At 34.8% G+C, this 258,753-nt stretch overlaps 5 protein-coding genes and 1 long non-coding RNA gene across 6 annotated transcripts; 3 read left to right on the top strand and 3 right to left on the bottom strand.

The window, feature by feature from the left end:
* Positions 1 to 39,215: 39,215 nt before the first annotated feature.
* LOC100376472 (substance-P receptor-like) lies at positions 39,216 to 102,294 on the bottom strand. The gene is made up of 6 exons (XM_002735349.4): positions 102,202 to 102,294; positions 76,576 to 76,714; positions 52,645 to 53,407; positions 41,445 to 41,851; positions 41,131 to 41,229; positions 39,216 to 40,700 (listed from the first exon to the last, which is right to left on the bottom strand). Exons 3-6 carry the CDS (start codon positions 52,955 to 52,957, stop codon positions 40,476 to 40,478), a joined length of 1,044 nt encoding a protein of 347 aa, XP_002735395.2. The 5' UTR covers positions 52,958 to 53,407; positions 76,576 to 76,714; positions 102,202 to 102,294; the 3' UTR covers positions 39,216 to 40,475.
* Positions 102,295 to 127,479: 25,185 nt separating this feature from the next.
* On the bottom strand, positions 127,480 to 136,050 carry LOC144353219 (uncharacterized). Its single transcript, XM_078009816.2, has 2 exons — positions 135,430 to 136,050; positions 127,480 to 129,870 (listed from the first exon to the last, which is right to left on the bottom strand). The coding sequence occupies exons 1-2, from the start codon at positions 136,019 to 136,021 to the stop codon at positions 128,657 to 128,659; spliced, it is 1,806 nt and encodes a 601-aa protein (XP_077865942.1). The 5' UTR covers positions 136,022 to 136,050; the 3' UTR covers positions 127,480 to 128,656.
* Positions 136,051 to 139,479: 3,429 nt separating this feature from the next.
* On the top strand, positions 139,480 to 172,279 carry LOC102808341 (long-chain-fatty-acid--CoA ligase 5-like). Its single transcript, XM_078009812.2, has 22 exons — positions 139,480 to 139,532; positions 142,308 to 142,475; positions 143,578 to 143,692; positions 144,260 to 144,327; positions 145,312 to 145,413; positions 146,960 to 147,059; positions 147,958 to 148,130; positions 148,515 to 148,547; positions 149,407 to 149,458; positions 155,100 to 155,173; positions 155,638 to 155,715; positions 158,223 to 158,357; positions 158,807 to 158,889; positions 159,458 to 159,608; positions 160,678 to 160,750; positions 161,732 to 161,820; positions 165,449 to 165,565; positions 167,840 to 167,893; positions 169,049 to 169,138; positions 169,938 to 170,039; positions 170,573 to 170,644; positions 171,744 to 172,279. The coding sequence occupies exons 2-22, from the start codon at positions 142,326 to 142,328 to the stop codon at positions 171,873 to 171,875; spliced, it is 2,043 nt and encodes a 680-aa protein (XP_077865938.1). The 5' UTR covers positions 139,480 to 139,532; positions 142,308 to 142,325; the 3' UTR covers positions 171,876 to 172,279.
* A 3,677-nt stretch (positions 172,280 to 175,956) lies between these two features.
* LOC100376320 (coiled-coil domain-containing protein 6-like) lies at positions 175,957 to 215,905 on the top strand. The gene is made up of 8 exons (XM_002735348.4): positions 175,957 to 176,199; positions 198,148 to 198,297; positions 204,972 to 205,100; positions 208,615 to 208,718; positions 208,944 to 209,101; positions 209,853 to 210,107; positions 214,731 to 214,864; positions 215,594 to 215,905. Exons 1-8 carry the CDS (start codon positions 176,002 to 176,004, stop codon positions 215,651 to 215,653), a joined length of 1,188 nt encoding a protein of 395 aa, XP_002735394.1. The 5' UTR covers positions 175,957 to 176,001; the 3' UTR covers positions 215,654 to 215,905.
* An 8,200-nt stretch (positions 215,906 to 224,105) lies between these two features.
* On the top strand, positions 224,106 to 255,160 carry LOC146731438 (uncharacterized). The gene is made up of 6 exons (XM_085493770.1): positions 224,106 to 224,298; positions 225,997 to 226,248; positions 252,725 to 252,799; positions 253,283 to 253,416; positions 253,866 to 253,928; positions 255,044 to 255,160. Exons 2-6 carry the CDS (start codon positions 226,137 to 226,139, stop codon positions 255,158 to 255,160), a joined length of 501 nt encoding a protein of 166 aa, XP_085349896.1. The 5' UTR covers positions 224,106 to 224,298; positions 225,997 to 226,136.
* Positions 239,514 to 240,240, bottom strand: LOC146731439 (uncharacterized). The gene is made up of 2 exons (XR_014927478.1): positions 240,094 to 240,240; positions 239,514 to 239,647 (listed from the first exon to the last, which is right to left on the bottom strand). It is a non-coding gene; the product is annotated as an uncharacterized LOC146731439 (long non-coding RNA).
* Positions 255,161 to 258,753: the final 3,593 nt, after the last annotated feature.

The raw sequence follows: 258,753 nt of genomic DNA, 5'->3' as shown, positions 1-258,753 counted from the left end.
TGACGTCAACAATAGTAAAACAGTAATATTTGTTCCGTTCAGAGTGAACACCGTGTTTGCTTGTGTATCTGTCGGCATTTCAAAATTTTTCCCTGGTAAACGAAATAAGCAGTTGTTTTTATTGACAGATAAGTTAAATCACTGTGCCACGGAAGCGTTCGTCGCGAATATGTTATATTATAAAGTCGATTATAAGAATAAACTAATTTTCTGTAGAATGGTTATTGTGACACCGTATTGGTAATTACAATTTATGCAGGGTTATATAAATATATGACCGTAATGTCGTGTTTGACCTCATAAAAGAAGCATTTTCACATGGTCTATTCTTAGTCTACTTGCTTGCTTAAATATTAATACAGTACGAACTGTCAAAAAAACGTTACGGTTGGAAATTCTCCAGTTGAATGTATAGCTTAGAAGTCAGCTTTCAGCGTTTAATTTCACATCACCAACAAATAACTCTTTTTGATTCTTTGTAATCGGAATCCCAAGTGACTCCATGTATTTGTGCAGCTTAGAATAGATGAATAGCCGTCTTAGCATTACGCAACTCTCTTAGTACGTGTGTGGTGGAAATCCAAATAGTGACGATGTCATGATTGATTTGTCAACTTTGTATCATTTACAGTCCAAGTTGTGTTACGACTTAATGGCATTTTCGTAACTAATGCGCGTTTAAAACAGGGAACAAATAACACAATAAGGGGGGTCGGTGGAGACTGATAAGGTAAAATTTCACAAAATCGTAAATGGTGACAAAAAAGGCAACTGTTTAATCAATATGACCATACATTGTTCTTACATAATAGTATTTTTATTTTCATAATGCTTTGATGTGGATCAATACAATTTCATGAAAATTCTTGGAAATTACCAATATCTTGTGAATAGATTACGAGAAGAACAATTAGGACACAGACCAGATTCTGGAGAAAGGTTTTATTACACTGGGCTGATTACGAATTTAATTCTTGGCAATATTTTGAGAAATATTAAAATACGACTCGTTCATTTATGAAAAGTTGTACCATTTTTTAAAACTCTAAATGAAATAATGTGCCTGGATCTCTTTTTTAAAAAAGTAAAAAATGGGGTAAAGAACCTATTCTTTGGGCGGACATCCGGGCATTTACACCGCATGGCAACCATCACGATTGCAATGGGGTGAACATGCCCGGATGTATACTAATACATACATTTGAAAACCCATGCTCGACTGCTTCGAACTAACAAGTTTGCCAGACACGTCAACAATAATGTGTGTACATTCTGCGAAACGTAGTTAAAAGTAATTTGTAATTTGGCCAATAATCAAATCTTAAAAATTACGGCGTTCGCGAGTTATAGTGACTGAAAGCTGATGTATCGCGCCGTTTATCGACAAAAATATGTATTTTCTTCACCACAATAAATCGCGCCAAGTTATTTGATCCGGGAGCATGCTAAAACAGATAACATATGAAGTACTTAATGATCGACTTTCAAAGTTCGCTCAGACGCATGATAACACGATAAAGATAGTAGTCGTCCCATAAAGATACCTAATGACAAGATAGAAAAAAGATTGTCATGCGCATCTCAAACTAATTTTAATGTGAAATACTTAACACTGAATATTGAGTCTGTAATATAGTGCGCGGTACTTGCTGACACACTAAGGTACTGAACATTTAATTACTGCCGAATGTAGGGAACTGCTAGGGGATGTTCGGCTATTCAATCCGATTAAGTTGATACTCTGGCTGGAAAGTACAACGTTCCCCATCATATTGAAAAAATTGACATCTTTTGGAGCAACATGAATTCAAACCAACATGTAGTCTAGTATGATATATACATTTATCACATCTCACTGTTATTACGCATGATGTGATTGGTTGAGACTCGGTCACATGACATTACAAACATGGATATTACATTATCTGTATAATGGTCATTACGACCACCCTTTGAGCAGACATCAAATTGTGACTTTGCTCTATACAAAAGTTATGTAAAACACACACACAACATATGACAACATAGAACACACAACGGAGCTGCAAAAAGCACCTACAACTTGCTACATTCGTAGTGGTGTTTCGTTAAAGTACAATTAAAGTCGAAGGCTAACGGTAGTTAACGGCCTGTTTGGGCCTCGGCTCCAGTCAAACGTCTAAAAATCATCGTCGGACGATTACTGAAACCTCGGCCCCAAAACAAGCTACCTACCGTTAGCATTCACGTAGCCATCCTGTGACTATCAGTAGAAATTACTTGACATGTCAAAGACTGAATTTTAGATTCTCACATTTTCAGGACACTGTCGAAAGTACATTCACCAAACACGAATAAGAATCACCTTGAGAGCAATTTGATGCGGATAGTGCTATACCAATACATAATTCCCTGATATGGACGAATATATCAAAGTAAATGTTTATCAATGTATACGATGCATATTGAATCTAGTGGAAACGGCGCTTCTAGCTTTTCGACATTAACTAGCGAGGCCCTCGTGAATATTCATAAACTCTAACATATCCGATATATAGATGGCGAGGGACTCCCATGACATTGTGATATATAATAAAACTCTAGTATTGTTTGTCAGGCCTTTTATTCACGTGACTTTGCCTCGGGCTTCCATGAAATATTCATTAGATTCAATGTATCCAATACATCCAATGTTTTTCTTCAAACATAGACTCGAAGAATTGAATTGGCGAATTTATTGTTAATGGGACAGTCAGTTGTTGGTGAAGTTCACACACATTAGGTATAACGCTACGCAAAAAATAATCTTCTATTTTTAATACCGGATCACTGTACACAGTTTGGAGAAAAAAGTAATAAAAATAACATATTTTGGAACATTTTACCATTGTTTCTTATGGTAAGGATATATCAGAATATCTCAAAACGTTGCTCGGTGAAATGTTGAAAGTTTCTTACAAGGGCAAAACAAATATCATGGCTTTCTAACTTCTAAGTGATGTTGTCGGCCATTTGCGCCCTGAGGTGTATCGGAGCAGGTCAAATGTCAGTATCGGCACAGTATCATGTGACATGGTCGTGGAAAACATTGGTGGCGAATGTGATGAATTTGCGTTAGTATTATTATGCAATCACTCGTATTTTAGTACAAAACAATAATCAACTACCAAAATAAAAATGACCTAGCAATTAGGTAAATCAAGGTGTACAATTTCTTTGAGGAAAGTAAGGAGTAACTTAACATAGAAATATGCGATAGTACAGTTGTATTCACAACGTTGTAATACACCATATCTGAGTTGGACATTAAAGATTTGTATAAAGCGGGGGAGTCGTCACTTGCGCATGCGTCAGATGGTCATACCGTGTCATTGTTTACAAACAAGCGTCCACCTTTGCGTTTTAGCGTGTGTTGTTATCGTCGCTTGGGACTCAATTCCCGCGCATGCGCAGGTGACGACCTTACCGCTTTAAACGCACAGAATGTAACGCGAGAGTTTCAACATTGCATAGCACTTTCGGCAAGATGTACAGTTTATGACTTAAGGTAGAGATGCAGTTTACCTGACAGGTATTTTAATTAGTTAATTACGAATCCAGGATGACCTCCCTTATCCACAAAACTATATATTTTCGGAAAGCTTATTGTATGAATTTAAAAATGTTGTAAGTAGTTTTTTTAATGGACACTGTAGTTTGAAACATGCACAAAAATGTGCTTTTTTGGTCAAAAGTGATTTTAAAAAAATTAGTTTCTAAATCATGCCTCTGTTTCCTATCAAAATTGGTTTACGGGTACATATGTTTACTATGAAAAAAGTGCCGTCTTGAAAACTGTCTACCAGTTGTCAATTTCGCATAAATTAGCACCCAGGCTAGTTGTCTGTACGTTTGTTGTAACACTGTTCAATCAAAAACAATGCCCGACGGCGTTTTGAAGATAAACACATTGTCGATCATTTGTGAAAATTTCAAAACAAAGGGTCAAAGCGTCTAGGAGCTATTTTTTTTAAAGTTCTGGGATGTGCACTAGCTGAGATAATTGCTAATTTGCATAACAATTCACTCAGTACAAAGTTTGCTAATGCTCATAATTAAAATGGCTGTAACAGTTACAAATTGAAATGTATTATCGTTTTGTAAAAAAAGTTAAATATAGTGCATAGTATGGAGATCCCGTCATTTCTTTTTTTCACCATGTTTCTTTTTGATTATTTATATAGAACCTTGCTAAATCTTGCTAATCATTCAAAAGAGAGAATGTTTGCACCTGTTATCTATATTTTAAAATCGTCTTTTGAGTATGTTCTACTATTCAAAATTCTACAAAATTTTAACAGTCTATAGCCAAGACTTTTTGGATAATAAAAAGCTAAAATTTCACTCCCAAGTGCCCACGAAACTGCATCTTTACCTTAACTTCTATTATATCACCCGAAAACATATAAAAAAAACACGAGGGAAAGAAGCAGACGTACTTTTTGATATTTTTCAATACAGTAGTAATCATTCCTACACGAACACGGGCACTGAGTTTGCTGTCAATTGGTATAACAGTGTTCTTGAGAACATTAATTAATTATTATGCAAAAGAACATGGTGCGATGTGTGTTCTTTCGCATCCGAATTGTGTACGAAAAGACGGGATACCAATACAGACGCCATTTATTTTATTTACTCTTTACTCTATACTTGGTGCGTAATTTCAGGCCCGGCTAGGTGCTTTGATTGTATTTCTGTTCAGGCCGATCGGACCTGAAAGAAAACTGAACGTGTATAAATGCCGGCGTTGGTAACATCTGGCATTATAGCGAAATACTCGGTTGTAACATTTCTCAGTTTCATTTCCAGACGTTTATTAGAGTACAGTTTGCCATTCTTTGTCTGCGGAATTGATTGACAAAATTGAATCTGCCAGTCGCACAATAAGTTACGTGATTTCTAATTCAAAGCAGTGACTCCCCGCTGAGCAGGTGACAAAAGGTCTGTTGTGAAACTAATATAAACGAAAAGAATTTGCGATGGGTAATGAATGGTGGTTGGAGAGAATAAAGAATATACAGGTAATTATTACTCAGGGAATTGATGTACATTTCTGTTGTTGGTTTTCCAATTAAATCCTGGTTAAGGAAAACAGATTGTCGTTTTCTGAAGCGTTTCACGATGTCTGTACCTTAGTCTAGATTTTTCACAATTCACATGAACGAAAAACAATGACTGCATTTCGTTTCATGTTAGACGTTGTCATGGAGTTGTTATTGTTATATACGAGTAGGACAAATATGCCATGTCACGGCGCGAGTATACAATTTTCCAAGACACGCGCCCTCTAGTGACAGAGCACTTTTGTGACGCCAACATGTCGTAGATGGGTGTTGAATGCCGTTTGAAGAAACAACTATGATTGACTATGTGGTCGTTTGTTATTTAGAATATAACAAACATCTAGAAACAGTATTTTGTTACTAATAGGCGGCTACAGATCAAACGAACGATATCGCTGTCAATAAAGTCCCAATTACGTCACAGAAACTTCTCGTCAATAGAGGGCACAACTTATCGAATCGGTACGTATATTTAGCTTGCGTATATCAACATCAATATCTTTTTTTAGAAGGAGTTGTTTTATTGTTTTTGTTTCTATTAATATTATGGTTTTGTAGATTAGTTTATTTTTATTACTTCCTTATTAGTGTATCAATACTGTATACTTTTACTAGTATCTGTAACCATTGCCACTCCCTCCGGGGAGTGATTAAGTGTAAATAAATAAATAAATAAATAAATAAATAAATAAATAAATAAATAAATAAATAAATAAATAAATAAATAAATAAATAAATAAATAAATAAATAAATAAATAAATAAATAAATAAATAAATAAATAAATAAATAAATAAATAAATAAATAAATAAATAAATAAATAAATAAATAAATAAATAAATAAATAAATAAATAAATAAATAAATAAATAAATAAATAAATAAATAAATAGGTGCGACGCACACACGTGTGAGTAGTACATAGCAGCGTAATGATAAATACGAATTGTCTCAAATTTGAATTCATGTTCAGATGTGTACAATTAAGTCATTGAATTAATGATATGTCAAATGCTTCAACCGCGACCAGCGTTAAATAAGTTTAACGCAAACAGAGTTTCTTTCAATTATTGCATGTGTAATGCTACCCTACATCTCGTGTATTTGTCCAAAGGATCAATTATTATTATTTCTCCATTTTAAAAATATTGTTCTATAACATGCAACTGTTTTACATATACCCTATAACATAGTACCCTATAATATCCCTCGATATGTATTATTTGAATAAATTAAAAAGCAGGTAGAATAAATGTTATGAATAATAAATACAATTATCTTCAATAAGTCAACACATTTAATATTTCTAATGTTAGTGAGATAATATTTCATGTAAACTAAATCGAGATCTGCAAAATTGTATGTGTTATATGGTTGTGTCGTTTGGCTCAGAATACCTTAAAAGATCTAGAAGACATATTCTGTGCTTTGTGTTGATAAATAAATGTGCTTAACGTCTTCAATATTTATTCTCGTCGGTGTGCAATATTTCACTGTTCTGTATAGCTACGTTTGAAACCGTGTTACTCTCTGCTTGTCTGAATTGTCAAATGAATGATGCGATATTTCCTACTGTCGTGTTTCATAATTTGGGGTTTATAACTTATGAATAGGCATCGACGAACAACGCAGCGGGAAAAGAAAAAGTCACGTGATTGATGAGGCATACAAATCCGCGAAACCATGCCCATAGGATCACACGGCAAACATGGGAATATCGCGAGATGTGATGAAAAAGTGAATGAATGTTTCGACATTATTGCGATTGATCACTGGCACATGCAGCCGTATTAAACGAACAACGTATGTCCTCGGAATTGCAGGACATGATTATTGGTCAAGCGGAGGGGGGGGGTGTAGCTAGTCCTCATAATTTACGGATACACTGTATATGAAATGATTCCGTTTTCATTTGCGTTATTTTTTCATTGTGTGCAATCTAAAAACAGTTTGGCGTGGGGCGTCGCGGGAGGGCGTGAATCCATTATTCGCGGACATGGATGTTTTTTGATAGTGCCATCGGTTCTCTTTTCAGTACGGCGCTACATGAGCTGTCCCACTAATCGTATCAGTTTTTATAATCATAACATTTATTTTCTATCCATGAATGTCCCTTTGTGAACACATACATAATTTCACATACTGAATAATATCTAATAATGAATTATAAAATCTAACTATTTATATTTGAATAACTGTTTCAAAACTTTTTCATGAAAATATTTATCTAGGATATCCCTGATAAATATAAATCTATGATATACTCTAAATAATTCAGATATTTGCCTAAGATGGGAAAATACTCATTCACACACCAGAAACACCGGCACTGTCACATCTGAGATCATGTGAACGCATTGTAATTGATGACGTTACGATTTGCATATACGTCGAAATCTTAAACTCTCCTGTCTTGTTTTAACCAAAATGTCGTTTTTCAGGGATTATTTGAACCCAGTACACTCCCTCGCGACGACTGAGACCAGCAATAGCCCCCTCACAAGTAAAAGCTTAGGTTAACTCCTCAGTGATATCTGAATATAATGTTCATTTCCATTGACTGAGATCAGTAATAGCGCCCTCACAGGTAAAGGCTTAGGTACACTCCCTAGTAATATCTGAATATAATGTTCATTTCCATTGACTGACACCAGTAGTAGCGCCCTCTATACATGTAAAGACTTAGGTACACTCCCTGGTAATATCTGAATATAATGTTCATTTCCATTGACTGACACCAGTAGTAGCGCCCTCTATACATGTAAAGACTTAGGTACACTCCCTGGTAATATCTGAATATACTGTTCATTTCCATTGACTGAGACCAGTAGTAGCGCCCTCTATACATGTAAAGACTTAGGTACACTCCCTGGTAATATCTGAATATAATGTTCATTTCCATTGACTGACACCAGTAGTAGCGCCCTCTATACATGTAAAGACTTAGGTACACTCCCTGGTAATATCTGAATATAATGTTCATTTCCATTGACTGACACCAGTAGTAGCGCCCTCTATACATGTAAAGACTTAGGTACACTCCCTGGTAATATCTGAATATAATGTTCATTTCCATTGACTGACACCAGTAGTAGCGCCCTCTATACATGTAAAGACTTAGGTACACTCCCTGGTGATATCTGAATATAATGTTCATTTCCATTGACTGACACCAGTAGTAGCGCCCTCTATACATGTAAAGACTTAGGTACACTCCCTGGTAATATCTGAATATAATGTTCATTTCCATTGACTGACACCAGTAGTAGCGCCCTCTATACATGTAAAGACTTAGGTACACTCCCTGGTAATATCTGAATATAATGTTCATTTCCATTGACTGACACCAGTAGTAGCGCCCTCTATACATGTAAAGACTTAGGTACACTCCCTGGTAATATCTGAATATAATGTTCATTTCCATTGACTGACACCAGTAGTAGCGCCCTCTATACATGTAAAGACTTAGGTACACTCCCTGGTAATATCTGAATATAATGTTCATTTCCATTGACTGACACCAGTAGTAGCGCCCTCTATACATGTAAAGACTTAGGTACACTCCCTGGTAATATATGAATATAACATTTATTTCCATTGACTGAGACCAGTAGTAGCGCCCTCTATACATGTAAAGACTTAGGTACACTCCCTGGTAATATCTGAATATAATGTTCATTTCCATTGACTGAGACCAGTAGTAGCGCCCTCTATACATGTAAAGACTTAGGTACACTCCCTGGTGATATCTGAATATAATGTTCATTTCCATTGACTGAGACCAGTAGTAGCGCCCTCTATACATGTAAAGACTTAGGTACACTCCCTGGTGATATCTGAATATAATGTTCATTTCCATTGACTGAGACCAGTAGTAGCGCCCTCTATACATGTAAAGACTTAGGTACACTCCCTGGTAATATCTGAATATAATGTTCATTTCCATTGACTGACACCAGTAGTAGCGCCCTCTATACATGTAAAGACTTAGGTACACTCCCTGGTAATATCTGAATATAATGTTCATTTCCATTGACTGAGACCAGTAGTAGCGCCCTCTATACATGTAAAGACTTAGGTACACTCCCTGGTAATATCTGAATATAATGTTCATTTCCATTGACTGACACCAGTAGTAGCGCCCTCTATACATGTAAAGGCTTAGGTACACTCCCTAGTAATATCTGAATATAATGTTCATTTCCATTGACTGACACCAGTAGTAGCGCCCTCTATACATGTAAAGACTTAGGTACACTCCCTGGTAATATCTGAATATAATGTTCATTTCCATTGACTGACACCAGTAGTAGCGCCCTCTATACATGTAAAGACTTAGGTACACTCCCTGGTAATATCTGAATATAATGTTCATTTCCATTGACTGACACCAGTAGTAGCGCCCTCTATACATGTAAAGACTTAGGTACACTCCCTGGTAATATCTGAATATAATGTTCATTTCCATTGACTGAGACCAGTAGTAGCGCCCTCTATACATGTAAAGACTTAGGTACACTCCCTGGTAATATCTGAATATAATGTTCATTTCCATTGACTGACACCAGTAGTAGCGCCCTCTATACATGTAAAGACTTAGGTACACTCCCTGGTAATATCTGAATATACTGTTCATTTCCATTGACTGACACCAGTAGTAGCGCCCTCTATACATGTAAAGACTTAGGTACACTCCCTGGTGATATCTGAATATAATGTTCATTTCCATTGACTGACACCAGTAGTAGCGCCCTCTATACATGTAAAGACTTAGGTACACTCCCTGGTAATATCTGAATATAATGTTTATTTCCATTGACTGACACCAGTAGTAGCGCCCTCTATACATGTAAAGACTTAGGTACACTCCCTGGTGATATCTGAATATAATGTTCATTTCCATTGACTGACACCAGTAGTAGCGCCCTCTATACATGTAAAGACTTAGGTACACTCCCTGGTAATATCTGAATATAATGTTCATTTCCATTGACTGAGACCAGTAGTAGCGCCCTCTATACATGTAAAGACTTAGGTACACTCCCTGGTAATATCTGAATATACTGTTCATTTCCATTGACTGACACCAGTAGTAGCGCCCTCTATACATGTAAAGACTTAGGTACACTCCCTGGTAATATCTGAATATAATATTTATTTCCATTGACTGACACCAGTAGTAGCGCCCTCTATACATGTAAAGACTTAGGTACACTCCCTGGTAATATCTGAATATAATGTTCATTTCCATTGACTGAGACCAGTAGTAGCGCCCTCTATACATGTAAAGACTTAGGTACACTCCCTGGTGATATCTGAATATAATGTTCATTTCCATTGACTGAGACCAGTAGTAGCGCCCTCTATACATGTAAAGACTTAGGTACACTCCCTGGTAATATCTGAATATAATGTTCATTTCCATTGACTGACACCAGTAGTAGCGCCCTCTATACATGTAAAGACTTAGGTACACTCCCTGGTAATATCTGAATATAATGTTCATTTCCATTGACTGAGACCAGTAGTAGCGCCCTCTATACATGTAAAGACTTAGGTACACTCCCTGGTGATATCTGAATATAATGTTCATTTCCATTGACTGAGACCAGTAGTAGCGCCCTCTATACATGTAAAGACTTAGGTACACTCCCTGGTGATATCTGAATATAATGTTCATTTCCATTGACTGACACCAGTAGTAGCGCCCTCTATACATGTAAAGACTTAGGTACACTCCCTGGTGATATCTGAATATAATGTTCATTTCCATTGACTGACACCAGTAGTAGCGCCCTCTATACATGTAAAGACTTAGGTACACTCCCTGGTGATATCTGAATATAATGTTCATTTCCATTGACTGAGACCAGTAGTAGCGCCCTCTATACATGTAAAGACTTAGGTACACTCCCTGGTGATATCTGAATATAATGTTCATTTCCATTGACTGAGACCAGTAGTAGCGCCCTCTATACATGTAAAGACTTAGGTACACTCCCTGGTGATATCTGAATATAATGTTCATTTCCATTGACTGAGACCAGTAGTAGCGCCCTCTATACATGTAAAGACTTAGGTACACTCCCTGGTGATATCTGAATATAATGTTCATTTCCATTGACTGACACCAGTAGTAGCGCCCTCTATACATGTAAAGACTTAGGTACACTCCCTGGTAATATCTGAATATAATGTTCATTTCCATTGACTGAGACCAGTAGTAGCGCCCTCTATACATGTAAAGACTTAGGTACACTCCCTGGTGATATCTGAATATAATATTTATTTCCATTGACTGACACCAGTAGTAGCGCCCTCTATACATGTAAAGACTTAGGTACACTCCCTGGTGATATCTGAATATAATGTTCATTTCCATTGACTGACACCAGTAGTAGCGCCCTCTATACATGTAAAGACTTAGGTACACTCCCTGGTAATATCTGAATATAATGTTCATTTCCATTGACTGAGACCAGTAGTAGCGCCCTCTATACATGTAAAGACTTAGGTACACTCCCTGGTAATATCTGAATATAATGTTCATTTCCATTGACTGACACCAGTAGTAGCGCCCTCTATACATGTAAAGACTTAGGTACACTCCCTGGTAATATCTGAATATAATGTTCATTTCCATTGACTGAGACCAGTAGTAGCGCCCTCTATACATGTAAAGACTTAGGTACACTCCCTGGTAATATCTGAATATAATGTTCATTTCCATTGACTGAGACCAGTAGTAGCGCCCTCTATACATGTAAAGACTTAGGTACACTCCCTGGTAATATCTGAATATAATGTTCATTTCCATTGACTGACACCAGTAGTAGCGCCCTCTATACATGTAAAGACTTAGGTACACTCCCTGGTGATATCTGAATATAATGTTCATTTCCATTGACTGAGACCAGTAGTAGCGCCCTCTATACATGTAAAGACTTAGGTACACTCCCTGGTGATATCTGAATATAATGTTCATTTCCATTGACTGAGACCAGTAGTAGCGCCCTCTATACATGTAAAGACTTAGGTACACTCCCTGGTGATATCTGAATATAATGTTCATTTCCATTGACTGAGACCAGTAGTAGCGCCCTCTATACATGTAAAGACTTAGGTACACTCCTTGGTAATATCTGAATATAATGTTCATTTCCATTGACTGAGACCAGTAGTAGCGCCCTCTATACATGTAAAGACTTAGGTACACTCCCTGGTAATATCTGAATATAATGTTCATTTCCATTGACTGAGACCAGTAGTAGCGCCCTCTATACATGTAAAGACTTAGGTACACTCCCTGGTAATATCTGAATATAATGTTCATTTCCATTGACTGACACCAGTAGTAGCGCCCTCTATACATGTAAAGACTTAGGTACACTCCCTGGTAATATCTGAGTATAATATTTATTTCCATTGACTGAGACCAGTAGTAGCGCCCTCTATACATGTAAAGACTTAGGTACACTCCCTGGTAATATCTGAGTATAATATTTATTTCCATTGACTGAGACCAGTAGTAGCGCCCTCTATACATGTAAAGACTTAGGTACACTCCCTGGTGATATCTGAATATAATGTTCATTTCCATTGACTGAGACCAGTAGTAGTTCCCTCTTTACATGTACAGACTTAGGTACACTCCCTGGTTATATCTGAGTATAATGAGAAATTATCTACGTTCGTAGATTAGCAGATAATTGCTATCTATTTGTATGCAAATTATTCAGGTGCCATTGCACCTGCTCCGATTGGTTAGTGGCTAAGTAGCCAGGTGCTCATGAGTATATAGTAAGAAGAGTATTCTATTGTATTCAGTCTCGGTCATTGCAAACAACTCACGATGTCCACACGACGAAAGGTCTCAGCAAACAGATAACACCACCAACACCAGGCCTTGCTCGACGATGTTACTAGAATATTACCACCGTGGTAGAAGACAGTTTTGCGAAATTTCAGCGCGACTTGTCCTAAAAAAATAGCAAAGCTCTTGGGACGGCGGCAAACGTGGAGGCGGTGATGGAGTGCCTGCTTACCGTCTTGAACGCCACTACTAAAAATGCTGTGGCGAAAGTCAATACGCCCTTTGAAAGGTGTGGTTCTGGTTTCTCGTCGTGTGAAGCTTATCAAGCTCGCCGATAAAAGCGAATTTGGGTGGCGTCGCAGTCTGATCTGTCATGACTAAGTTATCTTGTAAATATGTATTTAACGTGAATAATTTATATCGCATCATTTTGTATGCTTGTTTACCTTCTTACAGGGTATGTAGCCTCTCGGCATATTCGCCTTTCGGCATGTCTGTATATATTCGCCTTTCGGCATGTCTGTATATTTTCGGCATGTTGCTTGCGTTATGGAGGTGCGGCCCTTTGCTGCTGTTCTTGTGCGACAACAGCGTGCGATGTGAGTAGACAATTCGTTATTTCAAATTCGCGGTTAAATGTCGGCATATTATTGCGTCGTCGCATCAATTTTGTTGTAAAAAATTGTATAGTTTTAGATGTCTTTCAGATACAGGATTGGAAGGCCGAACTTAGCAACCCAGTACTGGATTACTTCTGCGACACTCTGCCCGATGTGATGTTGGCGTCTAGATCCGGTAATACTTTGAGCAAGTACACCGGCAGTTGGCTCGGATGAAAACAATGGTGCAAGTCAAATTTGTCGGAGGACGTCGCCTGTTCACCTAAGCCGTTGCACATTGCTATATATCTTCAGATTTCGGTAGAAGACGCGAATACAGCTTCGCCCCTGGATTCCACTTTGTGAAACCATAACTAAATTTTTGGCTCTCCAGGGTGCTGCAACCACCACATACCGCATTTCATGCTTGTTGTGTAATTTGTATGAATAATTGAAGTTAAGTATAGATTGTTTATTTCCATTGACTGAGACCAGTAGTAGCGCCTTCTATACATGTAAAGACTTAGGTACACTCCCTGGTAATATCTGAATATAATATTTATTTCCATTGACTGAGACCAGTAGTAGCGCCCTCTATACATGTAAAGACTTAGGTACACTCCCTGGTGATATCTGAACATAACATTTATTTCCATTGACTGAGACCAGTAGTAGCGCCCTCTATACATGTAAAGACTTAGGTACACTCCCTGGTGATATCTGAATATAATGTTCATTTCCATTGACTGAGACCAGTAGTAGCGCCCTCTATACATGTAAAGACTTAGGTACACTCCCTGGTGATATCTGAATATAATGTTCATTTCCATTGACTGAGACCAGTAGTAGCGCCCTCTATACATGTAAAGACTTAGGTACACTCCCTGGTGATATCTGAATATAATGTTCATTTCCATTGACTGAGACCAGTAGTAGCGCCCTCTATACATGTAAAGACTTAGGTACACTCCCTGGTGATATCTGAATATAATGTTCATTTCCATTGACTGAGACCAGTAGTAGCGCCCTCTATACATGTAAAGACTTAGGTACACTCCCTGGTGATATCTGAATATAACATTTATTTCCATTGACTGAGACCAGTAGTAGCGCCCTCTATACATGTAAAGACTTGGGTACACTCCCTGGTGATATCTGAATATAATGTTCATTTTATTTTGACTGAAGCCAGTTCCATCACCCCTCTTTATATATACAGGCTTAGGTACATTTCATGGTACACTCCATGGTGATATTTGAACTTAATTTCCGTTGTAGTTTTCACTGAGAACACTAGTGTGGCACAAGTGATGTCCTCTTTACATGTAAAGACTTGGGTACACTCCCTGGTGATATCTGAATATAATATTAATTGGTAATTGTCCAATCTTTACTGAATGTATACAAAGGAAGCAGCTGTTATGGCCGATAATTATTAAGTATTGGGTAAGTGGTAGTTGTTAATCATAGTATTTAGAATATTAATCATTAACTCTGTAGTGTTCCGGGTGTAGACACATATTAATGCCGTATAATGTTTGCTGGAAAGTCAAGTGAAGGACGAGTACATCAAAGGTGTTTTACTTTATTATAATTAATGTTTTACATAGATTGGTGTGGTTAGACGGTGCGAAAAAAAATCAACAGTTTGACCTTTTAAAACCTTTCAATCCTGTGAATGGGATATACTCGCATGTAATATTGGAACGAAAATCAATTAGTTTGTGTGGCATTGTACTCTTTTCATTGTTGGTCCACACGTGGGGAATCAACTGTTTGTGCAATCGATTTTGTCTTCCTTGCACATACGGTATGTTTACTGTGAATGAATTACTATTGATATATCTGCGCATGTGTGAGTCAACTTTTCAGATTAAATCGTACGTATTTAATTACAAAACAGGACAACTTTGAACAGATGTCGTTGCAATACTGTGTGTATCTTGACAACGTCAACAATGTGTATTAGAATGTGAATTTTTTTTTACATTTGTATCTGCAAAGTAACATTGTGCCTGTTTAAATAAACCACGTATTCACTAAGTGTTTATTTGCTGCAACCGTTTATCTATTTATTAAAATAACAAAACACTTTCCTTGATATGTGACTGTAATGATTATGCGATAGCTATCGTCTATGACTCCATACAACACGGCACGATGTTTTTCATGACTATTCCATAATAGAATCATTTGCTAGTTTCATTTAAAACATTTGCTAGATTTCTTTTGTCAAGAATTATATCATCCTCCGTTCCGTAAATTCACACTGACAGAAAAATTATTTCTGTAGCTCCAATTATTTAAGCAGGCCACTCTAATATTCCCTTAAACGCATTCTGTAAATACACTGACGTTAACCGAAAATATGCAACCAGTATAATTTGTTTGTATCTTAAATAGTGTATCTACACTTGAGAGAGTTTTGTGAACTCTACGAATCAGCAATCGGTTTTCACTCTCAGCAATGACCATTGCCAATTTTTCTTTTCATAAGAGCTTTGTTTAAAAAACAAAACAATTTACTTCCACTTTTGATCACTATAATAATTCTAATGATAACACAGTTCCCTACTTTAACAATTTCCGTGCTTTAATTGATACAAGCATGTTAGAAAACTAATATCTTGTGTTAGTAGTATAATGAAATAAATACACTAAATATCATTCTACTCCACAATACTCTTTAAAAACACGATACATGTATTTTGCATTAAATTTCCTTCTATCCAAATTGTCATCATTTCATGGTCAATTTGAAAAAAGGGCAAGCATACTTGAAGTCGTTGAAGCTGTAGAAGAATCGATATTATATATCCCGTGAGGCATGAATACCTTCAAAGAACTCGTTGTGAACAAAAGAGCCGTAATACTATTTTTCCCTCAAAGGGGTCTATTCTCTCTCGTTATGAAGTGTGGGCAAATATGTCTTCAAAAAAAGGGAGCCCGTGTCGCATATTTTTATAATTGTAATAAGTGAGGGTGAAATAACAGTAATAAATGCTGGTCGTACATTTTTTATAAAAGGGTGAGTGAACTCAAAAGTTGCAAGTTCCCTCAAGAAGTGGCTGCTGACTTGCATTCTGACCAGTGCCTTCCGTCGCCTTCCTTCCTTAGCTCACTATTGTGACGGACAACATATTTTCGACTTCCTTTAACTTAGGAGTAATGTACATTTCAATAATGTAGTTTCGACCGCGATTGCCACAGTTAGCCGTAACATGATATATGCACTATACTAGCCGCAAGTGAAAGCAGTTAGCACCAAATCGAAGCTAAGTGCTGAGAGCTATTTTACTGTGTCGAATAAACAACGCTCACGTGAACCCAGACATGCAAATGAGCAAACTTCCTGATCCATAAATTTGATTTGATCGTAAGTTGTACGTAAATAATTAATAGCCAACAAGATACGAATGCACAAACCAGATGGTAGACTACCTTCGCCTGTGTTTTAGTGTCTTGTCTCAGTGTGTTCTGTTTCAAAACTGTTTGATGCAAACATTTTTATGTGCTGTGGCCGTTAACGTTTACAGTGACGTTTTAACATAACGATCAGTAATAGGTACAAATGTAATCGTACGTAATTCAACTGTCTGATACGTATGTAAATTCATTCCTATCGCTCTTCTCCGTCACCCCCTGAAAATGCATGTGGGTGCTCGTTCATGTTTCATGAAATCATAGTTTGTTTAACGACTACATTTATCACATCGCTGAACAATTATTGTACTCATAAGGCGTTTTTCAAAAAATCGATTCAATAAATTGTGAGAATCAAATGCTATAAAAAGTTACTTTCTTTCAGTCCAAGAGTTACAAGCTTACACTGTTAGGAATAACAATATAATTCTCCAGTGCATGAAACTGTCGCCTCCGTGATGATGACGATGACAAGTGGTGCAAATTGTAACATTGATTGACTGTGGAGGATGTTCAAATCGGGTCACAACTTTTGTAGAAACAAGCGAACGACCTGGTGACCCCGGAAGCAATGCCAGTTGGAATATAAATGGCGTTATTGTATTATCCAAGCAATACACTAGTTTTGTGACATACAAGCGTTCGCCGGCGTTCTGATAGTTTTCCGACTTCTCCTTAAAAACCGTCTAATTACTTTGATACTTTAATTCTCTAATTTTGATTAATATTTTGTAATTTTTTGGTGAAAAGTGGTAGTTTCGTCTTCTTGTTGAAAACTGAGTTCGACTGGTTTGATATTATACATAATAGTAGACCGATCTCATAATTCGTTCATTTTGTGATGATACTGTCAATTCAGTAATTGAACTGTGCATTTGCTAACAGCGGAGCTATCTCAGCTGAGAGGCTGGTTGTCTGTTGTCAACATAAATCACGCTTTGTTTACAGTATAGTACAGTCAACAGTACCTAGAAGTAATTAAAAAGTACATCTCTCGTCTCCGGGGAAAGAATGCCATCTTCATTCACGGCTTTTATTGTAACGGTGTTTCATTGTTCGTTTTGATATTTGGCCTCGTGTGTTATCAATGTGAAACCAATGAAAGCTTAAAAGTTTCCTGAAGGTATTGGCGGCAAGGTATTAAAAGTTAAAGATTAGCCTTTTAAACAAGAAGCCTGACGACTAATATAATAAGAATGCAAAACTATTGAAGTTTTAATAAGCAACAATATATGTATATAATATAATATGAGGTTATTACGAGAATACCTCAAAGTATGCACGAAGGCAGTACAGCTCGAGTATCGAAACGGTAAACGCGATGACGCGAGAGAATGGAAGATTATTTTAGAGTCAAATGCAAGTCACGTGGTGATCTCACTCTCAAACGAGATCTCGACAGCAGTTGGCGTCTTCTAATCTTTTAATTTCGGACTCTGAGGGACATTCTGATGACTCATCTAAATATAATTTAAAAATAAAATAAGTGTACACTGCTAGGTAACAGATAATGCCTAGTGGAGTTTATCGATTTACTGTAAAATATAACTGCTGACGTCGAGTTTTATCGAGATTCTCCTTGACAACTCGTTTGACTTGAGGGTAGCCCTGCTCAAAATGATCGCACACAAACATTGTCCATATCAGAGTAGTTTCATTGATGAAGACTATTTATGAAGATGTTTTGCCATGAATCAGCTGTGCTACTTAATTTGTGAGACAACAAACAAAATGGCGCCGCCCATACTGCACCAGTTCGGTCATATTTTCACCTTTGCACATGTTACCCGAAGAGCTATTTTTGCGTGTGTTCTTACCCTCAGATAGCCGCATGTATATGAATAAATGAAAGAACGAATGGATTTGAGCGTCAAGGATGTTGTAATCTGTTACGTATTATTTGACATGTACACTAAGAGTACTTTGAAAAAAATGTGTATGAGAAATAGTACTATTTTTCCCCACACATTTTTTTTTAAAGTATTTATTTATTGTGTTCCGCTGAAAGTCAGATTTATTCTTTAAATTCAGTAAATCGTCAGGGATGAAAAGTTTTGGAAAATTGAATATAGAAATGATGGCACTGAACCTACAATGTATACGACAATGTATACGACACCGGTGAAACGAAAGTCACACCTGACACGAATTTCTACACGAATCTGATAGTGAAGTGAAACCTGTAAACAAGTCGTTACTAATACAGTCTCAGAAGTGAAGTAAATTGAAGTAAAAAATAAGAAAATACCTAAACTATATGCAGTGGCGGATCTAGCAAAATGTATTGGGGGGCAAGCTTCGCTTAACATTACGGAGCGAAAATCGCAGAGAAGCTATGCGTAATCCAGATAATATGAATCGTCATGCGTTTAGTACTCTTGGATTTGCATGGATTTCTTTTTTACTATGGATATGCACAATCTGATTAAAATCCGATGTAGGTATGAGGCTCAAATGTTTTTTGTTTTTTTTTAATTTGTTTTTGTTTTTTTTAATAACCCTTTATATTATATTTATTTGTATTTAGTTTGAATATGTCGATTTCTTTGGTTTTTCTTGCCGTTAATCAGTTCTTAGAAAATTGTGTCCCAGTCGCCTCTAACTACATCTGACTCGATGCCTATACAAATCTCGTACTAAGATTCTCAACAGGAATTTTGGAATAGTTGTGCTATTTTGATAAACAGTACCATTACATTTAACTAATAGTAGGTAGCCACATATCCCTGTTGAATTCTAAAACAGTGATGAATAGCTGCCAAATACTTTTGTTATTTTTATAAGAGTATTTTCAGTAAATTAGTTATTGACAAACATATTTTCTTTGAGATAAATATTTATTGAAACTTGAATAAACCTTGTTCTGTCAATTGTTTTTTTCAAGCAGATGAACATGTTATGCTTAAAAAACAGCTGGAAAATAAATTAATGGCTTAAGGATGTAAATATATGCTATTTTTCATGAACTAAACCAAGATGTCACTTATTTAGGTGATGTGGTTTATTGCTCTTCATGTCACTGATGTCTTCAATTTGATGCAAAATCTTCAAATAAGTTCACCCTCTTATATACTGTTACATTTATTATATAATTTATTAATTTACATGATAAAATAAGACTGATGAGACGGTTCATCATCTCTACCAACTCAATCTGACCCCTGTATTATAACTTTCAATATCGAAATAGGAATCTAAATGGAGTACATTTTTGATAAAATTGCCCATACCAAAGGCTGTGTGGCAGAAAATTAATCTCAAACTTTAGTTGGACACTTCAGCTATTTCTTTTGGATGCAATTCTTGTACAATACTATCAGTTTCTCTATAGTACATTCGCATATAAAAAAAAACTGACTGGGAATACTCCTCTTTGAAATAACAATATTTTAGAGCTAATGAAAAATAAATAATTATCTGTGGGAAAGTATCTTTTTCTTCTCTTAGTTTGTCAGCCATCCAATAAAATATGGATACACTGTCCCCAGGGGTCTGGAATAATGTAATGAGGCTGTCTTTCAACTGGGACTGTAGAGATTTTGAGGCAGTTGTGGTCAGTGGAAAGACTGTAACATCAGGCAAAACAGCGTAGTTCCCCAACATGCTAGAAAAATTCCTTGAATGCACTTTGTTGTGTCTTGCGCAAGCTTTTTTGGCTGTCATCTGGTTTTTCACCCCTACCAAAAACACACACACAAATTATCATTTGACGGTAAACGTGTACAAGTTAGGAATCTAATCATTTCCTGATTTTTAAGAAAAAAATTCTCTAGTAAAACATGTACACTGAAATTTTGGTAGAATGAGCACTTTTATAATAAATTGCCCAAATATCTTAATGAACCAACTCAGCTCTGTACATATGCAGTAGTGGAGGAATATGTTTACATATATCCTACATTAAAAATATTTGCATTTTATCAAAAAATATGAAATGATGAGTGGCTAAGCCACTTTTAAACCGCATTTCATCGACCATTCAACATGAGCTTCTACAATTTATAGCACACATAATGCAAACTATGATTTTAATGTTGAGTGGAAATCTTACCTGAACTTTCATTAATGAAGCCACAGGTGAAACTATGATAACAGCACCAGGTTCCTGAATTATAAATGGGTAGATTAGTGATTTAACCAAATCCAGTTGGCAGGATGGCTTGGACATTGTTTTTTGATAACAGATGTGTTAATGCCTCCTTCTTGCACACCTTAAAGAAAGGGGAAATGTGCACATTTAAAATATCGCAATAACAAAATTGACTGGCAAATAAATTATTCACGTTACTGGTTCATGCATATAGGTCACAGTCACGGCGTCACGTGAAGACAAAACTATTACTGTTACTCAAAGGCGCTCGGACCTTTAACGGTTAAGACAGGAGTAGGGGATGTCGTTGAAAGGCTAAATACAAATACGAAAATTACTGACATGAAAGCCATAGGTTTATCAGAGACTCATAAAAACATTGCCTGGTCGTAATACATTAACTCATAATGCAATAGTTAGATCGTGATGACTGTATCAGTATAAAGTCGAAACAACATGCACGTAATTGATGGTTTGTATTGCGTCGAATGCGACTCGTTAACATGATCGGTGACTGCCGCCTCACCTGCGGTAATACAAGGTCATCAAAGTTGATATCCGAATTATCTCAAATGAATTACATACATCAATCGTGATTGCTCACAAATAATAAAGTTTTTGTAAAAGTGACTAAAACTCACCTCAAATTCGGAATCCTCGATTGATTTCACATCGGTTCTAACATTACTTGCAGCCATCTTGAAATAGCCTGGAACGATGAGTCTGGCGCATGTGCAAAGTCAGACAGCTATTTTTGTAAGCCGCACTATGATTGGTCGACAAAACTCGTCGAAAACTGATCTCGTTGTACGAGATTTGTGTAGGCATTGAGTTAGACTGGCGGAGTCGGGATGATTAGTTTTTTGTTTTTTTTAGTTTAAATAAAATAAAAAAATTCGCGAAATGAAGTGTTAGAGCGAAATCACCCTGACTGGTTTATTCTGCTGGAAATTCATTACTATTAAATATTCATGATGCACATATTATAATGAGGTGGGCGCGGAAATGCGTGCATAATGATGTCAACATGGTAAAGGTCACATTGCAGACCCAACATGGCTGCACGTTGAAATTTGAGTTTGTCGTAGTTGTCGTAAATAGACTTAAGGTAGCGAGACTATTATTTGCATACTTGTTTTCATCTTCTAATTGTGACTAAATGACTACAAATAGACCCGGAAAAGTATATATTTTTAGAATCGCCAGACTTCAAGCTTTTCACAAGTGTATTTTGCATGCCCGTATCTGCATTCTACGACGCGTTACTCAATCAAAGGTGAAAAATTACTTTTTCTGTAAAAAAAATAATTACGCATTTAGGCTGGCGATAAAAAGTATTTTTTCACTTTTCCTAGTTGTTCAATAGTCTGGTAAATTGAATGTGTCTGGTCAGTTTTATTCAAGCAACGCGTTTTAAAAAATAGTGTGCTGAATTTCAATTACTGTTTTAGTCACATTGCCCCCAACTCAAACCACAACTCGTTGGTAAATAATCGATGAAATAGTTTGTCTGGACACATTCAAGTTCCTCTCATTGTCACCTTAAAGCTGTGAAAATTTGGTGTTAATCCGACGACAATAAGTATACGTTATTTTTTGTTAAAGACCTTGTATTTTGAAAAACATAAACTCCTAGAAAACGTCCATGAAGTCACAGCAAAGATTTTCAAGCTTGTTTATCGGCACAATCAATTTGTTTTCCCATCAAGGTCTGTTTTACCATGTGTAGGGGCATCCAAATGTGTAAGGCTATTAGAAACCAAAAAAATAAAGGAATGGGATAGCTATAATTGGATAAATTCGGCATATGAAAACACCAAGATCAATGATTTTTTTCAGTGGCTGTGTGACCTCGTGTCTGACACATTCATATGCAAATGACTAATCTGTGAAACAAACAGGGGCGGAGACAACACACTCGAATGTTTGGAAACACTCATTGTGTGTCAGATAGCTACTGATAACACATCCTAACATTGCTTTGTCTTGAGTTTATCTTTGAAACTTATAGGCACACAGATAAAACCTGTATTGTTGATTTTGGAAAACACTACTGAGGCTGCCTTGCTACCCTTCAGAAAATATACATTTTAACCAACTTACATGACATTCTATGTTATGTTGACTTTATCATATGAAAGTTTATAGTGCATTTCATCAATTAATAAATAAATGTGAAAATCGTAATTTTCAACACAAATATAGTCTCGCTACCTTAAAAAGTAACTCGTACTAGTCGTAGAATAAAAAAAAAACGGCTGCTACAATCAGCCGACGTCTTCTCGGTCAGAGGTCAGTTAAAGAGACGTTGTGATTGGCTTAGATGATTGTCAATTAGAACACTCATTAACATAATTACCCGTTGAAAAATCGACGAGTTCCTGCAGTGTCGATAGAGGGCCATGCAGAATAAACCAGTCGGGGTGATTTCGCAGTTACAAGGGATTTCGCGCTAACACCTCCATTTCGCGAATTTTTTTATTTTATATAAACTACAAAAACAAATTAATCGCCCCGACTGCGCCAGTCTAGCATTGAGTCAGATGCAGTTAGAGGCGACTGGGACACAATTTTCTAAAAACTGATTAATGACAAGAAAAACAAAAATAAAAAATAATTTGAGCCTCATACCTACATCGGATTTTAATCAGATTGTGCATATCCATAGTAAAAAAGAAATCCATGCAAATCCAAGAGTACTAAACAAATGACTGACAGACAATCACAGAGGACATTGCGTACGGCATGAATTGGCGTCAAATAGTTTGATCAAATGCCGCTGTACACGTGACACTCAGCATATATCATTCTGAGACATAATCAAATGGTTTCAAAATAAGTGTGTATGTATACACATGTCACATTGTCAATATTAACAAGAGATGAATGTAATAATTCAAAACTTGATTCAGATTAACGGCTCTCACATTTTATATAAAATCGAACCAACTGCATCCATGTTAGTCTGAAATCAAACTCCACAACGACTTGATATTTATACATTTATACGGTTCTACTACTTATCAGTCAGCTACACATGACACGAATGTTTGTCGCTATGTGTAACATGATGTATGACGTGTGTGTAAATTTTGAATGCAATCCATTAAGACGTATCAGAGATATGGCTCAAGAGCAGGCTTCTTTAAAACAATACGTCCACCAATCGACCATTTTTCATCCTATTTGTAAAAAAAAAAGTGGACGCTTTTCATGCATCTTTGGCACTAGAACGATCGCTATTAGACCATCCTGAATTTGATCGTGAAAAAAGCATGCGTACATGTGGGACTTTAGGTGTTTGAACATGATCGGTCGTGTCCTACGGGCCCGGAACAGCAATAATTAATTTAAAAACGAGTGTCAGACTCAAATAGCAAAAATACTTGATTTTAATGTATTGTTAGCCCTAAAATTGGATTGGTTTATGAAATGAATGTGTGTGAATAGGTAGCATATGATATATGTGCGAAGCTTGAACGTGAGCGCTTAAGGAATGTCTGAGAACGTCAACTACTAAACCAAATTAAAAAGGAAGATATGTTAAAGCAAGGTTAAATTAAGTCTTCTGCAGCCAACCTATTGGGTATGTGACTGTGGCGTTTTGAGATGCGTGTCAGTTTACTTACTGTTACAAGGAACCTTCCTGTGGCACTGGTGAGGCACATTCTCACTAGTGGTGGGCATGCTATCACGGGGAAATCTTTTCCCCTGGGTTTTCCACACGTGCCAGGGGGGAATCTCGTCTTGTCCCTCTATTGCGTCCCCTTGAGGTACCGGGCCGGGAACGTCACTTAAACCTTTACAGTCAAATAAGACACACACAACAAAATACGTTTCAACTCTCGTCTTTAGTCGGTCATTCGAGCACTCTGTAAGACACAGCGCCCTGGGGAAAAGTCCCCAAGACTATCGCAAGGCTGACCCAAGACTGCGTCTCTCCTGGTGTACTCGCCAAGACCAACTAAAACAACTTTATTTACTTTCAAAACCTTAACCAATTACAAAGCAGTTTAAAGACTCTAGGGCGTAACATTCAATCATACACCCAATCACACTAAATACTGAACACGTCATATCTTTTGATTAATCGTTCACTATATTAGTAACTGCGAATACCAACTGTCAGAAATAGTAGTCCGAATAGCGACGGTTATATCGTAATTAGTTCCAAATCACTGAGTCGAGTTCCGCCCAGGACCTCACATGAGCCTAAACAATGACAAACATAACACAGCCATTCACTTGCAACCAGCTAAATAAGTCGATTAACAGATACGTGCAAACAAATTCATCACACATCTCTTCACCCAAACTGAGCTATGCCTCCTGCTAACACGTTCATAAATCAAGGATACCATCATCTACTCATCGTCATACAGGTTGAATACAATACTAATAAAAGGTATAAATCAAAAGAGTAAAGCACATTGATTAAATACAATGATTATAAGTCTAAATACAATGGTTATAATTCAAAAAACAAGGGAAAGGCTACCAATAGGCCCGCTTCTCTCAAAACGGTCCGCTGAGGTAACCTTCGCTGCACTGTCTCTCATTACTAAAGTTACAATCTCTATATCAAAAGGTCAAAAAACTAAGGCGTGGCGGTGTAACCAAGTGAACAGCCAATCGCTGCAGTCGACAGCATGATCACGTGATTACCAGGGATGCGTCTCTCGGTTAAAGCATTGCAAAGCAGTAACTAATAAACAATGAATAAACAAGCTATTATTCAAACTCCTGTCATATACGCTTATAAACTGAACTCACAAGTCGTTAATCTAAACAAAAGTCATAACAGCGTGAAAACAGAATGCAAAGACAAAGTCGCTATCATAACACGTTACTCCTCTGGCAATTAAGACGGAAAAAGGCTAAAACGATAGACACTGCTCAGTTACATATAATACTGTCAATCATGAACAAAAGCTTGCGTTATCAAACAATACGTATATAAGCGCACCACACTCTCCTCTGAAAAAGACATCAAAAACGTTACAAAGGTGCTCTCAACTCAAATCAACTCAAAAAGCATCAGAAGTATTCTGAAAACAACACGTAAACAACAATAACTCTTAAAATGTCGATATCTCTGTACATCGACAAATCTCAAAACTCTTAAAAACTCATTGGGGCATTATTCTCCCCATCATATTCCGTACTCATAAACCCATTAAAACACCATGAAACTTCACAAAACTCAAAACACTGTGTTGCAAATACTTTTCCACTGAAACGCGCTTAAATCGTTATAAAGGACCTCGCACATCACTAAATATCAGTTCAAAAAAAAGATCTGGGCGCTTACATACATACAATTCAATATCACAAAAAAACGTTCAAAAAACGATAGTAAAAGCAAGCAAAAAATACGTTACATACTGAACAATAGTGTTGGGATTCTGAAAAAGAGATCAACATCTTAAGTTACACAGTGTCCAACGAGTGGTTCTACACAAAACACAAATAGCTAAAGTTCTAATTCAAAGTCTAAGCGTCTCTTCTCTATTCGTCCCATTAGTCCGGGTCGTTATTTCATCATCTTGTCTTTAATGTCGCTCAATTCTTGATTATTCAGTTCTATTCAATACTCGTCCTTCCTAAGGGGCTCCGAAATCTTCATCTCTTCTGCGTTGTTCATCGGTGCCATACTGTTAACGGCGTTTTGTCTCTGCCATCGAGCTGTTAGTTCGGTTCACAAGAAAGACACATCTTCGTCATTTCACAGTTCTTCACAGGATGTCAATGTGTGTTAAACACCTGCCCGGGTTCATCCAAAACGTATCACTGGGAAATCTTCTCCTCTGGGTTCTCCACACGTGCCAAGGGGGAATCTCGTCTTGTCTCTCTATCACGTCCCCTTGAGGTACCGGATCGGGAACGTCACTTAAACCTTTACAGTCAAATAAGACACACACAATAAAATACGTTTCAACTCTCGTCTTTAGTCGGTCAGTCGAGTACTCTGTAAGACACAGCGCCCTGGGGAAAAGTCCCCAAGACTATCGCAAGGCTGACCCAAGACTGCGTCTCTCCTGGTGTACTCGCCAAGACCAACTAAAACAACTTTATTCACTTTCAAAACCTTATCCAATTACAAAGCAGTTTAAAGACTTTAGGGCGTAACCTTCGATCATACAGCCAATCAAACTAAGAACTAAACACGTCATATCTTTTGATTAATCATTCACTACATTAATAACTGTGAATACCAACTGTCAGAGTCGAGTTCCGGTCAGGACCTCACATGAGCCTAAACGATGACAGACATACACAGCCATTCACTTGCAACCAGCTAAATAAGTCGATTAACAGATACGTGCAAACAAATTCATCACAATGCACTTGTTCCCGAGGAGAAAACTTAACTAAGCAGGTCATGCTGATCATAAAGCACGAATATATCGCTTTATAAGTATGTTGATGTTATGATGATAAGTATGTTTTTTGATGATTTAACAGATATTTTATATACTTCATATGTTTCATTTCATTTACATATTGCTAATTGGTAACTCCAAAAATATATTAGCTAAATTGTTGTGTGAGCTGTGTGTATGTTCAAGTATTTCTTTAGAAGCTAAGTCATTTTCACTGTGATCGATATGAAATCGGAAACTCAAGTAGGTGTCAAACAATTACATCAAGTGTACTTACTGATGTATTGCATTAGTACACGAAATCTAAAGTGTAAGATGACCAGCTGAGAGACGTTTACATACGTCTACCTAATAATCAACATGGAACAAATCTATATCATTAATATATATATATATATATATATATATATATATATATATATATATATATATATATATATATATATATATATATATATATATATATATATATATATATATCCAGCATTTCAATCACTCAATTAACTGCTAATCGAATTATATAATAATATCGGATACAGATTTATCGTAACAATATACTCTTACTGTAACAACTTTCATCAATATACTGTTTGAGATTATGATTTCAACAGTCACCCAATAATCATTGTTTATACTTTTGCATTGAAAATTACAATTAAAAGACGATTGAACATATGGTTTCGGTCATATCCTCAATACTGTATTTTATTTCACACTTTCATAGAAGATGTGGTCATTTGTTCGTATGCGACATTGGACAAAGTTCACCGACGGAGAAACAATCCCAAAAAGGAAATGTCAAATTGTCATGAAACACTGTATTCAAAAGATTACTTACAAACTTGTGCCTGAGGAGCTTGTTTGTTGACAGTTTTTGTCACAGGATCAAATTCTGCTTTGTATATTTTGTATATAGGAATCCATAATTAGAGTCATTGGAAGAATGATTGAATAAAATCGAGATTGTATACAAACACATGTGTATTAAGTTGTATGTGATTAGTGTAATTATAAGGATCTTGCAAGGTTAAGAACAATCGGGTTAGCATTAGTCAAGTAATGCATGGCACAAGTGAGACCCCCTCCCACCCCACCCCCTGTAGTAGATAAATAGATGGCGTTGTCACATCTTTATTTTCAGATGTTGTGGCAAACTACAGCGTATCATTTGCGATAGGGAGACATAAAGTGCAATGACTAACCGACTACTGAAAGTACAGTGATCCTGTTATGTATCAGTAAGTAGAAAAATCAATGCAGGAAAAAGCTGCTTATCGTGACGGCTTTTCGGGGATGACTATGATGATTTGATATACTAAATAAAATAGCGATTGTTCATGTCGGTGCTTATATTAATGGACGGTACTGCAGTAAAATTATAGAGCGATTCAAAACTGATATGAACAATTAGGTGATGATTATAAAGACATTTACTGGTTTAAACTGTACAGTTTTTGACAATTAGCTGGTAATACTCCGAGGGCAAGGAAGCTTACCAACTGTCTTAAAATGTTGACACCAGGTAGTGTCTGAATAACCCGTCGGTTAACTAAGCTTTCTGTTTTGTCGGTATCTCCGGTCATAGCAGGATTTTGGCGAGATTTAGTCGCAATAGAAATATTTGGTATTTTATAATTTTATTGAAAACAAGACGCAAATTGGAAATATCTGTTATTTGCCATAAATTCAAAAGTAATATTACAATTTTGATACTATAATACCAACATTTTTGGCCAACAGAATGATCCAAAACTGCGTCGGGTTTTGGTGCTGCGATTCTCTTAAACGCTACGACACTGGTGCAATGTTCTTTTTCAATGAATTGTCTGTGTCTAGATACATTTACCTACATACACCACCAGAGGTTCATATTTATATAAAAGAAATGTGACATACTAGTTACGAAATTGTCAATTTCTGTCCAAAAATGTGTTAATGGGGTTGAAGCGGAATGTACCCCATCATTTCAAATATAGATCCTAATAAGTCTTTCTGTACACGCGTTGTGCAATGAATAAAGATTTCCCTGGTGATATACCAAATCTGTCGTTTTACAAACCATTTTCTAATGTGAAAGCCAGTATTGCGTGTCAGTCTGTTATATTTTATACACACACACATCTGGGTACAGTCGCAAAAAGCTGCGATGATGCATTGAAAAAAATGCCCACGATGATGTAACTATTCTCGTTGTATTATTATATTTATACATACGTCTTGAAAGTTTCCATTTGACTGATGTACAACTATACATTAGTTAAATGAATATCCCTGATTCCCATTTGATTCTTGACAGTTCAATACATTTAACAGAGTGTCTACAGTCAGCACTTTGACGAAAAGATAAATGCAGGGCGCCGACAGAACCTTAGTTCAGGCGTCAACTGCACTTTTGAGTTAAATAAATATGTATACAAATGCGCATCTGTTAACATAAATGCTACAGTCTTCATCTGTTACTCGTCTTTAAAATAAAAGAGAATCGATATTCATTTCCAAATCTGAATTTGGCAATAATTTCTAAGATTAAACTTTGACAAATGTATAAATTCACTGTGTTACACAGAAAAATGTCAAATTTGTTTTGCCGCATGCAACAAAAAAAAAAAACCTTCATGTACTCCCGTCATGCACCACCTGACATTTTGAAACAATATAATTGTCAGATTCAAATTTGATATGTTTGCTTTAGTTTCAGAACTGCCTGATTTACCGGAGCGTGTCCACATACCAGAGAACTGCTCGTTGATATGAATAAAAATGCGTGGATAGAACAATAGGGAAGAGAGAGAGAGAGAGCTGTATAGCAATTATAACCGTTACTGTCGTGTTGTAGAATCGTGGGGACGGCGTCGCAAAGTGTCAAGGCGTTTGAGTGACGTTTATATTGCATACAAGTATTAGAAGTCGGATAAAACGCCACATGGCTTGTCTCGCCACGATACTAATGTCTACAGTCAATTTACATGGCCACAGAAGGTCTATTGAATTCTTTAGTATTTGCTCATATTGAAGAAATAATTTAATTACGTCATTTTTTGTTGAAGAATCAGCAAAATCGTTAATAGCTTAGATGTCACAGACTGCATAATTTGCCGATTTTGTGGGGAGAACTTTTCCTATATTTTAGGTATAGTATATATAAAAAAACAAGTTCACAAATTATGTAAGATTAACTATATTGGTTTACGAAATATGTGTGATTTACAATAGTGGCTTACAAAATATGTTATCTTATACAATCGCCATATGAATACAATATTAATGGTTTACAGTCCGTATGAGAGAATTGTGGTTAAATAATGAGTGTATCGAACTTGGATCACTCTGTCTTTTTTATGCTATACTATTCTAGAACCTTATCACGAAATATTGCACGAGTCATTGAAGATTCAGTATTTGTTTCAATTGTTCGCATTAAGCTTGCACATTAAAATGTTACAGGTGGATTTTATATTCAAGGTTGCATGACGATCTAGTGATGACTAAACAAAGATGATGTCGTCCGTAACTCAATGACCGAAATGCATTGCTGGCATATGAGAGGCTGAATGTGTGGGTGTACTAAAAACACACTGACAGAATGAAAATGAAGATAAAGTTATACAGAGTAATACAGATTTTCCAGCCTGACGTCAAAGTTTCAATCGCTAAATTACGAAGCTACGTTTTGCTATGGCATGAAGGCGTTTTGTGGTATACTTATACCTTTAGTCTTGATACTACTGTCGGTCCATTATAATATGACCTGTTTTACAACAATTATAACTTAAAATGTATTTGGCAAAGATTGACAGATTGGACGAGTTGCTACAATATAAAGCAATTAAAGCATCTCCCCTATACCTGCTTAAATAGTAACGACAAAAAAGTATTTTCACAACAATCTATTGGCAAACAATTAATAAATGACGGGTGTAATGGAACAGAGAGTAAATATACAACCCACTGTGGAAATATTTAGAGGGAAACGAATATTCACATAACATCAAACAACACGAACTAGTGCGCCTCGCCACTGCTGGCGGACATGCCAATCACTGAATCTTTCTCATTGACCAAAAACAGCTCAAAATGCCCCCCTCCCCCACTCACTGTTACTAGATGGGAATAGTTAAGCTGACTCTAAAACAGCACAAACTACCTATAGTTTTCACTATACGCATAGTATTCGTGGTTCAGAACAAAAGGGGAGGCATGTATATGTTTATAATTCCGGGTTCGATATACTTTCATAGTTTGCTTAGACTGCACGTTTATATATAGATTTTCCATTACACCTAGGAAAAGTCCCGGAGGAGCTAGTCGCATAATGTCATTGCAGCATAGAGGCAGTCAAAATGTATAAACGCCCCTCTAAAGAGGAGTGCAGATCATGGCAGATTTCCTTCACCCTCCCTGTGAAAGAAAGGTAAGATTAAATAGTGTTGTCCGTCAACCTAGTTGAAACTTAATTGATGAATCTCGGATTTGTTGTAATTGCATTTATGTGCCACAGCGTGACACGAATTTGAGAATTCACATATATGTTACAAGGATGTCGTTCTAACTAAATACAATTTTCAAGACATGAATGAAATATATACACTTCATGCAGATTATTTAGACACATACTAACCGTACATATACAGTATACAAAGACTGAAAATAGATGTCACAGATTGGCTGAGAAATAGTTATGTTTTTTCCGAGCATGTGTTGTTTAACAGGTTAACCTAATCTTGAAGTTTGTCAGATATTTTTGATCAGCATTTGTATAACCCTGTCTCGTACAACTACGTATCTTATATTAAATCAGGTCCAATCACCATTGGGTTAATATGCTGTTTCATCGTGGAACTCTCAGGAGCTGAGGAAAGTTGTAAAAATCTAACCTTGGTTAATGACTGTGGAATAATTAGCAATGGATTGAATGGTGACAATATTCAAATGCTCAACTTGAGGTATATTTCAGCATTGCGAGTTTCCTTAGTGAATGGTTATTGCGACACGTCGTTTTTTATTCTTAACGTATATAATCTCTATCACTGATTGTTCGTTTGGATTTTACAGCAACATGATGAGGCATTTAGTTGAGGTTCATTTTTGTTCTGCCTTCTTTGATGATTCTTCGAGAATGAAAGTTTGTACCATCCTCAATTAAATCTAAGCTCTCAATGACAAAGACGATTCTGGATTATCTGGACAAGAAATTGATAAACCAATTACTGACGATAGCTTGATGTATCGAAAGTCAAAGGACAAGCTACAATGGCCATTCATTATAATTATTGAAAACTGTTTGACATACATAAATCACAACACTTAAAATAGGATTAAAAACAAGCTAAGGGCAAGCGCTTCTCCACTGCAGACAGTTTCGCTCGATACCATCATACATACTGACTCTCATAAAAAGAACAGCTTGAAATGGCGCGTAATAAGCACATTCCCACATAAATAATTAGCGATACAAAAGTAGACTAAGGACATTACGAACAAATACGTGCAGTGTAGTGTGTGTTGTACTCTTGCAATGTGTCAAAAATACCGCTCATCAAGTAACTAAGTCTGTTCAAGTATTCCACACTTCTATTATCGTCATCTGAATACAAAACAACAATTACAACATACCTAGTTGCTCTTTTCTAGATTGTCACGAGTTGTTTCGATCATATAAGAAACTAATTATCTATTGTTAAAAGGACACAATTGTTATTATGCGTTATATGCACAAGATGTAATTATGTATCTATAATACGTATTGTTATGTGATCTCGACGTCGCCCTTGGACAAAACAGGACGAGTATCCGTGTGATGAATGAACAGGTGTCGAGGGCCAATTAACGATTAATACAATTAGCTGTGTGTGACATCATGGTATTTAAAAACTGAGACAGCGAAATTTTGGCTTGTTGCTGCTCGAGATCTTGACCAACAAAGGGGGTATAAAATTTACACGACCCTGAAAGTGGAGAGCAGTAGTTCCACGTACTACCATAGTCGAACACGTCGAATCAGTCTGAAGTTCAAATGGGAAGGAAGTCCTAGCACTGTGGATGAGAAGGTCGAGTTTGACGCTTCAACTCGTTAACTCCAGTCGCTGGCGACTTAAAATTCACAGGGCGACGCCGCCATCTGACAGTGTTTGACGCACGTCGGGAAACGTCAGGTACGGAACATTCCTACACACATACTGGTTAATCCTGGGCTTTGAGTTATTATACTATGTTGTTAATTGCTATAAGTGTTCTTTTCCTGGCCAGTTTGTTTATGTGGCATTGTACGAGTGCATGTCACTGATATACGTGACGAGTAGGGAATGCCGTTTTTCCTCCTGGTCGTAGGATCTTTACCAACCTTGCTGTGGTGTCTACAGTGCAAAATTTCTTAACCCCCACCTCTTACCAATAGGATAGTTGCGTTGGTACGTGATGAGGGTTACGTTTAGTGCTGAACTTTTGCAGAAGCGGGCGATACTACAGGAGAGAACTGTATCAAGCATATATACAGGGAACCTGTAGTTTTACAAAATAGGCAATCATATAGGCCTGCAATATTTTAACTTGAAAATATTACATAATCCGATCATTTATTTCTAGACATGTGAAGTACAAGTCACGTGATGTTGCAGTATGATTATGCATTTCCTTGCAAATGCACAGTACCTGAATATAGTTAGCATGAATTATTTTCAAACAACTGAACAGGTATTTAAAATATTTAACAAATCTGATTGAATGATCAAATCAGTGTTTTCAATTCAAGTGACATGTAGATTAACGTTTTAATCTAGTAAAATGAAATATGTAAGCGGTGTGTACCCGCAAGGACTATATTGAAAAGCCAGACTACGAGTTGATTTGACGATTCTTCTTGTATGACAATGACATAGGCGACAATGACGGAATCGCTATGAAACATTAATTTGTGGACAGGTTTTCTTATTTTGTAGAATAAATCCACTCGGGGGGTGTCAGCATCACAGAAAGTCATTTAGGATGTTTTTACACGCCTGGTTAGTAAGGACTGTACAATGAAAATGATAATTCCATCTTTTAGTACATTCATCAGATTTTCAAATCAAATTGGCAAATATTGTTCTTTTTTATTTGGCGACTTTAAACGACTTTGAAGTTTGATTACTTGCACATAACGTAGTGTAAACTTCTAAATCTTAACTGCAATCTCGTAACTCACGGCAACTCAGAATGGTGTGATCAAATCATATGTTTGTCCCTTGAATGGACTTTTATATATAGATGGGAGCTTTAAAACATGCCTATTATTTCAGGTTATATCATGAGTATCATGAGTTAGATCATAAATATTTACAGGTTGGTCATTAGGCAGCTCTTGTATTACATCCACCTGCGACAATTGCATTATGCAAATACTATGACTACAGATTCCAAAACTCCCATAATTCATGTAATAATGAATTGCATTTACGCATGGTGTGATAGGACTTCATGTGATATTCTGTGGCCTTTCCCCAGTAACTAGCATTTACAAAATGAAATTTTCCCAGACTGCATATTTCTGGATAGTTGGAAGATTTTGAGTCTTATGAAAGAAGAACGTACTCGGAACTTTCTGGTTTGCAGTTTTCCTCTTTAATATAACAAGCTTGGAAATTGAAAACAAAAATATCCCGTACCGTGGCAAAGATGGTGTTCATACCATACGAGTAATTAATCCACAATCCTTTTCAGTGCTTCTGAATAATGGCTTAGGTAAACACACAAAAACAATTGTCTGGTTTACATTAGTGAATATATATAGGATTTAATTCTCATATATGAAAACATAGTAACTCTTATGTTTAAAATTGACCTAGTTTAAAATGGCCAATGATATATATTTATTAGTTTAATTGACGACTCGAACACATATAGTACTAATTAGTAATTATTGATTCTACATCGATACAAGCATGTTGGCAAACAATGATTCGTTACTAATATTCGTTTACTATAATTAAATAATACGTATCTAATTACTGTAATTTGTTAAATGTATAAACGGCACGCACACACGTTACCGGTAATACATACTATATATTATGTTTGTATAAATGTTATAAGCTTGCAAACTATTTAGTTGGTAAGACGAAAATGTAATTTAATCTGAATAGTTTATTCACATTCATTCAATATTCCTTCTATTCGGGACCAAATATTGAATGACTCTGTTTTGTTTTTGTGAAATAAGATAGAAATCGAATCTGTACGGTGTTGAATCGTAGCGGAAGTCGTAGCGCGTAAAACAACAAATATCACTCTCGCGAAATTAAATCCCCTATAGGCCTTCCGATTTTGAATTCGTACTATAGATGAAAGTTGTGTCAAATCTTTGGTGTGTATAGTAAATTTGCCGATGTTATTGAAGAGTTTGTGTAATTACTGAAGAAATCTGGTGAAACATGAAATAACCCAGGGGGGTTACTCTATATGAAAACCTTACATCATGTGCATTCTTGATAAAAAATAATAAGCCCCTAGGGCTGGCAGCACATTGGCAAACCATACCCCCTATTGCGGACCCAATGTAAATTCAGTACCCCCTAGAGCAGACATATATTGAGAACATCCTACCCCCTATTCCGAGCATTCTCTGCCGGTTTTAGCACTCAAGTGGAGTGTGATCAACTCAAACAAGCTATTTATGGTTGCTGTGTATGCAACTCCTGTTGGTGTCATTCGATGTTTTATGGGTCCGCCAATTTGGGGCCTATGGCGGTGTATGGGAGTGGTTGTTGCAAGAGGGACCTACAACGGGCGCAGCAACCCTGTGAGTTTATTACTGGGGCCTATTGCAGACATTAGAATTTTAAAGGGGCCTATTTACCTTTATTTAATACGTGTGTGCTGATCTATATATGTATATAGATGTACTCAACTCTTCCGTGGCGACAGACTTAAATGGGGAGTAATATAATAATGTATTTATTCTGGTATAATAGTTGTTTTGGTACATGTTATTTGACTGATAAGCAACAAAATAATAAACATATGCCTCATATTTGGCTCTGTATATCAGACATAACCCAATTAATGCTGTGAACGCATGGTCTTCAACTGACATTGACAATGGTCTATGAGATCACGTGAGTAATATGGTTATTATTTTCACAGAAAAAAAAACTAAAACTGTTGAATATCAGGATTGAATGTTTTACAAAAATACTCGATTTTGAATTGTTCTAACGATCCATTTTCTGTGTCGTATTTTATGAAATTTAAATATAGCGACATAAGGTAATTTGCACGTAAATCATATCTCTCTATCGGAAAACACATCAAGTTCACACAGCACAATTATATTCATGATTTTGCCTAATTTACAAGCCATACGTGCATTTCCGTCATAGCTTATCGCAAACAGGAAAATGCATTGCGGTGTTGTATCGTATTAAACATGACAATAAATAAAGCCCAAGTGAGGTTTACCGACAATCTGTTATGTTTGCAACGATGAGGCCCAAATACTGTACTTTGAAACTCGTGTTTTATGTTTATATGTTTGTACAAGTGCTTGTAAATTAGATGTATTGCTTTCGAGGCTTTAATTGACCCACCGTAACAACATACTTTGGTAACGTACACATAATATAACACTTTATAAATATCTGATTTTTTACGTATTTCTCAGTCCATGTCTGAAACATTCAAGCATGTGATGAGTTCAATACACTCGCTACTTTCTAGTAACATTATAAAAGAAATTGTCTTTTTCATGTATGCACGTGGCGCTACTGCTCTCTGAGATTAATATTTGTTTTCTTAGTGAAATAGTTTAGGCTGCTGAATTAATCACATTCACATAATTATAAAGATGATTGGTTTTCTACGGCACACTGTCAGCTTATTTTATTTCTTTTACTATGACTCAATTAACCAGCTTATAATTGTATATAATCCCCTGATGTTTCGGTATGAAATTAGACAACTATTCAACGCGTTTCGTAACATACCATATGTAGGAAATGCCAATGCCCTGTCATTTTAGTATATGAATTGGCTATTCACTTTCAAATTGAATAGACGTCGTATGTTTTGTATCCCTCCGTGGTTTTAATATAACGGTGCGTAGGCGTAGAGTGGCTTGGCAGATATTGAAAGTCTAGATGTACGTAATGTCTAGAAAGATAACAGATGTACAAAACGTTACAAAACATGTTGCGGCCCAAAACCAACTCACTTCTCTATGAATTGAACTTGCACATGAACTTGCACACTTGACGACCATAATCAAATAAAACATGTTTACCCCCCCCCCAACTCACACATGGAAACATACTTTCTCATACATCCGCTTTTCAATTATTATACCACCACAAATCTTGGCCTAAATGTACCTTACCCAGAGACATTGTGAAATGACCCCAATATGAAGCATAATTTAGCGCATGACCGAGATATTGTTATCAGTCGGTTGACGTGTGAATGTCTGTCTATTTGTCTACAACAATGCCAAGCTGTTACACGATTCCTGTAATATAGAAGCAACACTCTCATTTCACTATTTGCGATCGCTTAGGCGTGCTAAAATTTCTAATTCTTTAGCTTTACTGAAAATGTACAATAGCTTCCTATGAATAGGTGTTTGAAAACTGTTTATATGAACGTTTATGTTAAATTACAATTAAATATACGTTCATCTCAATATATATTCTAATTTGACATAGAATGAACATTAATTAGCACAGAATGAGGTGATGTAATCATATGCTAATGTAAATGCACACCACAATAACTGCAGATACCAAAATTATTACTTCATCTGTACATGTGTAGGTTATGTCGATGTACCTAGCTAAAAAATACGCGGACTCTGTGGATGTTCAGTTTGTACTACAATAGTCATTTCACCTCAGTATTACAGAAATAAAAATATACGAAAATAATTGCTACAAAAGCTTTTTAATACAAATCCCCGCTTAAATTAAAAGTGAAGTGTTTCCATGGTGAGTAATGATACGTCTACCCTTGTCAATGAAAACAAAGTTCCTTTCCTTAAGAAATAATATAATCAAATAAGTCCACCCACCCAAATGTAAATACCATGCTCAATAGAAAATGCTTTTGAAACAACCTGTTTATCATCATCGCCATATACTTCATCTAGAGAATTCCTAGTAATTATTATAAAAAAAACTACGACATATTAACATCATGGCTGGCTGTCTACGGGTATGACATGTAGACGATGCGATAGACTGCATGTGTGTTTGTAGTTAACAGGGGCAGCTGTTTCAGCTGTGTTATAGGCTTTGTTTGGCACTAAATACAATCAAACAAATAAATATTGGACATTACAATACTTCACACAGCAATCATTATAGAATACATAAAGTATTTCCAAATGTTAGCATTAGGTATCACTAGTAATGTTTTATCGCCAGTTGTGCAGCATGTTTGTTTTCGATGTCATATATTGATAGCAAAGTAGTATTTTACCATGTACGCTCATTTGTGCGTGTTTGTATGCGAGGCGTGAATGGGTGTACGTGTCAATATGATTGATTTGCATGTTAGACCGATGTCCTCATATTAGAATCCAACGGGTCTTGGAGGCTCACTTTCAACAGATCGCAGCATATGACGAAATCGCATAATGAATGGCATAATGAATGAATTATTTAATTAATTAATAATAACCGCTCTCAAATTGACAGCGGCTGGTAGTACACTATAATGTGAACTTAACGACTCATTAACCGCCTGCTTTTCTACATATTGCGAATGAAGTAATACAATTTTTAGCAGCTTACTTTAATGATTGTACCTTCTGGACAAAATAGTTGAAGACAACTCTCTTACTAATAACAGCACAATCAGAAACTGTACATCAATATTTAATATAAAGCTTCACGTATACAGTAAATTACTGACATCAAAAATAACTATATATTAAATTCAACAACACTGTCGAAGAACGAACTGATTCTGCAAAAGTTGTAATTATTTTAACAATTCATATATAATCAATCACCACTTTTTTTTGGAAAATACAAAAGTGTACATCTGAATTTGGAAATCAGAAAATATCATCCATGTTTTCATGGTAACATGTTTATCTTGTCTGAATAAAGCATATTTGAATAATCATAATCGACGTGTCATAATCGACATGTCTGAGACAATTTTAAATGATTTGACACCAAAATTAGTAATATGGTCTGACCACTATCAATGAACCACTTACAATTCCTGGGAGTACTGAACTGTAGGGGCCTAATTTTAGTTTTACATATAACTATAAGCTATTTACGTTCGCCTCAGAATAGTTTTCGTTAAATTGTTATGAATAAAAATGCACAAATGAGAACAAATTATTACCAATATCAACACATATGTAATTACAGATATGTCAGACAATCAGTATAGGACATGAAGTATGAAACACATATTTGTAATATTAGTATAAGTGATCATCACTATGTATTCCCGTGACTATATAACAGAAAAAAAAACTAATGTCATAATATTTTACTAAATACAGTAATAAAACACTAGATTATTGTCATAAAAAGTTGACTACTAAAAACAATGATAATTTGATAACTTCGTTGATAGTAAAATTCAATCATAAGTTCATACAATACTGAATTTTAATAATAATAATTAGTCCAATGATCAAATCCACTACAACTGTTGAGAAATCGTGCAAGTTTGCCAAGGCGGCAAGGAACAATTCAATGATTATTAACAGTTCATGTCGTTGAAAACAATTGTTTTTGACAACACCGTTTAATTGGCGTCTTAATGTAAAATACTTCGGATATATACATATAATTGAAGAAAAAAAGAAAATCTAAAAGTCTAAAGCAATAAATAGTTATTCGATAAAACAAGCTATAACAATTAGTTAACTTGTTAAACGTATATAATATTATTTTGATTAAGTATGAATACTTGTATCAGCGTAAACTGTGGAAAAGTACACAGAGGCATTCCATATAACAATCGATGTTCAGAACCGGTGCTTTGATGCACTAAATTCAAAAGAAAATATTCCCATACCTCATGCTTTCTCCTCATAATATTTAGATTGAACAACTCAGTCATACTCGTTAGGAGTCGGGAGATGAGACTGTTACTAGGCGACTGATTCTAAGACAGTACCATCGGTATGACTGTTGTACGAAGACTTCACTGGGCGGAGACCTCTCCGCTTTCGCCAGCAACGACAAGAGAACACTTGAATGAAACCACGCCTAAAGTTTTCATTAAAGCCGCAGTATATCAATGGGTTCAGCGCAGAGTTGGCGTATCCAAGCCACAAGGTGTAGAAGAAGATATCTTTCTTTATCGGTACGGGGACCTGCGAAGGAAATACAAATGATTGTTTTCAGAAGTGTTGTTCTGCATTTGCATAACAGATCGCCGTTCACATACACCGATTATCGTTTGTTTACACTTTTGTGATTGAGAAATCACTACCAGAATTATCCGACGGGGTGCTAAGGATTTCATTGGAAAAGTTATCAGTTACATCCGTTAATGTAATTTCGTTTTACATACCCGTAAATCAAAAATCACAATTATTAATAATAATTCGAGATATATTGGGTAAAACTATCAACATCTTGAAATAATGCCCTTTTTATGGAGTCTACATTGTTTGTGAAGTGCTTGAATCGTTTGCTTACATGTGTGTATGTATATATATTATTAGCACGTGTCGTGAACTCAGCTTTTTTAATTTTTTGTGTTTTAGAAAGCAGCAATATTATGAATGAAATTGTACTCACCCCGAGGTTAGGCCCCCAATCTATACATACCATAAATAGTTGGTATGGCAACCAACATATGGCAAATGTGACGACAACAACAATCAACATTCGAATAACCTAAATAAACGAAAAATAGAGAAGTTTAGATTAGTGAACCTTCACAATAAAATGTAACGTGCGTAATATCAATGGAAGAATGTACCTGCGACTAATTTCACTAACTGTGTATTTTATATTATGGCCCGAATAGATCAAAAAATGGTTCTCAGGGATAGACATGTCTGAATTGTGTCTGTGAATTGTGATGTAACTGAGTAACATAGCGTTCCAACCTTGCGTTTCATTTTATCTTGGGTCGCAACTGTTGATTCGATTCGTTCTCCGGGAGCTCTTGTAATCCACAGCCTCCTTCCAATAGACAGATATGCAAACATCATTATTCCCAGCGGTACCAGGTACGCTACAACAAACAAGCTGAGTGTGTACCATCCCTCCGCTGGCGTGAATTCCCAATCCTCGTAGCAGAATGTCTGGAACACGCCATCGTCCCAGGTATGCTCTTCGTAAGTCAAGTGGATTGTTATCGGTATGTTGATTAGAATCGAGATTGTCCAGACCGCTGCGATCACGATGCCGGTATTTCGTTCGGTGATTCGTGCACGCAGTGGGTGGAGGATTGCAAAGTAACGATCCCCGGCGATCACGGTCAATGTCAGAATGCTACATATTACTGAAACCCCTGCGAATAATAAAGGAAAGAATGAGTTATTAAAACACAATTTTGTTCAATCTAGTGCAGTTCTAGTGTAATATTCAAATTGATCAATATATAATACTACAAAATTGTATGATTTAGTAAACTTGACAAAATATGCATATTACGCATTTTCAATAATTTGGAGTGTAGTGTTTAATAACATTTGCCGTCATACCAAGTGACCCATACGTTTATTCAAAAATCATGTGCATGAACAGATTACAATATTCAAACGATATTCGATTATCCGAACAATACTGTGTAGCTTTTGAACACGACTTGGTGACGACCAATATATAACTTAAGTCAAAAGAATTCTATGCAATCAATGTAATTCTGATGATTTTCATGAATAGCCCTGCGATTAACCGATATATTTGTAAAATGCAAACATTTATTATAGGCGGTTGTTGATACATTATATTTTTATATCATGTTATTACTGTGATTTATAGCACTAAACGTGGTTCCTATGGATTTGTTTATGTTGCAAATATATCGGAATTTTGTTCGGTGACATTGAGAGAACGAATCATACATTTTTCCTTGGAGGATACCTATGAATGCGACGAACTGCGAACATTTTACATTATTGTCAGTGCGTCATTTTGTTGTGTTTTTCAATTAAAGTATTTTGAAATAATGAATTATAAAGACTACTGTTCAATTGTCATTTTTGACGTTTTTCCATAAACATACTGTCAGATACTAGCCAAATATGTATTTACTTATAGAATCGGACATTGAATATGTGTTACAAGATTTACAACAAATACGGGTACATATGCTGAAATGCGCATGTGTAAAAGAAAATGTGCGAGTAATAGTTTCTAATAGTAGTGGACAATCTCGTATAAGCATATCTAATGGTGCTTGACGGATGTAACATTTACATTTAACTCAAACCAATACCTCATACCTTTTGATTCATGGTATTAATATCCTCCCAAATTTAACGAAGGAAGCAAACCACGATAGGATGGGGCTTTAGGTGACTATCCTTATTTGCAATAACCGCTCGGGAAGGTAATTTATCTCAAGTGATAAGCACCACAGGGAATTCAGAATCAAAATGCAGGCTTCTTCTAAAAATGATGACGTACAGTACTTAGGTAATGTTAGGGAAATAATTGACTTTAGTCTGTTTGAGCTAACAAATGTTTTCCAGTCCAATGGAATTGAAATTTCACTATAGAATAACTCGAAAGCAGACAAACCGATTTGAGTGAAATTATCTGTCTGTAATATGTCGTGAATATGGATATGAAAGATGAATGCCCAGGTACTAGCGTGAAGTGTATCTGAATAGAGTTGCTGATGAATTTCTACTCCCCGGGGACACTAACAGCGTGTTGTTGATTGATATTTTGGGGAGGTAGCTTATTATAGCAAAATCTACACGACACAACACGGCACCACGTAATACATTACAGTTGAATATCAGAGAAGCTTTTCATACACAATACAACACAGCGCATGCGACACAAGTCGACACAGTGTCGTAACTTTGATTTCGACAATACTTTACAATACAACAAAACACAACGCGACTCAACACAACAGAACAAAACAAAACAAAACAAAACAAAACACAAAATCGTACGGTTCGGTAAATATACAAGACCATGTAATAAACACCTCCACGTTATCTATGTAAATTGTCGTGCGTGAAGGCCACTGAAGTGGTTAAATTGAGGTAGGAATCGAGACCATTGCTATAATGATAACCACACTTATTTGCTATTGCGTGTCTAAAGTATTCACATTGTCGCAGAACAATAACAGAAAATAACTGATAAAAACACGAAAAGCAGCTTAATTTAATTAAATTGGTTCAGAATACAAAAATACAACACTAGAGTCAATAGGATCCCTCATTCTCCCGTCGATTCCTAAGTCTGTGGTACCCTGTGACATAAAGTCGAAGACAACATGTAGTCGACTTCTCCAAAGAATAAGAAGATTACATAAACATGTCGATCATAGTCATTTTTGATCACGTACACTGTCAATCTAAATGTATTAAATTTCCAATAATAAGGTCAAACTTATAATGTCAATAAGAATACGTCTACCTGCATACAAGTAGCTCATGACTTGATATATTTGTAGTATATTATCTCTGTGGCCGATTTAAAATAAATAAATTAAGACTATACCACATGGCCACAGAGTATAAGTGTAGTTTGGGATGGCAATACTGTTTTAGAAGTATGAAAAACTTTGCACAAATTGATGCGAAAATTTTACCTAACTTATCACGGTTTTGGGCAATGAAATTCCACCATCAATGATAATGTACATGTGTCATACTACAATTACCCTCCATAGATGACAATGCACATGTCCCATACTACAATAAACTCCCCGTAGACCGAAATATTACAACGTGTAATTTAGTAATAACACTAAATTGAATTCCACATCGTCGACAATGTAACAACTTGAAAAGCAGGGCTAATTCAGGTCAGTAAATTTAACTCAAATAAACGAAAACGTATTAACTTAAAAAAGCAGGGTTACAATTAATTCCATATCGACGTCAATATACCAGTTTTAAATATAAGGCTAATTCATACATGGTTACAATTAATCAAATACGAGTATTTTACAGAAAATAAAAAAGGGGCAACTATTTGCTATTTCCCCCTTTCCTGCGGATTACTGCCTCTAGCTACTTGGTGTTGTTGCACTGCAACTCAAGTGATGTTGCGTGAATTTGAATCTTTAAAGGGCGGCAGTCGTCGCGTCGCGTCCTGTTCGATATGGGAATCGTAGCGACGTATACAATGCGTGTTTATTTACATGAAACTCTAACACGCACTGCGCGACGACCACCGCGCTTTAATGTAACATGCATTTTATTTTTACATTAATTTCAGCTCAGAAATCAAACAAATCTGCAGCTTGTATGTTCAAATTCACTGATTCGCTTCGTGATTACTGACATGTTATTTAAAATTTATTAGTTTTAGCTTTAGTGTATTACTGATTCCTTATCTTTGCCATATTGCCCAAAGTATATATTAACTGTAATAATGGATCATTAATCTGAACCGTATACATAGACTTTAGTATAACAGTCGTCACGAAGCGATTAAGTCCATACGAATGCACGCAAAATGTCTGATTGCCTGAACCTGCTAATCCATGCACTTATATTATTCGAGAATGATTGAACAGAAAATCAAGAAAACCAATATGTACACTGATCTGTTCATGCTAATGAAATTGCGATAAATCTTGTTCGTTCGTCTTAAATTGTAGAGCTTTTTTGCAATTATACTTCATCACCCGATATTAAAAGGAGATTTCATGACTTAGCATACGCGTGTGCGACTCAAATGCAGTTTGTTTTTGAAGCTCTATTAACCGAAGCGCCCCGCTAATATTTATAATCTCTACTTGTAATTAATTGATTTCGTGGAGATGTCAAAATACGACTAATAATAGTTAATTGAATGGTTAGCGTATTAGTAATACCTAGTAGATACAGTGTGTCCTGAAATAGATCTAAACACGAAACTGAACATAACGACACCAACTTATCTTTTCATAAGTTTGGTATGATTGTCAAACTAAGCGTTACATCATCAGAGGAGAACATAAATATTCCACAAACTATAGAAGTTTTATTTCCACACTGCTCTTTGCTATAATGTATGTCTTATTCTCACTGTTACTTGTGTCTAGTTCTTCCCATGCCAACATAAGTGCAACAGCCGACATTTCCCGGATGCCGCTAAACCCTCCATAATATGGCACCCAAAACACCAGCATATTAAAGCGGGAGGGTCGTCACCTGTGCACGCGCGGGAATAGAGTCTCAAGCAACGATAACACGCGCTAAAACGCAAAGGTTCATGGGTAGACGCTTAATTGGGAACAATAACACGCTATGGCCATCTGACGCATGCGCAGGTGACGACTCCCTCGCTTTAAATCAATGTACAGAATTGTGGTCATGTTAGTAGAAACAAACATGAAATATGGATTCGTTGGAAAAATGCTTTTATGTAAGGTTATCAATTTTAATTTGCGCTAGAAAATATTCTGTAGTGAAAACATGATCTGGCAAAAAAATATTCAAATAAGACATTCAAATTAATGTACTTGAATTCAATACTACTGGAATATACTAACTCATAATTAGCTGTGCGCTGAAAATGTTTGTCCACATGTTAAGCAGTTAATAGCATTGCTTAATCAGAAGGAATTGATACATAATAACATTTGTTTTTTACTCTTCCCTATTGTCAATATGTATTCCATGTAACAAAGCTTTTATTGTTTCCCTTTTCACGTCAAATGCTAAAAGCCAAGCAAAATTGAAAAAAAACATATGTCATCAAGGTTCAGCGCCTCGTCAATCACATGTGAAAGTAGCTTGTCAGTCTGGCAACAAAATAGATTACCTCTAAAATGAAATACTCAGTTTGATCATTTTAACATCATGCTCGAATAAATGCGAAAATCATGTGACGCGAGAAGTCAACGTAGATGGAATAATGACGATATGAAACTGTACGCACGCCGGGTGCTGAAAATAAGCTACATTAATTTTCGTGAATAGGAAATTTGAGTTCGTCTGATTCGTAAATGGCGCGGTGGTCTATGTTCGATACGCGCCACATGCGCCGAAGTGTTGAAACGATTGATAATTGTGACTATAATGTTCATTTCGTTATTAAGTATACTGATTGGACTACACAGTCAACTATGAATATAACACGAAATGGTAAAAGTTACAGACAATTGATTGTAATAAAACTGAGGTCAACGCATGTGCAGGGCTCTCAGTGTGCATATTTTCTTTTTCCAGCCACGTAATGTTAAAATAAAATGTACTGAACGTATGGGGACATAATAAAAACATGCCCGTGGCATAGTTACTGAACAACATTTTTATTCTGTTTGGTGAATACGGGCTTTGAGCTGGTGAATATTATTTATTCCTATGAACACTTCTGACGCCAATATGCTCACAGTAATTCATTATTACACCTCATTAAAGTATTTTTTAGAAAGGAATGGCCCACTATTATCAAACTTAGACAAATTACATTTAAGTAATTCGCAGGTAGTTTAATTATAACTTGACTTGCGGACTCTATGGTAACTTCTTATTGCCCGACAGCATGGGTATAGCAATATACAATTGAGTAATAACGTAGAACACAAAAAAAAATGTAAATACAAAAAACGCAGATAAGGTCTTTATTGCCTTTTATGTTATTTCTTAAGTTGGGGAAACAAACATAGTAATTTATAGTCGATACTTGTTTCAGAATATTGAATTCTCGTCAACGACCTATGCACCATCACGGATTTCATAAGCATAAACAAACACGATTAGGATGTACATGCAACGTTTCAGATGACACATATACTGAGCGATTGTACTTGTTCGGCATCGGAAAATGTTACAGCTGTCATCGTTCTTCGGTAATCTAAACCACAAGTGCGTGTATGCATTAATCGAGTAAAAGATATATACACTGCTTAAATTGTTTTAATTTCGCCATGTGCTATTCAATGTTCACTGATGTGATATTCATCGATTCGCTAGTGGCTGCCGTGAGAGAGAGAACGACCGGTACCGCGCACCAAAAAAGCCTTCCGCAATCGCGTCCACTGTTGCAAATAACTTGGTTTGCATGATCAGAAGATCAGTAAAGGCGTGAGCGTGGGATTAAAACTCTCTGTACTCGGACATTTCTTTTATATATTCAAAGCAAACACGTATGTTACGTGTGGAAGATTGCCACGGGATTGCCGGGACTACCAACCTGATTGTTGTCAGAGTAAATTGATCACAATGATTTGCGATGAGAGGGGAGGGGGTGTCAAACACAGTCAGTGTTTTAATCACTCTCTTGTGAACGCAACAACAGATGCACAAGTACCAGCCCTTCTCTCTGATTATCAGCGAGGGTGTTTCCGGAATAATCGCAGATATTCTACTCTACACAATAGGAATGTTGTGTTGCGTGTTGTTTTGTTACGACGTTGTTCAAACATAGTCAGTTAATCATACGTATTTAATGTCCACTTTGTCGCACGCATTTTAGTGTCGTTATTTACTATGTTTCAGTTCTACTGACATGTGGATCCAGGTGATGTCTCCCCCACTGTCACATTTCACAGAGTTTGGACTATAATACGTTCACGCTGTCAGATAATCCACACACATATATTGCTAGAAAATACAATTCTAATCTGCAGCGACTGTAAAATCCGTATTTGTAGCCCATCGCCTGATGACATAGAGTTGTCTAATTGTTCCGCACTCATTTTCACTCATTAATATGTATTATGAGTATCGATTGGCTACCGAACTCTTTTTCGCGCAAAGGTTCAAATACTGCTATTTTGAATAAATTTTACCATGCTGTTTTGTGGCAGTATGATTTCGTTATATTTCAAAATCTTGTACCGAATCAATAAATATTTCAATAGGGAAAATATCGTATGACGTTAAAAATTTAATTATTGGGACATTCTGAATAATTCATTATTCATAAGATGACGCTTTAAGGAGGTTTATGTCGAACGTACGTGTCATGCTCGTCTTATATTATTATCAGTTCATACCATCAGAGTACCGGAAATGACAACAAAGATAGGGGTCACCGAATGATGATTCAAAAGTCAGGAATATCTTGAAAAATTATAATTTTTTCACTGGTTTTTATGGTGATTGTAAATTCATGTCTCAAAAGTGTTTGTTTGATGTCATGAGATGAAAACGTCATATAATGTTATTGATATGAAATCTAACATGTCGAAATAATTTCAAGAAAGTGAAATAAAAGTTTTCCATCATATACAATGGGACGTTATCTCCCATAATGCAATGCATATATGGGCAGCAATATATGCTCAGTATTGCAAACGTTGAATTTGGCTCAAACTGTCTTAACATGAAAATATATTTTTGTCAGATAGATTCTTTTCCAATAAACAACAAACACATTTTGAAGATTTGTATTAATTTTAACATTACGTAACAATTTATGACAACACATTTTGATATTATACCAGCGAACGACAATAACATAAACCCAGACGTATTCAATGTTCATTCACCTCGTCAAATGGTAATAAAATAGTTATTGTAGATTGTTTTCATTTTATTTTTACTGCACACTATTAATCGCAGGGTACCATTAAATCATAGTAGTGTGATTTACCTGCTTCACATTGTCTGCGCAGGGTCGTGTGTGTGCAACGTTATTACCAATATTGAACTTTGACATGACGTATGGCACGTGTAGCAGTGGTTTTTTTAATTCGTTCTTCATTGGAGTGTGGACGTTCGACCCGATGTACTATATCACATATTTTACGTTCGTTGCCATGGTTAAAGCATAGATTTACGCACCGTGGCTTAGACACGAGTTCTTTGTGCAATTGGAAATAATACGTCAAACACAAGGACGAAGATCATTCGATTAACTTGTTAACAGCTGTGGTATTAAACATTTGCTCGATCCCTGGAACTACGGTTATTATAATGTATTTATAACAATATAACCAGGATACAGACGTAGCAGATTAAGATTTAAATTTAATGACGTTATTTGGATGAGCAGTTTAAATAATTGAAAAGAAATAAAAACGAAGGTGTTCATTTCTGGTCAGTTTAGAGATATACACTGTTCTGGTTAGATTAATAGAACACATGCGTTTGACTTAAAATCAGACGTGCATGCTCGGTGTGTACTTTTCATATGTTAAAACAACTATTTTTATGACCCATACACCAAACCCAAATATATCGGTAAAAATTACATGAAATGCTACTACGCAGATAATAGAAATTTATAAACCTAATTCCGGTTAAAGAGTTTTGTGTATTTACGGCGCGGAGGCTAGAAAGTTCAAATAACAATAAAAATAAACTATAATAAAAATAAACTGAAATAAAACAAATTATAAGAAAAAGGAATAAATAATGCAACTATATATATATATATATCTATATATATATATATATCTTATATACTGCAGTTTCCCAGATATCTATTTTTACACACACCTCCCAGCATAAGACTTTGACCAGTAATGTTTCGTTTTTTATACTTTTTAATTCATCAACAAGTCATAAATTGAAACTGTTTGGGGTTCCACGCGTCCATCCATCGTCATTTGTCGGACATGCCTGGACCGATTTTGTTCGAAGTTTAAATTCTATTGGGATACATATGCACGTCAATTTGTTTTTCGTTTGATTGACCATTAACCAACCGACGGCCATTCGTTGACCCTAAAATACCAGAAACTCTACAATTAAACATGTCATCAACCGTTTCTCGGTCATTTCGTGATTGATTTCATTCAAACTTAGTGTTGAAAGTAATCATGGTAGGTTACTGGTGCACGTCATTTCGTTTCGTGTTTTGATTCAAAATGGCCGTGTAAAGTGTTCTGTCCGTTTCTCAGAGATATTCAAAGAATAATGGGTTGCATAATGTCCGTTAGTCATTTTTAGATCTCGAGAAAATTTAGCTAATGAGCGCCCAATTTGTTAAAAAAAATCCCATAAAATTGCAATATTTGAACATCAACCGTTTCCCACGACAATATAATGGTATACGTTAGCACGATTATTTGTTTTTTGTCTCGATGACTTTTGGCAGACTGGTAGCAACACAAAATGTCATAAACCATTTCTCAGACATGCTTTAACTGATTTGGTATGAACAACACACATGTTTCGTTTTGATATTTGGTTCCAAATCAATTGATGTATCATACATTGTATTTACTGATACCGTCACTAACAAAAGAACGAAGACTATGTCATATACAATGACTTAATATTTATAGCCATGTACGTGTATTGTTTCCGAGCGTCTCCCCTCCCCATCATGTGGTGATCCAAACACGTGAGAAGGCTTGGTGAAATATGACTTAAGACACATTGTAGACATTCTTCTACATTAGTACAATCTTTTGATCCCTGTCAAGTATCAAATATTCTCGCCGCTATAACCATGTAAATTTAATAGCAATTCTGACGCAAAGGTTAATGATTGAAGCAGTTTTTAGACTCATCCACAGAGAAGTTGCTTAAAGTTGGTTTACAATTTTATTGCTTATTTCAAAATTAATTCGAAATTATTGGATATTTCATTAAATTAAGCATCACGTTGGAATTCGTCGACATGTTCGGATATTCTGAATATACTGACGATGTTTAATATACGTGCTGAAGTCCACATAATGAATATGACGTTTTAAATATCACGTTGATGGCATACAACACTGTATCCGAAGTCAAACTGGTAGATGTTTATCAATGTTTAATCATATTTTTTTTAAATGCAGATTTCCTATGATTTGTCTGTATTATTTACAGGCTCAGAAATCAGAAAAATTTTACATGAATGTCCAACTTCTTTAAGAACAAGACATGAGCCGAAATTTAACCAAGGCATTATAGCGACGATGCGCTGGAGGAAAGACTTGTATTACTTTGCCGCACACAAGATACGTTCACAACTACATTTACATTGCCTTATGTTGTCAATATTTTTGACAGATGGTCAGATTTACTTGACTCTTGCAGTATGTTTTTATTTGATGTTAAAGCCGAAATAAAGTATACGGACGCCGAAAAACATTTTGTACAAAACATATGGAAAACTGTGATTTTTCAGCCATTTCACCATTGACTTGTATGATTAAAAAGAAATCGTATTAGTAGCACACTGTGAATAAATCACATGTAAGATGTGTACTTATGATTTTGACGATTTAGTAGAAAATTCTATTCATTTTTATGAAACAATGCTTTCCATTAATCTTATTTTTGTCTAATAACGTATTTATTCTTGAGTAAAAAGCGTAGAGTTGATGGTGTGTCAAAAACAGTATGTGACACTTTTAAAAGTCACACATATTTATTAATTTAAATTAAATGTCAATGAACAATCGAGTAGTGAATGATTTTATTATCGCGATAGTCAATAATATGCAGGATCTACACCCTATATCATAGGATGGCCCTGACAAACGTATCAAAACCAAACAAGCAGCATATTTACATAATTACCCAGTTTAACTATTTTATACTTTGAAGCATAACATTTTGAATTTATAGTCGCGATATTCATAAATGTCGAATTGACAGCACAGAGTAATGCGCAAACATCATTCTTGGTAAACAACATAGATGTTTCCATAACAAAATAAATTCCGTTCGCTGTTTTAAGGTATACGCGTACGTAGCGGGGAAGAGTACCCTCACGTTAACGTGAAATGTGTGTTGTGTGGCCCTGCTCAATCGATAGACTAGCAGTAATGTTGTATGTTTCACGATAATACGCGATTACACATTTAGCACCACAAATAAAATTTGACATACATTTCACTTATGTAAATTTCTATTCCTAATATATTAAGGTTGGTACAGAAATCGCCAGAATAATGTATCATTGCGAATTAATACACAAAAACGGGGCTGAAACACTTTCGACATTACCTCAATCAATGTACTGTTGTGTATTCAGTATTTCGTGGTGAATTGACCCAAGTCACTATCAAAATAAGAGGTGAGTCTTAAAATAGGACGATGTTTAATACACACTGTTCAACAGAGAAACTTGTGTGTGTGTTTTGTTTTATTTTGCAAACTACACGTGGTATTTGAAATACATGTATGATGGATTAGTGACGATAACGTTACGTTCCGTGAATTGAATAGGCTGTCAATCCAGATCACGCAACTGATGTATACCACACACAACATACACTTGTAGAAAACTCACCTTGAACAGTGAAACTGAACTTGCACATGAATCCCCCGAATGGATAGTTGCGGGTGAAATGGTCCACTACGAAAGCCCACTCAGTGAAAGAGGCTATGAGCAAATCGGCGGCCGCCAGGTTGACTATGTAGTAGTTGGTAACGTTACGCATACTACGGTTCTTGAATACGATAGTGATGACGATAGCATTGCCGACGATCGTGATAATAACAATAACCAAGAACAGAAAGCTCTTCAGCACAATTGACCATGTTGGTCCAGGGTCAAACGGAGGAGACGGGTAATACTCTGTGATATTTGCTGTTGTATTCATTATTTGGAAGGTCGGATGTTATCCAATGGACAGCTTGTTCAGTTATTCTCGTTCCTCGTTCAGTGCGGACGTAGATGAACACAATACGAAATGCTGAAATGACTGTTCATATATTATAACGCTTTTCTCATTCTAATCCTATTCACATCTGGATACAAAATCTATAATACAGGTATTAAGTGTTGATTATTTAAATTTATCGAGAGGTCGACAAATATAAATCAACATGCGATCCTGGGCATGCGCTTTAAGTTACCAAATTCGATGACACTCCACAACTAAATCAGTCGGCGTACCAAAAGTATGTTACAGAATGACGACGGCTCATCGGTCAAATAAGTCGAGTGAAGAGGTGTTTGTCTCGGTGTTCCCATGGCAACTTGAACTATATAGTGAACAGCTGGACATGTTTCAGTGACCCTGTTCAATACGTCCAATAGTCTTTCTCGCCTTAAAATAGAAGAGAAAGCAAGTTACATCAATACATTTGCATTTTATTTAATCTTTATTGAAGGTTCCGTTTAACGTGGTGTTTGTATCACATCAAATCAATTATTTACTTTATTTTTTCTCAATTTAATCTACATATATTGCGTTTTGTGATAATTTCCACATCCTTACCGAACAAGTGTTATTGTAATACTGAAATATGTAAATTGCGTGCAATGACGTATTGGGTGTGATGACATGTGGAAATAAATGACATGGTTCACTCTAACTAACATTGGTTAGTCTGAATACAGTTCCACTGGGGGTTATACGTGCGTGGGATTGGAAAATGTATTGCAGTGTGCCTCCTTTCTGTTAAATAAGGCCGGCCGGTTGATAACAATTAGTAGGAATTAACCCCGCTCAAGCCAACACCACCACAACTACATGTAATTAATTAAACACGGACATGTGTTTATTCATAGTTCAACATCGATCGGTGGCTCACCATCCATCGCAGTATACCGTTACTGTTATTCTTTTAAACCCTCTTTGATACAATACCCCCGTGATACATTCTACACAAGATAATAGAACGCATGCCTAGTATTCATTCCAAGTGTTGGTGACACCATTAGCATTCTGGACATGTATAATTCTCTTATGACATGTTTGACCATGTATAGACCGGGAAATCAATATATTTCAGTAATTTAGAGTATGCACTATGCGAGTATGGAGGAGATTTTGAAAAGGCTGTCAGCTGGTTTGCTGACCTAAATGAAAAACGGGAATATTCGACAAAATAAATATTCCAGTGTCGATAGTTCGCTAAAAGTGTCACAAATCCCGCATACAAATATACCAAACGGTTAATAAAGTCACTTAGCCTACTAGGCAACGATCATTGGCTATAAAAAGACGTCAAATCCGCTGTATACCCGATATATATCAAATAAATATGCTCTATGTACCGTATTTACCGTTATGCTCACGCCCACCAGAAGTCATGCTATCAACCCTAACATACTATGTTATCGCACTGCAGGCGGTTTTTCAAAATGAATAACAGCACCATATGTAAACTACGACGCTTGAATCGTGTTTATCGAAATGAAAATATCACAGTTTGTTGAGATAGAATATAGGTTACGCTAGGAATAACATTAATGTAATTAAAAAATGTTCTACAAGCAGCGGTTACACGTTTTGAAAAATACACTGTTACTATGGCAAGATAATTTGTGTTTGTTTGATGGTTCGTTGTTTCATATATGCAAACATATACTAGTAATCGATCCCGTTCATAGCACGTGAAACAGCGTGTTAAACGCGGTAAACATCCCTAATGAAACACAAATCACAAATAAAGCATTATGTTGTGTGTCTTGCTGTGTTACGCCGAGCATCTTAACACTCTTGGCCTTGGAATGGCGCCGAGTTTATTTATTGGCTATTGACCACGGAATGGCGCCGAGTTTATTTATTGGCTGATCATACAGTTCTTTGAATCACCTGTAAGGTAACGTAGTGGACATTAACCTTGCATTATTGTCGGTACTGTATAATCATATGTCCAATACGCTTATGCCATGGATGATTTTAGATCGATACGTCAGATCACAATTTGCTGGTTCCTTTCGTAACATCATAAATCATTTCTTGGCTTGGGATGAACTTACTCTTCATTTTTGACTTGGGCAACCAATGAATAATGTACGCATATCAAGTGTCTGTGTCAGAGACATTTCCTGTCACAATATTTGAACTAACTTTGTTTCATGGCACGACAAAGTTTACAATTTGAGGTTTATTTTTTTCCCCGCAGTCACCGAGAACAAGTTGTGTGGAAAGCAAGCTGTTGGTGGTGGTGATTGAATTGTGTTGTAAAAACAGCTTGTCCGAGTTTGTGCATACATGCGTAAGTTACACAGTAGTTACTTATTTTGTTCATACTCTGGCTTTTAAACCTAATTATTGAAATTACCGAGACTAGTGTGTAGGATATGTTTCAAGCCATATTGGTATTGTAAGTTTGTGAAGTTTTATTTCCATTCCGGCATTGTCTTACAGAATCTTCTATTTTAATTGTTGTTATTGCCTTTATTTTTAATATTTCCATTTCATCTGATTTTGATGTTCCATTTTCATCATGATACTGGCTTTATGATTAATTTCACTTCTATAGTTTAAAACGCATTAACGAGCTTGAATAGCGTTACACAAATGTCACCTTCTTTCTCGTACCAAGTGAAGTGATGCCAAAATATTGAATTCAAATTGACTTTGCACAAAATCAGCTGTTTGTTAGTTGTCGGATCTAAATAGCATAGAAATCTAGACGCTTATCGGCCCCGCTTCTACGTTTATTTTCCATCCCTTTTCTATTCTATACTTAGACTGTGTTCTCGTACTTCACTAAATAAAGCAGTGTGTTTCGAACCGGTTAGACAGCAAAGATTCACATATCTACACATCCTCAACTCAACAAGTATAGTGCGCCGCTATCGGACTGTTTTTTTAGTCCTCGTACCATACCCCCGTAAAAGCCGATGATAAAATATTCACCGCGGGCTATTGACAAAGAAGACGCTCGATCCGGTTGTGTTTAATACGAGCGGGTATCTGATGATTTAATGTGGAAATTATACTCATGCTTTACGACCATTAAGGGAAGTTGCCTTAATTAATTGTGGTTATAAATTAAACCTTACTCGAGAAACATTGGCGGACATTGAGTTATTTTCTTTCACTTATTAGTCCTGGGGCCGGTCATGTGCTAAGATATGCGTAAAGTCAATTGAAAAGGTTCTACTTGTCATTTAGATCGCGGAATTCTACTTGCGCAAACGAACGCTATTCATCATAATTTGATGTCTGAAGGAGATATAATATTATTACCCCTTAGAAAATAATCTAAATCACTCGGACGTTTTTATTTTAAAAGATACCCGAGATGAATAAAAATTCATTGAGAATCGATCAATACTAACAAAGCTATGGGGTTCAATTTTGTTGTTTTTATTGCTTCACGTTCTAAGATGCGCGCATGATACTAACTATAACATCTAGCGTTTACCCACATTTATTCGACTCGTTAAAGTCATATAGTGTGTGTAAAAGTAAATGCAATCTAACGTGACACCTGTGGGATCATTGGTGTTACAGATCATTATTTTGTAAAAGAGTATTGAGTGAACAAATTAAGAACCCAGAGGTCACCAGATTTTCCGAGTAGATTTAATGTGTCTTTTTCTACCCGTCGGTGATTATCAAGGCAGCGAATCACCATGAAATGCAACGGCAGATTCCGTGAGGTGCTGCGGTCTATCAACTGCTCAAACGACCTTAGCAAACCAGAATATCAATTGCCTCGTGGTGACTTCGTGATTACTAATACTCAGATTGTGTTATGACGAGCTCGACTGTGTCGAATTTTACCAACTTTTCGTGTTTAATGAAAAATAGACTCAGGGAAAAAGCTACAAACTATAGGTTAAATAAACGGGTTTGAGTGTTACAAGTCGTCTAAGGTGAATCGTAACTTCTTAATGGCAATAGTCCTCTTCTATACGAGACGAATCATTAAAGCGTGTGTACGACTCGTGCAAACCTGTGTACGGGTTTTTTGCGTATCCATCCACCTCACATGAAATTAGTTTTCTGTGGCGATTAAGCTTTATATACACCCTGTCACAATATTACGCAAAATGCCAGACAAATGTAACACGTTACTTGTATGGTACTTCACACTCTCTATGGAAACATAAAATGACAGATACTGTCATTGTGACTCCGTGACAAGACGCCATTATACAAGTACAATATTCAGTGAGTATTCACTGTAATAACATTCATATGCATATTTAAACTTCTATTACATGTATCTTGCGTTAGCCGTGACATAAATATCGACTACTGGTGAAGTTGACCTAAACTACTTATGCAAATCAAGTAAACAAATCATATACGCGTGGCGCTAATAGAACGAATACAAATGTGTGTACCATTTCTTTACCTAATGATGGTACACGATACGATCTGGTTAAAATAAATTGTACTCAATGAGTACCTTACGAAATTGAATCGAATACACAAATAGATACTAACGCTGCAACTGCTGGATACACAATAGGTAAAAGTTAAATAAACAGAGATATAGCACCATAAGTTTTATACTTCTAGTTAGAAATCAATAGACCATAGAAGCAAGTTTCGTGGGTCTCGTGGCTCTCGTACTTTCGATGAGGTGTTTGGAGGACAGTCTAAAAAATAGTACAGGCCGTCGCTCTGTGACGTCATATGTTTATGACAACCAGCATGCGAAATGTCGCTCACTGATCAGCACTAGTTCACGATCTGATGTGACAATGTCATCCATAAGTTATTTTACTAACAAAAAACACGTACATTTATATACAACCGGAGCGAAAACGCCATTATTTTATCTTAGGGTCTGAACGACTGGTTATTGCCGTCAAATCATTGTGCGTGTGCGCATGCTCAATGATTTGACGGCAAGTACGAAGGCGCATACTAGTATTGCTGTAAAGATTGCGGGTATTGCATTTTGGCGTCTTAGTTCGGGTAAATGTCAAACGGTAAAAGTGTTGAGGATGTGCGGCGATAAACGTTGAACACCCACACAAAAATAGTACTGTAAAAAGATGACAGTCGGTCTTATATGTGATTGCAATGAATATTCATCCGTATTATGTTAAATGGTGGCACTGGTGTTCGTGTATTCTCCTCTCTTCTGTTTCTCATACGTATTGACTATCGGTGAGTTCACGCATCAATCGCTACAAATGAAGTCGCCCACGTTCACGATTAACTTTAATATTTAATTAACCGTGTTAGTCCTATCGATTGCCAATGTCCTCCGAATAAGTACATAAACCGTATATCGATTACCAGTTACGCGAACAATTGTATAATTTGAAAGGTTTGAAAATAAATAGCTTTTTATATTTGTAGTCATTGGTGATATTTTATTAATAAATTCTTACTTAAATACGTTTCCAGATAAGCTCAAGAATACTTTTATTTTGATAATTTGTTAACGAAATCTCACAAAAAAGCATAACAAGTACGTATGATGTAACAATGGTGACCGTAATCGGTGGATGTTAAACGAAGACATACCATCTTACAATACGGATGTAAACCACAGACATATACGCCCACTCAGGATGCAATCAGTTAGATATATGTCCAAGAAAAGCAAAGGTGACTAAGATACGTAATTCATGTATAGGTTATTGTCAAGTCATTGAATAACGTTAACACTCTGAGGATTAGATAATACAGGGGGGAAGCGTCTATGACTCTTTCGGGAATTCAGAATAAATAATCTTACGGCGATGGGGTAGATATAAATTAACACTTTTTTGCTAAGCTGTGTCCGCAGAGTACTGCGATGTACGTGCGTGGCATGGGTTTATCGAGCGTTTTTAACTGTGAACTGGGAATGGTCGGCATACTTATTAGCCGAGAATTGTTTTTGCAGCGAACGCAAATAACAGTATTTTCTACGACGTTTCTTACGCTCAAACTTCGTATTGGTTATCATTCACCACGATTCACTGTTGACGCGCACCAGTTCCTAAATGGTTGATTATCCAATAAGGACCTTGCAACCTCTACGTTGCGTTAGGTTAATTTGATCGTGAAGACAAAATGTCGTTTTTTATTTACTCGGACAGGTGTGTGGAAGCAAATCCCTAAGCAACACGGCGCTTGTGTTGAAAACGTTTTGTAAGACTATGCCGAATAATTCAGATTGTCAAGTGTTACTACCCCCACACCTTACAAGCTGCAATCTTAAAATTATATTATCTATCCTGGAAGTAAAATCCAATCATTAACTGTAACTGTAGTTATATGAAGGTTTATCACCCGGATGTGATAATTATCCACCGAGACGCATATATTTATATGAAGCTTACAGTTAATAATTGTTTTGTCATCTTGAGTTTTCTTGTCAAATTTGTGTGGTGATTTGAATGTCCGTGGTCTCGGTAGCAAGCACTGCTTTGATTAAGAAAGAATCCTGGCACAATAACACTTAATGTTTTGCATGTCATCTGCCGACCCCGCGTCTGACCAATCAGTGTGAATGCAATCTTGTCAGTTGCCCGCACCCGTCCACGCAAGTGAAATGTCGCTGTACTTTTCTGCATCAATATTGACATTGATTTCTGATTGTCGTCGTAATTGAATTTACCGAATGTGTTCGTAGTTGGATTATTGCCAATTTTCTTCTATGAACTTCTGTGTTTTTCTTCAAGGAAATGTCGGTGTAATTTGCATAAACTAAAGTATATATTGTGAGTTATTCTATAATCCTGTGTTAACGGCTCTCTTCTAACCATCTTGGCGTTATGGAAAACGACAATGTGAAATATAGTTATTGAATTTTAAATATTTGAGGATTTGTCCGTGATTTCAAATTACTGCGACCCTCAGTTCTGAATCTGTCTAAATCATTTACGTACGTTTGAACAATGCCATAAAACGACAACACTCAGATGCGCAAAAAAAATGTTTGTATGTTGCACAGTACTAATCTAATAAATGAGCAATAACAAGTATTTATTTGAGTGGGGGCATTCAACTACGCGTTACTTATGCAAATTTGCGTTGTCAAACAAATACGTGTGGGCTCACGCAAAGTTTTACTACACTGTACAATGACTCTATTGCCCGGCCATGTATAATTGGCAACATAAAATGAACACAGGAGAAATAATTGACATTCTAACAAGTCTCCACATCGTAGCCACTCAAATTTCAGCAGCATTTGTTCTCTAAAAACACTGACATAACCTGACCCCTGTTACTCGTTAAATACAGTCTCGACAATTTGGAAATGAAAGTTGTGATTATCTGATTTTAAGGCCCTCTATTGTATCGCGATACCCATACAAGTATTATTAATGGACTGACCTTTGGCAGTCATTAAGTGCGCACGTGTGTCTCTGTGTAGGGGTTATGTTCTATATTTACAGATTCCGGCATCAATGGGTATAATAATGCCTATTACGTGTAACATTGGATATTCCAGCGGATAAACTTTTCCAAACAAGACGTGCACTACTGAACGACAGTGTAACCTGGCAAAACACTTCCCTTTGCATTTATACATAGATCTTAGATCTATGGTTTATACAAACGTTGTTACTTGTTTTCAGCTTTATACGTGTATTTTCTGTGTATGCTCAAAATAGTATCTCATCTATGCGCATTGTTACATTGCATTTAGAAGTTTAAAAACAAAACAAAAACGTCTTCAGTATTTTGCTGTCTCGTCTTATGTCTCGGTAGAACAATATATCATGCCGATTTTGTACCATCGCGGGTTCAGCAACAAAGACGATGAAATCACTATATTTCCCTGTGAAGTACTCGCGTTTCGCGGTGTTTGATGTATCTAACGCGTAAACAAATTGCAACGTGCGCGCGGCAAGTGTGAGGTTTTATATCAAGGGAATTACTGTCTTTCATGGGCACACTTATCGAATTAGGCGCGTGTGAAATGTGTGAATAATTTCACGGCTTCAATGTCACTGTACCCACATATGAGAGTTGTTGTAAATGGATAGATGTCAAGACACTCTTTTAACCAATCATGTTGCATTGTTCAACCTTATAACTGCATCTAAGCTCACTTACAGATGAGACTTATGTTCGGCGACACTGTTATTCAAACCTATATGCCTCATTAAAATTAGTTATATAATGTCTAGAAAATGACAGAAAGCAAAGAATGAGTGGACGTTTTATTCAGCGGCTTAGAGGTAAGCGTATGGCTTGGCAAGTTACGCAAGCGTTATGACACCTATCATCACGTGATGGCAATCGTAGCCCATGAGTGGTACAAATCCCATATGCAAATTATATTCTTTAACTTAATGTTCTACTCAGGGAAAAATATAACTATATAATATTAAAGGTTATATACATCAGTCACTGTCATGCTTCAATAAAATTAATGTATAATGCCTTAAGAAAAAACATCTACCGACTCACCAGCGAACAACACAAAACTTGTACGGACAATGTGATATATTCGTGGATCTGTAACAGTTAAAAAGTCGCATAAAACATCGAGTTATTCAAAAAAAGAGCAAAATGTTAAGTGCGTTGTCTCCCTGCCTGTTGTTTAAGCTCAAATGTAAACAAATTGCCATGTCAGCAATCTCGGAAGCTACAAATTAAAATACACCCGAAATACAACATTGTGTATTGGAATATTGTAAATGAAGGTATGTATATTGCATTATGAGAGGCAGACTATTAACAACTTTGTTCTCAATGTATACACATGTTAAGGCAGTAGTTAAAACCCCACATGGTGTGCCTGATCTGTTTAAAATTGAAACAGGCCTGCAACAAGGTTCAGTTATTTCCCCATTACTTTTTTGTTTTTATATAAATGATATAGAAAAAGCTCTTACACAAGGTGGTGAAACTGTAATCTATGTAAACACTTTAAAATTAATGTATTTATTATATGCTGATGACCTCGCATTATTTAGTAAATCTCCCATTGGTCTACAGCGTCTTCTAAATAGATTAGAAAATTACTGTAAAAGATGGAGGTTGACAGTAAATTTGAATAAATCAAAAATTGTTGTTTTTCGCAAATCGGGTAGACTAAAGAAATCTGAAAAGTGGTTTTGGAATGAAATTGAAATAGTCTCAAAATATAACTATTTGGGGGTTCTTTTTTCTAGTTCAGGTATCTGGTTTCAGGCCCAAAAACACATTGCTGAACAAGCAACGAAAGCCATGCACAGTATTAAAAGTATTCTTTACAAATATGATGGGTTCAAACCAGCTATTGCGTTTCGTGTTTTTGACTGCAAAATTCTCCCAATCCTGCTTTATGGCAGTGCAATATGGGGAACACATAAATCTTACGATATAGAAACAGTACATCATAAATTTTGTAAATTTGTTTTAGGGGTACACCCAAAGGCCACACACTCTGCTGTGAGGGGAGAATTGGGAAGACATTTAATTAGAACACATGTGAACAAAGAAATAATTCGGTATTGGTTAAAATGTATAGGTGGTGATTCCTCTGTTTTAGTAAAAGAATGTTATGGCTATCAATATGACAGGGTAGAAAGGGGATTTAATTGTTGGGCAACATATGTTAAGGATTTGTTATGTAATTTTGGTTTTGCACACGTATGGGAAAGCCAGTATGTGAATAACCCAAATTGTTTTCTGCTACAGTTTAACCAACGGTGTCTAGATATTTCCCAGCAACAGTGGCATGATCAGATTGGTAATAGTTCAAAATTATGCACTTATTCTAAATTTAAAAAATTATTAGCCGGGGAAAAATATCTGGATTCTATTACTATAAGTGTTTTTAGAAAATCTCTCGCTTGTTTTAGAATATCTGCTCATGAGCTCATGATTGAAAAGGGTAGGGCATTGGAAATACCACTTGACCAAAGATTGTGTCCTCTTGGTTGTAATCTCATTGAAAACGAGTTCCACTTTCTATTACAATGCCCCAAATTTGAGGAAATTAGAACTCGTTTTATACACAAGTTTTACTATTGCCCAGCGCTTGAATGGAAATTTATTTTGCTACTGCAATCTGAAAATACACATACAATACAAAATCTTGCAAAATACGTATTCTACTCTTTACAAAAACGTCATAGTTTGTTGGAGGGAAATTTAACTGAAATATAAATTTTATTTGGTATTCATAGGTGAAGTATAAATTTGTAATATTCAGAGTAGCAGTGATTATTCTTGTCAAACGATCTATTTATTTATTTGTGTTATATTTAAGTCTGTACATTATGGCCTATGGCCAATGGTACTGAATAAACATATATATATATATATATTATGTATGGTATAAAATAAAGAAGAAGACATTTTACATACCGAGTACGTATTTTTGTATCGTGTAAGCAGTTAACTGGAAATACCCATTACTCTACTTCATTTCCTAGGTAAACCATGTATAAGTACGAATTGCATTGACTGGTTTTGTAAGTTGTTTTGTGGGTTATTTGTATCTTCTTGACTTAAAAATGGATCGCTTGAATTGTTTTTCGGAGGTATTACATTTAATATGCATTGTAGTGACGCCAGTTCAAAGCAAACGTTGTGTCTCTTTAAATCTGTGTCAGTTAAATTCTGATAATATTAAAAGGATTCTTTATTATCTTGATTGGAATAAGTGCGGCAGCAATTTGAGATGACTTCATAAAGCCATAGCATTGTATGGCGCAAATTAATTGTATTCCCATCGTTTAAGTGATTCCAAGCATATCCTTACAGCAGTCGCCAAAGCAATTCCATATACATATACACGACCCTCTGTAGTAGTCGCTAGAGAAATCCACTGTTTAATCGTTCAAATGAAGTTGTGGGCAGATTGTACGATAATGTGTTTCACAAAGACGCTTAGAGAATTTCAACATAGTCGGCACTGCGTTTGAAGTATAAATTCTATAATCATTAAAATTCACACACGCCTTCTCATTTTAAAATATATACCTCGATAAAAGTGGTTCACTTATAGGTTATCGGATATAAACCACCGTTTTATTCTGACGATAGACTTCTATGGTCTTTCTTTATTAACTCCTTCGGAACCGCCATTAAGACGTAAAAAAGTTCATGGGTCCACATGGTACACGCAACGACACCATCAACTTGGTAAATTTAATCACACATATTCAAAACAATTAATAAAAGGTTTTCGATTCCCTCGGCTATTACTTAATGCTACATAAACCAGCAGTGTGGAGTATTTATAGAATTTAAATTACATTTTAGATTTTGGACTGAACTTATCACAGTCACTGATGTAGAAAACAAAGGTGATTTCAATCAAACAAGAGCACCGCGAAGTCAGTAGTATATACGCTGATGAAACACAGTCTAGAAATTCTACTGGAAAATATTTCTCTTTTTCAGTAAAAAAAAGTATTTATTCAATTGTTTGTATGTTTGAAATTAGACATATCCACCCACTTTCAGTAATATAGCGTGTTTGCTGAGTATTGTAATATATTTGAATCCTATTAAAGTGAAAATGGGATTTATGATATCAAAAGTTCTTTGCAAGGTCATGTGACATCTGACACGTATGGTCGAATATTACAAAGTAGCAATAAAAAGCTCAGTTTTATTTAAAATCGTGTTGAAACCATGTGTCAGATGCAGCAATATGAACAAAATAATTTTAATAATAATATATACAGTATTGAAACATGTGTCGGTTACTGATTATCTGCTTTAATCTCAAATAATATATCCATATGTAATTAACCTTGTGCTTGTCAATATACAAACCCGTACTGACAAGCCATTTTACTATGGTGAATCGTGTTTTAAAACTACATATAACAATCTAGTTCGTATTCTTTTTAAAAAGCTGAACATCTAATCTACCATCATATTTTGGAAGTGTCGAATGGTTTTGACATTTACGTCTCATCAAATGGTTTCCAGGGATATAAAAACACTGATAATTGACCCAATTTTAACTTATTAAATAGGCAAACATTCCAAACTTATTGACATAATGTATATTTTGTATTTATAGTAGTTTAGCTTTCTTACACTATTTTTTTATTTTTATTTTTTTCAGCTCTTGTATATTTCAAGTGTAATTACGTGATAGTAGTGCATTCGCATGTCACAATTAGATTGGTGTGTCTGGGACTGTTCTCTACTCTGATCTCATTGAACTATTCACTGCGGTCAGACATAAAACGACGTACACATAGGGAAATATAGACAATAATAAATATTTCTAAATAATATATACTCTAATAGTCAGAAAATCGAGTGTTTATAAAAACTAATAATTCTCAACATTATAAATTAAATCTCAATAACACACCTGTAATACGTGTAATTCTACGGAGTGTTCTATGAATGTTGTTGACGCTATATTGAACGTACGACGGGTGACAGAATGTACCAACAAGATCTAGGAATGAAATTATTGTCTTTTTGTGAAAACGATTCATTGTATAATGGATGAAGTACAATAACATAGTCAAATAATTGAATGTAATAAATATTATAATAGAATTCACTGAATGAATACTAATTTCTCTAAATCGATAATTGAATATTACATTTCATCAAAGGGGTCTCAAATTAAATAGTTCAATTATGTTCACTTTTATTCTGAGTGTTTCATTACAAGAGCGATGGATTTACATTATGAATTCTGAGCAGTCGACAAGAATGACTAGAAATATCCTTACATGTATCTACAAACAATTAAAAACACTTAATACATTCTCTGTAAATATACTGGACCCAACTTGTTTTATACATATTTAAATCGTTCGTACATTTTGAGACGACGAATTCTTTCGTAATTTTCTGGTGTGAATAAAACGGTTCCAATTCTAACTGTTTATTCACAATTAATCAAACATGATAAAAAAATAAACAATAGTTTAAATATTGAGAAATAAATTTACTTTTAGAATCACAAATCAAACTTCAGGCTATAGGCTTGCCTATACCAAATGTAATTTTCTGACAAAATCGTATGCAAATTCACACATGTCAATCAATTCGATTCTACTTGGCCTATGTCACCTATATATGCGCTTTTCCTTTCACGTTTTTCCAATAAAATAAAGTGACGTCTTGTCGGTAACTTGCATAATAAACCTGGAAAAGGTGACACGTACTTTGATGACTAAGAACTTGATAATTTACATTCTGTCTTATCAATGATAAATTATGTCATAATTGCAAAACGTGTTCAAGGATGTGTGATACGAGCATAATTCAATCATTCATACTAAACCTACTTTACAATAATTATAATACAATTATACACAACAATTTGTACAGGTTTCACAAGCCACAATACCCTGGCCAATGTTTTAATATAGTGTCTCATTATTATTCGAGTCAGACGTATGGTCTACTTATCAAATTTGATAAATTCGATGAAAATCAATTCTTCGGGATTAGTATACTGTATACAAGTTTAATCTCATATCCTGTAATCCCGAATCTTTTTATATGTCGTTCTTTTGTGTAGGTCTTTACAGGACTTTCAAGTTACAAAAGAATAAAAAAGGAGTAGGCGTATACTGCAGTAAGAACAAACTATTGTGTAGTTGACCCATAATCATTTTTTTAGATTTGCATCAAACGCACGTATTTGTTTCCACGAAAAATGGCTTATACGAAACTTTTTCTGATAGTGAAATATATCACTCCGTTCAATGGAATTGATTACCCCTAAAACTGCACTCACATACTCCAATTGATCTGTTTTTAATCAATGCCGTTGAAGTTGTAGAGACTGTTTGTCATGCAATTCCTTTGGCAATACATCTTGTAGCAATGTTTTCGTCAATGATTGTTACATGGGTGATTGGTTATTGGAGTATATAGAGGCCATACAAAAGGATTAAGTGACTATTCGATCAAAGGTTTGGGGTTTCTTGAGGTTTCTTGATAGATTGGACAATATTTCAGATTAGATAAGTCATACTATAGTTGCATGACAAAGACGTCAACGATATTATGCAGAGAAACGTATAAGTGCAGGGCACTGAAATATAGAGCACTTAGTTTAGGTTTTCGAATGCCGTGTCTTTGTTTTCATTGTTTCTTTGCGACTGCAAGAGATTTTTCTCATAATGTAATGGTGAGCACTTTAGATAATAAAATGCAATGAGCTCGACTATTTTACACATACCCAATTCTATGACATTTATAATATGAGGTTATTACGAGGATACCTCAAAGTATGCACGAAGACAGTACAGCGGCAGTATCGACCGACGCGCAACAGAGGTCGATGCGCGGGTACTGTCTGAGTATTTTCCTTCCAAGGATACATCATGGGAATGCCGAAATCCTAAAAGTTTAGAACGGAATCAGTGAACTTCTTTATGTGGAGTCCGGTCAAACCCTCGTGGCAGCCATGTTTGTTTGCTTACGCGCGCAATCATTCCATTTTATCAAACACCGTAAAATTACGGCACGCTGTAATGGCGTTACGGTGACAGATGTATAATTATAAACAGTATCATCTTCGAAACCTATTCTACTATACTCGTATATCAGAAAAGTTATTGTCAGTGATATACGTCTCTCCAATATTTCGAAACCGTTTGGTTTTCGCCTATAATATGAAATGGTCATACGATTAAATGAGGTTTCCAATATTTCTTGTAGCCAGCATACCCTGTCGCTGTAGTCTACTGATATTGAATATTCATAAGTTATAGATATCTCGTTAGATGCATTACTTTACCATCATTTCCGGTCGATATTCATGTTTCGATAGACAGTGAACAGTGGCTACCCGCTGTGAAGTTCTGTTAGTAATATAAGTAGAAAAAAGACGAAAACAATAACGCGTGTGATAGATTTGATAAGTGAATCATGCCACTGTGTACCTGAATGCATACTGTGTAATTGTATAACACACTGTCATGTCATGTATGAAAACCTACAATCAAATACTGTGCATGGACAATTGAAAGATGCTTGTCGGTTAAATCCGGAAACGTATCCCTCGCTTAACTGGATGCGAGTATCGTTGCAATGCAATAACATAGTTTGTTTTCACTTTATTTCCGCTTTGTTTGACTGCTATATATTGAACGCAATGAATGTATCTGGATTAAGGCGGGTGGCTCTTTAATTCTGTTTTGCCGGGCGATCACGGTATATTTTGTTCTGACAAAATTTAAGCATACACCGTATTAGACCAACTCTAAAATTCGATATATTAAAATAGTTTAATAAATTACTACAACAAAGTCTTTAAAAACTTATCAACTTATTGACACGTTTGTTTTACAACCAGCGATATGGAACAATATAATAAGCATTGTTCTAAATGTACATTTACTCACACTCGCTGATTGCATTATTTTAGCGGCATCGACGCAATGACGCGTGACTAAAGTATTTGGCCGGTCTACTTACTGCACCTTAAAATCTAAATTGCTGTTGTTAATTTCACGGATGGTCTGTTAAAAGCTTGGTTTACCGAGGCACTTTTATATTAGGATGTCAATAGTCAGGCATTTATTTTGAAAAATTAAATCCAATTGCCAGCATGTCAATTACGTGTGGGTGTTGTGTCGTCACGGTCATATCTCTAACACATACCGTGACTGTGAGTTTGATAAATATAGTAATGTGTCTGATGATGTTAACGTTTTTTAACGGTTTTCAATATAGCTATACAATGACCTCTTACTAAGATGTTGACATAGCTACTCTATTCAATGATCTCTCAAAAAGATGTTAACATAGCTACTCTATTCAATGATCTCTCACGAAGATGTTAACATAGCTACTCTATTCAATGATCTCTCACTAAGATATTAACACAGATACTCTATTCAATGATCTCTCACTAAGATGTTAACACAGCTACTCTATTCAATGATCTCTCACTAAGATGTTAATATAGCTACTTTATTCAATGATCTCTCACTAAGATTTTAACACAGCTACTCTATTCAATGATCTCTCACTAAGATGTTAACACAGCTACTCTATTCAATGATTTCTCACTAAGATGTTAACATAGCTACTATATTCAATGATCTCTCACTAAGATGTTAACATAGCTACTCTATTCAATGATCTCTCACTAAGATGTTAACACAGCTACTCTATTCAATGATCTCTCACTAAGATGTTAATATAGCTACTCTATTCAATGATCTCTCACTAAGATGTTAACATAGCTACTCTATTCAATGATCTCTCACTAAGATGTTAACACAGCTACTCTATTCAATGATCTCTCACTAAGATGTTAATATAGCTACTCTATTCAATGATCTCTCACTAAGATGTTAATATAGCTACTCTATTCAATGATCTCTCACTAAGATGTTAACACAGCTACTCTATTCAATGATCTCTCACTAAGATGTTAACATAGCTATTCTATTCAATGATCTCTCACTAAGATGTTAACATAGCTACTATATTCAATGATCTTTCACTAAGATGTTAACATAGCTACTCTATTCAATGATCTCTCACTAAGATGTTAACACAGCTACTCTATTCAATGATCTCTCACTAAGATGTTAATATAGCTATTCTATTCAATGATCTCTCACTAAGATGTTAACATAGCTACTATATTCAATGATCTTTCACTAAGATGTTAACATAGCTACTCTATTCAATGATCTCTCACTAAGATGTTAACATAGCTACTCTATTCAATGATCTCTCACTAAGATGTTGACATAGCTACTCTATTCAATGATCTCTCAAAAAGATGTTAACATAGCTACTCTATTCAATGACCTCTCACGAAAATGTTAACATAGCTATTCTATTCAATGATCTCTCACTAAGATGTTAACATAGCTACTCTATTCAATGATCTCTCACTAAGATGTTAACATAGCTATTCTATTCAATGATCTCTCACTAAGATGTTAACATAGCTACTCTATTCAATGATCTCTCACTAAGATGTTAACATAGCTACTCTATTTAATGATCTCTCACTTAGATGTTAATATAGCTACTCTATTTAATGATTTCTCACTAAGATGTTAACATAGCTACTCTATTCTATGATCTCTCACTTAGATGTTAACATAGCTACTCTATTCAATGATCTCTCTCTAAGATGTTAACATAGCTACACTATTCAATGATCGGTCACTAAGATGTTAACATAGCTACACTATTCAATGATTGGTCACTAAGATGTGAATATAGCTACACTATTCAATGATCTCTCACTAAGATGTTAACATAGCTATTCTATTCAATGATCTCTCACTAAGATGTTAACATAGCTACACTATTCAATGATCTCTCACTAAGATGTTAACATAGCTATACTATTCAATGATCTCCCACCAAGATGTTAACATACCTATCTATCCAATGATCTCTAACTAAGATGTTAATATAGCTACTCTGTTTAATGTTCTCTCACTATGATATTATGATAGCTACACTTTTCAATGATCCCTCACTAAGATGTTAACATAGCTACTCTTTTCAATGATCTCTCACTAAGATGTTAATATAGCTACTCTATTCAATGATCTCCCACTAAGATGTTAACATAGCTACTCTATTCAATGATCCCTCACTAAGATGTTATTATAGCTACTCTATTCAATGATCTCCCACTAAGATGTTAACATAGCTACTCTATTCAATGATCTCTCACTAAGATGTTAACATAGCTACTCTATTCAATGATCTCTCACTAAGATGTTAACATAGCTACTCTATTCAATGATCTCTCACTAAGATGTTAACATTGCTACTCTATTTAATGATCTCCCACTAAGATGTTAACATAGCTACTCTATTCACTGATCCCTCACTAAGATGTTAATATAGCTACTCTATTCAATGATCTCTCACTAAGATGTTAACATAGCTACTCTATTCAATGGTCCCTCACTAAGATGTTATTATAGCTACTCTATTCAATGATCTCCCACTAAGATGTTAACATAGCTACTCTATTCAATGATCTCTCGCTAAGATGTTAACATCGCTATTCTATTCAATAGTAGTTTATAAATTTATAAACGCTGCTCGGACTGATAAATATGATATATAGAAGATAATATTTGGTAATCGTAGTCCTAAATAACTATTAAAAATAGCTAGACGTTTCGAGTAATGGCTCTTTATCGATAGCATAGAAGAATATTTTATTCTATGCATTGTATTGAGACACTGGTACTTCACATTACGTTGCTACACTTCTACTGATTAGAAAATTTGTTTTTCAATGTATCTTACTCTATCTCAACATGGCAAAAATAAAAAAACATTTTTATTGTCACTGTGCGTACCTGTTGCATAAAGTGCGCACATTGCTGTACAACAATAGTCACATAAACAAGCATGCCATGCTTTCAAATTTTAACGTTTTATGGACATAATAATTCGAATAAATCATGTTTGTATTTCAATTATGATTTTTGTGGGATTATAAAATTCGCATTTTCCGCCAACAGAACGATTTCCCTTAGCTACCAAATGATGAATATTGGGATACCTTTGACTGTTATTGGAAACCAATGTTATGAGATATTTGTTAATGCTGGTTTCAAGGTCAATCAATAAATATCATGGTCACAAGCAATAAGACAGAAAGCATAATAATTCCTGATCCAATTCACTCATTTGATAAGCCACCAGATAGCCCCCCCCCCCAAAAAAAAAGCTTGCGATAATAAGTTGGTCACAGGCATATCGAATTAACCACAGTCGCTCTATCCCTCTAGAGGTACTATGAGTTAACGAATAACAGTTATCCTAGAAACCTTACGTGAAAATATACTTCGTGTTTCCGTACCGTTATTGGGCTCTGTTGTGCCAGTACAACCCTAGAGAGGTGATCGTCATTGTTCTCTATCGGCGTGTATTTTAAACATGCCTGCTTAATGTAGGTATTATGTAACTACCAATCCCTAGACACAAAACTAATAATTGCATTTATAAACCAACTTGTACTGCTTTTTGTTCATTATGCTTCTAAACCCTCTTTGCAAGGCAATTCTTTATCTTTATTTCCTCGCTATATGAATTGCCCAAATAGCGAACATTGGGTTGTAGACACGCGCTGAGAACGTCAACTAGCTGACACGGGTGTTAATGCAATAATTGAATCTAACAAGCTAGTTAAACTTCATATCATTATATTGAATGACAAGTTATTTCCTTTACTGACAGAGCTTTATTTTTTACATTTTGAAAAATAGTTGAAATTTCCATGTTATTATTTGGGCCCAGGAACAGAAAAAGCAAATATAGTTGCTATACTAGTATATTAAATGTACAAAGATGAGTAAAAAACAAAACAATGAATGAAAAGCTAAACAGTAAAATTTTGGCGTAAATTACGCGAAAATGTCTTAAATGTGTCAGTCAAGTACAGCAGAAACTTTAATATTTATTTCGAAATCTTGGAAATTCATTTATTGATGATTTATGAAGAATATTAGTATTGAATATTATACAAATTGTAACCTTAGTCAAATTCGATATCCATGTCAATATATCCACTCGCAAACACATTATCGACAATTTAGAAACAGATGTTAATGGTGCTTTCTGGCAAAGTCAACAATTGTATTATTGTACAAAATTAATAAAAGAATTATAGCAAAGGTTGTGGCATGTATCTCAACTTACTGTTGTGTCTCTGTACAGTTTGTGCAATTCTTCGCTTACGTGTCCAGTAATAAAACTAATTGGAACCCCCAAAAACAGAATGGGCAACAGATGAGAATACATTCAATGTAAATAATGCGAATGACCCATGAACTGTGAGGTAATACATTGTTTGTTTGTTGTTGACCTGTAAATATGTTGTAGTTTAAGTATGATGGACTGGTCTCCCGCAAACCAAAGCCAGAGTAGCAAGCTCGCAGCATTCATTCGGTCGTTAATGCGGCAAGGACTAAGAATGAAGAGCGCCACCAGCGTATTAAAACATGAATATAAATTAAATTAGTTTGACAGGTACTTTGTGGTTCACAGCTTTTGTGGTGTATAATTTACGTTCCATGTATTACGTGTGATTACAATGATTGGATGGCGATTTTATCCACATTATTTACACAACGGTAAATTGTTTTGATTTTTATATTATTAGATGTCTGTTAGCTCGCGTAAGTGGGGATATATTGCAGGTCATTGTACCAGGTACGCACCACATTGGCGACTATCTGTCGCACTTAAACGCGTAAACATGCATGATAACCGTTTCCGAGTCCACTAATAACACTGTTGAGTACTAAATACGTTTTTTTTTTATTCGATACATTGAATAGATTTTGCAAAATGAATATTTTAGATTTATAAAATAACCATTTATACCGTATTTTTTTAATTACGCTATTTCCGTCAATAACTGGGGGAATGACAAAGTACGATAAGAAAATGGTAGAAATTGTCTCACTTCGCCGTATAATTAAATGTGGCGCCTTCTTGGTCGTTAAGCCCAGCAGTGACAGATCTATGATTACACCGACAAATTTCACCAGCAAGTCAGAGCTTAACAAGTTTTTATCGTGTTCTTCATTGTCAGCAAGACATATGTCAAGGGCAACGTCGTGTTTATCACGGCAAACCCCTGCGCGCTATTATTAGGTATTGTCTAATTATGTTATCATGATACACGTCTGTACTTTTGTTCATTCAACCCCAAATGGTTAAATCATATTATACATTGCATCGCGCGTAGCTTTCAGTTTATGTAATAATTACTCGTGCTTAACGAGGCATTTACTAACAACTCGGTAAATAAACAAAAATATGTGGGTTGACTTTTCCCGTTTAAATGTCAGTCATTCGAGCATATTCCCATCAGATATACGAAGAATTGTTGATATCCGTTTTGAAACCCGCGGCAAACATCGCCGTGTTATTCATATAATATATCATACTATATTAGGCTGCAGGCAGTTTTAATATTGAAAGTGATGTGCTGGAAAAATTACCTTTGTACACGTGTCAGTCTCCTTCATGACGGTTTCAGAGCATCTTAGGGTAAGAGTACGGTGAATCTAGTCTTACTTTGGTTGATGGGGAGTAATTTGCAAACAGCTGTTACACTATTATATTGATTAAATATTCCGATATGAGGAGGCTGGGTTTCAAGCTGGTCAATATGAAATAGTTGCTATCTTCGCTATCTGACGACCGTTTTACCACTGTGTATACACAATGAAATCTCGATCATAGTAATGTACACCTAAAATGACAGCGTTATGAACGCTTCCATAAACACTCATATGTGATGTTAACAATACTCGCGTTCACAAATATTAAATTATTTCTTCTATCTGCACTCCTGATGGAGCATTTAAATGGATTGACGTTATTTGGAGAAGAGGATAAGGTTGGGAAACAGATGAACGTTGTTTTATTTTAATGTAGTCTAGTGTCCATCTTTTATATTATGCTTGTCAGTACGCCGAGAAATTTTCCTGAATTGAATTTTATAATCCGGATGTACATTCGCCTTTGTTAAAGTTCCGGTTCCGGTGCATGTGTGATGCAAAAAGCACAGGGTGCCAAAATCGCTGTATCCCCGTTGTATCTCTAGTTTGAAGGGCTAGAAGCAATTATATCTGTCGAACTACTTCACAGATTGATATAACACTTGGCAATAGGTGATCCGTGAAACATACATGTGTTCAATTTAACATCCGTACTTATTATTCATTGCATAATTTACATAAATATAATTTAGATAAAGTAGCTACTTGTTAACTGTTTTCTACATGTACCTTTCGTAGTTTTTCTAAACAAAAACAAAAAACGGCAAATAGGTTCTCGAGGAGCAATTCACTGACGTGACCAGTTTAAGAATCATCTGTACATATTAATTTCTAATTCACATATATTAGGCACTTTTCGCTTTTCCAGAACCACTTAATCAATTTATATGACAATTTACAGACGAGGTACTTCATAGGCCACCATTCATAGATATAGATGTCATTCCTAGTAATCTTCCCGTTTGTATTGTCGACTGTTGTGCATTTCAGAGTGCAGATCTGTGTCAACTGACAGACTTCTTGTTTGATAAGCTAATTATAAATTACATTTCACGGTATTAATCTGCTCAGTTTTCTTTGCTTGTACTTGTTATTTGTACAGTTGGAAGGAAGTCAATATACGCATCTGGCGAATCATTCCCGAGTCTGGAAATTTAAAACTGAAAACGCTCTTTTTATAATATACACCAAAGAATCAGAAACATTCTCAACAACAAAAACTGCATGAGTTTCCCAAGTTTCAGACATATTAACTCAATTATAGCATCAATATTGGTAACAAAACAAAGGAACATTTATATGTAAATACGAACACTGAAGCTTCCCTCTCAACGGAGACTAGTTTCCGATATTTAATTTCTTTGACGGCTTTGTACGGTCTGAATGCACTAGGGTTATCAATTTACATGAATATTGTATAACGCAGCAAAACTCTACATTCACAGTGTCAATCAACAACATATGTACATTTCCCCCTAACTGTCCCATAACTTCGAACAATTTAATTCTGTCGGGAATCCTATCAGCTAAAGTCGCTTTATTGGCATTTAACTTAAAAGTGATTAATGGGTGAGCATACGGTGTTGAACGGTGAAGCGTGACATGTCTACTGATCCATCTTACAAGAAACGATGTGTTATGCCACTACACTACACTACACTACACTGGACTACACTGCACTGCGCTGCACTGCGCTGCACTGCGCTGCGCTGCGCTGCGCTACTCTACGCTACGCTACGCTACGCTACGCTACGCTACACTACACTACACTAAGCTACGCTACACTACACACATGTACAGAAGTAACATCTTCGCCACACGACATATTCCTTAACGTTGTCACGAACCAAATGAAACATTTGATAGAGTAAGCGTTTATTTGCACGATCCCGGCACCATATTTAATCAAAATGTCTCCGGGCCGAGTCAACGCGTACATCGGCGTCCCTATTACTCAGAACAGTTTGAAACAAAGAATATCAGACGGGAGACCTTTTATATTATGCTTGTTGTATCCATTACAACTGCTACTATGCGAGCATTTCACTTTGTATATAGACTACACTGGTTGGAAAACATAAGTATTACAATTTAGGCCTATACAAATGTAAACATACACATTATCTACCTAGTGGGGCGTTGTTAGTCGGTAACTACCAGTTGCGGTCCGTGTGTCCGTGGCTGGTGGACCGGATATAAGATTATCGGCAGTAGGTAATGAAATAATGACAACATATACTAAACACCATCCTGAATGTCCTGTATGTTTGACGATGCGACTACATCCTGATCGTTTCGACGATGCGACTACATCCCGATTGCTAACAGACATGAAAGTGTATCTATGTGCGGCTTTGTAAAGATTTTTTACTAGTCTACCGGCCACTGAGCTTGAAGTAATGTGCAAGTAGTCGTATTTGACACGGGACACTGTTGATACCTTTAAACAAGAACGCGAATAGATGAGCGGTTGATATACTGGATGTTCATGTTGGTGATATGGTCAAATTATGTGTGAAGTTCGCCAGTTATGTAACACATGTCGCGTAATCAGAGGCTAATTCATCCGCGAAGTGGAGCATCGATTGAGGACAAGATAAACGTAAATTGTATACAATGACCACTTACCTATTTCTGCACTAATATGTTCGCTGTAGTGATATATATTAACAGTTGATCAAAGGTTTGTTTTTTTCATACGTAGACGTTGGCATTTTATACATGTACTGTCTGCGAGGCTGCACGGTGAAGAAACCTGCTCCAACGGCTGGGGAAAGAGAAGAGTTACATCAGAGTGCTGATAGTTACGTGGTGCGTAGTCATGGTAACCTGTGTTACGTACGAGGACGGCAGACCAATCCCCGGTCTTGAATTATATCTCATTAAAAAAAAAACAGAGTTCCGCGTTGTAAGTCACAATAGTTTATCAGCAAAGATCGTCTTTTTTCCGCTTTTTCGTTGATACTAGAAATTACCATTTGCAATTGCTGAACAGCAGTGCGATGTTTCGTGCTTGGTAATTGATTCGTGGTTCTTCAAGCGCGCAATTTGCATATTGAATCGTAGAAAATAACTAATGACGGGCTAAACAGACATTAACAGACTCGCCAGATCACGATATACAAGAGTGGCTAACCTGTAAATGGTATTTATTAAAAACGCTGACAAGTGTCACTCTCGCGTAAAGTATATTGACAAATTGACAAGCACGCTGAAAAGGAACAACACTTTCCTCATTTCTATATATTCAGCACGCGACGTCACTGATAGCCAAAATAAAGCGACGAAACAGAGTCTTTATTTGGGTGTAAATGTGACACCATTCATCTAACGAGTATCTTGTGCGAATTCCTTTCACAAAATAATGTTATCACCGAGGCGTACAATTTTGTCATATTCTTATCTTTCGTTTGATTTTGGGAGTAACAAATTTGTATTATTCAGAAGCAATTAATTTGATGACGTTTTTTAAACTTATTCAAGATTGATCGACGTCTGAATAGAAAATACTGGGTTAGTCTCGATCAAGTTTTCAATTATACTGGATGTAATTACTACATGTATTGATAACTAACATGAGCAAATGTCAAGTTTGATGTTTTTTGTTTGAGACGATTCAATATATGTAAACCAGTTACACTTGAATATTATTGATCGCACGCACCTTTTTATTTAATTTGTGTATTTTGTCTCTCCAGTGACACTATTGTCCCGCCGAATGTTTTCAATTCACACAGATTGGGTTGTTTAATATATTACACGAAAATTGACCTAAACATCTCTTTAAAAAATAGTTTAATTTAATTGGTTTGAAGCAGGCGTATTTTATCCAGGCAATGTGGTGTGTATATATATATATATATATATATATATATTAGTGACGTTTCTTTTATGTTTGAGAATAACATATGTAACAACAAATATCTCTGCTATGAAATGCTGCGTACACAAGTGGGTGGGCGGTATTAATTGTGTGCAAAAATAAATTGTAAAAAATGGTGTTTTTTGAGGGAAGGAGGATTACTCATAGCAAGCTGATGTACTTTCTATACTAAAAGGATTTCTGCTTTCTTGCGATATTCCTTAGAGCAAAGACTGACGTTTGTTTTCTTCTTCCTTTCCCCATAAATATGTGACATGCCGGCAATTCACTGTCATTATCGTTTACTTCTAGTGGGTGGTGAAGCAATCCCAAGACGCAATTCGACAAAATATATGTTCATGCTCGAGGTTATTTCCACACTCATTGCGTGACCTATGACACCATGCCGTGACCGTTCACGGTATTCAAGGTCGTAGTACTGAGTAAGGCTGTATATTGTGCCTAAGGTAACGGCGTTTCTCTGTGTCCGATTTCCTTGGGAAATCCTACAAGATGAAGGTTTTAGTTTGTTTCCATCGATGCGATGCACACTTGTGGCCTGTATTTCGTCTAGTATTCGCCTATCACCAAAAGTGGGGAAGGATCTCTCTTGCTGTTTTACTAAACTTAAAGATGTTTTGACATTACGTTCGTCGCCGTGATAAGTGGGTATATCATTGTTACAATATATACGTAAATAAGAAATTCAGACGTCTTGAATTGTTCTTGCCGAATAAATCCACTAAAGATAATCATTTTTTGCGGGAGTGTTACCATGACAATAGTGACTCAAAATTAGAATTCACTCAAGAGAGCGTATGTTGGTATAAAAATATCCCTATATAATCACAACAGTATATAACGCATCAGAATACGTCAATTCAAATATTGATTTATCTTGCTTAACGTACAATGTTGTCTGATCACGCACTACACGAACAATATAGTCGCATATCCTCTCTGCATATCGCAAAATGTATCAGATTCGCCACTTCAACACAAGTGTGTTCGTCAGTCTGGTGCCAAATGTTTGTTTTTTTCTTATAAAACAGACGAATGCATGATAATTGCGGTGATTTTGACATTGATTTGGTTTAAATCAACTCGTGTTAGAGCGGCATAGTTGTAGAAGCGACGATTGCGGCGTTTCAAATATGTACCTGTTGTTTCAATCGAAATCACGCCCACCCTGAATAAACCGGCGACTCCCTATGAAAACCGACCACAGATCCCAGTCCCAGTCATGGTCGATTTTGACAGGTATTACTGTATAAGACTTTATATCTTTACGACTTTCCGCTGATTTGACACGTGTTAATGCATTAAATAACGTCAATGTTTTTAATTAGGCGATCCATAAATCGCATACATTGCTATGTGTTACGTTAATCAGCCGTGGACAGTATGCAGGTGGATGGAAACGCCTTTCTAAAATTATTAATTCTCGTATGAAATGTTGAGACACCCGCTAATAACATTAAACAAGATTGTTTAAATATATAAACCTTTGTAATTTATCAATTTGTTCTGGGACCAGACTAGGATTTGGGGATTTATTTGCCGCCATCTAACATATTTGATATAAAGACCTATTTCGATCATTGTATGGCATGGTGTTATTCTGAGCTCAGTGGCAAAGACGAGAATGATTTAATCTGTAACTAACTGTTATTTCCATGTTGGAACACGAGTGTTATAAACACAATTATACTGTCTGATTGTTATTGACAACACAATAGACTTGAAGGGATAATTAAAGAGAGTGTCCAATTATGTTAATTAGGTTGTTTAGAGGTTGCTCCGCTGACTTAGTTTTAGTTGAATATAACGTTAATACAATTAATATTATCAACGTTTTACGTACACAACTGTAACTTTATGCATTTTTATAAGAAAAAAATAAATGAAATGAGCACTGATAATGTATACTCATTTAAATGTTTGTTCTTTTAATATTTGCATCATATCACACAGTAATGAAAGGATACGAAGTTAATTGATTGACACAAATATTTACTGATGATGCAATAGCTCATATTAATTACTAATAAATTTAGTATTCTTTGAAAAGCTTCATAATCCAGTTCTATATAACTGGTTTCCAACAGGTTTTAATCTCCAATGGACAATAGTCATGATTAAACCGCTGAGATCTCATTGAGAACGACATTGTGCCCAGCTAAACACTCTCAACGAGAATTGGCGGCCATTTGCCTTTAATTTGTATTGATATAATCATGCAAAGATGACGTAATATGTAATTTACAAGGCAAGGCACAGGTGGTTATCTTACCGGTTATATGAGACCAATTCTCACTGGAGTTAAGATGAATTACGTAGAGATCACAGAATTGTTCATAGACGCCTGATTGACAGTTCTCGGACGCAATTAGTAATTCTCCTATTGTAAGGTAGACAGATTATGTTAAACACCCCGTACACATTGTCATAGTGCAACAGATATTAAACTATAGGGAACATGTATGCTTTTTTGATTTGCTTAAAAAATCTGCACATTATAGATAGAATAACATCATGACAAAGTAGGTCCTTGTTGAATAGTCTTGTATTGGATCGGGAAACGTTGTGCTATGCACTGTACGTTCTTGAATAGAAACGAATAATGAACAAAACGTCTGCAATACTGCTAAATGGTATCTACGTAGAATATCACCATGATAATATATGAGAATTAGAAATATGCGCATTTGTCAATACATATATACATGTGTATCTATATACATGGCCAATCTCAACAAACTTTCATTCTAATGCGCCCTGACTCCCCCGTCATGAAAGCCGTAACAAGAAATTACATTCACAAAACCGCAATGCTGTTGTGTTTTCAAACACCAAACGGGTGACGCACTTACGTGTATGAATACGAATTACCGCAAAACATGCAATAATGGTTTCTGCGTAAATATTTTAACAGTTATCACCAAAACCATACAACAGCTATATACGTTATATATGACTTGTTTTAACCTTGTCTTCGCACATGTCATGAGTTTCCATGTACTTAAACGGTTGAATAAAGTGTTTCATAATTTAAATGAACAGTAATGTGAGAAGAAGAAGTAGTACAGTAAGCACAGGGGATACAAACTACATAAACTAAGGTTATTTGTGTTTTTTTCTACTGTTAAGCACATACATCAAAACAACACATATATCATGAACGACTGGGACAATTTGTTTGATTTTCCTTGACGCAATCGGATATTTTACATTCGGTAACCAGACCCCTATTACGACATACTATGTGCTACTTACCGATAATCACATTTTTTCTGCCAGGTATCGATTTAAAGTAGCAGATGTCGGATTATCGGATTATCTCGTCTATTGTGACATGAGAAACATGTTCAAACAGCGTTGACATGGGGAGGATATCAGCTTTATATTACAAAAGGTGAGCTATGCGGCATCATACCTTAAATTGTTAACACATGCGTATGTCACAACCGGAGGCCACGGGTGGTACTAATATTCCTGCTAATGTTGGTTTAAGGCCTAGTGCTAATTCTCGCTACAATATCATGAGGCTCTGCAGTTCCAAGAACTCTATACCGAAAAGGGTTATTAAGAAGCGTGTTTGTGTACTGTGATTTAATATTTAAAACGAGTTGCGTTACTAAACTAAACAGTTTACGTTTCGGCGCATGACAAATTCATGGCTCGGAGAGGAACGTGTATAACCCACCTAATCACTCTCAGTTCCAATGCCTGTTTCCTATCATCAAATTTCTTGCAAAGGAATCTTCCACTTATCTTTTATATCTTATTGGATATTTGCAAATATTCTTGATTTCAAAAGAGATTTGAATCATTCAACTCTTTGACAACATAATTGATGGGATGATTCAGAACATTACGTTCTAAAACCTACATCTCTGATTAGGCGTTATTATTGATAGATCAATCATGTCTTCTGTAAACTCAGTAAAACGCAATGTGTTGTGAATGCGCTTTTATTGTATTTACGTTTGGCCGTTGACAACAAATCTAAGAATATATATTGTGTGTGGCTCTGTAATGCGTGTCACAGTAGTTGTGAGGAATTGTGCTGTTTCAAAAATTAAACATTCCCTGGCATAACAAACACCATTGCTATGATGCAAAATTGTTGACAATATTTGTTATAAGTTTTTTATTCTTTTGTGAATAAATTAAACCCAATCAAGTGATATGTATATGTTATCTAATCTCAGTCTAAGTCGCGCATTGTAAAAGGTATTCAAATCATTTATCATCTCATTCGTCCCCGTAAATATATGTTTGTCACATAATAAATTATGTTTTAATTGAATGTATATTTATTTAAACAATAACAACCGATGATAAAATAGAACCTACAATATACCAGAGGGAAATCCACTTGACATAAAAAAAAGTTTCATGATTGACTTGGTGTAAAGTTCGTGACTAACACGCGAGTCGTCCTAGTTGTACATCATCTAGGCTGGGCATATATTTAAATCCAATCTAATAATAATCAATGGCTTATCTGCACGCGTTATGCTCAACTGTGTTGATATTCATTGAAATAAATGGCTGGTTGTTAAAGTAAATTAAATAATATGTTCATTATTGTCTATTGTTATTAACAAATGTTTGCGACTTTAGAAATTATTAGCAGCAATTGTGGCGTAAGATATTCTACGCGCAACTGGCTATCGCGGCGAGTTGCGGCCAATAAATGGCACTGGGTTCTTTTGAATGGAAACAGCGGCTAACTAACTAGCTAACTAGATTACCTCTCACTTGAGTGTTGGAATTCATTTAATTTATTTCTATTTTATTTTTAGGCTGGTTATTTATTTTCAATAATGATTTTTTGTTGGTATTTCTTTAAACTGAAATTAGTAATTTGTCACTCATATTCAACGAACGTTAAATTAATGATCACAATCCCAAAAAGTTGTATGTATTAGTTTAGCTTATGTGGGTTAATTTTTTCCTTATCCACTTCTAATTCGGCACACTGATATCAAGATCATACTTCGAACACAACGAGTAGTTTTTATTTCTGATTGGTCTTTTACTGAGTTGACTAGCAACGATTGTGGCGTAAGATATTCCACGCGCGACTGTCTGGCTTTCACACCGTCGATATCTAAACACTCGCGGTGAGTTTGGGCCAATAAATGGCACTAGGGACAAACATATCGATGATATTGAAATACAAAAACATGTGCCTGCTTTGAATTGAAAGAGTGAGTCCCACCGTGTGTTATGATTTAAACGTTTCATGTCGACACTTACCAAATTATTGTCATTAAACCGAACCAGATGTTATATCTCAGAACGGGTGGGTCATCGCTTAAAAATAAAATGTGCTTATTAATCACACTCTAGTAACTATGTATAAGGCAGGTTACTGAAATTAAATTAACATCAATTTCCCTCTGTGTGTTTGACGTGGTAATCGCGAGTCAATATTATGCAAATCGCATTCGTTTCCTCGGCAACTTACATAAAGTTGGTTTAAACAGCTAAACGCTTCAGGAAGCTATCACTATGGCAAATTGAGTACGTAATGTCAATTATGTGACACTGATTACATGTGGTGAATTTCGAGAACAAACTTAGAAATCGCAAAATGGCAACAGCGATGTAATTACATCAGCTCTCACCTGAGTGATGGAATTAATTTAATTTATTTCGTATATAGGCTGGTCATTTATTTTCAATAATGATTTTTGATGGTATTTCTTTAAACTGAAATGAGTAATGTATCACTCACATTCAGGGAACGTTAAATTAATGATTCCAATCCCGTATAGTTCTATGTATGATTTTAGCTTATGAGGGTTAATTTTCACCTAATCCACTTCTAATTCGGCACACTGATATCACGATCATATCTCGACGAGTAGATTTATTTCTGACTGGTCTCTAAAAAGCCATACATAAACGTGTAATGTTTGTCGTGACAAAACGACTACATTGAACTCGATTTTATTACAGTCATCAAATATGTCTCATCGCATTTCCGGTCATGGTTTTCCCCAAGTAGAGTTTGTGCCGTGACCGAATGTTTTACGTGTCACGTAGCTAATGTATTGAAGCGTTTACGCAGTATTTTACATTTTAATAGACCACATGGGATAGAAAACAGTATAGTTAACTTTAGAATGAACTGTGCGATTCAATAACATAACTCTTTTTTATCGGGTCAAGTAACATGTCAACCTGGAGCATTTTGACTTTGACATTGACACATACTAATGCGGCGATTCTACCCTTCTAGCATCTTAATGGAAAATCACTATCATGTCTAACGTGTTCGATAATTCAGTACATCTCTGCATTTAGGCGTATCAGTGTTTTATTAAAGAACCGTAATAAACGGACACACCTAAAATTCGAATCAATATTCAGCATTAGTAGCTAACGTTCCCAGTTGGGGAAATTGCACGGCGTGCTTTTGTCGACATATTGCATACGAAATTGATGAACTTTCTTGCATTATAGTTAAATTATACTGACCAGTTGACCTTACATGTGTTAATATATATTGTGTATTCGACATGTGTGCGTCACCTCAAGGAATCACTGAATAATTTATTGTACTTCTTCGGATCGACTAAAGCGGACATTTACGAAGCTAGTACTAACATTTATTCCTTAATGAGATTGGTCATTTCTGAAAAATATTTTATCTTGAGTGACGTGTTTATTCTGGACATCAATATTTATAGAATGGCATTTGATATTCTATATTAGATGTAAAGAATGATATATTTGCGAATGATACGCGTCTTCCTTTTTAATTCCTGTGAGATGTACGCACATTCCTAGGACATAGGGCTGTAACACAATGATATATCTAGTTGGTTGCATACTAAAATAATATGAGGTTATATTACGAGGATACTGTAAAGTATGCATGAAGACAGTACAGCGGAAGTATATCGACCGACACGCAGCGGAGGTCGATGCGACGACGTACTGTCTGAGTGCTTACTTTGCGGTATCCTCGTAATAAATTATTATTGTACATCTTTTCCTCCCAAGAATACATCATTGGAATGCCGAAATCCAAAACGGTTAGAACAGTATTAGCGAATATCTTTGTGTGGGGTCCCGGTCAAACCATGGGGCAGTCATGTTTGTTTTTTTATTATTATAGGATGCTTAGGTGCCAGATAATAGATAATAGCAGATAATAGCAGTTCTCCTTTCCACAGTGCCAGTACAGTTATATAGTGACGAAGTGCGAGATTGGAAACACCCATCACGCATTTTGCGTCCTCTCTTGTAGATCACAGCAGAGGTCATTGTTAATATATGTTCAGTGACATGTATTGTGTACGTCGGCGTGCATTCATGGTAGTTTCAAATATCAACTGAATATGGTCCGGATTTTTATCGATCAATTTGCATGTGATCGGATGTAACAGATACATGCTGAGTGTACTAAGAGTTGTGTTTTGTATTCCTCGGCACGTACGTATTTCTTGTAACTGCGTATCGGGGGTGAATATATCTGTAAGTTGTGTATACAAATTGTAGATGAAACGTTCCACACGACCTGAACAATTCAACGAGCATCTCGCTACCATAACAACTTCATTATAAATGGCCATATCATTGATCTTTAGTTTTGTGAGAATCATAAAAAATGTGGAGATTTTATCCCGGACACCTACTAATTATATAAGGGGAAGATTTAACAGACATCGTTGTCAATTTTAATATGTTTGGGAGAACAGAATCATTTTTATACGTTTTCAGGAAATGTAATTCATGTTTATTACATAATAACGTTGCGATTCAACTGTGAGACACACCAAAGCTCTTATTGCTTTGCTATACTATAAAAGTCGTGATCTCTTCAAAGTGTCCCGCTGAGCAGGACAGCCTTTTTTAATGTTATCGAGTTGCCGTGATTGTTGTTAATAAGGATAAACTGACTGGATGTAATTCACGCCTAGGGGTAAGTCTAGAGATTACTGTTTATAATCAAACAGTTCACTTCCCCGTGGTTTATCATCAATCACATCTGAGCGGAGGTTTGGAGGTTAATGACAGGAAGTGACGTATTTGAGGTTAATGAGAGGAAGCGACGTAGTTTGGGGTTAATGAGGGGAAGTATACCTCGCGCTTTGAGCTAAACCGTCCATTCCCGAGTTGTGACCAATTGTTGGATGCCAATCTCAAATAACCAATGGTGATATGTTTGTATATGAATAATGTAGAATACGCCGAATATTTAATAACACGTGGGGTAATGATCTTTAAAAAAAGTATAAATGATGTAATACACAATCACAGTCTATTTACTTCACAGTCAATTATAATTTCATACATACGAACACGAAGCAGTGCCAGCAACGATTTACAATAAAATACTTGGCCATAATCCGTCAGATGCTTCTCATTTTTCCTTTACATGTTTATCGCGTTGATTTTAAATGGCATATATGCGACTTCTGCTGTAAAGTATACCCATCGCTTGTTTCCATTTTAATCACTACCCCGCTGAAAAACATCGCAACTATCGCCAGCAATTGGATGTAAATATCTTGTTCAATACAAGCCAAAATATATACCATGCACAACACACCACAATTTTAAAAATGCTTTTTTGCAATCAGATCATGTATGGCTGACTTGTACGGTGTCATTGCTAGTAAAACACAACAAATGCCAAAGGCTGGGTATATTAACTTGCAATAGTTCTTGTTTCGAGAAATATTTGGATAAAGGCTTGCCTATAAATTGAAACACATTAAAGTTGAGGATCATAATTATAAATTACATAACCATATACGATGTACATTTCGATGTGTGGCTCTATCTTCCAAGATCACATGTACATGACAACTCATTTTATAATTTGAACAATTTGTATCAATTACGTATAACACGTGACAGTTCTTCTGAAAGTGTAGACATAATATCACATCGAATCGACGTGCACCATCCGAAAAGGTTAATTACAACCCCGAGAACACAAATGAATAAACAAACTGACAAATACATTACAATTACATGGTCAAATCAGTGAGAGGGAGACACGTGGATCTCAAGGCACACACAGTCAAGGAGTGATGTCAGATATTTCGAAATTAGTATATCCCGCGTCACTGCTGTGTATCAACAACAATCCAATAGTTAAACACCTACAGCATATACGAAACAATTTTAACAGTATACCTTCAAAGTCGTCTTTATAAAATAATAGACCAATTTCAATTTGAAGCGATGATATTTTTTTCGACAATCTGTCAAGTTCAAAGGAATCAGTGCGATAAACAATGCTTCAAGCTTTAATTGTAGTGTGGTTCAAACATTGCCTGATTGTTATCAAGTTTTGTAATGTGCAATTTGTTATAATATTTATGTATAACGTATTGTGATTGGTAGATGGTATCATTGAATCAATGAATGCGCATTACATGGGGTGTTATGCATCGCGTTCTCGTCTGTGTTTTATATTTGTCACAATCTTGTAATTTTTTCTAAGACTGAAATTATTTAGGCATACACAAGCTCAAGTGATGAGTAGCGAAATTCTGCGCAATTGATTGTAACTTTCTTTATTGATACGGTTCACATCAGTACAAAATCTCAAAGTATCAGAAATCAAAACAGTGCATCAATGATGAAATATGATTACTTTTGATTTATTTGTTTGTTTTTTTTGTATGTATATTGTATAACTCATATGCATGGCAACTACTCGGTATCTTCCAATCGGTGTACTATGATGAATCGTTTTATATCGCAACAAATTTAATTATGCAAAATATAATTATACTTCACTTGTCATTAACCCCAATGTGGGATGCATATCCCGCTTGAAACACGGCTGTCATGACATTTTTTCTGTTGAAGTATTTTAATCAGTGGACATATTTAGTATTCGAATTTTATTATTTCGTTTCTATGACAACATATTGCAAAAATGATTGGTAATATCCAACTTGTACAGATTGGTTACATTGCCCACATGCATTAGTTGACTTATAACCTGAACTGAAAAAATACTTAATTAAAACATATGCATATTGGTAGCGAAATAATTTGGCATTACAAAAACTTTACTTCATCGCGGGCGCACCCTCTGAAACTCCAAACATGTCGTGACAAAATGATTGTATTTATTATTATTGAAGGAGTGTGGTAACCCCAGGGAACAAAAATAACAAATACTGTGGTTTCTCGTTCGTGAAAGTGTTACCACGTGTACGTGATAAAAGTGAAATTATCAGCGTTGTTCGTGTCAATCAAAATCACGTGATATAATATTTGTAAATTTCTATATCTATTAAACAAACAGTTGTCATAATAATGAGCAATTTTAGGTAATCACGCAGACGATTGAAGATTACTAGTATCTAGTATGGATGTCGATGTCGTAGTTTCATCCCTCATTTCGCCTTATTTGTGTTACCCACAGGCGCTAAAAAATCAACATGAGATATACATAGTCTTGTTAATGAGTTTATATGAAATGCAGCTATGTTGAGTTAAGTTATTGACCCACGGCAACAATGTAGTGCCTTCAGATGCTTGTTAACTCAGTTTGTCCAAATGAACCTCCCTGATCCCGCCAAGTAACGTCTTTACTCAGCAGTAGAACATGATTGCATCTTAACCTTGTCTTGGATCCCTTAAAGGTGTCCAAGAAAATACACCACAACTGTAATGAATGTGCGGCCCATCTCAAGTGAGATTTTAATTACACTACATGTCGTACGAGTTGTACATTTCATTGTTTAGAAGCTAATTTCAATAATTGAAATCGAATCTTGACAAAATAGGTGTTAATTTGTTCACCTTTCCGGTATTAATACCACCATTACTAATCAAGCAGTGAAAAACAAAATTACAATATTAATACCATAAACAATTAATGTCGACAAGCTCACTCATTAATCATTCTCGTCGTGAGAAGGTATAATTGCAATGGTTCCTTGGAGAGCTCGCACGACTGTTTCAATTACTACGTGACTTTTAGTAGTTATATGTTCATACAGTGACAAAAAGGGTACAATACGTTCGAAATCGCTTTTAAGACGTGTTCTGTATTACCTGGACGAATTATATGTCTCCACTATTATCAGTAATATGAACAAAGTGCGTAGTATTATTTCTAAAATTCACCATTTACATCTTCATAAAAATAGAGATAAAGACATTAAAAAATATATCCCCTCAACTGTCTCACATGTATCTTTATTTGGCACTAGTGAACACGTGACATTAAACGTGCTTCTTATAAATACAAGAAAAACCTTTCATTGGAATTAACGAGTCAAGATGTTGATTATAAAAGTGATTATCTGGCTAAAATAACTTACTTTTTGAGGTTGCGATAGAGAAGATATATGTATTTTTATTCTGTTCCGATTATACTTACATTATTTCAAATAATTGGTTAATCATATCATTAGATTACCTCGCTCGAAGTACACTCATACATTCTTATTTATAGACAATATATATATGAGAGAACTAAATGAACATCAACGACATTCACTGATTTTCAATTGTGACTTCCCCCTTTTGAAGACATGATTTCCCCGGGGAAATAAAGACATCAAGTTCACTGCTTATTAACTGGCAAATAAGAAATCCTGTATAATCTCGTAGTTTAAAAATAAGGACTTTTGTATACTGGGAGACGTACCTTCGAGACACTTTCGATACATTGTTATTGCAAGGATAGGAAATCCGTGTTTTAACTTTTAAAAAGTTGAACACCTCAGAGAATCTGCGACCTTTTGAGTTAGTTGAGTGTGACGTGACATCTTCATGTTTATTCGTATAAGTGGTTAGTTTTGTATATTCCAGGCAAGATGCTCTATCCATTTAATCAAAATTACAATATACAAATACATTGTTCGAACTCGCAACAGCGCCGAATGCACCTCGCTACTGTAAGCAGACGCGCTCCCCGTTAAACGCTCCCCGTTACGCGCTCCCAGTTACGCAATAAGTCTTATCCATTTGATTACAGCTGTATACCTGAGCTGAGTCAATCCAGCAATGTTTCAAGACTGAAGGTGCATGTTCCCTATAGTTACAAATGATGTCAATTGATCTTCGGTGAACACGTTTCTCTTTGTTCAATGACATGAACCTGTAGGTACAATTTATAAATTGTGCGACTTCCTACTTTGAATAACTAGGCTACATAAATGCTATGCTTCGCCGCCATCGACTGGAAACCTTTTATTTAATAATGGAACACACAAATGAATATTCCATATAATATTTATATAACCATACGCACTTTCTAAACTATTGGGAATCGTTCTCATATCCTAGAAATCGTTTTAACACTCACCATCTGGTTGATGTCATATTCAGAACGTTACTTTATTTACTGAAGATAATCTAATATATTTATCTAATATATTGTGAATTTACTAATAGTAATTATAAGTATCCGTGATGTGATTCTATGATATTATTTAAATATGCACGTTGTATTATCATATATAGAAAGTGCTTAATTGTTACGAGCTATTGTTCTATCCTTTTTTCTAGTGAAAAGTATAAAAGATGTTAATGTTGTTCAAAGAGTTTCTGGTCACTGGTTGGCAATATCATATGTTATTCAAATATTGTTATCCGCATAACCCTGGCAGTTAACAAAATGACAGTTTAATATTAATTTAATAAGTAGTAAATAATTCCAAAATAACTACATCATGTTTTTTATAAGTCTGCGCTATAGCGTAAATGGGAACGTGAATTTGTTGTAGTTGCAAATTCGAATCTCCCATATGCTTACTATTGTATTTACTTTTTTTCTTCTATTAATATATCTAATGACTCAATTTGAGCATTAATTCATTAATAGTTATATTTAACTCACAATACTGAATGAACAGCATTATTTTATTTGAGAACTATTCAAACTTCTTTAAATTCAAAATTAACATAAAGTAATAAACGTAAATCTAATAGTTTTTTGTTTTGTTTTTGTCTTATTATTATTTATTTATTATAACCACTTTCTCCGCAAACTTCCTATGATGACACGTTTTCTACGCACGCAATTTGTTTGCAGAAAAAAAAAACGTCAAAAGGATTATGCTGTCAACTTCTTTTTCTTTTCAGTCTTGGCTATATTGCTAAATAAGTGGCGAATCACGGAAACATGTATTTTGAACTGGCAATCGCACGACACATTCATGTTACCGTGCTTGCGTTGTACAAGTGGTTTTCCGATTCATCACGAAATGACACATAATTTCCCGGTGATGGAACTGATATGTTGTCGGTTTAGTTACATAATATATAAATGTCAGAAAATGTCCTTGTATCATGCGATGTATGTTTTTTGAAGCCCATCTTGTCAGTTCAATGCTTCACTATCGGTAAAAAAAAAACAATTATTATCATGGAGTCGATACAAGATACCAATACTGCATTAATCAACATCCCCGTAGGAAGCAGATTGATGGAAGCGAGATTTTCATTAAAATGGTTGTTTAATGGGTTGTAGTACAATGACATGGGTTGGTTTTGCCGGTGTAATTGTAAGGATGATTAGCATTCTCATCTAAACTATTCTCAAATCTTCGCCATTTTAGATATTTAAGATGTGAGCTTTAAAAAAACTAACGAGGCTACTAATGGTTGTCGTAAATACCAGTTTCCCTACCAGTGTGATTAACAAGATTACATTACAGTTTGTGTTGTAGTTTTGATCGCTGATGTTAAATCTTCAGATATATGCTAATAGCATTAACTATATTTACGTAATGGCGGAATCCTTTCATCCACGATTTATGAGCAACAGATTTATGATTTAAATTATTTTAAAACTGAAGATGAGACTTTCCTTCATCTTAAAAAAAAAACAGGAATCATCGTTCATTATTTCAGAAACATAGGAATGTTGACCCGCGCTTGATATTCTCGTCAATAGCAAACAACGTGTAGGTCATTCGACATTGTGCAACAAGACGCGCACGTTTACCGCAAATGACAACACAGTTTTTTCAAGAGTTTACGATAATATGCAAACGAACATTTACCAAAATATACATAGTGATAAATATTTATTAGGAAAACTAAACTCGACAAAATGGCCAATTTGATGATGTGCCCGGACAAAATGTATCACGTGATGCATCCTGAGCCTCTCAGGTTCCCGGATGATAATCTTGTAAACAATTACAAGTGATAACGCAGAGATAAAAGATAGATTAGTACAACGCTGCCAGCTCCTATATATCAACTCAGACACGTCATTTCCTTTTCAGGCGGAATTGTTTGTAAAGGGTGAATACATTAGCCAGGGAACGAGCGTCAAAAATGAACATTCTGAAAAGAGAAACAATAATAACAAAAAAATGATTGTTCGTGTTTTTTTCATACCGACAAATTACAAAACCCGCCGGCTCAGACAGAATTAAGAATTTTATTTGTTCGAATAATGTAATATTTGGCTTTTTATTATTCATGCGACAGCTGTTTTGTGTTATTCCCTAAAAGATAATCTGCGTATTCACTATTCAAGAACGGTTACCGTAGATTTTATTTCTCTTATCCACAGTATGGGCATACGATGATAACGACTCTGTGGTCAATCCAGCTGCAATGAACTAATATTGTTGTGTTCGAGTGCAGATATATAGGACTGTTAAGAAAACAATTGCCGAAGAATATCGTCTACCTACGAGAAATTCTGACGTATATAAATCATGCGAAGCTTCAATGGCTTCCTAAAACGATCGATCATATTGTGTAATTTCATTAACTATCGGGATGTAAATACTTACTCTTCGATACCAGAAGTTTAAATTGAGATTGTGTTGGCATGGAAATAAAACTGTTTTGGAATGATGTAGTAATGGATGCCGATGCTAATAAATGGAATATATCGCTGCGATATCAACAAAAAGTATGCGCGTAGTGACGTCATTGTGTCGGGGTCAACATAGAGCATGTCGCATATGGTGATCGTACTGGTGACATGTGTCATTTAATATGGATGAATCAGGTGACTAGTGCTGTTTTGTTTGTAAGTCAAAAAGTCTTCAACATGATTTAACGCCCGGCATTTGATCTTTGGTCGACTCCAGAGAACGGAACGTCCTTAGCGTTTAAAATGCCGACAACCTTACAGCGTCTCCTCTAGGTGACTACCATGATTTGAATAATATGTCATAGTGTCTACAATATCTCCGATGCAGTGTGACGGGCTCCTCGGAATGACAGCGAGTTTGAATTATCAGACTACAGGAACGTGATGCACATATGATTACTTTACGTGAGAGGGGCACTAACACATTTAATTTAGCAAAATGTATTATTAATACGTGTTTTCTTTTTGTCATATGTTTTGTACGTTGGAGCCACAAACTTATATATCTTTCAAAAAGAAGTAACCCCACACCACCCCAGCCTGTTTTACACATATAAAAAACAGACCATTTTCAAGAACCCTTTGACACAATAGGTACGTTCCATGCTGTCACGTTATTGTACATTTCTGCTACAAACTGAGCCAATATTTTTAAGCTCAAAAACGTCTAGTTTTTCGAATATACTCAAATAAAATAAAGGTAATAATAGTATGGAAATATTATTAATGTCCTGAGAGGTCAAAATACGAGATTTTAAATAAAATGAAAGGTCAACATTATACAATAAATTGAAAGTACTGTCAAATTTCAATATGACTATGAAAAACGGTAGATTAATTCAACATAGTGGTGGGGGTCTTTACCCGTGGATTCTACAAACGAACCTTTGCGCAAACCCATGTGCGTCGTCGTCGGGATGGCGTAAAGCGTTGCATTGCGTACGTCCCGGTGAATGTTGTACATTGGTGTCGTGTGCGATTGATAGATGAATAGAAGTCTCCTATCATATCCCACACTTTATTCTACACCAAGGTTAAATAGGGTTTAATAATTGCCACAGTCGCCATGCTGCCTCGTATTATAGATGGGTCCCACGCGATGCATACCTTGTTTGTTTATGTGACTTTTGAACGAGCGCTGTGCGACATCTGTCCCGCATTCTTTGAAGACTGTGTGTTACCTGCTGTGCGAACGTGTCGGTTTATTTTACCTTTTCGTGTCCCTCCTTCTGTTCTGCTAATTACTTGATTATCATGACACCCAAATGCAATTCGTCTAAATGAAAGGCCAAGTAAGAAGGCATTTCGTGCGTAATTGCATCGCCGGATTGATGGACTCGATCAGTATCAGCACTTGGAGCTATGTGCGTAGTCTGCGTAAACAATTCAACGACTATCGTTATCGTGTCCATCAAAACTAATCATTAATATTATCCACATTTCATCATTGCGGTAATATCTGCATTTTTAAAGCTATGTTCTCTGACAACTTGGTGGTTACAACTCTATCTTTTATGAGTGAAAATAACTTACTGCCACTGGCACAATTAGTCTTTTTCAGACTTATGTAATGAATTAGTTTTCGCGTATCTCTTGACCGATTATTTAGCTGGTTACTCGTGAATGGCTGTGTTATATCTGTCATCATTTAGGCTCATGCGAGGTCCTGGACGAACTTGACTCAGTGATTTGGAACTAATTACGATATAACCGTCGCCATCCGGACCGCTATTTCTGACGTTTGGTACTTGCAGTTATTAATATAGTGAACAATTAATCAAAAGTTATGACGTGTTAAGTACTTAGTTTAATTAGCTATGTGCAGGTTGAATGTGTGAAGGTTACGCCTTGCAGTGTTTAAACTTCTTTGTAATTGTTTAAGTTTTGATACGTAATAAACGATCCAAGTCCTTGGTCCCAGAGAGAGCTCTACGAGGCGAGAGAGTCTTGGTCAGTCCTGGATAGATGAGAGTCTCCGACGAGGCAGTTCGCCTTGAGGCGTTCTCGATGTGGTTAAAGGCTAGCTGTTGATACGCATTTCGTTGTGTGCGTCTATTTAACTGTAAAGCTTAAGTGACTTTCCCGGTCCGGTACCTCAAGCAGACGAGATATAGAGGCAGACGAGATTTCCCCCCCCCCTGACACGTGTTGGAGAAATCCGAGCAAGACGATTTCCCCCATGACACTTACGCCATCGTTGAATAATAATGACGCGACACTTGGATGACAAGACTGTGCTTTTCTTGCCAGTGCTGTTCTCAATATGCGTTATCAAACTATTCAAAATTAACAGCTTTCTGCAAAAGCCAATCTGTCCGCATTTATTGCTGCGGTGAGTTGGTCCGTGATCTAACTTCATTACATTTCGCCCCATTTAAGGTCAAATAGGCGAGAAAAATACCAGAATCCTATTCACTTTTGTTTGCGTTACACAAATATAAAATGACAAGCTATTAAAATAAAAGCACCATTGCGTCATGCGTGGAGTAATGGAGGGTAAAAATCTGCTTATTGGGAAAATTCTACTTTTCTTTGAAATGAAACCAAAATGGGATAGTAATGAGGCGATACCCTACGTTGATGGAATAAGTAATGAGTTTGTTAACAACCAACTACAGAAGAACGTCTCAGTTGATATTGAACTACGACGTAAATAGATACTTCCGCATAATTGTTTTCTAGATGCGTGAATATTTATTCTCGTGTGTGGACGAAGGCCCTTTAGTTTCTTAAAAACTAGGTATTACATGTAATATCAGAGCATATAGATAATATATATCTTGCTGACATGGGTAATTCCCTGGTATTTGTTTCCGTTTTAATGTGTTAATTCTCTAGGGAAAACGTGAAATGTTAATTGAAGACATGTGATAAATACGCTATTTTTATCAGTCATCCGGGGATAAGATTGCTTTTCACATCACCCTTCATGCGTAGGCCAGTTTATTTTGGTGGTGAAAATTGACAGTCGCGTAATCTCAGTGTCTGTATGCTCATTAGATATTCTATTATTAATTTCTTCAGATCGTCAGATCAGATTCACCTTGACGTTGTAAGCATTATTTTAACATTTCATTTCTATGTGGTTTGTAATTGTAATTGTGATTGTAATTGCTTAGTGGCTCGTGAGGATTTTAAACTGTTAGTTTGTCACATTTTTATTACTCCGATACCAGAAATACAACGGGGAAGATATAATATACGATGCACCAATGAAATTATTTAAAGATGCAGGAAGCCGAGAAGCATATACACATGACAGTGGTCACTGGAAATCATGATTCACTCGGGATGTGTGTGTTTCGAAAAGAAACTCGCTAGTAAGGTTGTAATTTAAGAAGCTTCCGATGTAATCATTGGTTGCAGACACTCTGCAAAGACCCCCGCTTTCAGCGACAGCTGCAAACATATGCGACTACGGAGAAGTAGCCAGAGGACATATTTGAAGATGAAAGCTTCCGACATACTGTTTCTCGTATTATTGGTGTTTTTCTTCAAATGTGAACTTGATTCGATAATATCAAGTTTGTATAAATAGAATTATCGACAAGTCTACAAACGACAATCATGGCTTAGTTTAGTTTATTCGGCCTGAAACACAAAGCAGATAAAAACACAAAAGTAAGCTCTCAATAGTTCCACAACAATTTCCTTACCAAAGTCGGAGAAGTGACTCTTATTTTATTAGGATCTTGAGTAGGCGATATTTGTTGGAAAATGGCTCCTCGTTAATAGCATAAGCGTTTGTGCCAATGCAATATTGGAATACATCTCAGGGTAATAGAATACATTGAGACCAATTTGGACGATTTGAAATGAACAACGCCACATTAAAGTTATTACCAATACAGAAACTGATTTGATCGAGAATCACGCAAGTTGATGATTAATATGATGAATAAAAATGCGTGAAATTCGCAATCACTTTTATAAATTAGTCAATTATTAATAATACATTCAAACATATTATGGTTTTCATTTTAACAGCCGACGTTCTCATAATTTATCGCGTTCATGTTCTAATTCCTCTCAATTACTGTAAACCGCCCTCCCTCAAATGTTAGAAATCAAATCCACATGTATACAAAAAAACCCACCTTCTTTTCATGTTCATATTCAAATATAGCAGTAATTACTCCTCAGAACATTATACAATCGTATAATGGAATTTATCTAGATGTAAAATATTTAATCAATAAGTTTTATATCCAAGAAAATAGTTCCCAGTCATTCTGCTTGTATCGTAATGAACCATATTACATTACAGAAAACTATAAGTCAAATTATTCAACATATGTCTAACCACAACTATCCAGATTTAAAATTATGGGACACGGTCAGTTGTTACACGGTGTTGAATTTTCGAAATCTATAGGCTCCATGTAAACTTGTATGTTCTTGGAATGTAAGCACCCGTGGTGTTATTATTATTACTACTAATATAGTGATTAATATCAATTAATTGTAATATGTTTTAATTATTATTATTATTATTATAAATATGTGCATTTAAATAACGTTACTAATATATTGTGTTTGAATTTAATTCTGATGTCCATGTAAATAGATACAGCTGGTGGTAGCACTCGTCAGTGTGAACACAAACACATTTGCACGTCCGTGTTTACATTCACCGCGTGTTACAAGGTAGTGGCAGTCGCATTTGTGAGTTCAATGAATCACGGGCATAACAACTCAACACCATGTATGTTCGATGCAGTACAAACATTTTAAATACATCGATAAAATCATTACGGATGTAATAAATACCTGGTTTGTGTCAAATGTTATGAAATTATTAACGTACTTAAAATGCATATTTTGCGATTTTCTATTTTTATGGGAGATCAACTGTTTTCTTTATAAATGTCCGATGGATGTTACGCGCTACAATTGATGGAAAGAATCGCGTGCATCCCCGCGTCGGCGCTAATAAATTAATATGTAAGGTTCGTGTATGAGAATTGATTGAATGTGGCGGGTAATGGAATCTAATGGTAAAAGTCCAAACATATAAGTCAATTTCTCTATATAGTCTTGTTTAGTACAATTAGGGCACACAGTAGAATTGTCTCCTCTGACATTGTATCAATGAAGGCATCCGTGAGGCCTGCATTTGTCAGCTGTTAGGGATCTAATGATCTGTGAATACGATTTCCTGATCGTGTATATGAAATAGTATTTCGAGAATAGAGGCAATAGAATAGGTTGTCCTAAAACACCGGGTCTATTGTACAAGTTTTATGTAATATTGAAGTTTAATCGCAATCGAAAAATGAGAATACTTTTATACACATACTACTCAATTTCGTATCACTTTTAAACGTCAACAATCAGGCGTCATTAACATCAACCTTGATATATGACGTCATTATCTCATTGATACACGAGATGTGAAAGGCTATTATTTTATCTCGTTACACTACTCTGTGTAATCAGCCGTCATTCAAACTCATTTTAATGTTCTGCTGTCAAATAAAAAAAATCGTCTTCGAAATCTGACACGACATGTTTAACCAATTGCGTGCAACAAATGCATTCTTTTATAAAAATGATCAGTTCAATACCTTGGTGGTTCGTCAGAAGAAGAGGATTTACAGTATGAAAAAAAGACGTTTTAATAAATAAAAATGTAATTTAACTGTGGTTGATTCAAAAGGGGTTTCCTTATGTTAGACTCTTAAGTGAGAAGTCGCATACTCCGGTCTAATGAGGCTTAGTCGTCACGGGAGTCCGGCTAATTTATAGTATTTCGTTGTGGACGGATAACAGCCACAGAAAAAAAGCATGTTGGCTCTCAATCATTGCTCGCCCTTGGGAGCGTACTCTTTGAAAGCTAATACGTTGTGGTGTCATCCCTTCTTACTAATCAGATCAAACATTTAAAAACTCACGGGCTGAGGTCGAGTATTCGTGTGGTCTGTATAAGCACTCACTGTTGATTAAATATTTACGAATAAAATTCCAGTTAGTGATCTGACGCTCTAGGTAGTTCGTCTAATGGAGCAGCTGTATCAATATTGATATATGTTATTAAAAATACTGATCTCGGGATATATTCAGATGAGTTCAATTATTCCCGATACAAAAATCTAGTACGCAAGCGACGTCTGTCTCCATAAGTTTGGTTGACGCTGATGAAATGTTCGGTGCATTTAAATTTGTGAAAATATGAATTGTTTCACAAAGAGATAGTCTAGTAGTTTTTTGTTTGATGTTACATGTTGAAAACCGAGTTTGGGTGGCACGCCAGATAAAACAAAGTAATAGATACGTACTGTTGATACCACACGTGCTCACTTGTACCTTACACAATATATATATACTAGTATAAAGTTGTTCATTTCTTTCCAAACTACAGTTTAGTGACAACGACATTTATGTTACCAGGTATCCGTGTGTGGGTACATCTGCGTCTTATGCCAATAACTGAACACGGTCACGGTTACTAGTGAAAACCCTACCACGATGACGCAGCACTGGCGTCGAACGCCGCATATATACCTTGTTACTGTCTGTACAGACAAATGTTAATCTACTATGTTGGTACAAATTCTATATTGATTATCTGCATTAGGCAACGTCACTACTATGTTTAATTGTTATTCAATAATTAACATGTCAATTGTGATTGTGGAATATCTCTCAATAATTGTACCAAAACAGGCAATACTTTGCTTATTTTCAACAAATACAATTATACTCGTTGCAAGAAACATTGAAAATGGAACACACAATATATGTCATTGTTTTCAAACAAGTGTCTGCCAATGAGCCTTTGCGTTTTTAGCGTGCGTAGTTATCGTCCCCTTGGACTCAATTCTCGCGCGTGACGGCTCCTCCGCTTGAAATTCTGGTACGATTGTTTTACCCTTTTGAATAAATTATCTTAAGTGCCGCCCAATGGCGACCCCTAGCAACTACACCAACGTGCCGACAGATTGACGCCGTGCAGCGTAGGAAAAGTACCTACTAATTTTGTCTCGTCGTAATTAACTATTGAACGCAGCGCCTCGTTTGCTTTGCACAGGAAACGCGGTCACTGTGATTGGGCATTTCTTCCTTCATTGCTTGTTGGGGGTCAACTAGTTTACGATTGTTGTATACTATTACGAACATGCGATGAATACGTCATTTATCGGAGTGAAATCTACAACGTAGCCCGAAGCTACGGTATCTCTTTTCACTACGACCTCTTCGCCGACTCCGGAGAGTCCCCCCCCCCGCTCCCATTATATAAACCACGTTTGTAATTTTAGCACAGTCCTGATTGACTATTCATTCGATTGACTGACTTGTCCAACCATTAAAACATTGCTAGAAGCTGAATAAAATCATATGCATTCACTAGACGTAAAGCTGCAGTTTAGTGTCTATTTGACGTCGTTAGCAGCAGTCGATTTCTTCCATTGAAGAATTTATCTCGATACTATAACTTTTGAAAGGATGATCTATGTGGTGTGTATAGTTTAATAACACTATATAAACCCCGAAACCCCGCCAACATCCAGCCCCCCCCCCAGCCAAGACGCTCATATATTAGGCTTAATTTTTTCTATACAACTCGCCACACAAATCTTCAGAAAGTTTCAAGCTTGAGTAAACAGAATGCTGATCGATTCCCCCTCCAGATACAACCTTCAATGTACACAGACATAGGTACACGTACACGATAAGACACTGATAAATCAAGTAACAAATATGCTAGTGCACGCCTTTGTAGAGTAAACATTGTGGTGTGAAATTGTTATCACAGCAGCTTATCAGCTTAAAAAGTAATTTCAGATTAACACATTTTGGTTTTACGTACTGGTGAATTCGAAATTCAAAATAGAGATGAGATCAATAGTGATGAAAATAAAAGATGATCAGGTGTGCTGAAAAAAAAACTTATCCTACTGAAAGTGAAGTAAATGCTGACCCGCAGCCAAATTACTTTTCTTAAAATTCGCACTGACGTAATACGTAACCCGAAAACAAGGTCGTCAGTGATTGACGTGATAGTTAGGTGTTTCGGTTTTAGGAGTTAATAAGAAGGAATTATTTACGCTACTTTAAACACACTCGTTATTACGCTTTTCTGCGGAACAATTCTTCTGAACCATAACAGGTAAATTTTTTTCTGCAAAATATCAAGCATAATAAACTTGTAAATTCTGAAACCGAATTCATTTATTTAAATCTATGTAGATTTATCGCGCGACGATCAATGGTTCATCTCCTAAGGTTCTTAGCTAATTAATTTGTTTGGATAACATATGAGATTATATCGGGAGATTTACATATGTTTAAATGCCATATGCTACAATGATGCTATCTACAGACAGATACTCATGACAGATCATGAGGCATGGAGGAAGGCGCCTTCTAACAACTTTACTGAAAATAACTGATAACTGTAACTGATAAATTATATTATTCAGGGGCTCATATATTTGTTACCTGACTGTTGACATCTGTCAGCAATCAACGGAATACGTTTAAATTGCTATTTTTGGAAAACAATATGATTTACATCAATAATGAAAATTGATTCGCATCACTTGAATGTAGAGGAATCTGAATTGCTTAATGAATTCTAATTAAAACGGTTTATGTTTTATTAAATAAAAGTCAGTTTATATCAAACGCCGTTAAAATTATGCATACGTTTGCAGCATAAATTACGTTATATCCACGGGACTTCGATCAGTCGTTGAAGCAATTGATCATTTCGTGAATGATTCATGTTCTCATACTTGTAGTTCTGTTGTTGATATACTTTACTACAAAGCTACTATAGTTCAATGGACATACCTAGCCGGGTTTTTTTCAAATATGAATAAAACATTGCACCACCCGCATATGAAATACGCAGTAACATGAACAATTCAGTGTGCAGTAGCATCGTAACAATAACACGGCTGGTCTTTTTTTCTCTTATTGATATTCCTCAACGTGGCAAGCCCTTATTGAGATATTAGAGTGGGAACTTACACGAAAGTCGGCTGAGAGAGTGAACAATATCACTGATGTTAAAACTAAACATTAAATTCGTGATGTGAATTTCAACGCATATCTTATCAAACAGACAGACATTTTTAAGAAAGTGCAATTTGAACCTCTACGATACTTATCAGTTAGATATGAGGATGCTATATACAACGTTGTGAAATATATTAAATTTAACTTCTAAAAAAACTATTCTTGATATAACATATAATTACTTCAATTTAGGATTTTCTAGGTGTGGGACCAAAATCTATACCATCAAATGAAAACCCTATATTGTATATTCCTTCATTTGTATTCCTACTGTAAGTGTCTTAACCCGTACTAGATATACAGTACGGTTCAATCTCCGGGCTGTCCATACGGCTTACTTGCAAACACATTTAACATGAACATCAGCTCATTGGTAAAATGAAAATCGCGTGTCAATGACAAACCATCATTTGAGCTATGACTTCCGTAGTGCTGTCAATCGACTTTTCCCCATGGTCATGAAATAGATAGAACACGTCTGTCAACAAACATCTACAACTTACGACAACTGAAGTTAGCTACTCACGTCAAGCGAAATGAAAATGTCCACAGAAATGATATACCAGTGTGGCATGAGATCTCGATCGTCTTCAGTGCGCTTGCTTTCACTGCTCCGTTATCTGACAAATGAACTCTCGCTGCTTGATCTCGCTAATATGAGTCGTCTGCGTGACGTCAGCAATATGTTTTTTCTGTGCCGCGCCACGCCCGTTTTGTGTAGAACAGAAATACGAGAGCCGTATTCAAGATTTAATGATAGCAAGTTGGTACTTAAAATATAAAATAATGGCCCAAAGGTGTAAACAAGGGAAACCTAATTGGGAATAATATTAGCATACAGCTTGTCGTTTGTTTGGCAATTCGACCGTTAAAATTTGTACTAAATAGCCGTGCTTTTGAGAAATCAATTATTTTTCAGACGTGGTAAATAAAACAATTGAGTCGGTCTCAACTTCTACGGGTCGTTAACCCAGCGTTTGTCTTGCAGCGTATTGTACGATTTTATCATATATATATATATATATATATATATATATATATATATATATATATATATATATATATATATATATATATATATATATATATATATATATATATATATATATATATATATATACGATTCTGTCGTTTATGTCTGTTACTTAGTAAAGTTATTGCAACAACTGCAATGTCTCGTGAATTGCGAAATAAGGCAAAGTTCGACATCGTTACTATGGTAACTGTTCAATTGACGATGCATGGCACCTGAATTGGGATGATTGGAATGTAATGATACATTCTTCAACATAATAAATATGTCAAATTACCATTTAAGTAATTCTTAGATTCTTTATTTTATTTCTGTGTTGGCGACAGCAAGGCCAGGATGTCTCACCGATAGTATTACAGACAGCACAAACAAGTATACTGATTCGGTGTAGTTAAAGCGAATAAACACTCGAAGTACTCCCGACGATAAAAATAAATACATTTTATTTATTATGAACGTACATCGTTTTGTGATAAATCCGATTTTATTTATTTGATAATATCAAAATAAAAATGATAAAATATTGAATTATTGCACATAAATGGCGGCCACGAATAATAAAATACCAGGTAGTCGCCGGATAGTATCACAGAACGGTGATTATGTGACGGTGACGGCTTTTGACGCCATTTCTGATTGCATACTTCTAAATTGCGCATATCGTTGCGCATTATTTGCAGTTGTGTTTCACACTTGCCAGCTAATTTTCTGCCTCGCGAGATCTCTGTCACAGCAATTATATCGTGGCGTTGAATTACACCCCCGCGCCCGGTGTGATTATGTAATGCTTCCGGCGGCGTTTTACATACTTTAATTATTCTCTTAGAACTATACACGTAGAGTGGTATGTTGACCTAGTTCGGTAAAACACATAGAGACATCACAGATATGTATTAAGCTGTCAACGCTTTTTTCCAGAATTCTGTTAACCGGCGACACTGCAGTAGTGAGGAGAATACGAATGAAGGGATAATAACGTAACCCATATCTTCACCGAATTAGTTTTTAAAGTTTCTTAATACAACCTGACATTCTCAAATCGGAAGATATATGTGCTGACATGCGGGATTATGCACAACATGTTGAAATAACAGAAATTCAAATGTACCTTTCACAAGAAGATGTTATTTTCAATGTGGTCGGATTTGTTTCACATTCTTCGGATAGAATTACATAATCAACCAACCACAAAGTTGTATGCTTACTCGAAGGTTAATAAACGATTGGCAAAAGGGTCTCACCTGCACTTACAAAGTAGCAGTGTGAAAATAACACAATATATGCCAAACATGCCAAACATGAAACTGACATAAAAATAAAGGCAGCTCTACAAACTGTAACTACAAGAGTTGTTTAGTCAGTAGAGACAGCTTTATGGGTAGTAATTGTTCTTCCAATGCAAAAAGAGAGGCCTGTGAATGGATTTAAATCTATTAAGTTTAACAAATGATGCAATAACTGCAATAAAACTACCCTCGTCTATAGGTAGTTGTCAGGTGAAATAAACAATGGATCGTAACAATGGACGGGTTGGATTAATGCGTATGTAAGACTGTAACTGGTTGAAAGTGAAGATTAAAATAATAGGTCCTTGTGAATTTGTAGAAAATATCTTTGAAGATTTAAATCTTCCAAAATATACGATCGGTGTATACACAATGTAATTCACAACTACCCATAAGGGCCTTCCTCGACGTATTTGCTGACAAAACAATGCCTAAGTTCCGAAGCATTTCTCGCAAAAAAGTTGCAGACAACTTTATAAGCTGCTGCCAGGGACCAAAACACGGGCACCACAATGACGAGGGTGAATCACAACTAAATATTTTGCTGAGGTAGTTATGTTTATCAACGTAAACTCCCCCCAGGATCTACTTCTTCACATTCTTCGTCGGAGCGAAACTGCAACGTCAACGAAACTAGGTGTTTCACAGTGTGTTGACACTGAACATGAAGACGTCACTGGACGTCATTACATGCATTAAACACGCATAATGTTTCAATTATCTCTTAGCTGGTCATATTAACTGTACCAGTGAAATGCAGAAAATAATGAGGCACACGTTAAGCATACAGCACAATTACACATTTTCAGTAAATCTAATACCAGCAGCGTATAAAGTATAACATCCGTTAGACTAAAAAATGGAAGATATTAACTGTGAATCACCAACATTCACGAAATAACGAGTTCTTCAAAATGTTCGCGTAATTACCATGTCTACGTAAAAAGATATATGATACAATTATATTGAAGGGTATGGGTTGTAATTGCCGCAATTGAATGCCCAAAGGGTTGTGGACGTCTAAACATGCCAGTTAACCACTGGATGTTATTAACTCTTATTCATATTTTATACCCCCAAGTTGGTGAAAATACGTTTGTGTTCTTCAATTGCGGAACGTTACAAAAGAATTCTCTGACCTTTGATGCGCTCCCCTAAAGCAGTTCTTATCGATGTTTGATTTCATTAATTTTCCTTCGTGCCTTACGTTTGTAAATCTGTATCTCGTTGCATTGGGTTATCTTTAAGTCGGTGCTTTTATATTGGTATTACTTTTATTCTTTCTTTTTTTTTGATACGTGGTAGAATGTTTCGTGTGTGTTTTTTAGTTTTTTTTTGTACGACAAATATTTTGATCGTTTCTTTTGCTCCCCTCTAGTGATTCCCGTAGATGTTTGATTACATTAAATTTACTCCGTGCTTTTCATGTTTATGTCTGATTCTTGCTGCGTTGGATTATCGTAGTTTTCGGTTTTATTTCGCAAGATAGTTTAACCTGTATGATGCAAATGTTTTATTTTGTTTACATTAAGGTAGAGATGCAGTTTATTTGTGAATTTCAATCAAAAATATTTTTTTTCGTTTTTCATATAGATTTTTATCTAAAGAACATTCTGTGAAAATTTGACCAATGAATTCTTATTAGAACACCGTTAAAATTGCTGGTTATTTTCTGATTAAAAATAAAAAACACTCACACGTGGCAATGTTTATGTCCAATTGCCTAATTTACATGAGTAATCAAATAACAGGACCTTTGATTGACAATATGCAAATCGAGATTGTACGGGTCATAGTTTATTCAATTCACGCGCATGTGCAATTATTCTCAAATCAGTTATCGCTCGCTAGCAAACCAAACATTATATTTCCTCAGCGTTTTTTCCTAATTTTTATCATTACATTATGCGTGGTGTGAAAAGAAAGAGAGATAGAAAGAAGATTCAGATGATTTCTATGTCGGAAGAGGCAAAAGCTACACTGAAGGCATCAGCCCGCCGAACGAAAAACAAAATCGATGTGACCGTCCAAACGTGACTTTCCCTAAAGGCATGAATCCGAGTTTCTGATTGACTGAGATTTAAATAATTGTTCTCAAAAAATAAACTGAGCATGTATGTTCATCATTGGATTAACGTATTCGTTAATGTACCATTAAATGATATTTTATGTCGTAATCACTAATGATTAGTATATTATAATGATATTATAGGACCTAAACAAACAAATCCTTTGTAGTATCTAAGTGGACAAATATAAGTCTCGTTAAGACAATTATCAATATCAGACATTGTCGCGAACATTGCTGACATAACACAGTATTGGCTAACAGCTGCTATAGAAGTTTTAATGTGGACTTACTATCTCTGGGGATACGGTCTCTCTGAATTGTCGAATGTCATACAATTGTTATGTTTATTATCACATTTCAACAACGATAAACTACAAATCAGGACAAGAGTATTTCAAAACGTCGTCGCTGTTTTGCACATACGTAACTTTACAAACAAATTAAAAAACAAAAACTAAAACTCTTTACATGTCGTATTTCCATAGTATCTGTTGAATTTGTTTGCTATGACTACCAATCAACGATGTAATATCCCCCACAGAATCCTGAATACAACACGGTGACTGTGTCAAAGTTTACGTTACCGTCACCGTCTTATTGTTTCAGACATCCTAAAAAAACAATGTCCGCTAAGTGAGCGATTGCGCTATGTGCTTCTCGAGATCGTTATGTAATTAGAACTGATTCCTTAAACCAAAGTTTTATAGGGGAGTGTACGAGTGCAAGAACACAAAGCAAACAAAACAAAATTTTGACAGTAAGAGAAATCCCAAATCAGTAGGAGAAAGATATAAATTATGGACGTTTTATACATGAAGTAAGATGATGTGGTGGGATGTTTCTTTCACGTCAAATTATCGTTATTATATCAACCCACTGCAAAATTACTGAACCAATTACTGGAATACTTAATTCTGTGTTATTATTTGTAAAACGAGGAGGTGATCTTATAAAAGGAAAGTGATATTTTTTTTCCTTCCAAGAAACTACATGAATATAATGGTACGACACGAGTATTACATGTTAAATAATGACGTGAAAACGTAAACTGTTACTATGGAAACAGTCGTAGCCTGCGGCTCACTTCCCTTTCCTTGCTGCATTTGATATACGTATACCATGAAAAGAGGGCACTTAAAGAGTAAATTATTCAAGGTCTACGATTTTACACTGGTTTTGAATGTATGTACGTGCAATTAATTCTTGAATAGATCCCGTGAAAATATTGAAGGGATCCATGTTTTCATAAACTATAAAGACACCGTTTACATAGGTATCCAGAATGTTTTAATATTACCATAATAGAACAGCCATTGGTAACGCTATTAACGTTCTGTCCGATATCACTAAATGAAAATAATTCGATGAGCCAAATGATTGCCAGTTATTTCATGACGTTTGAACGGGACTTACATAGGCGTCGGATCAGATGTATGTAGGGCGGAATTAAAAAAAATCACAAAATCAAAGTAAAATAATAAAATAAAAAGGCATTAATAACAAAAGTAATAAAAAATAAAATTAAAATAAGTTTATACCCAAAATAATTAAAGCCCGTACACTACATCAGATTTTAATCAGATTGGACATATCCGTGAGATCATTAGATGTGAACTTTTCACACACACTCAAAAAATAAACCATACTAGTATTTTGAGCGAGATAGCCACCGTCACATTACTAAAATACAGCTGTAGGCATGCCGCATGACAGATATATCAGCACATTCCGTCTCTGACACGAGAGTAAAATGAATATTACGTCATAACTCACATATTATATCGATATATGACCACACATGTAGCATACTCTTTACCAATAATACTGTATTGGTTAACCAATAGACCATTAAAGTCAAATATTGAGTTCTTGAAATTACAAATAACTGAACGTTGTTTGGACGACATATAGTATGTAATTAATTGCATGAGACATTAGTCTCATTCTGTCACCGAGTTGATATTTCAGCTTGCAATTCGATAGCTTAATTATTTAAAAAATGCATGAAATAATATTTAAGTGTCATTACTCTGAAAAAAAAACAAGCCAGGAACATGGGTTCGTTAAAACACGTTTGGTCTCGTGATACATTGTTCTGGTCGTTGGTTTATTAATGAAAACACCACGAGAAATTGTGAGTTGTTGGATATAACGCCAAACCTGTAAGTCAGAATTTGGTAATCACTCGCGCGCGAAGTCTGTGGTAGTTTGATTTACAACAGCAGTTATTTTACTTGTTGTAAATACACTTAAGATTACAACTGTAGAAATTACATTGTGCATACATGTAAATAGAAGTGTGACAATGCAACCGATTCTTTCAATGTTGTTTTTTTTTGTCTTGTGTTTGAAACACAAACTCGGAAGTGTGGGTTTACAAATATAAACCCACTGATTTGGTCAGAGTCGAATACATTGCACGAGGGCGCCAGCATGTTTATATTGCATATGTAACACAATTAAGGAGGTAATAGAGGTTTTCAGGAAGTAACATTCACACAAATTATTGTTATAGAAAGGTCACTTTAAATCAACTATATATATTATAAAACCTCATAATTCACACTACTTAAAAATCGATGTTGGGTTGGGTGTAAATCATATAAGTCACGTGACTGCTAAGTAAATAAATTATTTATTGAATTAATTGAATACTGTGAACAAATTAAAAGGGATATTTAAAAAGGATTTTCCGTGAATAATGTAGAAAAAAACCAAAGTCACAGCGATTTTGCATAATTTTGTTTGTAATGCCCATTTTTTGTTTTCACTAAAATTTGATGATGTTCGTTTTCACATTCACGTAGTTACATCTCGTTTTCACATTCAGGTACATTCAGGTAGCTACATCTCAGGAATAATTTAATTTAACAAAAACATAGTAAAGCAAAGCTGTACAATCTCTGATAAACTGATGTGTGCTCTTTTGGTAGTACTCATTTAATTGATTATTTTCATGTCACAATTAGAACAAAGATTAATAATTGTTATATTGGTAGATGAAAGATGGAATTGTTGCATTGATTATTTAAAGCGGGGGAGGGTCGTCACCTGCGCACGCGCGGGAATTGAGTCCCAAGCGACGATAACAACACACGCTAAAATACAAAGGCTCATGGGTAGACGCTTATTTGTAAACAATGACACGATATGACAGTATGACGCATGTGCAGGTGACGATTTTCCCGCTTCAAATAGAGATGAGATCTTCTGTAACCGATGTTTTACCGTACAGTAAAAAGTGAATGCTTGGTATATCTACTGCATCCGTAAGTTTGCACGTAGGTGGGTTCGATGTGGGTGCACAGGCGTGTTCGCGTAGGGAAACGATCTATCGCTCAACGTTACAAACTATCGAAACAACGTTATCTTTAAAAATATGTCCCACCATGTTATTAATGTAATTCCATTGTTTTATTATCTTGAGTTAAAAAAATATTCTAAATGATCGAGTCATGTATTATTTTTCCCCATAAAATCCCATGTAATAACTCTACATTCCGCGGTCGGTTTTAACACGTTATCTGAAGAATTTGGTCCGTGACTCAATGTTTTCACATATGACACTTGATAGCAACAATCAATCGATTCGCTAAATATGAAAACATGAAACTATATTGAGAAACTTTGAACCACTGAAAATGACGTGTACCGAATTTGTATTATTGGTAGTTAGTGTACATAATGATAAGGTACCTAACATAATCCACATTTCCATCTCATTCCAAGACGTTGAACATCTCACGTCTAACTGATATAAATGACAATCCTACTTGATCTTTGAGACGCCATGTTTATAACATTTGTCGTTGTCATTCATTGACTTAGCTTCGTACAAAGTCATAGGCAAAATAAAACTTATTTAAACATTATTTCTGTCCTGGTTAGACATTTTCCCAATGCAATTGCGTCATCATTTCAATGATTTGCTCAAAATGCTGTTTACTCGTTTTTCAAGTTAATAGAAAACTTAGGATAAGTTAGTGGCTATGACATATTCCGGTGACAATTACCTCTTCTTGGCAAGACGACAATTTCACATCTATTAGGCAAGGTTTTGATATTTTGATTTTTACCGTGGGCATCAAATTAGTCGCGGAAACAAATAGTCGTATCATATGTATGTATGCCCCAAGAAAATATCAATTCCGCCACACTGATGGTTATGTATGTTTAAACCAAGGTGGGTGTACAACAGCTATCAAAATATCATGTTTTAATTGGAAATGTATCTAACTTTATCTTCTGCATGTCGAACATATAAGGAGGACGTTTAACATTAAGGTTGTTAATTGTGGCCATATCGACTTCTATCAAATGCCTAATAAATGTGGGGCAATTAATGTCACATGCCAGGGGATACAAAACTGATTTTTATAAAACTCGGCAAGTTTCAATAGGGATATTTTGTAACTTATAGTTTTATTTGAGTCACGTACGATTACACCTTGGTTTGTAATACAGTATATATTCAGTGAACTTGTGATCGATAAGAAATTTATGAAATACTTAGAGTATTTTCAAATGGAGCACTTTAAATACAACAATGTTGATACCTTATTAATGCAAAACACCACGTCATTGTCTAACACTCGTTCTCAATGTCAAGTGTACGTACTCGATAACTCTTCTTCCCTTACGCTATGTGTACTAATACTGTACTGCCAGGAGCTGCAATTAGTAAAATAGAGAGTTTCTTCTTTACGAAGTAATGCGTCGATTTGAATCTTTAGAAATTAAACTTTAAAGAAGTGCTCTCTTGTGGCGTTTAGCTCTCACTTGAATGATACTTCGTGATATTGTGTTGAAAAAACTGAAGATAAAATATGGGGAAATGTGCAAGTCTTCAAAGAATTGGATATGCGGCATTGAATTTAAACCATCATCAGTTCTGGAACCTGTTGTATTGTTCTGTATTTTCAATATTATGAACACATGCCAACAAATTAAAAAATAGTTTTTCTCTTAATACTAAATCATTCCATTACAAATTATATTCAGTATTACCATCAGTGTTGTATGAATGTATACATTAAGACAAATAAATTATTCATATATTAAAGAAAATCTTCTAATACACCTACTAGGATGTTGAATATCTTCTCGACATGCTTCTGTCGTCAGTTGTACTGCACACCCAATGGCATCCTCCCCTTGAGGTTACCACAGCAACGCTCAGTCATTTTGTACGTTTACTTATATGGTACCGAAGTCGAGTCATTGTTCGAAACGTCTATTATCAAATAGACGATTATCAAATATTGTCAAATATATATCATTTTTATCGGTCCGAGCAATTTTTGTGATTTACTAAGACTATAGTCATGTGTGGTATATGTGTTTTTTATCAATATTATATATACTTTTCAGGGTATTGTGGGTAATTATTCTGCCTCTCTATATTATTCTATGGAGTGAGATGAAAGGATGCTTTAAATCTCCATTGTTGTTGTTGTTGTTGTTGTTGTTGTTGTTGTTGATGATAACCAATAGGAAACACCAATAATCAAATATAAACGTGATTTATTTTTGCGCGTTTTCTTCAAGACCACATCATCATAAACGGCGTGCCAAAGAAATCTTGATGTCGACAAAAGCTAGATTAACACAAGGTGTGTCTATTTAATCTTGTTAATCATGCATTTCTTTGCGCAACTGCATTGCGTATGTGTGAGGTTAATTGTTAGTTTTGTACATAAACACATTAAATCACAATGTATGTTTGTATGTTACCATGCACATGTTCCTCAAATAAAAAATTAGCGATGTTCATTTCGTAATAAAGAGGTCAAACAGTTACCAATCATATCCTTGGTCTTAAGTTAATAGGACAATCTGTCGCTGATGGGATCAACTGAGGTCATAGACAATCAGTCAACAAGTAATAAGGTTTCGAATATTCCACAACTATTCACGTTTCTTTCTACAAGCAGCTGTACGCAGCGTGGATGTTATTATAACAATACCAACTATTCCAGCTGTTATCAAGCCAAATACTTAGCGGAATTGATAACGCAAACTATTCGATGTTCGACAGCCCATATGAATAAAAAACACAGTAATTACAGATGGATGCACTTGTCAGAATGATGCTTACGATTGATTTTCGAGACGCTTTTATAATAAAACAATGTGATGTAAAGACCATTGACGTATTAAATGAGAGAACAAATTCCTTTTCAACAATTCATCACTGTTGCTCTGTTGAATCGCATTATTCCCCGGGTTCGATAAGATTAAATTGGTAGGATTACCATGTGCACAGCCACTCAAACGATGTCATCTTGGACTATCCGATGTTACACGTATTACATTAAAGCGGGAGGGTCGTCACCTGCGCACGCGCGGGAATTGAGTCCCAAGCGACGATAAAAACACACGCAAAAACGCAAAGGCTCATGGGTAGACGCTTGTTTGTAAACAATGACACGCTGTGGCCATCTGACGCATGCACAGGTGACGACTCCTCCGCTTTAATCAGTCAGCCTTTATATATAAAATATATACCATCTTCATGACGTACTTGAAGTGTAACAAAATGTCTCACGTGACGTGACGTCAGTGCGAGTTACGCACACGTGTGGCAATGTCAGGTTATGTTGTGATTCACTCAATGTATGGAAAGACATGAACGTATATTTATTTTCTTGTTGAAAGAATATCAAGATCCTATTTTCAACCAATAAGAAAATTAAAGGCGTTCTTTACACAGTACTTTATATGCCTGACTATTCCTTGTAATAAATGTTAGTAGACGTCTAAAACGCGAACACATTTTTAATTTAGACGTCAGAACAGTCAATTGTATAATGTATTTCGTTCACACGTTTTGTTTTGTTTTTCTTTTTCTTTTTCTTCTTTTATTAACAATAATATTAATAACGTTAGTGTTTTGTTGTTAGTTTGCAAACAACAAGGAAGTAAAACAGCCGAAAATGCAATAGAAAACAGAAAGAAGTTAATCAAATAAAAACACCGTGAGCCAGCTGCTTCATTTCGTTTCGAATTCTGCTTCCTCATTCTGGGGCGTTTATTGCAGAGCACAATGAATTAGTCTAAAATGAATTAGTGTTTTACTATTATATTTGGCCGTTATCGTTGTCATGCCATTTATCAAGTGTCAATCTCAAGTCTATACTCAACATATCCTTGACTTATATTATCTGTTTATGGCGGCAACTGTCAACTTGAAAATGAATTATATTAGCATTATCTCCAGACGTCTTTACCTCGTTCTTCATACTACAGCGATACTTTTGCTTGCAAGACTTAAAAGAACAACTGTATCCAACGTCACGGTGTGCCTACTATAGCAAAACTTGGCGTGAAATTCATGAAAATAATGCGCTGAAAACAACGGGAAAGAAAGATAAAAGCTGATTAGGTCTGGTCACACTGTATTAAATATATCTTTTGAAACTCGTATTAAGCTTTAAACGCAAATGAACGCTGGTGTCTTGGGTGCGAGCGAACCCTGAGACTTGTTTTGTAACCATTGTGTTTGAAACTGTGTACGCGATGATAGGAAATAATTTGACATTGTTCGAGGTACAATATCTCTGTGGTCGTTCGCGTCTAAGGTATATTGAAAAAAAATGAAAGGAAATGATGTGAAAATATCCAGGTGTGTTTGTAGAAGAAATTGTCGCAATTTGCACTGAGGTTTTTATGGTGAGGTTTTGTTCTCCTTTATGTATTCTTAATCTTTACGTGCAATGTCGGTAAAACATTTGGCAAAACATTCACGGTTTTAAAAATATACAGTGGTAAATCAATTATGAAAGTTTTTTCAGTTCGTTAAATGTATTCAATTGCCATCTTTGCAGTAAACTGGTCATGTATGCCAATGCTACCGGCACATTTATATTCACTTTGGCAAAACGCGTCTTCAATTCTTTTAATTGCGGATTTCAGAGCTTTTCAAATAAAAGTCGGTATGATATCAAATGTTTCAGGAAATGCGTTACAACCAGCTACGAACGGGGACACGCTCACATATAGCGGATATCTACAAGATTTGATGACGTCCACTGGGAACGTCACGTGACACAGAAACCGACAAAGTAGTCTATTATCCCCATCGTAGACTCTCTGAGACGAATATTGATATAACGAATCCCACACTTTCGTGCTTCAACAAATGCATCCAATCGAATAATTACGTGTTCAGCAATCAGAGAATTACTTAGATTGGATATTGGCTCGTATACCCGAGCTATTCCACCATTTCCGTCATGGATAAAAAACAATTTAGCCGATACTCGTGAGCATAATACATATCATTCGTTCCAATCTTTGTCCACATATAAACAGGAGCAAGAAACCCCGACTTATTTCACACCGCCTTATGTGTGCGTAACAGCGTGTAATTCAAGTAGATCTTAATTGTAACTGTCTGTTGCGACTCTCTCCTACGGGTGTCAAATACGTCACCGCTAAAATAGAGTGCAATATAATTGTTAGATAATCGCGCTTTAGTACCAAACGTCCTTCAGAAATGTTTTCAAATCTATTGACGGAAAATCAATATTTCTTTCTTTTGTGTTTTTGACTTCTGGTTTATTTAATTCTATAAACATCAGATCTCGTAGTTCTGTACTACACTGATGCGTTATCTCCATATTGACGGCATAAAGAGCATTATATCCCATAATTACTGACTAACATTCAGAGCCGGAAACCACTTTCCACATGTTCCGTAGTCATGACAACGAGTGTAACTATTCAGCGGGATCTCATTCCTAAAAGCCAAAAGTCAACAAAGGTCAACATGGAAGGTCCGTAACGGGTATTTTAATTGCAGCGGAAGCTTTTTGGAAAATTTTGCTGAGAATTTCGTTATCTTTTTAAAAGGACATCACAACGTTTGGATTTGTTCATGTGTGTTTCTATTTTTACACATTCACCTTCCGATTTCGATTGTGTCGCTACTAATGTATCGAGGTAGCTGGAACATGCCGTATTGACCAGGGACTTATAGATGTCCACTTTATTTACGTCTACACGTTCAGATTTGGGTTGGGTTAACCCTCCTATAAGGCGATTAGTTCATTTGAGAATATTACAGTAATGAAGTTGCAATGTTGGATTTTGAGGCGTTTTCTCATCATCGAGATCTGTGATGCCGATAACAGCTGGGGACCATTGCCTGGGACAGTTTATATTTTCCCTCATAGACTGAGTATGAATAATTATTACTAGGTTCGGGTTGTATATCTGGTCTCGACACTTTCACGACAGAGTCCAGTCATGGGCATTGCACATCGCCCGAGGCGCAACCCGCATTTCCATAAACAACACAATTAAAACACTAGGCAGACTAAATGTCGGAAGTAAGCATAACTGATTATTCCCACTGTGATACGGATCTCTCGCCCATCTATCTCTCTCCCCCTTTTTCCAGACCACAATTCACCAATTATTACACAATGTGTTATCTTCGACTATAGTGTATGAATCATTTATAGAAATGTTCAATCGTGTAGTTCGCCTTCGCCTCGGTGCAGAGAACTATTGCAACATTACCTAAATTCAAGGGGAAAAAATGAAACAGATGTATTTCATGCATATTGTCAACAAACAAACAAATAACATAACAAAATACAAGAAATATTATGCAATTATCCAATTAACAGTTCAGTTAATGTGATTGACATTAAAAAAGGCGATTAGTACGATCCCACAAACCAAGAAATGTGACTTTAATATTACCTTTACTTCGTACAACAATTTTGTGCGATGTAAAAAGTAAATATGACACCTCGCAGGACCGTGTGATGCATTAGACTAACTGTTATAGACATCGCTCTCTAAACAGGAAATACAATATTTCCATAGCGGAAGATACATAAAAGTCTGCTGCGTCCAAATGCATTATGGTTAGAAATTAAAGATAACATGCATACAGCATGGTTTTGCTAATGGGTAATTACTTTCTGTGACAGCCAGTTGTTAATACATGCTTTAAGTAAAGCAGTCGTGACAGAAAATATGATTGGCTGGCGTTCGGCGACATGAAGGAGACGGAAGTAAAATATTGCATATGACCATCACGCATGTTACCCGACATGCAACAGTCGAAAGATACAACAATATTCTAATTAATTTGTTTAAGTAAGCATGTATACCTAAATATTTACATAAAACTACAATAAGTTAAATAAACACATGTGACGTGTTATTCGCATTAAATAAGTAACGTGGATAATTTTTGAGCGTGTTCGAATATTTGTATTTGATATTATTATCATTATCATTATCATTATCACTACGCTAGTACGCTTGCTATGCACCCGGATTTGCCTGTACGTACAGAAAATCGGAGTGCAAGCACATTAGCATTTCCATAACGAATTGTGCTACGCTTGTTTGCCAAAACAACTTTAATTTTACGATAAATCGTATTTTATTGTATTTACCATGATGCAATTACAGCGAAAATTATTTAAACATGCTCATATTGTCCACACTGCCTCTGTAAATTAAATCACATCTTTTACGCTTAAAGAACTGCAGAACTAAATTGAGACTTAGGACCTGTCCTGTGCTGTGTTTCCTGAGAATCGGATGTAGTTATTGGACTGCTGACCCAACTCGTAAATAAACTGATAGAAATGTTGTTTTACAAAAGAATGAAAAAGAAATAAGAGCAATACGGACATATGGAAGCCTGCCATTTCAGGTATTTCAGATAAACAATTGTTCTCTTTGCCGCCGATATCAAAAATAAAACCAGAATGTTAACCGATATAAATTCCTCGCAATAAAATCTAATGCACGCTCACATACTCCGAGTCCAACTTTTCATAATCTTAATTTGTTTAATGACATTTTGTTCATAATCATGGACACATGTGGGCAATTGTCTAAAATAAATCACACTATAAGTCTATATCTACCCACTTCCCTTCCCATATGAGATGTTTTCATCAGCCATGCACTTCAACGAGATGATAACAGTTAATATTTTCACTTAATCTCAGTTCATTTGTAGTTCATCGGTAAATTGCAACTTACGGTTGTCCGCGGAGAATTAATTAGTCCTGTAGTGCCTGGGGGATTGAAGTACCATATCAACAATAGCAGTTTATTATGGCCTTGCTCTGCTGAGAGATTGTTAGAGCCAAAGTCCCACAAGATATTACGAATGTCTTCGACGGCCATTTTAGTAGTTAAAGAAAGATAATTGCATAAAGCACTGCCGAGCAAACACATAGTCATCTTGAACTTAAACCTGGCATGTCATTGTGCTGCCAGTTTTCAATTGAATGGATAAGTCGCATACTATAGTCTAGGGATCATAGGATTACTAGAACTTTATTGTGCTATGTGAAAAGCACGCATGGTCCCTAGGAGGAACCCAATAGACATATTTAATGATGAACTATGGTTATACAGATTTTGCCGAGAAGGGATAATGTGAATCACAAACTTATAGTTCCGCTCTATATTGAACAATCCACAGGGAAGAGCTCCTCTATATCGTATCGACAAGTTCTAATTGCACTACAATATTATGCATCGGGGACTTTCCAAATGCTTGTGAGAGTTCCACTTCAAGTATCCCAGCCCACAGTTTGCACAGTGAGGTCAAAACGTGCAACCTTCTCTAGTTTATGCGACATCGGATAGCGAAAAAGCCTAGCAATGAAGTGGAGAGTTGTTGCGTAATTACTCATTGTTAAAATAGCTAAGCTCGGCTGAAAAAGAGGAGGTTCAAAAGTTCAACCAATTAGTATGCGACTACATTCTCCTAGTATGAACTAGTTAGAAAGATGCTTAGTAAGGTTTCAATAATTTAGTTGGAAACTTCATAGCTGGCTACTAGGCATTTCAATATCCTAAATCAGTGAGGTTTCATGAATATGGTCCTTGGAGATGATTCCTGATAGGGCCCAGATGATAGTTTTCGTGCACTACATCGAAGGTTTGACATAATAAATTGGTAGAAAAAACTCTAAAAACTCTAAAACACCGCAAGGTAGTATGCGACTCGAAATTGTTTTTGTTTTTATAAGGCCACTCAAGCAGGGCGTGGCATGTCATAGCAATTATTTGAAATTAATTGACTATAATAACAATTATTATACATCTGTCACCACGGATCCAGAAATTCGGTAAGGGGGCGCGCTACTATTGACGTGGGCTGGGTTTTTCAATGTAATTTTGCGGGTTAAATTCGCGCGGGGTTACCGTAACGCCTTAAGTTACAGCGTGCCGTAATTTTGCGGTATTGCACTGGATATTTTCATCCTACCATATTAGGAAATGCAAAGAAGTTAGCCAAATTTTCTAACGTTTTGCGAATGCGGCATTCCCATGATGTATTCTTGGAAAGAAAAACTGCGCGTTGGTCGACACTCTCGCTGTATTGCCTTCGTGCATACTTTGCAGTGTCCTCGTAATAACCTCATGTTATTGCAAATACCTTGCACATTATTGGCCAGATTGTTACGTTTGTAGTGATGTTGTCTCATTATGACCAACCCAATTACATCACAATGAGAAAACTTAAGGGTAAATATACGGGCCTAACTAAACTATGAACCGCCAATAATGGAAGATTCCCCTCCCCATCTTTGCGAGATGTTCAATTGAATCGTCAACTAGTTGTTCCATTAAAAAAGATATTGTATGGCAGGTAACAATCTGTAAAGTTATTGAACTGTAAAGCTAGTTTATCTGCAATGCTTTCCAATATTACATGGCATAGGTTCGCTTTCACATTAGAATGAGAATTCATACCGTATTTGATAAGAATCCTAGACAGAATATGGCCAATACCAAACCAAATGGCGATTATACGTGGACTACACCTGACTCTAGCCTGACTAAATAAGTCCAATACTACCGCCTAAATGTAATCAATACTAACGTTGACCAATCCCAGACCAAATTTGGCCAATCCTGAAACTAGTATTTCCCAAATGTGACAATTCCTGAACCAAATATGACCAATAATACAGACACTAATATATGACCTACCATGCACCGCAGCTTTAAATTCTTCAAAACGGATTTTTCCCGAAGTTGACCTAAGGGATACAATTGTTTTGTTGTTTTTTGTTGTTTTTTCTTCGCAACGCTACGAATAAATGCCAGGATCTGGATTTTCGGTTTTTGAATCACGCCTTAAAAGCATACATGCATATCCACATGTTTTTTTTCATTTTAACAATATTGAATGAGTTTCCCCATTATGTAGAGTAGATGCCCGTAAGTCCTGTCATTTCATTTGGCGTACCATTCTTCAAAAGATTAGTTTTGCCTACGCATATGAACTATTATCCGCGCAACATGAGCTGTGCTGCAGCTTCTTCTACTCCAATTTATCTGGCTCTAATAGAACTTCTCTTTCAGTATAAAGTGGTGGATCGTTATTAAAGTTTGTTGGTTGCCCCAGTGCTGTAACATGACATCGAACTTTTTCTGGGTTTCGCTTCTGATGACAAATCACACTCAAAGACTTGTCTAGATATATTTATTAGAGGCTGATGTGAGTAAATAAGAGATTTGGGGAATACTGAACAGATGATTAGCAATATTATATTTCACAATGACTCGAATGACCACAAAATTAATATCTTCATTGAGATTTTGAGATGTTGAAAATGCATTTGATAGTTTCAATAAAATTATTATTGATTCGGCCATAAAATTTCTTAAATTTATTCCTCCAAGAATTATAAAATGTAGAACAAAATGGTTTGATAGTGATGCCAAAAGAAGTGCGTAACAAACTAATTTTTCTTCGAGCTTACGAGACAAAATTCCAAAAGACGGATCAATCAGTCGATTTAAAGTTAACAAGCAGAATAGACGGCTATTCAGTTTTGACATTAAGAGACTAATTACTAGTAAAAATAGGTTTGATTTATGTATAACTCGTATGATTTTTAAAGAAATGTTTAAAATAGAGCTCACTATATCAGTGGCGCATCAACCACACTTTCAAGACTATTATCAAAGTAGGTAAATTCCTAACTTCATGAAATTAAAGTTACGTTATCCCTGAATCAGATTACAGCGTAAATAATTATTTTTAATAATTAACTTTTACTAAGTGTTTGAATGAAAGACTGGCTTCTTATCTAAATCACCATTTATGTTTTGAGATAAAATATTTCAAAATATGTCTTCAGTAATTTAAAAGGAAAAATATTTGTTTACCTGTTTTGTTGAAGCTATTTGATACTGTCTGGAGTGGAATCTTTAATGCTTTATTTAAGTCTGCACCAGACATTGGAGTTTATTCGTTTAATGGTTGACTTGTTATAAAAATGAATAATATTATAAACCTTTTCTGTTTCGTGTTTTTTTTTCTGTGTGCTTAGATTATTATTATTGGTTTCGAGATATCTGTTTGTATTTCCAGTGTCTTTTACTGTTTAAGTTGACATTATCTGTCTTTATGTGCATTACATGTGTTCATGATGATTGCGTTGTTATTATCTGTATTTATTGGGGTATTAACCGAATCATCCGTAATACTTACGTTACTGCGTAGTATATCCTGTGTTTAGTACTCACGTTGCTATTATCTGTATTTACTGTGTCTTCAAGTTGTGTCCATGGTGCTTGTGTTGCTATTATCTGTATTTACTGGGTATTTATTGTATTTATAGTGTGTTTACGTTGCTATTGCCATTATTGTCGTTAATTATTTCCCCTGAATGTATTTACATTCCCAGAACATATTTCTAATGATTCCAAATATATGTATACTTGTATATGATTATATTGTATATGATTTCCCAACCTTTTTTTGTGGGTACCAATGAATGCACTCAAGGTCGGCATTATTCCTTCTTGATTTTATCATTAAATGTTACAAGAAAAGCTATGATTTGAACATGTTTTAATCGTCCGTATTGTAAGTGTTATATTATTTGGTTATGTCCATATCGTAAGGTAGGATTATAAGATAGACTATTTATACCTATATTTGTTATATCCTATTTCATATGCCTTATACTTGGGCGTGTACGTGTCCAGGCGAAGTGAGTGGTTAGAGTAGGAGCTAAGACCACTAATATGTCTCCTAAAGACGACATGATAACTTAAGCTCAAACATAGCTAAATACATGTAGTAGCAAAATCACATCGAGGCACACAGCTGACTACATGATGTCAGATCACAAAGTCCAGTGTAAGCCGGATAACGCAGTCCGGTCATATACATGTCCCAGCTTGGTCATCTACATGTCATATCACAGAAAGAAACAACCATTTGACATGCAGTTGTCTTAAATCCTCCCCTAAATTAAACAAAAAATATAACGAAATAAACGAGTCGTTTAGATATATCATATTAAATAAGCAGATGTGTTATAACCGGAAGTTGAGTATTGGTCTTGTTGCACGGGGTGAGGTCAGATAAAGGACATTAACATATACAAATCACGTGGGTCATTCCTCTCATTGTTAATTTTATTTTTCCCATTCATTTTCTCTGTCGAAGTGTATGTGGCTGAATATCTCGTAATCTCACCGCAAATTTACGTTCTGAAAATGGTGGGACAAACAGACATGTGCAAAATGGCTGTTCCACGTTTCACATATATAGCTTCGAAGCGTTAATTGTTCGTTTGAGTTGAATATGTGAATGCAATTTCTTCTAAAATTATTACACTGGGAATAATTTAATATTTCTCTAAATACATATGTAGTAAATCTGTAGTAACAAATAAAAATATATAAATAAATAATATACCATTCGATTTAAGCCATGCTAATCCGTCGAATTATAACTTAATATCTCATGAATATGTTCCCAGTTGTACATGATGTAGGTCACCATATGTCGTGTACTGACAACATTTGAAAATTGCTTTGGGGTCACGAGTGGTTACAAGGCTGTAGCAGTGTCAAAAGACGTTCCGGAACAGGAAGTAGAAAACAAAGGGTGTTAGCTTAGGGGGTCGGTGGAGGTGTTAATGTCAATTTTTGTTTGTGATTGGTCCTGACTCCGTCGTTGAAAATCACAGTCTAAATGAACACATGAATATACACAAGGTCAAATGTTGGGATGTTCATGACATTATGGAGTGTAGAAAGAAATGAAAAGCTGCGAAAACACACTTTTTGACCTTTCAGTTAACAGAAAATGTAAGCCGAAAACTCACAGTTCTTACAGAAGTCAGACGGTGCGGTGAAATAATGTTACAATGTCTATGCAGTAAACTTTCTTAAGAATCATACCAAATCACTGAAAAGCCGCAGCGTAACGTAGTTGCGGATGAAAACAAAATCTGGTCTGCACATTTTGTACGCATTTGATCTATTTCACTCGCTGAACAGCGTTCTATGTTCTATTTTCAGTAAGACCAACGCTATTTTGTCACGGACTAATTTGTGCATGGCAGGTACTAACGTTAGTACCTTCCATGATTTGTGTAAGGTAATGCTATTGTATTGAAATAACGCACGTGACACACTAAAACCGAGAAGAAACAATGTTCCGTTTAAGTATATAGCTAGCAAAGAAATATTAAACACCAATTTCACTCAAAGGGTTTATCTAACATCTCCATTTAACTAATTTTCTGGTGAATATTTCATTAATATTTCTAGTTTGATTCTCCGCGTCTAACAACCATAAAACACAAATATTCTAGTAAGTTTTTTGGGGTTATTCATTTATTGTGCATATATATCTTGACAACTTTGAGGAGACTACAACTACCCAGCGCAAACTATGTATATTTATATTTGGGGCGGAAACACGTTTTATTATTATTTCGAACATATTCGAATATGCGAGTGAGTCCTATGCAAATCTGCTTTGTGTAGTGATGATAAGTAACGCGTATAGAACTGTGCGGAGTTCGGTAGCGATCCATCAAAAAAGTGTGCGCCCATTGGTCAGATGAGGCTATTCCACACACCATCCCTCCACGGTGTTCGAGGGTCGCTGTTAATCACCCGTTTTGATTAAAAAACTACCGATATCGGAATCTGCAAATTTGTCATTTATTATTATTGGAAGAATATCTCTTTAATTACATCACCATTAAAAATGTTCTGGCTTAGATTTTCTGTAAACGGGATAGTCGAAATGTGTGGTTTCGCAGCTTTCTCTTTTCATTTCAAGCCAGTTGACTATGGTTTAAGCTAATATGTGTATGCACACAGCACCTAGGCAGCTGGTCAATGAATATTGGTTCTAACAGAAACATATTTTCCAGTTAATTACATGATATTATCATAAAGATTACATGACATTTTACTGTGATTCAATATTTCAATTTGAGAGAAATGCTTCTTATGCGCATATGCCTTTAAAAAAAACGATAATAAAAAGACATTAGTCACAATATCTCCACTACCTATCGACAAAATTACAAAGCGTTAATTTTCTTGACAATAGTATGTAAAGCAAATACACCACTTATCGAAGTGTGGTTCGCGTGTAGTTGACATTGGAGTCATGCGCGCATTTAGGTTAAATCGAAATGACTAAACTTTCAGTTGTCAACAGTAACTAAGGACTAGTTTACATGGTCGGAATAATTGGACACATATGAAAGAAACGCATAACTTAATTTTGTAAAGTTAATCAATACAGTTGCCCTACAGGAAGTTCAATCTGAAATAATGTGTAATAACAGACACATTTTGGCCAACGGATGGTCAATATTTCAAAATAATTGACTAGGTCATGTGATATACAGTTGCAAGCAAATTCGGTATAAACATGTCACATATGCGTCGTACTGAAATCATTGGAATCTCGGGTAGTAAGTGCTATGTTTGCCAGCGCAGCGTACAGTGCTGTTAACGGCACACTTCAATTTACTTGAAGGGGCAACAAGTCGGGTTACCCTGTTTAGCGGGTTAGAGGCATATTCTGCACTATAGCTTATCCAGTTACTGCATCTATCTATTGTGTATTGTACATCAGTGCTTTTAGGATCAATATTTCTGCAATTGGAATGGATGTGAATTCAATACTTCCCGAAAGGTTGTGGTAATTCCGAATCACGATTCCTGCGAATCACGATTCTAGAATTAAAGTACTACAAATAGCAACAATAATAATACGTCATTTGTGTAAAATAGGTTTGTAATAAGCTGGCTATTGGAATTTCACAGACTGTCACCAACAACTTGAAACTTGCTGCAACGACGAATAGAGTTGCACGGTGTGATTCTGTGTGACTAGGTGTAAGCTTCAGAATATTTTAAATATGCAGATCAGAATGTAAGGAAGTAGACACTGAGAAAATGTAGTCAAGACTGATACACTTCATAGCCTTATGTTCCAAAAACAGCGTATATTTTTAAAAAAAAACTGAGTTTGAACTTTTAAAAAGTTATAGTTTGAATTCGAATCTACCACAATTTATTTGCAGATATTAAAATGGACAGGGTGGCGAATGTACAGTGAGATTATGCTGGTGCATGTATTGAATTCAACCTTCCACTACAGTACCATATTATATCGCCCGTAGTGTAACAATTTCCCACAAAGATTATTCGATGGAATTTCGGTAATTATTTGTGTAAATCCAACCTAAAAGTAATGTCATGCGTACTAATTCGGATAACAATATCCGCACTGCGACGAATGGCTTAGAATTTGTATTTCTTGTTATTTCTTTAGATCAGTGGTTGGAAATCCAACGCATAAACTTAATTACAAGGAAATTAATGAATGTATTTCACGGTTAATATAATACCGCATTAAAACTATTTGTCTTGAACCTTATAGAGATTAGACGGCCTTTAAATTGAAATCAATGCCTTCCTTTTCAGTAATCGCTTTTAAATTAGGGATTTTCTAAGTTTCACACTCGATTGCGGAGAAGATATTAAGATAGCAACATATGAATAATAATAGTACTAACTATCGAGAGGATATATGCTTCAATTGCATTCTAATGATTGTTCAGAATTACTCAGGGTTCTCGGAGTCTATTTGTGGTTGGGTTAATTACGACAACATGTCATGACCTCGAGACAAAGCGTCTTAAGGAAAAATCATTTTACTTCTACTCTTCTTAAATTATACTCACCTAGCAAAGATCAAAGTTCAAAGTTAACTTAAATCTATCATATAATAATTGGCATCGTTGATGGTTTTTAAAATTGGTGGAATTATTATTCTAACATTGTTGATTGATACAAACATGGGGGAATAACTGCCCAGTAATCTGCGATGTGTAGTGATTACGCTATTTTAAACCAACCATGCTTTTGCGTTTTCCGTTTCCGCTAAAAAAATAACACATACATTTTTCCAATTTGTATATTATTCATGTTCCGGTTTAGTCTACTGAATACGCGTGCATTCTACATCGGATATTTAAAATCAACAAACAATATAATTAAAGTAAGTAATATAAACACATAGTATTAATGCGAGTTCTCGCAATATAAACGCGAGATCTCGTCTTATTAATGTGTGTTCTCACAATATACTAGTAAAGACGATATCTCGTCTTATTAATATGTGCTCTCGCAATATAAACACGAGATCTCGTCTTATCAATGTGTGTTCTTGCAATGTGAATACGAGATATCGTATTATTAATTCGGGTTCTCACGAGATCTCGTGTTATTAATGTGGTGCCTTGGTGGTCCCTCGTGTTAGCCATCGTCTCAATAGCACGGTTTTGTGATCTCGATGTAAACATACTCCCTCAAACGAACCTTGCCTGGCTAAGATGCGTGTTGGCCAGAATTGAGTATCGGCTTGTAGGCAAATCGACTGAGGATATGTTTCTGAAAATGAAAGTGGTCTCGCGTGACCATGGTCAGCTAAAGAACGTGCTGTATATTGTCAAAGAGTCGACGGCGTACAGAACACACACGATTGTGCCTACAGCAACTAGTACTGTATATGTTAGACTAATTGGCAAAACGATGGATGCAAAGAAGTTCAAAAAGTGTTTGCAAACGCACATTTGAACGAGCTTATTATACACACGGACTGCAGAAATGTGATACGTTGGTTGCCGGAGTTCCAATCAATATAGATCAGAATCGACAAAAACTCCATGTTATTTATTGTAAGATAAAGTAAATGTCTCGTTTTAGTACTTTATTCGAGCAGGATCTTCAAGTCCCCGTTAGGCGAAGAAGCTCCGTTTTACAATATTCAAAGTGGCGGTGTCAGTGGTGGTGTAATCGCGTGACACCTGTAACAACTCACCATCTCGCCTCATCTACACTCCAAGGATCATAACTTTGACATCTCAGAATGAAAATAATTGGTGCTTATTCACGTATTGAACGCTCTCTTGAACGTATTGTTCCATTTGATAATTAACATATTTTAAAATGTGTCGTTAGTGTTTTATTTTTGTTTTATATATATGGAAATATAATTTGTCGAACGTATGTATGAAATATGAATAGAGAAATGATAAATCACAAAGCATAACTTTCCAGATAAGCTAACTCGAAAACATATTTAATATCCTAGAGTCGACAATAAACCGAGCGATGCATGAAACGACCGTTGTCAATGTTTGATCACTAGAATCATTTGCCTTGTTTTGTAATTACTCTTTTTATCTCGGTAGATCTAAACACTGAGGCAGAGTGAAATTACTGTCTGCTTTTTGCATTTATCACAGCACCATTTTATTGCTATGGTTACAATTTCTAGCATGTCATATTTATTCGTTGCCTATCGGTATCGAACTCTTGTTGGTGCGGGTTTGATTATAGCGCTCCCAACGCTAAACGTTGGAAGATCTATCGATATATGACAGTGATTTTGACGTTGGTGGCGCTAACTTATCATAATATACTATTTTTAATTTTTCCCCTATTTTGCACAGATATTACTGGTAATAATATAATAAATAATAAAAATAGTACTGATTTATATTGAATTTCAGCTCTCAAGTGATTGCAAGCGCTATGGTAAATGTTGGTTCTTTTTGAAACTTCGTCTTTTATCAACTCAGAAGGGGGCCTTGCACTTCATACAGTCAGAAATAACTAAAGTGTGTTTGCAAGGTATTAAATTCTCTTCTTCTAAAACACGAATGATAATATTTTTTTTTAAATAATTTCAGTGATTGGAAAAATATATAATGATATGTCTTAACGGGGCGAGGATGTCATCACATGCGTACAGCACAGCACGCCTTAGAGTCTTTTAACTTCTCTGTAATTGGTTAACAGTTGGAATGTGAATAAAACCGATTTCAGTTAGTGACAAGCTCACGGCGAGGACACACGTCCGTCTTGACGTAGTCTCGAGAGAGTCTGGAGGCGGCCGTGGGAGAAAACAACGCGGCTGAGACCAAATGTGAAACGATTCGAGTCTCGATGTGTCTTTGTTCGATAGAAAGGTGGAGCATTCCCCGAACTTAGTACCTCCGAAGTGAAGGTTAATAACACTTCGTTTAATTTTTTCACATCTGTATGGATTGATATGCGACTCATGGAGACATTAACTTGTGTGTCATTTATTGTTACTTTATTTTCATAAATTACAATATATTGTATACATAGAAGTTTAATTGCATTGTTGATACTTGCTCGTATAAGTGTCATTAGACAAAGATCCCTGGGGCTAAGAAACGAGTCAACACAAAACTCTAAAGCTGTGGCGACACTATGCACGTCGTTCAGAACCACAATTTGCTGACTCAGGCTGAATTAAATAAATTAACAAATGAAAACTATGAAATTGTAAAAAAACTATATTGTTGGGCGAAACAGAAAAAAAAATATATGAAAAAAATTATACGAAAGTAATTTGGCGTCCAAGAGTCAGCCATGACGTTTATTATACTGTGACGTCACTAAGTACTAATTTCATGATTGTAGAATAAGCAAGCAGGATACGCATAATTAAAGCGATTATTTAAAGCTATAAAGCAGATTTTCAAGTATCGATGAACACATTTTTCTTGTATTATAAAAATATAATGGTGCTGGTTGGTCCAAACAAATTGGCACAGTCATGTTATGGTAACAAACTAGTGGTATATTACTAGATCAGTTAATGCTTCAGGTTCCCGGGGGACTGACTATATCTTGTACTTCGTTCTTCCTGTTCGGATTACCGTGAACCGTGGCATACTGGACTGTAGGGGTGGTCGGTTTTTATGTATTTTGACTCCAAGTATATAAAATCATCATTACGTCACTTTTTTCAATTTGGAATCATTTTGAGTATTTTATTCAATACTGTTTATTGAAGGACATCACGCTGGATTGTAATTTACTATGAACAAAAAAGGACTGTCTTGTCGACCCCTATAATGACGTACGTAAATGTTCTGATGTGCCGGCGATGCCAACTGACCCTATGTAGCAGAATTTACAGGGAAAACCCGCCATTGTTCGTCAGGTTTCTAGTTGTTTGTTTTAGTTCCGCAACGCACTGTAGTATTCATTGAATGAAACTGCAACTGCGCATTCATTTGAATTTGTGGTACGTACCAGTAATTGTTATTAAGTGCGCGACAAATACATATCCATAATCATAATCCTGTGTGCACAATATTGAACTAAATTACTAAAAAATACTGAAGTAAGCATATTTGCTTTTTAAAGGCACATCCACGTACTTGTATATCCATGGGTATTTAAATTGACTAATCGGCGTCGATCACGTGGAGCGTGTTCATTCCTCGATGCGGTACTGTTTTTCTTGATTTCTGCGATATCTGCTGATGATCGGCGGCATGACTTTTTTGTGACACGCCAGAAATATCAGTACGCCAAACAGAGGAACGCAAAGTAGGCAACAAAATACCCAGCATGCCCTGCAAAAGTACCCAGGTGTCACAAATTCCGGCACGTCATAACTACTGTCGCCATTCAGTCTGATTCTGCGGTGACGTTCGTCTTCTACCTCATCAAATGCCATCATGCGGTCCATAGCCTGACCGTCGTTCAGGTGAATCTGCTCCGGGGTTGTGACGTAACCGTCCGCCATTTTATCTTCTTCAGGTTCGCTCAATAACGTCCCCCAAGTAATGTTCATGGTGTCGGTTTGTTTAGTGTACGGTATAGCATCGTAAATAAACGGCTGGGCATCACAATTTTGGAAATTCAACTTGTCATTCTTTTCTTTCGGCCAAGTATTGAACACTAATATCCGACAACCTTTGGTCCTCCTACTGCAGGTTTTGTCCACCACAACGATGTTGCCCAGGGGCGTGACCGCTATTCCTGGAGATTCCGTAAAGTTGTACGGTGTCAAGTCGAAATTATAAATTTGATTGAAATCGGGTGTTAGTACATGCACATGGTTGTTGGTGGAAACGATTGTGTTATCGTAGTTATCAACAGCCAAACCCTCCACGTTGTTATGGAAACTAAAGTCGTTTGTGTGTTGTCCTGATGACGTGAACATTTTGATAGAAGAGAATTCGGTGAGTATCATATAGCGATCACTGCGCACTGCCATGTACCCCTCTAGCGGAGCGCGCAACTGGACGGCTCGGATAAACTCGCCAGTCTCGCCGAATGTTAATACTTGGCACATCGCCATGTACGTATCCTGCCGGCCTTCCTCGATGCATTTGACGTAGACGTAGCCGCCGCGACACGCAACGCCTCGAACAATGCAGCCGTCGAGTAACGACGCGCCGAACTTAGACGCTGTGAACTGTCCTTTCCGATCAGGTATCAGTATAAAACAGCCCTGTCGCCCGACAAGAATCACGTCTCCGTCCGAGGTCACGGCCAAGCCGAAAAAGTAGGACCCTGCTTTGCGTATGGTCCCCGTAGCTAGAATACGCCTCTCTTTTTGTCGAGCTACAACTATTGTGGATTCTGCTGTCCAGTCCGTTCTACAGCACCATATCTCCCCCGTTCTTGAAACAGTTACACCTATAGAAAAAAATGAATAAAAATGCAGTTACCAGAATATATAATTTCGAAAATACTTTTTGACAATATCTAATTTATTGAAAAATGCAATGAGTCTTCTACTAGTATTTTGAAGATGCGATATGGATGAGAATATGTTAATACTGTACTTAATATTAAATATTGCTGTTTGATACTTCATGTCATAAAAATGGATTGGGATCTGTCATAAACTATTGTAAAACTCAATTAAAAAAATCTTAATTGAATTTTTCATCAAATGCAGTACCAAACAACAATATGGAACATTTAGTATATGTTTTTGTTTATAGTGATTAGGGCGTGAGGAATAGATCGTAAGCCATCCCAGCATATGCGTTGTGTGCTTCTCCATTTTCCATCGTAAATTATTTTGTTTTGTAATAACTTGTGCGTCTGTTCGGAACTTACGCTTCGCGCGGTCGCTGATTTTTTTTCATTTGTCCGTTCAGGGTACCATTAAGGAAATGTGTGTTTTTCTGTTTCATAGGATGCTTTTTTTCATTCAAACCCAAATGTATTCTAAAGCATTATATTATAAGTACTAAACCTTGAACGTTGTTGTGGTAGTATTGAACAATCTTAATACTTAATTAATTAAATCTTTTGTGCCTTAATATTGTTGGTATTTAAATAAATATCTACACTTTTTTTTTGAGATTTCGCTCAATGTCCCTAGAGGGACTGTGTTCAATCCAAATAAAACTTCGTTATAATCCAAATATTCCAATAATCCAAACTTATAATCCAAATATTCCAATAATACAAACTTATAATCCAAATATTCCAATAATCCAAACTTATAATCCAAATATTCCAATAATACAAACTTATAATCCAAATATTCCAATAATCCAAACTTATAATCCAAATATTCCAATAATACAAACTTATAATCCAAATATTCCAATAATCCAAACTTATAATCCAAATATTCCAATAATACAAACTTATAATCCAAATATTCCAATAATCCAAACTTATAATCCAAATATTCCAATAATCCAAACTTATAATCCAAATATTCCAATAATACAAACTTATAATCCAAATATTCCAATAATACAAACTTATAATCCAAATATTCCAATAATACAAACTTATAATCCAAATATTCCAATAATCCAAACTTATAATCCAAATATTCCAATAATACAAACTTATAATCCAAATATTCCAATAATACAAACTTATAATCCAAATATTCCAATAATACAAACTTATAATCCAAATATTCCAATAATACAAACTTATAATCCAAATATTCCAATAATACAAACTTATAATCCAAATATTCCAATAATACAAACTTATAATCCAAATATTCCAATAATACAAACTTATAATCCAAATATTCCAATAATACAAACTTATAATCCAAATATTCCAATAATACAAACTTATAATCCAAATATTCCAATAATACAAACTTATAATCCAAATATTCCAATAATACAAACTTATAATCCAAATATTCCAATAATACAAACTTATAATCCAAATATTCCAATAATACAAACTTATAATCCAAATATTCCAATAATACAAACTTATAATCCAAATATTCCAATAATACAAACTTATAATCCAAATATTCCAATAATCCAAACTTATAATCCAAATATTCCAATAATACAAACTTATAATCCAAATATTCCAATAATCCAAACTTATAATCCAAATATTCCAATAATACAAACTTATAATCCAAATATTCCAATAATCCAAACTTATAATCCAAATATTCCAATAATACAAACTTATAATCCAAATATTCCAATAATACAAACTTATAATCCAAATATTCCAATAATACAAACTTATAATCCAAATATTCCAATAATACAAACTTATAATCCAAATATTCCAATAATCCAAACTTATAATCCAAATATTCCAATAATACAAACTTATAATCCAAATATTCCAATAATACAAACTTATAATCCAAATATTCCAATAATACAAACTTATAATCCAAATATTCCAATAATACAAACTTATAATCTAAATATTCCAATAATCCAAACTTATAATCCAAATATTCCAATAATGCAAACTTATAATCCAAATAAAACTCATGTTGATAGCATTCGATGGCCAAATTATGTTCTTTGATAAACACACGCACACAAATGTTGTTTAGTGCAGGTATATCTTTACTGCTTTAACAGTGAGTAAAAACGATCTAATTCATTTGTCATCAATTTTACCAGTCCCGGAAAAGAAGACCTTGACAGCGGCTCACCAATATAAGCTCAAGCCCATTCACGTTCGACTTAATGGGGTATTGTTGTATGCAGCTCAGCTCACTCTCGTTGCGTTCTCTGTTATCAATCGCAGAACCAAATACGCATGCCTGTTAAATTACATGTACGTACATAAAATTCGCAACGCATGCTCAGTTCTTTAGCTCGCTATCTTACTAGTAATAAACGAATCATGTTGTGCGCGGGGATTAATACTTGATAGAAACCCAGGCAATGTATATTTAAATTGTATCGACTTAAACGTGAAGGTAAATACCATTAACGTTTTAAAGTATGGCTTCTAAAGTGAGTGTAGATATTAAAAACAACTACATTAAATTTTAGGCAGTTATTTCGGCATCAACAATACACAAAATTGACATGTCTGTTTAGTCGAACGTATTGTATAAATTCGAACAAACTATGCAATCGGTAAATTCGAAATACAAGTTCACAGTGGAAGTTGACGAACCCAGATTTAGGATGTTCACACAACCGTTCTCAAGTATTGTTGAGCAAGTGTATGAAGTTAAAATGCAGTTGGGCGTGGTCAAAAAGCTACTCAAAGTAGTTCGGATACTACGCCGTCACCGTGAATGCTACTAGCCCATACAAGCTATTTACAAGTACGCCTATAATATCAGTCCATTCTAATAAGATTCGTGTTTACTGTGACGATTTTCGTCCGCGGATGCCTGAATTACCAACCATATTAGTATATTGTCGCTTCAATAAGAGTTTATGACGATAATCTGGAAGCGGGGTTTATCTGTTTTTTGTGTTCACAAGTTCGTATCTTTATGTTAGAAACAGTCATTGTCTAGTAGTGTCGATACCAATTACTCGTATAAATGAACAAACCATTCGACTGACTCGACTGATGTTCCAGGGTCGACTATTGTCAGTTACAGAAGTCTATTTGACTGTAATTATTTGATTGATCGTCTCACTTTTTCACGCATCATATTGTTACTTATGCATTGGCTGATTGATTGATTGATTGATTGATTGATTGATTGATTGATTGATTGATTGATTGATTGATTAATTGATTGATTGTTCTGTGAATAAGAAAATCTGCATTGTTTACAATTGAAATTACAGTCATGTTTGATAAGGGTTCAGTCTCGCATGCATGACAAGTAGAATATAGTATGCTTTGATCCCTCCGTGCTCACGTGCCATAATGTCTTTCAAAAACATCTACACTAAGCTACTCCAATATCCTGCGAGGTATATGCTATCATTAACCAAATGTTGTTACCACAAGAGAAAGTTTGCGTCAGATAGATTAAAAACATCAGACATTGTATCGGAAAATCTGTATTATGACGTATCTTTGACCAAGGACAATAGAAAGAATTTCATTCCACTGTGACAACACGACGATAAAGACTTACCGTTTACGACATTGTGAAATTCTTTCGTTTTTGTTTATTTTGACTACTGTGAAATTTACTGTGAATTTTTTTCGCTGAAGAGATGATTCGGTGATAATAAAATTCGGCCAATATGGCATATTTTCCTATATTTTACGTTAGACTCATGAAACATAAGTGAAAATAAACTCATACGAAACACCCAAAAAATCTCTTCCAGCCGAAATGAAATATTTTACAGTATACATTAAGAAATATATTAATAATAATTCATAAATATATTATTCCATATACACACAATAATAATTTTCATAATTATCGATTAAACGTGAATATTTGAGAAAAAACATAATTTGCTTAATGAAATTACAAGTACAATTTTACTTGTATTTTTCTTCATAAAAACAAAAGAATTTCCCATTGTTGTGAACGGAAAGACATTATCGTAGTGTTCTACTAATTTCATTCTGTCTTTACATTGACGTGCGACAGAGAAATACTGCAATGCCAAATATCAGGCACTATTGTTTCCTTATTGAAAGCATTGTGTACGTGTTCAAGTACTCGTGGTTGGACATACTTACACGGATTCTTAAAGATCGTCGATCAACCTCGTCAAGTGATAGAAAGGGAAAGGTCTAATGAATACAGCGGAATACCTAAATATGTGTTCCATTTATAGGGTTTGTTAATTCCCCTCAACTTTTCGCGTTTTACGTCACACTTCGCCAGCCGTATTTTATTTATCTCGTCTATGTATATAAAACGATTAGTCCATATTTAAAAGAAAAATCAGTTATTATTTCAAATACTAATTATATTGGAAGTGTGTTTGTTTGAAGATTCACTCATGGCATTGTGCCAACACAATAACAGAACAATTCGTCTTCGCATACAATCCTCTTTTGTGTTCGTCTTAACAACGATAGATAAATACGAACTATCTCAGGTGTCGACGACCCAACACACCACTTGTCCCTCGATTCACCGGTGCGCTTTTCTTATAATGTAGACACGTTTTAATATTAAGTGATAAGCCTCAGTCCGGCGCTAAGCGCGGTTTTCCGAAGTAAATCACGTTCAACAATGAGTTATCGTGTGATTTATACACGTGCATTCATTCGGTCAAATGATACTATGACTGGTTCTTACGTACTATTCGTCTAGTGAGACTTGTAGCAGCACTCAGGAAAGGCGTGTGTGCAATGGTGTCCTATTGAATAACACACACTGCAGTGAAGAAATTGTATCAGAGATACTGAGAAAGCGATTGAACTGGATATGCGCAATCATGTTCAGTCTTTTGTGCTCCATACGATGAATGCATAAACAGTGTTTCATGAGAAACTTATTTGGATTTCGAACAGATTTCTATGACCAGATTTGTCCAGAGTCATTTTAAAGTTGCTTTGCCGGGCCAAATTTGCGTTTATACTGATCGGAAATGACGCAATGAGCCTTTTTCTCGTTATTTGTTACTAGTATCTTCACTACAATAAATTCCGCCATGCAATGCTGTTCAAATCCCGTTTTGGGGTGCGCTAAACACAACTGCTACATTCATTACACCACAAATATTACTCTACATGTCAAAAGCTACAAACAAAGTGCCGACAATACAACTTTAATAGGATCTATACATACTGCAATTGTTAGTAAGTGGATTTGTCCTGTAAAGAGAATACGCCATGTTCGTCATCATACCACATACCACATGAACGAGAAATATTTGATGATTTAATGATACTTCGATCTAGTGTGTACAGAGACTCTTGATAACACACATTAAAATAGTTTATACTTAGATTGGACAATAAGACATTTTAGAGTTTACTTCGATATACGAGGAGTGTATAGCAACAAATAGGAATGCAAAACACGACAATGTGTCAAATCTAGCGTGACGCGCTTACCTGAAATGGTGTACGGTGACATGGTTTCACATGTGATATCTAGAAATCCATTACTTTGGTTGGACTGCGAATCGTCGTCAATAAATCGACGTGGAAAACAACACCACGTGACAAAATGTTCGCTATTTACCCATCTCACGTCCTGTACGTCCTTTTTCAGTTCGCTGACAGCGGCTTTCACGATTTGCATCCGTCTTGGCGTATATGCGCCTCCTCGACCTCTGTCCATTCGGTAGTAATGGCCGGTGGTGACTTTCCCTCCACAAACATTTTCTAAACTATCTTTTTTAACTTCAGCGTCTTTGGAATAACAGACCGTCCCGTTACCGATGAACACTAACCACGTCGAGTTTTGATTGACTTCACCCGGGTAGTCTAATTCGATTAAATCCCCAGCGGTGCAGCGATTAAGTAGTTGTTGAATGGTTAATCGTCTGCTGCGTCTGGTGACTTGGGGTATCCCGATGCCTTCCGCGTACTTTACGTCGTTCGTCGTCGGTTTCCAATCAATGGTTAAGTAATCAACACTTGGTGACGACGGCTGCGAGATGCAGTTCGGTGTCTTTTCTTCGAGTTCGATCTCGGTAGTCATTTTGAAAATCCGTGTCCGACAAGTTGCCGTTAACTCTACTTAATCTATTGTCATGCGCAAACAGTCCGACACCGTTCAGCTAATTTGCATAACAATGTATACGACCGGGTTAGGTCACTATTGTGATCTTGTCAGAGAACACAGAGTGGTGTTTCTTGTCATTGTCAATATAGACCCAGCCTTGAACAAACTGACTGGGTATTGTGCGGACCACTAAGCTGTCACATGAGAGAGAATATACATATTTGTCGTTGTACTTTACTAACAACTCGTGATTAGGGATCACTGACTCTCAATTTAGTTGTGTTTTCTATAATGTCCGATACATCGTAGTATGACAGAATCGGAATTAACAACTCATCAACATTACACTTAATATGACAGAGACAATAGTTTATTAATAGACGGCTAAAGAACAAAAAATGCGGAGAATAATTTATTTTGACTTTCGGGGTACAAACTACATGTAATGGTGTTCGTTCTCTGTCGATTGTGCCTTCCTCATTATAAAATAACACTCCATATAATGTGTTTGAGAGTGGTTATAATAACTACACCATACCCACCCATTCACGTACGCACACTATTCACCACGTAAACGGGAAATAGTATGCGTAACCTTGTAGTGGATGGCCAGCAGCCGAAAATACGTGATGTACTTTACTTGACGGACAAAAGTCGTGTTATTCATTAAATTGAATGTATGCTTTACTGGTACACTGAGAAGAACGTACTCATAGCATCGGTCACAGGAGAGTCCGAAAGTTGCATATTCAGACCTTTATTTGTAATCCACTTTTAGGTCTATTAAACAACGGTCAATAATCTGAAATTAGGTATTTATATAACTCATCTCTAGAAATAATACATGTATTTATAATAATGAGGGAAATAACAAATTGTCAACAAGCTTTGACTTTATATCCAATTGGTAGTGGGAAATGCCAAGCCAGTTTTATTTTATTTTCATATCACTGATCGTGAACTACGTCCATCAATGTCGTTAATGTAATATTTTATAATGCAATTTCTTTCAATTTTATTTTGTTGTGTTGCAACACATTAGTAATATGTAAATACATTATATAGATTTATTTATTTATTTTAATGCTGAGAATGCCGTTTAAATGCTGAGAATGTTTCAAACTATAATTTCTTATCTATATTGGGAAAATGTTCTGGAATTTTTAATTTCAATAAACAATATTCAACTATTCTGCAACACCAATAAGATAATTACTTATAGTATGTCACTAAGCAGTATGACAAGAATGCGTGATGCATTCTATAAATGGTCAAATATTTCTTGGTCGAAGTAAGAAACTCGGGGCAATATCAGAGCATTTGGACCATTGAATGCGTGATATTTGGACAATTAGTAAGTGATTCATTCATATTTTTGTTTTAAGTATGTACTTGAAACAAACATTTAGTGTAGGCAAATACCATGGAAGAGGGGTGTTGTAAGGGCGTAGCCCGAAATAACTCTATTCCCCGTGGCTACTTATACACTGGATGCTTTAATTTAATTTGAAATACTAGGAAAGTTCAACATATGATTTCCCCATCAACAAATCATTCTCTAATTTCCACCATCTGCTGCTACTATGGTCACCCAGAAGCCGCTTTACGCCCGTTTACTGAAAATACCGTCACCCTATCATGAAAAGTGATTGATAAGATGAATTATAGTTTGAAAACTATTTGATCAGCTTGAATCCCGTGAAAAACGACTCACTTACTTCCTGGTTATTTACTTTTTATGTTATTACACTTAGATAAAATACATCTATCCAATGCACTCTATGTAATGTCTATTCTCAAGAGGGCGCTGTTATGTGAAGAGTTACATCGGAAACCCAACAACTCGAAAGTCCCCAATTCGATCTGCCCGCCCTCGGTAAAACTGTGTGACAATTTCAGTTAAAAATTTTTTTTTTCTGGCAATCAGGACATTAGTATATAATAGAGGTGATTATGTATAAACATTTTATAGACAGCATTACATCTAAAACTTTGCTAAAACGAACACTAAATAACAGCTGGTCTACCGCGACGGATAGAGATATGCTTTTTTGTGTTGGAGACCGTGTACCGTACAACACTTTCTGACCCCCCCCCAAAAAAAAATGCTACTGTGACGTCTTAGAGCGACTGCTCATCAATATCGGTCGTCAATGGAATACATTGTGTCACAATGGGTGGCGCCCTTCGCGAGTAAGCGTTACCATATAAAACAAGATATACTACAATTAGAATATGTATCATGACGAAGATAATGCCATCTTTTTTGGAAACAACTTTTTCCGAAGGGCAGCATGTTGTAATTTAAACAGTTTTATACCAGAATGAGATTTCAGCGATATTGTTAACATTTGTCGAGTACTCATTGGTTTTATGTGTAAAAATAACCTTGATTTTCAAGTTTGTATCTATGGGAGTTTAATCGTTGACTGAGATCTTAAATAGTCCGATTTGAAGTCAGACGTTATCGGTCATTTCGTCTTTCTTTTTTAAGTTTTTATTATTGACCTGTTCCAGGATGCTTCTCCATCTCCGCATAAAAAAATTGACAAAATTGACAAAATTCACCAAAATGTGAGTAATTAAAATAATAATAATAATAATATATGAGGAGCAGTATGATGGTCACGTGTCACAAATAGCAGACGTTTATGGACGTCGACTCGATTTCCAGTCTCTGTCTCTCGCGTAAAGCTGCCGTTCCTGTTTATTATACTGCCCAAACCCCATTTGTATTGTATAGGCCTTTTCCGCGACTAAAATATAAGCCCGATTTACAAGTAAGTCACGTAGTGGGGAACGATATATATCACGTACTATTAGTGGGACCATTCTTAAGTACGTCACGGTAGCGGTGGAAACTATACAAGTACGTATACGTCATGTATCGGAGGGCAATATACAAGTACGTCACGTATCGGAGGGCAATATACAAGTACGTCACGTATCGGGGGCAATATACAAGTACGTCACGTAGCGGAGGGCAATATACAAGTACGCCACGTAGTGGGGGGCAATATCCAAGTACGTCATGTAATGAAGGACAATATACAAGTACGTCACGTAGCGAAGGGCAATATACAAGTACGTCACGTAGCGGATGGCAATATACAAGTACGTCGACTAATGAAGGGCAATATATCAGTTGAGAATGAGAAAAATACAAGATTTAAAACAAGATCAGAGACTGCAGTGAGGACAAATATGCTTACATGAAAGAGAACAAAATGGTACATTCCCGGGTAAAAGAATATGCTTTTCAAACGATATATTTAATCAAAGACACGATTATCATTGCGAAGATGAGCCAGGCATCATTCCCGGGCATCGTCCCTGGTATTTCCACGCAGGCGCGAGGAATAGGTAGGAGTGACGAAGAGATTACGTTGCCAACAAACAAACACGTGTAAGGTTCATGTTCTTCCGGTGCTGTATCAATTCCGGTTTATATCTGTTGACAGGTCTACTGATTTTACGCTAGAACAAGGTAAGAGAAACATGCACTATTGTGTAAGTAGGATGTTATAAAATACTTCGTATTTGTTCTAGGCTTTTGCTTCATCAATCGTACCACAGTCACCATCGTTGCATCTGTTCGTGTGTGGAATGATGCCGCGGATGATGCCTATCCCGGTTTAGCTTTGACTCGGCTGTTTGAGCATTGAATGCCCATGCCCCGGGTCCATACTTGAGCGATCGAATGTTAAACGGTTTGTAAAACTCTGTACAGTGATTATAGTGAGATACCGGTAAACACAATATAGAAAGGTAAAATTAAGTTGTACAATTTAACGAGTGAATGGGAGATGTGAGCGAAGCTGCACCATTGGTGGCTTCACTTTGTTACACGGCGTTTTGGTTCCAGTAAATGGGTTCTAGCAGAGGTACATTACTTGGGGTTTGCAACTCGCATAGTACTGTATGGTGACATCATGTCAAGATCCCATTCAAGTCTCTTCTCGTAGATTCAAGTCTCTTCTCTTAGTCATAGATAGCGAGACTGAGGCTACGACCTTCTGACATGACATATATCAATGTTCAAGGTTTGTAATGAAAAAATAAAACTTTTCTTGTCACTATCATAGTGAAAAATGTAATACATCGAAAATGTACAGAAAATATAGTTCTCGTAATCCGCCATATCGTGGGCAGCTATTTCGATCCACCTGGACATCCCAGTATCCTAGTTACCTCGGGCATGCGCATTCGCATTTTTCTGAGTTGGAACGCTTATGCGAGAGCGAGATTGTGATGGGATCTTGGTATCATGTCACCGTTGTTGCAAACCCCAAGTAATGTACCTCTGGTTCTAGGTAGTAGTTTCGTCTGATCATGGAGCTAAAAAATAGTTCCATGGTCTTGATTGACACTGCTGTAGATATAGGCATGCGAATCCTAGAACCCTTATTTGAACCAAAACGCAGCGAAACCACGTCTATGTTGCACTGTGCTGTATTCAATTATCACCAGAGGATCTCATTACTTGTATTAAAGTTGTATTGTCTAGGAATAGTTATTGGTCAGCTAATTTTTATCAATTGATAAATATTATTGTTATCACTCATGTATGAAACAGTTAATGTTATTAGTCATAATTGGGCACATGATTATTTGATAAATATTGATATTGACCTCTCCCAGTGAATTTCCTACCTCTGATGTCATTTTTTTGTTACTGGCCTCTGATGTCATAACATTCGAGACACTTAGATTCTAAGTTGCAGACGATAAAAAGATGGCACAATTGTTGACAACCTCAAAAATTGTTCAAATTATGAGATTTTGTTCACACTTAGAAAATGTATTTGCGAGATTTATCAAAAATAAAGCACTGTAATGGAAACTAATGAGGACAATATGTTCTTATTTGTTGATAATCTCCATTTTGGGTAAAATTGCCTCGCTGATAAATAAAAAAAAGTCCTCTATATATATCATATAAAAATATATACTGCAAGTCCTGATAAATGTGCTACCCAATGCCTGGGATCTGTGTTTTAATATGTTCTTTCTCAATGGGATGACCTCTGCTTTGACAGGGGTACCTAAAAGAATGCATGCATTGTACTCTACATGAATATTTATTGTAAAGTGTATACTATAGACCACTCAATTTTTGCTGCTTGATATTTTCACAATTTTATGGCATTCATGAAAACACTGACCATTGGTATCATAAAACCCCAGAGGAATTGTTATTACTACAAATTGAATTAACCTTTTCACTACCAGTTCCATCGTTTCATCACAAATTCACAAAATAGTCCCGTTTATAGTCTGCACTTTCCTTCAGAAGATTGGACAAAAATTGCCAAATTTTTGGAGTAAAAACTGAAAATTAACTCAAATTTTGTCTGCTGGCTCCAAAATTAGAGTTAACTTCCAGAAATAGTGAAGAATATACATAAAAATGTATAAAAAAAAAAGTGCAAAACAAATTATGCGAGAAACTCTGGTGGTGAAAAGGTTAAAGCTGCTTGTAAAGTTTGCAGCAGTTGAGGTCAAAAGTCAACTCAGTGATCAAGATTTAGTATAACTGTAGAATTTTGTTTTTAAATGTAGTAACTTAAAAATGCAGTCACCATTTCACACCTTCATAAACAAATAAATTTTTAGAGCCTATATAAAAGAGAATACAAATTTGTACACCATGAAAACCATGAAAAAATAATTTGCTCAAAGGTTTTCATGGATCTTTCCTAAGTAACTTATATTTCTCAATTTTCACCTTATTTTTAGTTTGCATAAATAAGTGTTGTTTCCATTTAGTCAAACACTGTAAAGTCAGCCAGGCAACTGTAATATAGTGTGTCCCAGACTTGGATCTAATCTTAACAATCTAAAAATAAAGTTCAATACACTTTAAACTTTTTATGATACTTTGCTCTCTCATCCTCATGTTGTAAACATAGATATAATAGATAAAGTAAAAAAAAATTCACATTATCAGTGAAGCGCGGCAAAAACATTTTGTTTTATTGTTTAATTTTGACCACTGGTATGAAATGATATCATACAATGTAATAAAGCATTCTTTGTGAAAGTAAATTAATGCTGGGATTCTTAATATTTTTTTGGCAGTTGTTTTCCGTCTCTGTATGATCTCCATGGTTACCTAAGAACTTTTTAAATCTGGTCAATTTAGATAACAATTAACTTTAGCTAGCCGTACCCTTTGCCTCTGGCAGGTTTTAACCTTTCCATAGCTCAGTAAACTGTCTGTGTTGTTGTATGTAACGTAACTCTCTTCTATTACCATTAGGTTAGGTATTCATCTGTCATGATGGCCGATGCTTTGAAGGTACTCAGTGATTATTCCACAGTGGTCAGTCTCGGTGTTGTAGCGGGTACTACAGCATACTGGCTATTAACAAGACCTAGTCCTATTAAACCAAAGATTGACATTAATAAGCAATCTATAGAACTGCCGGTAAGTCTCCATTATAATGCTTATTTTTTTGCAGGCATGAAAAATAGTTTTTTCTTGTGGCTTAAAACTTATTTATGTTTTTAGTTGATTGTCTGATTTACTGAGTCTCAAAATTGTGAATTTTTTTTTCACTATTTTTGAGGTTGGCGATGACCCCAAATGACACTGCCGTCTTCTAACCTTTTGTATTTCATCTTTCAAAGAATAAAACCTGAATAATTATTTACCGTATTTATTAGAAACTTTGATCAAGCCCATTGGAAATTATGTTCAGTTGAATTATCTATAAAAATCTGCAAGATGCACCAAAATTTACAACAATAAATCTAACCCACATTTTTTGCAAAGTGTACCGGTAATTTAGTTTACTCAAACACAATATTTGCTTTTGTGCACAGTAGTTTAGCATGGGGCAAAGAGGTCAAAAACATTAACCCCTACTATTAAAGAAAAAGTGCACAAACCGTACTAACTATAGATTTCTCTTGTCTGTGAATGCTAGTTAGTCTAGCCGATAAGAAAATGTATATCCACCATAATCTTTGTCTGGTAATATATCATCCTGATTAAAAATAGTTGTCAGGAAAAATAAAATCTATCAACATTCTAAATGTGTATTACATTAAAGATTACTGGTAAGATGGAAGGTCAGTATACTTGAGTCAGGTTGGTGTCCCAGTCATGAACTTTCTATTCCCACTCTCTTGAAAACTGTTCTTCAAATTGTTTTCAAATTTAGTGCATGTAGTTCCATAGATATTCTTGTGTCAGTATTTAGTCTTTGTGTTGATATTTTAGTCATTTCTGGTACATTTTTTATTGTCGGATATTTAGATGTCATCAACACAGCAGAGCAATGCATCCACAAACATGATACATAAAAGAGTATTGCAAATAAATGTCAATAAAGGAACACTATTTTTTCGTATCACACAATCAAAATTAGCACCATCAATAAAATGTTTATATAACACTCGCCATCTGAAGCAAAATTTTCAGCCATTTTCTTGCAATACTAAAAAAACAACTTTCACTTGATATTTTGACTGACAGTTTTTGAGCCAATCAGTTTAAAGCGTTGCTATATGTTTGTTGTTTGTAGGGTAATGAACGAATTCATGTCTTTCCAACTGTTAAGAACGGCAAATTAACCGAATATTTGTACGAAGATGTTAAGACCGTACATGAAGGGTTTCTTAGAGGGCGAAGACTATCAGGTTTGTGTGTACTTTGTAAAGATTTCCCTGACCACCATGTGATAGTAAACAATACATGGATCATGTGGAAACATTTTGAAAACCAAATTATGTTTGATAAAAAAATCATATTATAAACTTATTGAATTTTAATATTGATTCCAATCAGATTTATTTAACCTTTTTACCACCAGTTCCATCTTTTCATCATAAATTCTCAAAATAGTCCTGTTTATAGTCTGTGCTTTTCTTCAGAAGATTGGGACAAAAATGAATAAATTTTTTCAGTAAAAACATAAAACTGATACAAACTTTGTTGGTTGGCTTCAAAATTTTGGTTAATATTCAGAAATATTGAAGAATACAGATTGGAGAAGGAAGTCTGGTGGTGAAAGGGTTAAGGATTGACGTAGCTAACTAGTAAAACATGGAAAACAACAAAATTTAGATATTTTGTTGTGTGAATAGTATCTTAAAAAGACAACAAGCAAATAAAAATCTGGGGTACCCAAACTTTTATATATGATAATTGAGAGCAGTATAAAAAGAGTCATAATGTTGGCTGTCTATCTTTGCCCTTATATATAGGTGATGAACCATGTTACGGTTACAGACCAGACTCTGACTCTTCATTCAAGTGGTTGACATACAATGAGGTAAGATCCCATTTTTTTATTGTCATCATTTTATTTTGTTTTGTTTATACAGGTTCGGCACTTCAGCAGTCTAATTCTGTCCTCCATACAGATTTTAAGAAAGCTGAGGACAATCTACGACAATCTGCTATTTTTTATAACAAAGTCAATTTACTTTTTAACAGGACTAATTTTGTAGAGATCTTGAGTCAAAATAGAATGGTAAAAATCAAGTTGGGTTATCTTGGTGAATGCGAAAGAGAGAGATATCCAAGAAAAAAAGATATTGTACGTGGCTGTAGAGAGCTTTTGACAATACAAACAAAAATGTTGTGGCACTTGATTTTCTTGTTTTTGACTCTTATTTTATTTATGAAATGTGAATTGCATTTTACCAAATCACAAATTTCATAACTGAAGTATTAGCTGTTTTTCAAGATCACTATACCGGTAATATCAATGTATGATTTTCTGTTGCGGCAGTGATGCACCAGTGAATTACCACAACTAGTTGTGTCACAGCAAATCATAGACGACTTTCCCGGAAGTCGAAGATATGGCGTTTCACATGTGTGCGCATGTCGTTTTGGGGTATAAGGTAAACTTGCATGCGTGATACTATACTTCTTGGTGCACCAATCATTGTCACAAAAATAAAATTCTCGTCTATCGACTATTATCAAACTGACATGTTGGTATTTTCCGCCATGATAAAGCAGGAGTATTTTTGCGCCCCAGTCTCGCTACTTGCGAGAAAGTCATCTAGTGTATGTCAATGACACATTATATCAGCTTAGAGGGCGCCGCGCACTGCAAACAATGTGTAGATGAAGTTTGAAGATGAAGCTGTATCAGTACATTGGAAAGTGTTCAAAATAGTACACTGCTCCATTCATATACCCTCAAATTAATCACCAACAAAAAGTCATTTCTGAATAGTGTTTTCCCAATGTGTATCAATTCTGGATTACCAATTCAATTCCCCCCCCCCCTTTTTTTCTACAGGTTTTTGATATAGCTAAGGATTTTGGTGCTGGATTGATACATATAGGTTGTAAACCACAACCAGACACATTTATTGGAATATATTCAGTTAATAGATTGGAAGTAAGTTAAGAATGTAATCTTATCTATGTATACTATAAAGAAAACAGTGATAAAACTGATAAACTATTTGAATGCTACAATTTTTTCTGCCAATATTTTCATGTAATTTTTAGCTCTGCTGTCATCGTACATGTAGATGACAGGGCGGAGCTGTTAAATAGGTGATTGTCCATTCGTCGTCTGTTCATCGCCTGTCGTTTGTCAACAATTTCGACTTTCGATTTTCGACTTCTTCTTGAAAACTACCAGCTCAATTGCTTTGATACTTGGTATGTAATACCTTGAGTCAGATAGACCATATTTTCAATTCTCTATTTTTGCAAAAAAATTTTTTATTTATTTTGTTATTTACAGTATGTTGATTTAGACCCACACTGAACATGTAAAAGAGTCATGACGACTTTTATGCTTTAAGTCGAAGCCAACTCATACTTTTTGAAAAAAGTCACATTTCACTCAACTGTATTTGAAATTGAATTGATTGTTATTTAAACATTTTTTTTAGCTGAAAATTTTGCAAATTATTGCACAAACAATCTATTCTCTATCATTATATATAATCTTACGATAGGTTCTCTTAGACTAACCATGGAAGGTTCTAACGGAAGGAGCCACGACGCCTATCAAGTGGCCACTTAAGCCTCTTAATTGGCTTATTTCCTTTTGTTTCAACCCAAATTAATCCTGATAAGGCCATTGTCTAGCTCATCTTTGATGTCCATGATAGTTTGCGATTGTTTACACAAGTAACTAGTTAGCGGAGTATGATACAACCCCGCCATTTTTTTAATGTGACTATGAAATATATGCGCATTAAGAAACTACGGTCATCACACATGCTCACTGGGTTTGTTTAGGTGTAAAAGGTCAAAATACGCATTTCACAACCGGAAATTTACAGGTGAACGTTTGACTTCAAAAATTTCCCATGTTTTAAATATTAGCAACTGTAACTAGAACAAGATTTCGAGTGCATACAACAACAATTCCTAGGGACTCCTAAGAAATATTATCACAGAGAAAGTGTTGAGGCATGCTCTTCTTTCGATACTATCTTTTCTGTTGGTGTTCACCGATGTCCGGTGGTCAAAAATTTCGACAGTTTCGGGCGCCAAACCCATGCACTGACAATGGTACCATTAAATAATGCAATCGTCACAAGCAATCATTGATTAAGTCTCATTACCATTACAAATACAAAATTCACGATATTTCATCAGTTCTTCTTCAATCAATGTTATATCTGACAATTTTCCATTAAAGTTTGCCATTTTCAATATTGTACATGCGAGGTACGACTATCGTTTCCGAACATGCTCTGAATATTACCGAATGCTCGAGATTAGCATAACCCATTGTACGAAGGTGTTAAAAGCTAACAAGAACAATGTTTGTGAGCAAACATTGACAAACGATCATGGGGTAAAGCTAAAACAATAGCGTCATGGCTCCTTCCGTTAGTACCTTCCATGGACTAACATCAGCCGCATGGGTAATTATCACCAGTAATCACTAAAAAATTATAAAAATTATCTTTCTTTTACAGTGGGGTATCACAGAGCAGGCCTGTATGATGTATTCACATGTACTTGTACCACTGTATGACACGCTAGGACCCGATGCGTGTTCATTCATCATAAACCAAGGTATGAACTTACTGTCACTTTCTTGGACGATTAAAAGCACTTTTCCATTTTCCCCTTTTGTCTCAGTAGTGATAGAATTATAGACTAAAATCATCTATTTTGGATTAAAAATTATTTTTAGTCCATCGATCTATCCATTCATTCGTTCATTTGTTTGTCTTTCAGCGCTCTTACCTTCGATAGGCTCTGTCCAATTTTCTAATTAGTAAAGAAAAGTGAATTATCAAAAATATCAGTAAAAATAATTTTTCCATATTAATACACTATATGTGCCAACCCAACTGAAATGTTGTATACTCCATAAATAATGTAGGAATATAAAGTAGGAATATTCACAGAGTTTAAATTTAGTGTTGCAGGTATATAAACCAATATTAATGAAGAAATTATTGAAAATTGAATATAAAAATGTTAAATTTTGTTGTTTTACCAACATTTTAGCCAACAAATTATGGCGTTGATGGTAAGGTGGAATTGCGTAAATGCAAAATAATCAGGGAAACCTTGAAAACATCATAAATCTCATGATTCATCAATTTTTTTTGTTTTCAAATTTTCCATGACCACTTTCCGTAATTTCCATTTCTAGCAATTCCACTCTACATTGTGTAGGTAGGTTTAAAACGAAGCTATTTAGAAAGTAGATCAAGCAAGAGGCAACGCTGCGACTACAGTTACACAAGGCAACTTGTAACTGGTGACTAGTTGGCTGAAAAAATAGCATGATGTTTTTTTGACGTGTGGTCTGACTTATCTTGCCGATATCAAGCAACTTTTCCAATGCTTAATATATTGCCGCATAAATTGCTTCTTGTAAGCAGGCAATAAAAAGTTATAGTTACCGTAACCAAGTGATGTTTTGCGGACATTCATATCTTGTACTTCATTCTATTTCCAGCGGAAATTTCCACCATTGTATGTGACACATCGGCTAAAGTTAAACTACTGCTAAATAATGCAACTAAAATTCCTGCTATGAAAACAATTATTATGTTTGATACGCCAACGGATGAGGTGAAAGAAGATGCACTTAAACATGGAGTTGAAATTAGACATTATAACGAAGTGAAGGTAAGAATTCCCTTTGAACATTTTGAAGAATTTTGGAATTTCATTTTGTTATTGTAACATATATTGTAGTAACTGTTAAATTTCTGATGCAGGAAATGTCTGCAATAATTTTAAGATATCGATACGGCTTGAGCAAAATTGTAAATTATATATAATGTTTGTCATATTTTCATCATGAAATACCATCAGGATACCGAAAGTGGAAACAAAAACAATGTACATGTACGTTGGGAAAAGAGATATAGAGAGGGGCGCCACAACGATTGTGGCGTTTTAACTTGAAAGTCTAAATACAGTCATTGTGAACATAGAATCATTGTAAAATTTTCATTATTACAGAATAATGGTGCAAATACAGTGATTCAGTTTTTCTTTCTTTTTTAGGAGCTTGGTAGAGAGAATCCGCATGAATTAGTGGTGAGTAGTTTCCTTATTTCAGTTCTTGTTTTGGATGAAAACAAGAGCTATGATGATTGGCCTCTTTTTCATCATGTGATTCAAGATGGCTGATCACAAACATCTGTTTTACTTTCAAATGCTCTAAAATGTGCATACATGAATGGATAATTACTTTCTGATCTTGCATAATACTTCAAAAGAAACATAAGTTCCTACAGGACCACTAACACAATTTTTTGGTGGGGGTTCTGCCAAAAGAGAGAAAGAAAGAAACAGCCAAATTAAGGCATGTCACCGCATGAGGCAAGATAAAAAACAATTTGTTCCAAGCTAAGCATGACTTGTCTATAGACATTTCACAGTACTGTATAAAAGGTATTAATTATTCACGTAGTTTTTGCTATCAAGTGTAATCAACTTAACTATACTTCGTATGAAAATGTAAAATTACAACAGAACCCTCACTTAACAATCCATGAACTGAAAACTAGTAAATGCTGTAAACTCATTAATTTTTGCTGCTAAGAATTTTCACAATTTAATGATATTTATAAAGACAAAATTTCTTGCTAAATTGTTGTGAAAATTGGTGAAAATAAATGCTTCTACAGTATGATGCATCTCAATACGCTCTATTGAGACTACTCTACTCATAAAGGAAAGAAAGTCAAATCATATCATGAATGCTTTACATTTCTGTCTCCAGCTTCATGGGTTGAAATAACAAAGACTTTCCATGTTATCAACTTTTTTCCCCATTGTATTCTCTGTATTAAAATTGTGTTGTGTGCAGTGGAAACCCTCTGAATTAGAATAAATTCAATGAAGTTTGTAACAGTTCAAAATTTATTTACTGATTGAGTTCTTTTTATTTTAGCCGCCGAAACCTCAGGATCTTTTCACGATTTGTTACACGAGTGGAACTACAGGTAGCAATACTTCTATTTCATTGCCATGTATATGAAACATGTTGAATGCCATCATTTTCCCTGTCTAAATGTTGAATGCCATCATTTTTCCTCGCCTAAATGTTGAATGCCATTATTTTCTCCATCAAAATGTTGAATGCCATTATTTTCCCACCTAAATGTTGAATGTCATCATTTTCCCTGTCTAAATGTTGAATGCCATCATTTTCCCTGTCTAAATGTTGAATGTCATCATTTTCCCTGTCTAAATGTTGAATGCCATCTTTTTCACCGCCTAAATGTTGAATGCCATTATTTTCTCACCTAAATGTTGAATGCCATCATTTTCCCTGTCTAAATGTTGAATGCCATCATTTTCCCTGTCTAAATGTTGAATGTCATCATTTTCCCTGTCTAAATGTTGAATGCCATCTTTTTCACCGCCTAAATGTTGAATGCCATTATTTTCTCACCTAAATGTTGAATGCCATCATTTTCCCTGTCTAAATGTTTAGTGCCATTATTTTCCCACCTAAATGTTGAATGCTATCATTTTCCCTGTCTAAATGTTGAATGCCATCATTATCCCTGTCTAAATGTTGAATGCCATTATTTTCTCACCTAAATGTTGAATGCCATCATTATCCCTGTCTAAATGTTGAATGCCATCATTTTCCCACCTAAATGTTGAATGCCATTATTTTCTCACCTAAATGTTGAATGCCATCTTTTTCTCACCTAAATGTTGAATGCCATCATTTTCCCACCTAAATGTTGAATGCCATTATTTTCTCACCTAAATGTTGAATGCCATCATTTTCCCTGTCTAAATGTTGAATGCCATCTTTTTCCCCGCCTAAATGTTGAATGCCATTATTTTCTCATCTAAATGTTTAATGCCATTATTTTCTCACCTAAATGTTGAATGCCATTATTTTCTCACCTAAATATTTAATGCCATCATTTTCCCTGTCTAAATGTTAAATGCCATCTTTTTCACTGCCTAAATGTTGAATGCCATCATTTTTCCTGTCTAAATGTTGAATGCCATCATTTTTCCTGTCTAAATGTTGAATGCCATCTTTTTCAACGCCTAAATGTTGAATGCCATCTTTTTCACTGCCTAAATGTTGAATGCCATCATTTTTCCTGTCTAAATGTTGAATGCCATCATTTTTCCTGTCTAAATGTTGAATGCCATCTTTTTCAACGCCTAAATGTTGAATGCCATTATTTTCCCACCTAAATGTTGAATGCCATTATTTTCCCACCTAAATGTTGAATGCCATCATTCTCCCTGTCTAAATGTTGAATGCCATCATTTTCCCTGTCTAAATGTTGAATGCCATTATTTTCTCACCTAAATGATGAATGCCATCATTTTCCCACCTAAATGTTGAATGCCATCATTTTCCCACCTAAAGGTTGAATGCCATTGTTTTCTCACCTAAATGATGAATGCCATCATTTTCCCCACCTAAATGATGAATGCCATCATTTTCCCACCTAAATGTTGAATGCCATCATTTTCCCACCTAAATGTTGAATGCCATCATTTTCCCACCTAAATGTTGAATGCCATCATTTTCCCTGTCTAAATGTTGAATGCCATCTTTTTCCCCGCCTAAATGTTAAATGCCATTATTGTCTCGCCTAAATGTTTAATGCCATTATTTTCTCACCTAAATGTTGAACGCCATCATTTTCCCTGTCTAAATGTTGAATGCCATCATTTTCCCACCTAAATGTTGAATGCCATCATTTTCCCACCTAAATGTTGAATGCCATCATTTTCCCACCTAAATGTTGAATGCCATCATTTTCCCACCTAAATGTTGAATGCCATCATTTCCCACCTAAATGATGAATGCCATCTTTTTCAACGCCTAAATGTTGAATGCCATCTTTTTCACTGCCTAAATGTTGAATGCCATCATTTTTCCTGTCTAAATGTTGAATGCCATCATTTTCCCTGTCTAAATGTTGAATGCCATCTTTTTCAACGCCTAAATGTTGAATGCCATTATTTTCCCACCTAAATGTTGAATGCCATTATTTTCCCACCTAAATGTTGAATGCCATCATTTTCCCACCTAAATGTTGAATGCCATCATTTCCCACCTAAATGATGAATGCCATCTTTTTCAACGCCTAAATGTTGAATGCCATCTTTTTCACTGCCTAAATGTTGAATGCCATCATTTTTCCTGTCTAAATGTTGAATGCCATCATTTTCCCTGTCTAAATGTTGAATGCCATCTTTTTCAACGCCTAAATGTTGAATGCCATTATTTTCCCACCTAAATGTTGAATGCCATTATTTTCCCACCTAAATGTTGAATGCCATCATTCTCCCTGTCTAAATGTTGAATGCCATCATTTTCCCTGTCTAAATGTTGAATGCCATTATTTTCTCACCTAAATGATGAATGCCATCATTTTCCCACCTAAATGTTGAATGCCATCATTTTCCCACCTAAAGGTTGAATGCCATTGTTTTCTCACCTAAATGATGAATGCCATCATTTTCCCCACCTAAATGATGAATGCCATCATTTTCCCACCTAAATGTTGAATGCCATCATTTTCCCACCTAAATGTTGAATGCCATCATTTTCCCACCTAAATGTTGAATGCCATCATTTTCCCTGTCTAAATGTTGAATGCCATCTTTTTCCCCGCCTAAATGTTAAATGCCATTATTGTCTCGCCTAAATGTTTAATGCCATTATTTTCTCACCTAAATGTTGAACGCCATCATTTTCCCTGTCTAAATGTTGAATGCCATCATTTTCCCACCTAAATGTTGAATGCCATCATTTTCCCACCTAAATGTTGAATGCCATCATTTTCCCACCTAAATGTTGAATGCCATCATTTTCCCACCTAAATGTTGAATGCCATCATTTCCCACCTAAATGATGAATGCCATCATTTTCCCACCTAAATATTCAATGCCATCATTTTCCCTGTCTAAATGTTGAATGCCATCTTTTTCCCCGCCTAAATGTTGAATGCCATTATTTTCTCATCTAAATGTTTAATGCCATTATTTTCTCACCTAAATGTTGAATGCCATTATTTTCTCACCTAAATATTTAATGCCATCATTTTCCCTGTCTAAATGTTAAATGCCATCTTTTTCACTGCCTAAATGTTGAATGCCATCATTTTTCCTGTCTAAATGTTGAATGCCATCATTTTTCCTGTCTAAATGTTGAATGCCATCTTTTTCAACGCCTAAATGTTGAATGCCATCTTTTTCACTGCCTAAATGTTGAATGCCATCATTTTTCCTGTCTAAATGTTGAATGCCATCATTTTTCCTGTCTAAATGTTGAATGCCATCTTTTTCAACGCCTAAATGTTGAATGCCATTATTTTCCCACCTAAATGTTGAATGCCATTATTTTCCCACCTAAATGTTGAATGCCATCATTCTCCCTGTCTAAATGTTGAATGCCATCATTTTCCCTGTCTAAATGTTGAATGCCATTATTTTCTCACCTAAATGATGAATGCCATCATTTTCCCACCTAAATGTTGAATGCCATCATTTTCCCACCTAAAGGTTGAATGCCATTGTTTTCTCACCTAAATGATGAATGCCATCATTTTCCCCACCTAAATGATGAATGCCATCATTTTCCCACCTAAATGTTGAATGCCATCATTTTCCCACCTAAATGTTGAATGCCATCATTTTCCCACCTAAATGTTGAATGCCATCATTTTCCCTGTCTAAATGTTGAATGCCATCTTTTTCCCCGCCTAAATGTTAAATGCCATTATTGTCTCGCCTAAATGTTTAATGCCATTATTTTCTCACCTAAATGTTGAACGCCATCATTTTCCCTGTCTAAATGTTGAATGCCATCATTTTCCCACCTAAATGTTGAATGCCATCATTTTCCCACCTAAATGTTGAATGCCATCATTTTCCCACCTAAATGTTGAATGCCATCATTTTCCCACCTAAATGTTGAATGCCATCATTTCCCACCTAAATGATGAATGCCATCTTTTTCAACGCCTAAATGTTGAATGCCATCTTTTTCACTGCCTAAATGTTGAATGCCATCATTTTTCCTGTCTAAATGTTGAATGCCATCATTTTCCCTGTCTAAATGTTGAATGCCATCTTTTTCAACGCCTAAATGTTGAATGCCATTATTTTCCCACCTAAATGTTGAATGCCATTATTTTCCCACCTAAATGTTGAATGCCATCATTCTCCCTGTCTAAATGTTGAATGCCATCATTTTCCCTGTCTAAATGTTGAATGCCATTATTTTCTCACCTAAATGATGAATGCCATCATTTTCCCACCTAAATGTTGAATGCCATCATTTTCCCACCTAAAGGTTGAATGCCATTGTTTTCTCACCTAAATGATGAATGCCATCATTTTCCCCACCTAAATGATGAATGCCATCATTTTCCCACCTAAATGTTGAATGCCATCATTTTCCCACCTAAATGTTGAATGCCATCATTTTCCCACCTAAATGTTGAATGCCATCATTTTCCCTGTCTAAATGTTGAATGCCATCTTTTTCCCCGCCTAAATGTTAAATGCCATTATTGTCTCGCCTAAATGTTTAATGCCATTATTTTCTCACCTAAATGTTGAACGCCATCATTTTCCCTGTCTAAATGTTGAATGCCATCATTTTCCCACCTAAATGTTGAATGCCATCATTTTCCCACCTAAATGTTGAATGCCATCATTTTCCCACCTAAATGTTGAATGCCATCATTTTCCCACCTAAATGTTGAATGCCATCATTTCCCACCTAAATGATGAATGCCATCATTTTCCCACCTAAATATTCAATGCCATCATTTTCCCTGTCTAAATGTTGAATGCCATCTTTTTCACTGCCTAAATGTTGAATGCCATCATTTTCCCTGTCTAAATGTTGAATGCCATCTTTTTCACTGCCCAAATGTTGAATGCCATCATTTTCCCTGTCTAAATGTTGAATGCCATCTTTTTCACTGCCTAAATATTCAATGCCATCATTTTCCCTGTCTAAATGTTGAATGCCATTATTTTCACTGCCTAAATATTCAATGCCATCATTTTCCCTGTCTAAATGATGAATGCCATTATTTTCCCACCTAAATGTTGAATGCCATCATTTTCCCACCTAAATGATGAATGCCATTATTTTCTCACCTAAATGTTGAATGCCATCATTTTCCCTGTCTAAATGTTGAATGCCATCATTTTCCCACCTAAATGTTGGATGCCATCATTTTCCCACCTAAATGTTGAATGCCATTATTTTCTCACCTAAATGTTGAATGCCATTATTTTCCCGCCTAAATGTTGAATGCCATTATTTTCTCACCTAAATGTCATTGCTACAGTTCGCATATTTTTATATATTTTTCCAGAATTCCATTGAATTTGAACCAGATATATATAAATCAATATTTCCTATAGGTCTTGTTTGAAATTTAAAAAAAAAAGTTATGTGGGTTTAATTTTATGAAAGGTTTCACAAGTTTACTTTGATATTCAAAGAGTTAAACACCCAGCTAACTGTGAATGTTTTGTAGGTTTTTAGCAATCGTTCTGGGCTGTCATAAGTCTAGTAACTAAACATTAACATAATGAACACAACCCTCATTACTGATTTATTCCACCCACCAGGTAATCCTAAAGGAGCAATTTTGACGCATGGCAATATGGTTGCCACGGTTGCAGCATTCATAGAAATGATGACGGTAACTTTCAGTATTGTCTCATCTCTTGCATCCTCAAAGTACTGATTAATAAGTCTACTTTTTACTGAAGTAGACTTTTTAGCTCCACTGATGAAATTGAAGCATGTCAGGCAGCATGTATTTAAATGTATTGACAGATAAACATTTTTAACTTCTTAAAAACTGTTAGTCATATGACTTTGATACTTTCAGGAAGGTACCTTGTGTGGGTCCTCTCTGATTTGTTCTTTTTAAGCTAATAATCATTATTTGCTAGTTTTAGTGAATATTTTAGACAAAATTCTGAAATTGCGTTGCCTGACTACTTTGATATTGTACAGGTACTTTGGGTGCATTTTGTGACGAAAGCTTAAATTTTCTAATTTTAGTGATTCAGAATTGTTTTGTCATTTTCGGTATGGCTAACCCAATTGAATTTATTTTTTACCTTGGACATTTATAAATTTCTATATTTTTTTTTGCAGCCAGAAATTGAGTTTAGTGAAGATGCCACACATCTGTCATATTTACCATTAGCACATGGATATGAGCGACTGTGCCATGTAAGTCAATATGCATACAAAATATTTTAAAGTAGCTTTGTGATATTATGGCCGTCACAAATGGCCGTCAAGATCTCATCAAAAGTGAGAGAGCCACATAACTTGTTTTTACCCCAAAATACATTTCGTAGTGTATTCTTTACCATCATCATGTCCACTGTTCTACTTATCTAATGGACATGATGGCGACAGAGAAAAGAAAACTAATTTGAGAGGCAAAAATAAATCATCTATTACTGTAAAATACTTTATTTTAGCTGGAATTAATTTTCACAGAAAAGCCTTTTAGGGTGTATGGAATTTATTTTCACTGGGTTTTGAAGAGTTGGATGTAAAATATAGGAAAAAAGGTATATTTGCTGGATTTTATTTTCACTGAATCATTCCTTCAGCAAAAATAGTGAAAATTAATTCCAAATAAAAATAAAGTATTTAACAGTATATTATCTCATTGCAACAATAGGCGTTTAGCTAAATTAGCGTCATCTTGAAATAAAAGTCAACTAAATTAGCTAAAATTGCATGCTAGCTGACATGGTTTTTGCCACCTAAATTTCAGAGCAACATTTTGCATATGTTCATGTATTTTTCATTAATTATTCATGAATTTTGAACCAGATGAAAATAATTTTTCACTGCCTACAGGTCTTGATGAAAAGTTTTGATAAAAATTGGAAAAAACTAATTTTCAGGTTTTTTTGTGATAAATCTTGACAATTATTGTTTTCTGAGGCAGTATTCCCATCTTCAATGAAGTTGTGCTTTTTAGTCCCCGTTCAAACAAAGTCCAAAAACGAGGACTTATAATTCGGTCTTCGTCCGTCCGTCCGGAGTCATATCTCAGAATCCCTTGGACCGATTCCGTTCATTCTTTGCATGTGCCTAGTACTTTATCTGGGACATATGCACATGCAGTGGTTTAGCGATTCGATTCAAAATGGCCGACTGGCAGCCATCTTGTTTTTTGAAAATACTGTATTTTGGATATGCTTTGTCAGTTTTCATTCAAATTTGGTACATAGATTATACATGTTAGGATACATGTCCATGACGATTTATTTCACAATTGGATCAAAGATGGTCGACTGGCAGCCATCTTGTTTTTTGAAAATGTCGTATATTGGACATGCTTTGTCAGTTTTCATTCAAATTTAGTACATCGATCATACATGTTAGGATACATGTCCCTGACCATCCGTGAGTTCCTGAATCTGTCCGTCCGTCTGTTCGTTCGTGCGTCAGTCTGTCAATAGTAATATTTCAGAATCCTGTGGACTGATTCCGTTCATTCTTTGCATGTGCCTAGTACCTTATGTGGGACATATGCACATGCAGTGGTTTAGCGATTCGATTCGAAATGGCCCGACTGGCAGCCATCTTGTTTTTTTAAAATGTCGTATATTGGACATGCTTTGTCAGTTGTCATTCAAACTTGGTACATAGATTATACATGTTAGGTTACATGTCCATGACAATTTATTTCGCAATTGGATCAAAGATGGTCGACTGGCAGGCATCTTGTTTTGTTTTTTTATGCGGTATCTTGGAAGTGCTCTGTCAGTTTTCATTCAAATTTGGCACATACATGTACTTTATACATGTTAGGATGCATGTCCATGACAATTTTTTTCAAAATCTGGTCAAGGATGGCCGATTGACAGCAATCTGACTTTTTGGCCTTACTACTATATTTCCACAATTTATGTATCATTTTCATTCGTATTAGGCACATACATCATACATATCAGTGTGTTTCATAATCGGATCAAAGATGGCCAAATAACGGCTGTTTTTATTTTTGGCCATATTACTACTACACGGAGCACATGTTTTTTTATGTAAATAAACAATCTGTTGTATACGCCACTTGGAATCAAGTTTCAAGAACACGCTTGCGACAACCCCCCCGCTTTAATATGACAAGCACAAAGAGAACTTTCAAAAATTTAACGGGGACTGTGTCATTTTCAATGACTTGTTTTATTTTGTACTACTGTAAAATACTTTATTTTAGCTGGAATTAATTTTCGCTGAAAAGAAATTTTTGGTGTTTTGTATGAAATTTATTTTAACTGATTTTTTGAATGTAAAATATAGAAAAAAAGTTATATTCGCTTGATTTTATTTTCACTGAATCATTCCTTCAGCGAAAATAGTGAAAATTAATTCCAAGCGAAAATAAAGTATTCTACAGTATATTGTGTCTGTTTGCATGTATCCACTGCATAAAAAAATATTTATGGATGCGTTGTTTTTAAATTGTGAACTGCAGTTTTCGAACTGAAACATGCGATTATGAGAAGCAATACATTTTTTTTGGCCAATGAAATGTTTTTAAATTATTTCAGTTGTTCAAGCCATAAAATTATTCGCATTTATTTTCTACTGAAGTGAATGTTAACTCTAGAGGGATATTACCTAACACCAGAGGGGGCTATTTATTAATTTACTAACTCCAGAGGGAGCTTTTTGATAATGTTTTATAACTTTCTGTATTGCATTTTTAGGCTATTGCTATGTCACATGGTGCTAAGATTGGATTTTATCAAGGGGATATTCGAAAACTAATGGATGACAGCAAATCAGTGCAGCCGTTGGCATTTCCATCGGTTCCACGACTTTTTAACAGAATTCATGATAAGGTGAGTTTTGCAAACATAATGATTATAGACCTTACTCAATGACCCTAAATTGACTTTTAGAGTATTTTTTCCATGCTTTAATTAGTCTGTGTAACAGGCTCAATTTCCAGTCATGGCAATAAAAACTGTGGTATAGACTATATTATGCTTTGCCATACCACCAGAAAGAACACCACTCTACTGGTGTATAATCTACCATCATTAATTTATACTGACACATTTAAGTATGTCATTAGTTCTTCTTCAATTTCATGAAATTATTGTCTTTTATAATCAACTTTTGTCTTTGGGATTTCTGGTGTTTAGCTCATAAGAGACCAACAGGAACTACCGTATGACTCGCTTTTAAAGATCTGCAATAATTGAATAACAAACAACTACACACCCAAACACAGTTTGTTTTGTTGATTTAGATGTTCCAATTATTACTATTTCTTCTATTTTATCAGGTTGTTGCAGGTGTAAATAGTAGTTTTATTAAAAAAACTTTGTATAACATGGCATTTAAAAGTAAAGAATCTGAAGTTAAAAGGTAAGTTTAACCAATCAGTGCAAGGATTCAACCAATCAGTGCAGTGGTTCAAGTAATTAGTGAAAGATTCAACCAATCAGTGCAGTGGTTCAAGTAATTAGTGAAAGATTCAACCAATCAGTGCAGTGGTCCAAGTAATTAGTGAAGGATTCAACCAATCAGTGCAGTGGTCCAAGTAATTAGTGAAAGATTCAACCAATCAGTGCAGTGGTTCAAGTAATTAGTGAAAGATTCAACCAATCAGTGCAGTGGTCCAAGTAATTAGTGAAAGATTCAACCAATCAGTGAAATTATTCAACCAATTAGTGCAAGGGTTCAACCAATCAAATTTGGGATTCAAAAAGATGTAAACAGACCTAGAAATTTGTCATGTGACTATCCATTTCATTGTCTAGATAAACTAGGAGTAACCAGTGTTGATTACAAACTTGAAGTTTATTCATAGAAGTATATTTCATTGAGTTATGCGTCAAATATGGCTTCTATTTGGGGACATTACATCGGGGAAACTAAGTGAAATTGTTCACTACTATCCTTTCATAAATCGGTTTCTCATTCTTTTTTGTAGGGGAATAATACGACAAGATAGCATGTGGGATAAATTGGTATTCGGTAAAATTCAGTCGCTACTTGGTAACAAAGTCAAGGTTATGTTTAATGGTGCTGCTCCATTGTCAAGTGAAACTATGATGTTCTTACGAGTGGTATTTGGTTGTCACGTAAGTTATATTTGTGGGTAATAATCGCTCACATCCGATCAGGTTCAAACTGCATGCATTGGATTGTAGAGTTACAATAAAGGAAGCGTAATGTACATTTAAACAATACACTGTTTATTATGGCGATGTTACAACAAAGAAACTACAATGTAATAAGAAGGCAACTGATAAATACACGATAGAATGCCCTTTTTATAGGGTTCAGTAGGATTCACACCTATGGATTAAAATAGGAGGGAGACACAGTGATAGGCTTTCAATATTGATACATCGGCTTAAAATCGACCTTGCAACTGATTCCTATTGCGTTCGTGCTGTCTGTTGATTATTATTAATTGGCTTGTATAAACCGAATCTGTGTTAATTTATAATAGAGATACATGTATTAAAGTGCGAAATCTTGACATGTAATAACTTCTACTGGCTATATCTCAGCTAATTGAACAAAATAAAGACGAATAGATAAAGCAAAACATGATCTAATAACACAACTAAATTTCGAGCAAGAAAGCATAAATCTGAATAAACAACAACAAATGTGAATCAATGAGAAAAAAACACAAGTGGATAAGCATCTACGACAATATTCATTCCTAGTTGTAGTTGATGTGTGTGTTGGTGAATATATTACTGCAATGTGAACATGTTACTCCAATGTAAAGGGGCTTTAATACAATGGAGTTTAATCTCCTTCCCCTTGGAAGGAAAGTAACACCACTGCCAGTAATACTGAAGTGAATTACGGTAAATATGGTGTAGTTTAAGTTCACTTGGAAGGGAGCTGTATGACAGCAATTTGCCATAGGGGTTTTAAGTGCATTGATGTCCAAAATGCAATATATGTTTAGTTTGTTATATTGACCTGTATACACTGTTAGATATGTATAGTGGCCTACCTATTTACCCCTTTTGTAAAATTAGAGTATGAGATCCTTACCTTCTTAATTACAAAGCAGAACTTACATCGGCGTAACTTGTAAAACACTGAGACAAACAGCATCCAAACTGCATGAGAAAAACATTATTATATATAAACATTGGTTTCTATTATTCAATTTGAATTTTATAGGTCATCAATGGATATGGTCAAACAGAAAGTGGAATTGCAGCGACGCTTACAATGCCTGGAGACCACAACACAGGTAAGAAATATTACACATAACCTAACAGTACTTTTAAGTGGAGAAACTAAGAGGCATTCTCATGTGACCACATGTTTTATCTCCCATGTAATAAGTACAAGTACACTTTTAATCTACCCACTGTCACACATTTGCAATCAATAAATTATGCAACAATTTGACGTAAATATTTATTTTCAAAAGGAACTATTTGATACACTCGCATCATTTCACAGTGTCATTGAGAATGTGATAACAATGTCCTTCACATTGTGTACATTTTAGAACTAGATCGGGTACAATTTTACCACTGATCTAGAACTACTTCGGATTAATGCTACTCGCACTGATCACTCATTATATGTCCATTTCAACACATGTACATACGTGAACATTTTGAGAAAATTTGAAAAAGTATGTAAGGTCAACAGGAACAATCTTTTCACACACAAAAAAACTGGTAATTCACCTTAAATGAATTGTAGTGTCATATGTCAAGTTTGTTTTCGAAAAACATGTCCAAATTTAAATAAACTGTTCAGTCAGGGATGTAGCAACACCTGATGATTTGAAATGTCATACTGACAAAATAATCACAGTTTACTGAAATATAAGCACAATTTTCTTTAAAAATATTATGAACACTTCAGATCAGGATTCTCTACATTATGAACACTTGAAAATTGTCAAATCAGGAATTCTCCATATTATGAACACTTGAAAATTGTCAAATCAGGAACTCTCCATATTATGAACACTTGCAAATTGTCAAATCAGGAATTTTCTATATTATGAACACTTGCAAATTGTCAAATCAGGAATTCTTCATATTAGGAACACTTGCAAATTGTCAAATCAGGAATTCTCTACATGATAAATATTGGTAATTTTGGCTCAATAGATCTTCAATGCATATCAGCATGCACGGTTATAAAAGTTACAGTCTTGTATCTTTTCTGTATTAATTTTGGATTTCACTTCTCATCTCCTGCTTTGTTTAAGATCATGTTGGTTCACCAATGCCTTGTAATATGATTAAACTTGTGGATGTACCAGAAATGGAATATTATGCTGAAAATAACCAAGGAGAGGTAAAGTGATCTTATGTTTTGTTGATTATATTGTATATAAACAAGAGGTTACAACTTGATTTTTGAATCTAAAATGTCACGTTTTTACAGTAAGCAAATAATTTAAAGTGCTGTGGTCGTCGTGTGGCGCGTGTTCAAATTTCATGTAAACAATGTATTTTACACGCGTTGTATACGTCGCTATGAGTCCCATATCGAACAGGACGCGGCACGACGACTGTCACCCTTTAAGATGAATAGAGTTAGAATACACAAAACTTTTATAATGGCTATAATATTTTACTGTTCCAGTTTGGATTAACGGTTATAGACGTTAATAGTTTGTACTACGACATAGTAATAATCAGTCTCAAAAACCCTGGAAGGGAATAGATTTGATGAAACTGATTAATTTGTTTAATTTGGGACATAATTTGGTGAATGTAATAAAATACTTTATTTTAGCTGGAATTAATTTTCACTGAAAAGGCTTTTTGGGTGTTTTGTATGGAATTTATTTTCACTGATTTTTGAAGAGTTAAATGTAAAACATAAGAAAACAGGTATATTCGCTTGATTTTATTTTCACTGAACCATTCCTTCAGCGAAAATAGCGAAAATTAATTTTACAGTACCTATATGATGGCTGCGATTTGTCGAAATTAACGGATTCTCATTGGCTGAGCATAACCTTGTCAGAATCATGATTTGTACTAAAGTTTTTGGTACTATATTCATCTGTGTAGTAGTTTTAGGATATATTTTCACATTCTATCTTGTTAAATCCTCCCAGTCGATGACTGATCTAAATTTTCTACAGTTTATATTGGACAGCAAATAACTACCGGTACAAATCAATACCTTTTTACTTTGCCCGTACCATCAAAGATGGAAGGGAAAGGTATATTAAGGGAAAAATTTTGTCCGGCGTTGTCGTTGTTGTTGTTGTTGTCGTCGTCGTTAATAATTGTTATTGTGTGCATAATAACTTTACTAATTCTATTCCAAACTTCATCAAACTTGGTCACCTTATTCATCAGTATAAAGTCTTCTCTGAGTTTGAACAACAGATGTCCTGTATGAAAATATCATGCAAAAATTGAGAAAATCTGATAAAATGTTTGACTGTTTCTACTTGACTGATCACTGGTGATACACATCAAAGGTCACTGATCTCAGTGGAAATATGCATTGTTGTATGTGTTCAATGAAGCAAATGATTTATCTTGTAATAATATCTTTGGTAATGTATCTCAAAATCCCATACTGGGTTTCAAAACCAACTCATGGAGAGATTGCACAGTCTGATACACATTTGCAACCCTACCAATAAAATCTTTACAGAAAACAAGATGTCAGAAAATATAAGCACTCCTATGAACTGGGTGCCAAACTTTGATCAAGATCTGAAGCTTATAGAAAATCTGTTTAGTTCAAAATGATCAAATCAAAAACAATACATAAAAAATACATAAAAAGCAAAACATTTCATCCACATTTTAAAAAGAAAATTGTTCTAAAATATATGTATTCTGTATTTGACAAACAGTTCATTCGACAAATGAAAACTCACAGGAATATGTTTCAGCTATTAGAACAGAATGATAGAGTTTTTATAATACTGGTTTAAAAATGCACTTCAAAGATTGCAGTGTTTGAAGATGTAGATTCTCAGGAGGCAACAGTACTGTTGACTTCTCCCTCCACTGGACACCAACTAACTATTTAAGTTGATTTGCATACAAAGCAGAGCTTGCAACATGATAGCTATTCATAAAGGGTGTTTTTTTTCTTACTTTTCATATAATACAGTAGTCACACAATGAGGCAGTTCATATTTGTCTCAGTGAATCATTAATTTTTGACAGACACCTGTACAAAATACTTGGACAAAAGCCAGCTAAGATTTTCTGTTATCTTGCATGTTTTATGAATCTAGTCACGTCTAAATGCAGCACTTTTTGACTCCCGTGTGCGAAGCACAAAAGGGAGTCTTTGCAGTTACCCTGTCTGTCTGTATGTCTGTCTGTATGTATGTCTGTATGTATGTCTGTATGTATGTATGTCACTTTTTTTGTTCCACCGTTATCTCAAGAACCACTAATCAAATTTTGGTGAAACTTGGTACATAGATGCTCTGGGATAATGCGCAGAGTTGATTAGGTTTTGGTAAAAATCTATGAATATTAATTACCTAATTTGCATGATAATTAGCTGATTTTTAGCTGTTCCAAGACTGTTCCACTGATATCTGAAGAACCACTCATTGGATTTCAATGAAACTTGGCACATTGCTGCTCTGAACTAATGCGCAGATTTGATTAGTTTTGGGTAAAAATCTGTTAATATTATTAATTACCTAATTTACATAATGATTAATCAATTTTCGGCTTTTCCACTGGTATCTCAAGTACTAATAATAACATTTCAATAAAACTTGGTATATAGATGTCATATGACACTGCACAGACCTGGTAGTGTTTAGGGTAATATCAGTACATATTAATTACCTAATTTGCATAATTAATTAATTTTCAGCTTTTGATATTTCGAGTAGTAATGATCACATTTCAATGAAACTTGGTACATAGTTACTTGAGGACTGTGCAGAGACCTAATTAGTTTAGTTTTTGGGTAAATATTTGTGCATATTAATCACCTTATTATAATTAGTTAATTTTCAGCTTTTCACCTGATATCTCAAGTACTAATCATCACATTTCAATGAGACTTGTGACATTTTCTAGGACTATGCAGAGACCTGATTAATTTTGGGATAAATAATTGTGCCTATTAATTACCTAATTTGCATAATTAGTTAATTTTTTGCTGTTCTATGGCTGTTGTACTGATGTCTACAAACCACTCATTGGATTTCAATGAAACTTTTAAAGAGTACCCATCACATTTCAATGAACCTAGGACTATGCACCATATTAGTTTTTGGTAAATATGTATGCTTCTTAATCACTTAATTAACATAATTAATTAATACTGATATCTCAAGTATTGATCATCACATTTGAATAAAACTTGGTACATAAATGCTCTAGGACAATAGACAGCCTGATTAATTTTGGGTTAAAATCTGTTCATATTAACTCTAATTAGCATAATAATTAATATTTTTTGGGTTTTAATCACATTTCAATGAAACTTGGTACATTGTGCAAACCTTATTAGTTTTACACTTAAATCTGTTCATATCAGTTACCTGATTTACATAATTAGTTTTCAGCTATTCCATCAATATCTCAAGTACAAGTAATTTTGAATTAATTTTTAATGTGTCTTCAATACTCTCAGCACACAGGAGTTCTTTCTAAGCTTTCTTTGATTTTTTTTTGCAATGAGGCATTTGTTTTTATACTAAAATATCTGAATTACTTTGAATAAAGCTGGAAATTATGTCCCTTAAAATAATTAAACAAATAAGGCACCAATGTTTTTGTAAGGTATTTACATCTTTAAAGGACATTCGGTAGACTGATTCCCCACTGTTGGTTCAACCCCAAAACTTGTTTGTATTCAAAATTAATTATGACAATGCATATTTATATTGAAACAAACTATGATAAAGGGAATTATATTATATAACAAAGGGCAAGGTCACCAGAGTTCAACTATGTTTTTACATTTTTTATTTCAGATTTGTTTTAAAGGGTATAATGTATTCCAAGGTTATTATAACGATCCGGATAAAACCAAAGAAGCTTTAGATGAAGATGGATGGTTACATTCCGGTGATATAGGAGAATGGTTACCAGTAAGTACACCTACTGATCATGCAAACTCATCATAATATGGAATAGAGCTCTGTTCAACTTCTGTTTGCTCTGTTCAACTTCTGTTTGCTCTGTTCAACCTCTGTTTGCTCTGTTCAACCTCTGTTTGCTCTGTTCAACCTCTGTTTGCTCTGTTCAACCTCTGTTTGCTCTGTTCAACCTCTGTTCAATCTCTGTACAACCTCTGTTCAATCTCTGTTCAACCTCTGTTTGCTCTGTTCAACCTCTGTTCAACCTCTGTTCAACCTCTGTTCAACCTCTGTTTGCTCTGTTCAACCTCTGTTTGCTCTGTTCAACTTCTGTTTGCTCTGTTCAACCTCTGTTTGCTCTGTTCAACCTCTGTTTGCTCTGTTCAACCTCTGTTTGCTCTGTTCAACCTCTCTTTGCTCTGTTCAACCTCTGTTTGCTCTGTTCAACCTCTGTTTGCTCTGTTCAACCTCTGTTTGCTCTGTTCAACCTCTGTTTGCTCTGTTCAACCTCTGTTTGCTCTGTTCAACCTTTGTTTGCTCTGTTCAACCTCTGTTTGCTCTGTTCAACCTCTGTTTGCTCTGTTCAACCTCTGTTTGCTCTGTTCAACCTCTGTTTGCTCTGTTCAACTTGTGTTTGCTCTGTTCAACTTGTGTTTGCTCTGTTCAACTTGTGTTTGCTCTGTTCAACTTGTGTTTGCTCAGTTCAACTTGTGTTTGCTCTGTTCAACTTGTGTTTGCTCTGTTCAACTTGTGTTTGCTCTGTTCAACTTGTGTTTGCTCTGTTCAACTTGTGTTTGCTCTGTTCAACTTGTGTTTGCTCTGTTCAACTTGTGTTTGCTCTGTTCAACTTGTGTTTGCTCTGTTCAACTTGTGTTTGCTCTGTTCAACTTGTGTTTGCTCTGTTCAACTTGTGTTTGCTCTGTCCAACTTGTGTTTGCTCTGTCCAACTTGTGTTTGCTCTGTTCAACTTGTGTTTGCTCTGTTCAACTTGTGTTTGCTCTGTTCAACTTGTGTTTGCTCTGTTCAACTTGTGTTTGCTCTGTTCAACTTGTGTTTGCTCTGTTCAACTTGTGTTTGCTCTGTTCAACTTGTGTTTGCTCTGTTCAACTTGTGTTTGCTCTGTTCAACTTGTGTTTGCTCTGTTCAACTTGTGTTTGCTCTGTTCAACTTGTGTTTGCTCTGTTCAACTTGTGTTTGCTCTGTTCAACTTGTGTTTGCTCTGTTCAACTTGTGTTTGCTCTGTTCAACTTGTGTTTGCTCTGTTCAACTTGTGTTTGCTCTGTCCAACTTGTGTTTGCTCTGTCCAACTTGTGTTTGCTCTGTCCAACTTGTGTTTGCTCTGTCCAACTTGTGTTTGCTCTGTCCAACTTGTGTTTGCTCTGTCCAACTTGTGTTTGCTCTGTTCAACTTGTGTTTGCTCTGTTCAACTTGTGTTTGCTCTGTTCAACTTGTGTTTGCTCTGTTCAACTTGTGTTTGCTCTGTTCAACTTGTGTTTGCTCTGTTCAACTTGTGTTTGCTCTGTTCAACTTGTGTTTGCTCTGTTCAACTTGTGTTTGCTCTGTTCAACTTGTTTGCTCTGTTCAACTTGTGTTTGCTCTGTTCAACTTGTGTTTGCTCTGTTCAACTTGTGTTTGCTCTGTTCAACTTCTGTTTGCTCTGTTCAACTTCTGTTTGCTCTGTTTAACTTCTGTTTGCTCTGTTTAACTTCTGTTTCTCATATATTGTCTTCATATTGTGTATGTTAAAAGCATGGACTCATTACTGAAAGTATATACAATTGACATCTTCAATTGTGTCTGAATCTTCCTTTGATAAAAAACAGTATAGCCTTAAAAAAAGAAACCTTATGTTTCTAGTCAACTAGATAATCACCAAAAAAAGTTCGGCCTCATTTTCCCCCCCACTTATTTTGCTACTACACAGCGCCCTCTGTTGTTGAATTGATAAAACCTGCAAAAATTGTGCACTGTAAAATAGGAAAGAAAAAAACCTGCCCTATTTTTTGAATTGTTCGAGCAAAAATTCTTTTTTTTGCAAAGCAAGATTTTTTTTAAATCATGTAAATCTAGGTTTAATATTTTCTCAGATTTGTTGCAAACTTGTTAGGAGTGTAACCTTTATACAACATCACTGAGAAATCCTGTAAACAAATTTATTGGTGTCATCCATCTTTAATAATCATAACATAATGTGTATAATGTGCTCTTCATAAATTGGAAATCTGAAATTCTTGATTTCTTGATTGGATATAAGAAAGTTGTATATTTTCACATGTTTACTTATAGAATGGTGCTCTTCGACTTGTTGATAGAAAGAAACATATCTTCAAACTTGCTCAGGTAAGATATTTAACATGGCTTTATTTTTTTCATTTAGACTAATTGCTTTACCAGCATGCTGAATCAGGATATGCGACCTTTAGTGTCATACAAAGTTTTAGAATGTACGACCTTTAGGGTCGTACAAAATTCCAGGATGTGTGACCTTTAGGGGGTCGTACACAATTCCAGGATGTGTGACCTTTAGGGGGTCGTACAAAATTCCAGGATGTGTGACCTTTAGGGGGTCGTACAAAATTCCAGGATGTGTGACCTTTAGGGGTCATACTGAGTTCCAGGATGTGTGACCTTTAGGGGGTCGTACAAAATTCCAGGATGTGTGACCTTTAGGGGTCATACTGAGTTCCAGGATGTGTGACCTTTAGGGGTCGTACAAAATTCCAGGATGTGTGACCTTTAGGGGGTCGTACACAATTCCAGGATGTGTGACCTTTAGGGGGTCGTACAAAATTCCAGGATGTGTGACCTTTAGGGGGTCGTACAAAATTCCAGGATGTGTGACCTTTAGGGGTCATACTGAGTTCCAGGATGTGTGACCTTTAGGGGGTCGTACAAAATTCCAGGATGTGTGACCTTTAGGGGTCATACTGAGTTCCAGGATGTGTGACCTTTAGGGGTTGTACAAAATTCCAGGATGTGTGACCTTTAGGGGTCATACTGAGTTCCAGGATGTGTGACCTTTAGGGGGTCGTACAAAATTCCAGGATGTGTGACCTTTAGGGGTCATACTGAGTTCCAGGATGTGTGACCTTTAGGGGTCGTACAAAATTCCAGGATGCGTGACCTTTAGGGGTCATACTAAATTCCAGGATGTGTGACCTTCATGGGTCATACTGAGTTCCAGGATGTGTGACCTTTAGGGGTCATACTAAATTCCAGGATGTGTGACCTTCATGGGTCATACTGAGTTCCAGGATGTGTGACCTTTAGGGGTCATACTGAGTTCCAGGATGTGTGACCTTTAAGGGGTCATACAAAATTCCAGGATGTGTGACCTTTAAGGGGTCATACAAAATTCCAGGATGTGTGACCTTTAGGGGTCATACAAAATTCCAGGATATACGACCTAAACTAAATAAGTTATTCGTGATATAGAATAGTGACTAATGATCAAGATATTATTCGATAGATTGAGTCATTTCTGCTGTGTTTTAGGGCGAATACTTGGCACCAGAGAAAATTGAGTCTATCTACATAAGGAGTCCATTTGTACTTCAAGTATTTGTACATGGTGACAGTTTTAAAGTAAGTATGTTTGAAGGCACTCCCAGCAACATCATCAGTATTCCCCGAGCCATATTTTTGCTAAATTTTCTTGGACACTGATAAATATAGCTTTTATTTCGTTGATGTAAGAATGTTGTTTTGTGGTGCACACTATACATGCAATATTCAAATTATTGTTTAAGTAACTTGGGGAAGAAGCTTTGAGTGTCACAGTCATCGTGCAGCAGGTGTTCCATGTAAAATAGATATTGTATGTGGTGTGTGGGACCCATATTGAACAGAACACAGCATGGTGATTCTCTGTTCAACTGCGAGATCTCACGAGTTGCATGAAAGACACCTACCGGTACTGAACGTCTGCCACAAAAAGCGAACGATTTGATTTTGAACTTGAATTTCTTTATTTTGTAGCTTACATCGAAAGGCCAATCTTTGACAGGGGAATATTGCATTTGAGTACCCTTACTTCATCAAAATTGATCATTGTCAAATGTGTACAGCACATTATTAAGCATGGAAATATCCCCCGAAATACTTTTGCGTTTTTGTTTGTCCTGTTTTTACGTTCAATTTCACACATATTGCATGATCTCGCAGTGAACGGAAAATGGTTTATTGGTACATTGTCTTCTCTTTAAATTTGATCCAGAATTTAGATATTCCCAAGCTGAATATTAGAAATGTTGGTAGCTATGTTCATAGAATGTTTTCAGATGTAAAGAGTTGTCAGCAATTTATTGCTTTTGAAGCATTAGTGAAAACGTGCAATATTAAATCCAGCTGATTCATCATAGTTTGATTTGGATTTCATTTAAAGAATTATGCTGTTGCTGTCATTGTACCTGATCCAGATGAACTTTCAAAATGGGCAAAAAGTAATGAAATATCAGGAACGCTACAGGAACTCTGTAAAAATAAGGTTGGTATTCTAGCAATAAAATAAATGGCGCCCTTTTCACTCTCTTGAGGGAGAAATGTTTTTAATATATCAGAAAGATACATGTATATTTGGTTTACTAGAATCTCCTTTCCAGTTATTTGTTTCAATTGATTTTAAGTATATCAAACCAGTATTTGACACAGGGTAGGTAACTTTTCAGCAGCACTGCCAAAAAGTTACAAGCACTACATTAAAGATTGTTTTCATTACCGTACTTCCCCAGTCATAAGCCTAGGGCATCAACATGTAAAATCGAGAAAAGTACTAAGGGGTGGTAATTTGCAAAAGTAGATAGTGATCGAAAGGTCTGAGTAATTTCAATGTCTGTTTGGTCATCACTTCCATGTTGATCTAAGAACTTGATATCCGAGTTAAATGCCCCATTGTTGAAACCTTTTTTTAATACACAAGTTGAAGTCAGAGTGTTTTCATTTAAGTAGTAGTCTTCCATAATTTAGTTTAAGCACTCACTCAATCAAAAAGTTTGCTGAATTGTTTTCTCCTGATTTCAGGATGTCAAGAAAGCTATTTTAGAAGATATACAATCTAGAGGCAAAGAATATGGGTTAAAATCATTTGAGCAGGTAAGAAGATTATTCATTTTGAAAACAATAGAATTCAATGAAAACAAGATAATTCATCCATCCATAAAACGTCATACAAACATGCCTTATTTGGAAAATAAAAACATTTGAACAAGTAAAAAAGAACTATGAGCTATTTCTATTTATCATACATCTTGCAGTTGAACATTTGAATTCATTCATCCATGAAACAACATACAGATGTGTACAACTGTGTTATGTCACTACATCATGATTATAAGCAAGAAAAGATGTATTATAATGAGGTTACCATCAGAATGCCTCTCAGGCATGGTTATTTTTGTCCACAGTGCAGTGTGCCTCACTGCCTCTGTCTCTGCCACAGAGGGTGGTGAACCAAATATACAATTTTTCATTTCAATATATCTAACTCTAATATCAGTTGAAACTGTTCATAGATGAATTTGTATGATGTTTTCATACCATAGATACCATTGTGCAATTCCTACAAACAGTTTCAACTGATATTAGAGTTGGATATATTGAAATGAAAAATTTTGTATATTCCTTACATAACAGTAGTAATAATATTTATTATTATACATCTGTCACGGTAACGCCATAAGTTACAGCGTGCCATAATTTTGCGGTATTTTACGGGGTATTTTTATACTACCATATTTGGAAATGCGAATTCCAAATCTGGAATGATCACGCGCGTAAGCGTCCTCTAATAATAAAAACAAACATGGATGCCACCAGGATTTGACCGGACTCCATACAAAGAAGTTCGCTGATTCTGTTCTAAACTTTTTGGATTTCGGCATTCCCATGATGTATCCTTGGTAGGAAAAGATGTATAATAATAAGGTCATTACGAAGATACCTCAAAGTATGCACTCAGACAGTACGCTGTCGCATCGAGCTCCACTGCGCGTCGGTCGATACTGCCACTGTACTGTCTTCGTGCATACTTTGAGATATCTTCGTAATAACCTTATTATTATAGACACTGTGACTATTAAAAACATCATGATTTTCTGCTGTTTTGATTGGAGTACAAAATGAAATTGTCATTCCCTATTGTATAAATAATATGTAGTCACAGTTCTCCTTACAATTTCTTTTTTTTCACCAGGCCAAAGATATACATGTGGTACCTGACCAATTTACAGTAGAAAATGGTTTGTTGACACCAACCTCTAAATCAAAACGACCAGCATTGAAGAAATATTTTATGACTGAATTGGAAGCACTGTATAAGGAATAATATGATTTTCTAATATTTTAAAGTGGATTTAAATTTTTATATTCAGATTTATCATGAAGAACTATTAATTATTTGAAATCCGTTGTCAAAATATACAGAAGTAACAATAAATACCAGATCCATTTTTTGAACAAATGTTAATGAAGATCTGTAGGCAATGGGAAATTGTGTGCATTTGAACCAATTTTTTTGTTCAAAGAATTATAGAAATTTATTGAAAAATATATGCAAATTACTGTACCAACTTTTAGTTAGAAAAGATAGCATTCAAATAGAGAAGCAGACAACAAACGTGATTTTTGGTTTACATGCAATACTATTCGAGATGGGCTTCTAATGGAGCAAATTTGATTGTATACATTACATGTTTTTCAAGGAAAATAACAAATTTGAACTTTCCACAATTGGATGGCTTCCTTAATTTAAACCAAACATACATTGTGTTGTTCAAAATCATCTTGCTATTTAGCAAATATCTTTGAACTTGACACGTATAATCAACTACAAATGAATATAATGGTGATCCATGACATAATAATCATTTCACTTTTGTTTTTAATCCATTTCATGTTGTCTGGAAGTTTAAATTTGTGCACAGTTCCTCATCTATCCTGAAATGTATGCCCTATCTGAGAGTCTGCTACCACAGCCAAGGAATGATAAATTGAAAATGCAAAATTGATCGTTTTGGAGATGAACCAATAAAAAATAACATGAACATACAATTTACAGCACATTTGATACATGTGTGTGTAACCACCGGCCACATTTCTTCACCTATCATCTACTTTACATGTAGCTAAGTCAGTAGAGTAACCATGACTATGGTTCTTCTATTTTCGATATTAAGATGCACTGCACCTTGATATCCAGTTTTAGGGCCCCCATCCAATGACATACTGAACAATATTGTCCCACACATGTGTGGGTGTCTTGCGTTTACCAAGTTTCAATGATATCTCAAGACCCACCTAAAATTGGGTTTATTTGTTCTACAGTTGATTGGAACTTGATAGATATCGCGTTTGCTATAATATAATATTCCATTATTATATCATGGATCATTAAAAACTTTCGACCATTACGTATATGAACACACACAAATACAGTGTTCATTTTGTGACAATATCCGACAATTTTCAGCTTCTTTGATTCTTTTGGCAAAGGATGGATTAATATGATAAATTAATGGATAAATTATGTAATTAGCTCATTTGCATATTATGTAAAGAGCTCATTTGCATACTGTAAATGCTTAATTATATACCGGTTTTTAATTTCACTGTTTTCGTTAATAAGTAAAATTCACTAAATTAAATCTACATCTCTTTGTTTCTTTGTCAAATAAACTTAAATTTGAACTTAAAAATCAGTTAAATTGCTCAAAACATCAAAATAGTGAGAATAAATGCCAGTGACAATAAATGGTTTTACAGTATTCATTTTATGGGTCATTCAACATTATCAAAACAATACTTACCATTGTATCTGAAAATTGTCTATGCAATGTTACATCAATACAATAGATAATTTTAAATACCAGTACATGTACTAATACAAGTATGGGAGTACTTTCTCATTCGTTAGATTAACCTTGTTATGTCTTTCTTGCAAATCATAGTACCTTGAATACAGACACATATACATGCGACTTTTGAACACTTTTACTGTATCACACATTGCATCATGGGAAGAAAATAGATACAGAAAACTTTTGGGTGAAACTAAAAACAGTTTGTAACTAGAAAGCACTCTTAGCGTGTAAACCTCCGCCACAGCTGCAAAGTACTTACAATGATCCTATTAGGCAGTGAAGAATTCTTCCAAAAATCCTTGTGTCCATGACTAGATCTCCCAAAATTTGATTGATTTCTTTTTGTCACAAGGGCAGCTTCTCCTAAAAACTTCATAAAATTTTTTTTATAACTTTTTGAGTCATCAAGAAATGAAGAATCCCTCAAAAATTGTCAAAGGTGGAAGTATCTAATAATGAGGTCGCAAAACAGAAAGTTTCTGATCAATTTGTTTTTGCAAAAATTGATGCATTTTGCCCTCAAACTAGCAATATAAAAGCAAGTTTTATAAAAGTAATTATAAAATAAGCTAGAAGTGCATTTTAATGCAATTGCAAATACTTATTTTTTTTGTTTTCAGTACACAGTATATTCTGATTATCTATGTATAACTGAGAAACCAAATGTAATGGTATAATAAATACATTTTTGATAAATGTCTTGTTTTTTGATTTGTTTTGTTCATTCAAAAATTTCAGTTTTCCTGAAAAATGTTGCTGGATGTAAGCTGCCCTCTTGTGAGCAGAAAGGAGAGTACTGTAAAATCTGTATTAGAAGCTGCAGTGGTACAATGCAACAGAGGGAATGTGGCTATCTACACATACACAAAATGGTGGATTTTTGGTTCTCAATTATTCAACAACAACAACAACAAATATGTTTGGCTTCTAATACAGATTTTATGGTACTGATATTCTATTTTTTTTTAACAAAAAAAGTTTGGATTAAAAATCGTTTTTACCATGTTCATGTTTGAGGTGGGCCATTAGAAATGTGATTTTTTTTATGAAAAACAGGACAAAAAATAGAAAGATCTGTTTCTGATGTGCATCAGTTTAAAATGGGCTGTGCACTTGAATGAAAACTGTGCATTGAGAACTTGAGAACAAACAAAAAAATATTAAATATCATTTGTTTTAGCCCAATTTTCAGATGGCTGTAGAGAATCTGTACCAAGAAATAAGTAAAATAAATTGGCCTTTATACTTATGATTTTTTTATTTCAATTGTAGGCCTATAGAGGGCTTCCTTGAAGTGAACTTAGATTAAGGGACAGGTCCTTTGAAATTAGGGGGGCTGAGACAAAAGTTTTTTTCCAACAGATGTGCAGGCACAACTTGAAGCTGAGCAGGTTGATAAGATGAAGTAGCATATATCTGAAATTGAATTTTAGCACATCTGGAATTACGAGTAAAACAAATCTGGGCTAAGTGATGTGGCTTTGTCCCTTCTCCTATTACATATTATTGTTGCTATGGAAACAAACATTTCTATGTTTTCCACTACAAAAATTCATGACATCACTTCTTTCACAGCCCTCCAAAAAATAAACGTCTTCTCAGGAATTGATATGAGTTTTTTTTTTTTTATTTAACGATGGCATAAAATTGGGCCTTTATTTTCATAATTCATGAAAATTGAATTTTTCTTTTTCCTATTTCAAAAAATACTGACACACCACTTAAAAAAGTGACAATCACATCATATTCACAATTGCTGCTTGTGATGGCCAGGAACCTGAGTATATTTTGTTATGGACCAAGTTTTCTATTCAAAAGAACTGAAAATATTATAAACCAATGCCTATATAATAGAATATTTCGAGCTTCCGTTTAGAAAGTACACATACCTATTGATTTAGCATGCAAATATTAAAAAATCATAACAAATTTATACAAAATTGTTGACTTAATGAAGTTTGAAAATGCTAGTATTGAGTTTAGAAAAAAATAAAGTTGTGACAGCTCATGGAGCTCCATGGACAGCTTAAACAAAACTTCTTCAAATCTTCAAAATATGAACATTTCGAGCCTGGGGGACTGTGAATGTGATGCAAGAATACGGGAGGTTCGCTTCCGCCAGAAGAAAATGGGGTGACTCACGAAACGCAGATAACATACAAGAGACCGGATTTCAAAGTTGTGACAGTGTTGGTTATTTTGGGTGATGAGCTCATCAACTTGAAGTTTACTTGAGTTCGAGTACCCCACCGTTACTGCATGACCACAACATGTGGACAAATCACTTAGTATCTGCAGACAGCTTGATAATAATAAACAAGTCTGGAACACTCCATTTCTTTCGATGTAACTTGTTTAACAAAGTAGAAGATGCGCTACAATAGCCGTGCTGAAAACTCAAATTTGAAATTAATAATATATACTAATTTTAGGTAGTATATCTGTTCTGTTAAGACAGGAATTTCTATATTATACAAATAAACAAAATGATTTTGAATATATTTCCATAGCTCCTCTAGATTAAAATGGAATGACCCATCAGCTGACCCCTCTTCAGAATACATTACGCAAATCAGTCATACTGTTGAGAAAATGGCGGACAGCGCGAGTGAGAGCGATACGGACTCGACAAAATTAACATCTCCAGGCCAACTGGAGCAGCTTCGTAGCCGAGTTGCTTCGCTAGAACAGCAAAATAGGGTGTTAAAGATAGAAGTGGAAACGTATAAGCTAAAATGCAAGGCATTACAAGAAGATAACCGAGAATTAAGGATGGTTAGCGTGTCCATTGTAAGTAAACCAATATCCTTGTTTTTCAAAAAATCTTCTTGGGCCCTACAACGTGTTTGCCAAACAAACAGCTGTTTTTTGTGTTTAAAATATCTTTTACAGGTGTTTTCATTATTTATAAACATATAATCAGTAAATTTGGTACTCCGTTTTTGTCACGAGCATTCTATAAATCAGTGAGTTTAATATTTGTTTTATAATTGCTGGCGAAAATAAATTTTGGTTATGAAATTAAAGTCGTTTATGTGCTGACGTAAACTGAATTGTGAATAATTTCTGTCCTGTCTTGGTATTACGTAATCACATATTGTCTTAATTTATTTGTATGTGAAAATGACGTGCCAGTAATTAATGAAATGCAAAAAATTTGCAAATCGTTTGTGTTTTTCCCCCACAGCCGATGACCTTTTCGCCTGCGGTTACGACCATTCGCTTTCATTCATTATGCGACACGATAAATAAAGAAAGCAATTTTGCTTGTTTTAATATATGGAACTAAAAAATAGTTCATTCTCTTCGGTTTGTGTTACAGTTCATCTAATAGTTTGTCTACTTTAAAACATGTCAAAACTTTTTCTACGGGACGCTTCTACACAATATAAAAAAGGTTTTAAAAAGTTTTAAATTGTCAGTACAGAAATTGAAAAGCGAAAGCCTGAAGGGGGAGGGGCTGTAAACTTTAATAGGTGCCCTTTATTGTATTTGACATGGAAACAGAACGTAAAGAAAGCAAATCAATATGTTTACATAATTTTGCTATTCACACTCCATTGGGTGTTGTTGGAGACATAGTAGTGCTGCCTGTAGTGTCTACGCCCAGGTGTCTATGTTACAGCATAATAATATTTAGTATTTGAAACCATAGCCCTACATTTGTTGTAGTGGGGTGAATCACATGTACATTGTGGGTGAGCTAAAATAGGAAATGAAAAACAAAATTACCATCTACATTATTTAAAATGTGTGGCTTTTAGAATGTTATAGAATTTAATATTTGTAGGTGGAAAACTCACAAACTACTTGTCCTTGCCTTGAAAATGTGATATAAATATAATATTATTCATGTTCACAATGAGAATGCATGTATCAATTGCATACACCATATGTGCTAGGTGATATGTACTGCTGATCCAAGAGGGCATCTGAAATTGAGGCACATAACATCTAAAAATGTCTGTTTGTCTGACTTTAATGCCGACTTTTTAACAGAGCTTTTACAAAATAACCAGTATAAGCTTATAATACAGCTTATATGGTGCACGATGTAACTTGATCTTTTTTTTTTTTTATTTACTTTACATGCAGTGGTCATATTTTGAAACTTGGCACCCAGTATGTCTAAAATGCATTTTTTCTTTATTTTATTTTCACATGTATACTCAAACTAGATATATTTTAAATAAATTTAATTTGTTCAGTGTATATAGATAAATTGCTAGTCAGCAACTCTGATAATCTTGAAATAAACACTGACTGTTTGTGTCGTCACACATTTGGTTCATTCTCCATAACAACTTCACCAGATAATCTATTTACATTTGTTTTGACAGACTGAGTACTGAGTAGGTAAATATCATCTGTTGAAAATTGTTATTGTAATTTTCATACCAAGGGTAATATAATACATTGAATAGTTTATTAATACTCTATCCACCATTTGAAACTGAAATGCCGATCATTGAATCGAAAAAACTGAACATAATTATTGCTATACCCATCATCATGAAAAGAATCATACATTTTTTTGTTTTCGTTTTGAAATTGTTGGATCAAACAACTTTACAAACCGATCACAGCTTCTAGTTTTAATTTGGATAATATAATTTCTTGAAAAAAGGCGTTCACAAAGACAGTGCAATGAACCTACTGTTTACATCATTATACTGGAAATAACACTCCTTCCTGTGAAATAATAGGTGATTCTCCGTTCAACTGTGAGATCTCGCGAGATGCATGAAAGACTCACGTTGAACGTCTGCCGCAAAAATCGTACGATTTGATTTTGAACTCACATCGATCGGCCGATCTTCGACAGAGGAATATTGCTTTCGAAATACCCTCAAATTGTCTATCATCAAATGTATACAGCACATTATTAGGCATGGAAATGCCCCCCCCCCCCCAATATTTCACGTTTGTCGAATCCCACACGATTTTTGACGCCACTACGACGCTATGACCTTTGTTTGTCCTGTTTTTACGTTCGATTTAACGCATAGCGCATGATTCTCACAGTGAACGGAAAATGGTCTATTGTTTACAATCACCAATTAATTGTGAGTTCAAAGATGACATGTCATAAAGTTAATAGTTACTGGTACATCACTTGTCAGCAAATTAGTTGATGTGGTAGTTGAATGCAGATATGAAAAAGATTTGTATGAGCAGTGTTCTTCATAGGGAATTAATGAGGCAGTGTATCCCTCTTTGTGTACTTCTCTTTAATTTGTCTGCCGCCCTTCTTGATTACTCACTCAATACAAGTAGAAAGGAAGTGAACAAATGCTTGACAGGACAACATTTATAAACACGTGTAGTGAAACCCTGAACAAGGACGCAGCGCCCTCATGCCATGGCCATGCGCCCCTTTACCCTGGGGAGCAGATCCTCTGGCAACCATAAAATTCTGATTGACCAGAGATCACATGTGGCCACAGTCTTCAACTGTGACCCGATAGTAATTTTGGCCCTAAGGAAGCCATAGAATGTTCCATTTTAACTTGGAATTATCAAAAGCTCCACACCCTGGTAGGGAGAACCCTATCTCCCCCACTTAGTGGCGCCGCTGAATTGCAGTGCTCCCTCTTGCAGTTTTTTTCTAGAAAAACCCCTGGAACAAGTGATGATCCTATGCTCTCTGTCATTAGTAAATTAAATTTTTTTATCACAATTTACTAAATATCTCAATATGAATATGGGAAATATTTATTAATTTATGTTCTCAATTACCGCATTAACTAATACTCAACAAAATCTAGAGAACATACAGGATGATAACAAAATTATTGCAATTGAATTGAAAATGCAACTTATTTTAATTTTTCATAGTTTCTCAGGAAATATACCATAATATCAAAATCAGATATTTTTTCATAGTAACGTTTACTGAATTAAGAAACTCATGAAAATAAAAGGAAACAGTTAACAGGAAGTATCCAAAAGCTTGTACAGTTACAAATGTTATAAAATTAAAAAATTCCTGACAGCAAATTATTGATCAGCTACCCTGATTACAAAATGTATGATATAAAACCTTGGAAAACAATATACATGTAGTTAGTGTGTTAATGTTAAGGAAGTTGTCTAGTCTGAATGCTTCCAATCACTCTGGCTGAGATAAAGTGACATTGAGTAATTATACAATGCAGGGAGGTAGGTTATGAAGGTCTATCATCTTACACCTGTGGTGTTTACAAACTAATCATGGTACATATCTTCCTGGTGTCACTACATGTTATCAGATTTACCATATAGCACACTCAGCTGGCTTACACATGACAACAAACTAAATGCGATTATATTACCGATATTTACTATATGGAAAGTGTACTATCGGTATGTTCTTCGTGTAATTAAGTGTTTGTATGCAAGGGATTTTTCCACACAAAAATGATGAATTGTGTTTAATTGTGGTTCGCCTAATGTTGCCAAACAGATCATTTGGCTGTGAAAGATTGGTATTTTTTGTTGATTTGTAGGAATCTGAAAAACGCCTTTCTTAACTTGTCTCTTATTTAGTATACAAGTTGACTCCCCCTCCATATAGTAAATATCGCATTTATTTTATTATCGGTTGTATGCCAGCTGACTGTACCATCATGGCATTAACCCTTAAGACGCGATGTACGAGAATACTCGTAATAGCGCGTCTGAATCCCACAGCGAAGTACGAGAATAATCGTAAACGACCCTCTGAGAAATTGCGTTGTTTTGAATGACGTATATGTGGAGTACATCATCAATAAAGCCGAAAAACGTATGAAATAAACTTTGACCTGTGTATATGTGTGTGTTATTCTTGCCTCAACCGGGGATTCCCCGCCTAATATGCAAATTGCATGTACAAATTCCATAGCTCGACCGCTAACTTTGAATGTTTGACTAGCAACGCAATCAAAATGGCGACGCCAAATTTGCATTTCAATGACCCTGAAATACAAGCTGTATGGGACGAAATATTTGCAGATTCTGATTCTGAATACGAATTTGAAGGTTTTACTGCGGAAGAGATCGATTTTGGTGATATTCCGAATGATGATACCGAGTGGGAGATTCAAAATTCTGGAGTGGAAGTTGCCGACGATACTCGTCTTGGTTGGTCATCGAAAGCAAGTGGCGACGACATTTTGGTACCGCCGTTCACCGGTGTTCCGGGACTCAATGTTCAATTGCCGGAAAACGCAACCGCATTAGATTTTGTCAAGTTATTTCTTAAAGATGAGGACATTATCTGCATTGTTGAGCAGACAAATGCTTACGCAAATGGTCATCTTGCACGCAACGATGAAAACTTGGAACCGCACTCCGGAAGTGGAAGAATGTAAACATAGACGAGATGAAGATTTTTCTTGCCATGACAATCGCTATGTCGATGCTCCATAAGAACGATCTTGATGATTATTGGAGCCTAAATCCGATAATTTCGACGCCTTTTTATCGTAGCATGATGCCAAGGGATAGATTCCAGCTCATTTTAAAATTTCTGCACTTCAGTGATAATGCTGCCTACGTCGTTCGCGGTGAAGCCGGATATGACCCTCTTTTCAAAATCCGACCTCTGTATGACACCATAACACGCCGTTTGTCGGAAGTTTATACGTGTGAGCAGTGTATCAGTCTTGATGAAGGAATGGTGCCATGGAGAGGGAATATTCACTTCAGGCAGTACATTCCAAGTAAACCAGATCGTTTTGGTTTGAAATCATACATGGTGTCAGAATCATCAAGTGGGTACACTTCTGTTTTTGATATATATACTGGGAAAAATTACACCCCTAACCCCGATACAATAGAAAGTGAAAATGAAGGCCATACTTTCAATGTAGTAATGGGGCTGATGAGAAAAGGTAGTTTGCTGAACAAGGGATACAAACTGTACACGGACAATTACTACACCAGTCCTACGCTTATTGACCATCTAAAAGCTGAAGATACAATGTTAGTTGGTACAGCTAGAATGAATAGAAAAGAAATGCCTGCAGCCCTGAAATTGCCATTGCGACAAGGTGAAGTCATTTATCGTCAGAGAAATGGAGTCTTGGCGATGAAATGGAAAGACAAGCGTGATGTCACTATGTTGTCATCAGTACACATGCCAATTTGGAAATTTGTTGGCCTATCCAGGGGATCCGGAGAACCAATTGTGAAGCCTTTGTGTGTTGTTGATTACAACAAAAATATGGGAGGTGTGGATCTTTCAGACCAGATGATCAGATCGTACACAATGCATCGCCGACGTTCAAAGTGGTATATCAAGCTTTTTTTCCACATGATAGCTCTTCTTGTCACTAATGCCTACATCCTTCACAGGAAGTTCAGTGCCAAGAAGCTAACTCACGCTAAATTTCGTTTATCCATTGTTCATGAGCTTGTTTCTAGTGCAACCACTGCACCCATCCCAGCACCGAAAGGGCGAAGATCAGTTGGTCAGCCACTAAGACGACTCGAAGAACGCCACTTCCCCTCACCCATCCCTGCTTTCCCTGGTAGTAAAAAACAAAACCCAACTCGCCAGTGTGTAGTTCACAGAGCCTACTACAAAAAGCATCAAGATGGCAAGCGTCCACAAGAGAGTCGCGTGTGGTGCCGCAAGTGTGAAGTCGCCTTATGTACATACCCATGCTTTGAGATTTATCACAGCAGACGTCACTTTGATGCAGTTGATCCAACAGATTTCCATTTTGATACCTAATTCGTTACTCACTTAGTATTGTGTGCATCTGTGGTCTGAATTGTTATTGAATAATTTCTATTTGGAAATTTTGTCTTGACTTACCTGCAATTCTCTAATTTTCACTACTGCATGCTGAAGCTCATTAGCTTGTTTATTATATATACACATATTTGAAAACACAAGCAACTACTACAAATAAATTGATCTAGTTGCAATTGTAAATAAATAATTATCCATGAATGCTTTTCATAGCTTTCGTAAACAAAATGGAGATTTTCCCCCTAAATTGCGATGTATTAAATGCTTGCAGCTCTTGCATTCAAATGTGTTTTTCATCAAACAGCTGTTGTTGGTGCTAATGGGTATGCTAATGATATGCAAATTTATTTATTACAATGCAATTTTTGTTATCAAAATATCACATTCTTCATATAATATATTTACAGTTCTGTTCAATATTTTATATATTTTACTTCCATGAGTTTTTTTTCGTGGACATTTACATCATTTCTGTCTTAATTTTTTTTTACCAAAAACAATCATTATTACATCAAAATAAAGTCCCAAATTTGTGTAAATTACATCAATAAGGAGTGGCAACTGTTTGATGATCACAAACTGCAAATCCAAGTGTTGGTTATTTTATTCACTATAACGACTTATTTAGGTAGTCTTTTTTATAAAATGTCATTCATTTGTGCTAAATGATATGCAAATGATATGCTAATTTGTGTATATATGGTCCGAATTTTTTTTTCTAAATGCATACTTTCAGAATATCAACAAATTCCTCAGATAAATGATAGCCATCTGACTTATAAATATTAAATAATAGAAGAATAATATTTTTATTTAAATTTTACTAAAACTGTTGTTTTTATACCCAAATGTATACCACAAAATCTATAAGTGGTCATAACAATACAATATTATGAAAGATTGTTTTTTCTAGATATGTTTACATATCACATTATTGACTTTTGCATGGCAAATAAAAAAGTTACGATTATTGAATCCACAGTGACTGTCTGTCTTATTTTTTTTGAAAAGAATGCAGTGGGGGGAACGTTATGGTCAGATAAATTGAAGCATGTTAAGGGTTAATAATGTTGAAATTCACTGTGTTATTTTGTCCCAGTAACCTGGCAAACTATTAGCTTAATCAGGTGGAAACAATATTTATTATTAAAAGTTCAACTCCTGCAAATTTATTTTATAAACCTGTTGTCATTTCCTTTTTGCTCGATCTTTATTAAATACAGGGAAAATTTTACAAGGGAAATGTCTGTCCTTGTTGTAAAACTTGTTAGAAATAAATGCACAGAATGAAGACAGCTGATCATGTGAACAAGGTATTGGTATTATGCTCCCAAACATCTGATAGTAGATAGTGCAGTTATCCAATATGCTATTATCCATATGTGGAGTAAATTGGCTTCGAGCCAAAAATATTGACTTTGCCCACCTAAAGTTGGCCAGTATTTTTCCCCAACAAAATTAATTGAGAGTGCTAAAACTTTTTCCTGTTACAGTGATAATCATTGAGGAACCTGAATAATAATTTATTAGGATTACCTTCATTCATTCTAAGTTTTTAGACATATTCATGGTACCAGGCCACAATAACATCGTAATTTATTTGTTATTCAATAACTAAAATCTCAGTGGGCAAGGTTGTAATAGTTACACTATGTTGTTGACTATTAGAATTTTTAAGGTATTTTTTTTTTTTTTAAAGGATTCTGGGGGGAAAAACTCCTAGTTCAACACGACATTGTAAGTACATGAATGAAAACAATTATTAGCACTGCTTTTCTGTTGTCTCCCCTCCCAGATTATGTACCGGTAATAAATATGGTAGAAAAGTGTTAACAAAGGTAATAATTAATAATTTTTAGTTATTATGTAATGTTATATTAAGACCCATGAAATTGTGATGTAATATTTATGGCTTAGTACAGATTTCATTGTGTCCACAATTTTTCTGTTAGTTACAGCTTGGGTCCTCTCCCCCATTGCCAAATAAACTGTTTTGTAATTTACTAATGTCATAAGTTACAGTTAATAACATTTTCTTTTAGATTTATTCGTCGTTAATGATGGCGTACACTAAGGCCAAATTTCACCAAGTACTGGTATTACTTTGTTGTGAAATTATTATTGAATTTGACTATTTGTGCTTTATAGCATACATGTACATGTATACAGATGACAACTTGACAAACAATCTAGAGAAAGATATTAATATCATACAAGACTTGCGCGAATATTTTCGTTACAATTATTGAAAGTGCCACAGTCAAATTTCTCATAAATAAAGTTGATAATGTATTTCACATGTACAAAAATGTATGAATGTCTGTCGCACCTTTTCCCAAGATGCAATGCAAGAACAGAGTGAAAACTTCCAATGCAGTACATGTAATTTTGTTAGAATTATATTCATATGTTACAACACCACCACAAATATAAAATTTGTCATCGGTAACAAAAATTTGACCTAAGATTTCTAATTTTTAGCGAAACAAGCTGAAAATCAAACAGTTTCTGGAATATGTCAAAAAGTTAACAATACCTACTAAATTCTTAGTCACCTTTTCTGAAGTGTACATGTTAATAATGAACTTGCAAGTATCATTCTGGTTATAAATAAATACTTTGATGTTCAATATGTTTTGGTGATAAAAATATAATATTGGCGTTTAATTTAGACCTGTCAAGCTGGTTGATCTTTCTACCAAAAGTGTTTGTGAAAATTGCATGGCATCCAGCAGATTAGTATTGCAATCGTGTGCCTGTATCGATTTTGCGGATGTTCTAAACATGGTGAGCTGGGAACATGTTGACCCATCTCAGTCGTCAGAGGCTGTTGATGGTGTACGAGTGCTTCTCAGGATCAATGACTGATGTTAAATGAAAACAGTTTGGGTTATTATAATTAAATATATACTGTAGACATGGGTTTGTGTTTTCTACTCTACTCTTTCACATAATCCCACCCATGGGATTTATAATAATCAAACTGACCTGGTGAAGTGTTGAAGTGTCCACCCTGTATAACATCTGTCTAAGTGTTAATGTATCAGCTGGTAGGCTAGCCTACATGTATGTGAGTAGAATACGGCATACAAATGCTCAGAAAGATTGATGTTTATTTGCCAGCATAGCCCAGTTATGAGATGATTCCTTAGTTGTGTTGGTAGCTAAATGTAAAGGAAATACAACTCCAAAGGGTTTACATCATCAATTGATCGATTCAACAGGTGCAGTGACCTAAAGTGCATGATCAGATGATTCATCACTGTACAGTCACACCCATTATGGGAAGCATAAACAATAGTAGAGATCTACCGGTAATTCAAAACTCGCTGTAATAAATATGGTCATTTATTCATGAAACATATTTTTTGTGAATCAAATATAATCACAAAAGTATGGTTCTTTAAATTTACAATGATATTCTGGGCAGTTTATCCCTGCAAATGTCTTTAAATCCACGACAGCAATCATTTAACTATTGAATAAGTTGTTACTCAGTCAATACAGTGAATTTCATGTAAGCATGAATATTTTTTATGGAAATGTAGCGTTTAACTTCTAAGAATATGCTTTCCCATCCCATACAAGCCATTTAGTGTGACCCAATAACCTTAAAGTTTTGCAAGTTTTCCTGCGTTTTGCTTGGTCAAATTGTTATAAACCATCGTTTGAAATTTATAGATATTTTATATAAAATAGGCTTTCATGCCTTCATGAAATTCACTGTAGAAAATATAAAAAAGTTGAAAACAATTATTAGAGGCGACTGGCATTCCTGACCTTGTGTACTACTGTACAAGACCTTTTGTAGACTGACCCTATCTGAAGCCATGCATTTTTTTCTCCACATATGTGATAATTTTGCACTTCTGATTTGACCAAATGATTTACAGATAGTGATTGTTTACATTGTCATGTTATGACTATTCACCAAGACTGATTTTTAGTAATCAATTCTTTCTAAGTTACCAATCAGATTAACTGAAAGCCCTGCTGAGTGCATTGAGATGCTTTATCATGAAATGTACAAAGTGTACCGGTAATAGTAATCAATGACTTTAAAAAGAAACCTCAGAAAAAAGTTCTATATAGTGAAGTCAAAGGGTTAATAGCTTGTAACATTCTCTGACTTTAAATGAGAAGAAAATATGTAAGATTTAAAATTCTATGGGAAACAAAATAAAAACAATTGTGGACATAACACACAGACAGTAGGAATTATTTTGTTACCAGCCCACAACAAAACATGGTTTTTTACAGAACAGTGCATGACAACAGGGTGATCTCATTGAAAGGACTTTTGCTGCTATTTCTGGCTGCAGATGACCCATAACATGCCTTGTAATTCGCCTCCCAGCGTGGGTTACCCAGATTAGCGAATAAAATTACTCGTATATGTACATGTAAATCTTCCAGCTGTCTTGGATGTCAAAGTTGTGTATTTACTTCATAGTGTATGTACCGTATATTCAACCTCTAGTAAACAAGTATGTATTCACTCATGCAACCAAAACAGCTGTTGGGATTCATTGTAATGGTCATTTAAACCTATCACTATGAATATAGCTGTTGTTTTTCTTTGAATTTACCACGTTTTGGAGTATTGTTATAGAAAAATATTGTAAAAATAATGTTGACTACACTCTGTTTCATAAAGGCATGAAAGGTTTTCATATAAAATATTTATGAATGTTTTATATACTTTGAATGGCTGTTGAAAACAAATTGACAAATCACAAAGTCTTAGTGGTTGCATACTGCCTACAGAGAATATCATTTGTGTTCATGGCCGTAAATCAGCCATTTATTAAAGGAAACATACAAATATTTTTGTAAAATGGGTATACTATTAACAATTACTTTCTACTTGTATATAGCTAATAAAAACATCTTTAGATTTGAACGAAGACTGTGAAAAAATTGGAGTAAATTTTCATGCTTTCATGAAAATGAGTATAGTATCCTAATATTGTGGTTTAGTGGGTTTTCTTGCATGCTGCTGTTTTCGGTCCTACTATTTAACGCCCGGACACGCGAGGGAGTGTCCGGGCACGCGCGGAGGCGAACAGGGGGGAATACCTAACGCGTGGGGCAGCCGCAGCAATCTTTGTACTGTATAATATTCGTTTATGCTCAAAATTTGAACCGGAGTGGCGAATTCGAGCAGCTAACCACACTTTTTATGATCGACGCCCGGGCATTCCGGCGAGTCGAGTCCGCCATGTTGTTTACTAATTTTGGTTAGCGTTTAACAATAGGACAATACCATTCGATCCATGGGGGTGACGGTACGGTAAATATCGTGAATGGTACAGAGTTCGGTAAATCTCGTGTACGGTACAGAGGGGATATGTTCGTCCAATGTTTTTATACTTTGTAATGTAATTCAAACAAATAAATAAAAAACGTATATTCGTAGCCATGGACAAGACTTAAAATGTAATCAACCGTTTTATTCATCCATGATTTGTACAAAGATCGTATATTTTGTAAGTGTATAAAGCATTTTCCACATTAAGCTTTCAATATAGATTCTTAAACACAAAATATCAAATATATCTTTAAGTGTAAAAATCGATTTTTTTATTGTAAATGGTAACTTCCTTTAAAAACTTAAGATGCCTTTTTTATTTCCTGTACCAGTCACCCACCCCCTGTCCCCACTCTTACAGCATGCAGTAAATTTCTTAATGTACACGCAGTTTACGGTAAACCTCGTTTATACCTCTTGTCGAAAACACAGAGTTTGGTCAATCTCGTGCACAGTATAGCGTACGGAATATGTTACGTTTCGTCCACATATTTCAAAGTGTTGACGCCGCGACACATATTCAGCTGTGATTGACACTCTATTGTACAACTACAACAGAGAGGGGAACATACACTGTCCCTAATTCAGTTCAACCACGGTCACTATTTTTTAGTAACCGTGGTTCAACCCAAGCAAGGCACGTTTTTTTTTCAAATAAACATGACATACCAAATATGATGAACTTGTGTAATTCAGAAAAAAAAGGTTGTCATTTGTTCCGGCTTGGAGCCTGATGGTAAGGGAAAATATTTACATAACCAGGGCGAGTTGCGTCGAGAGACAAAGCATTTTTTTTTTTAAATCAGTGTATGACGTTGCTTTTAGTTTGAACAATTTAACTTGCCGACATGATAACACCTTCTTTTCAGAACTATTACAGAGTTATGACATTGTCTTCGGTGTGGACGATTGAACTTGCCGACATGTTAATGTTTTTTTTTTCAGAACTATTACAGAGTTATGCCATTGTCTTAGGTGTGAACGATTGAACTTGCCGACGTGTTAATGTATTTTTTTCAAAACTATTAGTGTTATGCCATTGTATTCAGTGTGGACCATTGAACATACCGACGTGATAATGCCGTTCTTTGGAACTAATGGGAGGCATGCGCAATTGTACTTCCCCGTTAATATTTTAACTTGGAGTTCTGATACTGCATTATAGCGACAACGAAAAACACGTTTATCATAGCATTGTCAATTTCGAATAATTTTGAATACAAATATTTTCCACTAGGGCGGGGTGTCTGTCTATTTACTATACATGTTTTAATTTTCGTTTTAGTTGACTTGTACTTATTTTTAATAAAAATATTTTCTAAAAGGGCGGTTTGTTTACTATACATGGTTTTACAGTGGGCGCAAACAAAGCGAGACTTTCTTAGCGGCACTGTTTTGAAAACGATTTGCTACATTTTGCGACAATCTCACTTTTTCTTGCAACACTCGATTATCGACAAATTATGTTTGGTCTCGATACGTATTATGGCTGAGTGGTTGTCTGTTTTCACATTGTAACATTATAACATTATATAGACGACCCCACCCCACCACAGCCCGGCGTACCTCCATAGACTGTACGCAGGACTACCTAGATCCATGATACGATACAATATAGCACAACAATGAGAAACATGTTTTTTTCACATGAGGTAAATAATTTCCGCGTAACTACGGGAGTCTCGCCACACTTGCACAAACTTTTCCTGTCCTTGTCCTTCGACAATGTCGGCACATTCGTAGGACTGTCACCCCCATGGATCGAATGGTATTGTCCTATTGTTAAACGCTAACCAAAATTAGTAAACAACATGGCGGACTCGACTCGCCGGAATGCCCGGGCGTCGATCATAAAAAGTGTGGATAGCTGCTCGAATTCGCCACTCCGGTTCAAATTTTGAGCATAAACGAATATTATACAGTACAAGGATTGCTGCCGCTGCCCCGCGCGTTAGGTATTCCCCCCTGTTCGCCTCCGCGCGTGCCCGGACACTCCCTCGCGTGTCCGGGCGTTAAATAGTAGGACCCGCTGTTTTGGTGGTACATGTTCACTCAGTAATGTTAAATTATCTAGACATCCTCACAGCATGACAGTGTGTGATGTCTGCATTTTCCTCATACAGCAGTCTTTTTTTTTTTTTTGTAATTGGTCTTTCTCTCTTGTTCAGGGATTACTTTAACTCCAAAATTTACATTCTAGACCCCCAATGTAAAAGAGGGATTCCAATTTTTAGGCATGAATAAATTCTATTTTATAATTTAGCCACAATGTCTAATACATGTTTTTCTTGGCTAGTTTCAAACTGGTTTAGCCACTTGAGCTACTGGAGAGAAATAGAAAAATATGAATTTGTCAGTAGTTGAATAATTTGCTTTTATAATATTACACACATTTTTATGTGTGACATGCTTTCAATATTTGCAGATTAATTCAAGGTTTGAAATTACTCTTAGCCAATGGTGGTGAAAATGATGCAATTTAATGCAGCTAAAATTGAAATGAAATGAAATTCTCCATTAGCGACGGGTGAAGGATTAGAATACATAGAATACATTCATAGCCTCTGCACTTCATTATCAGGATTTGCTTCATGAAAGTGATAACATAGACTTATAAATGAACAACTGAATAAACGAATGAATGAGATACTAAATGTACGTGCATTGAAACATTAATTTATGTGAGCTATACATATATGTGAGGTAATGTTTTTTTCAAAAATAGTAAGTCTCTTGCAGATTATGTAAGAGCTTCCCAAAGTAATTACCTCTTGCATACGTATACTCTGTAATTGTCCATAATCTGCTGTAAACTTTGATCTTTTATTCTCGTCAGTAAGTGATTTTGAGTATATGCACATATATAGTAACATGGATAATCTCTCAACTGCTGTTCTCTGTAGACAACACATGCATGTATGCATATCAGTTATTATAGAAATAATGCATTTCTTTTTATCATTGTGGCTGATTTTCTCATCTCTTAAATTGCCTTCATTGATGTACATGTACATGTGAAGTACTGTAAACAGCTATAAATCCTCGAGATGCTAATTTTCTCAGATTTATTTCAAACGTTATACTTACATGGAACAATATGGGACGCCGGTGAACGTCTATTTTTCAGATCAGATTCCAAATGGCTGCCTGGTAGCCATTTTGTTTTAACAAATTTAGTACTGGGGCTATATTTCTGACATGTTCTGACTGATCATGTTCTAACTTTACATATATATCACATCATACATGTGCATATTTAATCATTTAGTTTTCCAAACTCAAGATAGTTGGATTGTGGTACTTTTAATGTTTAAAAATTCATCAAAATCAGGCATTTCTAAAATTCCAGATTAGGATCTTGGTCATGTATAGACAGATTCTGTACGTGGTATATACATTGAACTTTATAAAACCTTAATGCATGTCACTTTGTTTGTCTGATCGGACTAAAAATGGCCAACCAATGGCCATTTTGCTTTTTAATAGTGAATGTAATTTGTGAACCATATACATTACTGACTTTATGTTCATATTCAAAATCCCCCAGTGGCATGTAGAATGAATGAGATAAAAATAAAACAATGAATAAAGAAATTCACACAGCTGGTTGTCTTATTCAAGAATTTGATTGTATTTATTTTCAACGTTTCACCCCAAAACTAAGACCTTGCCAGCAACTGTCAATTTCTGACATGCCTTATGAATGGACTACAATGGTCTTTCATTATTTAGCACTCAGTAAATGTCATTTTGCCCGTCTATCGGATATACACTTTTAATAGAGCAAATATATTGTAATACATGTACATTGGTTGTATTTAATAAAACACTGAATGACAGCTGATGCCCTAAACAAGAGTCAAAAAATAAAATATGTTGAAATATGGTGCAGCTGACCAATTCAAACTACATGTAAAATTTATTTATTAGTTAATATCATACGTGTTCAGCAATAACAATGTTTTGTTCATGTACGGTATGCTTCTTCAGGGGTCAAAATACTCTGGTGCACACTGCACTATGCACATAGATTATTAGCTAGTGCAAGTAAACTCAAAATATAATATGCATGCTGTGCACGTAGAAATTAACACGACATTTTCTCATTATATTCACTAAGCCTAAATTAAGTTCAACCAATATTGTAAGACAACTCAAAAAAAAGCAAATTTGTTTGTGATTGCGTCAATCGAGAATCCGTAAATTTTATTTAAACTTTAAAAGTGGTGCATTTCACAACAAGTTAGTGCAGGTAAATTTCAAATTCAACATGCACACTGTGCATGCAGAAAAAAAATTATATTTCAATCCCTGTTCTTATAAAGCAAATATGGTTCTCTGTATGAAGTACACGTACATCTCTAATAGAGGTGCTTTAATGTACAAGTAAGTATGAAAACTTTAGGTGGTCCATTGTAGCACCAATTTGGTGAGCCCAGAATTCAGGTACACTTTCTGCTAGACCATCCTGACATTGCTCAAAAAGAATGTCGGTTCAGCTGAGTTTGCCATTACCCAGTTTTCGTTGATTACAACAGCAGACAAGAATTAGTCTGGCTGGCTTCAGTAAGATTACTTACATGTGAGCCCCTTGCTTCCATACTGTATACTGTGTTAGTACAGTATGAGCTTACATAAATTACTTCTAGAGATGTTTTTATGATCAGAATAAGTAATATTTCAATTTTTAGCTCCGCTGTTGACTTTGTCGAGCGGAGCTTATCATATGAGTGATTGTCCAACGTCGTCCGTGTCAATGTTTTACTTTTTCGACTTCTTCTTGAAAACTACAAGCCTGAATGTTTTGATACTTGGTGTATATGTACCTTGGGTAGACCTCACTCAGATTTGTTCATTTCATGATGATATCTTCAATTCTCTAATTTTGGTGAATATTTTTGTCATTTTTGGTAAAAAGTGATATTTTGCGACTTATTGTTAAAAACTGCAAGTCCAATTGCTTTGATATTACATATATAGGTACTACATGTGGATCTCTCTCAGATTTGTTCATTTTGTAATGATATCTTCAATTCTCTAATTTTGGTGAATATTTTGGTCATTTTTGGTAAAAAGTGATATTTTCGACTTCTTGTTAAAAAGCGCAAGTCAAATTGCTTTGATAATACATATATAGGTACTACATGTGGACCTCTCTCAGATTTGTTCATTTTGTAATGATATCTTTACATTGTAATTCTCTAATTTTGGTGAATATTTTTGTCATTTTTGGTACAAAGTGATATTTTCAACTTCTTGTTAAAAACCGCAAGTCCAATTGCTTTGATATTACATATATAGATACTACATATGGATCACTCTCAAATTTGTTCATTTCATGATATCTTCAATTCTCTAATTTTGATGAATATTTTTGTCATTTTTGGTAAAAAGTGATATTTTCTTCTTGTTAAAAACCACAATGATTTATGGTGAAAAATTATATTTTTGAATTCTTGTTGAAAACAGGAAGTCCCATTGCTTTGATACTATACATATTGTTCATTTTCTAATGATATCTTCTGTTCTTTAATTGAAATATGCATTGCTAACAGCGGAGCTATCTCAGCCGAGAGGCTGCTTGTTTATTTTTGGTTGCACTTCTAATGGAGATGCATTTTTAATATAACAAATATGGTACATAAATCATATGAATCCTGTAATATAAAGTTCACACATACATCAACTTAATGTAGTTGGACAGAAGCCGGTCTCATTGGTGATGTTGATTTGATGGTTCAGAACTACCTATAGCCTTCATATTACGGTACTATATAATATAAATGAAATATTACTTGGTGGAAGGAAGTCCCTTGCATTCAGATTTTGATTCTACAAAGACAATTACAGTTGGCATGTACTAGTACTACTTTTCTTTGTAAATTGCTGAAAGCATGATACATGTACCAACTGCATATTTGTCTGTTTCAGCCATTTTGAACATGGCACATCATCTTTGAAGAAGCAAATATGGTATCAATACTTGTCACAGACTTTGATATTGAAACTTCCCCATTTTCGCTATACTCATTTCAAATACTATCAATGCTGAACAATATAGTATATACACAGTCTTTATATTATCTGCGCCAGTGTAATTCAAGCCACTTTTTGCTTGTAACACGAAGCCACTTGTACAGGAACAAATATTTCATGACTGTGGCAGGATGTCCATGGATTAAAGAAAAAACAGGCGGTACATGTACATGTAGGATTTGATTAAATGTAGATCCGGTTTAGCTGTAATATAAACTATTTAAAGTTCACATTTAGTGATCAGTATTTTCATAATGATAACTTATTTGTGGTATTCCAAGGTCCCTATTGATACAAGTACAGGAGTATAGGGTACAAATTATTTGTCCTACAGGGGTCGAGAATTAAAGTTTGGGAATACATAATGTTTTATTATCTACCTATTCTTAGCAATAAATGACTAATAATAATATTTTTATTCTTGGTTCATGTTATAGTTTTTGGCGCCGTGACTTAGGATCTGTTTTTATCAAAAGTGACAGAGTGGAGCTGTTCATATTTGTGATTGTCTGTCGTCCATCCGTTAACAATTACATTTTCAACTTCTTCAATTACTTTGATATTTGGTTTGTAGGAACCTTGGGTAGATCTCTATCAGATTTGTCAGTTTTGTGGCGATATCTTCAATTCTTTATTTTTTAGTTTTTGTCACTTTTAGTAAAAACTGCTATTCTCGACTTCTTCTTGAAAACTAAATGTACATGTACCAGCTTAATTGCTTTGATACTTGGTATGTAGGGTCATGGCTTGACATCTATGAGAGTTGTACATGTAGCAAGTTTGTATTGATGTAAATGCCATGGCAACAATCAAATAAACTTAACTACCATGAATATCTTGTGTGCAGAACAATATCAACTTTGTTTTGAGGAAGACACTCAGTGGAGCTATTTCAACGGATCACTTGTTGCCAGTTTGTAAAAATTTGATATATTGTAAACAAGAACATGTAATTTCTACATTGTGCTTCTCCGGGACAGGTAGACGGGCCTTTAGTTTAACCCCTAGCTTATGCTACATGTACATGAGGTCATGTGAGCTACCACATGTAGCATCCTATCTTTATTAACATCTAAACAACATTTAACGCCCCAAGTAAAACACTTGATTAGATCAGCAAATACATTTAGATGCCAATAATTAATATTTAAAAATATTGTCATTGTTCATTAATTATAACTGTTTTTTGTCTTCTCATCTTCACATGACCTCTGTTTAAAATTAATTACAAAGGTCAAATTATGTCACTGAAAAATGTACTGTAAAATACTTTATTTTCGCTTGGAATTAATTTTTGCTGAAGGAATGATTCAGTGAAAATTAAATCCAGTGAACATACCCTTTTTCCTATATTTTACATTGAACTTGTCAAAAATTAGTGAAAATAAAAAAACATCCAGAATGTCTTTTCAGCAAAAATTGATATTTTCGACTTCTTGTTAAAAACCGCAAGTCCAATTGCTTTGATATTACATATATAGGTACTTACATGTGGACCTCTCTCAGATTTGTTCATTTTGTAATGATATATTTAATTCTCTAATTTTGATGAATATTTTTGTCATTTTTGGTAAAAAGTGATATTTTCTTCTTGTTAAAAACCACAATCATTTATGGTCAAAAATTATATTTTTGAAAACAGCAAGTCCCATTGCATTGATACTATGCATATTGTTCATTTTCTAATGATATCTTCTGTTCTTTAATTGAAATGTGCATTGCTAACAGCGGAGTTATCTCAGCCGAGAGGCTGCTTGTTTGTACGCCTTATTTTAACGCTATATACATGTATGAGCTGTTGTACGTATGATAAAGAGGTTATTCACCACCAACAAGAAAATACCACACCAAATACTTGTGAGAATATCAAACATAAAAAATATTTTCATGTTGGCGGCAAATAACCTCTAAATTTCTGGTGTGTTCATATGGTTGTAGCCAGACAGGAGCCAAAATAAGACCTCATTTATTTTATAGCCACAGCTACAACAGGGCCCTTGACCATTGAGTTATTTAGATGGTCGGGTTAGGTCATATAGGATTTCAAATTTGGCTCCTGCTTAAGATATTTGCCTGAACCATTCTGCTGTGATAAAATGCTGTCTTGTAAACAATATAAATATGGACACAGACATGAACAAATTTATTACCTCACAAAGTTCAATGATAGTCCTACTGAATTTATTAATGGAATTGTTAGTGGAAATTGGTGCCATACATTATACTTCGTAGTTTTCGGATCCATAAACCAAAGGTTTGGCAACTACAGTATTTGCTCTATTAGAAGTGCACGATTGTTTAGACTAGATGAAACAATTCATACTCTGATCAGCAAAATCAGTTAGCATCACTGTGATATTTCATGAATGCTATAACTTTTATGATTTTAGGATACAACTTTATTATGAGGTTAGCATGCAATCACTCTAAACCATTAACTATTTTCATTACTTGCACAGCATTTTAAAACAGGCTTCTCGTTAACTTTTAGCCAAGAATTGTACTTAAAGAAAAGGTCAATATTGTTGGCCACATAGCAGTAGGCATGTACACTTATTTAAATAATAAAAACAAAAATCAATAGAGTTACGCATGTATGATCTCGTATAGTCGCCGCCATCTTGGCAATTTTCAAGCACTCTCTATTGGGTCAACTGAAAATGAAAGCATAAAATTTGTTGTGCCCTATGTAGTTTCCAACTACATGTAATTCATGTAGTTCAAATTTTTAATTTTACCAAGTAATGTGTCGTTTCTAACATGAGTTCTGATTGGGTAATGCAAATGAGCCCAAGTGAATTTTGTAATCCTTTGAGGGGGCGTCCAGCATACAGTAAATAGTGGTGAAATCTGCCAAAGGTTAATGTTGAGGCTTTGGTCTTGGCTGGTGAAGATGACAGTATTTTTAAATTAAATAACCATCTGGAAATTGAAATCTGAAAGTATACTAAACCAAATTTATTTACTCTTTAGTGTGAACAAGTCTTGTACATTTCTAGGACAATTTTCACATGAAGCTTACCATTTTGGATGCCTGACACAAAAAAAAGGACATTATGTAATATATCACCGAAACAAAACAAAAGATGTCTCATTTACTAATGGTCACTTTTTAGCTCTGCTGTTGACTTTGTCGAGCAGAGCTTATTAGTCTCCGTTTGGACGAAGTCCGAAAACGGGGACTTACAATTCGGTCTCCGTCCGTCCGTCTGTGCGTCCGTTCGGAGTCAAATCTCAGAATCCCTTGGACCGATTCCGTTCATTCTTTGCATGTGCCTAGTACGTTATGTGGGACATATGCACATGCAGTGGTTAAGCGATTCGATTCAAAATGGCCGACTGGCAGCCATCTTGTTTTTTGAAAATGTTGTATTTTGGACATGCTTTGCCAGTTTTCATTCAGACTTGGTACATAGATCATAAATGTTAGGATACATGTCTCCGACCATCCGTGAGTTCCTGAGTCTGTCTGTCCATCCGTCCTTGTGTCGGTCTGTCTAGAGTCATATTTCAGAATCCTGTTGACCGATTCCCTTCATTCTTTGCATGTTCCTAGTACGTTATGTGGGACATATGCACATGCAGTGGTTAAGCGATTCGATTCAAAATGGCCAACTGGCAGCCATCTTGTTTTTTGAAAATGTTGTATTTTGGACATGCTTTGTCAGTTTTCATTCAAACTTGGTACATAGATTATACATATTAGGATACATGTCCATGACGATTTATTTCACAATTGGATCAAAGATGGCCGACTGGCAGCCATCTTGTTTTTTGAAAATGTTGTATTTTGGACATGCTTTGTCAGTTTTCATTCAAATTTAGTACATAGATCATACACGTTAGAATACATGTCCCCAACCGTCCGTGAGTTCCTGAGTCTGTCCGTTCGTGTGTCTGTCCATCCGTACTTTATACATGTTAGGATGCATGTCCATGACAATTTGTTTCAAAATCTGGTCAAGGATGGCCGATTGACAGCCATCTGACTTTTTGGCCATACTACTATATTTCCACAATTTATGTACCATTTTCATTCGTATTTGGCACATACATCATACATATCAGTGTGTTTCATAATCAGATCAAAGATGGCCGAATAACGGCTGTTTTTATTTTTGGCCATATTACTACTTGGAACTCAAGTTTCAAGAAAACGCACAAAAAGAACTTTCAAAAATTTAACCGGGAACTGTCATTTTCAATGACAAGATGCTGCTTGTTCAGTTATACTATGTATTATTACAATGTGTATCCACATGAGTAGAATTGAAAAAAAAAAAAAAACATTTATACAGCACCTTGCATTTGCAACATTTGCAGTGAAATGATGAATATCATCAGAATCGTCATATCGCTGTGGTATATGAATGTAGTATTTTAAGGTAACAGACAAACTAAAGATGAGCATCATTTGACAGTGAACAATTACTCAGTCACGAATTGATCTGATGAATTATATCATTGTACAATTTGGTTCATATTCATTGATTTATTTTTCCACTGACCTACATATTTTAGCCACAATGCTTCAAAACACTGAATTCACAAAATTAGACTGTTCAACAGGGTGATACATATCTGTACAAAACGTTTATGTAAATGCATTGCTGACAAAGTCAATCTGTGCAAACTAGCTTTTTATATTCATTTCCTGTTTTCATTTCAGCAAGCACGTGCTGAGCAGGAAGAAGAATTCATCAGCAATACACTTTTGAAGAAGATTCAAACACTGAAGAAAGAAAAAGAGAAGTTAGCTGTAAATTATGAACAAGAAGAAGAGTTCCTCACAAATGACTTGTCAAGAAAACTCATGCAGGTAAAAAAAAAAAAAGCCCCTCCACACACAATATTACATTCTCCTGTCATATACATATATATCCAGCCAAGGTTTTCTATTAGCAAGCAAAACTGCAAGTTATTTAGTTGAAAATCACAGAGATAGATTCAATATGGATGAGAACATGTAATTTCTGATATTATTATTTGATACTACAGTATATATTAATGAAGACATTGGATTAAGTTTCATCATGAACTGAAAATTCCATTCTTGTTGTGTACATGTGATTATTCGTTTGTTTTGGTGTGTTCAATGAAAATCACTGCACATGCGTAGTAGTGGTTTTGATTCTTCATCCAACCAACACTGATGATCTGAAAACGCAAGATTTTTAGTTTATGATAAATCATAGACCGATTTGGTCTACATAATGAAGTATCTTACAATATTAACATTTTTTTTTATTTATATTGCATCTTTGATTTTCAAATATTTCCAAAGTTTAGTTTATGACAATCTGGGGTTCATGCTGCTATGTGTGGAAATCACAGCTATCGCTCAGTCAATGTATTTTACGTGTGCTGTGTGTGTTGCATGGGACCCATATCGAACACAACATGGTGCAATGACTATAGCACTTTATGAGAGCATCTACCATATTTGCTCTATATCAGTAGCTCTTGTGTATTTGCCAGCCCTGGATCATAAAAAATACCATCCAAGTAAATAACAACAGACATGATAAACAGTTCACTGTACAATAAGGTGATAATAAAATAAAAAACAAGCTTCATGAAAGAACTATTTAAAAGTGCTTGACACAAAAATTCAGCTTGAATCATATCTATGGTTCAGAATTCAGAGCAACATACATTCACTATGTTGTTAGACATTAAGTCATTCTCTAAGGGAAAATAAATCATCTAAGAAACTGACATCCATATTATTTGATTTATTACAATAATAAATTTCCCTAAGTGACATGCTAAATTTCAGACATAATTCTGTGCTTGAGTGCACAATGTCTCCCTTTGATTTTAGTATATCAATATACCACTATGTGGAATTATATTATTGATCAAAGACATCAAATTATCCGAGGCTCAGGTCATTGAAATTCTATCTGGTGATACTGTACATGCTTTACACTCCAGAATTTAAATAATTAGTACAGTGTATTTAGTATCAGTGCCTGGCTCAGACAAACTACAATTTTAAAATATGGGTGTGTCTGAAACAACCCTGTTTGGTTCCCATACATTTTAAGCATCTGGAACATTCACACATACCTATTTTTATTTTGACCTTCAGTATGCAGGAAAATTTTGTCATTAACAAACAAAAGTTGATGACAATATTCGAATGAGGTATGTCCGCAAGGACCTAATTTCTCAAAAGAATGTTGATTCAAAGTAAAATTTTCTCTGCTGCTAGGACACAATTTGCTGATTTTTTTTAAAATCCTGAGGACAAAATTTTGTCAATGTCACTACAAGTTTGCGTCTCTAAGACACGTGTCTTGCAAAATTAAAGTGGTTTATTACATTGCAATTTTAATTCTAGTGAAGTTAGCCTAACATAATTATTGCACCATTAGCCTTACCGATTTATTCACTCTTGACACAACCACCATTATATACCATACATATCAGCCAAATATCAGTGGAGACTATCAGGAGCCGTTGTGTTAAAATATGACTACTAATCTAGGACTAGATTGCATGCTTTTGTGCAGAAGCTCTCAACTCTAAACATAGGAGACTACTACAGTTTTTAGATCTGTTGTCTTCGTAGATGACAGAGTGGAGCTGTTCATATCGGTGATTGTCCGTTTGTAAACATTTACATTTTCATTGTCTCCTTGAAAACTACCAGCTCAATTCCTTTGATACTCGGTATGTAGGTAAAGGGAGAGTAGGAAATCAAACGGGCGGTGCACCGCGGCCATTACCGCGGTGGTGGTGGGTGCTCGCCGGTCGACCGCATTTTATGCAAATTTATGCATAGATTCCATGGCGCCGGCTGTCCGGCCATTACTGAACATTAATGAACACAAGGAACTGGGAAATTAAAAGGATCACAAAGTTCTAATGAAAAATTAAACCAATTTGGCTGAGCCAAAAGCTAGGAAACTGGTCTATAATAGTTGACATTAATTTATTTGCCTGAGCCTTGGAATAAAATCACAAAACGATCCAGAAAGACGTAGAGATCAACATAATATAAAATATGATCGCATTATTTTGTGAATATATGTCATGCATGGTCTCAGAAAATGTTTAGAAAGATTAATGTTTCACGTAGACCAAATATAATCAAGCATAAGTATAAATTCAAAGTGTTTTAATACATTGGTGAGAGGTCGCATTTATGTGAACAAGAACATGCACTAAGAAGGAAAAGCAAGCCAAAGTCGAAACGAGGTGTATCATGGACTTGGTACAACATGTGCTGCGACAATTGAGTGATCGTCGACATCATTTTGGGGCACAATTGAACTTCAAGTACGTTGTGAAATTTGCTACGCGGCGATGCTGACATCAAGTGTGTGTTGACCGAAGTTTGACTCCAAGTCACGCACTGAACTGGCGCGTTACCTTAGCAAACCTTTTCTTTCTTGGTCCGCGCTTCGATCTCGTGAATTTGTTATTATATCCGGCGGTACTGTAATAACACAACTTGTATCCAACTCTGTATTGGCTTTGAATATTTCAACATCGTTTACTTAGTGTGCTGCTTTTCTAATAACGCAAATATGTTTACAGTATTGCACAGGCTTTAAATATTTCAACTTTGCAATGTATTGCTTTTATAATAATTACGCAAACTAAGTTATTTTTATTATTGTTGGGACACTCACCCGGGCTATTGGGTCTGTGAATATTTAAATATTACCGACTTGATAATGCGTTGCATTCGTAATTATTACGCAAATATAAACATGGGCGCATTTAAATCATTGAAAAAGATAGTCAGGTCTCGGAGTCAGGTGTCTAACGAAAGTCGAGAAAATATTTTAAATACTTGCGACTCATCGGTGAATTATTTTATTCAAAATAATGTGAATATGTAATATTAACCATACAATAACATACAATATCATGCGTAATGTTTAATTTTTCTATAATAAACTCGCAGCGCACTTCAATAGCATTATTCGCGTACATTTCGACTGAACTCTAATAAACACGTGTTTGAATTACGTGCGGCAATGGGCAATGACCTCAATGAGTTCACGCACTGACATTAAAATTCGGGCCACCCAGTTTGACGCAAAACGATATAGTTACTTAACATTTGTTCAAAAAATCGGTAAACTCTCCCGAAGAGTTAACTGAAAGGCAACGTTGTTTTTGACCAAAAAAAAAAAAAATACAAGATTATGTGTGCAAGGTTAGATTTTTAGAACGTACATGACCGCTTAACTCTGTTTTTTTTTTTTTTTTTTTTTAATAATCATGTCGCACGTGAAACACAGGAGACATTTTAGTTCGTCCATTTCTTGTTTACCGATCTTGAACTTTTTGTCTGGAATGTGATAGATACAGGCAAAGAATAAACATTAATGATACCCATCGTTGTCAAATCAACAAGAGGGCTCGAATCAGGAAGGCTCGGCTATTTAAAACTTTGTAAATAACATTCTTTTCATGTGGTAGACTTTATTCAAGTGTAACAAACGTAAGTGAAATGTATGAACGAGTCATAATATTCGTACCTTCGAAAGTTACGACTTTTACTCTTGGAATTGGTGATAAATACATGCATAAAATACAACATTGTTTCACGCAACAACAATTCGTATACAGCATTGGACTTATGGATTTTGATTTCCTACTCTCCCCTAACTTGGGTGGACCTCTGTCGGATTTCTTCATTTCGTGACAGTATCTTCAATTCTCAATTTTAAGTAAATATTTTTCAGTAAAAAAATGCTATTTATAACTTGAAAACTACTGTCTTAATTGTTTTCATACTTAGTATAGTATTTAGCTACCATGGGTGGACCTCCATGTGATTTATAACTAGATAACAATTTTAATTGCCATGGCAACAACCATATAAACTACCATGGTTGTGATGTGGCAAGAACATTGTGGGAACACTAATAACCATGGCAAATAGCTTAAATCTCATAGTAACAAAACATCAACTTTGTTTTGAGAAAAACACTCTACAAAGACAGCAAAGCTATTTCAACCATGAGGTCAATTGTACTCCTTACTTTCTGGACAACATACATGTACATAGGGTAGATAAATATGAATGGCGTTTGTATTATCAGCAATGACAAGTGTCAGAAAAAAAGCTACTCTACTATGAATAGAAATGAAGTAGATGTGTAAAAAGCACTGTCGATAACAGCAACTAGTTTGTTTGCTAAATGTCGTCTGTCTTTCACTGTATTCCACACTTGTCTGAACAATTTTATCATGGTCACCTACTTAGAAGAGGGTATTGCACAACTGACCCCACATTTCCCTAATTTCCACACTTATTTTGTTTATAAAATGTCAATTTTCTTTTACCAAATTGCAAATGTCTCAATGTATAGTAAAATATTTTTCAAAATAACTTTTGTATGATTTTTCTATTGAGTCAATGACACGCCAGGGAATAAACATAACTACATGTACCTAATTGCGTCAGGGAAAACCTCTATACGTCTGCAACACATCAAATTAGCCTAGAGGCAACATCGTCTGGGTGCTAGATACATGTAAAAAAATATAAAACTGTTGTGTCTAGAGCCATAAAGACACGAATCAAAACTTGCTTGCATATAATTAGTAAGGTAATGATGTTCAACATTAGTCGCAATAATAACATACATGTATTTACCTACCTTACAGTACTAATAATTGTACTACCCTATTGTTAAAAAAAAACAGCCAAAAAGAATTGGAAAACAGTCTTACATGCATCTCAATTAGCCCACGATTGTAAAGCATTCTGTTACAAGCAAATCTCTAATATAATAAAAGCACACATAAACCAAATTGCTTCAACTATTTTATACTTTAATATGACGTAAACTTATGCTTAACTAATTACATAGATGTATCTGTTTGATTTTAAAACGTACAGTTTTACTTTTTTTTCGCAATCTCCCCAATATTACATGAGACATTGTGGAAGCATTCGCTGGAGCTAATGTTTGTCTGTCTGGCTGTCTGTCTGTCTGTCTGTCTGTCTGTCTGTCTGTCTGTCTGTCTGTCTGTCTGTTTGTCTGTGTAGACAACTGAACAGCAATATTTTATTTAGGACCTTTAGATGTTATGCCATACCACCAATTTACTGTAAATCGCTTCAATTTTGCAAGAGATGTATTTCGTAGCAGTAAACCATACATTTTGTAAGTTAAAGGCAAAAATATTAGGGAATCACAGTGACTTTCACTACAGTGGTAGGTAGTCACAGTGACTTTCACTACAGTGGTAGGTAGTCACAGTGACTTTCACTACAGTGGTAGGTAGTCACAGTGACTTTCACTACAGTGGTAGGTAGTCACAGTGACTTTTACTACAGTGGTAGGTAGTCACAGTGACTTTCACTACAGTGGTAGGTAGTCACAGTGACATTCACTACAGTGATAGGTAGTCACAGTGACTTTAACTCCAGTGGTAGGTAGTCAAAGTGACTTTCACTACAGTGGTAGGTAGTCACAGTGACTTTAACTCCAGTGGTAGGTAGTCACAGTTACTTTCACTACAGTGGTAGGTAGTCACAGTGACTTTCACTACAGTGGTAGGTAGTCACAGTGACTTTCACTACAGTGGTAGGTAGTCACAGTGACTTTCACTACAGTGGTAGGTAGTCACAGTGACTTTCACTACAGTGGTAGGTAGTCACAGTGACTTTCACTACAGTGGTAGGTAGTCACAGTGACTTTCACTACAGTGGTAGGTAGTCACAGTGACTTTCACTACAGTGGTAGGTAGTCACAGTGACTTTAACTACAGTGGTAGGTAGTCACAGTGACTTTCACTACAGTGGTAGGTAGTCAAAGTGACTTTCACTACAGTGGTAGGTAGTCACAGTGACTTTCACTACAGTGGTAGGTAGTCACAGTGACTTTAACTCCAGTGGTAGGTAGTCACAGTGACTTTCACTACAGTGGTAGGTAGTCGCAGTGACTTTCACTACAGTGCTAGGTAGTCGCAGTGACTTTCACTACAGTGGTAGGTAGTCACAGTGACTTTCACTACAGTGGTAGGTAGTCACAGTGACTTTCACTACAGTGGTAGGTAGTCACAGTGACTTTCACTACAGTGGTAGGTAGTCACAGTGACTTTCACTACAGTGGTAGGTAGTCACAGTGACTTTCACTACAGTGGTAGGTAGTCACAGTGACTTTCACTACAGTGGTAGGTAGTCACAGTGACTTTCACTACAGTGCTAGGTAGTCACAGTGACTTTCACTACAGTGCTAGGTAGTCACAGTGACTTTCACTACAGTGCTAGGTAGTCACAGTGACTTTTATTTTGGTCATAGGGAGCTACAGTGACTTTCTCTGGGGTCACAAAATTTCAATCCCATGAATTTCAATTTGTCAAATCTTTAAAAATAATAGTGGCAGAAATAAAACGATTACCAGGAAAATCAAGATCTTGGTGTTTCAATTTGTTCCTTTGCTATTCATGAAATACGATTGATGTGTCTCATGAATTTTGTGTTATAGCCATGTGATGTTTTATCTTACTTGTAGCTTCGTCAGGAGAAAGTGCAGCTAGAACAGACACTGGAACAAGAACAAGAATTTCAAGTTAATAAACTAATGAGGAAAATAGATAAACTGGAAAATGACATCACTGGAAAACAGCATTCTCTTGAACAGGTAAACATAAATTTGTATTGTTTCCAAGCATTTAATTTGCATATTCAAGGTGTTATTTGTAAATTTGACCAAAGTGTTTTGGTGACTACAGGAAGTGTTGGTGTTTTTATCATAATGTTGTTGAAGTACGCAACATCAAGCATTATTCATAGTGTTGTACTAGTTTTTTGAATCTATGTGAATTATTTTACAAAAGTAAGTGGCTGTCTGCCCAATATTGGCTCCTAGTCTCTGCTGGTGTCAAATGTCTCACGGACATAACACATTTCTAGAAAATTTAGAGCAAGGTAATTTCCTGATTTGTTGAAAAGATAATTTGACTGATCCCTTCCACTACTGTCACCCACTATAGATGATAAATATTTCACTTAAAATATTACCTAAATAATTCTTTTGTAGTTCAGTAATTTACCTGTATGTAGGTAAATTAATCACTCAGCTAGCTACCAAGTCTTAAAGTACAGTGATATCTCAAAGCCATCAAGTTCATTACTACTCAATTTGCTGTATATAAATTACAAAGATGCCAATTATATTGCTGTCAGCAATATTCAGATGCTTGTATGATCTGTGGATTTTCAAAATTTATGATGTACTGATAAATCACACTTATTATTTCTTTTTTGGGGAAGGGGGTGGTACAGACATCTGCAGTTTTCTGTTGGTGTAAAATTGCAGTTGTAAATGAGAAGAGGGGGGTATTTGTCACCAATAAAAGAATTAAATTGCAGCTTTGGATTAATATCAAAGAATTGAGTCTTAAAAAAGAAATCAGCGCCCAGGGTCCTCAACTCAAGAGTTGATATCTACGCTGTATCATGATATAAAAACGATTACCAGTATTCGTTAAGCAATGATCAAGGAACAAGTTCTAAATTAATGCCAGTTTGAAGGGGTGGGCGCTTTGCCGAATGTAACTCTGAATATAAAAATTGTGCAAAGTGGGGGATGGCGCTTGACCAGGCATGGGCGCTAACGTGGCCGAGTACGGTATAATACATGTATGCTTTTGGCAATTTTAGTCTGTAACAAGGTTTGTGATAACCATAAAATGGTTGTGTTTATATGGCTGTTACTTTGTTTCGTCTCATTTACTTTCTGAATATTGATCTTGAAAATATTCCTTTATAAATCTTCTACCTGTGTCACTATGAATTCTGGCTATTGCATTCTGAGATTATTGGGGTATACTTGTATATTATCTAAGAAATTTGATGGTCTGAATGCCAACAAGTAACAGAAAATATGCACCTTAATATTAAAATTATGTTGATTTTTCAGAACATACAAATGGTAGTTATCAATTCAGCTTTTCATTTGCTTGGAATGAATATCATTTGCTAATTTCAGATATAGTACATGCTCTGAATTGTATTGATTCACAATCATTCACTTTCGTGGGTTGGAGTAATTTGAACATATAATGATTATTCATACAAAATGTCACCTAATAGGTATGAGAATGATCTCTGAGTGCAGAATAATCAAAATTCTTCTATTTCAGTCAACAGTAATTTTTTTTATGTAAATTAAAATAAATCCATTGGAGAAATGAAAAAGAAATCATTATATTCGCATGCGACAGAGTACTGTAAAAAAAATCTGAAATTTTGACTGTTTTGTATAGCTTATGATTTTTAATGAGTTGAATGTGAAATGATTCATCTCTTCTGTGAAAATATAAATAGTAAATTCTGATAAAGATAAAATACTTAGGTACTGATTTGTGCATGTTGGGTTTATACGTATAACTGTTGGCGTTAATTTAGAAATTTCCATATTTATTCCATTGCATGTCTGCTGTGTTAAAATATTCAACTGGGAAAATATGCTGCCAGCTATGCAAGTAATTTATCATTTCTGGTTTCAAGCAATAAACGACTTGTTTTTTCTACTGGGAAAGTGAGAAACAGATGTTGATGAGATTATGTTCATTATCCTGACCTCAATAATCTTGTATACACTTTCTTGTTATTAAAGTATACTCTAAATTTAATATACTTTTGTATATCTTATCACTGAATTTGCTCTATGGCCAAATGAAACAAAGTTTGTGTTTCTGGTAATGGTCTAAAAAAATACTGGGTAGGTAGGTAGATAGGTAGGTAGATAGGCAGGCAGGCAGAAGTTTTATCATCTTATTTTTGTTTACACCCGCCTCCCATTGAGTTGTACTTTCAGGTTTTTGTGAGAATATAATTATGCTAGTTAGTACCCGTTCGCATAGAGTCCAAAAACGGGGACTTGTAGTTTGGTCTCTGTGCTTGTGTACGTGCGTGTGTGCCTGTGTCTTAGACATGTCAGGACCAATCACAATCAAACTTTACACATACATCATACATATGCACATCAATTTGTTTCACAATCTGATTCAAGATTGTGAATTTAGCCATTTTTGTGCTAAAAAAATCATAAAAATCAAGTACTTCTCGGCTGTTTACAGATGGATTTTGTTCAAACTTAGTATATACATTAGACATTATGGGACCTTGATGCAAATAATTTTGTTTTTTAGATAACATTCAAAATGGCCGACTGGCGGCCATTTTGTTTGAATGAATGTGGTTCTCGTGCCATATGTCTGACTTGTTTTGACTGGTTATGTTCAAATTTTGAATATTCATTCTACATCATGTCATAGATATACGGATATGTTGGTTTGACGACCCTTTTCAAAGTGGCCAAATGGTGGCTATTTTTGTGCTAAAAAAATTATCAAATATCAAGCATTTCTGACATTTATGGATGGATTTTGTTCAAACTTATAACATACATTAGACATTACAGGTTCCTGATGCATGTCATTTTATTTTTCAGATTGGATTCAAAATGGCTGATTGGCGGCCATTTTGTTTTAATGCTTGGGCTTCTGGAGCCATATCTTTTAAATGCTTTGACTGATTATATTCAAATTTTATAAATTCGTTATACATCATGTTTATATATATATATATATATATATATATATATATATATACACATGTATTCAAAATGGCTGATTTTGAATGCTGTTCCAGAGCAATATCTCTCAATATGGACAAGTACTTGTTTGACGATCTGATACAAATGTCAATCATTTTAATGTTAAAAAATCATATTCCTGACATGGTTATATTCCAGCTATATTACTATAAACAAAACTATATATCTTAAATTTGATAACTTTTAATTGAAATGTGCATTGCTAACAGCAGAACTATCTCAGCCGACAGACAGTTTGTTGCACTTGCTTCTATTGGAAAGTCTGTATGATGGATGACAACAGGGATGTGCTAGGTTCTTGTCGCAGTAGTGATCCTTGTTGGAGACAGAAAAACAATGAATAATTTACTTGCATCAAATCCATTATTTAATAACAGCATGGCATTTACATATAAATCTCTCTTAGTTGTATTGTAAGCTGTATCTTGGGTAGATGAATCTCCCAGACTTGACGAATATACATGTAAACTGTCGTGGCTGTCTGAGTAACTTAGATAGATGACTGTCATGGATATGTTGTTTATAATTTCAGTTGAGAAGGGAGAAGGTTGATTTGGAGAACACATTGGAGCAGGAACAAGAAGCATTATTGAACAGGTTATGGAAAAGAATGGATAGATTAGAAGCAGAAAAAAGGTGTGTTTCCTCACCTACATGTATATGTTGTAGCAATGAAATGCCCCTTTTGATTTGAAATGCAACATTGATGAATTCTGAGATTGTGTACATTTGTCAAACACCATTTCTTAATGTCTGGACAAAAACCCACACCTCATTCCCTGGGACATACTGTCAGGAAATTTCTACACATGTAAGAAATAAGCTAAAAATTCATCTTTTGTCATTTCTGTATTTAAATAGGATGTTACAAGAAAGATTGGATCAACCAATTTCTGGTCCCCCATCTCCTCGCGATATCAAGAATGGTGATAATACAGAGGTGCTCACAGTACATGTTCAACAACTTCGCAGTGAAGTTCACAGACTCAAGAAATTATTGGCTGCTGCTCAGCAAGAACGTAAGTAATGTGAATAAGTATTTGGTCGCTAAGTCTTCATTTTATGACATATAATTTGCATTATATTTGCATATTATTATTCCAAATGAAAATAGTGATTGTCAGCATACTCATTTACGCAATGCACCAAACTTGCATCAAGAATGATACAACTAAACAGTTTCAAATTTACAGCAATTTATCAATTTGATTTAAAAAGTCAGTATTGGAAATAAATCACTATTTCAGTCAGAATAATGACTGTGGCTGTGTCTGACTGTGTTTCCTGAGGGGAACACAGCAGTGGCAACATGAGTAAAAAGGCCATCCTATAAATTAAAAAAAAGGAGCCTAATGTCTGTACAAGAATCAATCTTAATAGAAATTAAATCACATCAAAGTTCAGCAGTTTCCTTGATATTCTTTAGATTTTTGATCACAAAATCTTTGTGCAATCTGGCAATTTGATGAAGCCCTATGATGATGAAAATTCAATCACAAACGAATCACGGAAATGCTCCATAATTTCTGTTTTGGCAAGAAGCTTCTGACCTCGTTGCGTTGCGTGATATTTTACGTGTATTACTTCATAAGCTTCCTATAATGTTTTGGAGACACTACAGTTAACCTTATAAGACCAACATTGACCTCTGTTACCTTACCTGACAGCAAGTTTCGGAAGCATTGGGGCAAAAAGTTATACCAATATTTTGGCAAGAAAAATAATATTGTTCTAAAAGTTAATACAAATACTGCATGTCTATCTGATTAGATACCGACAAGATGAACCACTATGCCATGGAGGAAAAACAAATTAAAGAAGAGAATCTTCGTTTACAAAGAAAACTACTTATGGAGATGGAGAGGCGAGAAGCTCTAGGACGACAGCTTTCAGAGAGTGAATCCAGCCTTGAAATGGATGATGAAAGACACTTTAATGAAATGGCGTCACATGGAAGTCTTCGTCCAAGGACTGTCTCAAGCCCTATACCATATTCTCCATCTTCAAGTAGACCAATGTCACCAGGTAATTAATTTTATCATCAATGTCAGTGGCAATTGGCTCACTGAGTAAAGCCATTAATCTAAATTCTCTTAAAATTTCAATTAAATTACAACCCTATATAGAAATGTTATTTAATTATATGAATTTAAGATATGAATTGCATCTTTTAATTTAATGCAACTTGGCATTAGGGTTCAGGTAAGGGGGTAGATTGGTATACTGTATATCACTTAAACCTAAACCTGCTACCAAAATGTGTATTTTTGACTCCCGTGTGCGAGCACGAAAAGGTAGTCTTTGCAGTTAGTGTGTCTGTGTGTGCATCTGTTCCACTGATATCTCAAGAACCATACATTGATTTTTGATAAAATTTTGTGCATAGATGCTCTGGGCCAATGCACAGATTTGATTAGGTTTTGGTAAAAACCATGCATATTAATTACCTAATTTGCACGATAATTAGCTGATTTTTAGCTGTTCCATGACTGTTCCACTGATATCTAAAGAACCACTCATTGGATTTTGATGAAACTTGGCACATAGATGCTCCAAACTAATGTGCAGATTTGATTAGTTTTGGGTAAAAATCTGTGCAATATTAATTACCTAATTTGCATAATTAATTAGTTTTCAGCTTTTGATATTTCAAGTAGGAATAATCACATTTCAATGAAACTTGGTACATAGATGTCATAGGACACTGCACAGACCTGATAGTTTTTAGGGTAATATGAGTACATATTAATTACCTAATTTGCATAATTAATTAAATTTCAGCTTTTGATATTTCGAGTAGTAATCATCACATTTCAATAACACTTGGTACATAGATGTCATAGGACACTGCACAGACCTGATAGTTTTTAGGGTAATATCAGTACATATTAATTACCTAATTTGCATAATTAATTAATTTTCAGCTTTTGATATTTCAAGTAGTAATCATCACATTTCAATAACACTTTGTACATAGATGTCATAGGACACTGCACAGACCTGATAGTTTTTAGGGTAATATCAGTACATATTAATTACCTAATTTGCATAATTAATTAATTTTCAGCTTTTGATATTTCAAGTAGTAATCATCACATTTCAATAACACTTGGTACATAGATGTCATAGGACACTGCACAGACTTGATAGTTTTTAGAGTAATATCAGTACATATTAATTACCTAATTTGCATAATTAATTAATTTTCATCTTTTGATATTTCAAGTAGTAATCATCACATTTCAATAACACTTGATATATAGATGTCATAGGACACTGCGCAGACCTGATAGTTTTTAGGGTAATATCAATATATATTAATTACCTAATTTGCATAATTAATTAATACTTTGGTACATAGTTACACCAAAGAGGCAATACATTCTTGGTTTTCTGAATTTCTAGAAACTTTTCTCCTCTAGTCTAGGGTCTCCTGTATAAAGACAAAACTCATAAATTTATTACCCCAGACCATTCGTCCCGGTGTTATCGCTATCGCCACACGAGACTCCAGCTTGTCTCCTATACAATTTTCCTTCCGCCCACTTAATTTTAATATTCATATGACCTTTGCACTGACATCGATAGCCAATCGCATTCGACCGCGGACGTCACTCTAAATAAACAACTGAATAAATTAATATACCATATTTGGAAGATAGCGGGTAAATTCAACGTTGTTGGTGTGTTCCTTCGGGTTCCGAAGTCGCACGAAACGAGTTCATGTTCCGTTATCTTTCGCAAGTAAAACAGGTCGATATGTATTAAACATGGCATTTGTTTTCTTGTTTTAACCCCCTTATTACGCAAGCTTCCGTCGAAGTGGTGTTTTTTTCGACGATTTGTGGCATGTTGCAAAACGAACGAAACATTGCGGCATTCTTAGCGGTGGATAAGGGATCGACTATGTCGTCACATTTATGTCTCGTTTGAAAGAGAATAAACAACCGCTCAGAAAAATATGTTGTTAATATTTAAGTGCGGTGCCTTGAAATCGCCTGCCCGACGTCCAAATTTCAAAAGGATGTTCGATTTGCAATGACGACCGTTCATATGTACTAGGCGACGTTACTAATTACTACTAGGGTCGGTGTTTGCATTAAGAATTATAGAACAAAAGATCAGCAAAGCGGTGCTTTTGTCGGCGATTTTGTCAAAGGGAATATTGATAAAATGTTGCAAAACAGAATCGCGAGTTGGGTGAAAAATTGCGCCGGCGGCATTCTCAGCGATGGCGACACCCGAGAAACACCGTGTCACGGTGCATTCGTGCATCAGTACACCGAAGAAATACATACATATTGTTGCGGACGACTATTGTAGACTGTGTTCGTGTAGTCTTCGAGTTTGTGGACAGTTAAAGTCGTGTGTGAATTTATTCAAGCCAGGAAAAGCAGGAGGGATAACTTATGGAAATCGTCTTTCCAATTTGATCCAGTGCGACGTTGTGAAAGGAGCGACTCTGTCGTCTCATCTATGTCTAGTTTGTAAGAGAAAGATTGATAGCGCAGAAAAATCCGCCAATAATGTAAAACAGTGGCGTGAAATTGTCAGTCATTCTAATATCTCCCAACCTGTGAACGAAAGGGTTAAGCGTGCTGCCTTGAAATCGCCTGCCCGACCACGTTCAAGTTCAAAACGACGTTCCATAACTTTCTCACATTCAATTTGCAATGATGACCGCAGTTCAAATGTACTTAGCGATGTGACGGACATTAACAACCATGATGTTGAAAAGGAGTTTGATGAAAATATGCCATTTCCAATTAGAAATCATTTTGATTTGATTTATGGATGGCGAGCACCGACACTCCGATCCGACGAACTAATCAAAACTAAAATGGCGCGTGTCACGTGACTTTGTTTACTAAAGATAGCGTGGGCGTTTGATTGACACTCAACTCATTAGTATTCCACCAATCACAGCTACATCTACTTTCTGGATGTGCGCAGTCAAATTGTATAGGAGACAAGCTGGAGTCTCGTGTGGCGATAGCGATAACACCGGGACGAATGGTCTGGGGTATAAATTTATATGTATGTTGAATAACTAAACCCAATATGTTTGTGATGACTTCCTGATTGTAATAGATAGCCTATTTTGTTGTCTAACATCTGCAACTGACTGATGTTTTTTCCAGTTTTCCACCTTCCAGTTCTTTCTATTCTTCCCTTAAATGTTGCTCACGTAGTCAATACCGCAACCCCAACAAGTAACAATAGTGGTAAGAATTATTACTCAAAATAATCCTGTTACAAGCATGATAAATCCAATGATTTATCTTGTGTGCTTATATTATGTTCAGTTCAGTGCAACGTTTTTATAAGCTTTTTTTCTCCGTATGATTAAAAAATATCCGCTTATTTTTTTTTTCTTGCTAAAGAACAAAGGCACTGAACCTCCTGTCAGAAATAAGGACTAGACTTTTCAGACTTTTTCCAAAAACAAAACAAAACAAGATACCCAATACACCTTTCCTTCAGGTCTTTTATTCGTTGAATCGCTTTTGTGCTGTAAATGGGTGTTTTAAAAGAGACTACATTCAATACATTGATATTATTTCAATCTGGTGTCGTCCGGAATTTGAATTGAACTACTCAATCAAACTGAGCTAAACGTTACATAGCTTGAACTTCACAACGGCTTCAAAAGTAATTTCCTCAATGTCTAAAGAGTGTCTTTGTGCCCTTCAAAAAATAGATTACAGCTATACTCGTTTTACAGGCTGTGGCAATTTTACCTAAATTGATTTTGAAAAAGTGTTCTTTCTTAACCCCGAAGTTCAAACACTGGCATTGATTCACCCATCCACATCATATTGACATCAAAAATACTAGAAGGGGTTAATTATTGGCAAGGTGTATGTATACAATTTTCTAAACTTTATGTAAAACCTTTTTGTGTTAGATGTTGAAATTTAATAAGACGGAAATCATTGCCTTCGTGAGCAGCTGTAATGTTAGTAGTATTTTCCTTTCCTTTCTTTGCCAATACCATTTGCATTTGTAAATCTCCCAAGATCTGTAGCTTCCTTGATTGATTTGCTTTTTTTATAATCGGTTCTTTTCTCATCCATGCTATCTTTGTGTACTCTCTATGCTTTGTAAAGACAGGCTTTGTATCCTATGTGTTCTATGGAAACCTATCATATTTCTTCTGTATTACTTGTTACCTAAATTCTTATAATATACCTTTTCAGTAAGCCTAAATCACTGCTCTGACACAGATGTGTGAATCAGTCTCATTTTGATGTCTATTTAATTTGATACGATACGATGAATGACTACCTTCCCAATCATAATTGAAGGTTTTGTGAATGTAAATTTAATGTTATTGGTGGCAGTACATAGTAGAGTTTATGTAAACAATTTATTTTCGCATTATATAAGTTGCAAAGGTCCCTTCTCCAAATGATGCGGCTTAGCAACTGTGGTGCTTTTATACAGCAATGCCAATTATATTTTGATCTGAAATGTTTGATAATCCAGTTACAAAAAGAGAGTTAGTTAACACATAACACTCATGCTGAAAGCCTTCACAGACATTAAAATCAATGGATGTCAACAGGTGATGTTTTAACTAAACAGAATCCATACTTTATCATGTGATTTTCATGTTCACCTTAAGTATATCTATTTGTCTTGCAGGTCACCATAGCAGTAGCATACCGTTTACCCCTCCATCACCTCTGAGTAGTCGTTGTTCTTCATGTGGAAGTACATCATTCTGGTCAACACCATCTGCTTTGCCCAGTACCTCTCCCCCACCTTTCTCACATATGGTACGTACTATTAAACAAGGAGTTTCTTTAGCATAATGATATTGTCACGTTTAAATTTAAGGTAGAAGCCTACTCATAAATGAAAATACCCAGAATTTATTCATTTTGCACTAAAATGTACTCCAGGGCAATATAAAGATAGTTAAGGGTCACCAGCATATTTTTCAGGAAAATGGTTGTTGTATTTTAGTTGATAGTTGCCATTTTGTCAGTATTATAATGCTTTTACCATAGATTCCTATGGCAGAGATATTATGCCATATCTCAAATTATAGGCTAGGGTTGGCTGAAAAAAATCATATATTGGTAATGATTGCGTACTTATTATGCAGCTTTATGTTCTCTCGAATTGTTCTAAAAATAGTGATTTTTGAAAAATATGAGAAAAAAATGAAAAAAAAAAATGCTATTTTATTGCTTTTTGGGAACAATAGCTCCATGATTTTACATGGGAAAAGGTAATATGTAAATGAGCCACCATGTTTGTTCATAAAACTTGAACAATAATAGTTGTGTGAGGGATGTGTAATGTTTTTCCTAGAGTAAGTTTTAGAACTCTGGTGTGGTGGTTGAAATATGCAACTCAACTTTATGTATGTGAACTTGTCATTGAAGTGTGATATGGTTGCATTGAATGTGCAACCATAATGACAGGCAAAAACAATTACCTACTGGAAAAGCTGTACAATACGTAGATAATAAATAAACTGCATTATTCCTCTTTTACAGAGAGCAAGAGTTGTGACAAGTCCAGATAAATTTGTGAAACCAACCTCTCCAAATTCATAGACAGTGGTGAGCTGTACAAGACCACCCATGTCAGCAAAGCAGTCTTCTCTTCATACAGAATAGAGAAAGACAACTATGGACTGAATCAAATGGACTAGTGTTATAAATATTGCTTTTGAATTGTATCGACCATTGTGTTTTCGCAAGTAAGTTGCTGTTAAATTGAAAGCCATTTGATGTGAGCAATTTTCTGATCGGTGGAATCTTGCACATCTTATCCTAAGCTTGCTTGGTCAAAGTATCATAACTGGCTTTAATTAACAACTTGCACCATTGAGTGTATTTAGATAACAGAAAGTTGCATAACAAGTTGTAGTGGGAGCTGTTTTATAGTTTAGTACAAGAAGACACTGAAATATGAACTGATATGATATATTATGAGATGTTTGAGGGTGGGTTGAAATCTCTGACTTCTTAAAGGCAAAACCGTCCCTGGGATACTGCTTGTATTTATTTGCCAAAAAGTCAGGTTAAGGTCTTAAAGTGTCCTGAAACTAATAAAAGGAATTGAATGCCAATCTGTATGTAGGATAGCCACACTAAATGCATTTATTGTATTTTCTTGATCATTATGGGTGCTCAAAACACTAGGGCTAATTCAAATTGTAGTGTAGTGTATTTTCCACCGACTCGTCTGTTCTTCCGCAAACCACAATTTTATATTAAGGAAAAAACGTTAATTTTTTTTATTGTGCCAACAATTTGTGTAGTCAGATTGGAGGGGATTGAGTTTAATTGTTTTGATCTTCCCTGCCAAGCTTGCCCAAGGCATGTATATCTTGCTAATCAAAGATATACCTCTAGGGAGATAAATGCATGTACATGGTGGTCAAAACCACATTTCAATATTTAAAAAAATGATTTTGTAATTAATCTTGCCAACTTGTTAGAGTTTGTTGCCTCACTTATTGTCACTTGCACTTTTTGCCCAAATTGATGTAATTATCAATGGAAGTCTTTGATAAATTTTCTAAGAACTTAAATTCCTTGAAATCTTCAGGAGCAAATATGCCATAGAAAAGTGAGATTTTAAGTTGTGTAATACTCTGTTATCTTAAAGATCTTCTTAAAATGTTCATCACCAGTCTCACTCGCCAACTCGCATGTACTACAGATCAGTGGTAATATGCCAACATCAGCGGTTTAAGTTTGCTAATTGTACATGAAATGAACTATACATTCCACTTTATACTGTTGAAGTTTGTTTTGTATACAGCGCCCCCAGTGATAGGATTATGAAATGTTTCTGACCCTGTGTATGAGATTTCTTAATTAAAATCTCGATATTGGAGTAAAGTTTGTTACCTTACAAGAGTGGCTGAAAAACTTCTATCACAGAACACATCTGGTAAAAAAACTTAAAATTTGAGTATATAATACTGAGCTTATTATTCAGATTGTAGTATTTTGTTTACTAATTTTTAAGTGCAATTTTGTTGATTTTTTTTTTCTTGTTTAAATAACTTTTTTTTTGTAGGGACTACACTGTCTCCTAAAACAATTGCTAAATACATCTTTATTTTTGTTTGAATTCACATAATTATTATATATATATATATATGATATTGAAGCTTTTATATTTTAAAGCGTAGATGTTTGAGGCGTGTTCTCAAATTGTCAAAAGTTCGCCAAAATAAAGTGTCAAAGGACTATTTTATGTAGGTGGCAAACATTAAATTTTAAGTTTTGTAATAGAAAAACATTGATGTGTTCTTTGCTTTGTCACTCCATCAAAAATATCCTTCTTTCGTGTACAGGGGAAGGGAGAGTGTGTGATCCTACATAAAGTATCTTTCATTTTTAGCGAACTTTGACAATGTGAAAACACCTAAGTAAACCTTGAAATAAGCGGTGATTAAACGTATACAGAAGTCATGCTTACGGACGATCTCAAATTGTTTCCAAAGAACATAATTACTTTACAGTTCACATGTGGAATGGAGAGGGAAGGGGAATGGTTGTCTAGAAATGTTAAATTTGTTTTGCGAAAATCTTTGACATTGAATGTACAATGTTCAGAAAAATTACAAGTGAATCAGCAGCTTACAATCCTTGTCGGTATACAATTATTTTATACTTTCATTTAAGAGAAGGTGAGAAAGTTCAATAAAAAATAATAAAGTTGCGTTTCCTTAACTATTAAGTTTTAAAACCATCTCTTCAGTTGCTGTTTTATCACTGTTTTGCATCACTTTTTTTTTGTCATTATCTGCACTTTTACAAGCGAAGCTTTAACTTTCTGTTCAATGTATCTAAAATGTAAACAAATCTTTAACAGATGCATTTTTGCTTTGAGTGTTTTTTTGTCACATATTTTGATTACTTCAGAATTATTGTTATCAAGAATATTAATTTAATACACAACATTCATTACATTGCTACATGTATAAAAAAAACGTAGTCATGCCAATCCTTGTCTGTATAGTATTATTAGTGGTTTCTATTTTAGATTTCTCTTTACCAGCATTACATCACTTACGATGTGTCCTGTCTGTTTTGCTAAAGCTAAACTAAAACAACTGTATAATTTGGTGAAATTGTACCAAAGAAATACAGTAGATGGAAAATGTGTTGTATTCATATGTTTATTTTGCTTACATCTTAGGAATTAGATACAACGTCAGACAATTTTTGATTGGAGGATAAGTATGAATCCATCACTTGTTTTTTTCTTTTATATTGATGGAAAATTTGGCTTTCAAGACATCAGCTCTTCTCATTTTAAGTTTCAGTATCTTTGCAGGTGTAACTAACCATTCTGTATTTCGGGGGGGGGGTATATTCAACGCATGTAGAACGTGTATTTACCAAGAAAGAAAAAATATCAGGAGCAGTACAACTTCTGTAATGTGTTTTTGCATCACTGTCTATACATATGAGAACTTTGTTTGTCCACAAAATGCACCACGTGTTCCCATTATATAACATGTTTAATTAAAAATTAACCAATGCAATGCAATGCATTTGTACTCTGATTAAACAGTTATCAAAAAAGATTCTTGGAACAATCGATACTTGATACTATCCATGATGAACTTTATTATCGAGGTAGACTGATTTTTTTTTTTGAAAACATACAAGTTTTATACTAGCTTAAAGCAATGTAATGAAATCTTGCTATATATAATATACTATACTATATATTGCTTGACGATGTACGTGTTATTCAGCTCTGTTTAATTATGCTCTTGCCTTTATTCTCAGAGTTGTGTGTTGATGCTCGCCATCTGTTGAATTGATTCACATCCCAATTTTACTGTCTTACAATGTCAAAGCACAGAGTTAGTGTACATTTGTAAGAATGAGATTGTACAAAATAAATTATCTAGCAAAATTATACCGTGTTTTTGTGTATTTCCCCCATTCCCTAAGTATAACTTTGTTTGCATGTGAGTAAATGCAGTGTGATTTGAGCCCAAACTTTAACTGTACTGTGTGCTCCACAGACACCTTAATTACTGTAAAACCTTTAACTGTACTGTGTGCTCCACAGACACCTTAATTACTGTAAAACCTTTAACTGTACTGTGTGCTCCACAGACACCTTAATTACTGTAAAACCTTTAACTGTACTGTGTGCTCCACAGACACCTTAATTACTGTAAAACCTTTAACTGTACTGTGTGCTCCACAGACACCTTAATTACTGTAAAACCTCAGTGAAATTAAAAACCAGACAGTAATTAATGTGTTTACAGTATTCATCAATCTGATGTATTTTATATATTTATTTTACTTTTACTATTTTTTTTGTTAACTATCGCCTTGTTGGTATTTACGATTACCAAAACTCTTAAAAAAACTGCCAGCAAATGAATAATAATTAAAATAAAGGAAAATGTATATTAGAAATAAACATAAATTATTTAAAAAACAAACAAACTATGATTTCATTTTTAATCAGATTTGGTATTCAACAGAACCACATTGCTTTCACATTTACATATCAAAGGACAGCTATGTTACCTGACAAGCTTGTTTACTCGGATCGTTTTAAATACACCCTATTTCATGCTTCCAATGTATCGTTCCTGGGAGTTGCGCCCTTTAGTGATGGAGCATTTTGACGTAAAAATTATGTATTGGATGGAAGCATTGTCATTCAAGAGCATTGATTGTGTCGTTGCCTGGTAATATAGGACAATGTATTGATGGATCCCTACAGATCAAAACGATATCGGCGCTTTGAACTGCCTTGGGTATTTGCCGACAGAGGGCGCGATTTAGGGAAAGGTATCCTCGGGGGGGCGGACATCCGGGCATTTTCACCGCCTGGCAACCCGCGGCGGTGAAAACAAAGGCCCAAAACTCGCAGAAAACGGTACTTTGGGATGACTGTTGTGACTCCTCTGAACAGTGCAACCCGATTAGCCCTACGTGTGTAACATATATAAATTTGATTGTTATGGATTACTTCAAAGTTGAGTTTGTGTTGTTTTTTTCGAATTTTCACCGGCTCGACCGGCGTTCCACAGCAGCGCGCACAGAGCCCATAGAAATGCATGGTACAGTGGTGCGCGTCTTAGCAACGTGGAACGTCTGTGACGTAGCTCCGCCCCCGAGGATACATCTTTTCTTAGCTTTCATTTCTTTGATTGATGCTACATGTTAATCATCGCCCGAATCACACCGTTTCGCAAGCTCGATGTACACAATACTTCTCCGTCGTAATAAGACGATGGTCGAAAACTCGAACCTTGGATAGCGAAGATGCATTTTGATTGGATAGTATGTGTTATTGTAAACATATGTAGAAATCACACAAAATGACGGAACACTAATAATAATAATAATAATAATAATAATAATAATGTGCATATGTGCCGATTGTTATTGTATCAAATCAGCAAAGGTACACTTGAAAATTGCAATGTTCAGAATTAATCATGTAAATATGTAAAAAAAAAAAAAAAAAAAATAGGTTGAAATTTAGCGCCCTCTATATAACAATGTTTCCTTTTGTTTTTCTGTGTTGATATCCTTGGGTACATGTGTATTATCTTAGTATTGCCGAATATATAAATGTACTTGTACCTTGTCAGTATTCACTTATCGAGTTAGTAAAGATCGCTTAAATCATCACAAACAAGTAAACATTGGCAAGAATAGGTTTTGGAATAAAAGTTAAGCAACACGCATCATGACTGGAAATGTTGCACACATAATCGTAATTATAACTAATTTAATTCGAAGAGAGTAAAAAAAGGGAATGGAAAACTTGCCCTCTAAAATAAGGCTAAAACAATTCAATAGGGAGTGTAGGGTGTGAGCTCAAAACTACAGACAGAGCCGACCGGGCAGAAATAAAGCACTCAACGGCACCCAAAGCCAAGGCATGCTTACTTGCAAATACAAATACAACCGAAAACAATGTACAGACAAATGAAAATACGCCGAAGGATACGTCGTCGTTCATTGTCATCATTTTTATTTAGTGATCGCTTTGTAATTGAGTTGGGTAATAGTAGTTATCAGCAGCACACTCTTCAAATAAAGCATAAGATGTTATTACACCCATATTAATGAGTTTTACAAAGGTAAGTACATCGTCCGCCTGCACGGTGTTGTTCCGTTCGGACATTCCTCTCTGGAGTGCTTTTGCCGGAACATGCACCTTGAAAATTCAAGATGAAGTAAGTAGTAACAGTTAAATTTTAAGACATAGAGTAATTAACAGTTTCTCACTGAGATCTTTCGTAAATTTTCTAGAGCGAAACGTCCGCCCTCCGACTCGCTCAATTGATTATTATAACATGATCATTATAATATTTAAGCAATAACCCCTGCTGAAGGCGGGTATACCACGAGATATTGCACAATTCACGACATATATGCAAGAGCCGCAGGATTGCATATGCAAATTTTGTGTTTGGACCAATCAAATCAATGAATTAACATCATCAATATACTGGTATAATATAATATTACATATTTGATACGAATAAACACAATATTTACGGAATGTATTTGATGATTCGCCGGAACGTGGAGCATGAATTTAAAAAAAAAAAAAAAATTGTAAAAAATCAAGAAATAGTCACATGTAATGACGTAATCGCTTGTTTGTCTCTGTAGCTGATACGTAAGTTACTAAGATTCAACTTGTTGCAACTTTACTTGTGTGATTTGTATTACTATATTTTTAGCATACTTTAATACAATTAGGAAAATGAGGAATCTTGCGTAGTAGCGGCCAACTAATAACGCTCGAGAACATACTTTCCGGCGTAAATTACTAGTATATGAAGACGATCGAGATTACACTCGGCAGTGAAGGTCAGAAAGCTGGAGTCGTTATACACGTTTTTATAAATATGCATTTTAAAAAAAAAATCAAAATTAACGTTACATGTAGAATTCAAATTGACCAATCTAGAAATAGTATTGTGATATCATTATTAGTTCAATTTATATTAATTAGGGCGTATACAGTGTTCAGCTCTTGATCCACTAATTTTGAATGAAGGGGTGATGATTGGTATTTAGATTGTTTCTACTCTTGGAGCAACAAATGATTCCTTTCTTTTTTTTTATAAATATTTATAAATTTGTCAGTTCAAACTGAAACTATTGGCCGATTGATTAACATTGGAACGTTTTCAAATCTTACCGTTCACAACAGCCATTGGAATTTGTAAATATTGATAAAATGAAAGAATACCTTTGTTACGCCAAGTACTAAGCCCCAGCCGAGTTTTTTTCAAAATAAAGTTACTCTAAAACAAGCACCTTAATGGCATTTTTGTTGTGTAATACATGTAACTCTTTTTCTCTTTACTCTGTAAATCTAAGGTACATTTCTAATGGTGTGCATAGTTTCACGAAGAATAACTGGGACACAAACTTGAAACATTCATATGACCGCGATACGAACACAAAGTATTGAAAAGAAACCGCTCATAGTACCATGGCACCGAACAACGATATATTACAAAAACGTGACAAAATGAAAATTATTCGTAAAATTGTTATCATTTGAGTCCAAAACGCCGGATCTCGTAAATAACTCATCAAGTCAGTCCACTGCCACAGTGTGGAAAGTGCCGCAAAATCCAATAAATAACCAACGTTGAGGGTTTTGCGATTTAATCAAAAATATCTAGGATTTTCAAATGGTACGATCTGGATTTATTAGTAAATCGCCAGTATTGGAATTTACGTTGGACTGTCCGTAATTTTTTTTTAATACACGGATATATATATATATATATATTCTAATTAAATACAAAGCAATTTAAATTGCCGATTTAAATCCACGTCTACCAATACATCAATCAATATATCAACCATATCCCATATATCATTTTTTTCTCGAGCAAAAGAACCAAAATTTGATTCTGATGCTATGGAATTACTAGTATTATGGATACTATGGAAGCATGTCGTGTCATTGAGCTACATTTACCCAAGAACAAAAGATAAAATTCACGTGACGCCGTTATAGTTTCTAATGCAAAATGTTCTACCAGAGATACATTTCCTTTAGTTCCACACATTAGTTTTCAGAAACATTCTCCAATACAACAGGACGTCTGGTGCGTCTTGATCTCCCGGCAGTAACGTTTCAGACGTTGAGGACAGCAGACGGAGTGTACGGTATTGACAAATAAAATAAAAACAAATAAAATGTGTAGACTGGTCATTTTTAACCGTTAGGCCCATCATGATGTCTGCAGACCTTGTTTTCAATTTATCTTCTTACTCGCATCCCTTAGGTATGGCTGAATATGTACGTCCCGGGAACGTCCCATTTTGGTGTCCACGATCTAGACGAGACCACAGGCGCTCGGAACGTTTCCTGGATAATAAAAAATGACCTAAAGTGGGATCGGCATAGTTAGTCATATAATTATATGAGTAGTAGGGGAATTTACCGGCGACTGACTAACTATGCCGATCCCACTTTAGGTCATTTTTTATTATCCAGGAAACGTTCCGAGCGCCTGTGGACGAGACCACCGGTGCCGGGACTACCTCACCATCAACCATACTCGTACCGCTGTGGGTGACTCAAACCGAAATTACGCGTAAACTCGTGTATATTCCGTAATTATTGTTTTTAGCACAGTCAAAACAGACAATAAAAAAATAAAAATAAAATCCTGGATCACTAGATCATTTTTTCGAAAATATGTGACAAGAAACATTATACATGTATATTTATTTGAGTGATATCGAAGCGCCATCGTGCGACACGGTTTCGGTACTAAGCTCATAGACTGGCGCGGAGAATGGCCCTCAGCTGCGAATGCCAGACTATTAAGATAAGTTATTATAAATGCTACCCCCGGGTAGTAATCGTATAACATTAAATCTCGGGTTACCAAAAGGTTGATTTAAAAGCTGTTCAGGTTAATCACAAACTTGGAATGAATAAAAATGAGGCCGGGAAAGAATGTTTACCCCCACCAATAATGGTTGATTCCACTTTCAATTGTGTGTTTACAGAACGAGTGATGCGAACCAGGGCGTATGCTAGTTGTCGTGGGTGTGACTCGCCCGCTTTTTATCGACCTTTGAGGAACTAAAATATAATCCTACGTAATTCGAGTCACTGATAAATCAACAGTGGAGTATCAGATTAGGAGGACACCCGTGGATTAATCCTGCCAGCGGCGTGTTGAAATCGAACTGCAGTCCCGCAGGTGAGAATTGAAACTAGTGCGTTGTCCATTGTATTTTTTGTAACTTGTTGAATTTCTGAATGAACATTGTCAAATAAGAAATAGTGCCGAAGCAAATACGATCGTATTTTTCGTTTACCGTCTGTGTTTACTCCAGTTTTGTTAGGGAACTTTCTTTTGAGTAAAGAGTGTTGTCAGACTTGGCCTTAAGTGTTGACACGACGCCTAACAGATGACATGAACCACTTGCCAGTCGCATTTAGTTGGTATAAGTCGTTACTTTTAATGCAAACGTTACTCGCCGAGCAGCGAGTCATTCATCGTGGCCTATCAGGTGTGAACACGATAAATTTGTGTGCCGGCGTCGACGCCCTAATTGTGTCCATGAACTGGTATGTCCAGTTACAGGTCGTTTAGCATTTGGGATTCTAGTATTCCCGTTTCCTGCTGGATAAGGTGGTGAATCATTATATTTTTCCTAGGTGTGACTAGATCAACAACTTTGTAACTCCCAAACTGACAGTATCTCTCTCGATTGGAAATAATTCACGTGACATTAGAACAAATCATTTATGTTTATAAAAAACAGCACTAAAAACTGAAACTTGATGTCTAGTTGTGGTAAATGGACACAACAGACTATAAAAAATATCCCTATCACATTTGATAGGCCAATTTCCCATGTCCAGCATCATCAGCCAGATTTGTTTTCCTCTCATTGTATACATGCAGATTATTTTTTATTAATTTTTCTTGCTAAATGTCAGAAATGAGTCGATTATTGCTGTATTCACCACAAAAGTTACAATTTTCAGAGATATTTAAATATTTTTATTTCAATTCATGCTTGTACGTAACACCTAAAACATCACCTGTTGACCCCGTAATATAGCATTCATATCGCCGATCTGAGGAGACTTTCACAAGGTGATAAAGTAACACTTACACAGAGTCTACTTTCAAGTTCTTAAACTTGTAGGAAAAACATTTGACCAACAGCCAAGCCTACGTCTTTTATGGTCGATTGGAAAGTGGTTGATGAAGGGCACTCACTCCTCATTTCTAGTTGCATGCTGGACCAATTCTTTGCGCATTATGAAAATTTGAAAAATGTTCTATAAATTACAGCCTTCACACAATTTGTTATAGTTGTCGTTAAATACTGCGCATTGATCTCATTCATATTGGACATCGATTTAACTCATTTTCATCCATCTTGCATCACATATTTCAATCGCACATTTTTGTCGCAGTTTCAGCTTTACAGTAACTTACTCCAGGAAAACACAAACATGGCTACATAACCTACTGTAAAATACTTTATTTTTGCTTGGAATTAATTTTTGCTATTTTCGCTGACAGGATGATTCAGTGAAAATAAAATGCAGCGAATATACAGCGAATATACTATTTTACAGTATATGACCATGCAGCCATGAGTAAATGTGCAACGTGAATACAATAAATACTCTATGTACATGTATGAGACTGCATGGTAACAGGAAAGTTGTATTCAAATGTTGTAGACCACTTACATGCATAGTATCATCTTCCTGGTATTAAACAGTCTTTTTTTTAATTATAATTTATTCCTTCTTATTTTTGTAGTCAATGTTACCGGAAATGCTTAATTAATTGGTTTCTATTGCTTGGAATGTGCCCAACAGTAATTTATTAGAACAATTGAAACATAATGAAATATCATAATTATATTTGCAGATGCTTCATGGGTTTACTAAGAGTACAATTTAGACGTCAATATTAGTATACAAGTCGTGAGACAGTTCGTAGTCTACGAACTAGAGGATCATCGATAAATTGCCACTATTGCGGTGATAAGCAAGAATACACTGGTTGCTATGGCTACTGTTAGTTTAAATGGATTACATCACTGGAGCCAATGGACTGTTTTCACTCTTTATGGAATTGTCACCTTGTGTTTGATTGGTGGAAAAGTAGCCCAAGCTGAAGGTAAGAACCAATCAACAACAAGCACATATAACCTCACTGCAACAATCTACTGTGACAGTTACAGTTGAAGTATTTATTTTTTTTTGAAAAAAATTGTATTGTGCATTCATTAAATTTACATATTAAATACCTGATACAAATATGGTACCAAAGTCAAATTAAGATCAGACATGTATAATATTGAAGTTGCATTGAATTGAGAGAGAAAGAAAAAACTAAATAGAATTTTTTATACAAAATATGTAGAATATGTCGTAATTTCAGCATATATAATAATAACATATTAGAAAAAATATTATATACATGATATATGCATATAATACTACATATACATATGAATACTAATTATAATACTTTAAAATATTTTCTCTTGGAATTAATTTTTGCTATTTTCGTTGAAGGAATGATTGTGAAAATAAAATCCAGCGAATATATCTTTATTTCCTATAATTTACATTAAACTCCTTAAAAATCAGTGAAAACAAAACACACAAAAAGTATTTTCAGCGAAAATTAATTCCAGCTAAAATAAAGTATTTCACAGTATATTAATTTGCTACATGTGTAATTTATACCTATTTTATGAAAATCATGTTTAAAAAAATATACTTATCTAAGAAACTATGTCACCTTGTAAGGGTCTGTTAGAAAATCATGTCACCTGTGTATTGTTCCATTATCAATTATTACAAAAATGAATGACACTTCATCCGACACATATTTGTTTGACATCATTTATCCCTCATTTGCAATTCCCATGTTAGTTCAAGTGTGAATGAGAAAATAAATTACTTTCTCTGTCACAAATAAAACGAAACCAGTCTGCAGTGTTATATTGAAAAAAGGTACATAGTCATTTGTATCAAATTTTTATTTGATAACTGGAATGAAATGGCTTCCTGTGGTGTCGAGCTATTGCTAAGAAATTTTGAAGGACTTTTTAATTTACTTTATATACCTGGTATTATAGTACACCATTTTAAATGTTTTTTCAGAGAGGTATCGCTTGTTAGGTGCTTGACAATTGCTAAGAAACTGTTGGTTTGATAGTAGACCACTACAGAGAACTTGCATGTAATCATCCTGCTATTAATAAACAAATGTATAATGTTATTTCTGTTGTAATTTCTCTATGGACGTTTAGGTCTGAAATAAAGTATAATAATAATAATAATATCAACGCTTATCCTGCCAGCTCCATGTACTTTTACATTGAAAATCAAAAATTTTTATTTCCAACATTAAGCGCCAAGTTTAATAGCCCTACACTGTTAGTTTGGGAATAGGTTTAATTTTATCAAGTATTGTTATGTTTATAATATTTCTTTGCAAAGCATTGATTATTGTGCTTAAGTGGTATTGATTTAATGAGTATAAAAAAAACATTCCAAAAAATATTGGAATTGAAAGTTCATTGACCTAGATCTGACCTAATAATACTAACCTTTTTAACTAAACACATCATTTCTAATTCGGGAATATGGAAATACAATAAAATGTTGCTACATATCAGCACTTACTGATATGCAGTTATAAAATATTAAGAGGTTATTTTGCAAGGATATTGCAAAGTATGCATTGATGTAGACAATATAGTGGAAGTATCAACTGATGTGTAGAGACGGTCTACGCAATAGTGTACTGTCAGAGTACATACTTTCTGGTATCCTCATAATATTTATACATATTCCTGATCTAACCGTTTGGTAAAAGAAACTTGACAAGATGGTTGAAATATGTGTCACTTTCTTGCTTTGTTTTTAAATTGATCTTTTTGGGAATATCGCATAATCATGTGATATTTGGAATTGGTATTTTTTAATTTTGTAGAAATCATAAAAAACATTCAATGCAGCAAAAATTACAGCATGCCTATAACTTATTAAAATAAGCTGAAAATGTATTTATTTAAAAGTATACCAATAATCTATGGTCTCTCTGTATGGTTAAAAAAATACAGTCAAAAATAAAAATGATAATTTGTTTTTTTAGATTTCCAAATATTTAAGGATAGGATGCAAAATATGGAATGTTTAACAGTACTACAAATCAAAAAACAAATCAAAAGAATCTACAGTGTTCAGTACATGGCCACCCTTAATATATTTTAGATTAGCAAATATATAGAAACAAATCTTAAACCAGCAATTTTTCAGGAGGAATTATGGCTTTAATATCCTACTATCAAATAACCTAGTGAATTGTGATTAACCCTAAACAAAGTCAATTAATTACAATAATTGAATTGTTTACATTTTGACAGCTAAATAATGGAACAAAACAACAATTGACAAAATGCTACTAGTTTCCATGGCAACAATGATTTTGACATTTGCCAATAGCATTTTAGTAACTCTGGCAACATGAATAGAAAATGAGTGCCCAAAAATTATTAAAAATTATTACCGATACTGTGTAAAGAAAATGTTGGTAGGTAACCGCATAGTCCTTGGTAATTATTCAGTATAATCAGAGGTTACAGTTTTCAGTGTAATATTTATTGATATGTGCATCAGTGTGTAAGTTTCGCAGTGCCCAACGACATGAAAGTCGGTTCTAGTCCTCGCATCTTGGACTAATATAGGATTGAACCCTTGTGTTTGTAATCAATAGGTTATATTAATTTGCATAACACAAGCACTTTTGAATTGAATGCTGGTTTCAGGTTCAGCAAAATAACAGGTGTTTGTGTGTTGTGGGTGCACCGTGAATAACACTCAATTGCGGTCCTTTGTGTACCTGAATTTAATACCCTTGAAATTTATAAACTGTTTCCAGTGAACATGTTTTAAAACACCACTCCCGCTAAGTTATTTTTGTTTGTGAGGGGTTTCCTCAAAGGGCAGTCGTAGATGTATATCTACTTGGCATGGCTGGCTGCTTAGTGATCGGAATACATGATGCATGCAGTCAAGTGACACTTCTACTTTAGAAGTGTGTTATTCTTGTATCAATGTTTTCTCTCAACCTTTCTATATGTACAATTTTGTAGCAGTGAACATTTTATTGGCACAAGGCACAAAGACTATCGCGATTTTGTTCTCTCAAATGCCGGCAAATTAACATATCATGAAAATTTACAAAATGCTTTGAGATGCATGTTTATTTGAAAGAAAATTTCATAAATGTTTTTCGTTTCTCTATCTGTATATTTCATTATTAAAAATATGATACTTCTATGCTCATTAGATTTTTTAATTGTCAATCAGTGAAAAATAAAATGTTAATTTGTGTGACTATTGTATGTGTTTGTAAACAAACGATTGGTTACGAATTTTTTTGTACCACCATTTTTATGGAATCTAAATTGCATTGGGCTATTAATATTATAATTTTTGTTAAGTGGAAAGTTGATGGCTTAATCCAATATTTTGTACTAAATGTTCACAGTTACAGATTCAACTAAAACAACCTGTTGCTGCAAATATTATTATTTTATTTTTTTTCTATTTTACCGGTATACATGATTCCTTAAATTTAATTTTAGGAATAGTAGAATTTGACACGCCTATGGTATAGGGGTTAAAGGTTAATGACTTCTGAATTGCTTTATGTTTTAGAATATTTTTACTGCACTTAATCAATAATTATTTTTCATCTGAATTGATGAGAATAAGGTGTAACCATGGAAATTGTAATCTTGTGTATAAACACCTTGAAAAAGTAAATTTGCAAAACATGCTATAAATCAATGAAAAATTCTAGCCAATTCAAAATGGCCGATAAAACTTCATTTCTTTAAACGTCAGTGTCAAATTTTACAATCTTTCACAAAATGAAGCAACGGAAATTTGTCTAATTTTTGCAAAAATGTTGATCAAGACCGACTTTATGGAGTCAATGAAAAATTATGCCTATTTGGTCCAAAATTAACAAATAATTTAAAAAAAAAATATTTCACCAAAATGTTCGTGACTTACCGTAAAAACTCTAAAATTTCGGCCACTTTTAAATAATTTTTTTTGAAACAGTCAGGTTTTTAGAGTACTAAATAACGATAAATTTTCAGCAAGTCTAATTTTTTAGAGTCAAAAAATCGACAAATATAGACGTTTGGTTATAAAAAGTTGCAGAAATAGAATAGTTATAGAAAGTCGTGTCTCTAAACAAATTGTTTGAGTAAAAATAAGTGAGCAATTTCTGGTGAGATAAAAATTTTGGAGGTCAATAAATTACAAAAACTCGCCAAATAATTAGGTGGTTGAATTTTTAGAGTAGGTAAAATTTTAGAGTTTTTACGGTAAATTATAATGCTCACAGGATTTTTTATTATAGTGTAAATGACATTGTTTGCATGAATAAAATGCTTTACTTTGTTACAAAGTGCGGTTTGCGAAAAATATAGATTTCATTATCTGTACAGGAAACCAATATTGATCCGTATGAAAGTACTTATATAGGCATACAGTTACTGTGTACATGTGCTGCATTAATCTGTGACAAAAATAATGAATACACCCTTCTAGTGCTATTTTTGAAAATTGAACAATTGCTTCCTGTTTTTCCCAAGCTATTTTAGATTCTAAATTAGTTGATATTGATCCATAAAGAAATTCTGTTCAAATTTTTAGTGCAGTCCACCATCCAACCGGCATTGTTCAGAGTTTATACCATTTAAATTTACATTTTGTATAATTATTGTGTTAAGGTTTTTTGCCATGCACCATGAGCTGAATTTATTTACATGAAACTTTCTGTTATTTTTTACTGCCCTCAAATCTAATGAGGTTGTCAAGGAAACCTTAACCAATACTGTAAAATACTTTAAATTCGCTTGGAATCCATCTTCGCTATTTTTGCTGAGGGAATGATTCAGTGAAAATAAAATCCAGCGAATATACCTTTTTTCCTATATTTTACATTCAACTTGTCAAAAATCAGTGAAAATAAATTCCATACAAAATACCCAAAATGTCTTTTCAGCGAAAATTAATTCCAGCTAAAATAAAGTATTCTACAGTACTAACATTTCAAATTTGGCATTGGCATCGAATCTATATACGATATTCATAGTTGCAAATTGCTGAACAAATTCTCGATCTTGTAACGATGAAATATGTATACTGTATCATTGAAATGTGTCATACTTTGACCATATAGGACCCACCTCTGTCATTTACATTTAAGCACATGTGCTACTAATAATATAGTAAATACAGTATGCAATCAAACTGCTTGTCAGTCTGCGCTGTTGCATCAAAATTAAACAAATAAAATGTAACACAATGATATGGGAATGTATGTATGCTGTACATGCTGACTGCAGTGAAAGCTTTTAAGTGTTCGTGGTTGGTTACCATGGCAACTGTCAACATACTTTCCTCTGGATAACTCATTGCTTTTCATTCATCTTTGAAATGTGTTTATTTAAGAACAATACAATGTGACCAATAACTGCTTGGATGAATTACATGCAGAATTTGTACAATTCTGATGTCATGTTGCCTGGGTAGTTGTTTATTGTAATTAAAGTAACAAATGTTCAAACTGGGGAAGAAATAAATTATTGTATGGCCCCAATTATTATTTGGGTTTACCTGGTACCTTTTTTAATTTGACTAGCCTTTTTTTACTGACACCTTGATTTGATATTTTTTGCTTTTTTGTTACCTTTAAACTCTTTAAATCAAATAAATCATTTTTTCTTTTATTATTTCCAATAATTCAGATGAAGACCTGTATCCAATGTGAAATTATTTCCATTTGTTCCAAAATCAACAAAAAAATAATAAAACAATGCATACAAATCTGCAAAATGTTGCAGCAAAACATATGTCGATAAAATATAATCAGTCTCAAAGATTTTTTCAAAGTGTATAGTAAACTTTGCAGATGATAATAAATTTGACAAGTTATTCTTTCCAATGATGATTTATGCATACATTTTTAATATTATTAGAAAAATTTGTTTTTCAATCCAAAAGATTATTATGCGTTCATAATTGGAATTCAATGATAATTTAGCAGTTGCCATGACACTTGATGAAAGAGTAGAGTGTAGTAGATCAGTTTTATTATTATGGTGACATCCATTGTTTATATAGCATTCCCAGCTGGTGAGGTTGCCATGGTAACAAATGATTAAATATATCAGGTATGAATAATTTATCCATTTTAGCTCATAATTGTATTACCTGTCAGAATATATGATTAGTTTATCCCTGTTCACACGTACAAACTGAGAGTTAGATCGATTGGTAAATATTCCCTATCAGTGGGCTGAAGTGTTCTCTTTATATTTCACAGTAGGGTATATAAACAACATTTCTTTCACAAAATTACCTTTCCAGAGTATAAGAATGAAAGAATGAAAAGTCGAACACAAGCACCTGCAGACCTTAACCAAGGTTTCCAATGTTACTTCCATTTGTCAATGAATCTCACCCAGTAGAATAGGTCTTTGCATTGGGTCTGTGGCACATTTGCCCAAGGGTAGGGTCAACCCTTTTTGGTGTTCAGCCTAAGGTAGGATTTGAACTTGGGTCTACCGATCGTGAGTTTGATGCGGCAACCACTATGCTACCAGTGACCTTGTTCACTATTGCTCCATTTATACGACAGTATTTTATATGAGCCCTATGGCTCGAGCCAGCAAAAATGGTTGTGTATACGCAGCAGGCTTGAGCCAAGTTTGGCTCCAATAAACACTCAGATTTGAGCTTTGAAAGGATTGGACCTGACTTAATTGAGAGGCTGTTCTGTTCTGTGCTTAACGAACTAGACTGAATTCGGGTGGATCTCAGCTCTCGTTCGGCCTGACCGTGTAACGCACTGAAGATAATCTCCTGTAAATCGGTGGGAGAAGCAGTAGTTCGGCTCCGATAGAATGCTGTTGTGTGAACGTAGCAACAGTCTCATCTCAGGGTTAAACATTAAGCTCAAGCCCTCCAACTCTAAGCTATAACCCGGGTTAAGTAATGTTTTTTCGATAGTGGTAAATGTTTTTAAGGTTCTATTTGAGTATGATTACATCATTGCTCTAATTTGCCCAGAGTTCATTGCAAATAAACAGAGTAGTCTTCCACCATTTTGAATCATACTGACTGTTGTTTTTTTACATTAAGACACCAAATTGTCAATATATTACATTTGGCATATGCAAATTAAGTCAATATAGCAAACAACAAAAGTGACAAATATTTGATATATTTTCATTCATTTTTATATATGCATCAACGAATCAGACAACTTTGTTGCCACAAATTAGCTTGTAAATTCTATTTTCAATGCACAAACAAAATAACTCATGATATTATATTGTTCCAAATGTTTGGCACGAGAATACCAAAAGGGAAACCGCTTTTAAGTTTTAGCATTTTTTCATCAAACCCAGCACCATGCATGAAGTTATTCTTACTAAGATTTACCCTGTGACCTTTCTGGAGCTCACAGTCTGGGATAAGGGTCACTTGGTGAATACACAGGGTCAGGTGATCGGGTCAGTTACTTGTTGACCTTAACATTTTCCACTTGTAATGGACATTTGCATCACAATAATGATGACTTAGAGATTGATAATGATGATGCTGACATTTCAACTGACATTGTTAAAATTGCTGTGTTAGGTGTTGGTGCATGGGAATCTTTTTAATGGGCAAAACAGCAATTTTGCTAGATTCCATGGAAACAAATGACAATGTGATTTTATATGTACAATATGTAAAATTTGGATGTAAAAATAATCGTTTTAATTCTCATAATCTTTTAATTCTTACTACCATATACTTATCCCACTTTAATTGGATGAGAACAGGTCACCATGGATACCAGAAACACTTGTTGCATTCACAATTACAAGACTATACATGAAGGGTAGTCCTTCAGCCTGGGGCAGATAAAATTGTCATTTGGACAACTGAGGAATAAAATCTCTTAACAGAATAATAAATATATAGACAACTTTCTAATATTTGTGTTTAAAACATAACATTAAAACCTGACTACTGTATGTCTATCCCCTGCATACGTTTGTTTTAATGTGTGTTTTGAAAAGAAGGATATATTCAATATCTTTTAAGATACCTACTATTTGCTCTTGTATTTTTGGTTGATTGACTTTTATTGTCATGTGAGTGTACATCGTGAATACTTGAACAGCAGATCAAATAAACTCAGTCTGGATTCTAGAGTACCCCGGTAATAAGTAAATGAGATAGTAAAAAATGACAACATGCTTTTTGAATAATTAAGACCTTAAAATTCATCATTCCTCATACGTGTAGATGCTCTAATAGAAGCCACATCCCATCTGTTGTATTGTATCATTTTAATAGAAACCGCGGATTTTAATACAGATTTTACAGTACTTTACAAACTTCAGTGAAATATGAAATAATTTTAACACTATTGGGTAATTACAAAGTGATTGTTTCCATGGGAACAATTTCAGCTACAAATTCAGGTATTGGCGAGTCCCATATCTTACAAATACTGTTTCTGTTGCATCTATTATGGTTACACACATATTCCTTAGCACGTCAAAAGCATGAAATAACATTTTGACAACAATACAATTTTAAAATTTCCACATTTTTTACTAAAGTTAGCTGCAGCCCTCTTTTATGAAAACTTAATTAAATTACATTGGGAATAATGTACCTGCATATTTTCCAATTGAGTGCATTGATGATAAAGTTGATTTCATAATTTGTTTTGTACAAAATGTATTTACCTTTCATTGACCCTGAATTCATTGATTATTTATAAATGTACCTGGGCATTGTCGTAGCTACAAAAAATATCATGTTATGTAAGGTATTTTGTGAATAACGTCACAGAAATACAGACATTCGGTTAGGTTCTCCGATAATGATACATTCACAACCTGTATACCATTTATTCCAAAACGACTCCAGTAAAATACAGCTGTAAGAAAAATGTCCGACTAGAACAGGAACACGGTAGAAAACAGAAATTGAACTTCACGCGAGCAGAAGTTAAACAAACACTGATTGGTCAATGTGCTGACGTAGATTGACCCTAATTAACATAATTTATGCATTTCACTTGGATATCGGCAGTATCACTGTAACACTGAATATAACAATAATAACTCCGAAATCAATAACAATATTAATGTTCGTGACATATTTACACTGCTATCAATTTCTTTGCAAACAGCAAATCTAGAAAGCTCAGTGTTACCTTGAAGTAATGTTTTACATGTAGTAATAGTACCGTATTTACTAAGATAATTACAGGGAAATTGTTTAAAGTATGTCAGACTAATGTAAAATGCGACTAATTTATAGTATGGCAATTTATGACAATAGCCACACCTCTTTTATTTACATGCGTGCACTGTACATACATATCATCATACCAGTATAAGTACCCTAGCAACGACACGATTGTAAAACTGACTATCTGGTCACCTGTTTGATTTTATTACTTTCAATTAACTGTTGAAGTAAGACCCATTGGCACAAACTCCAAATGCTTGAATGCTTTCTTCAGTCCATTATAGATTTGGCCCAACTTAAAGAGGCATGTGAATTACTGTGAATGTTTATGTAATTTTGTCTCATATTGCCTTTTGATAAAAACAACAGTGTGTGAAACATTGTAAAATAAAAACATATTAATGGAAATGAAAAAAGACAAAGTTTGTTCAAAAATTGAAAAAAACCCACAAATTCTAGAAATTGAAAAAATATCGAAAATCCACTCATTGATATTTCTTGACAAAATCCTATTTTTTATTATTTTATTAACAATTGCAAGCCAACTGTCATTCAGTTTACCAGTGTGACAATTTTTTTTTTTTTTTTTAACATTCGCTGGGAAAAGTTTCTCTGATATAATACGATTTTTTTCTGCTTGGAACAAAAATGTGTTTTTGCTGCAGTGATAATTTCAGTGTTAAATAAATTATTCAAACTACTGTAAAATACTTTATTTTAGCTGGAATAACTTTTTGGGTTTATGAAATTTATTTTCACAGATTTTTGACGAGTTTAATGTAAAATATAGGGAAAAAAAGGTATATTCGCTGGATTTTATTTTCACTGAATCTCTCTTTCAGCAAAAATGGCGAAAATTAAATCCAAGCGAAAATAAAGTATTTTACAGTAAATACATTGTACATATGCTCTTAAATTTTTTATCCGCTCACAAATTCCTAACATGAAAAACCAAATCAGAGCAATTGAACAGCTGTCTCTGTTTAATCAGTGTCAAATCACCCGTAGGTAAACAGATTCTGTGTTCGTACCAGTTGTAATTTTTTTGCTTTTTGTCCTATTTCACTTGTCATTATGACACACCCTTATGTCCAATAGTATAACTGATCCCCTTATACAACCCTGTATGCCCTAGGTGTCAGTCTGATGAATGGATACACCTAGCAAATCATTGTCATACAGGTATTAAAAATGTTCTACCCTCGGCGATAATACTCTGTTTACTTTTTGTAGCAATTTAGTTTGAAAAAAAAATCCCGGACAATGTGTGTCGTGTCTTTGAGTATGGTCACACCCATTCAGACATGTATTGTGTTTAGTTACGAGGACGCCTTTCATTGTTGCCGCCTTGTATTCACGCTTGGTATGGTTTTCAACGGCTGATATCCCGTGGAATGTCCTCGTATGAATCACTTTTTTTTTTGTGTTCGCTTTTCACATCATGAACCTGTTGTTCCTGAGTGTGATGGCACGCCTTGGTGTATCATTGTCCCAGGATGCTCTTCCTACTGTTGCCAAACACAAATGAATAATAATTATTGGGGAAACAGCTATCAAAGTAAAATTATTGTACATTGTAATACAACCTTGAAATATACATTGTAGAAATGCCCTTGCCAAAATTCAATAGACAAAATGTATACTTTTTATGTGTAAAAAGTATACAACTTGTGAATAAATTTGTACATTTTATGTATACAAGAAGTACCCTATATTTGGAACAGATTTGTATACAAAAAGTATGCAAATACTATGCAAATAGTGTACAAAAAATGTACTTTTGTATACAAAAAGTATCCCATATTTGGAACAATTTTGTATGCAAAAATTGTACAAAACTCAATTCATAAAAGGGCATTTATTTAACAAAATGAAATTCAACTTCGTGCTTTATTAAGAAGAGCAATTACTTAATTGATTTTGAGGTTCCTGAACTTTATTTTGCATGTGATTCTCATTATTTGGTTTAATTTGCTTTCCTGTTATAAGTAAGTCGTTATTTTGTTATTGGTCTTGGTATTTTGTTTTATACTTATTGTACTTTTATTATTTTATTATATTAAATATTATAATAATAAATATTTTAATGTGTTAACAAAAATAAACTTTTCTCTATGATGCAACAGACTATACTGTAGAATACTTTATTTTCGCTTGGAATTTATTTTCGCTATTTTCTCTGAAGGGATGATTCCGTGAAAATAAAATCCAGTGAATATACTTTTTTTCCTATATTTCACATTAAACTCATCAAAAATCAGTGAAAATAAATTCCAAGCAAAATGCCCAAAAAGCCTTTTCAGCGAAAATTAATTCCAGCGAAAATAAAGTATTCCACAGTAATACCTATTAAGCCCTTTTTCAGGCACTAAACAATTAACAAAGTTAGTTACAATGTATTAATAATTTATTAACTTTGTTAATTGACCAGTGCAGGGTGAAAAATTCACTGATGTTACACATTGTGAATATTGTATTATAATGTTTGTTTCTGTCATCTTATTTTTATTGCTTGATACCAATAACTTTCTTGAAAATTGTTTCATTCAAGCATGATTGAAGTCATGACCTGCTGACAATGTAATTATCTAATAATGACTGTGCAAGACGTGAATGTTCTTTATGTTTTGGGTAAAATGGAGAAAAGGTTATCAGAAGATCTTGCATCATGACATGTCAAACTTAATTTCACTACCCTGTAATTATCTGCACAAAATCTGAAATATTGGATGTGCTGTCTAAAGAGGTAGAAAATGATTTCAACTGACAACCTTCAAAAATGCTGCATATTCATTTTAATATAAATGGCACTGAATTGGTTTAATAAAAACAATTTTTGAGTGTGCTAGTGAAAAGTAATTAAAAATGGTAATTATTCATTTCTGTATGAAATGCTGAAAAAATGAGCCATATTAAATTCCAATTTGCTTTTATTTAACTGTATTTTTATTTCTAACAGTTTTTATTAGTGGTGTAGTAGTTGACATGAACATTGATTAATAAATTCTGTTTTTCATATTGTTGGTTTATCTATTTTTTTATTTTACTGTAGTAGACTTGCCACCACTAAACTATGATTTATGTTTTACAATGTGTGTTTTACAATTTGCAATTATCAATTGAATTGTAATCAAATGAAGGAATGCAAATTAAAGTGACTATTCAATTGCAATCCCATATAAGGTTGAGTTTAATTGAATTAATTTGAATCTATTAGAAATAATATCATACAAATTGATTTATGAGTTGTGTACATATTTGGATCAACGAAAGGGGTAGGTAAAATTCAGATTACCATACTTTATCTTTGAATAATCCTAAGTAGCGCAATTTGGACTAAATATTTATAAATAGCAAATTACAAATCACTGTTTTGGTCAAGTAGACTGGGCATATTTTGAGGGCACCCAAGCTTGAGTCTAAGCCAATATATTTCTAAACATGTCTTGGAATAATTGTGAAGGAAATATTTGTGTCATCCAAGATTTAGTGTTGTATAAACTGTGCATAACTTCTTGATCTCATTTTTATCCAATATTTGATGAACCAGTAATGTATTATTATCTTGTATAATTGGAACTTGTGAATGTTTAAAAATACCATCATTTTGCTATCATGCATTCAGTTTCATCCAAATACTGAGAATTTTCAAATTAAATTAAAAATTGGTCACAATTACATTAAAAAAAAGTTTTGAAAATAATCTTTTTGAATTGCATTATACTCAATCTGATTAAAATCTGATGTAGTGTAAGGGCTTTAATTATTTTGGCTATAAACTTATTTGAATTTTATTTTTTATTACTTTTGTTATTAGTGCCCTTTTATTTTATTATTTTACTTTGATTTTGTGATTTTTTTTTAATTCCGCCCTACCTACATCTGATCCGACGCCTATGTAAGTCACGTTCAAATCTTGCGTAAGTAACAGCCAATCACAGCCCCCCTTTCATACTGGCTGTCGGTTGCTTACTTTTCAGTGTATTTGGGCATCTTTCTGTACATTATATTTTGCCCACTTGAATAAACCATCAATAGAAAATTGCTAGTATATTTTTTATTTGCAAAAGAAATTCCACAGCATTTTACAATTTTTGTCATTACATTGAATATTTTTTTCACTTCCAACAAATGTGTACACTTCCAGATACATCTTCGCCAGCCAAGGTTCGTTTATTTAGTCATCGCTTCAATTTTACATCACTGAGCATAATTATCTAGAATGGAAGCAAAAAAATGAGTAAATCGTAATGATTAGAACACTGTAAACAGCTATAGTAAACAATGCAAACTGATTTTAAATTGTATAACGGTCACCGGCCCACGGCATCGACGCAGAAAATTGGAGCAAACAAATATTTCCTGATCAATTGCGATGTGTTCCAAATAAAAAATATTTTATTCCAGTCCAAATCAGCTCAATTACTTTAATAAAGAGTTGTTGTATAATGTACAAAATGTTGATACATTTTGATGAATATTTACAGCTACGGCTTCAATACCGTAGACGATTTTGGCCCGATCGTCAACAAAACATCACCCGTCTCCAGGGCAACCGACTGGAAAAAGACACTGGTGTTCGGTGGAAACAAAATCGTCACTCCCAGAATAACTATGCGAAATAACGATCTAAAGTCGAACCATTTGACAATGATAAACTTACTGAAAAGCCGTGTTATTCTCGGTCGGTATAATCCGCCATTTTATTTGAGTGTGTTTGCCACCTGACTCTGCCCGGTGACGTCGTCATGTGCGCTATAGAAGGAGGTCTGTGATTCGTTGACTAAAATCGTCGATAGTAGGTCTTGTTGAAATCTCGTTACATAGGCATCAGGTCAGATGTAGGTAGGGCGGAATTAAAAAAAATCTCAAAATCAAAGTAAAATAATAAAATAAAAGGGCATTAATAACAAATATAATAAAAAATAAAATTAAAATAAGTTTATAGCCAAAATAATTAAAGCCCGTATACTACATCAGATTTTAATCAGATTGCATTATACCATGACGATATTGATTCTCGTTTTATTATCCTTTGACAACCTTTGATATTTTTCTTCCATGTATAAACCTATGCAATGAATCTCACTGTATAGGTTGGTTATGAATAGATCTCATTCCTAATTCCTAATAAAGGTAATCCTGACTTATTTAATTAGAATTTGCTGAATAAATACAAAGTATGCATGAAAGAAGTATAGTGATATTAAAACTGATATTCAGATTTCTGTGATTTTTCATGAATTTTATTTTATGTTACTGGTATTTATAAAACTTGCATAAAAACATATAGTCATTAAAATATTTGTTTTTTAAATGAATAAAAAACTATATAATATCGTTTGTGACATATAATGGAAAAAATAGTATCTTGTTATAAAATGGGTAATTCTGATCATCATGAATTATTAGGAGTTTCTGTCAAAATTATGCTTTTGTATGGATTCCTATGGAAATGTTCCTAAAAATTTCTTGTCGCAAAATTTTCTTTAAAACTGATTTGTACTGGGTAAAAATATTCAAAAGTCAGTAACTTGTATCCAAATCTATTTTTAGGTAGCACTTTTAAATCAAACTATTGTGATAAAATTTAATCCATGTTAATCCAAATGACGACCTTAAAGAGTGAATATAACACATCTTCTCACATTTGTATTCATTAATTTATTGAGAAACATGACATGCCAAATAGCCTGTGAAAAACATTTTATGGGATCCATTATTTTGATGACAAGATTTATTTTCACTACACGGTATATACTCTTGATGTATCTAAAAGTGTTGGATCAGGACTTAATGTTTGAATGTATCTGTAAAACATGACAGATTTTTACAAATGACTAACATCATCATCTTCGATTCACAATATAGTAGTAGAACACTTCACTAATCAAAGAAACCATAAACAACATATGCCATATATTCTTACATACATGTATTGTAAATTGTCTTACTATTCACAGATAGTTTTATGTCCGCTCAACTATGTAAAAACTTTATTAACTTGTTAACCAAAAAAGAAATGTCACATTATCTTTACGGTATTAATAAAGAATTCTATTCTATTCTATTCTATTCTATTCTATTCTATTCTATTCTATTCTATTCTATTCTATTCTATTCTATTCTATTCTATTCTATTCTATTCTATTCTAGTAGTACATGTATGTGAAATAATTTGATAGACAGATTTAGATTTTTAATAAAAATATGCCCCAAGCTTTTAAATTTAACGATGCATTATGGAAATTTTAATTTTGTTGGCCTCTGATTTATCATCACATGAAAATGCACACAAGTTTTTGTTGAAGAAACAATGAAATTCTTATGTGAGTGCACCACTTGTTTTGGTACATACAGGAACACTCATTTCAAATGCACATTCGTAGTTTTGAATCTTAGGAATGCTGTTGTGTGTCCTGCAAATGCAACTTTTTAACTGTAAAATACTATATTTTTCGCTTGGAATTTATTTTCGCTAAAGGGATGATTCAGTGAAAATAAATCCAGCGAATATACATTTTTTCCTATAATATACATTTAATTCACTCAGAATAAGTGAAAATAAACTCCATAAAAATCATCCAAAAAGTCTTTTCAACGAAAAGTACTTCCAGCTAAAAGTATTTTACAGTACCCAGGTACTAGAAGTTCATGATAAATCATAAACCAATTTAGTACATAGTATAAAGTTGCAAACAACATTATTGAAAAATGTACGTTTTCATCCATATTGCGTTTTAATGTTTAATTTAAATAAGATTCTTTGTATGTAATTTGTCAGATGTCAAATATCAGAACGACTGAAATATACAACATAAAAACAATAAAGGTTTGACATCTATTTGACTAATGGAAGAATTATTTTATTTTAGTCAATTTAATTGAATATCAATCACCTGTGTTGTCAGTACGCTGTAACCTCAAAACACCTTTAGAATGAATTTAGTTATATAACGATCACATAGCATGTTTCTTGCTCATGACAAACATACCATGTTCTTTATTATAGTGAACACTTCACTATAACAAACTAATTGTGCATGGCGGGTCTTTATGAACCGAATTTGTTTTGACAATGTTTCACAAGATATTCCTGTCAGAATCATCTTATGTATCATAAACCTATTTGAAGATCGAACACTGTCATTTTAACTGTGCATGTGAGCAGTCTTCTGTTCTCAGGAGGGTGTATGGTACATACTAAATCGTACATACTACATGCAGCTCAAATCATAGACAGTGCTCATGGTTGTAACTATATTACTTTTATCGTCACAAAAAACCTTTAGTACTACAGATAATTTAGACTTCTTGGGTAATTTATAAGTGTCATCTTTTTTTTTCATGGCTATTGAAACATGAAAATAATTTTGAGCACTACAAATTGTTGATACTTTGCTGCGGTTGCTTCTATGGAAACAATGAATTTGTCCCATTAAATCTGTGTCTGTCGGCCATTTTGAATTCTTAAATATACAATAGATGTTAGACGTGAATTAATGGCCGCCGAGATCTCATTGCGAACAATTGAGAGATCCACAAGATTTGTTTTTACCCCTAAATAATGTTCCATTGTCTCTTATAATTCTGTTCACTGTTTCAAAATCTATGGTTACATAGATCAGAGTGGAAAACATTTTTTTTAAATATTTTTGTATCGGGCGAAATTTCCCAATATACAGTTACTGCTGTCTTGCCGGATTTGTTTTGTTTCAGGTACTGATTACGAGTGCATGTGCAAGCAAACCAGTCCCCCAAACCTAATACCACATGTTTGGAAATCAGACAGTACTCCAATTTGTACTGAACTGTGAGCTCTGGGGATTGAACCCAGAACTTCTCTGATGTGAGGCGAACACATATGCTAACAACTGTACCATTGCGCAGGTTGAGTGCGAGTCTTAAATGCTATTTATAATTGAGTGTTTACACCATAGTGTATCAGCTAGCTCACTCCACTTATTTTTACTATATTGTTACCTAGAACCGAAACATGCGTTAGAATACCATTGTGTATATTTACAAATACAATTTATACTTTTAAACAAATATATTTTGCTTTGAAAATGCATATTGTACATAAGTGGTCCATATTCATCGATTAGCTTGAACAGTATAACCATAAAAGCACATTAGTTTTCAGTATTCTTTGTTATACACACATGCAATACATACCTGATAGATACTGACGCTGTTACAAAGTCTTGCTGTAAAAAATTCATTAAAAAAAATACTCTTTTAATTTTAATTTGTTAAATAAAATAATTATAATATATTTAGTTAAAAATTGAATTGAATTGCATCCAATAGATATCTCTTCCATTGTTTAATATTTAATGGATGGGGTTTATTACATCTCAGCGGGTGGTTTTCCTGGTTTTCGTTCGATAATGGTATTTAATAATGCATACATGTGGGTATCTACTGAGAATGTTTTTATTAGATGTCAGCAACATTGATCGTATTGAACTATAACCATGTATTGCTATTTTAATGTGATGATTGGAAATGCCCCACCCTTCTATTTTTAGCCCGTCATGTTGATCTATTGAAATGAACAATGGGAATGAACACAAAAAACATTGAGTAAACGGTATGTCGTGCTGGCTGTTGCCACTTGTGATTTACTAGAAAGGGACTTTATACATGGATGATACCGAGGGCTGGCAAATATTAAGGAAATAAAAAAAAAATATATATAAAAATAAAACAACTGTGTTCCAATTCTGTGGACACAATTAATTTACATTTTATTGAATGTGCAATATTTAATACATAACTCTTGAATGACTGACGAAATATAATATGCGACAGGTGGTTTTGAACTCTGCGAGCATTTGTTGTTTAACAGTGATTATTGATGTTGTTCCACAAAAACATTGTCTATTATTAGATATTAGCTAATACAAAAAAGTCACCAACCTCGTTTATGAATTTATAAATGAATGAATGAATGAATGAATAAATAAATAAATAAATTAAATAAACAAATAAATAAATGAAAAAATGTATGAATAAATGAATGAATGAATAAATGAAGGAATCAATGAATGACACCATAGACAAAAACAAAATTTCACAAGAACTGAATAAATCAGTAAATAATTAACCCAAAATAGACAAATCTGAAATAAGCTGATTATGGCGAGGATCACAGAATACATCTATTTTTTGGGGGTGGGGGCTGTGGATGATCAAGGGGGTTGTTGTATCCCAGCTCTAACTGTATTAACAATTGTAAATTTTGAAGCATGCTCGACTGAATATATATTATACTACGACTTGTACACAACAAATGCGTACAACCTCTCGCACATGTCCCTCTATAATGCGATGACTGTCGCAATTGTGGCGAAATCATGCGATTGCCACAACTCAGGACGAGAAGTGCAGACTAGTAGCGCTACACATGACAAGGCACAACAGTATGATATAGCACATGATTTTCATAGTCTTCCAGTTTCAAATCCCTCTCTCTGATTAGTACAATCTCCAGCCACAATGCGACGCGAAGTACACACTACCTAAATCGACTTGACGTGACATTGCAATGTGATGCAATCACATGCTTGTATCTACAATGCGACAGAAAAACCTAATAAAAAACTACCCGGTACCGGTATTGGCTGCCATACTGTGACATTGTTTACAGTTTTGGACATTTCATTACTTAGCAATCATGTGTAAATAAAACTTGTATGACTTTCCATTAAGCTGTTAATTTTTTGGGGATTAATTAATTCATACTTAAAATTTCAAAATACATTATTAGTGGTATGTATGTGTAATTTCTAGTTTGAAAAAATATGGGAATAAATCGTTATACAAGCTAAAAAATAGTATGTCAAAAGTCGAATCACCATTCAAATACACATATTTCAATCCTTTACATGTGTGGAGTAGGATTATGGTAATGTGTTGTGCATATTAAAATCATAATAAAAATGTCTGTAATGGAATAACGTTTTAGTCAGTTTAATGCTTTGCTTGCCATTATATGATTGTTATGGACTTAAATATGTCACATTTGGACCATCTGTTTATGTAAATTTGCATAGCAAGCTGTGGCGACAAATTTGGTGGGAAGCCTTTGAATACAATATCAACTAATAAACCTGCATAATAATATTTCCATATTTAAATCAGGGCAAACAATGCCCGTATGGTTCAAGTGCTTGCTATAAATGGAAAAGAAATATATAAAAAAAGGCTCCATTCTGCAATAAACATTGGTGAACCCTAATTGTTTTTATTGAGAGTGGTCCTTGTGACCTTGCATTCAGTACAAATTCAATACTATGCATATAGCATATATACTACTTGTGTAAAATCAAACCTGTGTATAGCGAACACCCAAAGGGCTTCATTACAATGGTCTTTATAGATGAGTGGTCATGTTATGAAGGTTTGATTATTTTTTATGGATTGCCAACTCGTATATTTGACATTTGTCCGAAAAAATAATGAGAGGATACTGTTGCAATAAATACATGTATTTCAGTTGATCAAAATTAAATAACTTGACTTGAAAAAAAATAGTAACTGTTTTATGAACAGAATATTATTCAATCTTTTGCTCTCTGAACAAAGGTGGAGGGTGCTCACATAAACAGGTGGTCTTTATACACAGGTTTCCCTGGGACTTTCCAAAAGTGGTCACTATTAACAGGTGGACCTTTCATAAAGGTAGTCACTAACACAGGTATGACTGTACTATTATGTACCGGGGGTATATGCATACAGTAGACCCTATTGTATGTGGGTCAAATGTGTTTTATATTTAGATAAAATTTTAATGCATGTGACCGTAATAACCCCACACTCCACCTAATTTAATTGTGGTTCTTTATAGCATAAATGTTGACCATATTTTTTCTATCCTCACCATTTTGTGATGATATTTACCGCGAATATTTCAATATTTTTCTAGTATTTTTCTATTTTTACTTTTCCGTGTTTAAATTTATTCTTTACATGTAAACCTATTTATCAATAAATAAGAGTATATAGGATTTCCACTCAAGTACTGTCTCTTCTCTTGAATCACCACCAAGTTGAAATTTCACCAGAGTGAAACAAATTCTAGTCTTGAGTTAAGTCACTGATTCTGAAATATTACAAGTAAACGTAATTAACATGAATTTTATTAATTTCTTTCTGTATAAATAATAATTCAATCAAAGTTTGCTTCATTTTTAATCAACCTGATTTTCATTTTATGCTTTGAGAGCACTTCAGTCTCGCCATCTGAATCTTCATCTAGAGAGTTAGGCATTGGCACTGCTGCCATAACTCTGATCATGCAAGTTATAATCATTTAAACTGGCAGGTAATACAGACGCTATTTGGGAACATCAATCAATCCAATTTTTTGCTTTCTGCAAATGTTTTCTGTTGTATATTGCATGAAGAGAAAAGGTGACAATCTTGCTGTAAAAGTTCCACACAACATCATCATTAAAATCCCTTGCTCAAGATTCAATAATAAGGTGTATTCACAGTTTGGGTCACATTTCAATTAAACATAACATCATTTGAATTATTTTTATTAAATGGTGATTGCTTTATTTGACACAAAGATGACAGCAAAATGCTGTTGACAGATTGCATGATTGTTTTTGGAGGCAGTTTGGTAAATGTATAAAATAGAATATGTTAGTACAACATTTATGAAACAAGTACCTGTAAACAAATTTGCTGGATTGATGACAATTTTTACGAGCTCTACAAACTAGCATAATTTTCAAATTAGTACTGTAAAATCTGTATTAGAAGCTGTGGCTTCTATTAAAATAAAACAATTCAACAGAGGGGATGGTAGTTCAGGAATGAAATCTAGTGTTCTGTGGGTTTTTTAACCTCTAAATCTTCTCTGTGAGAACAGAAGCTGATGAGAACATCTGATCTGTAAATCAGCTATTGATTGATGTATAATAAATAAATACAATCCTTTTGTCTGAAAAATGCTTGTGCAACTATCTGCTGTCACAGTAATTATAGTATCTGTTTCATAACTGCCATTTTGGTTCATAATTAATGTAACATATGGATGACTAAATGCTTTCAGTCATTATGTCGAATTATTTAGCAGTGTAGTTATAGAGAGTAACCATGACAACTGTGATTTAATATAAGTTTTTAACAGATTCAATAATATTACCGGTACCCAAAAATGAATTATGAAATAGTTCTTTTTAGGAAACCATTTTATTCACTTTCATGCACTAGACAAATAGGTGGTACTATTGTCTTAAATAGAAAGAAAACTTTAATGATTTTCATGCAGCTGTTGGCACCCATATCCTTCAAACTCGCTGTTTTCTGTCATTTTATTATGACTTTTAGATCAAATATGGTTATGTCAATAAATATTTGATCTTCAATCATAATACAAATCTATTTATTGTGAAAAAAATCGCAATTTTTGCAGCCATCTGAAAAAAAATTTATGAATAAAAAACTTTCCTCATTTGCTTCTCAGGAAGAGGAGGGAAAATGTTAGGTTCGCCACACCAGTTGATCACAAGTTTTTGTCTCAATTGCTGTTGGCACAAATCTTGAAAAATGTACAATAAAATTTAAATTACTAGAAATCAATTTTAATTTGAAGATTGTGACATTTCTACTACAACAAATAAAGCAGTATCATTTTTGAAAAAATAAAATAATACATATTGATACCAGCTGTTTGATATTTGTTAAATTTGTCATCAAGGCAACTTTAATATCTCCTAGTGATGCAACAATGTGGTTTGTAAAGTTATAGTTTAGTGAGTAAAATAATCTAGCAGTAAAAGTAAATTAAAATTAATCCTTAGCATGCAATTTGATAGAGAGATGGCCACACAGCCCTGTCATTTAGTCCCATGACTTGTGTGGCAAAAATGCACTATGTGTCAGCACTAGCATTTGCACTTACAAACAAAAAAAGTCAGGCGAGACAACAGTGACACTCAATGTCCAGAACTGTCCCCTGGCACAAAAACATTTAAAAAAAAAAATTTAAATTAATACTTTACTTGTCACAATCACTGTTGGTGATAATAGTCTTACATTTGGAGCCAGTAACGATGTCAACACCTGTACCTAAATCAATTTACTTGTAACATAAATGCAACTACACATGTGTGGCATTCATTATATTTTAGGATTGCTTGAGACAATGGATATTTACATATAAACACTAAAACAAATGAGATTTCATGAGATTTAGTACATTGTGTTGCATACCAGGGTTTTTTCTGGAAAAAATGAACAAGAAGGAGCACACACAGGCGAGGGAGCTCCATATCGGAAGGTTTCTGCGCTATTTTAACAGTGTATCTATCGTCATTGAAATATTTTGGAGTAATTTTAGTGTATTTGGTGTCCAGACACATTGTCAGCTGGTGTTGCTGGGAAGTTTTCACAGAGAAAAATATATTTGAGAAAGATTTCATGTTGTAAAGTAGCACGGAAGTGCACGTCTCAAGAAATATATTTATGACTTTAAAGTTCAATCGACAATTTGGTAAGAGGCACCCCTGAATACATGGACACCTTTTTTGAAGATTAGCCATCAGTTCATCTAAACCATATATAGATGTATTCAATGACTCAACGTAGTGTCATGTACTGTCTACGGAAGGCTGCTACAGATAGTCAAAATAAAAACACCATCAGTAGATGATGGGTTAAACCTTTATCAAATAATACTATCTACTAAGAACACACCTTTTCTGAAAAGTCAACAATCAAATATCCTCCACTTCTTCATGCCATGCCATGTAATGTGGGAGTTTAATGACGTGATAGTTATATTTTATTATTCTCTTGATCAGCACTTACAAGTCATGGGACTTTGCAAACGCATTAAAGTTAATACCTTACTATCTCATCATTGTGACTTTCCCTATTCTTAAGTAGTACAATTAATGTTTACTATTGTCAACAAGGTTTACTGCATTCAAAATTAGATCCTTTTCGATAACTTCTCTGTAATACTGAATTTTATTATGTTCCTAAATATACTATCTGTTGCTATATGTATGAATATGAATTATTTAATGCAATTGTTTGTTTTATACATGAAAATATCACATTTAGGAAAGATGACATTTAGGAAACATAAACTTTTAATTTGTATGCTGCAATTGATTATATTATTTTTGAACATAATGGTTTGTATTTTTTTCAAATTATTTCAAATTGCATGTTTATGGGTATTTAATATGAATCTAGCTTGAGAATAAAACTCATTTTAATAACTGGACTAGATTATGACAGTTTAACATAAAATTGCCAACTTTAAATTTCTGATATTGGAAATACCGCTGCCCACTACTTTAGAATTCTTTATTTTCATGGACAATTATTTTCTCCAAAAGACTAAAAGAATTAAATGAATTCAAGTGAAAATACTTATTATAATAATTTATTTATTTACATTCCTGACAAGTAAAGTGGAATTGTATTCTGTATATATTTCCAGCTAAAATAAAGTAATTCAAATATGTAAACTTAAAAGTTCATCAACCTTTTATGGCCAATATAATCAAAATACATGTTCTGACCTAATACTACATTGTGTTTTAGTTGGATTTATAACCCAATTTTTGTGTAAGTATCTATTGTCTTTGTCAATAAAATTGTACAATTAATTGAAATGACCTTCATTAAATTCAAATTGGTAATAAAACACAGAATTGTGTTGGATTATAAGCTACTTGGGTCTGAAAAAATGTTATTTTGAGGTGAAGTGAGTTGTTTGCAACCACACCCCTCTATCTTGGAGGTCAATGTAGTGTACTAATTACCGTAAGATTCTTTTATGTCATGGGTAAGACAATTTTGTAGAAATTGCTAATCAAAATTTTCTGGAACTAAAATTTCATTTTAGTGCTCAAAGTGTCGTAACACAGAGACAAAATGTTTTTATGAATGGCCTTGAAAGATAAAATTGAATGCAATAAACAAGCTACATGTACAATGAAACATACAAAAATATGCACTTTAAACCGTTTTCGCAGCTAATATTTTTAATGACTGAAACTGTGACACTCAGCTAAGGTTGAGAAGAAAATCAACATGGATTATTTAATCCTACACTGAAAATTACGCTAAAGAAACGCATAAATTGAGAGTTTTGTCTGTAACCCAGCATTGTGACACATTTTCAGGGTTAGAGTTTACACACACATTTAGCACACATTCTAGAGGACTAGATTCAAATTAACCATACTATAAATATAAAATGACACATTTGATAAAGAAAGGGGAGAAAATAATTTGTGAAAGAAAAAGAAAACATTTTTCTCTCATAGTTTCCAATAATCTTTCTTTTGAGAGAGATTTATGTCAATTTACTTTCATCAGCATGCAATAATGTGAGAAAAGAACACACAAACAATCAAACCACCTGATATTCTTCTTTGCCAGAGTACCCTAAACTGTATGCATAATGGTTGAATCTTGTGAGTGTAATTATATGTTGCTTAGCAACACTCCATCCTGTCTCATCAATATTGCAATCACTGTAGATTTATATAGACTCTTGAGTTTAATGCTAAACGCTAAATTGACTTGTACTTGTATCTTTGTTTATTTCTTAATGTGCAGACTAAATGTCTGAACTCTGTGAGTAGGTTGATTTCTTTTGTCTGAACTCTGTGAGTAGGTTGATTTCTTTGCTGACATATTAGAGTGGTACATATGAAGGGATTTCAACCTTTTCACCACTAGACTTTCTCGTACAAATTTTCCTGCACTTTTTTTCTTATACTCAATATTTTTAGTAATAAATCCTAATTTTGGAGCCAACAGACACAATTTGCGTCAATTTTCAGTTTTGGGCTATTTTTGTCCCAATCCTCTGAAGGAAAGTGCAGATTATAAAATATATTTTATGAATTTGTGATGAAAAGAGTGAACTGGTGGTGAAAAGTTGCTGTATCAGGATCAGTAATGAGGATCAAGTGTTCAGTTATTCTGGAGAAATTTGTCATATTTGTGGCTCCTGTGTGCGATACAGGCAATTCAAGCTCTTCTGGTTGAGTTCACCCTAACTACTCTTCCTGTAAAAGTGTGTTTGCTATCTCAAAAACCTCTTATCTTACATGTTTCACACCAGATTAAGTTCTTGTCAAAATTTGTGCATATTAATTAATTAATTTGCATAATAATTGTTAGCATTTTAGCTATACATCTGAAGAGGCATTCACTACAGATCTGTTTATCGCAGTGATGCACAGTACTTTATTTTCACTCATAATTTATTTTTGAATGGATGAATCAGCGAAAATAAAATCCGGTGAAAATACCCTTTACCCTATATTTCATATTCAATTTATCAAAAGTTTGATTGGAAACAAACTTGTATACAAAACTGCCAAAATGTTTTTTCAGTGAAAATTTATTCCACCTAAAATAAAATATTTTATAGTAGTTGTATTTTTTGTACGAATTTTTTTAAATGTGCGAGTTTTAATCCAGTAATACCAGAGGGATAAGCGATATTTCAAGGAAATATCTCTACTTTGAATACTTGATTTCCAGGAATAGCAATCTTAGGGTATGTTTGAGATGGGGGTGGTGGTGTTTAGTGGGTGTAGTTTTATCTAAATAAAGATTGAGACATTTTTGTTGACATTTGTATTTATCATTGAAGATCACAATTTACCAACTACATTTTTGGACGAAATGTACAACTTGCCACCAGAGGGCAGAGTGGTGTTGATCATATTACTGATTGATCAGCATCAACCTTACATTATTGACTTCTTCTTGAAAAGGGCAAGCCTGCTTGCTTTGATACCTTGTACATGTATATACTGTATGTACCTTGGGTGGAATTCTCTCAGATTGTTCATTTCGTGAGGTTATCTTCAAATTTTAGTGAAAATTTTTGTCATTTTGGGTAAAAAAATTATATTTTTGACTTGCTTGAAAATGCCTAGCCCAATTGCTTCGATATTTTATATATAGACACCTTGACAGATTTGTTTATTTTGTGAAGATAAGTTTAATTTTGTAATTAAAGTGAATATTTTTGGTAATAACTTTCTGCTTTCAACTGACTAATTATAAAGTGGAGATATATCAGTTGACTAGGCTTGAAGATCGGCGTTGTAGTTTTTCAGGTGACATTGCCTGACTAATCTCGGCAATGTGATTATACCATATACACTAGACAACTCGCAAGGCAATGCATACACTGCATTATGGACTGCTTTATACTGAAACTTTGAAAAATGGAAAGCAGATCAATAGTAAAAATACCTAAAAATGACAATTAATATTTTGTTATTTTCTAGTTTGTGATTTCACACATGATTCACGGACAAATCCAGAAGATATATTTTTAAGCACATATGAAGAGAGACCTGTTGGTAAGTTCAGTTATGATATTTATTTTAGGATGAATGGTCTTAGAGTTCTAGTTATAAAAAAATGTAAACCAACCACTTTATTTTGTTGCGTTGTCATTTGTCATCTAGAACATACTAGTATAGTTAAATTTCTCAAAAAATAATATTCATTTTTATTATTATTGAAACCTCATTGTATTTTCATTAAACTTTATTTTGAATGTAGCGAAATTAGAAGTGTCAATTTTCTGAACGGTTGGAATAAAGCATTTTTTTCTTTATTATTGTAGATGACTGTAGATCAAAGCAAGTTGTATGACCTTTTTAATATTGTGTTACCCACTTCTGTCACCAGAGATGCTTTGTTTATGATTTATATGAAAGTTATGTGATTGGTGGCAGTATACAAGTAAAACAAGGAACGATTTTGGTTCACTGATTGGTCAATCTTTATCATACATTGTTAAAAAACTTCTCTTTAGTTTCTTAAATTTCTCTTTTCAGATGAGACATTGATAGCCCTTGATGTTGAAGGCACAATTGGTACATCTGGGAATATTAAGCTAGAAATAGATGATACAATATATTTAAAACTAGATGAAAAGAACATAACCTGGAAAGTGCAATATGATCTTGATGTAAGTATTTGTTTATTTCAGCAAATTCAACATGTACATTTTAATATACCGGTAAAGGATTTTTTTTTGTCAGTATATTAACCTGAATAACATATATTAATGATTTATTTAATATGGTATATTTTTGGAATGTGTGCATATTTTAGAGATTATAGCAGTGACAATATTTTGGGTTAAAATATAATTTATTCGTACAGTATTTGTAATATACTTAGAAATAGCAATTTTGTAGTGGTTTCAATGAAAACTCCTTTTATCATTAAAAACCCACTAAAAATATAAATTTGTGATGTTAAAGAAAATGCTCCGAATGTACGCACTAATAATTTTACTTCTTTGCATGTGTGTTTCCTAGTTATCTCAAACATCCTAGTATCGATCACTTCAAACCTTCACTCATAAATCATATGCACATAACGTTGAAATTAATGTTTAATTTTTTTTTCCAGACAATCGAAGAGAAGCAAGTAACAGTGAAAGTAGATTGTTATGAATTGTCTAACTCATTTAAGGTAATTTTATTTTAAATTATGTAATAATATGCATGGTAATGAAGGAACAGTACTATGATTCGTGAGCAAAATGTTCATGGCTTCAATATTTTGCGAACATATGCCCCAAACAAAATTAAAGCTACCATATTTTCCTATTAGAAGTGCATCTTCAATACAAGCACATACAAATGAAAAATTACTTGTGTTGTATACAGAATAATTAAAATAAGACTTAATTTCCATATAGGAAATGCCCCCCCCCCCCTCCCACCTTACTTTCTAATAGAGCAAATGTGGTATTCAATTTTTTCCACCAAAATCTTGTCCCACATTTTGCAAATTTCTTCTTGGCCCCAAAACTTGAATAAAATTAATTATAGTAGCAAGTGTTGTATGCTTGTACCAACTACTGAGTGGTCATGAGATTATACCAACCCACAAGGTTTTTTAAGGACTTTTTAAGGTACATTTTGGGCTAAGGCCATACAATATTGTATATTTGTCATGTTATTTTTGCTAACTATCCAGCAATTATGTTAAATTAAAGTCTCTTTGAAATTAAAACTAATTTTTCACAAAATACCTGTCATTTCTGGCCACAAGTTCAAATTCTTGTTTCTATGGAAAGAAACTACCCCCCCCCCCCCCGATTTCTCAACTTCTCTTGGTTCAGACAGTATTAGATTTTTGATTTTGTATTTTAACCCAAAAAATTGTAGAAAATATATTTCAAACTACACAATATCTTGAGTAAATGCTTTGCAAGATAATCATTTAAATATTCCCAAAAAATAGAGAACTACTACCTAACAACTTTCAGCAAGAAATGATTCCAAAACAGAAACACATCAAATCCAACAAGACAATTTGTTCCAAAATGCTGACAAATTAGCAGAATCAAACAACATCTATTTCAACCTTTGATCTCTTGTTTATTTTTTAAATTTACAACTTTACTCCCCTTTCCTGAAAAAACAACAAAACAAATTTACCTCAAATTTTTTTATTCTTTTTGAAAGTGAAACTGAATGTAAATCTACGCTATGATAGTAATGATATGCAAAAGAAGTTGAGTATAAGCATACATTAGTGAACCCTAATGTTAACCAATCTTGTTTTTTTTTTTTTTTCAGATAAAATCAATCAATATTTATATAGATATTTATGATATCAACGACAATGATCCTTTCTTTATTGGTGGACCATATGTATTAAACATCTCTGAGGTTTGTACAGCTATGTTGTCATAACCTAATAGATTGATTTGAACCATACATTGTATCTTAGAACTTCCTTTTTAAATTAAGGTTTTTTATTAGAGTGGTGGGGTTGGGGTAGGATAGCTGGATCCCTCAAAATACTTCTGAATGCAGTAAAATGCAAAATTTTTTGTCAAAAACAATTCTTTGCTCTTCATTTCCAACTTTTGTGCCAAAATAAATTTGTTTTAAAAAGGTAAAAACAATTTTTTTTTTATTTATGGTTTGTCTGCCCTAATAGTTGTGTTGCATGATGCTGATACCCTTTCCATCAAATATTTAAGCCCCCATTTTTTCTCTTTCTCCGTCATAAAGGATTGGAACATGTAAAATCATTATTTCACTTGCTTTTATTCGGATTATTATAAATTATATAAATTCAGATTATAGCCCTTAAAGTGCCTGTGAAATGGCTGCTATTTTCACGCCTAAAATTATCAATTGATACATAAATATTATATAATTTTAATTATGCATGAAAAAATGTGTTTTAAACTCAGTCTACGGCAACTTTATTTTTGTGTATTTTAAGACGAGGCTCCTCATTAGCTTCTCATTTGCATACAGGAATTCCCCTTGTGACGTCAGAAGGGGAAGTCGCATGGCAGCTTGCATTGCCGATACGTGTAAATAAGGCAAATTTCTTGTGCAGTTTTCTCGTCTTTGGCTATATTGTCACTTATGTACTTGTTCGTCGAGGAAGAATGGACCATAATGAACACATAGTATATATTTTGGTTGCATTGGGTTGAGTTAGATGCGAAATATGTACGTTCTGGTGTAGCTGGTCACCCTGATCGTCACCGACACCGGCGCACATTTGTACACTGTTGCTGGACAAAATAGAATTTGACGTCGGAATTATCTCGTTATTTAGCAGGTTACTAGGCATGTCACTACACTGTTTTATTTCATCGATCGTCTGAGTAAAACTTTCAAAATTAAAATAAAAGAGAACATATTTTGACATTCTAAACATTAGACTATAGTGATCACTATAAAATAATTTAAAAAACGACAAATCACAGTTACTAAATAAATGACAGCCGCGTGGAAATAAATTGACATTATGTTGAAATACCCCGGTAGGTGAACGCGTCTGGTCACGGCGAGGGCAAGTGCGTTAAAAGCGGCGTTTAATTGGATAACAAAAATAATCGAGATCGACCCACATACAGATAAATTCAGAGTGGATTCGAGTTAGCTTGATCCATGGCGTGATTGTCATAATTATAACATCGTATTAAAACTTTATTTGGTGGAAACACATTGACCAAGCCCGGATTCTTATTTCATAAATTATTACGCAGATCAAGCTGCAAGCATGGAGGTAAAAAAGAACAGAGGTGTGAATTCGACATTCAACACCAATCACCAAACAATTCAGAAACTTTTAGCCTTCGAAAATGAAAACAGTTAGCAGTGTGTAAGGGCTGTGTAATTTCTTGTTTGTCCGACGCTTCGTTTTCGTGTTACCTTTTACTTAACAGGGACTAAATGGTCTCTATAAAACGATAATCTGGATCGCAAAAAAAGTCAACTGATTTGAAACACTTGCCGGACGTCTCTCTCTCTTCTGAAATCCGCCTCGGTGATCATGGGCTGGTCTGGAATCAATTTCTTTCAAAAGTGTTGCACCAGGTTTACGTTGTCGGCGTTTCTCTTTAAACCTAGTCGTTTTTTTATGGACGAGGACAGTTGAATGAATCTAAGGTTAAGTGATGTCGCACCTTCGGATCGATTAGAAACGTGTGAATGCAATACACTATGGCTATACGTTTCACTGCAACTGCCCACAACACAACATCTAAAACCTCTCTCTCATAAAAAAAATAAAATAGACAAAAAAAATGAAAAAACACCGACCGAAAAATGTATATTGTTTAAAAGTATACTGAACAACCAGTGTTATTACGGCTCAGGGGTATGACTTCCTCTCACATTTTGTCATTTGGTGACGCACTTTCGGCGAGAGTCGGAAATCCGGAAACAGTCGACCGTTTCACGATAGGTGGGCGTGGCTACAACGTGAGAAATATACCAAATTTACTTGGATACAAGTAATCATTTTCAGCAAAAAAATCAATAACTACCCTTTTCAGTGGGACACAGATCTAAAATGGGAAACGTGAGGGTGGGCATTGCACAGGCACTTTAACACATAAAAAAAAGAATAAAATACATTTCCACACTGCACTCGTGTTGGGGGAATCTTATAAACCATGTATGTGTATATAGATGTCCCATCCATTCATCATTGTCTTTTTTTTTCCGTAGTTTAATTTGTGGTGTTTGAAAACACTGGTAAATAATTAATAATAAAGATCAATAAAAGTATATTTTTCTTACAGCTGTGGCCACCGGGAATTGTAATATTTGATGGTGTTGAGGCTGATGATAATGACATTGATACTTCATCGACTGAGCTAATTTATAGCTATGAGGTAAAATATATAAAGGAGTGATAGCTGATTTTCCATTAACTCTGAGATCTTGCATAATGTGTGAATGGTGTGAACAAACATCTGCTGCAAAATTCAAATGATTTGATTTTAAACGTGAATTTTTGATTTGATTTTGAACTTGAATAGTTCAATGTTAAAATGCCAAGCTTTCAGAGGAATATGGCATTGAGATGCACTTATTTCGGCAAAATTGACCTTCATCAAATCTGTATAGCATATATTCAAATCTCGTGCAATGCTATGACCTTGTTTGTGCTGTCCTGTTCATGTTCACTGATAACATAGGTTCTTTCAGTTAATGGAAAATGATCTATTAAATCTGTATTTTTTGATAGATTTGTTAAATAAACTCCGGGGTACCAAATGAATGTATAGACTGTACATGTGTATAGTTGACTGGAACATCAATTTGTGTTCAAACATGTCATCGTCTTTTTCACAGACCTTTAATACTCAAAACTTTGACAATTAAGCTACATTTTGTTATTGTCTGCCTCTGGTAAATATTCAGTCATTTTACTGAAAATGCAGATAATGGTCTTTAAAATATTCTTTATATAGTATACAAAATGTATATATTGTTGGGTGTAATGCTTTCAGTGTACGGACTTAGTCCAAAAACTGATGTGCATGCTTTTGATCGTTCATCAGTCTGTCCACCATCCTTCAGTCTGTCAGGTCTGTCTGGACCTTGGATATGCATCTTTATAGTCAATCTTATTCATATTCTTCCTATATTTTTTTTTTTTTATTTAAACAATATTTTTATTTTGTTTCAATAATGGACATACAACACAAAATATTACATAACATAATGGAAAAAAGAAGGAAAAATAAAACTAAGAAGAAAAAATAAAAAAAAAATGATCTGGTATAACATCTAAATTTACCCATTATCTAACCAATTAGTTAATGGTTCCCATTTCTGATAATGGATAAGCTCTTTGTTTTTGTTTATTGCGATTTGTAGTTCAATATTTCTATTTTCCCTGATCCAACTTTTATATGCGTATTTTGTTGGATGAACCTTTTGAACCCTACATGTATTTACATATTTTTTAAATAATAAAATAAAATGATTTAATAATATATTTTCCGGTTCACATAGACCTATAATAA

Source organism: Saccoglossus kowalevskii, chromosome 19, assembly GCF_978046115.1.
Source record: "Saccoglossus kowalevskii chromosome 19, keSacKowa6.1, whole genome shotgun sequence".
Taxonomy (NCBI): domain Eukaryota; kingdom Metazoa; phylum Hemichordata; class Enteropneusta; family Harrimaniidae; genus Saccoglossus; species Saccoglossus kowalevskii.
The sequence above is the reverse complement of the archived record's forward strand: the minus strand, read 5'-3'. Positions and strand labels throughout refer to the sequence as shown.

Coding starts and splice junctions, on each gene's coding strand:
- LOC100376472 (XM_002735349.4), bottom strand. CDS start 52,957: ATGAATACAACAGCAAATATCACAGAGTATTACCCGTCTCCTCCGTTT. Junction 41,852..52,644: donor GTTCAGTTTCACTGTTCAAG/GTGAGTTTTCTA, acceptor TATTATTCGCAG/GGGTTTCAGTAATATGTAGC. Junction 41,230..41,444: donor AAGATAAAATGAAACGCAAG/GTTGGAACGCTA, acceptor TCGTTTATTTAG/GTTATTCGAATGTTGATTGT.
- LOC144353219 (XM_078009816.2), bottom strand. CDS start 136,021: ATGACTACCGAGATCGAACTCGAAGAAAAGACACCGAACTGCATCTCG. Junction 129,871..135,429: donor GTCACCGTACACCATTTCAG/GTAAGCGCGTCA, acceptor TTTTTTCTATAG/GTGTAACTGTTTCAAGAACG.
- LOC102808341 (XM_078009812.2), top strand. CDS start 142,326: ATGATGGCCGATGCTTTGAAGGTACTCAGTGATTATTCCACAGTGGTC. Junction 155,716..158,222: donor GATATGAGCGACTGTGCCAT/GTAAGTCAATAT, acceptor TTGCATTTTTAG/GCTATTGCTATGTCACATGG. Junction 159,609..160,677: donor GAGTGGTATTTGGTTGTCAC/GTAAGTTATATT, acceptor TGAATTTTATAG/GTCATCAATGGATATGGTCA.
- LOC100376320 (XM_002735348.4), top strand. CDS start 176,002: ATGGCGGACAGCGCGAGTGAGAGCGATACGGACTCGACAAAATTAACA. Junction 198,298..204,971: donor TGTCAAGAAAACTCATGCAG/GTAAAAAAAAAA, acceptor TCTTACTTGTAG/CTTCGTCAGGAGAAAGTGCA. Junction 208,719..208,943: donor AGATTAGAAGCAGAAAAAAG/GTGTGTTTCCTC, acceptor GTATTTAAATAG/GATGTTACAAGAAAGATTGG.
- LOC146731438 (XM_085493770.1), top strand. CDS start 226,137: ATGGCTACTGTTAGTTTAAATGGATTACATCACTGGAGCCAATGGACT. Junction 226,249..252,724: donor AAAAGTAGCCCAAGCTGAAG/GTAAGAACCAAT, acceptor GTTATTTTCTAG/TTTGTGATTTCACACATGAT. Junction 252,800..253,282: donor ATATGAAGAGAGACCTGTTG/GTAAGTTCAGTT, acceptor TTCTCTTTTCAG/ATGAGACATTGATAGCCCTT.